A 276,246-nucleotide genomic window follows, 5' to 3' on the forward strand; every position below is an offset into this window, starting at 1 on the left:
AGAGCCGGGGGCTGTGGAAGAGGCTAGAGGTGATGGGTTTTGAGCACAATACTTTGAGGTGGAAGCTCTTGATTTTGCAGATGGCAGCCGACACTCAGGGCTGTTGTACGAGGAACAAGAGGAGGAAGAGTCACCCTGGGGAGGAAGGAGACACGTTTGCAACCTCAAGATGAAGAACTGTGGTTCATGGCTGGCCCACAGCTGCCTTTTCCCTCCTTAGATTATAATCCTGCCAGTTTTGGCCCAGAAAGTCACTTACATTAGGCCAATCATACCTGCTTATTCAGAGAATCACAGAATGATTCCTGTTGGAAGGGACCTTAAAGCCCCCCCAGTGCCACCCCCTGCCCTGGGCAGGGACACCTCCCACCACACCAGGTTGCTCCAAGCCCCATCCAACCTGGCCTTGAACCCCTCCAGGGATGGGGCAGCCACAGCTTCTCTGGGCAACCTGGGCCAGGCTCTCACCACCCTCACAGCAAAGAACTTCTTCCCCACATCTCAGCTCCATCTCCCCTCTTTCAGTGTCAAACCCTTCCCCCTCCTCCTAGGGCTCCCCTCCCTCATCCAGAGTCCCTCCCCAGCTTTCCTGGAGCCCCTTTAGGGACTGGAAGGGGCTTCGAGGTCTCCCCGGAGCCTTCTCTTCTCCAGGCTGAACCCCCCCAACTCTCTCAGCCTGTCCCCACAGCAGAGGGGCTCCAGCCCTCCCAGCATCTCCGTGGCCTCCTCTGGCCCCGCTCCAACAGCTCCATGTCCTTCTGCTGTTGGTGGCCCCAGAGCTGGAGGCAGCACTGGGGGGGCTCTCCCCAGAGCGGAGCAGAGGGGCAGAATCCACCCCCCCTCGCCCTGCTGGCCACGCTGCTGGGGATGCAGCCCAGGGTGCAGGTGGTTTCTGGGCTGTCAGGGCACGTTGATGGGTTGTGTTGAGCTTCTCACCCACCAACACCAAGTCCTTCTCCTCAGGGCTGCTCTCCAGCCATTCTCTGCCCAGCCTGGATTTGTGCTTGGGATTATCCTAACAATTATTCTCTTACAATTAACTCATACAACCTAAAAATCCAACCAAGTTCTTTAAACATCCTTCCAGCCCTTCCTCGCTGGATTGGCTGTACCTTGGCAGGCAGCTGCGCTCACAGAAAGCACGTTTTCCCTGGGCTTTGCCAAAACCTATTCTTGAAGACTGCTGTGTCCCCCCGCCACACGCACAGCTCAGCTGGGCAGCAGGCGGTCACGGACCATTTCGCTCAGGTAGGGCAGACCCTCTCCAGGGACAGGTTCGTTCTGTACCTCCTCTCCGGCGGCAGCAGCTCCGGGGTTTGCAGGGGGGCGGGCTCCATAGCTCCGCACTGTCTTGTAGCATCGCCCCAGGCATGAAGGTTTCTCTCCAGTAAACTGGAATCCACTTCTTGAAGCCTCTGCTGAAAGCAGTGAGATCAGTTTGACTTTACAACTGCCAGATAAAACAGGGACAGGCCGAGTTCAGTACCTTGGTAGGAAGAACTCATTAAAAACCGGATTCTTTGTATCCAGCAAAAATATTTTGCGTGGGGAGGGGAGAAAGAAATGCCCAGCAGAGAAGATGTATTGTAATCAGATACAGTTTTAATAAAATGTACATAAGTTTACAACTCGAACGTTTCTTCATAATGATTAACACAGATAATCACACCTGGAGTGCAGAAATTGGCTCCATCAGATCTGCAAGTCAGAGGTACTTCCGAGCCCGCAACGACAGCGCAGTGCCAACGGAACACCGCTCTTGGGACACGAGTCACAGATTGTTTGTCACAGTTAGTGGAGACCACGGACACTACCAGGTCTGGCTTCCCGCTCCACGCAGAAACGAGGGAGTTTCTTTCCCTGCCGGACTCCCGTGTAGTGATGCTCTGCCAGCTGCATCCCACATGGGAGCCACCGGCCCCGAACGCGCACCCTGCCCTCCCCACCCCCGCGAGCATTTCTCCCTTTGGAGAGGAAGGATTGGGGAACAGTGGATCACCATTATCCCTCTAACTTCACAGGAGAGAATTTCTAGGTGTGTGTGACAGTATTTATCCTACCTACAATGGAAACTACAGGCCGGGGCTTATTTTTAGAAAGAGTAACACAGCTGATCAGGTCTCAGGAACGTGTTCCAGAACTGGAACAAGATTTCACTGTCAAGATACTGGGGTAAAAATGCTTTGGAGTCTCTCGGTGCACTGAAAGGCCTTGATTTAACACCATGAGAGAAAAAAAAAAAAAAAATCCACAAAAAATTCAACTCCCCAACACAAGAGTCTTTGGTGGAAGCTGAGTTAAAGTAACCGATTACCACTTTGGAGTGATTGAGAGTTCAGCGATTAAACAGATCTTGCTCGGGTCTTGCTTAAGTCCCGCTGAAGACGTGCTTCAGGTGCTGCGTGTCATGATTGCTCACACGGGTTTGCTGTGACGAGCGCAATATCACTTAAGTGCTCCATGCATGGTGTGCATTACAGATCGAGTGTGCGCTGCCTTCAAGAGACTAAGACTGTAAACTTAACGCCGTGCGTGACTAGTGCTGAGCTGGGTGGAAGGGAGAGGAGAGGAAATACGGGGAAAGTCCCAAAAAAACTGCAGCGGGCTGCGGAAAGTGCAGGTTAACACCACGTCGGCTGGTCCCATTACGTGCGCTGTACAAACGTCAGGGCAGTGAGGCACGGAGAGCCAAGCCAGCTGGGTTGGTTGGGTTGGGGTTTTTTTTTTTTGCATGCAGAAACTCTGATTAATCACTTTGAAGACAGACTTTAAGTGCATTCACGCTGAGGTTGGCAATGGGTAAGAACCAGTCCCTTTCCCAGCATGAATCTCAGATTGTCCCAGGACTGCAGCGATAACCGCGGCCTCTGGCCGTGCGCGAGGAGCCAGGGCGGGTCAGAGAATTTACTACAGCTTTAAAAAAAGATGAAACCAGCAGCTCTGTTCAGAAAACAAAACGCTGCATTGAGGCCATACCAGTCTTATTTCATTAACATCACCGGTTGTGTGGCAAAGAAAACAATTAGCATTATTCTTCCACATTCATTAAAACCAGTAAGCTTCAGAGGCTACGGAAATGGAATTTCCACTTACAATTCATCACGCCGAAGCTGCAGCACTGGCAGTGCAGGCTTAGGAGGAACATGGGCTGGAAATGAGAGGATATCAGACTAACAGGCATTGAAATTCAGTTTTCTGACCGTAACCAAAAGTCCTGTGACTCTAGAGGTCACATGCAGAGATACAAACAAGCCGCCTCCATCCCCCAGAGGAGATTTAAAACCATTTAAGCGCTGGGTGTATGCTGGCAGGATCCTTAGCTTCTGGGGCAGGGTTAGCTTGCTCTGTGTGTAAAGTGCTTGAAGAACATAAGAGCTGCCAAAACGCGAGCTGGAAATTCAGCCTGACCCGACCCGAATGGGGGCTGTAAACGAGCCCGCACACCTCGCTGCACCTCGGTGCGCTCTCCCTTTCTCCCTGGGCTGGCGGTGCAGGACAGCGAGGTCTGGCCGTCCCTGCCCCGCCGGCACCAACGCACACGCAGGAGACTCTGCTCCGAGCGTGACGGGGAATGGGCTAACGCTTCTCCAGCATCAGCCAAGCGAGACCTGCATGTGGCATCAAAAGAAGTTTCACAGAATTATCCAAAAACAGTTTTTCAAGTAAAAATTCAGGCACGGAAAGAGAACCTGAATCCAGTTAGCAGAGGTAAGGCCTCGAACCCACATCTTATTTATCCTTCTTGCTCCAGCAAAGCATCTCCCTGGTCCACAGGTTCCTCCCTGCACCGCCAAGGCCCGACCTCCCCTCCAGCAGCTTCCCGAGCTTGAGAACTGACCAACTCGAGGCGAATCCCGGCTCCTGGCGGCACAGCGTGGCCACGGCACAGGCTGCCTGTTGGAACAAACCTGGGCCCTCATGCTCGGTCTCCTCGGTATCCCTTGAATTCACAGTTTGCTGTCGCAGCCATTCTCGGCATCTCTCACCGATCCCATCCAGCAACAACCGACTCGGGGCTGGGGGGGGGTATAGATTTAAAACAAAAACAACCACCGCCTTTCGGGTATATATTTAAACAAAAAACTCAGCTACAACGGAACACAATAAACAACAGCCTCAGCTTTGCTGATGAAACGTCTCAAGGGAAACCCAGCAATTTCTTTACAGTACTTCTGTTTTCAAGAGGTGGTGAGATGGAGGAAAAAAACCAAACCCTAACCCACCAGTATGCACCAGTATTACTCAACTCTGAGCGTTAAGGTTCCCAGCTCCACACCACCCGACCTCACCTGGCCTCATCAAGTCCCTATTTGCCAGCACCTGGGCTGTGCAAGCCAACCTGCCCTCCCTGCTTTGCAGCATTCTCCCTCCCCTCCCCAGGGCTTCAAGACCTCAGTCCAAGCTTCTCCCTCTCCCTTCCAGGCAATCCCCACGCCGAGCACGGCCAGCAGAACTTTTGGCTCATCTCTTGCAACTGGAGATATTTTGGAGGGGAAGCAAATTCCAGGAGGGGAGAGGAAACGTGGAGCAGGCGGCAACTCCTGTTTGAGGTGCGTGGCCAGTCAGGTCCCAGCACCCGGGGCTTTTCCATCCTCCCTCCCTTTACGCTGCTGGGCTTAAAAGTCAGCGGCGAGTCAGCCCTGGGCTGTGCAGAGTTCGGCTTTGTTTAAGAAATCTTCACATGAATCTTTAATATGCCTGTTGTGTTCCTTTAATGCTTAATATTTGGACACCAGAAAAAGCTAGGTACTGGAGGTGGTGTCAGGTTTTTTCCCCCCAAAACTAGACTGAAGTCTATTTTTGGCTGCAGAAGCTCTCCCGGCTGTGGCTCCAGCGAGTCCGGGGGAGTCACGGCTGGTCCTGCCCTCTCTCAGCGTGACCGAACTCGCAGGACTTTCTCTCCCAGCACAAACCCATCAGAAAACGGGCAGGGCAGGAACCTGCTCTACATCCAACCAGTCCTGATCTCAGCAACCTGCCCGTTGCTCCAACACTTCCCCTTTGGGCAATCTGCCCAAAGACCTCAAAGCCACTCGTGGGACACCCCCAAAGGCAAAAGATGTCCTTTACCCTCAGCGCGACGCTCCAGCTGACACGATAATGAACAAACTCCCGTGGGAAACGGCCACCACAAGGCTCTTCAGAGACGTGGCCAGGTGCTAGTGGAGTCAATGGGGATTTTTTCCATAGATGTCAAGTCTTTAAAAATAAAGCCACTAAATTTTTTTCTTGGGAGACAGCCTGCATCAGCAGCAGCTGTTAGGAGGAAGGATCACTGCATCCGTGACTGGGACTCCCTGCAACTGGGTATTTCGAAAACCACACTTACAAGTAGCCTTTGCGGGCCAGAAATAGCAGATCCAGGACAACTCATGCAACCAGGCATTTTGCAAAATCGAGATGCGAGGTTTCACCCTTATCTCTGCCTTGTATTAGCGAAAAGAGAGGGGAACAAAGTCTGCTTTGTTTCTGCCCAGTTGCCAGCCCGGGCAATTCTTTCTCCGAACGCTATACTGGGAATCACTACTTCAATGACTGAACAAGCGATAAGAAACTGTCTTTCTGTTTGGGAATAGGGTAGAAAACACAATATTTTTGAAGCTGAACAGATGTTACCAAAGGAGTGTGAATGGGTTTTGTTTAGGTTCATCCTTAATCGACAAGAAAATAGAATTTACAAATAGAGAGCCAAGTTCTCTGCCAGTACACACCAGTCTAACCGGACTGCAGCCAATGCTGCGTTACACCAAATGAGGTACACAGACCAGGACATCTATTGAGTCGTTTGTGTAATAAATTTTTCCATAAGGCGTATTTTTAATACTGTAAAAATGCGCGGCTCTCTCCTTGACAACACCACAAGCAAATTTCTGGGTCCTACACTTTGGCATAAACCGGACAGGAAACACGGATGTAAAATTGAAAGCTTTGCCTGATTATTCCATTTTTCCAAACGGCAATAATAACGGCCTGACAGATCGCTTTGCTGAAGCTCACGCCTCTGGGAGTTTGCAAGCCAAGTGCCTGAGGTCCTTCCACCGGCCCCTCCGGGCTCCAGCACAGCCCCTGGCCAGAACCACCTCCACGTGTTACACGCCACGGCGAGCACAGAGACGCCGCACGTGCGACACCACAGCTCTGCTCACGTCAGCGCTGCACAAACCTGGCGCCAGACGTCGCCCGCTCAGCTCTCACCCCAACCGCTCTGGAGCCTCGGCTGCCAGGTTTGCCATCGCTGCCAAGCAGCAGGAACAGACAATCTCGCTCTCCTCCCCAGGCCCCCGCTGACAGGAAAGAAATCGCAATAACCCTTTAACCTGTGAAATCACTTCCTTCCCAGAGCACTAGCAAGTCCCGCTTGACTTGCTCTGTAATTAATAAACCTTTTAATTCATCTTATAATGCATTTCCCCAGCCAGGATCAGAAAATATGGAATATTACTGGTTTGGAAAAGCATCTAAAAATAAATGGGGGGGGAAGACAGTGAGAGGAGGAAGGTAAGAAGCAACTGAGAAGGATATGAAGATCCTGAGAGCCAGGCGTTCAGACTAACTAACATAACTTAAAATGGTTCAACTATATATCACTGCAAATAGAGTTCTGACCAAAAAATAATAATTATTTTTTATATATATATATATTGCTATGTCATTCATTTCAACTAAGAGGTTCGAGGTCCCGTGAGAGGCGGTCCTACGGGAAGCACACCTCCCAGCTCACAGCAGATTAAGGCTTTTGCTTCCCCGCTTTGGAAGGGAAGGGCGCTGAAGCAAACGGATCCGCGCCGGGCAGCTCTGTAGTCCTGGAAGACAGAGGGGCAACAGAGACAGATCCTGCTATCGCCTGTCTGTTGGTCTGAGAAACCACTTTGTAAGCAGCTATGGGCTTGACTTCGAGACCCTGCCCATCTTCTGGACTGTAGTGACGGGAATATTTTGACAAGGACTGCGGACGGAAAGGCTGGTTAACTACGGAGCCCAGCACCGCTTCCTGGGGCAGCACGTGTCCTCCTTGGCTTCTCTCACTGGCAACGCCAGCCTGCTCTGGCAGCATGCCCTTAGAAGGGATGTTCTCCTGGGTCTCCATGGCTCTTAGGGAGGAGGGATGAGTAAACGTGACAGAGGGATACTGAGATCTCGCCGAAGCTGTGGAGCCATGCGCTGCTGAATCCAGAGTTGGGAACATCGGGTTAGCTCTGTGCTGGACATCGCTTCCTTGACTTAGGAAAACGGGTGGTGTGAATGGTTCCTTAGATACACTATGGGAAGTCAACTCCTCCATGCTTTTCTTTTTAGTGAAAGGGGCTCTCAGAAATACATCTGCTTCTTCTGGATGTCTGTGAGCCACGCTGCCTTTGGAGATAAAAGGAGCTTTGGTAAAGACATCCACCTCATCAGGCACTTTTCTTGAGCTTCGGAAAGGAGCCGTGGCAAAAACATCTGGTTCATTAAAAACCTCCCCGGTGTGTGACTGGAAAGCAGGGAACAGCGTCTCCCCTGCTCTACTCTGGGAAGACTGGGAGTGGGAATCTTCTTTGGAGGCCTCACGTCTTTCCCTGGGTGCAGCCTGCAGGGTCCCCGTGCACAACTTGCAGGTTTCCTCCTCCTCTTCCGAATCCATCAGCAAAGGCCTGGACCCGCTGCAATCCAAAATATCTCCTTCGTGGTCTGTCCCCTCTCCTTCACTGCTGTAGAAGGAGCTGTTGCTTGAAGGCCCATCTCTCGTTAAATAGTCTGACTCCGAGTTGTGCTGCGTTTTCAGGATCTCAGGCTGACCCTTGTACAAAGCAAGTCCATCATTGCCAGAAGGTCCTTTAGGGAGTTCAAGAGCTACAGCTGGGAATAGGGACGGATCCCTCTGCAGACCTAAAAACGCAAGAGAAGAGTGTTACTCAACAAGCTCCAGCTCCTTAGTCATAAGAATGAAAGGTACTTCTTACACAAGAAACATCATGCTGTTCAGATATAAACCACCATCACGCATGGAAAATGGGGAGGAGAGGGAGGGCAAATAAAAGAAAATAAAAATGCCAGGGAAGTATTTACAACACACGAACTGACACACAACTTGGCACTGCCTCACAGCTCGGGGAGACCACAAGTACCAGTTCTGAGAAAGAGATGGAAGATGTTTGACACACAAATGGGCACACCCAGCACTCTCTCAGCACCATTCCACAAGGTTTTCTCTGCCACCCACCACAACGACACCATCGGAAGGGTTTTCTCTTGGTAACGCCGCTGCCTGGAGAGAGGCTCCAGCAAACAGACAGGTTTTGCCATTGCATTCTGCACTGTTGCTTACCGACTGCCCTACAAGTAGACAGACAGCTCGGCACAGCCTCCGAGAGCCATCCCACGGGTACGTGGAATTACACTCGGGCACGTAAAATACCCAGGGATGCCCTACAATCTGCTGCAATAACATACATGTTCCAAAGAATGAAGGTCAGCCCTCAGCTTTTAATGAATCCTGGCAACTATAGCAGCATTATTTTAAACCACTGCGAGACAAATGATTTTTAAAAATCCATACCATGATTTCAAATCAAAGTTCCAACAAAATTATAACAATCTGGCTTGCTTCTGTGTTAGGGTAACAAGACAGTGCGAGGGGAGGATGCTGTCCTGCTCCTCTCCAGTTACAAGAGCCCAAGGTAGGGTTGGTTTTGCCTTACAACGCACACAGACAGAACAGAAGATCTCTTACCTTCAAAGAGCTATTGGCAGCTTAGGAGTATGTCATGTCATGGACTCATGTTAGCAAGAGGATAGGAAAAAAGGCACATAAAAACTAAGCAGCATGAACTGCAGGAAGAAGGAGGGTAAGGAGGTGGTTGGTACCCACCGAGCGATGGACTAACCAAGCCCCCCTGCTGCCACAACAGAGCACCGTGGCATCCAGACTCTGCCCGGGGTAACCCTGCCCCTTCGCACGCCCGGCGCAGCCTGCGAGGCACCGCTTCTCGATCAAGGCTGCGGACATCGGTGAGTTAACCCGCTCCCAGTCACTTCTCACAATTAAAGACACAGTAGGCATTCATTGGGCATCAAAATCGGTATTTATTGGGAAACTATTCACTTCGATACATTACACTGCTAAATAAAGACAGTGTAGATACGTGAACATTTTATAAGTTACTCTACAAAAATACTATCTATCTTTCCTGAAGCCTATGTTGTCAGCAATGGTTTAACCTTAGATGCTAATCTCAGATTACAGGAACAGTACGGCTACGGTGGTGGTTTCTTCCAGGCTGGTTATACATTTACCAGGTATTATTGTGAGATTTTGAGAATAGAGGCTGAAGCAGAGCAAGACCGATTGCGACATCACGCAAATGCCCCTGAATTACCCAGTTCTCACTGAAATACAGCGTCCAGGAAAACAAGGAAAGGAAAAAGGCATTTATCACGGTGAACATTATGCCCGTGCAAACCAGTGACCCCCTTCTCACAAGAACAGCGCAAACAAGTCATTTGCTCAGAATTTTCTTTTCAAAGAGTTACTTGCATTAATAAGCGTCTATGCTGATGGAAGCTCTGACGCTTAGGACAGAGTAAGAGAAGGGGGGACAAGATATAAGCCCGTTTGCTCAGGACAGGAGCAGCATGCTTCTCTCAGCTTGCAGGCACTGTACGATAGGCACAATGCTCTGTTGTCGAAAAAATTACTCTTCCCAATGCTTTCTTGCTCTCTCTGCCCATCACAAGCGAGAAGGGCACCAAACATGCTCAGAAGCAGTTTTCTCCCTCGCTAAGGAACACGCAAGAGTTGCGAATTACTCTGGGAGGGAAAAATGAAGTGATGCTTAGGTAGGAACTTCCAGCCTTCAGTTAAGAGCTGGTTTCGCTCAGAGGTGCTGGGCAATACAGCCAGAAGGGGAGGGGGGGGCCCTGATCCTTTGCAAACAACAGAAAAGGGCCCAGCAGTATTAGGCCACAGCGGGTTACCCAAAACGGGTGTGGATTTACCACCTACGCTGCCATGCTCTAGTGCTCTCACCTTGAAGGAGGAAGACCTGGCTTCCAGACACCAGCCACAGTAACTCTCGGGCACCTTTTCTTTCCCCCGTTCTTGGGTTCCACGTTCGGTTCCGTTTGCAGAAAGCAAGGGGACGGTCCCAGGCGGAGCTGCGGCGGCACCACCACAACAGGGCAGGCAACGTCATGCCAGCATTTCCCTCTAGCTAAAATCCGGGGGTGCGTCTAACTAGACAGCGGCCTCCACATCCCCTCTCATGGTTGTTAGTCTCGCGTGTTAAAAAAGGTCTGAGCTATACATAGACACTAAAACGTGCAATCGAACCAAAAAACCCCAAACTCCTTTGTGTACAGGTCAGGTTAGAGCCAGCGAGAGGGGCTCAGTGCACTCCTGTAGACAGCCTCAGCTACAGGCTCTGCAGGGGATCCCTTGGGAGGCTCACGCTGCATCGCTTCCGGGATGACAGAGGATTCGAGTTGGCCAGTGCCGATGGATGCTTCGATGGTCGGGGATCAGAGACCAGCAAGAATGAAGCGCTCGAGGGATCGCTGCACATGGAAAGGCAGTTCTGTTGCGTTACAGTAAAGGAGAGAAAGGGTCGCTCCCTGGGCTGGTGACAGCACGAGAGTAAAGAACAAATCTTGTCAAACTAAGAGAGCACCTTTCTGTTTGGAGCCCTGTCCCTTCTCTGTGATGACCCGGCTCCCATTCATGCCAGGGGTGTGAAAAAAGATACAGGCAGATGGTCTGTGTGAATCAACACACAAAGCACCCACAACCCCCCGTGCAAAAAGAGACGCCTCTTTCGCGGAGGCGGCGTTTCTAACATCTGCCCACGCCAAGAGGGACACCGCCAAGGGGCAGCTGCCTCTGGTCCCCTCCTCCTCCAGACTCCCGGGATCTGTGTGTTACTTCACGGGGAAGCATCCCGTACATTTTCAATGACTGCTCGGGTTTTAACACATGCGCACTCCTAACGCAAGCTTTACGGCATAAAATCTTTGGAGAAGCTTGAGCTCGTAGATAAGGTTTCTCCCTGCCCCTGCACAACATTTGTGTATTATTTTTATTCCCGGGTGGGATACATGCACTGAAGAAACAATTCCTAAGCTGTAACTCGGGCTCTCTCTGCAGGGAGAACCTTCATAATAAAACCACTTATCCCTGGGTACCCCAGGAATACACCCTGCGGCTATTCAGAGAGCAACCTGAAGACAAGACCATTGACCCCGCGTTACAGCACCGACACACGCAGATCCCCCCGTCTTTTAAGGAAAATGATGCACCGAAGTGGCAAAGTACCGAAGCAACCGTCAGGAAAGCTAGAAAAGATTTACTCTCCCCATTACCGGGGGCTGCAAGGAGGCAGAGCGGGCACCAAGGTGATGATCTCATTCCTGGAGCAGAGCCCAAAACAAGGCCGTGAGGGCAGAGAGAGACATTCCCAGAGTCTAAAGCTGCTCTCCCACTGAATAACTCTGATTTCACAGACCCAGACTCGGGAAGGTCTCAACACGTGGTAACAGAGAACACAATTACTACTACGCAAGATTATTAGTTTGGCATTTAAAAAGGGTCAAAAGACTTCTCATTCCTTCATTCTTGGAACAGTGAAGTTGTTTCCTTGTATTCCAATTCCTGGAAGCAACATCATTAAACACCAATAGAGGAGTATCCCCCAGCCAGCGCTGTCAGTGAGGAGGTACCAAAGCAGACCGAAGGGCAGCATCGCTGTCCCTGTGTCACCGGGCAACAACCTGGACAGCAGAGCTCAGCGCTTCTGCCCAAAGGCAGCGGCAGATCTGGGGTCTTCGGATCCAGAAGATGAGGAATTTGATGTTCTAGTTGTGGCACACTCGTACAGCCGCTTGCACCGTGCAGAGTGAGATCAGGGAGGTGGTAAACGCACCAACCACACACCACATCCCAGCAGTTTCTGAACAAGACCGAGCAGCTGGGGATGAACATCCTTTGGTTTTCCCCTCAGTTGTACCGTGCACAAGCCAAGTGTCACGTATGCGAGGCATTTTTAGGAGGCAGTCTGTGACTATCTAAGAAAAACATAAGGCGAGTTTCTAGGGGTTAAACTCCCTCCCGCGGAGGGCAGGAGCACAAGTCTCACACATCGGTGATGTCCTTACAACAACCCCAGCCAAGCGACCCACCCTTCCTCCCGAGGAACAGCAGGATCTGCTGCGTAGGCACGGCTGTCCCCAGAGCACAGCCTTTCAGTTACAGAAATAGACTACACAGGAACAAAGAATAAAATACAAAGAAAACCACCTTCCCCCTCGCCCCCCCAAATCTACGTGTCCTGCTGGAGTGATGCGGTTTCCATGTGCAGCGCCCACACGCCTCAGCCAAGTCCCGGGAACTCATCTCACCCGAGGAGCCCCATTGCTCAGAGCGCTCCCCACCTCATTCACGCTTCCCCCGCACCCACGGCAGCTGTTCCCCAACTCTGATCGATTCCCCGGAGAGTTCCCGAACTAGAAAACGTATCGGCTAAAAAGAAAATAACGTACTCCATGCAGACAGCAGTGCCGCACACCGTGTGCCCGACGACATTTTCTGTAGCCAGAGGCCCCACGTGCTCCACGGTTTAGGTTTGCCCGGATACCCCAAAACTTGCCGAACTCGGTCTTTGGTCTGAATCCCACCTGAACTTTCATTGTAACAACGATTGGTTTTTTTTAAAAATCAATTTTTAAATAAGGTGGTTTTGGAAAGTCACTGGAGGCAATAACCTGCGAACTTTCAGGCCGAAGAATACCATCATCGCTCAGTTACAGGAAGCCCCTCTAAAAATAATTTTGCTCTACCCAGACTCACTCAAGCTGCCACGGACTTGCATTAAATGGGCTGTGCAAGAACGCCAAAGGTCCGTCACAGAGCCACAGTGCTAAGATTCTTCCACCCGTCTCAGACTTCTCCAGCAGGTCACACAGTACCTGCAGCCCTGGCCAAGTCCCAAGGAGCCCCTGAAGACTTGGACAGCCCCAATTCAGGAAGCTGCACCTTCTGGTTCTGGGGCAGATGCTCCCGACATGGTGGATATTGTCAGAAACAACACAAATTTGCTGATCTCTGGATTGTGGGTGCTCATCCGGTTAAAAGATGAACAGGGGGGATTCTGAAAGGCAGGGGCAGTTTCAAAACCCAAGCCCCCTCAGAGGAAGCAAGAACCAACACCCAAGTTCCCACTGGTCCATTTAACATCTTGCCACCCCAAAAACCAGCGTTTATTCTTGCATCCAAAGCACAAACTTGACTTGAAAGGAAATCGCTCTGTGTACGGTTGCATTTGTTGTACCCTCATCAGGAGGATCCATCAAAATAGTCAATGCCAAGAACACTACGACCAGCTCCAGCCTCTCAGGGCTGAAAGGCTCCTCCGTCATCGCCAGGTGAACGAAGAGCACGTACCAGGCAGAGGAGGACGGGCCACTCTGCTGGGGTTTTGCTGACTGTAAGTTTGTGTTCTGTTACTTAACACCACCCAGCCCCACGACCCTTAAAAGGGGACAGAAACATCTCCCATGGCTTCAAACAAGGCTCCAACCACCGCTGTAAGAGAGAATCGCTCTTACCCCAGTCTGGGAATGCCGGTACCAAACACCTCCCATGGGGACACTGGCTGGAAGTTCCATTTGTTCCTTCACAGCAGCAGCTCTCACACAAACTCCTCACTTCTTTAGCACACACCAACACTAACCTAATGCCTGTAGGACAGTCACATTTTTTGGAGACCTTACAGTTAATCCCAAATATCCAGTCATTTCACCTCTCTCATTTTCCACTCATTCCGCAAGTAAGTGGCAAGTATTTTCTGAGGAAGGAGGTCTAGATAACAGGCATCTCTGAAAATGTATTCTTCCATCGTATCGGACTTCCCACCCAGATCCATGAACAGCTACTTGAGAAAGCAATAAAATAAACATTCACATCTGCTTATTTAATAGCATTATTAACAACCCAGTGCATTTATAATTTTTTCCAGAACCCTTGAACAAGTGCCATTAGATTTAAAATCTTAAACATTCTTTAAAAGTACTTTAATTCACAGAAATCTTTGTTTCTAATATACAGTAGATGGTTACTTTTTAAAATCCATTCTCTTTTCATATAATCTCAGTATCTGACTATACAATAACTTTCTATCTATAGTGTCTTCATGTTTTCCAGTCCAGCTTGCCTGTGCTTTAGGAATATAAAACAAAAAAATAATAAAGTTCTATCCACAATTTTACTAAGGTCATTTCCATAGTTCTCATGTAAAGCTTCTCTTGGAAAGTGCAGTATACACATGTAATGATACAACACACTTAAGCAATACTTTTATTATTAAGTGTAGGTTTTAAAAGAAGAGTAATGTAGAGCAGACACAATCGATGGGAGATCTATTTACAGAATTTGTTAAACTAAGTGTTGGGGTGGGGGAAGAGCGGAGAGACCGGAGATAGGAAAGGAGGAATCACAAACTTTGATTTCTTTCCTTCTTAGCGAGAGGTCGGTACATACACGTTTCAGTCGTTCATACTTTCGCACGTGGGAAACTGCACTTTTACTAATACAGCTACATACACATACACAAGGTTAGCAGTAAGCTATTAATTATTCCACTACAGAGGAATAGTCCTTCTGTTCAGAAAGAGCTTTCAAATACAAGATAGAAATTCCGGACTTCATGACCATAAGCCAATGAAAACAAGTTCAGCGTATCCAGCTAGTTGACAAACTAAGCATGTGAAGGGAAAAAGAAAAGGTAAAACCCATCACGTTGTAGCAGCACTTATTTCAAACCGTCTGAACCAAGCGCGTGCTTGTTCCCCAGAGACTGAGGAGTGGAATAAAGTCCACAGGAATCTTTGTCTACTGAAACAAATGGTTCCACACTCAACTGGTTTGCACTATATGCAGTTACGAGAGAAAACGGGGAACCCAGAACAGATACCGGATGCTTGACTAAAACCAGGATTAAAAATAGACAAACAACCGTAGGACAATTTGTTTCTTACACAATTTACAGTAGGTTGGGGGGGATTTTCATTTTTCCAGTCAAACACAGAAAAGTCACGGAAAATACATCTGCTGCTGCCACAATGCCCTTTTCATCCAAAAGAGGTCAACAAAATGCTAGTCACAGCCATACTCACATGTATTTGGTTCAAAACCTTGTTATATTTCACTTAGGGTCATTTTTGCAGCTTTAACAATCTGTTCTGGTTGGTTTGGTTTTTTTTCTTTTTTTTTTTTTTTTCCATTTTCCCCCTCCCCAAGGAAGCGCAGTTCATTCACAAGCAGGACTGTTAAACAGCAAACCACGAGCTGGGGCAGTCCAGGAAACTCTCTTCATCTGCACCGTCACCAGAGGTACCGGGCAAGACTATTGCAGAGGAACTCGGGGCTTCCTCCTCCTCTGAAGCACATCCTGGCAAATCTATAAACATCAGCTGCCCTAACCCGGATTCTGCAGGAGAGGGACGTCCCTACCCATTTCACCTGCCCCTTCATTAGAAAACAGGAACAAAACAAAAACCAAACCCAAAAACACAAATGCAGAGATTGAAAACACAGTTGTTCACGCACTAGTCTAAGGAGAGAGGAGTCTGTTGCGCGCAGGGATCATACAGCAGCTACGATTATCTACTTCATGTACAGTGAGGCTTTCCATGGCGCTATGCGTACATCTCAGCGGTGCTCCCTTTAGACACAGGCTAGCAAAGACAGTGCAGAAGGAACCACAATGGGTTTTTACCAGCTTTAGAGAGGACTACCTGGAGAACCGAGACAGACTCTTTCCCAGCGCATGGGAAGACAGGGAGAAAGGTGGGTGACTGTCTCCTGTTGGCAGATTGGTTTTTCTTTTAATTAAGGAAAAAGAAAAGAAAAAAAAAGCCCAAAAAGAACCACAACTGAAGATAACTCTTCTGGAAATGAAAACGGAGGATTAGGTACGTTACAGAAACTGCGTCTGCTACTGTGTCACTGCTACAGGTCTATGAGCTGATCCACCAGCAGTAAAGACCTGGCTATGTTGGGAAGACTGGACTCAGAGCTTCCACTGTTGTTTCTAGAATGCCCACCTGAAAGTGTGAGAGATAGGAATTCAGTATTGAACAGGACACACACACACGACAGTTTCAGATGTTCAAGAGCAAGCAAGCAAGAAAAAAGTCAAAGCAAAACAGAAAATTTGCTCAAGCTTTTCTCATCGTGATAGCAACAACATTCCCCTGCTCGCTCCTCCACCCGCTCCCCCCGCACCCAGCTCGCTGGCTCTGCCTGGAAAAACAGCGCAGCAGCCAACAAATCTCTACAAAACATTTCTTTTTCCCAGGTTTCTCATCCAAGCTGCAGAATTCTGTCCTTACTAAAGATCTACAGAGGGATTACAAGAACTCCCACAGCCTATGGAAAGGACTGCTCAAAGTTTTAGATCTCGAAAACTAGTTGCTGCTTAAAGAGCATCTTTGAGTTGCCAAGCTACTTCAAGGAGGGCTGAGCTGTCATGAGGCTTTCTCTAATTGGTACTTTTATACTGAAGGAAAGATGCTCCTCCTTATTCAAGGGAGCCTGTTTTGGCCCAACTTTCTGACTTTCAGCAGGAGCAGAGTTTCTAACGTCTGAGCACTTTTTTTCACGGGTGTCAGTCTCTGAAAGCCAGCACTAGATGCCGAGCTAGTACAGCACATCGCTGCTGGAAACAGAAAGGGGAGTTAGGGAAGTAAAAAAAAAAAAAAACAAAAAAACCAGCCACCAAACTTCTACCATCAAACTAAAAAAAAAAATAAAAAAAAATAACCACAACCAAAACAAAAACAAAAGAAAGGGAGCCCTGGAGGATGTTTATAAACCTACACTCGCATATGGAAAGTTGTAATCAAAGCTTTTCAACAGCGTGACTGCAGAGAGGAGACCTACCTGACCAGACTGCAAGCCCCTGCCTACTTCTGTCCCTCCAAGAGCTACCAAATGCAGCACGATGACTTCTTTTAAGGAAACAGTGCTGCTGCTTAGACCTAACCCTACTCAGGACTCCACGTTAACGGGATCTAGCTGTCAGGAATGCTGTAAAAGGAGAAACCTTCCAACCCCTGTCCTAAGGACTCTGACGGCTCCAAGTGCTTCAGAGGAGGTGGGTGCCGTACACCAAACTTCTCACGCTCGGCTCCCACAAGCACCTTTGAAAGACACGTTTCGGAGTCGGAAGGGAGAAAACCTCACTTTCAGCAGGAGTTTCAGAGTTATAAAGGGCTATCATCATCTCTCCTTCTTGTGCCTCATGCCAAGTTCACTTAGAAGTCAAAGGACCCCCTTCTACTGGCTTGAACAGTAAATAAGACCACCGGAGAAGGCAATTCTCCTTTGCACTGTAGCCACTTGTGCGCCCTGCCTGGCAGAAACTACTTCATGGGACCCAGAGAGGCTTCACGTCTGTCTCTTTGGACATGCAATCTTCTCGCAAAGAGAATTTAGAGCAATTTCAAGGCCAATGTAAATCAGAGCAAGACTAAGCTCACTGAACACTACAATGACAGTATCTTACAGTTTACAATTTGAATGACTTCACATGTGCTGCAGCACCACTGCCCCACAACTTCTCCTTTTTTCCCCGTCCCCTTTTCACCCCCGAATCCTGGCTTACCTTGTGAATTTTTGGATATCAACACTGGAATTGGGTCAAACTCATCTTCTGTCACTTTTTCAGAGCCCTCAGGAGCATCAAAGCCTGATATCAGGTTAGTATCTTCTGCAGCAGAAAGGAGAAACAGCAACAAGGAAAAGAAGCAAAGATAGCAGAGAAGGCTGGTTAGAATTGCTAAAAAAAGTGTTAGAACATCTTTAAGCTTTCAGAGATGGGGTTTAGTAGCAAGAGTTTCATTTAAAGGGTGAAATAAAGTTGGTAAGTCTTTGGCAAAGAAGGTAAGAAGTAAGAAAGCCAATCTTTCTACAAAAGCCAATCCACTACAAAAGTGGAGGGGGGTGAGGGGGTGGAAACAAACCGAAAAGCAAGCCAAGTCACGAGAACCAGAATAAGATTCGGCCAATCTGAAGGCTTAACCATAGTTCAAAAGCTGTGGTAAGCGCCTGGGGCTTAAGTTCCCAAGGACTGAAGGTATTCTCTGTCAGCATCCAGTGGCTGTCAGGTATTAGTACCGTTTGAGAGCACAGTCTGGCTCTCCAGTGACCAGCTCTCGTGCACAGGGAGAAGAAAAAGGCTGGGAAAAAATAACACAGAAGAAATTCCAGTCACCTACATGAGACAAAACCCCTGAGCTTTCACCTAGAGTGATAAAACAAGAAGTGCAACATGAAGTCAGATTTCCAAGGAATTTAAGTGCCTGAAGACGTAACTAGATACCGAGAGCGATTTTTTGAAGGCCCCTAGAGCAGTTCTGGCACATAATTCCATTGATTTCAAACCACGTCAACTGCAGTTAGACACTTGGTGGGAGGCACTTCCAACAATCTCCACAGCAGAGGAGACATTTATCTGCCTTATCAGGCAATTACATACCTCTAGGGACTTTCACACTCTCCCTGCGCATCACCATTTGTTACTTTAGACACCTAAAATATCTCTCAAAATCAGGTCCTCAATTACTAAATGAAATCCTTCTGAAAGCCCAGCAAGGACACGTACAAGGAACAGGAACGTTCCTGTTTGACTCCTATCATGAATAACAGCTCTTTACCCAAAGCTGACAGAGGAGCTAACAGGTTTTGTGGGAGATGATGCAAGAAGCCACTTGCGCAAATACACCATCCTCTGGAGGATCAGACCCAGAAAACCCCCCAGGAGTTTTATAGAAGACTAGCCTATAGAAGGGGTCAAACCCACAAAAACCTTTCACCTTAACAGAAAGTCTCATCTTGTCATCACTCTGTGTCTGGAGTTATTTATTTGTGGCTCTTCCCAACCTACCTGGGAGCCTCCGCAAACAGGCTATTTCCATTTCAGCCCATTTATACACACAATTGCTCACGGCTCCACTTGCTCTACGAGAAGCTCCTGAAGGAGCACTGCTCAATTATGGACCATCGTTCCTAAGGGGAGAGAAAGGCTGGCAAGTGTCCCTGTTTGGGCAAAACTCCTTCAGAAGCGTTTGAGCTCGCCTCAGGGACTACATATTCACCATCAGGAGAATCCTCCCCTCTCATGCACACGCAGCTTGGGGCTGTAGTCAGCAAATGCAAATTAAGGAATCCTGAAGGCTGAGCAAAAATTCAGAGGCCAGAAAACAGCTCAGTAAAGGCCAAGGGAAAGGATGCTACGGCACAGCTGGAGCATCAGTCCATGCTCAGACCGTGGCTGCTTTTCCAAACCCTCCTGGCCCCACTGATACCCTGCAGCTCCACAGGCTGGTTTCACCCACGGACAGCAGCGTCTGCCCCACGGGGGCTTCACATCGCCAAAGCCAGGACTGGCTAAACAAAGCAACTGAAAAGGAAAGCCTGAGCCAGACGTAGAGTTAGTGACCACAGCTGTAAAAGCAGGGTTTGAAAAGAAGGCAGAAATGAATGTTGGAAGATTTTAATATTTTGGCCCCCCACCCCACTAACAGAAGTCTCATTTTCCTCGTCAAACGTGAGCCCTCCTCGTTGCAAAGGGAGCAGCAGGGCAGCCTGGAAGAGCAGCAGTCTGTTAATTCGTTTCCTCATTAAGTCACACCAACAACGTTTTGGCTTTGCTGTGTTCCAGACACAGAGTAATAACTGCTCGACATACATTTCAAGCCATTTACTCAAAATAAAGTGGCATGGAAGTGTATTATAGCAATGAGCAATTACAACGACTGCTTGTTTAAACCCAAAAGCTCTATGAAAAACACAAACTCATTTTGAAGTGCCATCAAGTGTAAAAATTGATTACAGACTGTTTTTACAGCCATTCCTCTAAGGAGAGATCGGTTTCTGTTGCTATAGGGATACTTTACCAAATGAGCTAAGCAAAACCCATCGTCAAGGGGCACCCAGCATTTGTGCTCCGGGCCTCTCTTCAAGGCAATAAATAGCACAGAAATCCCGGTCTCCCCTCTCACCCAGGTGTACGTGCACTACCCAGTACTCACTACAAGCTTGGCTTAAGTGAGAGCCATCCGCTAACACTTGGTGGTGTCCCCAAGGGACACACGAACCACTCGCAACTGCTTTAGTCCATACTGGGGATGTGCAAGAGCTGAGCAGGAAAATTCACGTGCGAGTCACACTCCAGCTGATAGCTCTTCAGAATACTCCGGTGCCACCGCTCCAGCCACACGGCGTGGAGAGAGCCCGGATTTCAGCCGGATGCTCTGTGGCTTAGGGGGGAAATAATAAAAAAAATAAAGCAACATCTGAGTTAGGACCAGCCTCGCAGGGTCCCCTCCTCTTGCTTGTTAGTGGAAAGAGAACAGAACTCTGATCACTGCACGGTATTTCCACAATTCCACTCAAGCTCAAATACTGACGCACTGCAAGGGCTGATCTGCAGCTCTGCTGTCTGCTTCTGCTCCTCGGCTCTGCTTTTCTGTGTTCTTACAAAACCGTTCCATTTTCCAGTTGGATGTTGCACTTAGACTTTCATTCCTATTTGCTGGGACACTGCAGTTTGACTCCAGAACCTTCTCCTGATAACCTCTGGAAAGGACAACATTCTCTAGATGAAGGAGCTCAGTCACACGCCTCCTTTCGTTTCAAAAGCCCGTGACACCGGTATAGATGATTATCAGGCTCCCTTCCAGAATTAATAATGCAGCAGAAAGCCAGGTCTCACATCCCACATGCAGAAAGCGAGGCCGCGTGCACTCACTTCCAGACCTGAAGGAGGGCTGCGTACAAAAGCCTACCCTTTAAGCCGACTGTACCCCTTCTGCTGTATCCCCGCCTCACGGAAGATGCCATCTGTCTTGGCAAACCTTGCCTTCACAGTCAAGCTGAATACTTTTATCTGTATTTTTCCCCTTAGTACTTCAACACTCATTCCAAGTTTCACCAGCTTGGGAAGAAAACAAAACAATGGCTTGGGGGGAAAGAAAAAGTAACACCACCAGAACACAGGTCAGAGCATCTTGTGGTGCAAACCGGTATCAGCTTCACTCCACGCTCGGTAAAGACCACGTCCCGGGACTGATTAGGTGTTAGAGACAGGGGGCCAGTTTACCTTTGTGAGGTTGAGTTGCGAAAGCTACGGGAGCAAACTCATCCAAGAGGTCAGCAGCAGGGTTAGAAAGCAGAGAACAGTCAAGCAGAGAGTCTTCCCCGGTGAGAGAGTCTGAAGCCAGGTTAACATCCAGCACGGCAGCGTTAAACAGGACACAAACACCGTTAAGCTCATATTCTCACATTCCCCTTCCCGTCCGCTTAACATACAAACAGAGCTTCGATGCAAAGCCACCACAAAAACTACCACTTTTCGCACTGGAAAACATTCTTTACTGCTCTGCAGTGAGGGCAGAGGGATCCCCAATACCTTTAGGAACACCGAATGCGTTCTCTGGGGCTGACTGCCCTCTGAAGCTGAGTGTGCAACAACGAAATCCTCCCCGAGAGGCAGGTTAAAGCAGGGGGAGCGAAGGGGAGCGTGGGGAGGGGAAGGGTTGCAGGGACCCTCTGGCAAAACAAAGCGCAGTGCCTATTTCACAGGAGACCTCTGAGAAGAGGTCAAGCCCATCTCCTGCAGAAGTGGGCAGATAAAGGCCTTCACAGAGAAGAAGGGACACGAATTGCTTATGACCACGGCCCAATGGAACAGACAAAAACCAGTGACCGCTCCAGATTTCAAAACCACTTCACTGGAGCAACACCCTGGCACCTACAGGTGCGTAACGGTGGGCCGAGGGAGCACCGCACTGCTCCTCACAGGGAGGCGAGCAACGATGGCCTTCAAGGAACCACACAGCACACACTCACAAGACACACAAGCCCAGCTTACACTGGTGGGAAAAGCAGCAGAGACGCTTATGTTCAAGCAGACGGTGCTTTCCGATTCCACAGCCCACACCGGCGTGATGCATTCCCCCCCCCAGCGCCCTCCTGCCTCACCAACCTGTTCTGTTGGAGGCAACCGACTCGGTCTGTGACACAAGGCGTTGGGGCAACGGAGCCTCGAGGCCCGGTATGAGACTCTCAACAGCTACGTCAGGTTTTCCTTTCCAAACGCACAAAATACCAGAGCAGAGAAGAAGCCAGAGGTTAGTTTGCAAGACACAGCACAAGTAGGAACTAAGGCGGCAGTTATCCGAATCCTTTAGTGACCCTTTAATAGGTGTCAGCTGCGCCGGCAACAACAGGAGGCTGAACTTAGACCAAGGCTAATTTAATCACAAGGGAAGACTGTAACACATTAGTGTTTGCCGGGTTTGAGTTTTTCTGTGGTTTGGGGTTTGGTTTTTTTTTTGTTTGTTTGTTTCTTTTTTTATAATTTATTTTAATTTGTGCAAGCCCAATTTGAAATCTCCGGAGGCTGGAATGGGAGGTCACTAACACCTGCCCTGCAGCCGGAGGCCTGGGGCTGGGCAACCAGCTCCAAGCCTTGGCAAGAGCCTTTTCCAGCAAAAGGAAAACGCTGACCTTTAAGGAGTCCTCTTGCATTAGAAGTAACAGATCTTTAAAATACCTCCTGTGGAGCCCTTCCCATAAGCTTGTAAAAAGCCAAGAGGTGGGATCTTGTTTTCATTTTGAGTGCCCAGCGGAGCAAGGACTGCAGTTTGGGAACTCATTGAAAACACCAGTCCCCGGTGTCGTCTCACGTTGATGTCCATTATGTGGATACAAAAAGGAGATGTTTACAAAGGCTGGATAGAAAGATTTGGTTTTATACAAAGCATAAAGGGGAGGGGGAGAGACACAGAAGGTAACTGTCAGTCACACCAGGCAGGTGTAATGCCCGGCTGGGTCTCTCACTCAAGGACCAATAATGACCAAGAAGTTAAAGAACAAGGATGCACTCAAACACTAGGACCAAAAATGGACCAATTGGTAAACCTGGGAGATTAATGAATACTTTTGTCTGCATAGTAGTGTGTGTATCTGATTTGCAGGATCATTGCCTAAAGAATATTCAGACAACTGCCAAAAACTGCAAAAAGGAGAAGAAGAAAAAATTACTTATTTCCTACCTTTTTATTCAAAGCTACATGGTTGCAACCAGCGAGCCAGGGGACCCTGGTGGGACCCAAAACCGCTACAGCAGCTGATTGCAACTCACTGCAGCCTGCAATTGTTACCCTTTAGTACATTTGGCAAAATATGATTCTGCAACACTCAGATCTTTATACTGCCCGGAGCCTGTTGCATCTGGACTCGGGGCAGCCCAAGCAGGATTATTCTCGGCATACGCCCCAGGTGAAAGGCAATGCCGTCCTGCTGAGGGTCAGTGGAGAGCAGGCAGGCTCAGTGCCTGGGTCAGGGTTACACACGAAGTCTTTAGCAGAAATGGAGGGGTTTTTTGCATCTTCACCTTCAGTCAGCAATTAACTTTCTTCTATACCAAGACTAGAAGAACACACAAGGCACAACCGTGCCATGTTATTGTGCCAAATCTTTAAGTCTAGGTTTTAAATGCAAATACCAGGTCTTCCCTGCTCAGATCCTAGTCTCACGGGGAAAAGGCAGATTTGTCTCAGCATAATCCACAACTTCACACATCATTGCGTTTCACCAACATCAGTGGCTCTTTTGAGAGCCCAGGGGGGGGAAACACGCAGAGTTATCATGCGGGACAAGACATGCCATGTAAGACAGAGGGAGGAGGTGCCCTGAGTTTATTTTTACCATTCACAGCGTCTGACGTGCTACCGAAGGGGTCAGCAAGAGGCAGGATATCAGGGAGCAGAAGCGCAGTCTCAGGAGATTTGAGTCCCTCAATCAGTTTTTCTGGGTTAAGCAGTAAAAGGAGGAAGGCAGGCAACAGAGAAAAGGCAAAAAAAAAAAAAAAAAACAAGAAAAGACAACATTAATCAGGTGCTTGGTTCAGTGGCTCAGTTCAGTGTGTCAGCCTCAGAAAAGCACCTGCGCAGTTTTGTGTGCAAGTAACACTATCACTGAGCTATCTGAGGGCAGCTATTCCCCAGCTGGCCATGGTCATCCGAGACAATGGAGGGCATCCTCACCCACTGTGAGCTGCTCTCCCCGAGGAGCCACTGGAAAATAGCCTGCAGTTCTGTCACTCCTACCCAAAGCAAAAAAGCTTAGTGTGGCCCACTGAAAAAAAATCAAATTTAAAGAAAGGAAAACCGGGAAGGGAGAAAGGAAAACCGGGAAGGGAGAAAGGAAAACCGGGAAGGGAGAAAGGAAAACCTTCAGTTTTTCCCTTCTCACCTTCCTATGTCGGAGAGCTCTTTGTCTCTATACAAAGAGCTCTTCTCTTCTTTGTATAATGAGAAGAAGCAGAAGAGATGACCAGAAGGCCAAGATGCTAGAGCCTGGTATACACCACCTATTAATTTGCTTAAGAATGGAATACTTGCAGCCCTTAAGAGCTTAAGCAAAACCAGAAGTTACTGAGACACTGCAGTACCAGCCATCTGAACTTGCCCTTGGGTTAAACAGTTGTCTAGTTACCAATTAGTTATTTCAATTCTCAGGTTTCAAATCAAAGGTGTCATTCTCAGCAGTACGACTCCTGTGGTTCCCATTATCCTTCACAAAGAAATTCAGATAGCCTGGGCAAAACGTTAATCTCAATTATTAATCTGGTGGATGAGTGATTTCACAATCATACTAACCAGGTTTTCAATAATGAACTTAATTATTTCGTTTTCACCAGAGTTTCTTCACAGAACAAGAAGATAAGGAATATTTTCAGGATTTGCTAGAAGTAATCACCTTCAGTAGAACAGCACCGATAAAATTTGCTCCACACGGACAAATCTGGCCATTTCAACTTGTCAAAATGACCGCATTTATAATCTACCATTGGCATGAGCTGTGCCTCTGCCACAGTTATACCTTTACAAAATATTTACATCTAGATTTTATGTTTTGAGTTCAAAGGCTGGTGTTATTATTTATTATCCAAAGAAAACGTGACCATAACTGCCCAAAAGCACAGGCTCTGGAATACTGCTGTATAAAAGACTTACCACGCCGAGAAAGCCAAAGAAAAGCTGAAGTTGCACTGTTACATACACAGCAATAATATTGATCTTTTTTATTGCCCTATATAAATAATAAAATAGCCTAGCAGCTTTGGAGCTACTCATTCAAAGCAGGACAAATTCTACTCCCCACGAAAAACTTCACAAGCCGACACACAAAAGCAACCAGGAGGGGAAGGAAACCTAAAAAGCAACCCACGAGGCAGCTGTTCTATCATCAAAGGCCCAAAGAAGGTCAACCGAAAGGAAAAACCTGATGGAAACAGCAGCCTTGAATGTGTTGAAACCTTCTCACCTCCACGAGGAATACTCAGTTTTAAAGGTCAGATCTGCCAAAGCAAACGTCCCCCAACTGCAGAGGCACCACCTGGGCTTCTCAGCTGCACAGAGAGGGGCTTTTTCCTTGGATGAACCGAGGCTGGGAGCAGGGGCTTGGCAACAAAAAGAGGTGTTAATGCTGTTAAAAGTGGGCTAGGAAGGATGGAACCGATTACAGCACGTTGGGAAAACATAACACAATGCAGCAGAGAGAGACTTGAGGACAAGAGGTTGAGGAACATGCTCAGGTCCTTTGCCCGGAAGGGAAGCGGTAAGATACCAGGGAACCACCCAGAGTACAGCTGCCAAAACCAGCATTTGAAATCAAATAATCCAGGGTAGCAAGGCCCAGGACACAACTGGGGGAAAAATTATGGATTGTCTCAGAGCTGGACAGTTTTAGATGGGGTTTGGAGTTCGTAAGCTGTAAAGTGACATGTATGTACATGGGGAATGTATTCCCACTTTAGAGACTCAGGCCTAAGATACACAGAATCACAGAATGATACGGGGTTGGAAGGGACCTCTGGAGATCATCTAGTCCAACCCCCTGCCACAGCAGGTCCACCCAGAACAGGTCCCACAGGAACGTGTCCAGGCGGGTTTTGAATGTTTCCAGAGACGGAGACTCCACCACCTCTCTGGGCAGCCTCTTCCAGGGCTCTGCCACCCTCACAGGGAAGAAGTTCCTTCTCATGTTTAGGTGGAACTTACGTTCAAGTTTGTGCGCGTTGCCCCTTGTCCTATCCCTGGGCACCACTGAAAAAAGACTGTCCTCTTGACACCCACCCTTTAAGTACTCATAAGCATTGATCAGATCCCCCCTCAGTCTTCTCTTCTCCAGACTAAAAAGACCCAAGTCCCTCAGCCTTTCCTCCTAAGACAGATGCTCCAGGTCCCTCACCATCTTTGTAGCCCTCTGCTGTACCCTCTCCAGACTCTCACAGGTCAGCTCTTCCCAAGGCACTTGCATCAACCTATATCTTCAAACCATTATATACAGTGATCATTCCTTTTATGATCCCATTTCTAGGTGTCCTGCTCCTTGAAGTCGCCCTCCTTCAGCCCTACCTTTCCAAAGGGTTTCCTCCGTTTCCATTACTGCAGATTTTCCATTTAACACAGTGGAACTGCCTCTTTCTCAGGTACTAGAAAGTTGCCTGTTAAGCTCAGCCACACTTTTCAACACTCAGAAATCATGAGAAAAACCATGGTGGTGTTCTCCCTACATGTTCGTTTTCCCTCCTGTCCCCTGGGCTCAGCTGGTTTTATGCAAAGATTTACACTGTCAGCGTCTTATTTCGTTCCTTGTCTTCTAAGATCTCCTTCTTGTTTCCTTCCTTGTTGGTGCTGATCTGCCAACGCTCCTAACAGGTACCCACTGCACCTCTTAGGGCAGGAGTAAAAGGAACTTTATCCCTTTTGAGTGAGCCTGAGAAGTTCAACAAAAACAAGGTGGTGTCAGGATGAATGGGAAAGAGATACCAAGAGTAACAAAAACAAGACGCATCAGTCTGTTTTGCCTCAGCTGTTCGTTTCCGTTGTGTTGCATCTTGTACTAGGAATGAGAGAAAGTACAGGAACAGCAGTCGCTTTAAGCCGTGGGAAATTCATGTTCAACTAGGAGGAAAGGAAAGGTTAGTGAAGGCCCAGCGAAACCCCCAGTTCTGCGTTAGCAGGAACACCACCTCTACCAGAGTTAGGTTTGGTCTCTTTAGCACAACATGCTTATTAAAAACACACACGTGTGCTAAAGGAAGTTTTTCTGAGTCCACATTAGAGTCCAAGAACGCTCCGTGACTTCACAGGGGGAAATAAATCCTGCTCTTAAGCCTCTGCTTCACCACAGCTCCAGTGATGGAAGCGGGAACAAGGAGGGCATCCTCTGCACACCAGGCTGCTTCCCTGCTCACGAACACTAGGCAGCTGCAGGGTAACTATATCCAGGCCTAGAAAGAAAAAACAGTCTCTTCTTGTGATACTGAACTGCATTTTGGGTCCTGCTACCCAGGGAATTCTCTAGCAGAAGTTTAATTTGAATTTCCAAGAGAAAAGCTGCTTCTCCTGCAAGTGGAGCCGTGGCTGAGACGGTGAGAAGCCAGCAATGCTAACTGATTTAACGAGTAAGAAATCCAGCAGTGCAAGGAGAGGAGGAACTGGGATAACTGGTCTCGTTCCTGTCACCTGGACAAACACAACAGCTCCAAGTCACACATACAGAAAGTGAGCATCATCGCAGAACAGACTCCACGAATAAAGCAAACGGCACAGAGGAGGTATCTGCCATTTGCAGAAAGAGATGAAGGCTCCAGCCTCGGGCACGGACTTCTCTACAACCCCCTCTCCCATCTGCCATCCCCTTCGCAAAGATCTTTTACTGGAGGAAAACCAAGAGAGAGGTTTTGCCACGACAGCACCAGTTTCTTTTGACTCTCCGGGCACGTGGGCACACAGGCACAAGCTGCGTTTTAGAAATGGTCATGATGGCAGAGAAGATCAGTTATACAGCAACGAGACAAGAAATAAACAAATAGAAACTTTTTCTATGCTGCAGTTTCAGGGCCCATTGCAACTAATTTTGTGCATATACAAAACTAGAGAGCTAATTAAATTAGGGAGAACTCTGAGAGCCAAGACCGGAGTGTGACAGGACAAAGCACATTCTGTATCAATCACCAATTAAATTCAGGATTATATGGGATCAGAGGTCCTTCTGCTTCAAACCCAACAGACGTACCCAGGTTATCGGCAGACACGTGAACAAACCTGAGGATAAACAACGTTTAGAAAATGTAACCCAATATAAAGACATTTTATATCTTACAGCTCCTGAGGGCTCTCAGGAAGGGCTTTTATCAAACTCCAGCTAGGAAACGTGCTTTAATTGAGAACTGTGCTCTTCCCCAGACGGCCTACCGAAAATCGGCCAGATGCTTTCCAGGTCACAGGGAAATCTTGATTCGGGTTCAATGATCTCATCCTTGAGATTTCGTTTTCTGTCGGGTTTTCTCCTTTGCTCATTTTCAGTGCTGACAAGAGGCAGCACGTTCGCTGTGGCTCTGCATCAGCTAGTGAGGATGCTGGCTAAGTGAGGTTCATTAGCAAGTCTTAAGAAGGTGTCCAAGCTTAAAATCACACAGGGGGGATTAAAAAGTGCCCGATCAACCCTTTCCAGAGCTAAAGTCCAGCCACATGCTGCAGCCTTTAGACAAACGTTTCGCATTCTTCCTAAATTCCCAGCTCCTCACAGTAAGAAGTTACTGATTGTTTCCCATCACAGTCAGAGTAAGCAAAACATGGTGCAGAAAAAGCAAAGCAGGAGCCTACAGCTCTCAGAGGCAGCCCCAGATGGCAGTCGTTGGTAGCTTAAGAGACTTGAAAACCAAATCACTTCCTCCAGGAAGGAAAGCAAGAGCCTTTCCTCTGATTTGCACCAACATAAGAAGGAAGTAATGCCATTTAGCATCAGCAGAATTAACGGATTTATATCATGGGACAAGAAAGCAAGATCAGTCATGCGTAGGTTGAGAAAGAAGCACAACTTTGGACAATCCAGTGAGAAAACTTTGACCTTTTTCTTCAGATCTCTTCGTTTCCAACACATGCACAAATGTGATTTTTGAGATTTATAATTAATTTGCGCAGACTTTGCATGTGCAGCACCCCCACTGCCAAAGACCACAAGTTGGCATGCTGCAGTCAGACCTGGCCATACGCTCGTTAGGCAGCAAAGTATACGCAGGAAGCATTTTAAGAAGGACTCAGGTTATGAAAAAAATATAAATCAAGAGACAAGGGAGGCAAATGGGGTTTTAGTTAGAGCAGGCTATTAGAAAGAATAAAAAGATTCCTGAGAAACTTGCAAGTTAAAAGGGCAATGAAGGGCCAAAATCTCTCATAGTTTGGTAACACACTGAACAACCAAGATGCAACATCTCAAAGCCCAAGGAGTCCACCAGGCAGGCACCGCACACGGGACGGACGGTACTCACTCGTGTACTGCGGAGGAATAGCAAAAAGAAAGACAACTCAATAGAGCACACAGCAGAGTTCTTTTCTTCGGATGTCAACTGAGAAAGAAAGACAAGGTTGTAAAAATCCTGCTAAATCAAGTACTCTGCGAGTGGGAAGGCACGTTCCTGAGGCAGGTACGGATTAGCCACTCGGGAAGACTCCTGCCTATCGATAACTAGTAAAGACTAAAGGAAGCCTTGCACGTTATTCAGCAAGGGAGGACTTGGACTAATCAAGGGAAGGCACTGGGCTTTCATTTTCCTAATGGAGCTTCTGCCAAATGGAATTATTTCTTATATAGCACAAATAGAAAGAGAAGAAAAAAAAGTAATTAGCATGCTTTAAATACACATGCATGTGACACTAGAAACACCATAGAGAATAGCAGGACAACATTTAACAGTGGCTCCTTAAGAGATCAAAATCAAACAATTTTAGTTTAACTTTCAAGATCTCAAATATTTGTCAAATAAAATCCCTTCAGATGAAACTCAAAACCCAGAGGGAAACAACACTAGATACTATGAACACTCATTCAATTGAGATTCCAGTGGTCCAATGGCTTTGTTGCTCCAAATCACCACACCATCATATTGCGCTCCCAGTTAATGATACGGCAATTAATTCATCGAGTTACCAGCTGAGTTCCCAACTCAAGACGTAGACTCAAATCGTTAGCACACACCGATGTGTGTGCATGTCTGCAGTTACTGCATCTCATGTGTCATCTTGATAGAAATACGAGTTCTTATTAGAAATACAGTTTTTCTTCTCCAGTTGTTATAAACACCCTGACATAGGGCACACATTATCTTAGAATTTATGGGCCTGGGGTAGAGAGAATTACGTTGATTAAAAACATTTCATCAAGCATTTTGTGCCAAAAAATAAAAGAGCCCTCCTACGTTTGTAATAGGGGCCCTGTTAAAGCAGCTGAACTTGTGTGTTTTGACAAAGGATGTCAAGGGTTTGAGTCCCAGCTCATGTTTCCAGCTGCTGGAAACTGCCAGCTTCAGCAATCTGCTCTCAGCCCCTCATTTTCAGTTCTTCAAACATTGCAATAGCCTGAGCCTCACCTCCAGCCCCCTGCAGAGACAGCCTGGAAACCCAGCTCCTAAAGGGCACGCATTAGAGCACAACCAGAAAAATCCAGTTTTGCTTAACACACCTATTTTTGAAGCCAATTACATTTTGAGCAGGAGAGGGGTTATCAGGGGCACCCATTTTTGATAGCTGGCTCGAGGAATGGGCCAAGGGTGTGGACACATTTTGTTCTGAAACCACACTGCAAGATACCTGCTTCCTCAGCCCTGATAAGCATCCTCTCAGGCTAACGTAAAAACACACAGGTCCATGAGTATTTGAAGGAAATAAAGGCAAAAAAAAATAATCCTTAAAGTGCTATTTAAAAGCTTTGGAGAACTCCAACATGGCAATGACTCTCTAATACACGATGCCGTTTGCCTTTGCATCAAAAATGAGAATCCAGTGTGTGCCCAGACGGTTCAGGCGTGCTTTCCCTGCCTGCGTTTCCTTCCCCAGCTACGGCTGCGTGTTTATTCCTTAGCTGTGCCCACCGCGGAATTTCTCTTATCTCACTTTCTCTTCTGGCCAAGACAATGTCGCAGAGGCCGCTTGGTGTTGCTGCTGTTCTTCAAACAAATAACTACATTAAAGGCACATTTGTCTCTCAGCCACAGCCCAGATGCTGAGTTATTGTAGGGAGTAAACGGCTGTGTAAATTCACAAAGAACAATCCACTCTCTTTTGAAAGGGGGTACAAAAAGATTGACTCATTGTGCCAAGACAGCATTGTACTGGGTACTGATGGAGAGGCCACCAGCACCACCACCCTGCCCACAGGACCCAGCCCCGTGAATCAGCATGGTGCAATCAGAGGGGCAGTTTGTCCTCCATCCAGCCACAGGGAGGACCAGAGCGTCTCCTTCTGGGCTCTCACACCTCACAGAATCACAGAATCTTCATGGTTGGAAGGGACCTTTGAGATCATCGAGTCCAACCTACACACACATGCAAAAAAAAAAACACCCACCCAAAAAAAACCCCCCACAAAACACCACCCAACCCAACCGTCTCGGGCACTAGAGCATGCCCTGAAGTGCCACATCTACACGTTTCTTAAATACCTCCAGGGATGGCGACTCCACCACCTCCCTGGGCAGGCTGTTCCCATGTCTGATAACCCTCTCAGTAAAGTAATTCTTCCTAATACCTAATCTAAACCTCCCCTGCCCCAACTTTACACCATTTCCTCTGGTCCTGCCATTATTCCCTTGGGAGAAGAGGCCCTTTCAGGGAGTTGTAGAGGGCAATGAGGTCTCCCCTCAGCCTCCTCTTCTCCAAACTGAACATGCCCAGTTCCCTCAGCCTCTCCTCGTATGAGTTGTTCTCCAGACCCCTCACCAGCTTGGTGGCTCTCCTCTGGACACGCTCCAGCAGCTCAATGTCCTCCCTGTAGTGAGGGGCCCAGAACTGAACACAGCCCTTGAGGTGAGGCCTCACCAGTGGAGGTGGTCAGCCTCACTCACTGCTGCTGCTCAAAACATCTCCTTGCTCGCTCTGCTGCCAAGGACCCCCACACCCACCCCCTCATCTCTGCCCTCTTCTGCAGGCAGGGCTGGACAGCACAGGGTACCTGGGAGAACATTTATCTGGAACCAGCAAAAGACGACCCCCCCCTCTCCCACCCCAAACAAACCAGTCCTTAAACAGTCGGAAAGTGATATTTTTTGGCAGTATCTCAGAGGGCATTTCACTGGGTCCACCCTTCACTTTCTCAAGAACTTGTTTATCTGAGCAGATGTGTCCAGAGTACAGAGGATATATCTAAAACATACCCCGACACTAACGGATGCCTGAAGAGTGCAGGTAACCACGTCAAGACAGCACTTGAGCATTTCAATGTCAGCGGTTAAAGAGGGACATGGGCTTAAGCAGAAGTATCCACATGCTCTGGGTCAAACCTCTAATTAAATACTTCTGCAAAGCAAGTCTTCAGGATTGAGTCCCAAGTCCATTCATGCCAACAGAAATGATGTCAAAAGAAACAAAACCTACTGCACAAAACGAGCATGAGAACTCTAGACTTGGGACTATTCATGGAGTGAAGCCTCAATGACAAAGGGAAGAATCTGCCTTGAAGCTTCATAACTTGGTTTAATTTCAGGTCTCCGGAATACCCTGTGCAAAACTTCACCTCCCATGCTCCTACCAGCTAAATTCGCACCGATAGACGTGAAGTAGCCACACGTAGCAGAAAAATTACGATTCTGATCAAATACTCCATTATGGCTAATCAGCAGTGAGGCTTGCAATAAGCTTATTAAGAGGAACTTGGCTCACTCTCCTACACGTGCACAAGGAAAAATGTTTTCAGTATGAATATTTAATTGTCCCTTATTTTAACAGATGTTTTGCCATATTTTTACATCCCTCTTGCCAGCTCCTCTTACTGGTTACAATTCCATTAAGAATTGCAGCCATTATGCGTTGGAGAAGGAGGAATATACTGAAAACCATTCTACTTTCACTTGATTATTGTCCAGAGCTGGTATTTCTGCCTTCTATAGGGTGCTACGTTACCTCTTCTCCAGAAGCACTTACCGAGAAGGTTATTACCCACAACAAATGAACGACACCCTCCTCTAAGATACCATGCATCCGCGGCACCGTGATCCACGGAAACAGGACAGTCTGCTGAGCTTGCTGTCCTTGGTTTGTCTTTACACATTGAACCATGTGAACTTTGCACAGAACCAAAAATGTGATCTAACCCTACAGAGAGCGGGCAGACTCAAACCCACATCTGTCAGATGTCGCTCCATGGCAGTGTGATCCTCCAACGTATTTAGGCTGTCTAGGGATGCATCCTATGGCTATCTGTCATGTGTTAAGCATCACAGAATGATATGGGGTTGGAAGGGACCTCTGGAGATCACCCAGTACAACCCCCTTCCCAAAGCAGGTCCACCCAGAGCAGGTCCCACAGGAACGTGTCCAGGAAGGTTTTGAATGTCTCCAGAGAAGGAGACTCCACCACCTCCCTGGGCAGACTCTTCCAGGGCTCTGCCACCCTCACAGGAAAGAAGTTCCTCCTCATGTTTAGATGGAGCTTCTTATGTTCAAGTTTGTACCTTTTACCTCTTGTCCTGTCACTGGGCACCACTGAAAAAAAGACTGGCCCCCTCCTCCTGACACCCACCCTTGAAGTATTTATAGGCATTGATCAGATCCCCCCTCAGCCTTCTCTTCTCCAGACTAAAAAGACCCAAGTCCCTCAGCCTTTCCTCGTGAGAGAGGTGTTCCAGGCCCCTCATCATCTCTGTAGCCCTCTGCTGGACCCTCTCCAGCAGTTCCCTGTCCTTCTGGAACTGGGGAGCCCAGAACTGGACCCAGTGCTCCAGATGGGGCCTCCCCAAGGCAGAGTAGAGGGGCAGGATGACCTCCCTCCACCTGCTGGTCACACTCTTCTTGACGCCCCCCAGGATGCCATTGGCCTTCTTGGCCACAAAGGCACCTCGTGGTCAGAAATCTGTCACAGGAATCTGTGATAGAAAGGTTCATCTGTCCTGAGCACACAGGGGAAAGGTGGGAAAGGTCTCTGGCCAACACTCTGCCCCCCTCAGGTGTCGGCACAAGGATGGAGTTTGTGACTTAAGCAAAAATAGCAGGCGAGCCCTGCGCCAGCCCCTGAGGTCCCACAGGCTCAGAGCGCCAACAGAACCAGCTCTGTGCCACAAAAGGGGAAATGCCAACTCAAAGCCTCACTTATGTCTGCACTGAAAGCCTTCCTGAACAACACTGCTCTTGTCACCAAGAGGTAAAGGCTCAGGCTTTTACTTCTGAAAGGGCCACGCACGCTCCCAGGCTATAAAAAGACAGATGTAAAATGTTTTCAAAGCAATAAGATTCACTATCAGGGTTTTCTCAGAAATAAAAATATTCCAAGCAGAAAGCAAATATTTAGCAAGCATTCAAAGAAATTCAGCTGCTTCTGCAGCTTGAATATGTGAACTGGAGATGCTGATGTACTAAAAGAATAAAGTCAATTCCAGCTCTACTGACCCAAGGGGCACACCTGAAAGAACACCCTTCGCATGCGAGTCAGCACGTCCCTCATGCCCAGGATCTCTGTGGGGATGCTTCTGCACAGGTAACGCAGACACAGGAGGACAAAGATGACCCTCTTCTGCACAACAGACACACAGATCGAAAAGCTGAGTCCAAACCCTGGATTTTTGTCTTTTCTGTTGACTTTACAAGCGCAGACAACCCCTCTCGGTTTTCAAAGCTAAGGATAAGTCTGTATCTCTGGTGCTTGAAAACATTCATGAGCTCCTGGCCTCAAGTTTTATGTAAAAAAAAAACAACAAACAAAACCAAAACCAAACAAAAAAACAAACTAAAACCAAACCTAAATCAGAGATGGCTTCCTGCAGGTTCCTGCAAAGAGCACAAAGCCACATCTCCTGCATGCCCTTGGCCCCTGCTTTGGCCCCATGGAAGGGGATCCACTGGACTCAACAGAAGATGGAGATGCCTGGAGAAGAGAAGGCTCCGGGGAGAGCTCACAGCAGCCTTCCAGTACCTGAAGGGAGCCTACAGGAGAGCCGGAGAGGGACTCTTTGTCAGGAGATGTAGTGACAGGACAAGGGGTAATGGTTTTCAACGGGAAGAGGGGAGATTTAGATTAGATATTAGGAGGAAATTCTCTCCTGTGAGGGTGGTGAAGCACTGGAACAGGTTGCCCAGGGAAGTTATGGATGCCCCATCCCTGGAGGGTTCAAGGCCAGGCTGGATGGGGCTTTGAGCAACCTGCTCTAGTGGAGGTGTCCCTCCCCATGGCAGGGGGGTTGGAACTCGATGATCTTTAAGGTCCCTTCCAACTCTAACCATTCTATGATTCTATGACCAGGACCAGCCACCCGCAGGCGGAGGGATTAGCAGAAGAAGGTCCAGCACCTGCCTGCAAAGACAGGCAATTGGTCAGGGAGAGATTTGTGGGATGAGCAACCTGGCACCACACGAACTGCAAACAACTGCTGCTGCGGTAACGTGCCAAGGGCAAGGGCTGAACGGCGATTTCTCCTCAGTGCTTTCTGTGTTATAACAAATTTCAGATCTCCCACAACTCAGGCTGCGGCTGCTGCTTCTTACAGTTGTGCTGTATCAAAATGCAGGAGGCAATAAGGAAAATAACCGCCTTGGTGCACACCTGCATGCGCTGAGCACGCCGGTAGAGAACTAAATAGTAGTTTGGGCTGACAGATTTCAAGTCAGGAAAACCAGCCCTTCCCACAGCATTTGGGGGGGATGGGGAGGGAGGGCAGGAAGAAGAACGTGCAGTTATCTGCCTTCTGTAGGTCTTTTCCAAACTACAGCTGGGCAGGTCAGCTCCTGGCAAGCGCTCACACAGGGGAAGAGCATGTAGGTTCTGCCTCTTCGCTCGAACTGCAGCGTTTATGAGTAAAATCCCTTTTGAACCAAAACACATTTATCATGCTCTTTGAGCATCAACCAGAAGGAAATAAATTCCACACAGTTATGGAAAAAGATATCTATTTTTTTTTCCTGAATTGCTTAACTTTCCATGGAGAGATGCCATCTTTACAAGTCCAACTTTATGAAGCTTGGATCCTCTACTGTCAAACCACCAGCGATCTACAGCCTGAGCTGAGGACCAGGACAAGAGCTGTAACAGGCACTTGTCCTCTGGGGCAAGCTGACACGAAGGGACCCGTCACACACTTTCATCAGAGGGCTTAGAGAAACTCAAAGATAAAAACATTCCCATATTCCAAATCCCACTGATTTGCAAATAAGCTCCTAAGCACTTACATAATCTTGTGCTAAAAAGTGTTGGCTGCTGCAGTCAGAAATGTGCACACAGGAAAGACTTTTAAGTCGTACTGCGAAGTAAACAGAAATAGCTACCGACTGCACTAGGAAATTTTGCCAAATCAGAAAAGGTTACATGTTAACTCGTGCTTCACATGAAGCAGGCATTTGCAATAGACCTTGGAAGCCAAAGATACACTGACTCTTAGGGGAAAGAAGTATTAACAATAATAAAAACTACAATTTCAAAGTTGGAGACCAATCTGAAAATGGCTTAGGTCAGAACAGGTAATTATCCAGTGATTATTTTGGCTTTGAATGCTGAACCTTTAAAGACACCAACATTGTTGGCATTAGAAACGATACGATAACCCTGGGGTCTGCCACGAAAATGAAGAGCTCCTGTGCTCAGCACCGCCCCCAGCACCACGCAGATACTCAATGGCAGAGCGCTACACATCATCGCTACCACTGAGCTCAGCAGGGCCCGGCAGCGCCCAGCACCATTTCAGGTGTGCCTGGAAACAGAACTGGAAGATTGAGAGTACAGAAACAAACAACAAGAATCTGCCCCCCCTCCATAAACTCAGTTGTGGTTACCTGGCGTGTCGGATAACGGGAGAGGAATGAAAGGATCAGGCACAGTCAGAAGAGGAGGGCTACCGTCCAGACTCAGAATGTCTTTCGTTTTTTCAGCTGCTAACCAGGAAGAGAAAAGGCACAGTGAAACAGAGAGGAAAGCAGAAAGCATCCAGCGAAATCTCAGCACAGGCACAGCTCAACATCTCGGAGCCCAAGCCAAGGCCTGACAAGAACACACACGAGCGCTCAGAACAAGTTTATGTTGCTAGTGAAAAGAAAACCCACAACTATTACCATGCAGCCCTCCACCACAATTTAACACACAGATCTCAAAACATTCCTTGAAAGGGGAGTACTATTATCTTGCTTCACAGCGGCACAAGAGGTGAAAGGCCTTAAACAAAGGGAAGGCAGCAGGCCAGGCCCCATGTGGGGCCTCTTCGTCTGACATAAAAGATACAGCATCGTGCATCAGACAGGCTTAGGTGGGCTCATATCTACGGGAAAGGAAAAGAAAAGGGCTGGAAGTGCTCAGCTTAGCGCCAGCACTGAATTTCCAAGACACCTTCCTACGCCAAAGAGGACAGGAAAAATCAAGGGGCACATTTTAAAGACAACTACTGAGAGAATTGAACATGCTCCAGTGTCCAGGAAGCCCAGAACACGCAGATGCTTCTCAGGCTTTGCAGAAAGTACATTATAGCGGAATCTGGAGCTGCTGCTACTGAACACTACTCCATAAAAGCTGATGGAACATCCTAAACCGTTCACAGGGCACCAAACAGCTGGACAAACTCAGAAAGCAACTCCCTAGAGCTCTCTTCCATCATGGACTCCAACTCCTTCAGTCTCAGGTAAGAGCCAACAATACTGAGCTCACTTGTAAGCTCCTCTAAATCTCTTCTTATAAATAGAAATAAGCATAAATGGATTTGTCACTTCTTGCCCCACAAGGGATTCTTCAATCTCTTCTGAGGACTCCTCTCACCAAGGGTTAGTGCTTCAGCGAGGAAGCATCAAACAGTTGCATTTGTCACCAGTAACAACAGCTGCGTAAGACAGGGGAGAGGATTACTTGCAGTTTGGGCTCCTGGAAGCAGTTTCCCAGCACTATGCTTGGCAGGTCTTTCCTCTATTCAGCGAGAGCCGATGCTGAAGAACTAGAGACAAGCAGCAGCACCCACTGAGTTCTTTTGGTGCAGATGGGGCTGCTCTCAGCAAAACCTTGGTACCCAAGCACCAAAGGAGACACCAGACAAGGTCACACGTGCAGAGGCCTCTGCAAAAAACCTCCTTAGACCAGCCAAGGACTCCTGGCCTCTGCACCCAGTGCAAAACGCCTTGCCTTCACCATTTAACACATCAATTATGAGACCAATTGCGCTCTCCTCTGAGGATTTTCCCTGCTCTCTCCTGTCTCTGCTACTCTCCTCATTCAGCGGTGGAGACTTTATTATCCCTGCTCCTCTCCTTCTCCACACAGCCTAACAACTGCAGGCAAGGAACATCCTCCAGCACATCTGATCAGTGTCTCCCAGTCCAATGTCCTTATTGCATGCTACGTATTTTACTTCCAATTATGAGCGGCACGGAACTTCAACACGTTAAGAAGCTTTCTTGTGAACTTAAGGGGCTCACTCAGTTTCTTCTCTCACCAAAAGCCTCACCTCTGCCTATAGACGGTGCCTCCTGTCTCTACTACCTGCCTGTGACAAGCACACGTGCCTTCTCTTCTTCACTGAAGGGCCAAGCCTATCCTACAGTCAGTGCCAAGGCCCAGCTCAATTTCTATCAGTTTTAACCTTCCTTTAAAAGAGGCCACGACAGAGTCGCCATTTTCCTGCAGTGCTGTCCGGGGCATTGCCCTCCAGGATGTATTCACAAACTCACCTGATCCAGCAGTGAAGGAAGAGCCACCAAATGCATCTGCCTGGGCCGTGGATGAAGCTGGCTGGAAACCTGGAATCAAGTTCTCTGTGGAACTACCCATCTTTTCTGGAGCTTTCCCTGAAATGCCGGACACAGATTTAGGGGAAAGACTTCCACTCTGAAGGTCGCTTACTTACCTAGATTTTTAGGACACTATTTCAGTAAGCAGCTTAAGCCCCTTCCTGCAAATCAGAACTTGCAGATGAAGCAGAGTTTAAACTGTAGCTTCTACAACCAACTGGTGAAGGCCACTTTAAAAGCAGTTAGTACCTTTGAGGATCATGCTCATTTAATTGCAATTGCTCAGCAAAGAGGACAGGGACTGAGACGGGAAACTGGAAGGATTTAGCTCTTAGAGGCACAGAGGACCATGATAACACAGGATCAACCCAGCAGCAACCCTCTCTGCCTGAGAGTATCATCATTCCATGCCATCTTCAGTTTTGAGAGCAGGGCGGTATTAAACCATCAGAATGAACCTACCGTCACTCAGCTTTGCAAAGTCCTTGTTCAGCAGCTCCTCAGCTGTGAGCTTGGAGAAGTTATCATCATCAAAGGGATTCCACGTGGAGACATCGGGCGGGTTATAGACATTCTGCTGGGAGGTCCTTGGGGAACCCGAGGGTGTGGTGGAAGCAGATCTGGATGTGACCATCCCAACCAAACAACAGTCATTAATAACCCATCTGAAATCCTCTGGCCAGCCCTAAGAGCTGGTCCAAGCTCCTGCATTATAATTACTTCCTACTTAAAAAACTCAGCACAAATTATTGGATTGCATGCCCAGAAAGCTGGGACCAATTAGCCTCACCTACTCATAATCTAGTTGAACATCCTGGTGTCAGGAATTAAAACAAGCATCCTAAGCATCCCATTTGAAACCATTTTCTGCAATGCCCAGGTAGAGGCCTCCTGCCTGTAGGCACTGTAAAAGTGACCTGGCAAGTACTCCTGGGGAAGTGCTAACGCTCAGCAGTGAGCGTGAAGAGTGCACCAGGGCTACTGGTGAACAGCTGAAGTGACACCAGCTTTTGTAACCCAGAGGAAGGCCCTGTTTGCTTTGCTTTTGGGGAGCACGGAAGCACTCAGCAGGACTTCTGCCCTTGGGGGAAGTTTTCCCAGCAACCTTCTGCCAAGCCCTAAACTGTGGTCTTGGGAAGGCACAGAGACCTCAGAGTTTGCTGCCTACCCTTATCTCAGAGCTTCTCCTAGGAAATCTCCAGAGCCTTATTTGCCCCCTCCTCCCTCTATTCCCTTTGACACCAAGAGAGCAGCCACCTACTTGGACTTGTTGAGACTGGCCTCAGCAGCAGCCGCCTGCAGGAGCTGGGTAGACTTGCTGGCTGGAACCCCAAAAACCGCGCTGTGGGTCACGTCGCTCAGAATCCTCCTGTGTCCTGCACGCTGCGTCTTGGGGGAGGACGGAGGGGTGAGAGAGCCCAGCTTCTGCCCCTGCACTGCTGTGGGGGGAGTGGTTTGAGGTTTTTGCTGTTGCCTCATTTGTGCCTGCACCCGGGAGAGAAAGTAAAATGATACGTCCTTGTTTGTGAACAAGAGTCATGATGAAAAAAATGACTATATTGTGGGGGATCTGACCTTCAAGTCATGGATTGGGGATAGTCTGAGAGGGAAAAAAACCAAACAAACTAATTGAGGGCAGGGGGAATTTGCTGCATTTCAGGATTAGTACATACGCACAAGCAGAGACCTTCTCCCCTTTCTACAGTGCAGCTCTGGAGGCAAAGGCTCTATTAGCGCTTGTCGTTAAAGGCCAGCTGGTCTCAGAAACTTGCTCATGGGTAAAGAGGCTGAGATCCAGGGCAGAGGCAAAAAAAAGAAACCAGATCATAGTGTGCAGGACTCTTGTCATACAGACACATGGAGTGTGGGTAAGGTGAAGAGCAGAGATTCTTCCAGCAGATAATGTGTGCTTGGGGTCAGATCCCTAAAGGAGCACAGGTCTTCTGTGGAAGTCTTGTGCAAGAAGCTTTTTTAGCTTTCTTCTGGGGGGTGGGGGAAAGCCAGGACCAGAGGAGCAGCAGTTGTTGTTAAAATCTGGAGAAGAAAACCAGGCATATTCGGTTTAGGTGTAAGCCAAGATAGCCCAGCTACAAACCCTTTGGAAACTTCAAGGGGTTTCCTCAAACTGATCTTATTTTTCTATTACCTCAGTCTTCTGTTAAACTCCTAAACCCATAAATACTTGAAGTTCTGTTTTGTAGTGCTAAACAGTGTCACTTCCCATTAGGTGATCTTTCAAAATCTGTCTGTCCGTGAGACATCGTGGTTGGATTTAAAGCAGGAAAACCAGGATGCAAAGAGCAGAGAGCTGTGCATGTCACCTCTGCTGCCTGGCCACCAGCTCCCTGTTCCCCACCCCATGTCATCCCAGGCTGTTTTCAACCAAGGAAAACAGATTGTCCTGGTGGGCAACAGGATGACGATAAGCCAACAATGTGCCCTTGTGGCCAAGAAGGCCAATGGCATCCTGGGGGGCATCAGGAAGAGCATGGCCAGCAGGTGGAGGGAGGTCATCCTCCCCCTTTGCTCTGCCCTCATGAGGACCCATCTGGAGCACTGGGTCCAGTTCTGGGCTCCCCAGTTCCAGAAGGACAGGGAACTGCTGGAGAGGGGACAGCAGAGGGCTACAAAGATGATGAGGGGCCTGGAGCATCTCTCTCATGAGGGTGAGGGACTTGGGTCTTTTTAGTCTGGAGAAGAGAAGGCTGAGGGGGGATCTGATCAACACCTATAAATACTTCAAGGGTGGGTGTCAGGAGGATGGGGCCAGTCTTTTTTTCAGTGGTGCCCAGTGACAGGACAAGAGGTAAAAGGTACAAACTTGAACACAAGAAGTTCCACCTAAACATGAAGAGGAACTTCTTTCCTGTGAGGGTGGCAGAGCCCTGGAAGAGTCTGCCCAGAGAGGTGGTGAGGTCTCCTTCTCTGGAGACATTCAAACCCCCCTGGACACGTTCCTGTGGGACCTGCTTGGGAAGGGGGTTGTACTGGGTGATCTCCAGAGGTCCCTTCCAACCCCATATCATTCTGTGATTCTGCGATTGAAGACTTGCAAAGACCTAAGAGGGCAATGAGAAGAGAGTTACACCCGCAGTGTGGTGCTTGGCTACAGCGGGACAAGGCAAACAAGTGGGTAGCTGTCTTGCTTTTCATCTGGCATTTTCAGGCAGACTAATTCACTGCAGCTGGGAAGCAAATGGACCTGGCTGCTTCTGCTGCACCCACCTTACGTCTCGCTATATAGGTCACTGCAGAACGGTACATTTGGTGCCGAGAAATAAAAGGGCAGTGCCGAAATCTCCACGGAAATGAATGCAGAGCTTATTAGGCAAAAATCTTGCATTGTGAAAGGTTTTGACAGGTCCTAGCTTGGTATCTTCTGCTCAGAGACTCTGCTCTGCAGAGACCACATCTGACTATCATTTTTTACATAAGCTGGCGACTGCTTTTCCCCTCCTGACTGCTGCAGGAGCAGAAGAGTGTCCAGACGCGTCCATTCGAATCAGCATTCTGCAGGGATAAGGCTAATTTTCAATCCAGCTGATTTAATAAAATTAAGACTGTTTTTGTGCTAGTGAGTCACAGCAAAGCTCTTTAGAGATGCACTTCAATACTACATTTCAGGCATTTCTCCTGCTAAAGGAACAGGGCAATAACGGGTGCCATCCAAGACCTGTGTGCATGTATTGATAATCTCCCACCAATTTCAATAAACTGACTTGCCCCAGGTCATTCAGTAGATCAATAACAAGACCAGGAACACAACAGCTCCAAGCTTGTCACCAACCTTAACAATCAGCTTAGCGCTGGAAATTAATATGAAAGCAAAAGGGGTGAATGTGACAGAGCCTTGAGACACACCAGAGAGCAAAGCAAACAACGCTTCCCCAGCATTGCTCAGGTCACTGGCTTATGGAGTTTATTAGTCAAATTAATTCCTGATGTCACTTCAAAGGAAGCGTGCTCAGGAGATGAATTAGGTCCTGAATAACCAGCAACTCATGAACAAGGAAGCACAAATTGACCCTTAGTTGGAGGCAAATATCGTGTACCTGAAGTGGTTTGTTATCAGACACTGTTTGCTTTGCACACGTGCAGCCTGGGACAGCAAAGTAACGGGCAGCCTCCTCTTGCTCAGTGCCTGCACACGCTTGCTTTCCAGCACAACAGCTGTAGTCAGGGACACCCCTTTGCGCTCCCGAAAACAAGCAAGAGCCGACGGGATTGCGCAGGAATGAAAGCAAAGGGCACGGCTTCTTCCCACATGTACTGCAGCGACACTTTGGCAACAGGGATCCTGCCCCCTGGCACAGCCCCTCTGCCTCTAACCCCGCGGACAGCCTGCTGTTTCCCTGCTGCACAGCCCTACTCTCCACTAAGGAAAGAGCATTTGTTTTAGATGCACGTTCAGATGATTAGTAAAGTGGATGTTTTATTTATTTATTTTTAGATACGGTACTTTGAAAAGTTTCCTTTCCATAGTATTCATTAAAGAAAAAAGAAGTTATCCCAACGCCAAAAACAACTAGACTGCCTGCACCTTCCTCTGCATCAGAGCCCTGAATGCAAAAGGGAAGTTTTCCAAACCAGCACCAACATGTAGTTCTGTTGCCTGGTGCCCATCCTGGTATGTTAAGTACAAATAATTTTTTAAAGAGTTTATCACACATCTTCTGAGGCACCTTATCAGGGGAGGGACAGAGAGAAGCTGCATTAAGCAGCTACTTACATCTTCTCATGTGATGCTGAGGGACTTGGTTTAGTGGTAACTTGGGAGTGCTGGGTTAATGGTTGGACTTGATGATCTTAAAACGTCTCTTCTAGCCAAAGTGATTCTATGGTTCTGTGATCTGCTTTCTGCTCATGATCTACTCATCTTCCTTCTATGGACCCAGAGCACAACTCCAGAGTACAGCAACCCATTGGAAAGAGCAGTTCAAACAACTGCATGTGTCTCTGAGACAGCAAGGTTAGTGCCGACATCCGCAACTCAGTAATAGGACAAGGGGTAACAGCTTTAAAGTGAAAGAGGAGAGACTGAGCTGAGATGTGGGGAAGAAGTTCTTTGCTGTGAGGGTGGTGAGAGCCTGGCCCAGGTTGCCCAGAGCAGCTGTGGCTGCCCCATCCCTGGAGGGGTTCAAGGCCAGGCTGGAGGGGGCTTGGAGCAACCTGGGCTGGTGGGAGGTGTCCCTGGCCAGGCCAGGGGTCAGAACTAGATGATCTTGAAGGTCCCTTCCAACCCAAACCACTCATGAAGCGCTAGGGGCCAGCAGGCCCTAGAGCATCTGTCACTTGGGCTCTGTGGGTCCGAGAAGCCAGTTGCCCTGCTGGGGTGTTCCTGGCATAAAGGGCTTGGCAGGAGAGCACTTGCCAGAATTCCTAATCCCACTGCCTCGCTCCCTTCCCACAAGGCTCTTACCTGCTCCTGTGGCTGCACTGGCTGGGCTGTGCTTGGCTGAGCCTGGGATGGCTGTGGCGGCGCCGGGGTTTGCTGCTTTTGCTGAACGGCTGCTGCTGCTGTCTTCTGCTGCATTGCTGCCTGCTGGGCCATCATCTGCTGCTGCTGCTGTTGCTGGTAATAGTTCTGCATCAGCTGCTGCTGCGCTGGCGCTCCTTGCTGCATCACTGGGAACTGGGAAACAAACCAGTTGTTGAGCCTCTTGCTATGCAGCTGGGAACTGGGAACACCACAACCAGAACTTGGGGCCAGGCTCCGGAAGGGTCACAGCAAAGGAGTGGTGGAAAATGGCCTTCTGGTCTAACGTTAGATCCCTTCTGTGGTACGTCTGCCCATACAGGGGGTCCCACAGCACAGAGCGTCCCCGTGGTCCCAGTCTCCTTTCTCCATTTTTATCAGTTCTAAACCTTTCCTCAGGATAGGAACTTTTACTGTCCCTTTGCTTCCACTGTTAAATACGCTTTAGCAGAGATCTGTGCTGCTATAAACACCTCAGTTACACACACAAGTCTGTCATCTCGACACATCCCGTCTAACACATCATGTGTTCACAAGCCTCCCCATCACCGCTGTCTGCCACAAAACCAGAGCTGAACCTTGCTGCTGAAAAGGTGTGCCAGGCTTCTTGTATCACAGAAAGCAGAAGAGGAATTGTACCCCTCTGCTCATCAGCTGAGCATTGACCTCAAGACCCTGAAACACTTGGGAGCAGTAAAATCTTAAGTACAAATATAAAATAAGCAGTGCTGCTTGACAAAACTATCTCAAGGCCTTCCACATTGACAGTTAAAAAGGTCAGCCTTGCACAGCAAAAAAATCTTGCTAGAAAGCTAGAGACACATTGGAAAAATGCCTTAAAAATGCATCTACCCCCCAAAAAAAACTAGAGGACTTGCCACAAATGCAAAGATAGGGCCTTGCAGGCCTCTAGCACAGGAAGCATGCTACAAACACGGTCACACACCTACCTGCTGAGCTTGCATCATCTGCTGCTGCTGCTGGTAATACGCAGCCTGTTGCTGCTGCTGCTGCTGTTGTTGCAGAAGCTGCTGCTTCAAGAAAAGCTGCTGTTGGTGCTGAGGTGTGGCTTGTGGCTGAGTAGAAGGGACCTGAGGCTGCGCCTGCGAGGTCTGCTGCGGAGCTGGCACCTGCTTGGCTTGTGGCTGTGCCGGAGTCTGCTGAGGGGCTGCTTTTTGCTGGGGGACGCTGGCAGGGAGTGAAGGCTGCCCACTGCCCAGGGCAGCAGGTCCTGCAACTGGGAGTAAAAACACAATACAAATCCGTTAGACCAACATGTGCCACAGCCCTGAGGTAGAGAGTGCTTGACAGGAGGGCACCGCACAGGGAACACCGTTTTACCTTGTGGCTGAATGGCTGCTTGAGCAGTGGGTCTCTTCCTAGGTGTCAGGGCTGGCTGAATGGGTAAAATCCCAGGGTTGGGCTGTGTCTGTCCTGCTTTAGGTCTCTGGCGGGGTGCTATGGAAGTTTCTGTTGTAGGGATAGGATCTGTCAGCCTATAAAATAAGGTAAGGAATATAAAAGGAAGAGCAGTAAGAACAGAGTCTTTGATAGCCGGACAGTTGGTGTGTGCAACACACAGGAGGGGTTTAAAAACTCATCCATACTTTAGCAGTATGAGACTGATAAAGGTGAAACACTTGTGTGCATCCAGACACACATGCTGGCTCTTTCCAGAAAACTGCAAGTACCGTAAAACTGAACGGATGCATCCACAGCAATTAACCCAACTCTATCATTTTGACTTCTTTGCCAATTGTGGCATGTTCTCCCGTTGGACAGCTGGAACTTGTCAAAATCGCTCAACTCATTCAAATATTTGCTGCAACATATTGTTTAAATCCGCTTAAAGTGCTGGATGAGCAGATAAAGGACATAACAAATTAGCTTAAGAGCAGCTGGTACCTTTGGGCAAAGTTGCCATCTTTAGAAGTACCTTAACTTTAGTATATCTACCCCAGAATCAGGTCATTGGACCTCTTCTGATCTCTGCTCAGTATCTACTGAGCTCCAAAAATGCACAGCAACAGAGCCAAGAAGCCAGACACCACCCTGCCCTTCTGCGGATACATCTGCTTGTTAGATATCAAGCTGTTCTACTTTGGCGAGGGTAACTGCACTCAATTATACCAACAAACAAAGACTCCTGGGACTGACAGACAGAAGGACAGATGCCCTATTTCAGAGTCTAGAGAAAACTGCTGGTTTTGGAGTGCCCACTGCTGCACTGTTCACTTTTTCACTGCAGCAGAATAAGCTACAACAGAATTTACAAGCCTCCATTCCAGTATCATAAGCAGAGAAAGCAGCAGAAACACCACTGCAGTACAGTGGTTTCCCCATTAATCGGGCTCTTCGGATGGAGACTGCTTGGGCTTTCCTATGTGTGTCCCCCCAAAGAAATTACAGGACTCTTGCAGAAATCACAGCAATCTCATACAGTAATTACCGGGTCGGGTTATCATCTGCCAAGGGTGAAACTCAAACAGCAGCAGTCGCCAGTGCGGTTTCTCAGCAGACTCACATTCTCTGGGCCCGTTCCAGGCCCACTGCAGGAGAGCCGCAGTCCTTCCCTGCCTCGGCTCTCAGGTACTCCGGGTACTGCCCCCGGATGGATGACACAGTAAATTCATCCAAGTGCATGGACCTCAAGTGCTGCAGTCAAGCAGTGTCCTCAGTACAAAGAGCCAAGCTGTTGAGTCATGCCAAGTATCACCCAAGTCACACACCCTCCTCCTGCAGAAAAACTTCCCCTAAGACCTGCATTTTCTGTCTTTCAGATCAATGGCTATTTATTTCGTCGAAGCAGGAGCCTCAAGACTGCAGTGTTTGTCTCCATGTGTAAATGTAAGCCCAAAAGCTAAAAATACCCAGCATCTTTCCTGATAAACAGCAGAAACACAACAGACAATAAAGAGAGAGGGCTGAGCACAACGCAGACGTGGTTACCTGGCCTTTGGTTGACTCTTCTTTGCAGCAGCTTCACTGGCTTTAACTGGGTCTGGGAGTTTAGCGGGGATCGGAGAGTTCTGCAGATCCCAAAAACATCACATTTTGTATTTTGAGGGCAGAAAACAAAGCCAGAGTAATATTTTTCAAAAGCATTGCAATGAAATGGGAAGACTGGGAGAGGGCCAAAGCAATTATACCTCATGCTGGACACAGGACAAACCGCCCAATGTTCATGTCACGAGACAACAGCAGTTTGGGAGAGTTTTTATCAGGGAAAAAACCCAGTTCAGCTTTTTGACTGTTTACTACATGTGGAGTCTGAACACAAAGCTTCATAGCACAACCTGGGTATTTTTAAGACAACCTGAGGACAGCAGCAGGAATATTTATTAATGCCGCTATAAAAAATACAGGCCTAATAGTACCAAACCCATGTCTTTTTCATAAAGAACATGAAAAAAAACCATGTTTTTATCTGGCAACAACAAAATAAAATGTCACGTCAGAGATGTCCATAACACCACAAGAAAATACTCGTCAACTCCATTTTCAGTTGAGGTCTGTGAGGGGACACTAAGGGCGGGCAGACGGTGGTGTGAGGCCTGGGGTAGTTGAGCTGTAAAGCCAGCGCGGCCCAGCCAGCCAGCAGACACAAAACCGCTACGTTTAAAACCAACTGCAGCACAAATTACACACGCTGTGATGAATGTGCCTGGAAATCAAATCGGTTTCACAAGCACGGCCTGATTTTCCACGTTCACATGCACAAGATCTCTCGGTTGGCCTCACACTGGGAACCGGGTGAGGAGGTAAATCGGGGACAAACAGAAGCAAACAAGGTACGAGACAAAACCCCGATTCCTGACCCCACCCCAAAGAAAAAAAACAAAGAAAAAACAGACCTTCCTAATTAATTACAGAACTGGGGAACCACTGACAGAATACAGCAGAATGCCCAGTATTCACCAGTTGCCACTCCTAAGGTTTCCTCCCACAAAGCCCTACATCAGCCCGCTCCTTTCCCACTCACCTGGACGTTCTGGACTGGGCATTCCTTCTTTGCCAGTTTGAATGCGAAGTAGGAGACCTGATAAATATCGGGTCTCTTATCAGGGTCTGGCTCAAGCATATACCCTTTAAGAGACAGAGACACTAACATCAGAGCAATGGAACAGAGAGATTCACACGAGGCGTTTGTGGCAGAGCTCCAGCTGGTATCACCAGGTGCCAACAGGGTGCCCTGCCTTTTCCAAACACCCAGGCGGCACTCGGCAGGGCTGAGCTCATCATCGGGGACAGAGAGAAAGGGGCAAGACAGACAGTCAGGAGGGACTGGGAGATATTTTCCAGTACAGCTACGAACAATTTGTAGCTGCTATCGATTGAAGGTTCTGGGGCAAGGAGGTGAAACGCAGCTTGCCCAGTCAGGGAACAGCACTGGTTTCAACTTCTGCGTTTCCAAGTGAACCCGCAGGAAAAGAGCTTGATCCACCCCCGGTGTGTCAGTGGGGCAGGAAGACGGGCCAGCCACACACACCACTGCACATATACCACCACATCAGGAAAGAAAACACCAGGCTGCTCTGCAAACACATCCAACTCTCTGTTAGTCAAGGTTGTGGCTAGGAAATAAAAAAATAAAAAAAAAATAAAAATCAAATGCTGTGCTGAAAACAAGAGAGCTGCCCCAGCGTTGCCAAGAGTAGTGCATTGTACCCTTAATTACACATTCACTCTAGTCAGTGGGTTATTTATAAATCATTTCAGTTCTGTTTCTCAATTCACAGAAGACGAATTCTTATCGCCAGTCTAAGTCACTGTGGTTCTTTTCAGTTCCTTATCCAAATAGATTTATTAGTGGAGAAATACGTTTCTGCATAAATAGGCTTATTGTGCAAGTTTCTGTAGGACTCTTAAACCAAATGGTTGTCTGTTTTCCTGCCTTTCCACAGAGTCCACTACAGCCCAGCCAAACAGAAACCTCTTCATCATCACTTCTTTCGAAGAGCGATCTCCTAAGCTACTAAAAGATCACTTTATCCACCCCTACGTGCAAGCAAGTCTCTAAAAAAAGAAGAGAAACACCAACAGCTTTCCTGTAGGAGCAGGGATGTAAGAACAAAACACGTCTCCTATTTTTTGTTAGTTCTGTGGAAGTAGATTATACCAGTGTCAGACACTCACGGATGAGGCAGTGCATGTCTTGCGAGTGCCGAGAATTATCTGGGATGGTGAAATTGCCATCACAGATTGCCACCTGACTCTCCCCAAATGGCAAGGTGAAGTAGCACAGCTTGTACAGCAGACAGCCCAGGGCCTGGGGAGAGAGAACAGGGCAAAGGATTTAGCAAACGGAAGCCAAACAGGGAACGGTACAATTCAAATATCACTGTGGGTAACAGGAAAGTGCTCTGGCTTGTTCTACTAGAGGGGTCCTGCGTGACATCAGGCCTGTGACTGACTCGAAAGCACAGCTCTGTGGGAAGATAAACACACAAAGAGCTCTCCCTCTTTACGCTGAGATACTGTAATCTGGGGGGTCGTGTGAGTATCATCGTCACACCCCCCCCCAGCTCCACATACTACTGCACCCAGCGTAACCCTCCACATCATTAACAGGCAAAGCCTGCTTCCTCCACAACTGGCAAGAAAAAGGAAAGTAATAGCAAGAATAAACGGTAACTATCATTCTTAATACATTTATTTTGACAAAAAAAATCCAAACTGTCTCCAAGCTTAATTTCAAACAGCCTTTCAACCGTTATAAATATGTACCAGGGAAAGATATACAAATAAGTCTGCAGGCTGCCAGGTTATATCACCCTTCCATCTAGTGCCGTGCTGCTTTTGACAGCAAGAACCACCATCTATTTCAAAAGAAAATATAATTTTTGCACAAAGGGCTAATTATGAAACACTCCCACCATCTCAGAGGGGAGAGGGGGAGACATTTCCTAATCCTAAGCAACTCATCGTCAGCTTACATCTCTTGCCATAGGATTTCACAATTAAATTGCACTCTAGTTTAAGATAACCTCCATGAGTTTTGAGGAAAGGGAGGTTACAAGCGGGACAAGCGCTGCGATAGGCCCTGAAGTGGAGCCCCGCTGTGTACCCCACCACACGCTCATCGGGAAGTGCTCAGCGGCCACTAGAACAGAATTCCTTCCACGCCAGGAAGGAGAGTGCCCTTTGAGCCTTCGGGTCTCCGCCTTCCCACATTATCACGGGAAGGAGTGCAAATCCCAGGTTCTCCTCTGGCTGCCTTTGAGGCCCTGAGAGTCTTTTCAGGCTGTTACAGCTGTGACCTTCTCTCTCCGGGTCCGGCACACCAAGCCGAGTGACTCGGCACTGGTACGGGGCGGGGGGCGGTTCTGCAAACCCCCTGCTGAACCCGGCGATGCGAGAGCCCCACAGGAGCTTCTGCATTGCTGACGGCGAGGAGCTCAGAGGACAGAGGACTCTTCCCAGCAGATGTCACGCCAGCAATTTTCCCTCTTGTATATGCAGATGCGGAGCTATCGAGAATACATTAAAACTCTCCTTGTACTGTTTCTGCCTTGTTACTTCCTAGCTCAGGGCTTCATAAACCATACAAACATGCTCTGAATTAGCATTTTAAACACATCCCATTTGCTGAATTGCCACTACGCTACAAAAAGCGCCGAGCTATTCTCATCTCCGTCCCAACTAAAGGGAAGCCTTCCATCCTCCATCGGGTTATCAGTAACGGATTACACCGCAGTTGCATTTCGCTCTCAATGAGACGCGTGGCAAGATCGCACCGATCCTTAGAAACTGCAGTGCAAAAGCGTGGTCTTTGGCCAGGTTCGACTACCCTGACCTGTGTGACACTGCCCAGGCCAAGCACGCTGTTGTTCCCACAGGAAAGTCTATTATCTATTTTCTACTGAATTCTGAGCAGTAACTTTGATTTCCCATGCTTGCAACACAACCCGGACACAAGAAGTCAAAACACTCTGAAGTTTCTGTTTTAACTGTTAAGATACGAAAACAGGTTTGCACTGTTCAACCCTGGAATTTCATACATCTCTAAATTAAAACCACATGGGAGGCAGCATGCAAAGAAGCATGTTTTATCCCCAAGCCACCCTGCTCAGCAGTAACTCATCAGAAATGTCAAGCAGAGGAACTCTTTATTCAGAAACTGCCCAGTCTCTTATGGAAACTAGGTTAGTCCCGGCCAGAAAGCTCCCTTGTCATCACGGTAATGAAAGCAAGCTGCAGTCTGGTTGTAGGATGGTAAATGGTTTTTATACGTACCCATATGTCTGCTTTTGTAGTAATAAGTTTGCCACTATAGAGGTTGACCATTTCTGGTGCTCTATACGATAACGTAGTGTATCTGTAGCAGAAAGATCTATCAGTGAGTTTGAAATCAGATGCATTTTCATAACATCGCATTTCCAAATAATTCAAAATTCACTCTTTTCCACTTCATTTTAGAAGACAATCTATTGGAAAAATCTTCTGACAACAGCTACACACCTCTAACAATAAAATACTACCCACTGCAAACTGCCCTGTGAAACCAAAGCAGTATCACAGAATGATATGGGGTTGGAAGGGACCTCTGGAGATCACCCAGTACAACCCCCTTCCCAAAGCAGGTCCACCCAGAGCAGGTCCCACAGGAATGTGTCCGAGGGGGTTTGAATGTCTCCAGAGAAGGAGACTCCACCACCTCTCTGGGCAGACTCTTCCAGGGCTCTGCCACCCTCACAGGAAAGAAGTTCCTCCTCATGTTTAGATGGAACTTCTTATGTTCAAGCATGCACCTGTTACCTCCTGTCCTGTCACTGGGCACCACTGAAAAAAGACTGGCCCCATCCTCCTGACACCCACCCTTGAAGTATTTATATGCATTGATCAGATCCCCCCTCAGCCTTCTCTTCTCCAGACTAAACAGACCCAAGTCCCTCACCCTCATGAGAGAGATGCTCCAGGCCCCTCATCATCTTTGTAGCCCTCTGCTGTACCCTCTCCAGCAGTTCCCTGTCCTTCTGGAACTGGGGAGCCCAGAACTGGACCCAGTGCTCCAGATGGGGCCTCATGAGGGCAGAGCAGAGGGGGAGGATGACCTCCCAAGTAACCAAGATCCCTTCTAAAGCAAGCAATTTACTCACAAAACAGTACAGTCATTTTAAGAACTAGAACAGAAATATTCAAGGATTCAGAGCAGTAACAAGGTCAGTAGTCAAATGCCCTCCGCAACGTCCTCACTGCTGGGGCTTTGGCCAATTGTATTACAAAGATTGTAACTGGATACGTGGCTCCTAATAAATAGAGTTTACACCAGGACTCCTGCTCAGAGACACTGTCAACAAAGGAAAGGTTATTTCATATCTCAAACTATAGCCAGAATTTGCCTCGTTTTAACAAATGACTACAAATAGAAAAACTGGAAAGTGCGGTACAGTTTAAGAGACTCTTATGATAAGATTTCTTATCAGTAGGTCTGTGGTTTCTGCTGTGGCACCTCACGGGCTATTTACCCTCAGCAAAAGAAAGCATTGCTAAAGGCAAAGTTTTTGGAGGCTTGTTAATAAGTGTACAAATAGGGCACTCCAAAGGGACTGCGCGCTAAAAACTTCAGCCAAACAAGTCTAGGAAGTCCACGCGGGTGTAACTGAATCCTAACAAAGAGGAGGCATTTTGCACACATTTCTAACATGCTGTTTTCCAGCCAGAACATTGTATTAACAGAACTAGAAAGTTTGCAGCAGCGATGTTGTTAAAAGTACAGCAAGAGCAAGCACATGGAGTCTGCTCCATTCCTGATGTAGGTCCTACTGAATCATAGAATCATAGAATTGTCTGGGTTGGAAGGGACCTTTAAGATCATCCAGTCCAACCATCAACCCAACTCTGATAAAAACCATCACTAAACCATGTCTCTAAGCACTATGTCAACCCAGATTTTAAATACCTCCAGGGATGGTGCCTCAACCACTGCCCCGGGCAGCCCATTCCAATGTGCAGTAACTCTTTCAGTGTAAAAATTTTTCCTAATATTCAGTCTGAACCTCCCCTGGTGCAACTTGAGGCCGTTTCCTCTTGTCCCATCGCCTGTTCCTTGGGAGAAGAGACCAACCCCCCCTGGCTACACCCTCCTTTCAGGGAGTTGGAGAGAGCGAGAAGGTCTCCCCTCAGCCTCCTTTTCTCCAGGCTGAACACCCCCAGCTCCCTCAGCTGCTCCTCACAAGACTTGTGCTCCAGACCCCTCACCAGCTCCGGTGCCCTCCTCTGGACACGCTCCAGCAGAACTGCCAGCTAAGTTCCCTCTGTAAAAGCATCAAGGTGCACCTCGTTGCTACCACTGTAGCTGATCATGCACAGAGGAGGAGAAGGAGCCATTAAACACCTCAAGGTCCTTACGTTTTCTGTGAAGAGCTGAGAAGTTAGGCCATGCATTCCCTTAGTCACTGCAAGGATTTATGACAAGTGGCTCGTGGAGGACAGGGGCTGTCATCTGCTGTATTGCAGTGCAAGGAAGCCAAGAGAGATGAGGGACGGAGACAGACTGACCCCATACATAACACAGCACGTCCCTACCTCAGCAAGGTGGGCAACTTCTCTGCATTAATACACTCCGTCTTTCAGGTCCAGAGCAATTACATCAAGCTCGATTTATTGTTTCACCTTTCCCCAGACGCTTATTTACCTGCAGCAGACACTTCTATGCAGCAGCACCCAATCTGCTGCAACAGGCCTGAGGAAAATTTAGTCCCAATACAAGAAAAAATTATCCTTCAAATACATACTGTGTCCAAGTTGAAAAGGAAAAGCACACTTACTTTTTGATCTCCTCCTCTACTGCATTCACCCCTTCTGTCTGAGGGTTCTGGAATTTGTTAGTAGCACTTCCAAAGTCACACAGGACATAGTGTCCACGGTCGTGCAGCAGGATGTTTTCAACCTACAAGCATCACAGACAAATACAGAATCACTCAGACAAAGAAACATTTGTTTTCTTTAGATGAGCCAGGGGTTTTAGTGCCTGAAGACATATAAGGCACATCTGACATAAAAGTGTAACATGACAGCAAAGAAAATACGCATCAAAACTCTTGTCACGTCTCCTAAAATAGAAGTCAAATCGTGGAAGTGTAGATGTAACGTTGCCTTCCATCCTGCTGCCTCCCCTTCCTCCTCCTGCAAGCACATCACCTTGCCTCTACTAAGGCTACTGTGTGCTTCAGGACAAGAACTGTGTCCCGGTGTCCTTAGTGCTCAACCTCCCTGAGCTGCTCTGACTGACGGTCTGGCAGCTGAATTTGGGACAGCTGATACAAGCTGCCCACAGCTTTATGAAGGGCTATAACCCCTCGCTGTCTGGTGGGGCAGAGAGGCAGCAAACTGACGACAGCACACGTGCTTCTATACTTGATGAAATTGTAATACATCTCCAGTTCTTTGCCTGCATTTTACCTGTCACTTGGGGTCTCATTCAAACAAGCCTCAGCTTACGCTCACGCTTCAGTTGCCTGTTATCAGAATATTTGGGTACCCTGTACCCCCTAAACAGTGGTTCTATCAGCAGAGGTTCCTCCAGGCTGCTGAGATGACGATCCCTTTCTTTCAAATATTATTTGGTAGCTTGAATCAGAGAACTGAAACAAATGCCCAAACACACACCTGGGATAGATGAAAAAAAATATAAATAAAATGAGCAGAATCACTGCCTTTCACCTAAATACTCACACTTAATCATGCATTAACAAAAATCTAGCTTATGTCTACTTACAAAAACTATTTAAATGGTACACCACCGATATAAGATGTGGGAAAACCTGGGTTCAGTTTTTTGCTTTGGCAGAGCATCCCTGTATTCCAGTTCCTCACCTGTCCAGTGGCATTAACAGCATGTTCTCTCAAGGGAATGCACCCAATTGTAAATGTATTTATCTTCAATGTCAAATGCTCAGATACAATAACGAGGTAAAACATACTGCTCATATATTTAAAAAAAAAAATCACCACATAAGCATTTGCTAACAAAACCTTTTGGAAGTAGATCTCCCCATCGAGGATGATTTTTACAAGAAGGAATGAAAAAAAGGAGTCAGCATTTTAAGCATCATAAACCAGCCAAATTAGAGCAGCTGAGGGGGGAAATGCTGGCTTGAAACCAAGGGTTAAACACCACCCCTTCCCCCTCTGCTACCCATCTGCTTTGAATAAAGCATTGCACACAGATGTTCTCCCTCACGGATCAACACTGACAGCATTATTCCCTATTCCCTGCAAATACTCATCAAACGTTTCCAGAAGAATCCTTCTACTTTATCTGGCTGAGAAGTCTGATGTGACTTATCACTGAAACATCCTGCAAGTTTTGTTAAACATCAGCACCGGACTGTCCAGCAAGCAGGCGTGTGCAGTAACTTGCAGGAAAAAAAAAAAGAAGAAAAAAACCCAACCAAACAGCAAACCAAAGCACCGGAATTACTGCTGCCGACTGCCAGGCCAGAGGACACTGTCTTTTTAAAAGAGTATGGAGGTGCCTTCTTCCACTCAAACACTGGGAAAGCTGAACTCCAGTCTCCTGCCCTGCTGAGCGCTCACGGTCTCTGACGTGGCCAACACTCAGTCACATACAGACCCCAACCAAAAACCTTTAAGGGAAACTCTGAGTTGCCTTAAATTGGGTTACAGAACGTAGCTAAGCTTCTGTCTCTGCTCTCCAAAACAAATGCCTTTTTCTGCTAAAAGCTTAAATGGTAAAAACACTGCACAGACATATTGAGGGATAAGGAATAAGGCTTTAATTAGCAAAATCAACACACATTATCCTCTTGTGACAGCAACAGCGTCCAAGGCCGGTATTTTTAAGTTCAGGTAGTGATTTGGGAGGGAGGCAGGACCAAGGCACACTTTCTGCCCGCTTTCCAACACCTCCAGGGCTCTTCAGAGACCTTTCAGCTTCCCCTCCTCCCCTGACAACATTCACCATTTACTTCAGAAAACTTGTACAGCATTTCATAGCAAAGAAACGAATGCATTGTGACATCTAAGAGAACGAACCGATTTTGGCACAGGCATATTCTTAATAGGGTGGATACAAGGGTTTAACATTAGAGGACAATTTGATGTATCGCCCTCCGAACACAGAGCCATCCAAATTCCACGCAAAGGCTTGTTGGTGGCATCAGGGCAAGACTCGGTATTACAAGGAAGGGTGATGAAAGGCAGAGAGATAGCAGCACAACGTGTCTTATCACAGCACAGAGAAGTGCAACGCTAGGAGGACTCCTGCTAAAATGACAGCAGAAGAAACCAAATCCTTAACATGAGAGCACAAGCTTCTTGGTTATTTCAGAAAATAGTGAAAGGGAAGGAGAAAGATGTCTTGATCAACAACATCCTCTGGGTTGACTGACATAGTATTTTGCTGTATCCTGCTCTGTGACTGCTACAAGAAAAATCAGCCGCTCCTCTGCAAACCAGTCCTCTGCTCCTGGGACCAGACGGGTTCAGACTAGCAGAGGTATCACAGGTAGAAGCGGGAGACCTCTGAGCCACAGAAATCGAAGTTGGCTCTAAGCTGGTGCTTTGAACAGCACGAGTTATGGGACGTGAGACTAGAAAGACAAGGTTAAACGTAAAAGAAGTTGTGCAAACAACTGCCACTAGGTATAGGGTAGATGTGTAAATTGTTATCGTCAGCCCTAGATAGATTTTTTTTTTTTCCCCCCTCCCTCCACCTCACTAAACCCTGCTGCTCCGGGGTCTGGCAGTTCCAGTTTCTCTGCATAGATTCCAACTTCGAAGCAGAGACTTCACAGCCAGGGTAATAGAACAGGTAGCCATAAGAAGATTTCGCCATTTCTTCTTTGCTGTTAAAAGGCTTAAGCCAAAGATATAGGAAGTGTTCTAATTCCAGAGAAAACAGACCAAAAATAAACTTTTTAGGGAACGCCCTGCAGCAGCAATGGCCTACGAACCCTGAGGGTGGGGAAAATACCTGCAAGAACAAGTAAAGATAACCACGCAGGGCGAGCCTCCTGCCAGCAGGTTACGCTGCCTCCGCAGGGCCCGAACCAGGCCAGAGGTGGCACACGAGGGGCTTCCTAAGTTTTAGGAAAAAGTACTATCAATACAGGCCTAGTTTTGGGGCAGTCAATCAAAGCACATGAAACGTCACATCGCACCCTGTGCGGTCCATTGTTCTGCTGGAAGCACAGGGGGACAGAGAGCTCCTGAGCACCATCAGATCGGGAAGGAAAACCTTAAAAAATAAACCAACCCAGAGATGACGTGCTATCTTTTTCATGGCCTTCGCTTGCAGTCCGATGCCCACTTTTGCCTACAGGCACGCTGCTTAAAGGTGCTGTTGTCCCCAGCTGTCGGTCACTTCCCACCAGTTGGAGATTGTGCCAACAGGAGGTTGTTCTGCTTCAGGCAAAGCCTGTCGGGTTAAGTCAAAATCACACCCGCAGGCTGCCGAAGACTAGCCAGCTGCGTTTGTCTGAAAGGACTTAAAAGATTATTCATATGATCCCTTCTGCTGGCAGAGCTCTCTGGGCAGGAACCTCCAGCATCAGAGCAACATCAAAGAGCTGGAAGGTTAAAAAAAAGCCTCCGGTCTCCATGCAGCTGTCTGCAAAGTCAACATCTGTCCATTCTTCAACAGGGTTATGTTCACCCCACCAGTACACCTACCCCACGGATGCCTTTTCTGACACTCAGGACTTGCACAAAACATTTCTGGACCTTAATCTCTCTTGGAATTGTTCTGGAATTGCACCTCCCCCTTGGCATTTTTAAATTTGAACTCAAAGTCAAAACATATCTAAATCCTTAATTCTGTGTTAGTACTTAGATCTTCAATTGTGACTGGAGCTCCAGAGGTCATCTGGACAGAAATAATACAACATTCAACTGGGAAACACGTCTCAAAGCAGAGAAGAGCCAACTCTCTGACCTCGGGCAGAGCTTAACAACCAAGAGCCAGGCCTTGCAAACTTTATGGATCTAAGCACGCAGAGCGGCCAGACATCACACCCCGAGAGTCCACTTCAATTGCAGCTCCGTGTAGAGAGCAACACTCAAGATCAACTCACTAATCCAGCACAGACGTCCCAGAATTTATTCACATGCCACACAATGAATTTGTTCTTTACTAAAAACCCCAGGGATTCATCTAAAAAGGTAACAGCAGTGGTTAACATCAGTTGTAGAGGTTCCTGTTCCTAAGCCTCATCCTCTCACCCCAGTTTTTCTTTCTTGCTGCGTGATTCCCACGGACCTTAACGGCTTTAAGTCCAGGCCTCAAACTTCTAAGACTCCATAAAACACGTGAAAGCATACCAAACCCACGGTACAGTGTACCAAACCCACGGTACAGTGTACCAAACCCTGAGGATTTTTTCCCCTGCACTACCTGGCTCTCGTTGGCACGTAGGGTCAAAATTGTGTTGGCTCAATTGGCTCAAAATTGTGTTGGCTCCTACAAAACAATGGCCAGTGGCACAAACCAAACATCTGCTGAGGGCCCTGAAAACAGAACCTGACCCACAAAGCACATCTGAATTTCAAATGTACACAGGAGCCTCTTTCTTGGCCGAATATATTATTCAGGCATTTTACAATCTAGTCAAGAGGAAAGGGAACGTCTTTTTGTTTGTTTGATTATAGGCATGGGATTTTTCAAAAGCTCCCCCCGCTGGCCTAGCTCTGTTCCCAGCTAAGCACACACGGTTTTACAATGCGCTTTCATGGTCAACAGAGAGTTAGAGGCCAGTTTCAAAAGCTTCTAAGGACTCCTGCCCCAAGGCCAACATCTCTGGAGGGACCCTTTTAACGTGGATCCAGGAAACAAGTTTACAGTGCGCTTACTCCGAACTGCCTTATAACATCAATAGTATTTCAGGTGGTAGAAAGTCACTGTGAATAATTCATCAGATACGTTCTGGCACATCTCCTGTGCAAAACAGAATTATTCACAAACATTTATGTTTTTTAAGTAGATCTATAGATGGTAAACATATGGTAACCAGCAATGAGAGGCTCATTTCTTTTTTTATCTTCCAATAGAGAGAGGTATTTATGCCCACTTTTCCTAACTACTAACAACAGAAACACAGGACCGGCATTCAGAGCCTGTCTGCCGCGGCGTGGGCAGCAAACAGACACGTAAAGGAGGCCCACTCCCTGCTGTGCTACTGAAGTCCACAACTCACCTTCAAATCCCTGTGGATTATTGGCGTTTTACACTGATGCAACCTGGCTACAGCTTCGCAGGTGTCGCAGAAGATCTGCAGGACCTCATTCTCCGTGAAACCCGTCTGCAGGCGCTGGTTCATGAGGTTCACAACTTGACCTCCTGAGGAGAAACAGGCACCAAGAATCAGAGCAGGAACACAAGATGAGGTCTGGCCTGATCTAAGCCCCAGTCCTACCAGACAGGACCTGCCTTCACAGAATCACAGAATGATACGGGGTTGGAAGGGACCTCTGGAGATCACCCAGTCCAACCCCCTTCCCAAAGCAGGTCCACCCAGAGCAGGTCCCACAGGAACGTGTCCAGGGGGGTTTGGAATGTGTCCAGAGAAGGAGACTCCACCACCTCTCTGGGCAGCCTCTTCCAGGGCTCTGCCACCCTCACAGGAAAGAAGTTCCTCCTCATGTTTAGGTGGAACTTCTTATATGCAAGTTTGTGCCTGTTTCCTCTTGTCCTGTCCCTGGGCACCACTGAAAAAAGACTGGCCCCATCCTCCTGACACCCACCCTTGAAGTATTTATAGGCATTGATCAGATCCCCCCTCAGCCTTCTCTTCTCCAGACTAAAAAGACTCAAGTCCCTCAGCCTTTCCTCGTGAGAGAGGTGTTCCAGGCCCCTCATCATCTCTGTAGCCCTCTGCTGGACCCTCTCCAGCAGTTCCCTGTCCTTCTGGAACTGGGGAGCCCAGAACTGGACCCAGGACTCCAGATGGGGCCTCATGAGGGCAGAGCAGAGGGGGAGGATGACCTCCCTCCACCTGCTGGTCACACTCTTCTTGATGCCCCCCAGGATGCCATTGGCCCTCCTGGCCACAAGGGCACATTGCTGGCTCATGGGCATCCTGTTGTCCACCAGGACTCTCGGGTCTTTCTCCTCAGAGCTGCTCTCCAGCAGGTCACCCCCAGCCTGTACTGGTCCAGGGGGTTATTCCTCCCCAGGGGCAGCACCCTACACTTGCCCTTGCTGAATTTCATCAGGTTCCTCTCTGCCCAACTCTCCAGCCTGTCCAGGTCTCGCTGGATGGCAGCACATTCTCCTGGTGTGTCAGCCACCCCTCCCAGTTTGCCTCAGTCTGCTCCCCATCAAACTGTGGCTGCACAGCCAGCGCACAGGGAGTTCACGAGTTCAAATTCAAAATTCGCACCAAGCCCTCGCCAGAGGCGTTTGCAATCAGCTTACTCATCTTGTTTCATTCTCATTTCCTCGCCTAAATCCCAGGGGGGGTTGCGTATCTGCCGGCAGGCGTTTCGTCTCGGCTTGTCTTTGAACAGCACTTCAAGAGCAGCAAGTTTGCTTCTAAGGCCCACATTCACCTGGCTGTGTCCCCACTCAAATGCAATTCTGACCGAGGCACATCTTTTTCTTCTTCAAAATAAGACATTTTTGGCAGACTAGAGGAAGAAAAGTCTGAATTTGTGGCATTCACAGTCCACAAAATAGTTTGCCATGTGTAAGCAAGAGGAGGGAGAAACGGAGACACTCAAAAACCCCATACACTACTAAGTGGCACGGCTAAAGCCAGACTGGCAAAAAAATTAAAAATCCATCTGTAACAAGGGGAACTCCAGACAAAAAAAAGCAGGTTTTCATTAATGAGTCCTGAATTTGCCCCAGCTTTGAGGTTTTGCTGCTGTCAAGGCCTTTCCAAAACAATCCACACAGCGGTTCTTCCCCCCTGTCAAAACACCCTACACACACCGAGAAAAATCTTTCTGAACCTGTGGCAAAGCAAAACTGTGTCACTTCACGAGCATCAGAAACCTTCATTTTCATGCTACAAAAGAAAAGTTCAGCTCAATAAATAGCGCAGCTGTGAACATTTCACACTCAAAGCTAGTGCAGTTCTGTACACAAAGACACACTGATCTGGTTTGGAAACTGTTTGACACAAACGGAAAGTAACAAGGGGAAATCCAGCACGTAACAGCAATTCCTCTGCTTCCCCTGAAGGATGGAGACGGAGACAGAGCACCTGGCAAAAGCAAGCTATGTGAGAAATACTACCTTAACAGCTCTCCTCCTTTCAGATGGAAGGAAACACCTTAGAAAGATGGATTTTACTTCATCAGCCCAAAGCCTGGCCCAGAGGGGAGGCTCACGCAGCCGGAGGGAGGGCTTCCTGAATTGCTACGGTTCGCTCTTCCCTCCGCAGTGGGGTCTGCAACACGGAGCAGGGATTGACTAGTGCTGCCAGGCCTGTTTCTCACAACACTCCTTGTGATATTTAGGTTTAAGCTTACAGAGAGCTTACGTAATGATTCCTTCAACAAAACTACACGTAGGGTTCTTCCTTTTCCCAGCAAACAAACCCAGCACAAGCCAGACAAGATTCCTGCATCAATACAGAGCAGCAAAGAGGGCACGGCACAACAGAAAGCCGTACCGTAAACGTTTAGCATCTTGCTACAACGCACCTGGCTCCACTTAAAAGCCCAACAGTCCCAATACCCATTTCCATCAGCTGCCACCATCCGAAACAGCCAAGACTTCTGAAGTCACCTGGCCAAAACATTATTTTCACTTAACACTATTCCTGTGAGAGGCATCTGAGCACAGCACATGCATCGTTTTCCAAATACCACGTCCCAGCCACAAGAGATCAAAGGTTTGGAACAGCTGGAAAAGCCTGGAAGAACCTGACTGGCTAGAGACAGCCAAGCAAAAAGGTCAGAGGTAAAAGGAATACTTTTTGGCTTCACATTATCCATTTTGAGCTTCTTCCAGAACAATCCTAAATCAGGCTGAAGTGGAAAAAGCTTGCAATGTGACATAAAGTGAAGAAGAATTTCATTCCACAGCCTGGCAGCTTTAGAAGAGCCACTTCTTGTGCAGACCAGCCTGCAGAAAACAGCAGTAAGCATTCTCCTTCACAACAGAAAGGGTCTAGAACCACCGTGGGCAGGGGTAAAGGTGGTACCAGTCCCATTAACAGGGTCAACGTAGCCTTACATACCATCCACAGCATCAGAAGGACATGGACCTGTTGGAACAGGTCCAGAGGAGGCTACAAAGATGATCCAAGGGCTGTGAGGAAGAGAAGGCTCCGGGGAGACCTCGGAGCCCCTTCCAGTCCCTCAAGGGGCTCCAGGAAAGCTGGGGAGGGACTCTGGATCAGGGAGGGGAGCCCTAGGAGGAGGGGGAAGGGTTTGCCACTGAAAGAGGGGAGATGGAGCTGAGATGTGGGGAAGAAGTTCTTTGCTGTGAGGGTGGTGAGAGCCTGGCCCAGGTTGCCCAGAGAAGCTGTGGCTGCCCCATCCCTGCAGGGGTTCAAGGCCAGGTTGGAGGGGGCTTGGAGCAACCTGGTGTGGTGGGAGGTGTCCCTGCCCAGGGCAGGGGGTGGCACCGGAGGGGCTTTAAGGTCCCTTCCAACCCAAACCATTCTGTGATTCTATGATCCACTTCTCCACACCTAGTTTTGGCTTTGCTTTGCTCAGAATGGTTCCTTGGTAGCCAAGGAAGCGCCAGGTGTAGGAGCAGGTTTGGGTTTTTTAAAGGAAGATGTTGTGCAAGTTTCCTGTAAGTACCAAAACTGGACAAATCCACAAAGGACCAATATGTTGAGCCCACACTCACCTCGACAGAAGTCCATTAGTATCAGCACTTCCCAGACGTCACCGCTGCTCACTGAGTTTATACTGGAATCGATGTATCCAACAATGTTCTTGTGGCCAGAGAGATCCCGCTGTAAGATAAATAAATTCAAAGCATAAACCAGGCATATAGAGTAAGCAACACTTTAATCCGGTTCCTCTACAGTGAACAGCTTTCCTAGTTCTTCTCCTGTCTAGGCACAAGCTTCTGTCACTTCGGATTAATCGTCACACAAAACCTGAACAAACCTGAGATCTGTCTCTACCCGCTTTCCTTCCAGAAGGATTTGAGACAAACAGCAGAAAAACAGCCAACCTGATGAATTAACTTGTTTAGGGATCAGGCCAGGTTTTTGATGTTCCCCTAGATGGCCCAGGCCAAGCTCCCTGGAGCTGCTTCTCCTTTATGTAGAGGAGAGAAGGCAGATGGTTTGTGGTGGCCATGCACAGTACGTGTTGTGCTGACTCTTATCCTCTCCTTCCACTCTTCCACTGGCAAACAGTATCTCAAATCTTTGGATGCTCAAAAACACCCACTAAGATAATAAAATAAATTTTAACCTTGTTTTTAGAAGTATCTTATTTTAAGTAACTTGATGGATTAAAGCACAAATTCTCATATCAATGACTTATCCATGACACGTGCTAAACCTGCAGGGAAAAGTAATTTCTTTGGGACTGCAGCTTCACACACACTCCCACGCGTGACAGCCAGTCCAGTGCGATGTTCAGCTTCACCAGTAAAAGAAATCAAGATTCTGCTGTAACGTTGTAGGGTTGCAAACAGTGCAGTGAAGCGTACTTCTTTATCGCACAAAAGCTGGGAAAGAATAAAGTATTTCCTTTTAGGGACATACTGGTTCTTCAAGACAGAGATTTGTGCTTCTGATAGGATTCAGTCCAGGAGCAAGTGGACCTGCTGAGTAAGAAGGAAAGTTCTCACTCTCACTTTCCAGGTCAGCCACACGTTTCAAGGAGGCACCAAAGCCACGGGGACAATGGAAAGCGCTGGCAAGTAAAACCCAAGTAAACAAGCTTGGTGAGCACAGCTAAAACCTTTGATGTAAGATCTGATCTCAGCTTTTCCCATGTAGCATTAGCTACGGCGATGACAAAGCATGCCCAAAAGCTTCGCTGCGCTATCACACAAACTCCAGAAGTTTACTTTAAAGGTATTAACCTAATTAAAAGCTTCTTCAAAAAAAACACACTCAGAATTGCTACAGGTAAGAGCTTCTCATATGAAGATCACCTACCCCACACCTGTACCTCGTGTTGTAAATTAGCAGAATGAGGATTTTATATTTTCTTTCTCACCTCACAGTTGCTCTAAATATTCATCAATATCTTTCAATACAACTTCAAAAGTGGCACTTTCCACCTTCACCAGGCTCCAAGCAACACTAAGCAAATCTATTTGGATCATCTCAATTTTTAATTTTTTTTTTTTCTTTTTTAGAGACACCAAGTTTAAAACCACTATTAAAAATAGCTATCACATAACTCCTTGTATCCAATATTCTAGAGAAACATCCTGGGGCTTACTGTAAACACTTGCCTGTTTCGAAAGCCCAGGAAATAACTGCCCTACAAATACCGTTTTTAATTTATCAACCACAGCAACACAGAGACAACCTGGACAGGCTGGAGAGCTGGGCAGAGAAGAACCTAATGAGGTTCAATAAGGGCAAGCGTAGGGTCCTGCACCTGGGGAGGAAAAATGCCAGACACCAATACAGGTTAGGGGTGGACCTGCTGGAAAGCAGTTCCGAGGAGAAGGATCTGGGGGTCCTAGTAGATAGTAAACTATCCATGAGCCAGCAATGTGCCCGTGTTGCCAAGAGGGCCAACGGGATCCTGGGCTGCATAGGGAAGAGTGTGGCCAGTAGGTCGAGGGAGGTCATTCTCCCCCTCTACTCTGCACTGGTGAGGCCACAACTGGAATACTGCATCCAGTTCTGGGCTCCCCAGTTCAAGACAGGCAGGGAACTACTGGAGAGAGTCCAGCGAAGGGCAACAAAGATGATTGAGGGATTGGAGCATCTCCCTTATGAGAAAAGGCTGAGAGAGCTGGGACTCTTTAGTCTGGAGAAGGGAAGGCTGAGGGGAGACCTTATCTATGTTTACAAGTACCTAAAGGGTGGGTTGAAGGAGGATGGAGCCGGACTCTTTTCAGTGGTTGCCAGTGAGAGGACGAGGGGCAACGGGCACAAGCTGGAACATGGGAAGTTCCATTCAAATATGAGGAAAAACTTCTTTCCGGTGAGGGTGCCAGAGCCCTGGAACAGGCTGCCCAGGGAGGGTGTGGAGTCCCCTTCTCTGGAGATTTTCAAGCCCCACCTGGATGCAGTCCTGAGTGATGTGCTCTGGGCAACCCTGCTTTAGCAGGGGGGTTGGACTGGATGATCTCTAGAGGTCCCTTCCAACTCTGACAATTCCGTGATTCTGTGAACCTTCATCCCAATGCAAAAGATTAGAAGCTGTTGTGATACAACATCATCTCAAGATGGAGGTCTGCCATTCATGCACTGATTTGAGTTCAGAGACAGTTATATCAGAATCACCAGCCTTTTCTGATGGGGTCTAAAAGGCAGAAGACTTCAGCCCTGAACTGCAGGTTGTTACGCCATGAAGTCAAACACCCCCAACCACACTCACCTCTTCAGCTCTTCCTTTTCCCATTAAGTCATGGGGTTGACATAGGAATTTTTTTTCTCCTCTCATTTTCCTGAGACCCCTCTCTGCTTTTTCAGCCCCCGTGTTTGTCTTGTCCACAGAAACCATTTAAATTATAAATAATTCAATAGGAGATATTCACACAGCGTAACTCCAGGAGTTAGGCATTTCCAAAAGATAGACAGTTTTGCTAAGAAAACCCACAGTTCGCAACACGATGCTACACAGATCACAGGCAGTAGGTGACCGGGCTCTCGCACCATTCCACTCCCAGTCTGGGGCCCCAGTACAAAGCGGTGACTTACCATGATCTGGATTTCTCTTTTGCAGACTTGCAAGTCGTACTCATTATTGACGTACATACGCTTCAGAGCACATTTCATCCCATTGTTAGTCCTCACAAGAAACACTATCGCAAATCCACCTGCAGAAGACACAAAATCATTCTATTCGTTAACAAATAAACCTCTCGGTCCCTGCCTCCATCAGTCTTCAAGAGCACAGTGGGAAGAGGGAGGGCACTCGGTAGCTCCCAATGGAGCCGTGGTGGGAGCACCCCTCACACGTCCTTCGCTTCAGAGCTTCCAACTCTGCCTGGACAGTTATTTCTGGGAACTGAAGGGAATCCAAGGGGGCAAATCTTTACTTAACAGAAGCAAAGTTAACATTTAATGTCTCCACAAAACCAAGCAATTACACGGGTTACTTGCCCTGCCAGACAGTCCTTTGTTGTTCCACAAATTTCTGTTATGAAGAAGAAAGCTGAAGTATGAACAGCAACGCTGCCTTGGACAGAAATAAGAGCTACAGAACATCCACTGAATTACCAGAGACCTAAACTTAGAAAGCTTCCCAACTTTTGAAGCATCTAAGTTACATTGCAAAGCTGATTTGTCCAAGAAGCAGCAGAAGAAACCCATCTCCCACACATGGTTTGATGTTAGTGCTTTCAAAAAAAAGGATGGAACAAGAGGAAAAAAAATCCCACTACAATTCACTTTGTGGTCATTGCTGTTTGTAAAGTCAGGACTCCCAGAACATACTTGACTTGTTGAAGATGAAAGATCTCTGTTAGCAATGCATCAAAATACATGGGGTTTACATTTCTAGTCCTGGTCAGAAATAGGAAGCTGCTTGAGGCTGGAGGTGTACATAGAGGCATCGAAGTTCGGCACCTGGGTCCCAGAAATCAGAGTCGCATGGCTCCATGTATCCAAGAAGTGCTCCACAATGGTAAAAAGGGAAGCGCAATGACAGCGTTGATGTCACAACGAACAGCACTTCATTTGCTCTCTGCTACCTTACATTACAGCAGGTCTTTCTTTTATGCTTAAGGATTTCTAAAGAACCAGCCCAATAGTAAGTTACGATTTGGTGCTGCCGCAGCCTTCAGAAGTCCCACGATGCCAAAAGCTACAGTTACAGGCCATAAAAAGCTAGTCACATCCCAAAGACTTCTCATTTTAAAAGTCTGAGCCCTTTGGTGAATCTCATTCCTTACAAGCTGCCAGAAACCACTGGAACAAGAATACACAAATAGTTACGTTTGACATGTTTGCACATAATTATTACTACTGGTTATTTGGCACCTAAATGAATTCCTCCCCATCGTGCAAAATGTGACAGGCAAGACAGCCACATGTGGGCAAAACTTAGCGTTAAAATAGGTTGCATTTGACAACCCCAGTCTTGCAACAACTGGTGCTTACAAGCTGTTAACAAATCAAACCCCACAGCCAAAAGGCCCACTACAGCTTTTACTAAAACTGGGATTTATTGTTACTAAGAAAAGACTGAAAAAGAGCAAATGACCAGACAACACTTCTGTGTTCAAAGTATAAGTTTGTCAATAACACCAAGGCGTGTGGCACGGTTGACACGCTGTAGGTAAGGGGATGCCATTCAGACCCGGACAGGCTGGAGAGGTGGACTGTGTGAACCTCATGAAGTTCAACCAGGACAAGCGCAAGGTCCTGCACCTGGGTCATGGCAATCCCAGGCACAAATCCAGGCTGGGCAGAGAATGGCTGGAAAGCAGCCCTGAGGAGAAGGACTTGGAGGTGATGGTGGGTGAGAAGCTCAACATGAGCTGGCAACATGCACTGGTAGCCCAGAAAGCCCCCCACACCCTGGGCTGCATCCCCAGCAGCGTGGCCAGCAGGGAGAGGGGGGGTAGATTCTGCCCTGCTGCTCTGCGGAGAGCCCCCCCCAGTGCTGCCTCCAGCTCTGGGGCCACCAACAGCAGAAGGACATGGAGCTGTTGGAGCGGGGCCAGAGGAGGCCACGGAGATGCTGGGAGGGTTGGAGCCCCTCTGCTGGGAAGACAGTCTGAGAGAGTTGGGGGGGTTCAGCCTGGAGAAGAGAAGGCTCCGGGGAGACCTCGGAGCCCCTTCCAGTCCCTCAAGGGGCTCCAGGAAAGCTGGGGAGGGACTCTGGATCAGGGAGGGGAGCCCTAGGAGGAGGGGGAAGGGTTTGACACTGAAAGAGGGGAGATGGAGCTGAGATGTGGGGAAGAAGTTCTTTGCTGTGAGGGTGGTGAGAGCCTGGCCCAGGTTGCCCAGAGAAGCTGTGGCTGCCCCATCCCTGGAGGGGTTCAAGGCCAGGTTGGAGGGGGCTTGGAGCAACCTGCTCTGGTGGGAGGTGTCCCTGCCCAGGGCAGGGGGTGGCACTGGAGGGGGCTTTAAGGTCCCTTCCAACCCAAACCATCCTATAATATAATCGTCCCCATTTGTTATCAAAGCACATTTATGGCAGCCATTACAGCCCATCTTCCAAAACACCCACAGAGGGGTTACACATGCAAATAACACGCCTGTCAGCATCCAAGCTGTTCAATAAAAATCTCTCTTAGCATGTAAACCCCTTAGTTCTGCACATCATAGTTTGCCGTAGGAACTAGACCCACTGGGTGTTCCAAAGAAGCACCATTGACTTTTAGGAGCAGAACTAACAGGCAGTAGCCTGAAAGGAGGTGCAAAAGATGCAATAGAAAGTAAAAGAAAAAAAGAAAAAAAAAGAAAATAAAGTGTCAAGACTTCAATTGAAGGTCTTAAAAACTATAACCAGTCTGCAAAATGGATATTCAAATTTGGAAAACCGGGACATGGCCCCAGGATAGAGCAAGCCATTCGGATGCTGCTCACTCCTGCCAGAAAGAGTTTTAAAACCCTCCTTGTTCTGGAGGGCCTCTTTTCTTCACAGTGCTCAAATTCAGACACAAAAATAACCCGGACTCTCTCCCTTAAGCTGCTCCAAGTTGAGGATCTCAAATTACAAGTCATTTTAAAGAACTCCTAAACCCACAGCGGTCGCCTTATTGTTCTACCCCGGCCACAGTTGTCTCATTTCTGGGGAACAAATCCACACATCCCGCTGTGGTATCTTTAGCCCAAAGGATGTCTGTGCTGAAAAAAAAGCAAGGAAGAGCCCTACCTTCCACCCTCTCCCTCCTTATAACCCACAATGGAACCAGTAAGAAATAAGGGATCCATAACCAGCACTGCCTCCCCAGTCCCTATTTTCTTACCACATTATGCTTCTTAAAATCACAGGCAAGATCAAGTTTCGACTTATTTTAATTTCTGTACAATATTTCCATAGACCAAATTCTAAAGAAAACATTAAACAACAATTTTCTTTTTTTTTTTTTTTCTTACCGAGTCCCAGCCATCATCCAAACTTTTTGGGAATCACAAGACTTTCCCCCCCCAATCCCAATGAGAAAGTCAGAAGTGGTCCCTCAGAAGCCTCCCCTCCTCTCCAGGGGTTGTTCCCTTCCCACAGCTCCTCCCAGCAGGACACTGCAGTTCTGTTCACAGCACTGCGCTCAGCAGAAACAAACATGAGCTGAGCAGCAAAAATAGATCAATTAAAACTTTTTTTTTAAAAAAAAAACCAGACCCACTAAAATCAAGGACCTTTTTTTAAGTCTCTGCTTCAGCTGAAGTGGGACTGGGACCTCTTCAGACCAACTGCTAATGTCTCATTAGCAAAGTTTTGGGCAAGGTACCTTCCCTCTCATCTAGATCCTATACTAATTAACAAAGTCACTCCTTGAGCACCCTCGCTAGAATATGTACATCATGCTATTTTGCTTACAAGCAACCAGGGCCAACTGGCAAAGAAAACTACAGTCTACGCAATGGAGAACATCACTAAACCACCCCAAAGCTCAACTGAAAGAATCATAGAATCATAGAATCGTCCAGGTTGGGAGAGACCCTTGGGATCATCGAGTCCAACCATCTACCCTACTCTACAAAGTTCTCCCCTACACCATATCCCCCAACACCACATCTAAACGGCTCTTAAACACATCCAGGGATGGTGACTCAACCCCCTCCCTGGGCAGCCTGTTCCAATGCCCGACCACTCTTTCTGTGAAAAATTCTTTCCTAATGTTCAGTCTAAACCTACCCTGCTGGAGCTTGAAGCCGTTCCCTCTCGTTCTGTCATTAATTACCTGTGCGAAGAGACCAGCACCAACCTCTCTACAGTGTCCTTTCAAGTAGTTGTAGAGAGTGATGAGGTCTCCCCTCAGCCTCCTCTTCCTCAGACTAAACAGTCCCAGCTCCCTCAATCGCTCTTCATAAGATTTATTCTCCAGGCCCTTCACCAGCTTCGTTGCCCTTCTCTGCACTCGCTCCAGCACCTCGACATCTCTCTTGGATTGAGGTGCCCAGAACTGGACACAATACTCGAGGGAAAGAGGAAATTTAGAATCTAACAACCTCAAAAAAAAAAAAAAAAAAAAAAATTAAGTCAATGCTTTCTGATACAAGACTGCAACATCAACACAGGGACCTGACAGAAACACGGCTCGGACCATCTTCCAAACGGAGAAGCGAGAGACAGATACGTCAGACCGAGCCACACATCCACGGAAAAGGAAGCTGGGACATTTGCAGAGTTGTCACAGGAAAATGACATCCTCATGTCCTCCTCTCTCTTACCTTTAACACCTGCAAACTTCAGCCGACACCACCACACACGGCAGCTGTGCAAAATCATTTAACTTATTTTGTCTGCAAATACAACTACCAATTGGTTACTTTATTATTCAGCTCCCACTGACTGCAGATTAAAGCATGACAATTTTGCTACAAGTCAGAGCAGCGTGCTGCCCTCCAGAGAAAACAAGTATTGATTTCATCAGGGTACATACAGCAACTTTACACAGCAATCTACAGTAAGCGACTTTGCCATCAGAGAAGCAAAATTTGATGATCCACATCCATTAGAGAGAGAGCTGCAAAGCTTTACTTCCTCAACAGGTAATAAATACGTCACCCGCTCCGACTGCCTCAGTTAAACCAGACCACAATATTCCTTCCAAATTACAGTTTGCTGAACCCAGGTTTTGACCGTACCCAGGATTCAGTCCAGAAAGGCACAACGTAACCAAGAATGTCTACCTTCCCTCGGGCAGTCATTCCATATTTAAATCAGAATAGGTGTGAAAAATGCCACCCCAATTTGAATTTCTCTGCATTCATTATACCTTCCGCTGCTAATTGGCTTCAGCGCTCCCAGTTTCACATGCAGCGAACGGGATTGCAAAACACTCGGCGAAACTGCAGGAGGATGAGGGAAGCGGAAAGGGATGGAGGAAGAGCACGAAGAACAACAGCTTCTCGCCACACTCCTCATACACAAACAGCTCTAGAAATAGAAGATCCAAGTCCACGAGCAGGACACGGGGGCCAATTTTAACAATACAGAGAACTCACATCTGCAAATCGGCTCCCAAAGGAAGCCGCAGGCGCTCAGGTGGGGCAGAGGAACCAGGCCATGCATGCATGGCACACGTATTGACAGGAATGGGCCTCCACCGCAAACCAGAGCTACAGCGGGAACCCGGCCCCTTCCAGGCTGCAGGTCTTTCAGGACAAGCTCTGAGCTGGAGCTGTAGGTCACACTGCTTATAGGTTTCTCATACCCAAACCGCTGTGTATCTGAACGCCTGGGAATGGCAGTGACGCCTTCAGTGCTCTGTCCCCAGACCTAGAGAGATTTCTTTTCACGTTTCTTGTGCACAGGAGATGATTTTGGAGCTTTGGTCCACCCTTCACCTCCAAAGTCCCTTCCAAGTTTATTACTGACTGCTCAGGAACTGCCCATCCTGCTACAGAAAGTGGCACACGCTCCCCTGAAACTTGCTTTGCAAAAAACGTTAACAGTGAGCCCGTATCATTTTAAGGCTAGGGCTTAAGGTGCATATTAGGTTACAAGCTAATATACCTAGAACTTTTTGAAGCACTTAAAATTGGCAACTGTGGCCAACACCTCAGACCTGGACAGGCTGGAGAGTTGGGCAGAGAGGAACCTGATGAACTTCAATGAAGGCAAGCGTAGGGTGCTGCACCTGGGGAGGAATAACCCCCTGCACCAGGACAGGCTGGGGGTGACCTGCTGGAGAGCAGCTCTGTAGAGAGGGACCTGGGAATCCCGGGGAACAACAGGATGACCATGAGCCAGCAATGTGCCTTTGTGGCCCAGAATGCCAATGGCATCCTGGGGGGCATCAGGAAGAGTGTGACCAGCAGGTGGAGGGAGGTAATCCTCCCCCTCTGCTCTGCCCTGGGGAGACCCCATCTGGAATACTGGGACCAGTTCTGGGCTCCCCAGTTCCAGAAGGACAGGGAACTGCTGGAGAGAGTCCAGCGGAGGCTACAAAGACGCTCAGGGCCTGGAGCATCTCTCTGCTGAGGAAAGGCTGAGGGACCTGGGGCTGTTCAGCTGGAGAAGAGCAGCCTGAGAGGGGATCTCATCGATGCTGAGCAATAGCTAAAGGGTGGGGGGCAAGAGGATGGGGCCAGATCTTCTCAGTGATGACTGAGGACAGGACAAGGGACAACAGGCACAAACTGGACACAGGACATTCAGTCTCAAAATGAGGAAAAACTGCTTTACATTGATTTTGAGGGTGCCAGAGCCCTAGAAGAGGCTGCCCAGAGAGGGTGTGGAGTCTCCTTCTCTGGAGATATTCCAAATCCGCCTGGATGCGTCCCGTTGTACAACCTGCTCTGGGTGACCCTGCTCTGGCAGGGGGTTGGACGAGATGGTCTCCAGAGGTCCCTTCCAACCTCTGCCAATCTGTGATTCTCTAACATTACCGCCCTGTCAGACTCAAGAGCTACTTTCAGCTTCCAGAACCTCAGGCCACAACCAACTTCTCCCTCCTTAGTCCAGCCCAACCCCCAACTTTGCTAAATCTGGGTAAAGTTGAAAGGAAATAGATCAAAGACAAATTGACAAGCGATTATTACAAAGCACTGCCAGATGCACATTAGAGACCATTTACTTCTATTTTCAGCGAAAGGCAAGCAAGACAACCTTTCCAACAACCCAAAATTGCCAGCTCTAATGCACTATGCCAGCCCCAATACAACAGAGAGAGGTGCCAGGATTTGTGTAACTCCAAGGCAGCCAAGGTCAACTCAAGGGCCCGTGCTGCCCCAGCGCAGGGAGGTGGCTGTGCCACACGTGGCCGGGGACAGTGGGTCACACACAAGGCAGAGCTTAGAGGCAAAGTAATCCAGGCACTGGGAACATCCTCACGTCAGTGCCGGTAGAGCCTTTTTTCCAGTACGCTTATGGGAAGCAAAAGGCAAGAGACCAGCCCGGGCTTCAGGTGCGATGGAGCAAGTAAATCTTTGCAAGCACCAGAAGGGAGAGAAGCAAGAACTAAGCCTGAGAGGCAGCTCGGAGAACAGTTCTCCCATCATTCATAAACAGGCACCTGTGATTTAAAGTTCTGAAGGAAATTCAACTCTTTTCCTATACAAGCCAGCAGAACCTAAAATACCGCTCTCATCATTATAAGATATAAGAGGTGATTTGTATGCTCACCCTTAAGACATATTACCCGTGTTGGATGGGGAGTGTGCAGTCAGTACTGCGATCACCATCAGCTTAGAGCCAGCAACAGCCAGAGGTCTCTTGGGAAACATCACTGTCTTTTACGCTTAGGCCTGCATCTACCTCTTCAACAGCGTGGGAACATGGTTATCTTCCTACACGCTTCTGCCCTGACTGTTGTTTCTTAGGTTAAGCTGGGAAAAAAATGGGAAGTTGCAATTATCTCCAGTCAACACAGATGCCAGAGCAATTTTCCATGCAGGTTTGTGTCCGTGTACTGGCCAGTTTCCAGCGCTGGTAGTTATATTTTCAGCCCTTCTGTAATTTCAGCAGGATGCAGAACTCTCCACAGCCAGGCAAGCACTGCTAAAGAAGGTAGAAGCAGCCACCCAAAGCTGCACGTGATCCCCTCTCTCAGCTCCTCGCAAGGTAAGAAGATAGCACTCTGCTGCATTTAAGTGACTCCTGTATTGCCAGCCTGGAATCCTCTTGCAACCAGCAAGTCACAGGCAGCCAGCAATGCCAACCGCAAACCAGCACGAGATGCTGCTTCCAAGCAAGTTGCCCTCACTAATGCTGTTATGGTGAGGACGTTACAGAGAAATGAGTTGCTCCTTCCACCACCCTTTTGTGATAAGCTCTTCCAGAGCCACCTTTCACTGGTGAATATATAAATTAGCCAACCTCACCAAGTGCTGCTGCAGCAGATGAACTATATGCTGAACACCACACACCTTACCCTTCATGGACACAACTGCCCTCTGGCATGGCTGAGGCCCACCTTGTCCTGCTGGGACAGCACCAGAGGTGGTGGGGAAACCATCAGGACCCCCTTGCTACCAACACAGTCACTGTATCTTCACACACAATCACCTGTTTGAGCTGAATTTAAGTTCTGCTCCAGCTCTTCACCCTCCCACATCAAAATCACAGAAAAATATGGGGTAGGAAGGGACCTCTGGAGATCACCCAGTCCAACCCCCTTCCCAAAGCAGGTCCACCAAGAGCAGGTCCCACAGGAACGTGTCCAGGCAGGTTTTGAATGTCTCCAGAGACAGAGACCCCACCACCTCTCTGGGCAGCCTCTTCCAGGGCTCTGCCACCCTCACAGGAAAGAAGTTCCTCCTCGTGTTTAGATGGAACTTCTTATATGCAAGTTTGTGCCCATTTCCTCTTGTCCTGTCACTGGGCACCACTGGAAAAGACTGGCCCCATCCTCCTGACACCCACCCTTGAAGTATTTATAGGTGTTGATCAGATCCCCCCTCAGCCTTCTCTTCTCCAGACTAAAAAGACCCAAGTCCCTCAGCCTTTCCTCGTGAGAGAGATGCTCCAGGCCCCTCATCATCTTTGTAGCCCTCTGCTGGACCCTCTGCAGCAGTTCCCTGTCCTGGAACCAGGGAGCCCAGAACTGGTCCCAGTGCTCCAGATGGGGCCTCCCCAGGGCAGAGCAGAGGGGGAGGATGACCTCCCTCCACCTGCTGGTCACACTCTTCTTGATGCCCCCCAGGATACCATTGGCCTTCTTGGCCACAAGGGCACATTGTTGGCTCATGGGCATCCTGTTGTCCACCAGGACTCCCGGGTCTTTCTCCTCAGAGCTGCTCTCCAGCAGGTCACCCCCAGCCTGTCCTGGTCCAGGGGGTTATTCCTCCCCAGGGGCAGCACCCTACACTTGCCCTTGCTGAATTTCATCAGGTTCCTCTCTGCCCAACTCTCCAGCCTGTCCAGGTCTCGCTGGATGGCAGCACATTCTCCTGGTGTGTCAGCCACCCCTCCCAGTTTTGTATCATCAGCAAACTTGCTGAGGGTACATTCCATCGATCAGATGGAATATTCAGATAGTATATATCAGATAACTAAACAGCAGAGCAGGGAATAGCCATCACTGCAGGCATGTCTTGTGCCTGCCAGACAACAGCCTCCCACAACATGCCCGGTTTGTTCGTGCTCAGCCAAAATATAGTGACTTCACCTGTAGCCAGGTAGCATTTGAAGCACCAACTCAACACAGCACTTCACCCGAGTTAATCATAGTCTGGAAGAGGCCGCCCTGGATTCTGTCCCGGACACACAGTAAAGCAGGTTGGATTTCACAGGACCTACAGGACTAAAGGCCTTTTCACAGGTCATCAGTGCTCCCAAAACACATGGCATTTTCTGCATTACCCTGCTATGCTAATCCACTCCCCTCTGCAAGAAACAGCAGGTATGCGAAGAAAATAAAAATAGCTTCATCCAAACACAATTAGGCAGAAGACCTTTAAAAATCCACGCTGAAGGTACCTCCCAGAGACATTAAGTGCTATTTACGCAGGAGCAAACAGGACATGTACCTTGATCTCCCAGCTGCACATTTGAGCTCTGCAATAACAGCTACAAAAACATCTCCACCGATGGATGTGTCTTCCTCCACAAACATTTTCAAGTTTTGTCTGAGGTCACATCACTTTTTTCCAAGGCTGCGTTGCATAACCCAAAGGCAGCCGGGTCTGAGGAGGAGGAATCGCTCCTCTTTTTCAGTGAAGTTACTCAAATCATTGGGCTTGAAGGAGCCAACTATCAACTCATCAATTTTAAAAAATAAAATAAAATCACTGCTTCATTTTGGCTCTTCTCCATCACCCTTCTACAAACAGATTAACAATATCCAGCATTACCATAGCTCCTGATAAACGTCCTGGATGCCACTAAAAACTTTATTCTTCAGGGGTGAAATTCTTTCCTGAGCAGGACAAACAATGCCTGTGGTTTTCCACTGAATTGTTTCCAGCTTTCTCTGTTTCAGCTCTATCTCATCCACCTCCAAGCTCTGCATGCAAGACAGCCCACTGTGCTTCAGTACTGAAGCTGAGGGGACAGCCAAGTGCTATTCAGATGTCCCCAACAACTGCCCTAGGAATATCTAGCCTCCAGGGACAGCCAGCAAGGCATTTTAAGCTCTGGTTGTGCTAGCAGGCACTTAATTTTAAGTGCTTTGCTGAACCAGGCACAGAGCCACTCCTCATCTGCACAGTCCAAATACTTATTGATTCTTATCCGTCAGGAATTATGTCATATTTTGTCTTATCTCAGAAGCCGGAAAAACTTCCTTAGCATTTACTTTCCAAAGTACAAGGGGCAGGCTCACTTAATTTTTAAGCTTCCCCTCCCCAAGTCAGGGCGCTGTGATCTAGTTACAGGAAAGCAGTATCAGGCCCCCCTGCACAAGGTGTTTGCCGCTCACCATTCCCAAAGCTTTACTAAAACACAGTTCCCAGCACTTATTTTCCCCCCCCACTGTTGTAGCCTCAACCCGTGATGCACAGACACTGCACATTGCCCATCGCTGGGCAACACCAGAACCAGTCTCCCCATCCTGCACCTCTCACACCTCTCTCTACCACTCATTTAACAACAAAAAAAAAAAAAAAAAAAAAAAGAGCTTTTCCATAGTTGCATATACAAAGTACTCATTCCTGATCATAAAGCACCAAAATATTGGGGCATCTTTTCCAGGGACAGAGATGGCTTCAGCAAACCTCAACTTTGGAGACAGTTACCCTTCACCACAAATTAAAAAGGCCAAGGAAAACACTTTGGGCAAAGTTAAGCAATACAATAATCTGCAATTATTTTAGACAATGTCCAAGTTCAACTAACGTTAGCATCGAGCTCTGCAAGTACATCAGGGAAAAGTGCTCAGATGTGCCAGTGCTGCTCCCCTACTGCGCTTAGTGCTAGTTTTCAACAAAGGTCAAGGAATAACCCAGTCTCAGTTCTCCCCACCCATAAATCACGGATGAAGATGGACCAGTGACTCATCTGTAGGACGGGGAAAAAAACACCAAGGTGCCCAGGGCTCCTCTCCTCAGACCCCACTGGGGCTGCTAAGCTGCAGAGACCTTCAGCGTTACTGCTAGACAGCGTTCCTGTACTCACAACACACGTCTCGCTGGCGAGAGGAATCTCGTCCAGCAGCTCCTATGAAAAGCACCAGAGGCAGCCCCGAGAACACGGCAACGACGGGAAGGAAAGCAACGGGCAACTGTCCCTTGTTGGTCACATCTCGTGTGTGAGGATCTTGTGCTACCCTCCACACAGACCAATATTTGCTGGTTAATTTTTATATGGGCTTTTTATTTTAATTATAGTTTCGCTAGTCAACTATGATGGGCGCTAGGATTATAGTGCTATTTTTGTCAGTGTTAATCTGCACTAATATATTCTTTCTGCTGTCTTTTATTCCCCTCTTCCATGGTCCAGCAGGAGGGCACTCCTACAGCATAACCTGCTAAAAACCGTACAATTCCAAATCCCATTTTTTCCCCCTTTAGATGAAACTTCTCCATCACTTCTGAACTCTTTGTTTCCAGAGCAGGATTTCACCCCCAAATAAGTTTTCTGTTCCATTATTACCCCTTATTATTACCAAATGCACCCACAAACTGGGACTTGTATTGTGAAGTGCTCTGCTTTGATACCTAACAAGGAATTGGAATGTTCACTGCGTGTTGGTTTTTCTGCTTTATGAAGCATCTACAACACCCTTAAAGTTAGACAGAGATGTCAGCATTAACACCTTTAAAGAAAAATACAACAGCTCCCTCAAGATTTGTTTTTAAAGTGGTTTGAGATTTAAATAAGAGGCCACAGTAATGAGGCAGACCTTGCACTAGGGCTATAATATCCAAGATCTCAGCTACATCATGGAAAGTAAAGATGACACCGGTACAGTCTACAATTTACTGAGTTCAGCCTGGAATGTCACCTCTGCTCCCACTTCCTCGAGGTGAAGATTGCCGGAAACACAAGCAATTTGCAAACAAATCCTCTGTTCATGGACTTAAGAAGGGTGATACTAGGTTAGGGAAACCTGCGATTAACAAAAAGGCAAAAAATTAAGAACCTGACCAAAGAACACACAGGTGAGTGTGACAAAATGCTACTCGTATCAGCAGCGTGAAGCAAAGGCCCTGTACACACAGCTCACGTCCCCGAGCTCTGCCTCGCAGACACCAGCTCTGCAGGCCCTCTCCAGAAAGCCAATTTGTGCTGGAAGGGCACCTTCAGGTGGCCAGAAAACACCCCTCAAACTGCAGCATCTCTTAGTAAGAGGTAGTAGCAAGTCATCCCAACAGGATGGGTCCCTTGGGTCACAACAACCCCAGGCAGCGCTACAGGCTTGGGGCAGAGTGGCTGGAGCTGCCCAGCAGAAAAGGACCTGGGGGTGTTGGTCGACTGTCGGCTGAACACGAGCCAGCAGTGTGCCCAGGTGGCCAAGAAGGCCAACACCATCCTGGCCTGTATCAGGAACAGTGTGGTGAGTAGGACCCAAGAGGTGATCGTCCCCCTGTACTCGGCACTGGTGAGACCCCACCTCGAGTACTGTGTCCAGTTTTGGGCCCCCTACTACAGGAAAGACATTGAGGTGCTGGAGCAGGTCCAGAGAAGGGCAACGAAGCTGGTGAGGGGTCTGGAGCACAAGTCTTACGAGGAGAGGCTGAGGGAGCTGGGGGTGTTCAGCCTGGAGAAAAGGAGGCTGAGGGGAGACCTTATCGCTCTCTACAACTCCCTGAAAGGAGGCTGTAGAGAGGCGGGGGTCGGTCTCTTCTCCCAAGTTACAGATGACAGGACAAGGGGTAATGGCCTCAAGTTACGCCAGGGGAAGTTCAGGTTAGATATTAGGAAATATTTCTTTACTGAAAGGGTTATCAGGCATTGGAATGGGCTGCCCAGGGAGGTGGTTGAGGCACCATCCCTGGAGGTATTCAAGAGAGGAGTTGACATGGTGCTCAGGGATATGGATTAGTGTTGGGTGGTGTGGTGGTGTGTGTGGTGTGTTGTGTGTGTGTGGTGTTGTTGGTTTGTTTTTGGTTTTGTTTTTTTTTTTTTCTTTCATTGGTTGGACTAGATGATCTTAAAGGGTCCCTTCCAACCTAGGTGATTCTGTGGTAATTCTGTGATGCGACTGAAGGCTCACCCAGAAACCTCTCTCATTATATTTTGGGTACAGCACAACATATTACCAACAGGAAGAAAGATTTTTAGAGGTTTCCCAGTACTGGCAGGTATCACAAAGGGCCCTGACTGGTGCCAAGAATGCAGTCTTAAAAGCAAACATTAGATCTGTTACTCACAAGCTTGCTTCGGTCTGGTGAAAGATTAATCACTGATACAGTCGACCAGACTTTCTTACACCCTCTGCTTTTTTTAGAAGGCAGCAGGAGGTCATCTGCTCCTATGAAGTCTGCAGGCAAAGGGGCACTTCAGCTTTCCCCGAGCAACAACACCAGACTCACTGCAACTAAACAGATAACCGCAGGATCACTGGCACGGCCTCCGGTATTTTCTTCCCTTTTCATGGTCATGTCCACCTAAGCAGCATCCAAAAAAGGTGAGCGCTTTGGGCCTTCAAAGTTCTTTTCTCCCTCCAGCGGTTTTATAGCTTTATGACTAACATATAAAATCTGCATTAAAGAGAGGATTTTACTCTTGCCCCAGTGGAGTCAAACGCAGGTAGGTTGAGGATGACAAGATTAACGGACAGAGGGAGGCTTTCTCCAGCCTCACTTCACCTTCTCCAAACTGCAATAGGATGCTGGTGAGCGACACAGGACTGTCTCAGTGAGACAGCGTGGCCCCGTGTCACTGTCTGGCATGGGATTTCACCTGACTCAGCCTTTTGCTTATAGGCAGGACTGACAATGCCCATAGTCACTCCTGACACGTCTGTCTAACCTGTTCTTCCATACGCTCTCGAGCTGTTTATTCCTGGGCCATTGTTATCCTCATCAAACCCTCCATTGACTTGATTTCAATCTCAGGTTCTTACCCGACATGCCACAGGCATCAGTAAGCTACTGCCAGCCTTTTCCCCACAGCTCCCTGCCCAGCCGGGGGTACGCTATCTTATCCAGAGTGTCTTTTCCAGATTACCTACCACAGAAAGAACTAAAAAGACTTCACAGAATCACAGAATGGTTTGGCTTGGAAGGGACCTTGTTCCAACCCCCTGCCCTGGGCAGGGACACCTCCCACCAGACCAGGTTGCTCAAAGCCCCCTCCAACCAGGTCCTGGAGCAGTGGTGGCTGCATTAATGCTCTCCTGTGTGTTTTTATTTTGTTGTTTTATTACTACATGTTGGAGCATTGTTCATCATGACACTTGGGGTTTGGGATTTAATTAATGCTTATGACTCACTCTCCCACCCAATTCCATAATCCCCTGGTTATATTAGGGGATTTACATGTTATTTTATATCCATATAAGCAAAGATTATTCACCCTTAAGTTGCGTGCACAGAGAACACATAGCCTATCCTAGAGGCACAGGCTTGCATCATGTCTCAGGAGTACGTGGACATAATTGGTGTTTGTTTCCCATGATCCAAGCTACAAAATTAGGATTTTCTTTACATTGGCTAAGCTGTATCAACAGTTTGCAAGCTCAAGCACAGAGTAGTGTCAGGGCGTGCTCAGCCACCAACTGAAACAGAACAGGCTCATACACACAAGCCCACAGCTACGAGTGCTACTTGAATGACTTTCTGAAGGTGGCAGTGGGAACGGAAGGGTGAAATGCAGGACACGCTGCACAGACAACAGACGAAGCAGGAGTCTCCGTGGAACCAGGAAGGCCTGAATATGGTTCTCCTACTCTTACTATACCCAAGTTCCCCTAACCCCAAGTGGTACGTGTTTCTGCGTGCACATGTGTGTTATAAACCAGAGTCCAGTTCTGAACAAGAACAAAACAAAACCCCTTATCCCCTGCCAACAGACTCTCCGGCTGAGAAAAGCAGATAATAATGCTAAACTAAACAGGTCTGCTCTCAGCCAAGATTTTCTACCTCAAAGGAAATAACAAGCTTTACTTAGTTGGGTTTTGTTTAATTTTTTTAAAGTCACTTGACTTATGCAAAAGCACAACAGTGCCAAGTTTAAGGGACTACTTCAATCTAAAAGGCCTGCCCCAGCATCTCCTAAAGCAGTATTTGGAGCAGGCTAGTAAGATGAACTCTACGTATCAGGAGTACAAACTCTGCAGAGTAGAAATCAGGGTCTCTGCCGAGTACTGCAGGGGCTCTTCTTCAGCTTAAGGGCTCTAAAACACAAAGATACAAGTCCTTATCATCCATGCAGGCCTAATAGCTAAGAAGCAAATGAGACAACAGAAAAAGTACCATGCTTCCTTTCATGCACAGGAGCAGTCCCTGGGAAGCTCCAAGGCTCATTTCCAAGTGGAAAGATACAGCTCTCAGTGTCTCACCTCACCACATTCACCTGTACAGGGAGTTAAACACCATTAAAACAAAACAAAAATCAGTATAGATTCTGGATGGTTTACTAAGTTTTCAGTTGTGGCTTAGTCTGTTCCTCTGAGCTGCTTCCACTGCTCTTAAACAGCACTTTAAAAGGCTTCCCACTGGAGCAGAGATAGAACTGCTCTGGGAAACTTATCAAATCAGATCTTGAAACACCAACCGCCAATTAAATAGTCTGAACATTTAAGAGTTACCTCGAGGGCAAAGACAAAAAAAAAGCAAACCTCTAACTCCAGCTGAAAGAGCTTCATTTGTGTAATTAGCAATGGTCACAATCACTCAAATTTCATCCATGTTTTGACCATTTTAAGCGGCTGTAGGAGCGAATCAGAGCTTCAGAACTGCAGGGAAAGTAGACAGCACCTAGATAAAGCCTAAAGGACAGCTAGTATTTCGAGACAGGAAACCTGAATCAGGCACAAATATCAGGAGAATCAGCTGAAACCTGCATCTCCCCAGATGAGATACTAAGCAGATGGAAAATTAGCTAAGCAGGTATATTTGCAACAAGGTCAAGATTTTAATAGTGACCATACTCAAAGACTGTACAAAGTCAAGAGAGCTCAGAGTTAAACTGAACTTACAGGAAATACAGCTTCTCATCTTATAAATATTTCTAGGGTTACTTTAAGTAAAGAAAATACAAGAGGAACATGGACACAGGCTGCGTATCAAGTTATCCAAGGATAGCATCCTCCTGGCATAGGACAAACTCTTGAAGAATACTCAAACTTTGCTGGGGCAGCAGCCCCATAAAATCACCAACTCACATTCCCTCCTTGCAGAACACACAAGGACCACATAAAACTCTCTTCCTCCTACTGAAGGCTGATGCTTCACAGTGTTGTTCTGCTGCCAGAGGAAAGCAGGGCTGGGAAATGAGACTAGCAGTTCACCTGGTTTATATTCACACCAACACCAGGTCATAAACTCACGTTCCACAGAGCCAGCCTACGGCAGAGAGAATTACACACACAGCCCAACAGCTCCAGAGGTCTTAAGGTTTAGGCACGAGGCTCTGCACTCTTCCACCAGTGATAATCATTTTAAGCAGCGGGAAATTCTCCATGTAGCTCGCATTTGAGCTGGAAAAAAATTGGTCTCCACAAAGTAAAGTTGCACATATAAGCAATACAGTTTGCATGTTCTACGGGCTTAAAAGAAGAGGAGCCTCCATGGCTGGCCAGCACCGATCTGTCAGGCAGCTTCATGCTGGGCAAGTTTGCTGGGCACAGAAAGGCCAGCATCTGCGTCAGCTTTGTGCCCAATACAAAATGCAACTGCTGCACAACTGACTTAGTGGGAGGGAGGAAAGAAAAAGTTTTAAAAAACAACAAAAAACAACCAAACACATAAAAAAAAAACCCGGTTACAAAGGTATCTCCAGTCCTGCCCAGTGATTAGACAACACACAGCATCAAGGCAGAGGTCTGCATTCAAAACTGCAAAGAAAGCCCGGGGTGTGCACATGAAGCCCTGGTTTTTAAAAACTCCTCTCACCACCGACTGAAAAAAAGCAGTAGCTCTCACAGCTCCAGCTGTTGCACCGCTTAAGCTCTAGTCTTAAAATACCACCAGACAAACTTTAAATGAGCATCTAGCGTATCGACCAGAGGAAAGGACCCTTCCCCGGGTAAAACAAAAGCTCAAGCTCCTGTAGAGCTCGTGGGTCAGATTCTCAGCAAAAGCAAAGCAGGGACATAGTTAGCCCTACGCAGATTTACCATAGCTGAGAATCCTAATGTGATTATCCAATATTACCAACATAATTACAGGGCCCTCGCTTAGTGTCATTGCTGCAATAACTAGGCCATGACAAGACAGATTTAGATTTACAGGCTCCACCCTCTTCTAGGCGCTTTTTAAACAGGCAGGACTTTATAGTTAATGTTAGTGTGGCAGTTACAGCCACGAGTGCATCAATTGTGCAAAATAATATAACCAGAAACATCGCTCAACACAGAACAGAAGCATGGTCTTTCCCTCTCCTGATTTTAGGACACCAAGACTGGTTGGCTAGGGATTGTTGTGGATTTTTCAGATGAACATTTAGTTTATTAGCTATAATTCTCACAACTGCAAACAGCCACAAAATATTTATATAGTCACAGGCATTTTCACTGCATTGATGACGTGGAAAAAGCTTAACTCCCTCACTTCTTTGGGGTTTATTTTGATAGGTCTGATTTAAAGCTGTTTAGCTTCATTGCTTCCCATTTTTCAGGACCCTGTCTCATTACACATCTTTAAGAGTCACCCCTCTCCCCTAGACGATACCCCTTCAACTCCTAGCCAGCTCCATGGAGAAAGTCAAAAAAGGAAGCTGTAAATCACAAAGTAGCAGAGAAAGGAGGGGAGAAAAAATGACTGGGGGGAGGGAGGAAGCGGGAAGGAAAGGAAATTAATCTGTGCCATGGAACAGCATATTAGAAGCCTAAAATAATCAGTGGGCAAGATCCATCCTGTGCTTTAACTCAGCATTCCCTTTACTAAAGTTCTAGTCCAAGGGCAGCAATAGCTTGCCACGCTACCCACCCTCCAAGAACATAGTCAGAACACAGCCTGGACACCTGAATTTAGGAGTATTAAAGTCTCACAGTATTTGTGACAGCAATTTCATAACAAACAGCAACTCACTAAAGGCTGTGAACTGTTCTGGCCCTCACAGCAGGAAGCACGTTTAGACGTTCACGTGGGTAGATTTGCCGGGCACGTGCTCCGCTTTACGGTCTTGTGCATCCATCCGATCCCTCCCCGACAGACAGACCTGGAAACCCAAAGCTGACAGAGCAGCGTTTTATTACTATGCAGCAAGATACACAGCTTCCAAGTAGATTACTTGGCAAAGCAGATCAGTCCCTCTCTATTGTGACAATTTTAGTCTTTGAACTTCCACTGTAAGACTAAAAAAAAATAAAAATTAATGGGTCATGAATAACTGGCAGCTTTAAAAAAAAAAAAAGAAATCATTTGTTTATATATCAGTCAGCCCTCTAAAAAGCACATTTCAGCTGCTATCATTCCAAGCAGCTGCTAATAGCATCTGAGACCTCGTTCATCTCCAAGTGAAATTAGCAATGGCATAAACATGCTGCAGAGCATCACTGGTTTTGAGTGAACACGACTGGAACTGCAAAGCCAGCAAGAACCTGCAGCACTGCACGCAGCTGAAGAGCTTCACTGGAAAGGCAAGGAAGCAGTGAATCACGTCCACGGGAGAGGAGAGAAAAAACAAAACTAGTTGAGCTGAGAGCAGGTGGTAGCTGGAGGTGGAGAGGAAGGAGGAAGCAAAACGAAGCTGGCCAGGGCTGGGACTGGTTTTTCACTGGACTTGCTTGCAAGGGCCAGCCAGAGAGTGCTTATTGGGGCCCTCAAGCACTATGGAAACAGCAAACTCCACTTGGGAAGCAATTATGCAAGGATCCAAAGAGAGCTCATGGCAACAGACAAGTTAGACATTTAGGAATTTTGACTACTATAGTAGCACCCAGACATCCCCACTGAGCAAAGCAGCATGAAAAACACTGGGGAAACCCTAAAACATACCTGCTAGGAAAAGCTCAAGCTTAGCTAACATGGTACTGTAAGAGTTTCACAACAGTGTATGGAGGTCTGTGTCAAACACCTTTCTTCTACTTAAACCCAGGAATGCAGATTTCAACCTTTTCAGGTCTACCACATAACTACAGGTACACTCTTAAGCCACAGAAGTGCCATCTCACTGAGTTAACAGGAAAACACAACTTAAGGGCCACGTAATATTCCTCTAGAAGAGGATATGCTAATCGAAGCCCGAAGACAGCAATGAACTTTTCAACTCCTCAGTACATGCCAAGTATGGAGAGAGGCATCTACTGTCCCACCAGGCAGCTCTTGAGGAATCCAAACCCATAGGTACAGTCCGGAGCACTCAGTATCCATCATTCAGCACAGGGAAAAATAACATGGATTAAAAAAAAAAAAAAAAAAAAATATATATATATATATATATATCAGCCTTACATGAAGCAGGACTTTGCATTTTTCCACATATACCCAGGTGAGGAAGGAGAGATACGAGTAGGCATATGCCTGCCCAGTCACCTGTCAGATGTCCAGAAACAGGAAAGGGTTGCAGGGGTCCAGAACCTGCAGTCTTGTGACTGTTACTCACAAGCCCCATAATTCTTAGGGATTTAATTCATCAGCTCAAATGAACTTATATAACTGCTTGAGAATCCCAATTCATATATAATATACCAATATATGCACTTCTAGCCTGCTCAGGAGCAGAAAAAGCTTCGAAGGTACAACGTTAAGCACTTCTTGTGTTGTTAAGTTTAAAATAAAAGCAAAAGGTAGAAAACCACCATCTGTCCCACTCCAAAAATAGCATCATTTTAATTTTAAAAAAATCCAATACATGTTTAATCCTGTCACGTGTTCCATTGAACGCTGTGTGAGCAAGATTGAGTTTGTGTGTTTCCTGTGGTCTCTGAATAACATCGGTTTGTCAGAAGACACTGTTTGTTAATTATCATGTCATGATCAGCTGTAAGATTACAGCTGTTTGCACCCAGCGACATGTCTTTCAGAACACGTCTCCTTCGGCAGCAGCACACGAGCATGTTTTGGTACCAAAGGCAAATGCTGAGCCTCAGCAGGCACAGGCAGGGGCAGCCAGGCACCTCCCAGGAGCACGGACAGTCTTTGTTCTGTGCTTGCATTATGTGACACAGGGCCCTGGTCCGTGATAAAAGTTCCTCGATACGATGGAGACATGAATATTAATGACACTGTGGTTAAAGCACCAGACAAGGAGTTACATTTGCATTTAATATAAGGCTTCATCACTGCTTTCCTACATAGCCCTTATCAAATTGCTACATCTTCATGGGCTTCAGTTCCTCATTTGTAAAATAATTTGATAAGCCTTTTCTCCACCATCTGTTTGTCTACTTTGCAGAGAGGGGAAGAGGAACAACCACGCACAGAGCCACTAGTACACAGGAGCCTGTGTTCGCTGAAGAGCAGAGACAGCACAACAGTTCAAACTACAACTGGTAATCAGGTACAGAAACAGAAGGGTAAACTCATATCCAGATATTTGTAAGTACATCTTCTAACCCCAAAGCAACAGCTGAAGGCCAAAAGAAAGGCTCTGCCTTTCAGCAGATTTTTCTTGCCAAAAATACACACTCAAGGCACCCCAGGACTGAGTCTGACCCAAGTCTGTACTGCCCTTTCCCTCTACCATACTGTCCCTCCTTTCCCCTTTGTCACTCCACAGTCCACACAGCAGTGCTCTGCCATGCATTTTTTTTTTTTGTTTCCTCACAAACATAATCAATAAAAATAAGAACATGAGAACCGGCAGGATCTCACCAGTTGACAACTGGGGCTGGCTTCTTGCATCACCTTACACTCACTGACTTTGTGAAAGTGCTGCAATGAACACACAGCCACAAAAGAGCTGAAGTCAGAACACACTCAACTTTGCCAGCAGTGCTTCCTAAAATTCCCAGAGAATATTCAGTGCACCTCAGCTAGTGTCCACCTCACGAGCATCCTGCTGGCACTACCTGCGCTGCATCAGGGAAGCGGCACAGAGACATGGGGTGAGTTGAGCAGGTACCTCTCAGGAGTGTAAGTAGCCTAACAGGGCATTTGCAGAACTCTACTCAAAGCAACAGGGATCCTACAAAGAGGGAACCTTCCCATCCCAGCCACCGAGCCATCCTTGCTTACCTCTGCTTACCTGCTGCCTTTACGCCAACTCTCTGCCCAAAGAGACATGGCACTGCCTCTTCCCTTCCACCACCAACTCCTGCCTTGTGCTGAATCCCAGAGAACTGGCTATTCCTTGTTATCCATCTCCTCCCTGCACACCACACATATGCGTGCCTGACAAGAGGTGCTACAACATCTGGGTAAACAAGAAAGGCAGGTGTGCCAGCACATGGGTACATGCACGCAAACACGTGCTTTCACAGATCCCTCTCCTAAATTAAAGAGAAATTTTCTTTAAGGATTTTGCCGTATCTTTCATGTCACCGCTCATTTGAACATCCCCTGGTATTAGACACTTCTTGCCAAAGGTCTTGCTTGAGGGTGGCAGAGCCCTGGAAGAGGCTGCCCAGAGAGGTGGTGGAGTCTCCTCTGGAGACATTCAAACCCCCCTGGACACGTTCCTGTGGGACCTGCTCTGGGTGGACCTGCTTTGGCAGGGGGTTTGGACTAGATGATCTCCAGAGGTCCCTTCCAACCCCGTATCATTCTGTGATTCTGTCATGAAGACAATTACTAGACTGGAGCCCAAGGGTCAACAGAAGCCACCAGTATCTTTGTGTGAATGCACTGTAGTCATAAGGCAGGGATTTCCTGTCAATCCAGCTCACTCCTCCAAAGCAGCAGCTAAACACTGGAGGGAAGGTCTTTATTTCTAAAGCACTTCCTAAGTCAGAAGCAATTAATCCTTCGGAGGCTCATGGCAGATAACTAAAGTATCACTGACTTCGCAGGTAGGTCACCCAGAGAAAGGGCATAAAGCAATAGTCTGCACTTCTGTGTTCCTCCCACATCAGCACCCATTATTTGTGTTTAAGTATTATAAAACACTTTGAAAGTCTGAGTTTTACATCACCATCACTCCTGCAACATCTAAAGAGCTTCCCTGCACAATCCAGGGTAGCAGTACAGTCACAAAACCAGGTACACCGCGTCAAACCAAGGGCTCGCTATGGCGCTTTGAACAGAAACTGATGTTCAGGGAGAGTCCGCACATCTGAAAGCCACTCCCTGAGAGCGCATCCTGCTTCTCGTGGAGCATTCTGCACTTCTTTAAGAGACAAGCTCCGAGTTTATTTTACTGCCGTCATTAGCTTTGTGCAGCAGAAGCACATGACAACCTTGCAAGCATCATTTAGCTTACAGAAGTAAAGGAGATACAAGCTAAGGTTTCATCTGAATAACAGCTGTGCATTTACATAGCTCCAGAAGATCACATCTTTCACTATCACACCCTGGAGAACGGCATGCCAGATTGCTCTCAGTTCACACAGGCACATTTTGGGGTCCTCTCCCTATCACAGTTCTACGAGCACCAAATAGGAAGTAAAACCAGCACGTTCCCAACAATGAATGAATGATGATCAGCTCTAACTGTCCTCATCACAGCACTGGCTTCCAGCTCAGCTGCCGGGTGGATGTACATGCACACGAAGTCTCTGCTCAGGGAACTCAGCTGCTGATGGCGTTTTTTATTTTTAATCTATGAGATCACCGTCACCAGTATGTAATTTGTTTCTGCAAAATCATGAAGCAAACCAGATGCTATGAGTATCTTGTTCCAAAAAAGTCTTTAATCCAATCCTGTGACACATGGCCCGGGGTCCTGATGTCAGCATGGGTTCTGCCACAGAGCAAGCGTACATTTATGCCCAAATCACATGTGTGCCAAGAGCACGACCATTTAAAACACACAGAGGCAGCATTTGAGAGAAAACACAGACTGCAATTAAAGCACTCGATCTGGAAGGCCAGAGATCAATTCCTGACTTGGCCACACATACTCTGCATCGCTTCACCTTCATATCTCAGTATATTATTTCCCAGTAGCCCTGAAAGGAACGGAGGGACATTTTCATGGCCTGTGCCAGGGCTCAGATACTCTGGCAACGGGGTGGCAAGAGCTCCTCACATTAGAGGAGCTGCAGCAGCTCTCCTCTCTTTCATTCTACTGCATCATACCGTAGGCAGCTAACAATAACCTTCATTTCCTTTAGTGGCAATTCCTGGACCTCCCACAAAAGGAGAAAAGGAAAGTTTGGGTAATGATAAAAAGCCACAAATGAGAGAGAATTACCTTGCAACTGTGTTTAACTTAAGCCCTTCCAAATCTTTTCCTTGTGCTTGTAAATCACTGTCAGTATTGCTCCTACACTCAAAAAAGTACAGCAGCCAGTATCTGATTAAAAAAGGTATGTTTCCAAAATAATAATACCGCCACAAGAACATCCTGTGCTTCCCCCCATCCAAGGAAGAAGGCATCCCTTCCTGGGAAACTCATTTATTCAGTTACCTCTCGTTATCAAAAGATAACTCCTCCATAAACAGAGTTTGCTTACGGCGTGTTTCTCCTCAGAGACTTCCTGTCTCCCTCCGCATGTGAAACACAAGTAAACACTTACTTAGTACAAATGAAGGCAAATTGGTTGTGACTTTCCAGGAGCGCAGCAGCAAGTCCTGCAGCTGGCAAGCTGCTCTTCCAACACAGGGCCTCAGCCTGTCCAAATCACTATTTTCACTGGAAAAAGTCACCTTCAAAGGAAGCAGCTTCCAGTCCCAATGCAAGTGTGCAGCACCTACTCAGTTCTGACCCCTTATTAGCCATGATTAATGCAGGTGGGTGAGCCTGGAAGGCAGCAAGTGCTAAACCCAAAGTGGATTCCAGCTTGTCTTCAGCACATTTATAACTTACCACCTGCTCTCTTCTCTGCTGAGAAGCTCCTGTACAAAGGGGAGAAGCCCACGACACGATGAAAACATTGCAGCAGAACAAGTTCTCCTTAGATCCAGAACGTCATTTGCTGGTGTTGCAACCAGAGGTTAGTAACCTGCTCAGATATAACTACTAGAACACTTATGCAAGACCCAAGTTGGATAGTTAAACCCTGTATTTTCCGCAGCCAGAATCCCAAAACTAAGCCTTCTGTAACTGACAGCTTCATAAGGCTGTTGCAGGACTGCTTGAATTAGAAACTATTTTGTTTTAACATGGAAAGCTCTTTCTGGGTAGACGGCTGCAGAAAACTCATCCCCCCCCAACTGCACTGAGCTAACGCTGCCATTAAATATGCTTTTAGCTAATGTAGCTGTTACGTAAGAAACAGCCACCCCCATGTACAAACCCAGACCCATTCTCTGACACGTTGCATAAAGCTTACAAATGAGGTTAAAAGATGCGAGTCTCTGGACTATGCAACTTCTTAAACAGCTAAATCCACTAACACCTTTTCCTTCCTGATTACATCTCAGGACACAGCACACACTCTGCCCCAGCAGAATCTGTGCTGCTAAAAGCACCAAAGCACTTGGGATACCTCAACGTTTACCAAATAACTCACTTGAGATTCTTCATCAGTTTGCCTGGCTTGTACACTTAAAGCCAGACTACTGCAAGACAGAGGAGCCGATATCCTACCTAGCAGTGCAGAGCACAGCGCACATGCCCTGCCTCACAAGGTACAAAGGAAAAGCAACTGGGAAAAAAATAAAAATAAAATCACATGTCCCATTCCAAGAGGGGAAATAGTTTAATTCCTAATCCAAATGTCACTGGTCAGCTGATCAGCAGCTAGCACTTGGCAGAAGCTAGAAGGCAATAACTGACAAAATACATTTCGAAGTGACATCTTGAACCAAACCACCCTGGAATTGGGTTGAGGGTCATGTAAATCTGCAAAATTTACCTTGGATGGGGCTTGTTTCAAAGTGAAGTTATTTCAGAAGAAGCTCACATGTAATTTCAAAGGCTGACAGTGACTTCAGGTTACAGTGCTGTACGCTCTAGGGAAAGGGAGTGCTGGGGGTAAGCCAGGCAGGGGTTGGCAGAAGTCCTCTGTAATTAGCCCAGCCACACATTTCACAGCTCAGGGGGTCACCTGCCCGCACTGGGCAGAGGTTGTGCATTCACCACCTTACCAAGCTCTCCATACACACGCCGGCCTGCAGGTCTGATAAAGAAAACCATCATGAAACCTTCTCACAATGTCCATTTCTTCAAAAAGGAGCAAGAAGTGCAGCTTGCAAATTTAAGCTGATTTTGCATTGGTCTATAATGACTCCCATTAAATGCTTTGAAATACATATTAGCCAGCAGCACACGCACAGACATTTATCTGAAAAAAATCTCAGTGAAATATCTGACAGTTATTAAACCTGAATCCCCTCACTTATACATTTTAAGGGGAAAAGACTACAAGTAGAAAAATACTACTAATTGAAAGAGTGACTTTTTACAGACCTGATGAAACGCAGCCTATACCTTTTGCTAGAGGTAGACCAAGACAAACAAAACCCTAGCTCGAAAATGCACCCCATCAGCGCTTACATACTCTGGATCAGTTCAGCGGTCTCTTACTATGTTGCAGATACACAGAGTAACACAAAACACTGAAAACTGGACCCTGGGGCAATCCCCACCTTGTTTGATGTAGCTCAGAGGACTACCTGTGGCTGTGGTACTCTGCCACACACTCACATCCCACAGCCTCCTTAGCAAATTTCTGATTTCTGGCAACACCCTTCTAAACATTGCTGCTGCTCCGGTCCTCAGCACAGAGACACCATCCTCCGTACGGCTTCAGCATGGGCTTTGGGTTTGTTTTTTCCTCCCCTACACACAGGCAGAAACAAAAAGCAGCATCCAATCTGATCACACTGCTTCGGTTTCTTTTCACAAACAGACAGATAGTAGCCTGACTCACCCACACACTCAAATGCCTCCTGGGCGTTCACCTCAGCTCCCTGAAACACCAGTCACCTTAAAGCCAGTAACAGCCCCCTCAGCCCATACTGGGGCACTACTCTGATGGCGCCACTTCAACCTTGGCGTTGCAGAACTCCAAGGCCAGCAGTCCTGACCTCCCACAGCAATTAATCCTTGTGCAAACTTTGAGGGGAATTTCTCAAGAGATTATTTGGGCTATTCCATGGATTAGAGCAAGACGACTACAAAGATTCAACTAAGAATCGCCTATTGCAATATACTGTTCATCAAAAAATACTGATTCACCAGTATGATAACACCATGGACAAATGACCATTCAAGTTCCTTTTACATTATTCCCATCTACTTCCTTCCCTGCCCAGGAATGCAAGTATCCAGACACAACTATTTTTAAGGGGTGGAGGATGCACATAACCGCAGTGGATATTTTGGGGGATCTACGCAAGACTGCGAGCACGGGGAGACATCTGCCATCTGGCACACTTCACAGTGCCTGCATTAAGGACTCCCGTCCTGGCCCAGGGAGCAGTCATCTTCAGCAGGGTTGGTCAGCAGAATTGAGGGTGCCCAGCCACAGCTTTGCCAGATAGAGGTAAATCCCAACATTTTAATTCCAAAAGTTCTGGTTCAGCCAGTTCCTCAGGCTTGCAACTCAAGTCTCCCCCACACCATCCATCATCATTTCAGAGACTCTTTCTTTTAAGCCACTTTTACATCTCATTTATTTTCTAGGCTTCACATGCTGCACCAAAACACAGGCCTCTCCTCTCCCTTCTAAAGCAACGGTGATGAGAGATGTTTCTTTCCCAGACAGGATACTCCACCTCCTCCTACAAAGTGCTTCCCAGGGGACTTTCCCTTTTAGCAGAAATAGCCAAGACTTCACAAGTTGCCTTTTCAACACTGCTGAACCACCAAAATTCATTGCAGATACAGAAAAGTTTTCCAGCCAAGGATTCAGACGTCAGTAGTGCAGGGACTGTGCTGCCACAGAGCTCCCCAGGTCTCCAGCTGAGTCAGTGAAAAAATGCTGTTTACCAGCACTTGGGGAGCACCCGCAGCTACACCAAAACGCCAGAAGCATGCAAAGCTGCAGCACTTCTGACCCATGTCAACTCCCCGGATGACCTACATTTCCTATAAAGGAAATGGCATTTTCACTCCTCTGTTCCCATCAAAAGGCGACAACCTGCAAACCTACAAGCCACCATGGCTCTTGTTCCCCTGGAGACTTCACCCACCAGCAGAAGGGTTTCGGTCTGCCTGCACCAGGAGTCTACAACGCTTGCATAGCACATCTCACCAAAAGAACTTCCTTTGCCTTACAGTGTGGGCAGGAAGAGAACATAGCACCTATTTTTCAGGCCTGCTGCACCTTGCTTGGCCTGTGCAGGCAGATCTAGGAGTTGTAGCCGACACTAAGCCACGCTCCATCCCAGACGCCAGCAAAGAAAGCAGGAGGCACAGGGAAAAGCCCTCACAAGCGGTGGTTCCTCCAGGACAGTGAGGTACGGAGGGGAGACACGTCTCCCGTGCAATCTGTGCTACCACCTCACCCCTTTAGTGGCTGCAGCTTAGGCCGAGCAGGAAAGGGCCCAGTGACACACACAGGCTGGCTTCCTGGTGCTGTCAGCACCGGGGCAGAACCTGCCAACAGATTATTCATCAGAAAAAAAGCCTCTGTTTTCCCATGTTACCAGGATGAGGTCAACCTGCAATTAAAAAAAGCCTGTGACAGCTTCTCAGGTTTAGCTCTTGTAGTTCCTAAGCTTCTAGGGCCTAAAGGGCCTTGGAAATATCAGCCAAGGCAAACCTATATTGCAAATTTCAAGTCAGGAAAAAAAAATAAAATCACTATAGTTACTAGCTGAAGGACCGCTTTTGGTGCTCCTCTCAGCTCAGCAAGCAGCAGAACACATCAGAAACCATATCTGAAAGACTGTCAGAGACCTATTTGCTTGTACACTGTGGGGACTTTTTACAAACCTGAACGCACACAGAACACACAGAGTCCCTTTTCCATTTTAGGGTTCTTTCTGTAAAAGCCAACACAGGTCCTCCCACTCAGCTCTCATAAAGCAGCTACCCTCTCCCTCGCAATTACAAGATCAAAACAAAACGCTGTTTTGACTGAAATTGCAAAGGATGCTGCGCAGGAGATGGACCACGAGCAGGTCTAAGGAGGCCAACGTCTCTCTGAAGGTCGAGGCTAAGGTTACCAGCCAGAGCCATTCCTAAGGTTCCTTAGAGCCCAAACAAAAGGAAACGTAAAATTATAGTTAAAGCAGCAGCACTGGTTACAATCTTAAAAAACACCACCGGCAGCTTGCTGCACTGCAAGCACACGTAAAAGGTTTTATAATCCCTACTGTTAATTTTTAGCTAATTGTTTTATTTTGGAAAACAAGTGCAATTGGGATTACTGCTTCCCCTGCAGAAAGCCCACACAAACAGAAATCCCTCATCCCAGATCACAGCTAGCTCTGCTCAGCCTACCAGTGTTTTATTCCTCTCTGCTTAAGGTAGGAAAGGAGGCAACTGGCTGAAGAAAGTTAGAGTGAAGACCACCACTTTATTTACAGCGCCTCGCTCTGCACCAAAACATTTGACAATTTTGGGTCAAGTTTGTTGGTTGTTTTTTTTTTTTAAAAAAAAAAACATCCCAGTTTAGGGAAGGTGGGAAACAATTAACTTCTGAAATCCCCTCAATTTCTAAAGCATTAAAAAAAAAAAACCGAACACAAACCAAACCCCCAGTGGGCTTACACATAGGAAGATCAGAAGTGTCAGCTTGCAGATGCCCCTGGATGGCAAGTCTGTCAAGGACAATAAAATATCTGGGGAGCTAGGGAGAGAGGGGGAGGCGGAGTGCACGGGAAAGGCCAAAGCCTCCCTCTCCAGCTTTGTGAGGGAGAGGGGGAGGGATAAAGAAGCAAAGGCCCTGCAAGAGGCCCTGGGCTCTTACCTTCCGCCAGCACCTCGTCCACCGTCACCTGATGCCGGCCGATGCTGAACACCCGCCCGATGTACCCGCTGCCCGGGCCGCCGCTGCCGCCGCCGCCGCCGCTGGTCCCCGACCCGGGGCCAGAGCCACCCTGCTCCCGACGCGAGTCGAAAAACTTCTTCATTTCTCAGGAGGCAGCAGCAGCTGCCTGGTTAATGGGGGCGATGCTATTTTTAAGGTCCCAAACCCCCTTCCTTGTCCCTGCTGCAGCCCGGCCGGGCCCGGCGAGGGAGACCCAGGGCCGCTCGCCTTGCGGGGCCAAGCCGAGCCAGGCGCGGTGTCCTCCGGGGGATTCACACCTGCAAAACCACAGGGGGAAGGGGGTAACGGGAGGGGAAAGGCAGTTATCCCCACAGCACGGCCCGGGCCGCCGCAGCCCCCTCAGGGAGCCCCGACTGACAGGTCCCCCCGCCCGGTACCTCTCTGCGGGCGGGGGGTGCCTCCATGCACGCCAGGGCCGGCCTGCCGCAGCCCCCCTAGGCTGCCCGCGGCGGGTCACGGCGGGGGCCGCCTGCCGGCAGGGCCCGGGGCCCACATCGCTGCCTGGCGGAGCTCCCGGCGGCCACCGAGCCCGTCAGGGACCGACCCCGCCGCCGCCCCCCGCCGGCCCCATCCGACCAGGAAATGGGCAGTCACAGGAAGTCGCGGCTGCCGGCGGGAGCACCGCCCCCGCCAGCCCGGAGGGCTCGGCCGCTCCCCGCCGCCCCGGGATGGCCACACCACCACCACCGGCGCAGGCAGCCGGGAGCGCGGCGGGCACCCCCCGCCCCACAGCGCGGCGGAAGGAGGCGAAGGCTCTTTGGCGTCTGTGGCAGGAGGGTAGGTGGTGGAATGGCGGCAGCCGGCCCCGCCGCGGGGCACTCTGGGAGCGGTAGTTCCCCATCGCCAGGCGGCTGGGGCCGAGCCACCGCCGCGAGGACTACAACTCCCGGCATGCAGCGCGGCGGCGCCCCTAGGAGGGAAGGGGGAAGGCGAGAAGGGGGCCCGGGCTCGGGGCGCCGTTTTGGCGGGGCCGTGAGGGAGCTGTGGAGAGGGACCGCGGGGTGGAAGGTTCTCCTCAGCCTGGGCGGCAGGGATGGGCCCCCCGCGGGGTCGAGGGAGAGCGGAGGGTGCCCCGGGGCCCTTTCTTCCCCTCGCCGGGAGGGATGCGCACAGAAATCCTGTCAGCGAGGAGCCGTGGCCTGTGCTGGTCCCTTGCCACATTTATTTTCGAAACAATGTGCTTAAACTTGACATATTTTCGTGTCACAAGCCCCCTGCTGTGACATCTTGGGCTTCACCTGAAGTACAAGGCTTGCCTTCACACAGCCCTGGCTAGCACCTGGTTCAAGAGCCTCAAATAAAACTAAAAATAAAGTAGAGATGTCCCTGGCCCTCAAAATTTGAGTGCTTTAAACCTACAGTTGGTATCGTAAAGCCTGCACCTTGGATTTACTGCTAAATTACAACTTTCTCCTCCTCCACATCAGTACCTCACAGCTTGCAGCAAGATGCCCATAACGCAGCTCATCCAGAGAACCCAAAGCCCTTGGGTCAGGCCTCACAGAAGTTTAGTTTAGTCCAAATCCCGTGAAATTTCCCTTAAATGCGCTTTGGGTTCTTTCCAGCCTTTTTTACCTCAGAACACAGATTTTTCTAGCCTACAGCATCCGCAGCAGCCGGCTCCTCTCCTTTCCGCTGGGAAGGCCAGAGCTGGAATTTCAAACAGCAGAGGGGAACATTAAAAAGGCCAACATTGCCTTTCCCAGCCTGCGACAGAACCGTGAGGAGCATGGTGCTGCCAGAGGAATGCCTCCATGATGGCTCCTTCCTCCCCTCTGGCTGGGGCAGGAGAGGAAACCAGAGCACCCTCGCGTTTTCCCCATGACTATTATTTCCTGTATTATGGTAATAACTACAGCCATCCTGCTGACAAGCTCCTGTCCTGAGCGGATAGGCTGGGCAGGCCCTGCTTACTGTGGGATGGCAAAAATATTTACCCTCTGCACAGCCCTTTCTCTTTTTCCTACATCACTACCTGGCTTGAACGAGCTGGCTTTTGGGCACGAGCTCCCAGCAATGCCAAGGCTGGATCAGCACGTTGTAAACAGACCTAATTGTTATTTTCCCTCACGATGTTTGAAGACTTTTAAGATACATATGGATCTCAGACCAAGCAAGTAAAATTGCTGGTGATAATATTTAGCATGTTGGATACACAGATCTAAAAGTGTGTCACAGTACAGTTGTTTTTCTGCTCAGTCACCGTGCCTCTTCGTTATGGTTAATGCTACACCCCTTCTGTCATCCTTATTCTCAGCAGCTCTTATTGGTGAGGGTCTACAAGCTCACCCTGCAGACCTCAAAGCCCTCCTTGACTACCAGCATTCACCCATAGCTTGTGGGGTGCTGCAGAGTGGCTCCCACCTGCTCCTCATTTCCAAGTTTTGGGGAAGAGTGGCTGGAAAGCTGCCCAGCAGAAAAGGACCTGGGGGTGTTGGTGGACAGCCGGCTGAACGTGAGCCAGCAGTGTGCCCAGGTGGCCAAGAAGGCCAGTAGCATCCTGGCCTGTGTCAGGAACAGCGTGGCCAGCAGGAGCAGGGCAGTGATGGTGCCTCTGTACTGGGCACTGGTGAGGCCTCACCTCGAGTGCTGTGTTCAGTTCTGGGCCCCTCACTACAGGAAGGACATTGAGCTGCTGGAGCGTGGCCAGAGGAGAGCCACCAAGCTGGTGAGGGGTCTGGAGAACAAGTCACATGAGGAGAGGCTGAGGGAACTGGGCACGTTCAGTTTGGAGAAGAGGAGGCTGAGGGGGGACCTCATTGCCCTCTACAACTCCCTGAAAGGAGGGTGTAGAGAGGTGGGTGTTGGCCTCTTCTCCCAAGGGAATAATGACAGGACCAGAGGAAATGGTCTGAAGTTGGGGCAGGGCAGGATTAGATTAGATATGAGGAAGAATGACTTTACTGAGAGGGTGGTCAGGCCCTGGAACAGCCTGCCCAGGGAGGTGGTAGAGTTGCCATCCCTGGAGGTATTTAAGAAACGTGTAGATGTGGCACTTCAGGGCATGCTCTAGTGCCCGAGATTGTTGGGTTATGTCTCTTTGTGGGTGGGTGTGCTGTGTGGTGTTTTGTGTGTTTGGGTTTGTTGTTGTTTTTTGGGGTTTTTTTTGTGGTTGGACTCGATGATCTCAAAGGTCCCTTCCAACCATGAAGATTCTGTGATGTGTCACGGATAAGACACCCTAAGTCCACGCAGATAGAACTGCCATCATTTAAGCTAATCAGCTAAGACAGGTGTGAAAACAGTCCTTTTTTTATTTAACAGGCTTTAATCTTCGTTAAACCTTGCTCGGCTGTGGTTTGGCTCTATATGATGAGTTGCCAGTGATCAATACAGAAGGTTCACTTGCCCTTCAGACTAAATAAGAACTGGGTAAAGCCTCCATTGCTTCTATCCCCGGGCATCTACTAAGACCGAGGTAAAACACCCAATGCTAAAAGAGAGTCTTTTCAGTGATTTCTGGGGACTCTGCAGAACTGAACAATTTCCAAGGAAATTGGGCAACTCTGTACAGTACAGGGAAATGACTCATTTCCAACTAAAGAAGATAAAGCCTTACTGCCATGCAGAGAGCTTGCAGATGCACTGATGAACATCCTAACGAGGCACTGAGAAGTACTTTTTTTTAATGTACCTAGGAGTGCTGAGGTATAATGCAGGCGAGGGTCAGACCCATGTACAACTATGGGGCCCTGATGTTCTGGCCACAGGCACGCAAACTCTGCTGGTGACCATTTTGGGGAGCAAAAGCCCAGCAGAAACCAATCCTCAGTTGCAGATGCTGATGATATTCTTTATTCCAGAAGAAACAAGGCTCAGCTGCACTGCTGCAATCCCAGTGACCTTCATAGGGATCAGAGAGAACTGAGCCTGAAAGCTTTGAGTGTAAGAGCTAATGAATGATTGCCAGCAGAGACATGATCTAGGACTTCTCCTGTGTTAGCCTCCAGCAACTCCAGAGCGCTCACAGATTTGTCCCTCTGCAGAGAGAAACCTCAGTCTGCCTCATACTGTCAGACCTAAGCACCAAATTCTAGTTGTTAAAATCCCATGATGCTGGTTTTAAAATAATGGGAGTCCTGACACTGCGGTCAGCTGAGCTGTTTGCTTGCATATTGTCTCCCTGATCCCTGGCTCCCCTGTACTGCTAAGAAAATGCGTTCAAATCCCCAGGAAGAAGCAAATTAATAAAGCTGCATCCCTCTTGATCAAACTTTCCAGACAGCTCAGCATTTTCTAAATAAAAACATACATTTGGAAAGGTTTCACGCGAGTAACCGAAAAGCGAGCGCACACTGTCCTCTTCTGGGTATTTTGAGAAGTAGCAAGAAGATAGAGAAGAGCCTGCACAGCTTTCTGTGCTTGGTCATACATAACTATCCAGGGGCAACAGGGTAACGGTCATATTTTCCTGTATTGAGTGCATAAAAATTAAGTCTTCTCATCCAGTTATTTTTATCTTGATAAGGATGTTCCCTTAACCACACACATTTACTGCCAAAATTTTTGGCAAGCTTCTTCCCACCTAATGAGTGTTACGCTGCTATTCTGTCTCTGTCTCTGCCCGTATTTTTTGGAATCCAAGCATTTCTTTTAAAGTACATAGCAGTGGCTCACAAACATTACTAGTATGACCAGAAAAGCCATCACTTTACCATCCCCAAGAAAAGGTCGACTTTCAAGCACGCTGTCATCTGGCTAGTCATTTGGTGAGGTTCAGAGTTCAGCAGAGGAGCAAAAAGAAGACTCCAAAACTCATATCTATATTTTGCCTGTTTAAAAACTGAAAGTTTCCACCTTCTAGGTGCTCCTGTTTGCCCTTGTACTCACCAGCACTAGCTATACTTCCCTCAGCTAGAAGCCAACATTCTCCCATCAATGGCAATGGCACTGATGCCCTACGTAGAGAGTAGACACACGTGGAAGCAATTCAGCCGACAGATCTGTAGGCTCGTGCATGTTTGATGGATTAATACTGGGCACATCAACAGGATTGAGCACCAAGTCAAAAAGAGCCATCTTTCTCAAGGAGCATGACTTTGCACTAAGTTTATATATGCTGTTGTTTAAAGCAGCTGTCTTTGTGTTAAGAGAAATTTGCAGATTGGAGTCTTGCTGAGAAGGGATTTATCAGCTGTGTTTCAAGTGTCAGGGTTCTGAGTGTCCCACGCAGTCTCACCCAGCACCCTTTCCTCATCAACCGTGACCTCCAGTTAAGCGCGTGCCCAGAAGACTCACTCTTTCTTTAAGGCAGCTGTAGAGTGGTCCTGGCTGTGGTTCTGTCTTTTGCCTTTGCTGGCTGAGCTCTGGACTTGTGTTGTAAGTTCTTAGCGTTTCTAACTTGGTTTCTTGAGTGGGCTGTGGACTTGCTGCCTTGCTTTGTCTCCTGATCACTGGGTGGTTGAAGAAGCCACAGATTCCCCCTGACTCTCCCTAGGCATGGTAGGACTGGGTCCTGTTTGTGTGTTTGTTGGCATCCTTTGCTCCTAACTTGGCTTCTCTTGTGCAGCAGCCCTGCTCTTCTTGCTTTTTAGCACTACATACATCATGTTCATAGAATCATAGAATGGTTTGGGTTGGAAGGGACCTTAAAGCCCCTCCGGTGCCACCCCCTGCCCTGGGCAGGGACACCTCCCACCAGAGCAGGTTGCTCCAAGCCCCCTCCAACCTGGCCTTGAACCCCTCCAGGGATGGGGCAGCCACAGCTTCTCTGGGCAACCTGGGCCAGGCTCTCACCACCCTCACAGCAAAGAACTTCTTCCCCACATCTCAGCTCCATCTCCCCTCTTCCAGTGTCAAACCCTTCCTCTTCGTCCTGTCACTCCCCTCCCTGATCAAGAGTCCCTCCCCATGTTAAGATGCCTTATGTGTTTTCCCTGGACAAGCACTGCCTCAGCCAGTGAGTTTCTATCGTATTTCCACGAAGCCATGAACACGTGTGTGCCTTAGAAGCCCCCCGTAGCTGGGCAGTTGTAGCTCTGTTTTTCCATCCCCTAGAGCTGGGTTCCAGCCAAATTACAGAGCAGCAAAGTAAGATAAAGCTCTGTAGAGGCAGATACTAATTAAGAAGAAAAAAAAATGAAAGCTACTCATTTCCTCCTCAGAACTATATGTATGCTAATTGAAGTAAACATTCACTAAGCCCATTAAATGAAATTTAGGTTTGATAATACATTTAAGGCTGCTGGAAGCAATGGTGTAGCAGTTCATAGCCTGCAGCTTGTGGGAAGGAGGGTTTAGGTTGTACCACAAATAATATACAGCTTCCACAGGGGTGTTAGGAGTTTCCCTGGCTGAATGTCTCTCCATGGAGCTGACAAATGCCCTAAGGCCTGGAGTTTAAATTATATCAATTAGTCTTGATAGTGGGGGTTTGTTTAAGACAGAGTTATTATATTTGTACAAGCTGTAATATGGATGCGGTTATAGTGGTCTAGCCCGTCTCTTGCCCCTAGTGCCAATAGCTGTACCACGACAAGCAGTGGAATTCTGATTGCGCTGCATCCACATTAGGTGATGTCTTCCCAGCAGGTAAAGGGGATGGATTATCAAGGCCAGGCAGCCCTGGATCATGTGAAGACTTCTTCTCTGACACCTTCTGCTGCAGCCTGTACCTTAAGCTCTGTTAAAGCAGACCTGTTGTCCCCGGTTCCGTTTGAACAGTGGAATATGACAACACAAGCAACACGGATCAAGAGCAAATGACAACCTGTATGACCGCAAGGGGCTCTTTTGAAGGTAGAAGTGTTGCCCCACAAGTGCCTACCCATCTTCCCAACCCCACCATAGAGGTGGGCGGACAAAACTGTCAACCAACCGATGGCCCAGGACTGTTTGCCTTCCCTGTGTTTTACAGCTTTAGTTAATAAAAGAAAACAGCAGACTGGGCTCCTGGCCAAGTACAGCCTTGGGCTTCTCTGTAAGAGAAAGGCAGAGTGTGGGTATTTCTGAGACAGTGTCAACACAGCATATGCTGTGGGACAACAGTGTGGAAAGCACTGAGTGCAGTCGCACCCAAGACACTGTTAGAGTTGTTGACGTTATAAATTATAATACCATCCAGGATCTCCTCTTGTGTGCCTGTCTGCAGAACATACAAGCATCCCTGTCTTAAAGGTCTTGTAATTGAAGCACACTTGAAATGGGGAGTTTGACTTCTGGCTTTTTCATACAGCTGCTCATTGCTGTCTCCCCTTATAGCTTATTTTCTAAGGTGTGTAGACCACCATGTCTAAGTGGTCTCTTGTTTTAAAGGCACTTTAGGTTAGAGGGATTTTCTCAAATCGGGTCTGCTCTCCTGGTCCTTCGCGGCCTTATGTGACATGTATGTTTATGCAATCAACCTGGGTCTATGCAGAGAGCCCTTGACTGGCCGAGCAGCGCTGCTACGCTGTGCTCAGGGCTTTGTGAGTCCTGTCTGAATTGCTGAGAGGTGGGGGGCTGCACATTCCCCTGGTAATACTGGCTGTGTAAAACCAGTGTTTCTAATGCTTATGGTAAGTAATGAAGGGCTAAGAACACTGTCATTTCTTAAGTGAATTGGAATATTTCAGTCTTCCCATCTCAAATAAGACACTGCTTACCTATTTTTGGGAGTGTGTTTGTCACCTTCCCTCCTCTCTTGGAATTAAAAGGGCTTCACTCAAATAACAGAACAAAAGCCTCAGGCTGGCTCTTCCTGGGGTCTTCCCCAAAACACCGCTGTTTCTATACCAAGGCTACCTCTGCTTTGTGGAAATGGACATTTCATCTTGTACACTGCAGAACTGGAGGAGGTAAGGAGACAGCCTTGCTCTAAGTGTCAAAAGTACCCTTATGTCTCTGCAGCAAGTCCTAGTACCTGCAGTTAACTTTGGGATTAACCTCTTATTAGCATGCAGAATGTGAGAATTCTTTACCCTCTTACAAGCACATGAAAATCAGTGCTTTAGAAAAGCAAGCGCTGGTTTTCAGCCTCCACCCTAAGCTCAGCTCCCCGCTGCTATGGAGACAGCAGTGTGAGCTGCAGCATCGCAACACGGCTCTGACAGCGCTTGTGCAACAGCCGAATAACCCCATTTTCAGGCGCTGCCAATGGTGCTCAGGTTTAAAAATAAGCATACCCTTATGAACTTCCGGAAAACACCTGCCTAGTCCCCAAAGGCCCAAATCCTGGCCCCCGCTTAAATCCGTGGGAGATTGTCTAATGGCTTCATTAGTGCCAGGATTTGGACCTCAGTAAGTGAGGTAAGGCTGTTCCCCTAAAGCTAAAGGCAGGTACCTGCTAATCAAATGACACACTGAAAATCTCACCCTCCAGCACCAGGCTCCTCTAACTCTTTGAGGGGCAAATTTAAAAGGCCAGGTCCTTAGGGCAAAAACAGAAATGCTGCTATTTTTTGAGAGGTTCAGCTCTGTTCTCATTGTGGGACCTAGAATAAATACCTCCTGCTTAACAGGCTGGCTGCTTGAGCTCAGTTTATTTACTTAATGCACACTGACCTGTCTTTCCGTGACCTTTAATTTTTATTATGTCTTTTGTAGAGAGATGGAAGAACAGCAGGATGGAGTAGGAATACAGAGCAGGTATGCAACTGAGTAAAGTCTGGGGATTTGGAGAGCTTTATAACAGGGGTAGTTTAAAATAATCAATGGGACAAACAGGAGATATCAGTGGAAAGCAAAGCGATGTACTTTGTCACTTACTACAGTGATAGGAAATGAGGGCTTGTCCACTGCTGTCCCTCGTTTGATGTGAGGACAGCAAAGCTGTGCCAGACAGTGCTTCAGGCTGGAGATATTTAAGGATAGCCATCACCCTTCCATCCTTTAGGAGATGAAGACAACATGCTAAAAGCTGAGCAGACCCTACACGACAGGCTCCTGGAGAGATGAAGCTTTGTCTCCTGAACCTTATATAGGAAATTTCTCCTACAGCAACAACCCCTTACCTTCCTCAAGCGAGCAGGTACAACAGCAAGGTACAACAGAGTAGAGACAACTATTGCCTTAAACCCCCTGTCCTTCCATCTACCCTCCAGAGAAGCTCAGCTAACTCTTAGCATGGTCAGAAGCTTTTGTACTTTGTATTTTTTTTTCCCCTTTCTGGACCAAATAATCGTGATTGTCTGAATCAGATGGCTACGGAGGCAGCATCCGTAACCAGCCAAGATTATAGGGAACTCAGCCGTGTGTTGGGTCAGGATCTGGCTTCCAAATGGACTACGCTTACATGAATAATTCTGGATGGCCCAAAAGATCCACACAAACACTTTGCATCTTCAGGTACTCCTCCTTACTTGGAGCCTCTTCCGGGGGAAAGAAAATGTTAAATTTTGCAAATCGTGAATGATAGGATTGGTACAATATTTAAAGGATAAATAACTTCCAAAGAAAAGGAATAACTTGTGGTCTACAATAATTACTGTGGCATATACCATTAACTTCAGTGTCAGAGCCACCCAGACCTTGGGCTTGAAGAGGCTGGAAAGCAAACAGAAGAAGGAAGCTTTTGAAAATACACAGGCTAAAAAAAATCAGAGGCAGCATAAGATGGAGAAACTTAGCAGTTCTCCTGCTGGTGGATTGAAGTGAGTGGGTACGGGCCCAGAGAGGAGGCGGGTGACGTGAGAGGAATGAGAGGATGAGAATGGAAACTTTAACAGATGTAGGAAAGAGAAGAGTTTCTCCTTAGTGACTGCTGATGATATGGACTAGTCCACACCGAATCCTGGTCGGGGTAGTGTGCCGGATTTTGCAAGGAGAGAGACTCGCAATGGAAAAGGAGAGTGCCTGTGGCTTGCACCCCTGTTTTTCTGTTACCCTCTGTTCAAGGTGCCCCCGCATCAGCTGGGGGTGGGTAGATGCTGGCTGGCCTCTCTGGGGTTGTTTTCGGGAGTCTGAGTCGCAGTGGGAGCTATAATAAACCAGCGGCACAGACATGCTCACTAGAGCACAGCCTGCATTTATCCCAGCTGCTAAATTTAGGTCTCTTCCAAGCAAAAGAGCATGTGCAGAGGCACAGGGATGAGAGAAAATCGTCGTATGAGCTGGAAAAAAGAACCTGAGAGGGCTAATTTACCCATTATAATAACTGTACTTTTGGCATCAAAAGAGACTAAAGTCCCTGAGGATAACGCAGGGAAGACAAGACGTATTATTGCAAGGCTGACTTCCCTCTGTCAGCCTCGTGATCTTGTCCAAGGCTGATCCTGGCAGCGTCACATCGGGGTAATACTGAAGTACCTTTGCCTGAAGTGTTTTGACTTGAGGCCGGTGCCATTTATTGGGGCAAAAATAATCATCTTTATGAAAATAATAATTAGAATCATAGAATCGTCTAGGCTGGAAGAGACCCTTGGGATCATCGAGTCCAACCATCTACCCTACTCTATAAAGTTCTCCCCTAAGAATTCTTACAGAAGTTCTCCCCCTAATTCTTAGAGAAATCACGGCTGTTTGTGATGCAAAGTTTTTAGGTAAGGGGGAGTAATGCTTAAGACCTGGAGAGGTGCTGTAGGGAGCAAAGGAGACACGGCACGGGTAAGAAATGCCCACAAAGAGCGTGGGGGGAGGAAGAAGCCTTCTCGCTCGAGGCTGGTGCAGCCTGTGTGCTCCGCGCTGTCGTCCCCCTCGCTCCCCCCTTGGGGAAGCCCTTTTACTCAACAGCACCAAGCCAGTCATCAGACGCTGACTGTGGCTCAGGCTGCAGTCAGATAAACCCTCTGTTCCCTCAGATTTTTTACTGGCAATGCTGGGGAGCGTGGAAGCCGTCCCAGCCCGCCAGGCCACCTTTGCTTGCAGAGCTCCCTTTGTAACCCCAAATGTGCATTTCCTAAACGTGCGCGAGGCTCTCCCTGCTCTGGATTACAACCAACTCTTCACGGAAGGGCAGAGGAGGGAGCAGGGCTGGATTGCCTTCCCGGCAGGCGCTGGGGAAAAGCTGCTTTGAGCTGGCGCGTCCCACCCCGCTCCAGGGCGGGGACTTTGCCATCCAGGGCACAGCGAGCAAAGCTCTCCCCATCCCTGCCAAGGCACCCGCTTGGGACAGCAGGTGAGTGCCAAACTAGCCGGGGCCTGGGTCCCCTTGGGCATGGGGAAGGGGTCGCTTCGCCAGGGAAGATGCCAAGCACCGTCCCCTCCTGCCAGACCGCGGCGGCCGGCAGTGCGGCTGTGCCAGAGCGGCACAGCCCTTGGCTGGGTGGATGCCACGATGCCAGGGCATTGGGGCACTGGGGCAGCCCTGGAGGGCACGGGCCTGGGGTGAGGAAGGACGGGGAGGCAGGTTGTGGGAAGGAGGAAGATGGCCGACTCTTCCCAGGCACAGGGAGTGCAGGTTTTGTTTCCTATTTCTGCCGTGCTCCATGGCCAAACTGGCACGTCCTCCCCGCTGGATGCTGGAGCGTGGGGGACACGCCAGGGGGCTTGTGAAGAGGCTTTGGGTGGGTGCACAGGCTGAAGTGGGGAGCACAAGGCTCTGCTAACTTAGTATTATATTTTTATTCCTTTTGAGGGCAGTGGCCAGGCAAAGGTCATTAATGTGTGGGAGGTGCTGGGATATTTTGGCTGGCTCGTGAGCAGAAGGGAGATCCTGTCCTGAGGCGCAGATTGGGCCGGGATGAGGGTCGGTCACCCTGCTTCGAGCCCCAGACCTGCCCCGGGGCACTCTGCCCCCCTGAAGCGCAGCTGTCTGCGGAGGAAGCAGGCTGGATCCAGCACGCCGGGAACGGCCGGTGGTGGCAGAGCCATGGAAAAGCTGATCCGGCGCAGGGTGTGGGTTTGCGTTCGAGTAAACGTGCACCGAATGAGAGAACTAGTCAAACAAGTCCAGTGTTTGCCTTGCAAGGGGATGGGTCACAAAACAGTGGTTTTCCACCCTGGATCCTAGGTGTAGGACCAGCAACATGTCGATGAGCTCAAACTTGGGGAAAAAAAAGCCCTGTGTTTATATCTGGTTAAGCTGCTGGGAGCTTTGCTTGCAGGGAATTGTGTGTGTGCCGTGCACAGTCAGGAAAACTTGATTGAGAGCAAGCCTAGATTTGAACTGGCCAGCACACACGATTGTTTCAGCTGTTTTCTGATAAATTAACTTTATTCTGGATTCAGCTTTTAGGTGTGGACTTATAACCATCTGATTAGGTGATAGAGCCTGCCAGGAAAAGGTCATCCATAGAAAAATTTGAATAATGGGAGGGGATGCCTGGTACTCTCTGAGCTGGCCACAGTGTTCGGAGCTTGTTCTAAGGCAGGCTCACTGCATCAGCTAGCTCCGGCCCTTGTTCTGGGATGAGGCAACATCTGGGTTAGCCAGAGCACCTTAGCACTTGCCGGCTGACTCTTTGCATGCATAGTTTAATTCTTCAAAACACGGAGTTAAGTGTTGCTCCTGTCCTGGTTTTCCCTGTCTGAGCTGCAGGCCAGGAACCGGGTTAAGCTGCAGAAGGCTGGCAAATGTGACTGAGCAATCCCTTTCTGTGCAACCAGAGGAGGTGGCTGGGAGACCTTTATTCATCCAGTGCCTCAGCCAGAGCAGTTCCTGGAGGCACCTTCACCTGTGAAAGGGAGTAAGAGGATTACAGGGGTAGGGACCGTTGCCGGAGAACCCGGCTGAACCGCCGAGCGCTTCCACCTGTAACTTCAGTGGCTCATTTCTTGTGGCACCACACACAGAAATGTACTGGGAACAAACCAGCATTTGCAGATGGTGCATTTGGGTTAGCACTGCTGCCTTTTGCACTCTTTATATTCCCAGTGATGGTTACGCTGGATGAAGAAATTGGAATATTACAGTCAATGTTCAATGTGACATTTCTGTTGTAATTTGATATTACAGGAGCATTTGCCCTGAATCCAGTACACGCATCCTTTCCTCGTGTTTTGGTTTCCTCCTGCCAGCTCGTTTGCACTCAGAATTTTTCTGCCTCCTACCCTCTTTTCCTTGTTTATTGACGTCTCTTTTGTCCTCTGATTGACTTAGTAAACCAGCCTGTCTGATACTCCTGCTTCCGTGTACAAATCAACTCAATGGTAAAACTGCATCAGAAAAACATCTGTGAAATTCAAAGCCGTTATTCAGTGTCTGGCTAAAGGAAATTAAAAAGGTGGCTTTATATTTCTGTAAAAGATTAGAGAAGAGCAAAGATGAGTTTTCTGAGGTCTAGGTCATGTTTTGACCACTGAAATATATAATCATAGGAAGGAAAGCAAACTCAACACTAATAATTTTCCATATGCTGCCTGATTGCGCAGGGTGTCATAGCGTAGGGATGACCTGCAGAGCACGAAGGAGTGCCTGTGCGTAACACATCTATGGCAAATGTCATCCTGAGAGTTAACTTGCCCAAACAGCACCCTCCGATGGTATTCCAGATTTGCAAGAGTCATGTGAAGCATGAGCAAAGACACCCCTGTTCTTGCACAACTGTCTGGGCTCATTGATAGCAGCTATTAAGCACCATGAGTAGGACTAAGGAGCGATGTCGTCAGCCACTGGTATCGCTGCTTCTCCTTAAGGACTTTAATGGGAGAAGCTCGGCTCGTGCTGTGTTAAACTCCAGTTGCAGGGAAGGGAACCCTGTCCTAGGACTTGACATCCATATTCATCAGTGACCTGGACGAGGGAACAGAGCGTATCCTCAGCAAGTTTGCTGATGACACCAAAGTGGGAGGAGTGGCTGACACCCCGGAGGGCCGTGCTGCCATCCAGCGAGACCTGGACAGGCTGGAGAGCTGGGCAAGGAAGAACCTCATGAGGTTCAACAGGGAAAAGTGTAGGGTCCTGCACCTGGGGAAGAAGAATGTCAGGCACCAATACAGGTTAGGGGTGGACCTGCTGGAGTCAAGTTCTGAAGAGAAAGATCTGGGGGTCCTGGTAGACAGAAAAATGACAATGAGCAAGCAGTGTGCTCTTGTGGCCAGGAAGGCCAACGGAATCCTGGGCTGCATAGGGAAGAGCGTGGCCAGTAGGTCGAGGGAGGTCATTCTCCCCCTCTACTCTGCACTGGTGAGGCCACAACTGGAATACTGCATCCAGTTCTGGGCTCCCCAGTTCAAGAGGGATAGGGAACTACTGGAAAGAGTCCAGCGAAGGGCAACGAGGATGATTCAAGGATTGGAGCATCTCCCTTATGAAGAAAGGCTGAGAGAGCTGGGGCTCTTTAGCCTGGAGAAGAGAAGGCTGAGGGGAGACCTTATCAATGCTTATAAGTATCTGAAGGGTGGGTTGAAAGGAGGATGGAGCCGGACTCTTTTCAGTGGTTGCCAGTGAGAGGACGAGGGGCAACGGGCACAAGCTGGAACATAGGAGGTTCCATTCAAATATGAGAAGAAACTTCCTCACGGTGAGGGTGCCAGAGCCCTGGAACAGGCTGCCCAGGGAGGTTGTGGAGTCCCCTTCTTTGGAGATTTTCAAGACCCACCTGGATGCAGTCCTGAGTAACATGCTCTGACATGCTCTGGGCAATCCTGCTTCAGCAGGGAGTTGGACTAGATGATCTCTATGGTCCCTTCCAACTCTAAAAATCCAGTGAAATTCAGTGAAATCCTGTCAACTGACCAGGGATATGGGAAAATACTTTGGGCGTGTTCATGTATAGGCTCTATGCATGAAAACAAAATTATGAGCAGAAAAAATAAACCCTGGGGAGATGGCAAATAAGCTATGTATAGAATTTTTTTTAAGGGTTTTAACAGTCACTTAAAACTGCAGTCCTACAAGGAATTACACATTGCACCAAACCGAGGAGATGTTGAATACAGCAGATTTTAAGTAAGAGGGAAAATACTTCTCCTGTCCCAGTCCTCAAGTGAGGTTACCCTTTGCAAGCTCATCTCCACCTCGCTGCTGTCTCTGCCTCCCAGGGAGTATCTGGAGGCTGCAAGGGCTGTGCGGGCACCCTCACCTTAATTCACCCTCAGGCTCTCACCTGGCAAGGTCAAAGCCATGCGATTTGAAGGGCACGGCAATCAAATTTATTTTCTTTGCCCCCAAGGCAACAACAGTCTGCTTCTCCTTGTAGTCTCAGCCAGGCTGTCAGGCTAGCAAAAGAAAAAAAAATTCTTAAACTACTGGTGCTAATCATCTGCTTGTGCACCACGTCCCTCTTTCAGGCAGGCGAACGCCCTGGCCCCGCTGTTGCAAGCCAGCCTTTGATTTTTCTGAACAAAGCAGGACTGGGAGCTCAGGAATGCTGCTATGAGTGCTCAGTGGGGCTCTTCGAGTGTTGCTTTTAGTTCTCAGAGAAATTAGATTGTTCCTTAACTAGGCCTATTAACTGGCAAGGGTAGGTCTAATCTATTAATTATTTGCTAGAAAACTTAACACTCCCTCTGTTTTTTATTACAGCTGTCTAACAGCCTGAGGACTCGGACAATAACAGATTGACCAAATAGGACAGCGATGGTGAGTGTTTCCTGCACCACCCTGTGCCAGGCGTTTGCTCTGATCAGATAAAGGTGGGGAGTGTAGCTCAGATAAGGACACAGCAGGAAGAACACTGTCACTGTCTGTGCCTTTATGGGGGGTGAGTTTATCGATTCTCTCTGCTTCCTCATGCTAGAGAAGAATGACCCCCACACATGGGCTTTTCCATTTTGGGAGTTAATGGAAAATCCAATCAGATATTTCAAAGAGCGCAAATTTCTCTGGATAAACTTCCTTATTCTTTCCAGACTCAACCTGCAAGGTAGCCATCTCTATGGTGGCTGTCCCTCTGCCTCTTTCAGAAAGCCTGACCTCCGGGAATGTTAAGCAGTGTTTACTGATGATTTTCATGGGAACAAAAAGACAGTGTAGTCCCACAGAAATGGCACTGGACAGGAGGCAGGAGAAACGTGTTTGTGAATCACTGTTTTGAGCAAAACACTGCATTTCCTGATGCATTATTTTACAGAATGATGGTCCTTGGTTGTTCTTAGAGAAGTCAGGAATAGGGCTTTGGGAACAGCTTCTTTTGTGGTTTACATGGAAAATTCCTGGGAAAAAGCACCAGCTGAACTAAACAGAGATGTTGGGCTGCCTGCCATTATTTAATTGGAAAGCAGATACTCCATGGGCAGCTGTATGAAGACATTTTCTCCTTCCAGTTGTGTCCCTGTGACTTATTTCTTATGTGGCTGGGAAGTCCCTCTAGAACAAACTCTTTCTCTTTAGGGTAAGATGAAAGCCTGGTATAAAATCACTCATGTTTTGCGGGTGGACTTCACTTGCTATCACTGTTTGCATCTTTTTTTCTTTTTTTTTTTTTAATTAAACTCTACTGCATGTACGTATCACTGAGTCTGCCTTTGATAACTCCTCTCCTGTGGGTGCAGGCAACCATCAAGGGGGTCTCGAGCTTCAGCGCTGAGCAAGAAGCACAGGCACTAAGGAAGGCTATGAAGGGACTTGGTAAGTTGGTTAAACCATCTTTTTTGCCCCTGAGCATTGGGAATGTTTTTTTCTGGTGGTTTGTTACAGGGGAAGTGTAGCCATTTGCATTGTCCCGCTGCCCTCTGAGGGCACTGAAAGGAATTGAGTGTCTTGATCAGGCTGAGACTTGAACCCAACTTGAAATCCAAGTCTTGGCCACAAAAACATCCTCAGTCAGGCTCTTGCCTCTCCTGCGGGGTGATACTGCCGTGGCGCTGGCTGGGCTGAGGCACTTCTGTACATTGATCTAGTCCCCAGTGCTGTTGAGAACCATGTTGTGTAAGGAACAGAAGATGGCTAAAGGCACGCTCTGGACAAGACCAGAGCCTGCTTCTGGTTCCTGTTCAAGCAGCCTGACTGGTTTCCATTCTTTTTTTTTTTTTCCAGGCACGGATGAAGATGCCATCATCGAGATCCTGACCAAACTAAACGTTTCCCAACGTCAGCAAGTTCTGATCACCTATAAAAGCAGTATTGGCAGGGTAGGTTGTCTTCAGAGATTAGTGACTGTGGCTTTAACCAGGAGATGCAGATGATTTTTCATCTGTATCACTTGGGTGAAATGCGAACAACATCCTGGTCTCCATGACAGTAAGGTCAGCACAAGCTTTCCCTGGCCAAGTTTATTTTGGTCTTGTTCACTTCAGAGCAACTGTTCATCCAAGGGGGGCTGGAGCATGAAGAGAAGTGGTGAATGAGTTCTTTCTGTTCTCAAAGGCTGTGTCTTCTCCCAACTCCTTCCTCCTCTCTCCGTCTTCCAGGATTTGATTGATGACTTGAAGTCTGAGCTGAGTGGGAATTTTGAAAGGGTGATCATTGGTATGATGACTCCTACTACCATGTATGACGTGCATGAACTGAGGAGGGCTGTGAAGGTTTGGAAATCTTCCTTTTATGTTGCTTAAGTTCTGGTCAATTTAGTATGAGGTCAATTTAGTATGGTATTGCATAATTATACATTTATTATTAATTTCTTATTACTAATTTATATATCATTAAAAAGAGAACCCTAGGTGCACATCAAAACAGTTGTCATTATAATCCTGGATCTTATCTTTACAATTCCCTAGGGTGCAGGAACAGATGAAGGTTGCCTGATTGAAATTCTGGCTTCTCGCACAAACGAAGAGATTCGGCGCATTAATGAGAACTACAAATGTCGTATGTAGTACAAAGTGCAGGCCATTATCTTACTGCCTGAAAAGTTGTGTGTATGCGTGGACACGTGAAGAGGAAGGAGAGGGGTCTGTTAGCCTTTAAATGTGACAAATCAGCCAATACAACTATTGCCGTTTGTCCAGACAGAACCTCTGAGTTAAAGAGGTGTCACTAGCAGGACTGCCAACAGCCTCAAGGATTAGAATTTCACCCAGAAACTGAATCAGTGTAAATAAAACTGGGCGGGTGGTTGTGTCTATCAGTTGGATGTCTGACCACGTGTGGATCTACTGCCAGCTTTATACTATCGGTGCTTCTTGATTTTGGCTTGTAGCACAAAATGGGATGGCTGGGCTGCCGTGATGATATATGTAGAGCACTGTTATATATTTACCAGCTTACAGCTAGCAAATGTTGTAGACAAACAGTGTCCAGGTGATGGACCTGTTACTAACAGATGTCATATGTGTGTGTCTTCTTGCTAGAATATGGCTGTACCCTCGAGGAGGACATTGTCTCTGACACATCTTCCATGTTTCGAAGAGTCCTTGTGTCCCTCGCGACGGTAAGTCAGGCTATAGGAAACGGGGGGGAATCTTCCTGTTGCTGATGGACACGCATCTCAATTCAGTGATGAGTTGTTTCAGGCTGGTTTTTACTTCACTTACCTTGCGTTTCGCCTTGTCTGTATTTCATACCCGGCTTCTGCAGGGAGAGGAGTCTGACTCGGGGTGTGCATTAATGCCATGTGCTCTTTTTAAAATGGCCCAGTTAAAGTGGGTTGCTGCTCATCTCAAAAGGAGATACAAATCCTGTCTGAGCCATATTTTGCTGTATTTGTAAGCTATTATTCAATTTTAAGGATCTTATTACGCATCTCCAGTAACTTGTTTTGGATGGGGAATTTGCAGGACTTGCTTCCATTAGTTGCTCTGGTGAAATGAGTTTTTCATCCTTGTATCTCTGCAGGGAAACAGAGATGAGGGAACGTATGTGGATGAAGCCCTTGCTCAACAAGATGCTCAGGTGTGTAGTAATTTTCTTCCTTGCAAGAATTTTCTGTTCTTGTACATGTGATTTGTGGTGAATGCCTCCTTCTTGTAGACCTAATTTTTTTCAAGGTAGAACAGTAAGCCTTAAGCTACGCCAGACAGCAGTGCCCCAGGTGGAGTCTTGGGCTCCAGTCACAGTTTTGACCCTTAGAGAAGCCTCTTCACTGTTCTGACTCAGCAAGTGAAATGGGGATAATGGTTCTAGCCTCCTTTGCAGCTCTGTGGTGAGAGGTCTTTAGAAAGGCACGGTATGTGGGAGGGGGGCATGCTTGGTTAGTATTTATTGGAAGATAGCTGTAATCTAGACAAGCCACAGGCCAGCAGCACTCAAGCATCAAGGAAAAAAAATATCTCGCGTTATGTACACCTGGTCTGCTCAATTAGCCTTACTTTGTCTATTCATAATGTCTTCAAGTGCCTGTATGAAGCTGGGGAGAAGAAATGGGGAACAGATGAGGTACAATTTATGGCCATCCTCTGTACACGGAACAGATACCACCTACTAAGAGGTAGGACCCTCCACAGTGCCCTGGATTTTTTCCTTGTTTGAGGATGATACTTTTGTAGGAGCTTTGTACTTGTTCATGAACTGATTGTGAACTCTTCCTGAGACAGCAGGTATCCTGCAGCCCAGTCCCATTCAATTCCTTAAGACCATTTTACTCCCTCTTGAGACAAAAAGGGACTTCAGAAAAACATCAGTACAACTGGCTTCAGCCTGTAAATTGAAGTGTGACTCCCATTGGGGCACAACTAAGCATTTAAACTGCCACCATTAACTAGTTCTTGAAAATGCTAGCAGCAGTGGTAGGCCAATTAGCAGGACAGGTGATAATTAAAATTAATTATATCTGTGGGACAGTCATGATTAAGCTTACAATGTCACAATGATGGTAGAATGTTCATGCAGAGTATGAGGAGCTTGATCTTGCAAACTGATCCTTGGTGGTTTACACACCATAAACTTCTCACTGACTCTTTTTATCACTGACTCTTTCTCTTAGTTTTTGATATATACAGAGGGATCGCTAATAAGGACATAACAGACAGCATTAAATCTGAGATGTCAGGAGACCTCGAAGATGCTTTGTTAGCTGTGGGTAAGTTCCCTGCCTTTAAACTTTGCAAAGTAATTAAATAATTGGAGATATTGTATCTTGCCCTGGCTGGCTGTTTACATAGCTTCAGGAGGCAGATACTGTTTGTCTCTTTTGCAAGCCACAATGGTTCACTCTTTGCAGATACAATGGAGTGAGAAATATTGTTTGCTTTCCCAAGTGATGCTTTGGTAGCTGACATTTGCTGTCAGGAAGCATTAAAGCCTTAAAGAAAATATTACTGGGCACGGAGACATCGATTTACAGCAGGTCGCTGACTATGGGTGTCTGCGTTGTACTTGCTGTTTGTTGGCCCTGAATTGCATCTTTACAGAATAAACACCTTCACTGACAAAGTGCTGTGAAGGTTTGGAAGACCTTCTCCCTCCAATTTTATTGACCTTAATTCTCTTGTTCTTGTCTCCCTCACAGTAAAGTGTATGCGAAATAAACCTGCGTATTTTGCTGAAAGACTATATAAATCCATGAAGGTAAGGAGCTTTTGCTGTGAGATTGCTATTCCCTTTCCCCCCGCCTTGCTTTTCCGTACTCGAGTCAGTAGCACAACAGCAGTCATTCCATAAAGAGAAACTCTGCTGTTATCTGGGAAAAAAAAAAAGTCTAAGCTTTTATATGGACCTCTTTTCCCTCACAAAACTCAGAGCAGTATCCTTACCCAGCAGTGAGCTGCTAGTGGATCACCCCACTAATGCAAAAATGCTCTGATTAGGAACAGATCCCAAGTGCTAAAACTTTTGTGTGTCTTGCTGATTTATCCCAAAGGCTTTGCGGTTGTACACGGTTGGTTTCTTTCTTTAGGGCTTGGGAACAGATGACAACACGCTGATCCGAGTGATGGTGTCCCGCTCTGAAACAGATATGCTGCATATCAGAAGGGAATTCCTGACCATGTACGGGAAATCTCTCTACTCCTTCATTAAGGTAAGCTTTTCAGCATTAGAAACGAAGAGCTGGATTTGCAAAGCAGCTTAAAGGAGACGGGTGCCCACTTGACACCTATTGGGTATTTTAGAGGAGCTGGAATTAAGACGGCTTTACATTTATGTACTGAAAGTGTTCCTAGTTCTTAAATTGTCAAAGAGGATACAAACCCTACAACAAATCGTATGTGCTGGAAAGAATCCAGCCTTGCATGGAGCTGTACAACTAACTGCATCCCTTTTTTCTTTCTAGGGAGACTGCTCAGGAGACTATAGGAAAGTTCTGCTCAGGCTCTGCGGTGGGGAGGATTAAAGGATGCCAGCTGTACTGCCTGGGTGATGGGAAGCATTTGATCATAAGGATTTATTTTTTTTTTTAATTTTACCAAATATCTTATTAATTGCTAAGAGCATTGACTTAGGTTAGTTAATGCTCTGGTTAGACGATGGCCATTCTGACTGACTGTTTTGATAGGCTCTTATGCTTGGAACACCCATTTGTCTACTAATTGGGCTAGCAAAGCCCGTCTTGAACAGAATGCTGTAACCAAATACATAAAAGTTAAATTGTTCCCTGACAAGCTGTCCCTTTGCCATTGTATTCACCAGCAAAATTTATTAACTGAAGCAAACTGGGATGCAGAATATGAGATGCTGCACAGGGAAAAAAAATTAACCTCATCAATATATGCAAGAATACAGAATGCAGACCTGCTTTATCCTTTTGCAAGATAATTAAAACACAAATCAATCTTCTAAAATACAAGCATGTTGATCTTAACTTGCCTTCTGTTAGTGTGGAGCATTAACAGCCTTGCTGCACTGTGTATATATATATATAATACTGCCTATAGATCTGTAGGGAGGGAAGATGTCACTGGTGACGTAAGAAACAGCTCTTGCTGCCCTGGTTCACAGGTCAGCCCTGTGTCCTCGGCCCGTCTTCCCTGACTCATGGGAGTATAAATCATCAGGGTTATTACAAGCCCTTCCTCTTGATAAAGTGATGTCATTAGAATGGTGCCTTTGAAAGAATCCCCAAAAATGCGTCTCCTCAGCACCGCCTGATGCCTTGGGCTGGGGGAGCTCTCCCTCCGCGCTGGGTGGGAGCCCTGTGACAGGACACTACCCTCAGGGTGTCTCAGGCTTGTGCCTCTGCCTGGCCTGGACTTCCACACTGACCTCTGGAAAAGACTTTTCCACTAGACCCTACACACCTGCCTGTTAAGCTGAATGTTGTTTTCACTGCAAAAGTGTCATTCCTTTGCTTTAGGAAGTTTTTTATTTTTCTTTAGCTGTTGGTATATAATGCTGTTTTGCAGGCATCAGACTGAGGGTAGAACTGGAAGGCACGAATACCGATATGGCTGACACCCCATTCTGTCGCTCACTTTCTTCTAAATTAGGCTGCTGTTGGCTCAAATAGGAGATACTTCTATGGCCTGAAATAAAATGTTTTTCTGTTTCGCTCTCTGTGCTGTAATGGGAGATACATTCCTTAGTTTTGATGGGAGAGGGGGCAGAGCTTTTTCCAGTTCTACCAAAGCGTTCTGCTCAGTGAAAGAAAAATCGTCTTACCCAGTACAACAGGCAAACAGATGCACTCAGGCTTGGGTTTGTGTTTAAACGCCTTGTGTTATGTTGCTGAGTTTTTAAAAATTAATAAACAATTCCTTTCCTTACCTTCTGCCATGATTGTGTGTTCTGGGAGAGGTAATGGTGAAATAACTGTCTCCTTTGGGTTTTTCAACAACTTCTGTGTGACGCAGGTGCTTTTTTTCTCCTGCTCGTGGACCTCCGTACACCAGCAGAGCAGGGAAAGGCTGCGGGGAGACATCGGCCTCCTGCTCGTTAGGAAGAGGCAAAGCCAGTGGGCCCAGCACAGGGGGATGCTGTAAATCTGGGATGCTCTGGGGCATGGTTTATAAAACACCATGTTGTGTCTGGTGGGGAAGAGCCGGCGGGGGGGGGGCAGGTTTGGGGCTGCAGGCCTGCACGCTGATGTCAAAAGAATACGGCTTAAAAGTTACGTGAGCTCTTTGTATAAAATTGTAATAAAACTTTGAACTTTAACTGAACTCCTGAAATGAAAACTTAATTGGGGCTTTTGCACCTGGACTAGGTGCAGAAACAATTAAACTTAATTGCATCCTTGCACATCCACCTGGACTAGATGTAGAAACAATTAACTGCAACATAGATCAAAGAAAGTGAATTGTTGAAAGATTACCTCCTGAGAGTTTATTGAAGGTGAAAAAGGCCCTGGAGGGAGGATGCTCCCAGCCTCGGATCTGACTGTAGGATGACAAAATATATCATCTTTGGAATGGAGTCTGGGCAAGAGTGTGTCCGAGAGTAGCCTCAGGAGATTGTAATACTAAAACACAAAAACACACACCCTCTTGTAAATAAAAAACACTAATTAAGGGGATATCCCAAAGTGTTTAAAACATTCACTTGAATGCATACGTATGATGAGGGATGGTAAAGGAACTGTAGCTTCACCAATCAGCTGTTGTTAAACACCCAGCACCTGATTCTGCAGAACCAAAATAAAAACAAGTTTCTTGCCTCAGTGTGCTGACTAGGTGTTTTTTCTGCACCCCAGGTGAAGAACCCTCATTTTGGGACAACATGGGGGGCAGATCACAGAATCGTCTCGGTTGGTGGAAGGGATCTTTCAGATCAAGTCCAACCATTAACCTCACGCTGCCAGAACCACCACTAACCCATGTCCCTCAGCACCATGTCCATCTGTCTTTTAAATACCACCAGGAACGGTGACTCCACCACTGCCCTGGGCAGCCTGTTCCGATGCTTGATAACCCTTTCAGTAAAGAAATTTTTCCTCTTGTCCCATGGCCTGTTCCTTGGGAGAAGAGACTGACCCCCCCGGCTACACCTTCCTTTCAGGGAGTTGTAGAGAGCGAGAAGGTCTCCCCTCAGCCTCCTTTTCTCCAGGCTGAACACCCCCAGCTCCCTCAGAAGTTCTCCAGACCCTTCTCCTTGTGCTCCAGACCCCTCACCAGCTCCGGTGCCCTTCTCTGGACACGCTCCAGCCCCTCAAGGTCTTTCTGGGAGTGAAGGGCCCAAAACTGGACACAGCCCTCGAGGTGGGGCCTCACCAGTGCCCAGTACAGGGGGACGGTCACTGCCCCAGTCCTGCTGGCCACACTGGTCCTGACACAGGCCAGGATGCTGTTGGCCACCTTGACCGCCGGGGCAATCTGCTGGCCCATATTCAGCCGGCTCTTGACCGACACCCCCAGGTCCTTTTCCAGCCACTCTTCCCCAGCCTGGAGCGTCCATGGGGTTGGTGTGACCCAATCGCAGGACCCAGCACTGGGCCGTGTTGAACCTCACACCGTTGGCCTCAGCCCATCCATCCGGCCTGTCCAGAGCCCTCTGTAGAGCCGTCCTCCCCTCCAGCAGACCCACACTCCCACCCATCGGGGAGCGCAGGCCCGCACTCGCCACTCCTATCGCTGCGGCTGCTCCCACTCGCAGCTCGATGAGCCGGACGGTTCCTCTCGCTCATCCACCGCCAAGCGAAGAGCTGCCATGACACCGGGACACCGCACTGGGTGGAATTACGGCTTTTTCCTGCAGCTCCTCCCTCCCCTCAGCTGCGCCCCGGGACCCCCGCGCGGGACCCGCCCGGCGCACGCGCAGCCGGTACGGGCCGCGGCGCAGGCGCAGAGGCGCGGTGGCGATGGCCGCCGCCGGCCGTTGGTGAAGAGCCCTCTCGTCCACCCACCCCCCTCTTCCCCGCTCCGCTCCGGGCGGCCCCATGAGGAGACGGCGGCGGCGACGGCGGAGCGGCGATGGGCTCGCTGAGCAGCCGGGTGTTGAGGAGGCGGCCGGGCCTCCCGCGCTGCGATGGGGCGGCCGGGGGGGACGGTGGCGGCGGCCGGGGCGGCAAGAGGAAGCGCGGTGGGGCCGAGGGGCCCGGTGACAGCGACAGCGACGGCGAGGCCGAGCGGGAGGAGCGGCTCCTCAACACCCCCCGCAGGTCTGGGCTGCGCCCTGGCTGGGGGCCCGGCTCGGGAGGCGGGGGGGCGGGGGGTGAGGGGGGGTTGGTGGTCGGCGGCTCTAAGGGGCTGTGGGCCTCAGTCACGATGGTGGGTCTGTCCGGGGGTGGGTGGCGGGAAGGGGCTGTGGGGCCGGCGGCTGTGGGGCGCTGAGGCGAGGGGAGGGGGCTGTTGGGGCGCTGAGGCGAGGGGAGGGGGCTGTTGGGGCGCTGAGGCGAGGGGAAGGGGCTGTTGGGGCGCTGAGGCGAGGGGAAGGGGCTGTTGGGGCGCTGAGGCGAGGGGAAGGGGCTGTTGGGGCGCTGAGGCGAGGGGAAGGGGCTGTTGGGGCGCTGAGGCGAGGCGAAGGGGCTGAGGGGCGCTGAGGCGAGGCGAAGGGGCTGTTGGGGCGCTGAGGCGAGGGGAAGGGGCTGTTGGGGCGCTGAGGCGAGGGGAAGGGGCTGTTGGGGCGCTGAGGCGAGGGGAAGGGGCTGAGGGGCGCTGAGGCGAGGGGAAGGGGCTGTTGGGGCGCTGAGGCGAGGGGAAGGGAAGGGGCTGTTGGGGCGCTGAGGCGAGGGGAAGGGGCTGTTGGGGCGCTGAGGCGAGGGGAAGGGGCTGAGGGGCGCTGAGGCGAGGGGAAGGGGCTGTTGGGGCGCTGAGGTGAGGGGAAGGGGCTGAGGGGCCTGGCAGGGTCGGGCGTGGGGGCGGGTTATGGTTGGGACACACAGGGACCGAGCTCGGGGAGGTCGTTAAGGAGGGAGGAGGGTTGTGGTGGGCCTGGGGCAGGGGTCGTTTCTTTGCTTTGGACGGGTCCCAGCTATGAAACAAAAGTGGGGAGGGCATGGGAGCAACAGCGCAGGGGGGCGGTCGGTCCATCAGTGGGAGTTAAAAACCGCTACCGAGTACTTTATACTTAGTGTTGCTTCTGTAACAGAGAAGTTTGATGGAGTGTATTTCTGCTTGCCTTTTTTGTTTAGGAAAAAATTGAAAAGCACTTCAAAGTATATTTATCAGACTCTGTTTTTGAATGGGGAGAACAGTGATATCAAAATTTGTGCTCTGGGAGAAGAGTGGAATTTGCATAAGATATATTTGTGTCAGGTAAGTGGCTTCTTCACAATAGAAACTGTATGGTTAATAAAAGAGTATCTGGTAAATGTTAGGTGTGATGAGATTTTTTTTTCCTTTTTTTTTTTCCTTATACTTCAGACTTAGCACTCTTTCTGTGGATGCAAACAGTGAAACAACTTGTGTTGTGCTTTTAATAGTAGTGTTAGGAAGCATAGCTGTACCTTTGTGTTTGAAAAGTTTCTTCGGTTCTGTCTCTTCCTATTTAATTTTTTTAATCTACTTGTCTTGGTGCATCCTTTGTGAAAACAGTCGTGAAAATTGTGTTTTGATGTCCTGAGAATACATTCTTGTTTGCTAAATAAATGGCTGAGAGTCTCCTGTGATGTTAATATTATTGCAGATCAAAGAAAGCGCTTCCAGGATGGATTTGTAAAGCACATGGTAACCCAGTTCAGTTTTACTCTTTGTTGGGACTCAAGTGTAGGCACCTAAAGTGAAATGGCTGGAGCTGGGTCTCTGTATTTGTTACGTAGCCTTCATCCTTGATGAGGGCTTTCTTGTTGCTGCATGAGGAAGGTATGCACAGGAGCTCTGAAAAGGAATAAATCTTAGTGGAAAAGATTTGTGCTACAAAAAAAGATGCTGTTTCTACAAGCATTTTATTTTGGGCTTGTATTGAAGTGAAGTTCTTCATGTTCCTTTTTGTGTTTTGGAGGTGAAGAGGTACTGTTATCTTTACTGTCTGTTCTCTTCATTATTTTTCCTGTGACCGAAGTGGGGAGACACCATGGCTTTGTCTTGAAATGTCTAATTCAGTTGTGCCATTAACTTTAAAGTGAGAATCTAACTTTGGAAACAGTTTATGTGAAGTGAGAAGAGAAACTAGTGTCAGGTACTACACCTGAAAACGTGTGCACTTCTTTGTTAGCTGTGGTCAAACGCAAAGCAGTTTTATGTGTTAGAAGATGAAGACGTCACTGTGAGATGCTCAGCAGGTTGAATACAGTTTCTCTGGGGTAACAAGTGATGGTAGAAGTGAATTTGTGGGTTTTTTTGTTGTTGTGTTCATGCTGTGATTCCAGCGCAGGTACAGCAATTACCTGGATTGGGCACAGCCAAGGAAATTCTGTTGTTTTCTTGTAGGAAAGATACTTTTCTTGTACATGTGTTAGAACCTTTTAATAAGCATAAAATGAAGGCAGGAAAGTTACGTTGTGTATAGCCAAAGATTGAGCAGTGGCAGCCATCTCTGGGTAGAGCAGTGGGGGTGTTGGACCAGGGAGGACAGGTGGCAGGCACAGCTTTACTTGTCCACTCGTTTGTGACTCTGTGTAATACAGGGAGGGTGTAAGTGGGTTGGACTGTTACGTTGTGTGGCGTAAACAGGGGGGCACGTTGCGGGTTCATCCTTATGCTGTTGTTGACAATTATGTTTTTAATTGTCATGATTCTATTGTTGCTACGTCTCAAGTTCATGCAGCTAGTCCTTAAAACTCAGTGTGGGTTGATGAGTACGATTGAATATTAAATTGTGTTCATGGATGCTTTTTAACAGAAATTTGAAAATTGTTCTGTAGAGGCCTTGTTGTACAAGTGATGTTCTTGTGAGATGAAATATAGTGGTTAAGGTAACCATCCTCATAAGTCGAGTTTCTATTTCAATTCATGCTCTGTCATTGGAATAATGTTACTATAGATAAAATATTTTTGGAGGTTAAAAATAACTTGTTGAAGTTAGGGCTCCTTCTCTGCCTTGTTGAGCAGACTGTCTCAGTCCGAATGTTTCTGTTTCCCTGGTCTCTCGAGTTACTGCATTTAGTTTGATAAATTGACAGTAAGGTGCTGCTCTACCTGTGAACAGCAGATCTGAGAAATGGAGGATTTCGTTTTTCTGATGCTGTTTAGTAAAATGATAAATTCTCATGAAATGGAGGAGATGATCTATGTGGCAAAGCTAAGGTAGCTTCCTGAGGGTTGGTAAGATGTATAAGGTGCTGGTTTTGAGAGTAGTGTGTTGTATGTCATCGTAGTTAGGGGACATGCTGAAAGTATAGAAATACTGAAGTAACCAATAAAATCAAAATTGGATTTTATGTTATTTGCTGCCCTGAGTTATTTGCTGAGTTAAGAGGTCAGGGAATATGGTACTGTACAAATAGACTTTATTTTTTTGATCTCTCAGGTAAACTTCAGTGAGTGATAGCATCTCATAATGGGCACATCTGCTGCTGAGAAGGAAAATCATGAATCCTAGTAGAGCAGTATATTACACTTCATTTGGATGGAAACCTATCAAATTCTAGTTTTATATGCCTTACACTTTATAATAAAAGGTATCTTTGCATAAATGGTGTATGTGTATGTGTCCCTGGTATGAGACTACAACCTTGTACATTAATTTGTATGTCTTGCATGCTTTTTTCTTTTCTTTTTTTTTTTCTTCCAATACCCAAACTGGCATTCCCTAATGCCTGCAGGATTTGTTGTCCGCTGGCAGCGTTAAAGACTTAGTTCTTGGACTAATTATATCCCCATTGGTGATGTGGTTTCTAGGAAAAGAGCTTATGTGGCTTTTCTGGCCCTTTAAAGCTCTTTACTTAGTCTGATTACAGACATGTAGTCCAAATTTTCTATACACATTTTCACTTTCAGTAATAGAGCAACTCCAAGTAGCCCTTTCTTAAATATGTCAGAATGTTTTAGCTTGTGAAAAGTTCCCTTAATACATTTTGTTCTTTATAAAGGTAAATATTAACAATTTTTTGTTCCATGTGCTGCATTTGACAGTTCTGATTTGAATGAAATCTCTTACTTGAGTTCTTTTTCTCTCCTCTTCCCTCATACAGTCAGGCTACTTTTCCAGTATGTTCAGTGGCTCTTGGAAAGAGTCTAGCATGAATGTCATAGAGTTGGAAATTCCTGACCAAAATATTGATATAGAGGGTAAGTGGGAACCTTTTATTTTATATAGACTCTGAAGGTAGAGGTTAAGGTGAACCTGACAAGAAGTAACTGATTTATTTTTTTTTTTTTTTTAATAGTTTTCAATCTAGTGAGCAGGAAACTTGAGAGAATGGGTTTTGTGCTCGTTCAGTTTTGAGCTTAACTTGGGTCACCAGTAGAGTTGAATTCATTGTTGTTCCTCTGAGTTGTGAAGGGCACCTGAGAAGCACCCCCTTGTCCTGTTGTCTCAGCAACGGGGCTGTTGTGATCAATGTGTGCAACTCGTGTGGAGCCCCAAGTGTTAGAACCTGAATCGCATCTTCATCTGTCGGCTCTTGAAAAGCTACTGAGTGGAGTGCTTGCAGGGGACCAGTGCGAGTTGACAGAATGTTTTGCTCTGGTTCCAAGTATCATGGAGTGAAAAAATAGTGTTTTTCAGAAGATTTACAGAGAAACTTGTAACATCATAGTAGTGATCGATTGCAGAGAAGGATTGTGAGGTTTAGCTTCCTTTATTCTAGTTTTACTGCTCTCTACATTGCTCCGTGACTTGGTGGCTGGTTTAAGATGGATATTTTGTTTAAATAGTGAAAAGGACTATTTCATTGGTTAATGTCATGTTTTGTGTTTGTGTGTGCTTGGGCTGGTAAATACTTGCTTTTTGTCCAGAGCAAATAAGGTTGTAGAGAATGCTGGCATTCAAATGGTTTGGTTATATTTAAAGATTCTTTTAGTTGTCTGTGCTGAATGTCCTGTCCTGTCTTTTCTTTGACACTTGTACTCTTTTCAGCTCTACAGGTGGCTTTTGGGTCGCTGTACAGAGATGATGTGTTAATAAAACCCAGTCGAGTAGTTGCACTTTTAGCAGCAGCCTGCATGCTGCAGCTTGTAAGTAATAAATACGCAATATTTTTATGGTTTTTTTTCAGACAGAGATAGCAGTTCATGATATACTGACATGCATGTATGATTTCACCCAGAGAAGTGAATCATCTTTCCAAACTAAGTGGGGAAAAACCCCAAACATAACGCAGTGGTTTTATTTAAAAATGCCATGTCTAAGTTTCAGTTGTAATATTAAGTGCTACTTTGCAAATCATATCTAGAAGTAAATTAAAATGTGTTTTAAGAGCTCATTTGTTCCACCCTGAAGGTTTTCATTAGGCTTTTCTTTCACATGATATACTCCTAAGAAAATATATTTTTCTGAGGAGTGTTGGTTTAAATTTTCTGGATGGCAACCTGAGCTCTCTGTAGCACATGTGATTTGGGTAATTGTTCAGGCATGAAAATTTGTATGAACTGCACAATCTTTGATGCTTCCTGTTGGGAAGTTATAAAACTTTGGATATTTGTGGTTTTTTCTCCTCCCCACAGGATGGCTTAATCCAGCAATGCGGTGAAACAATGAAGGAAACCATTAATGCAAAAACTGTGTGTGGTTATTATAATTCAGCGGGGACATATGGGTTAGACTCCGTGAAGAAAAAGTAAGAATTGCTTTCTCCAAGCTGCTTTGTACATTTTTAATTTAAAGTATGAATTTACAAACAGTAAAATAATGCCCAAGTTATTTTTTTCTTTAAAGCTATCTGACTTAGGCTGTTTTTCCTATTTAATGTTTGAATTTCTACTATAATCAATTATCTTAAAATTGGTTTAGACTATAGTAGATAGATTGACCTGTGCTGTGAATTAATTACTAAAGTACATTAGTAAAGACAATATGTTTAGTCTTCAGTGTGACAGTGAAATAATACTTGTGATCATTGCCTGTTTTATCACAAAGCTGCTTTAATATTCAGAACTTAAGCTTAACTTTATCTTAATTAGGAGGGATAATTATACATTTGGGAGCAGAATGCTGAGGTTAGTGCTAACTGCTTCCTTTGCCTGTGAATTAGTGTGTTCTCACCTTTTTCTGGCATTAATAGTACTTTGAATTCAGCTTTCACTGTACCCTGAGAGAAACTAAATGCAAATTTAAGAGTTCCAGAAGATTTTGGAAAATGTTATGGTAAACTTCATGGTTTTGAAATAACTCTTTTCATGTTTTTATGTGTTCCATGTCTCAGGTTAAAGTGATATTTCAAAATCATGCAGTACATAATCAGGCTTTGTGAGCCTGAGCAACTGTTGCAGGAATGTTGACATATATAAGAAAAAAATACAGATATTTATTCCTTGCTTTTAATCTAGGTGCCTTGAGTGGCTCCTGAATAACCTGATGACTCACCAGAGTGTTGAACTCTTCAAAGAACTCAGGTACAGGCTTCAGTTAACGTTGAGTCATGAATTACAATTTCTTCCAAAGTATATAGCTCACTACAAATAAATTCCTAGGCTGTTGATGGGTGCTTGTTACCTCGCTTGCTTTCTTGTTTTGGTCTGTCCTGTCTCGTAGAACTGTTGTGATTATTTTCTTTTTTTTTTCCCCTCAGCATAAACCTCATGAAACAACTGATCAGCTCTTCTAACCTATTTGTAATGCAAGTGGAGATGGATGTCTATACTGCTCTCAAAAAGGTATTTGGCAAAGGGGCTTTATGAAGTTGAACTCCTGAGTAGTAATCGATGTGTAACGTGATGAGAATTTTAGCCTTTTTGGTATTTACTGAAAGTATTTAATAGAATATCAGAATCTTTGTAGGAATGAATGCATTATGAAAATGTGTAGTATCTAGTAATGCATGTATTACTTGTTTGAAAACGTCTTCAATTAACGCACTAGAGTTTCCTTACTTTACCTAGTGGATGTTCCTTCAGCTGGTGCCTTCTTGGAATGGGTCTTTGAAACAACTGTTAACCGAAGCTGATGCCTGGTTTGCCAAGCGTAGGAAAGGTAGGATTAATTGGCATGGCCTTGGGTTGCGGAAGATGCAGGTTAGAAGTAAAACACGACAGTCTTCTTCCAAACTTTCTCCCGTTCTCTCTGGGAAGGCTTACCTCTGCCGTCAGTCCCTGGCCTCAGATTCTCAACAGTGATGGCTTTTTTGCTGTTTTGCCCACATATTTTCAAGTGGGCAGCCATGGCCGCTGTTTTTGCTGTGTGGCTTTTGCTGTTGGTCAGTTAGGTTAAGCTTTTGTTGCCTTCTCACTAGGAGGCGTTAGTGTATTTCAAAAGAGGAAGAGTTTGGTCTAACATTTCTGCTGAAACGATTTGAAAGTAAGTAATTTCTTAATTTCACTTGCAAAACATGATTTGCCTGCCTATGGTAACTTTCTCTGATCAATAAGTTAAAACTCAATCCCAAATATAAATAGGGTCTGGAAAATATTTATGAACATAAGTTGTAATACAGGTGCTCTGTCTTGCAGATTTTGAGGGTGACATCGCATTCCTGGAGTCGGAACAGGGGAATGCGTTCCTGCCAGTGTTCACACACTTGAGACTACAGTATATCATCAGTGACTTGGCATCCGCCAGAATTGTTGAGAAAGATTCCCTGATACCCTCAGGTGAGTGAGTTCTGTGTGCCTTTCCCAGTCTGTCTTACCTTAGAGTAATTGGGGAAGATCTAGGTGCATTTACTGGTCTTAACGCTCGCGTGTTTATCTCCCACGTCAGAATTGTGGCTGAAAATTCAGCAGAAGTTGAATAGTAAATTTACACACATAAAAGTCTTAAAAGGCTTACACATAGGTGTGTTAAGCATTTTGTTGATCAGGCGGTTTATCAAAATACTCTATAATCAATACACAGTACGTTATCAGCGTTTAAATGACCCCAGACATGAAAAAACCCTTTTCCTTTTAAGAGAGCAAAACTTGCTGGGACTCAACTGTTTTCTAGCTGTTATCTTTCTAAAAGGAGCTGGGTAGTTTTTGATAGGATTTGGAATAATACCTGAAAATGAAAACCAAAAGCACAAGATGCTGTGGCCTTTTCTCCCATCTTCAAAGACAAGTGTTACTTACTAACAGATATTTAAACTTTTTTTTGGAGGAGATATTTAAGTATTTCACTCTTGTCCTTTTATTTGCGTTTTGACTTGTATAAAAATGCATCCTCATTCTAGGTTCTGGTGTTTTTAGAAACCCATAAAGTAAAATGTCATTTAATGTAATTAACATTACATTATCACTGAAAAATAAAAGCCCCATTCTCATCTTGCTGCTGAAGTCCGAGTTCACAGATAGGCTTTGTTCTTTGCTTGGGAGCTGTGCAAACCTGGCTGCTGATAGGTGAAAAAGACTGGAAATAAGTTACCAAGTTGGGCTGTCACTGGAAAATGTTTTTCCACTGTCATTCATATCTTTTATCATATGAAACACCTGCCCATCCTTCTTTTTCTACATCTTTTTTTAAAATTTTTCTTTTTCTCCCTCCCCAGAATTAGTTGTGTTCCTTGTAACAGTGTTTGGGCTTCTCATGCTCTGCCTTTGAATTTGGCTCTTGCTATCCCTGCTCCGTATTTCACTTGTTCGGTGTTCCCTTATCGTAGTTGAATCTTAGCATTGGATTTTGCTTCTTAACTCTCTGACAGCTTTTTTTCCTGGTTCTCATGTACACAGCCTTGATATTATTTTTTTTTAATATCTGTCCACAGTATAACCATTCTTCTGTGTGTCTGTGATGTCTATTTATAGGTATAATTGCCAAATGTCAATTAAGACTGCTTCTATTGAGCTGTTTATCACCTTTATTTGTAACTTCGTGACATCAGTGTTCTTGTCATCTGTCCATACTTGTAGCCTTGGGGGTTGCTTTGGACTCTTGCCATATATAAATATTTAACCTGTCTTTGAGTTACACTACTACCTTCCTGTAGAATTAAAATATTTCTTTTTTCATCTCGTATTGGCTTTTTCCTTCATGCTGCCATAGATGTCAACACAGTGATGATCCAATGCCAGAACAGATCTGTCGGGATGTTTCTTTTGAAGCCTGCTAGCCTGATCAAATTGTTAGATGCTTTTAAAATGCTTTCTGTGCCATGAAGATGATGTAGTGAGCGTCACTACTCAGTTTACCTTTCTTGTACTGCTGTATCCTATCCCTGCCAGAAAGAATGATTTAGTTGCTTTTTGTCACTGGACAACCTTGAGCACTTCCTTCTCACGCTTTGAAATGTTTGAAGAATGAAGCTGTCAGGACCTGAGCTGTGACTCTCTGCCGTAGGGGATTCCTGTGGGGAGGGGTAGGGTCCTGTCCTCGCTAGAAATCTTTCAGTCTCTTGAGTGACAGTGGGCAGTTACTACTGCGTAAATGTACTGGCTTTCCCTGCTCCCGGTTCTGGTTTAAATTTGTGGCTTAATAGATAGAGAAGAGACCGTCCTCTGCAGTAGTTCTGACAAAGTGAAATATGAAGGCACTCGGTTATCCTGTGCTCAAAATGCCTATTTAAAAGTGTTCTTCGAACAGCAGGTGGAGGCAGTGCATTAGAGTGCTGCGTCGAGCCGAGGTGCACTTTCGGTGGATGGTCTGCTCGGTTATGTCCAGTAGATGGGGCAGTTTTTGACCTCAGGCAAGTGATAAAATTTCATATCATGCGTAAGAGTCCCGGAAGAACAGATCTGATCTTTGATATGTGCTATTTTATATGCTTAGGTGATGTATAAAGTAAATAAAATCCATATTACTTAAGATTGATATTGGTACAGATTATAATTGAAGTGCAAAGGCATCTCCATTGTGTAATAAAAAATAAGGTAACTTTGGGTGAATGACCCTTTAGATCCTTAATTTAACGATGACACGGGAGAACTGTGGATTATTTCCTTGTGAAGTGGCTTTGTCAGCATGGGAATAAGATGTTGTAAACCAGAAATTTGCCAGTATTGCACTTGATTTTCTTCTCTTAATATTGCTGTTGTTATCGCTTATCAAAACTGTGATGGGCAGCTTTTTCTTAGTGTTCTTCAGTGGATGAATTTTGTGTCTATGCTCAAACCCAGAAGCCTTCTATCTACGTATGCCAGAGGAAGAATGCTTCTTCGATTGTTACAAGATTAATTGCAACTTTGAAGCTGATTTGCTTGTGCTTATTGAAAAAGAATGTGTAATTTTCCCATAGTTCACAAGATATTAGAGAGCAAAATGTTTATTCTTTCATAGTTAAACATTTCATAAACTGTGATAAACGCTGGAATAGGCTTGGCTGCTTTGTAGTCACGCAGTGGGAAAGGGGGTGTTGAGTGTGTGGTTAGTGCAGAAAGAGCATCTGATGTTTATGCTCTACCACTGATTATTAATTTAAAAAAAAATAATAAAAGACTTGAATTCCAAGAGAACTGGAAGAGCAGGGAGGAAATGAGCATAATGTGGAGACCTCTGTGTGTGAAGAAGTGCTGTTGGAGCTTAATACTTGAGAGCCCTTGTAATCTCTTGATTTCAATTTGTTGCCAAAAGATCTGTGTTAAGATCAGGAATTCTTGCTCCTCCTTTTAAGGGAGGCTTAGATAAATATTATTGGTGCACTTCTGACCAGATTATTGGCTGCCAGCATCCAGTATTTGAGGTGATTGCGTCGTACCTGAGAGAGTCTACAGATGTGGAAATTACTGGGTAGTTTGTATAAGCCTTGTATAAGTTTGCGTAAGCCTTTTAGGTTGTTCTAGATTAAATTGTTTTCAGGGAGGTAAAGAAGGAAATCATGTTGAACAGTTGAAAGAATGGTGTAATTTAATTTTTTTTTTAATACCCTGTATGTGCATAGGACCTGCAGGAGAAAACTGAAATACCGTATTAGGAGTTCACAACAGAGTCTGTTCTTGTTTGCATAGAGACAGAAATACATAATGTGTCTGTCTGTAAGTGAAGTGTTCGTTGTTCTGCTTTACATCTCCTGATTTATTTTCCTTTTTTTCCTTCTAGCACATCCATTATCTGTTCCTTACCTGTGTAGTTTTCCTTAAATCATTTTTATACTTTCTGTTGTGCTTTGGTTCATTCCCATATTGGTCCTATTGCAATCTGAATCTTAACTCTAGAGTTAGTAGGACAAGGACTGGTACTAAGTTTTGCATCTGGGACATCTAAGGCAATCTCAGCACCGTGATCTCGCTGCTTCTCCCTTCTATCATCTTCATCAACTACCTCTTCTGTTTTCATGGTAGCTGGTTCTCACTGTCCCTTCCGTCCCAGTCTATTCCTCCATAGAGTTTGTTCTCATACGTGACCTTGCGTTCTTGCCCCAGTTTGTTATCGTGACTAAGAAGAACTTACATACTGTGCTTTTGGGTGCCTGCGATCCCTTTTGTGTACTTACAAGCTATTAGCTTTTGTTCTGTTTCATCTCTTGGTTGCAACTGTTAAATTAATACAGCTGATAAAATCTTTATGGTGTTCTCAGAAGACATGATTTATGTTTATTCCTGGTGGGGGACAATTTCTGTTTTTACCATATCCATGTTTGTTTTTACCATATCCATGATAACTCCCTGTTTCCTTTATCCTCTGATTCTGTTTTCTTCTTGTGTAACTTGCGTAGAATTCTGTTGGGGTTTCAGAAAACAGCATCTTCTCCCAAGAGCTTGTTAACGAGCTTCTTGGCTTAACAGAACTTTGCATACCGAGGAAATGTGTTGAGTTGCATCACTTCTGGCAATTGTGAATTCTTGATAAGATGAATATAGTCCTGAGCTACTTAGTGTTGGTTGTTGATTTTTATCTGTACTGCTGCTTCTGTAGTTGAGGCCTGGAGATGAATAACACAAGTGCATTATCAGGTGGTGTGTTTGCATAGGTCATCCAGTTAACGAGTTTAACCTTATTAATTCAATGTAATTTTATTTTTTATAATTCAAATGTTTATGAAACATCCCCATTCCCCGCTCCAAAGACAACACCAAGCTTTTTTTTTTTTTTTTTAATTTTAGAATGGCTGTCCTCTGTTTACAAACAGCAGTGGTTTGCCATGCTCAGAGCAGAACAAGACAATGATATTGGGTAGGTATATTACAGGCTTTCCTTTATTTATTTCTGAAATTAGAAACCTTCCTCTTATATAAATTCTGACATTATTAAGTTTTGGAGTTCACATTAAGAAGAGCGGGGGTAAAACATACTTCAGTGATTTTAAACTCTGTTGCTCTCAGTGGAGCTATCTCTTCCCTTGGGCTGGCTGATCTCCTATCCTTTAAACAATAGAACTCTAGAAAACCTTGTACAATGTGACCAGAGGTGAACACTGGGGAGGGGTGTTCTGTATGTTCTTTTATGTTGGTTAATGCTTCTCACTGGTGCTTTGTCTAGAGATATGTGTTGAGGCTGTGAAAGAGTACCTTAGCCTTCGATTTTAAGGACCACTTTAGGCAAAGTCCAGCAGATGGAAAAGAAGCCTTTTCTGTCCTGCTTCCTTCCTCCTGGGCTAAGTAGGCGAGAGGTTGTGGTGTGACGGAACTATTAGTATAGAAGGCGGACTGTAGTTTTTTGTTTATGCAGGGATACTCACACGCTAACCTTTGTTCCTGCTTCTCCTGCCCAGCACCCAGCAGGGCTTGGCATCCTGTGACCTGTTTGCTTCATTCCTTTCTACTTTCACGGCCTTTCCCCCACCCGGTGTTTATGTTTGATAGTTCTCTCCACTGCCAGCACCTCTATCTTTTCCCAGGCAGGGCATCCTTCTCCACTGCTAAGATGTAGTTGTCTCCATAATACTCCTATTTTTATATCCTGTCTTTTCTCCTTCCTATACCACATGCTGTGCTGTGTTGGCATTTCATTGCCATTGAGGGAATTCCATGACAACTGCCATGTTTCTGTGTGCTTTCAGAGATCTGCGTGTAGCTGTACCTCAGGTAATGCCATGACTGCTGTCTGTGTGGGTAATGCATAGTTGGGTTCCTTTAGACTGTGCCTAATGAGGGCTGTCAGTGGTGGCTTGGGCAGCGAGGTGTGTGGATTTAGCGTATGTTACATGTACGCGTGTGATCACAAACTGTTCCTTTCTGCTTGCTTTTTGCCACGTTGCCTTGAGCCAGGTCCCTTAATCTCTTTCCAAATACTGAAACTACAACAAAATGTGACTGGGGAAGTCGTTCCTGCCTTTGTGTTCTCTCCTAGTCCTTGGTGTGCTTTGTGGAGAATAAATGTCAGGTCAGGAAGCTGCAGAATGTTTGTTATGTTTTAAAAACCAATAAAACAACAGCTTTATTTTCTTCCATCGTTTCTGTTAGCCCAGCATTTGCTGTTGTGAAGGTGGCCATGTTCAGTTGCAATGGTAGGCTTCGCTTAGTAATTGCAATCTGAAAAACATAAGAACCGCTGTCCTGATTTTGAACCAAAGGCCATGCAGTCTGTGGCAGCCATCAGCAATACAAATGTCCCATCTTCCTGTAAAGTGAAGGGTGAATGTTCTCTTGATGTACTTCTCTGGCAGTGAGTAGTTAAGGATTTTCCAATCGGAGGTTTTGGCTGGATCATTATTGAATGACCAACCACCAATAGACCTGTTCTCAAATGTGTACAGTTCTCTTTAGAATCAGCTTATGCTTGAGCCCCAACACCCTGTGCCAGTGGCTTCCATGGCGTAATTGTGTTTTATATAGGAAATATTTCCTTAATTACTTCCTTTTGATATTGTCATGTAATAGTGTGAAAAATTCCCAAAAATATGACGTTGGTCTTAAAAGTCAAGATCTTTAAGAAGTAGGTTCTTTCTGTCCATAGCAGTGCTTTAGGAGCTGGTAGAGGTAAAGCACGTAATTGTGTATCTCATCATTTCAGCTCCTAAAGATTAATGTCGGGTGGGCGTAGCTTGTTTCTGATACTGTTGTTTTCTTGGGAAGACTTTTCTTGTAATGCTGTTATTGATGTATCTAACAGTAGATCATATATCATGTGTTACCTTCTAGCTCATATGGGAAACAACAGTTAATGTGAAAGTGAGTATCAACATAGCCATCAAAATTCTGACACAAGATAAGACCATGTATTTGCTTATTTTTGATGTCTCTTGGTAGCTCACTGTAATGCAGTGAGAGCATTTTAAACGTCAGCCAGCGGATATACACGCTTCTGAAAAAGTAAGCGCTCATACAAAACAGAAGTGAAAATGGTGGGGATCATACCAGCTTCTAAAGTCAGCCTTTTTCTTGTTCAGCTACAGTGCTGGTGGTTTCAGTGACTCTTGGAACGAGCAGAGTATTTATCCACCTTTTTCTTGCTTGTCTAGTTTTCTCTTTTGCAGTATGGGATTTTTTTTTTTTAATTTTTTTTTTTTTAAGGCAGCTAAAACTGAAAATCTCAGGCAGAGAAAGCTTTACCTTCCAATAGACTTCTGTTTGCCCAAATGTCTTATTCTGGCATTCATTGCCGAGGTCTTTCTTTAACCTTAATGGTAAGAAGCGGGTGAGATGTAGTGTTTCTTCTCAGTATGCCTTAGTTTCTGACTTTAGTAGTTTACAAACTTAATGGTTCGAGGTGGCATCCAGGTTACTGTTTGTTTAATAGTCAATAATGGACTAATTGTCTTTGAACGTGGTGTTCTCCAGAGTTGTGTGGGAGGGAGATAGGGGGTTACGCATGCGTGTGTGGAGTGCTTCCCTGTAGTACTGTGCAGTTGTGATGTCGCTAGTCCATAACGCACGATCTCTTAAGACAAATGTTATTATTTGAAGTACGGAGATCACTTCCCTGCCTTCTAGTGGCAAGCTGCAGTCCTGTGGTTTGTAACTCGTGTCTCAGAAGGGAAAACATGCAACTGTTCCTTTGTGTTAAATATTTTGGACATTTGACCAACCTGTAACTGAAAGAAAAGAATTAAGGTTTTACAAGATCATCCTTTTATCCTGATTTGCTGCCCTTCCTCTCACAGTTACTGCCTGTATCAGTATTTTAACACGTTTTCTTCCTTAGAGATAAGGATGCAAACTTAGTAAGCTGAATGAAATGCGAAGTCTGACTCCCAGGGAGCTGATGTAAGGCTCTATTTTCATATCCCACCTGGTGCACGGCATAATTGCATCTGCTTATTCTAGGACTGCCAACATGGAAATGATACTGCTTTGAAATGTGTGATGTGGTTTGTTCTTTGGATAACTTTAGAGAGGAGAAGAAAGTGTTTCTCTTCTATTTCATGTAGTTTGCATTTAAAAGAACTAAAGAGTTTTATTACTCTCCAGAATTTTTTAGTGTAGTACTGGAGTTTATTACTTTGAACCCTAGCTGCTCGAGCTTTACTTGTGCTAAAGTGGATCACTTTTTTTTTTTTTTTAATAATTTTTCAGTGTCAGATGCAAGACAGATCTTTCGAATCCATGACTGGAATCGTTTCTACTCTAGTAGTCTCTTTGGCAGTGTTTAAGAACAAAACAGAATAACTTGACTATTCACTGAGCATATGTCAGGCCAGTGTAAGTGCTTAAAGCTGGAAGTTTTGCATCTTCTGCGGCTGCTTGAGGAATTGGGAGGTGGGAATACTAATGTCTGTCTGAACATTATGTACTAATGTTTGTGAAATTTGTCACTAATTAAACCGAAATGAATCTTCTATCGCCATTACTGAATTTAGGTCAGCTACATAACCAGTTCAGCTAGAAGATGTGGAAAAAGCACACAGGAGGTTCTTGGATGAATTTGGTTAGAATGATTAGCTTATTTGCTTAACTTATTCATAAAATACTTAATCTTCCAGGATTAGTTGTTACAGAAACAGAGGGTGGAAAGACCACAGTCTGAGTTTGTTCATAAAAGCTATAGCCACAAGTTCTTGTGGTGTGTGCGCAGTAGGAGCAGAGAAGATGCTGCATTTCTTCTTGCTTGTAGTATATTATTTGATATTGCAGGTTTATAATTTAACTGGCGGGGGGGGGGGGTTGCCTTTCATTGTTACTTAAAATACTTTAAGCATTTTTCCTCAGTGTAAGTCGAAGACTTTCTGGCAAGGGTTGCTTATGTACTTAATGATGTAATTGTATCTAAAGTTAAGCGAGTAGCATACTTCTGAAAGGCTGGGACTGATTTTACTTACGCTGGCTCTGCAAGATTTTTCTACGTGTGAAAGCGCCAGTGGAAACTGTTGGGTGAAACAAGTTCACGTTGGTATAGGATGACAGAATCAAGAAGCTCGTGGCACTTCATGATCACTGCGGGTAAACTTTTTTTTTTTTTGACAAGTTGCATAACCAGCCTCTTGAGAAATCTGTTCCCGCGTCTCTGCAGGCGCTTCTCCATTGCCCAGCTGTTCCTCAGCACTAACACTCATTTATGTTTGTGCCTAGTGATTTGGGACTACTGCGTTTGAAAAGGATTTAGGTTTTTTAGGAGGATTAGAGAGTGTATTTCATTGCAACGGCTATTATTTTCTTATCTGGAAAGGTTCTTTTATAAGAACCTACCTACCTGAGGTTTATATTGCAGTTTTGTAGAGTAGTTGGATGTTCATGGGATAATTTGGGTTGGAAGGAGTCCTGGGAGGTCATCTAGCCTAACCTCTGTTCAGAGAAGGGTCAGTTGTGTGGTCACGCCAGTGTACTCTTGGCTGTTCATCTTTCCCACCTTAAAGTTCCATACAAAGCTGTTTAAGCGTCCTTAAAGATGCGCTTCTTTTTTTCATAGGCCTCAAGAAATAAATAAAGAGGAACTGGAAGCAAACAGCATGAGGTGTGGTCGAAAACTTGCAAAGGACGGTGATGTAAGTACAGCATGTGGCTAAGCCTGTGCATAGCTGACGTGGCTTAGACATGTTCAGTATTTTCAAAACATCTAGGTCTTAATTGTCAAACTGCATCAAAAAGGAGATGGTACATTAAAAAAATGATTTCATTCTCCCTAGAAGGATGAGAACACTTGCTGTCTTTATGATGAGTAAGGAATTAAGTGTTTTAATTGTGCTTGTACACTGCAAACAAGCCCATGTTTGGAAAAACTTTTAGTGTGTGAAAGGAGGGAATGAAGCCAGTACTTGTCATTTGAGACTTGTAAAATACTTGCAGTTAAAATATAGCTCTGATCACTGATGTGTTTTTAACTGGAAAAGGAAGCTTTCTAGATAAAATGTGTAATAGTCACAGCCAGGTCTTGTGAAAAAAGAGGAAACATGAATGTTTTCCCGCTGAAGTCGCTTAACCCAAGGATGTTGCGCTTCAAGGAGTGCTTTGTGCATGAACGGGACCTGTAGTTAAGCGCTACTCAGAAATACAGCACCAGTGACCAGAATGCAGAAGTATTTTAAATGCAGAAATATTTTAAATCCACTGTCGTTAAATGTGTTTCTGTATATTTGGAAGGCAGCTGATACTAAACTTGTCTCATGTATCATCTGTCTGCAAGGGCTGGCCCCCAAAAGTGTGTGTGGTTGCCTACCAAGATGTCTTATGTTTCAGAGAGGTGTTGGCGAGGGTCCTTGAATCCACCATCCATCTCTGTAGCTGAGAATCCCATTCCCAAATCTGATTTGTTGGAGAAGTGGTGCCTTTCATTCATGTTGTAGCCAATACTCAGGCTGGTTTGTTTGAATTTTTTTACTGATGTTCTTCAGTACTGCTGGCGCTGGACTGGGTTCAACTTTGGCTTTGACCTTCTTGTTACTTACACAAATCGTTACATCATTTTCAAACGGAATACGCTGAATCAGCCGTGCAGTGGATCAGTCAGTCTGCAGCCTCGGAGAAACATAGCCTTCAGGTAAAGGGGAACCAAGAAGCAGGCCCTGTGGTGTATGTGAAAATGTCTTACTGTAACTAAGTCTTTCCGTCTGTGTTTGCATTAAATTTTGTTGCCACCAAGTTAGTTATGTTTGAAAAAGTTATTCTAGCATAAAGAGCTTCTCCCAGGGAGACAGAATAACAAAGTTATGGGATACTAACTTAATTTAACTGTTTTTATATCGCTAGGTTACGTCTAGCCTCTTTTGATAGCAGTGGGAAAATTATTTGCAGTAGAACAACAGGATATCGGATCCTAACCCTCGAGAAGGACCAGGTATGTTTGTGGTATTCTAAGCTGTTGAACTTGAGTTGTGGAGTCCAAGGTATGAAAAAAATGCTGAGAAGTCGATGCTTTTGAAGAGCAGTTGTTGTTGTTATTGCTTATGTGGAATTTCAAGCATTCCTTTTATAGGCAGTGGGAGATTAAGCTAATTTGTCGACTGTAACTAGGGTAGGATAGCATGGGTTTCATTAATGTTGATGATGGTGAAGTTAGTTCCCATGGCGCTGCAGAAGCTGTCTGCTCGTGGACTGTCTGCTGGGCAACTGCTTCCAATGCTGGTGAGATTACCCTTCTGAATAATATGTCCATCAGATTCCTGCTTATTTAGAGGCAAATTTGGAGTTTTTTTGAAGACTCTTGCTGACAAGTTAAAAGAATATCTGCATATTGTTCAAGGGTGGTATTCATTACTCTATTAAAAAAATAAATAAAAGCCTCAGAGAGGAGCAGAGTTTTCTTAAGAGAACGTGCCCATTTCCACCCCTCTGCAACAGCAGAATTTAGTAAGGAATGTGAAAGACTTGATCATCAAGTTTCTTAAATCCTAATCAGCAGTGATATGTAGATGGCAAATACATGGAAAACTTTTCCCTGTAAATGCCATCCTTACTGTAGGATAAAGTTTCGGTTTTGCTACCCCAAAGTCCGTTCCTGCCAACAAACTGTAATTTGCTTTGACTGTTATGGATTGCCTGGTTGGTTAAATCTCCTGAAACTGGTAGTGGAGAAACGTTTCCCTTTCTCTCCAGCGGGCTTGAAGGGAAAGGTTGCTCAGCCGTTTCTCAAGGTTCTGTTATCTTTGGTGCAGGAGGGTTGTCAGCACTGGGTCAAAGGGTTAAAGCGTTTTGAGACTATCTTATCAGTGTTAATATTATAAAACCCTCTGCCTAAGGTAAAAGTGAATTACTATCTTGGCTTTTTTATCTTCTGCTTTTTAGTACGTAGTAATTAAAATTTATAGAATGACTGGTAGTATCGGTGTTGTGTGCTTTTTGATGGACTTCCCTCTAATGGCATCGCTTACTGTGCCAACGTCTCCCGTGTTTCCTTTCAGGAGGAGGTGGTGATGAATTTGGACAGTCGACTCCTGATCTTCCCGCTCTACATCTGCTGTAACTTCTTGTATACGTCGCCAGAGAAGAAGGCTGACAGTGAGGCACTGCCAGATAATTCGGAAATGTGAGACTCTTCAGTGGAATATAGTAGCACTTGTATAACTCTGTATGCCTGCTTTAAGTGAAATGCCGTGCTGACACACAGAGCTTTGACAGCAAAAGGCCTTACACTGTAGCAAATATATATATGGCCTTAGTATACTCCTATGCATATCTGAAGAGAAGATCAGAAATTATATAGGCCAAAACTAGTTACTCCTTTTCTTTTAATCTTATTTCTGTTCTGCGTCTTCAGAGCGCAGCCATTCCGTGTCTGAGAAGTGTTACACTTCTATTTTTCTGGGCGAAAACTGAGCCAAATTGGAAATAGGGAATTTGTGTGGATGACATCTCATGAGCTTACCTGTCAGATTCTGAGCACCTGTTGTAGGACATGTGGCTTTTGTTAGTGTGTTTTCCAGTGTTTGTTTTTTTCAATAACTGATCTGTAAATACCAGATCCATATTCTGCTCACTTTTGTGGCCCTTTTCCATTAGGGCCAAATACATCCATGTAAATGTTCCCTGTCAACTTTTCTTAGTTAGTTAACTGTACAGACTTTCAGATCTGCTTGTTTTAAACCTTTGTTGCATCAGATACCCATACATTTCTTTCTTGTTCTCGGGCTTTTTTTAACGTTGCAGAAAATAGTTCTCTTTTTTTAGCACATGAATTTGCTAATAAGGACGCTTGTAAGTGAATTCTTTTTTTTTCCATGTACTGAAAATACTCCAATTTACTAACCATCATTTCAGTCTGTTATACATCAGCAGCTTTCAGCTGGATTCTCCTGAATGCTTACTATACTGACGTGAACCAAATACCAGTTTTTAAACGTTGTTTTTTGTGACTTGTTTTAACTGTTACATTGGGAATATATCCCCTTTTAGCTCAGGAACTTGTGACCTTCGAGTGCCTTTTGAGTTGTACGTGTTAACACAAACTTCACGTCAGTTTAAGCAAGGTCACAGGATCCAAAGGAAGAGCTGGGAACAAGGGATTCCTTTTCAGTTGGTGTGAGGAATGAGTCCAGTGTCGGAGGTACACTGTATTCCTTCTGTCTGTCTGTTGGGTTTTATGTTTGTCTACTGCAATTTTGAATTCTTACAGTAGGATTTTTGGATTCAAAGCGGCGATTTTGCCTCTTTAGTAGCCTATTTTTTTAATGTTGTCAGAAAAGTATAAAACCATTTGTACTTTATAACAAGGATAAAAATGTGTCAGGCAAGATGGAAAAACATGGCAACTTGTCAATAAATGATTTCAAGTGGAATTCTCACCAGTGTCTCTCCTTTTCTGCCATGAAAAGCTCTTTCTATCGGATTCAGCCCATGGATGCGCTCTGTATAATCTTGCGTTGTGTTACACTTCTTTGGACACCAAAAAGCAGAAGCGTTTTAAGGCGTTCATCTGTTACAGCATCGAACTTGGCATTTAGATACTTGAGGAAGCGGTTTTTATTTCTTTTTAAGTAGAAATACCAAGACTTTGTTACTGGTTCAGTGGAAAGAAACCAGGGCTGCTTGTTAATGGCCGAAGAGAACAGGTATGTTAACATTCCTGGGGTTTATGTAATGCCGGAGCTGAAATGCAATCTTTGGTGCTGGGTTTTGCTGCTGCAGGCCTCCTGCTCTCAGCACCTCCGGGTGGGGTCCAGATCCTGCTCTGCCCTTGCACCCCCCTGGCTCCCAGTGCCATCCCCAGCCCCTGCTCACCCCGGGCAAGCCATCGCTGTGTGTCCTGGATGCACACCCCCGTGCACCTCTGCTGCTGGGGAGCTGCCACCCCATGATGAGGATGTGGGATATGGAGCCAAGAGCTTACAGGAAATTCATCTTAAGATTTTTTTTCCAGTCATTAAGGAGTCCTTTCTGTGACCTATGGGTGTCCTGGTCCCTCCCTCGCCCTCCTGGCTGTGGGGACATTGTCAGTGCAAAGAAACAAATCCCTTTCCAGCTTCGGTCCTTCTTCCCAGTGGACAGGATCGGGGATTTGGGACAGGGCAGTGGTGCAGGTGCCCTTCCTAAGGGATTGCAAAGGAGAGGAGCACAGAAACCCAAAAACGTCACAATTTTACCCCAGAAAATGGGTGGTGGTTTTTTTTTTTTTTCTCTCTTTTATTTGTCACTGACTAGGAGCAGCAATCGTGGCGAAGGGGAGCTGAGAAGTACAACACCACACTCAGGAAAACGGTATGAAAAGTACAAAAATAAGGAAGCCTATATATAATATAATTGCAGTCAATTACTAAAAATAAATATTGTAAACACGAAATAACAACATCAGGTGAATCTACAGTCACTCATTTCTGCTAGCAGCTGAACAGTCTTTGGCTTTATTTAACTCCCCCTGCCCCACGCGGAGCCAACACCTGCATTAAGATGCATTTTCTTTGCTTCAGGCCAGAAAGACTCCGGACCCATCAGGGATGTCACAAGGTAAATAACTTGAATCACTCCAAATTACTTTGTGACCAGAAATTGCCTCTTTTGCCTTCAGTGACCACTCTTCTACCGGAGCAAGTGAAATGATCTGTCAAAAGAAGGTATTTTCCACTCTATCTGCTGGAGGGGAGGAGATTGTGGCGAGGTGTGGGGGCACCAAGGCTCCCACTCCCCTTTCCAATGTATTTTGTTGCGGTCTGGTACCTCGCCACCCCTTGTGGTGGGGACTTGTGGTTTTTGTCACTGTCTCTTACACCTGTCCCCACTCCCCTCCCACGCACAGGACCTTTTCACCCTCTTATCTGGGTCAGACACACTGGGCACGTTTGCGTTGCCTGATAAGAGACAGCGCAGCATGGGGGCACCGACCTGTCTCGGGTCAAACCACCTCCGAGCTGCTGCCCGCCCAGAGATCTCAGCATCTCCCCTGCTCAGAGACGCTCCTCTCAAACGTCCTGGGTGACTGAATATGATGCTTCTCCCCCCACAGCCTTTCACTCCAAGAAGGAAAGAGGCAAATTCCTCTTGCAAGGCTCAATAATTTTCTCCTTGTGTATATATATATATATATATATGTATATATATGTATTTATTTTTGTTTTAGAAAGCAGTAGCAATAAAATCCTGTCCAAAGACCCAACGAGGAGAGAATTGCCAGGGAGGGAAGGTCAGTGTCTCCAGCGTAGCAGTTGACACAGTGGAAGACCTGGTCTCCTGCTGCCGCTGTGGCCAGAGAATGTGCCAGCATGACACCAGGAGCGTGCAAAGAAAATGCATCCTAATGGGAACAACCCAACAAAACAAAAGCCATCCTAAATCCACAAAGCAGCGCTTCTTACTGGAAGAAAGAGACAGACTGGGCAAATCGAGTTCCTCAGTCTGTCCAGCTCTTCCTACATAGAATAGATTTCATCTTCCCTTCATATCAATAGTTACGATTTAATCTTCCCTTCTTCATTTTAAACACATTCACATAACATCCCATGGCAACATTTTGGTGTGAGGTTACAGTCCCACTGACGTGACAATCAGACTGTACAGCAAACATCTCCCACGCTCGTCCCCTTCGAGACAAAAAGGAGCACAAACTTCTCAAACTGTGGAATAAAAACCTTTCTTACGGCCGGGGCCGTATCTGTGGTCACAGGTTAACACAGGTCTCTTGTAACGCTTCAAGTATTGCTTTTTTTAACCGGGAGCATTTCAGGCCCTGCTTTATTCTGAATCAAAGCAAAGGGGAAGCAAAAGCTTTCAAGCTTTACAGGAGCCTGGTGGCTATCCAGGTGGGCATCCATCTGACCGAGCCCAGCCAAAAATCCCCCCTCACAGAACCTTTCAATCTGTATCCTCGAGCTTCGTCACGTGGCTCCCTGGCTTCGCCAGCCCCACAGAGCTGCTGCTACCACCACCCCCAGACCGGACACCGTGGGACAGACCAAAAGCAGCTGTAGCTCCAGGTAACTTGTGCTGCCTTTATTTCCTCTCCTCCAGGAGAAGAGAAAAGTGCTCAGCAACTGAATACAGCTCCCGCGGCCGTAAAGGCACAGCCCATCTGCTGCTGCAAAGAAAGGAGGGGGAGCGAGGTTACCCTGGCCTCGCTAACCAGGTACTTAACTACCCGCCTTTCCTTCTCACCCTTCGCATCACCCGCTCCAACAATTTGCTGAACTGGAGCCCGAGCCGGCTACAAAAGCGGGGCTGCCCCGTAGTCCTGATCTTTCCCACTCTCTCCCCAAAAACTAGAGTTGTATAAAATTTAGCTCACTAACTGCTGAACACGCTAGATTTCAAAAGAGGTACAGCTGGATAAGAGTTTTAAAATACAGCCACTAATGCAACCTTTTGCGCGGGGCAGCAGGTAAAAACACGTCTCTCTCAATTTTTCACTAGGCAAAACGCTGGTCTTCTCAGGAAAGAATCACACACAACTGCTTGGTACCATGCGAGAGGATTTCTGTATCATCTTTCAAAAATTTATTTAACATCTTCTAAAGCTTCCACTAAACTTGATTTCTTACATCATTTCCATACACAGTCGGATTTTGTTATAATTGTCTTGAGGCTTATAAAAAAATAAGCATTTAAAATGCCCAAAGAGTAATTTTGCTTTAAAATTGTGCTACTGAACTTGACCCCCAACATAGAAGAGATACTTTTGGTAATGAGGTTACCCCAAGCAGTATAAAAATATACATAAAAATAGACAAAAACTCTATCCTCCAAACCGAAGGTCTGTTCGTGGGAATTATTAATTATTTTTTCTTTTGTACATCACTGGGATTTCCATTATCTTCTGCTAAATATTTACAGAAACATACCCGCCCCCATCCACGTGCCTCTGCTGGCTCAGGCAGAGAACTGCAGCGCTCAGTTCATCCCTGGGCTTTTCTGTTGGCAAAAAATAATGGCTGCTTCTCACCACGGCACGCAAAGTGATGCTACGGGCACGCGCACCCCCGGGAACGCTCACCCCCAGCCCCGAGGAAGCCAGGAGGAAATGAGGCGACACCGATTAGTGCTGCGAACTTCATCCAACGAGCCGAGATCGCCTGTACCTGGCTGCCAGCCCCCGCGCACCGGCCATGGGGGACCGGGGGGTGAGGGATTCGGGCTCAGCCACAGGTCCCTGCAGAGCCCTGGGTTATTTCACCACGTGCCCCAGTAGGAAGCGACGTGACCTTCCAGAGCAAAACAGGCTGGGGAGGGCAGAGGGGGCAAAACAAAACCTCTCCTTAGGTTCAAAGCAGCCTAACCCTGGCAGCTTCACCGCGGCGCCCCGCTGCTCCCCGCACATCGTGTCCCTGGCTTCCTGGTTTTCCTTTTGTTCTGGTGATAAATTCAGAATGCCCGAACCTCTCGTACAACTGCCCTCAGGAATTTGGGTCTCTTTCTCCAGTTTACCCCAAGAAAATTTTAAATTAAAAAAATAACACAAGAAAAAAAAAAAGAAAATAAGTACTCTGTACCATTCTTAAATGACATTAAAAGGTGAAGTCAAAACTAAGCAATACAACTCCCCCGAGACTATGTACATAAAAAGATGTAAGATCTCTTGAAACATAAATATACAGTGTATAAATCCAGGAGTCACCTAAAAGGCTGAAGATGCAGGAACTATTATTTCACAGACAAAAAGCAAACCCAACTCACCGCGCCAAGTGCGGACAGACGGCCACGCCGCCCGGGTGTGCGCGTCGGCGGGGAAGAGACCGCCCCGTATCCGCACACACCCCAGGGAAGGGTGCTAGTGGTTTCCAGGGGTGAAACACAACCGTACGTACATGCCACATTACTACACTCTGTTTAGGGTGCGGGTGAGAGGTCGGGAAATGGGATTAGACCCTGAGTCCCCAATTATTTCCAGGCACGTGCTCTGCTGGAGCAGTTAAAGGGACCCCTCTAACTCGGATCCAGCAGGTTCTTTAATATTGCTCACCAACAGAGATACTCGGTATCTCTCAGTGCAGACCCAGAACAGGCTGGTTGGAATTCTGCACCCTGTGCTTTAAGAGTTACCATGACTTTCATGGAAATAATACAGCCTTGATCAGGGTAAAAGACTAATGGAGGTCTTTAGCCCAATCTTAAAGAGGTTTGCTTTCTACAGCATGGACGCGCTACAACTCCGACATACATAAATAGGTACCAGTTACTGTAAAGTGACAATGCAGTGTCTTAATTAGTCTAGCATTATCCTTGCTGCTGTCAGGGAAGATGTGAGAGTGGTTAGGAGACGTGGGGAGGAGAGCTGGTGTTTGACGGAGGCTGCGAGTGGGACAGGTCCAGCTCTAACTGGCAGTGTAGACAGCCTAAAGACACTTTTAGCTTTACCGGGTAGGAGGTTTTATGGCATGCACTAAAACTCCTAAGACAAGTCTTTATACCAAGCACACAGCATCTCCAGTCCCACGGGTGGTATCCCAAGAGTAAAGCTAAGAGTCTGCTTGGAAGGGGAGGCCGTGTGTGTGTGTGTGTGTGTGTGTGTGTGTGTGTGTGTACACGGAGGGAGGGAGGGACTGGGTGGGGAAACGTCCTGTTTTGCTGAAATCAAGCTCTTCGGCAAACCTCCTTCTTTCTACCGCTGGCCGGCCTCCCGGATCCGGCAGGCCACCGCCGTGATGAGTGCTGCGCCTTTGCCGCTGCCGTCTTCCGACTGGAGAAAGGTCACTTCGCACTTTGGAGACAACTGCTTCACCGTCTCGTGCATGATGGTGGAGAAGCTGTCGGGCACAGGCGGGGAAGGAAGAGATGCTGATTTAACCTGCCTGCGGCTGAAGGTGCCAGCCCACACCTATCTGCTGCCTTCAACAGAGTCCCAAGGTGCTACAGACACGGGGCAGAAAGGCGGATGGAGAGAGAGCTGCCAGGCAGGAGGCACCGGGAAGCATAAGGCTCCACGCTTCAGCCTCAGTTCACAGTTAGTAGAGTTACCAGACCCGTGTTCTCCTTCCACTCAGGGCCAAACCTGGCCCCTCCTCTAGTCCCACCAAGCCCTGAGAGCACTAAAAAACCTTAATAGCCCTGACCAGCCTCCGCCGGGGGAATGTTCGGAGCTCCCCCTCCACCCATGGATCCCTGAGCCCTACTAAAGCTCAGCCCTCTGCCTTTAGTCCCTGTCTGAGCTCCATCGTCTTGGGAGCACCAGCCTTCAGCTCAGGCATAGTCATAGTTCTGCTTGGCTGTGGGCCTTCTTGATCCAGATCACAGACTGTCTTCTTGGTTTCGACCTGCCTCCTCCCCATGACTTTGCCTGATGAGCTGGACTCCCGGTTGGCCCTCGTCACCACTTCTGGGTCAACCAGGCCTCAGGGATTGTGGGACTGGTCCTGGCTGGTGCGAGGCCCCTGCTGTGTTATCTGTCCTGGCGACCCATCCTTTAGGGAGCAGCTGGTTCTTGCTGTGCCTTGACAGAGTTTAGACCAGTGAGCTACCGGTGTCCCTTCAGACCCTAACGTACCTCTTCTCCAACTACGCTGAGAAGCATTCCACACTGGCTCTGAGCACCCCATCTGCCTGAGATGAGCAGAGGCACGAGCCTCCTTGGAGGACAGCCACCCTTCCGCTGCCCACCACCGAGAACTCACTGAGGGTGCAGCTTGTAGAGCGTCCCATCCACGCCAACCGTGACCTTGAGGAAGTCCAGCCCACGGTTCTCCCGGATCTTGTCCACCACGGCTGCCATGCCGGCCCCACAGAGCTGAGCTGCACGCCGGGCCACCACCGTGCACACCTCCTTCACGATGATGCTGTCGTCACATGTGCTCTCCAGGCCGAGATGCTGGAGGATGGAGCGAACCTGGAGCAGGGCCAGGCAGTCGCTGGGGAGGACAGGAGAGCCAGGGAGCATTAGGAGATGGAACAACTTGGGTGTGTGGCTTCCCCTTTCTTATCTACATCCTGCAGAGCACAGGGACTCATGACATTCACTGGAGGGACTCTACAGCTCCTCTCTAACCTCAGCTTCCAGACCTGGATGTGGCTCTGATGTCATGTCCTAATCAGTGAGGCCGTTTCAGGTCAAAGGCATTGATGTGGAGCATGATGACTACTGAACCTGTGACCCATCTCTGTCCAGGGCAGAGTATAAAGAGGCATCTGTGCTGCCAACCCCAGCCAGTTCTGTTGTGTCTCAACACTGGCGCTGTCAGAACCACGTGTATTTTGCTGAGTTACCTGCATTGCACCACCCTGTGTCATCCTGGCTCCAGACTGAGTGCTTGGGGCTTCTCCCACAAGCCCTGGGAATGCTTTCCCCAAGCTACATCCTTGCTCTGATCTGCAGCTGTACGGCCAGAGCTGGTGCCCACCCTGCCTGTTGGACCTCACCTTTCTATCTGGGACAGGAACTTGGTCTCAAAGATCCCTCTGGTCTTCAGCCTCTCTGAGATCCGTCCCCGGAAGAGCAGACCCCGCTTGGTGAAATCCATCAGGATGTTTCGAACAATCTCCCCCAGGTACATCCCGCTGATCATCTTCTCAAACCTGGAGGGAGAGGGCAATGCTGGGCATCAGGACAAGAAGGGTCACTGGGTCTGGATCGGGATTCCAGCTCTGCCACATGTCTGACAACCTGGAGCAAGTCCAGCAGTGCGGTCCCCACCCTGCGGGCAGGGGACAAGGGACACATCGGTGCGTCGCAAATCCAGACTTGTCCCCTGATGATCCACCAAGAGGCTGGTGGGACTGTTCCTGGACACCCAGCCTCACTGGGGATCCCTTCTCAGCTCCCCAAAGCCACCACACACCTTTGCTTCCCAGGGTTGAGAGACAGCTCATCCACCGCCAAGTCAAACTCTGTCCGTATGTCATCCAAGCACCCGTTGTCACCAAATGCCCCCCACTCCATGTTGACACACATCCTGCCCTCCTCCCCTTCCACCAGCTCCACGTTCCTCATCTCCTCCATGTAACAGGCGTTGCTGCCTGTGCCTGCAGAGAGAGAAGCATCTTTCAGTGGGGCTGTTGGAGAAGTGGGGTGCGTACGCAAGATAAAAGCCCTCAGACACCTTCTGCAGCCAAGAGCGCCCCATGGGAGCAGATGTGGGGCTGTGGGCAGAGGAACTCCATAAGAAAGTTTCAGTCCTCACCGACTATGAGCCCAACTTCACAATACGGATCTTCGTACCCACAGGTCATCATGGTGCCAACTGTGTCATTTACAACCGCAACCACGTCCAGGTCAAATTCCTGCAGAGGGATGGGATTGTGTGGGTTATTCCTGGAGGACACAGCTTCCTATGTCTGCTGCCACAACTGGGAAAGGCCCTGTCTGCTGAGCATGAGAATATTCCAGGCACCCATGGACACCCTGCAGCCCCACGTGTCTGCAGGTGAACACTCAAACCTCACGACACCTCCAGCAGGTCACAATTAGAGAGGAGGTGGCACACTGGGACAGCCCTGCCAGAAACAGCCCCCAGGGCAGGAGCTTTGGGTGGTCTGTGCTGAAGAAACAAGCATGGTGCTTCCCTAACCTGCAGTGAGACAAGTCTGCTCCAGCCCTGGCCAGAAGCCAGCTCTTAGCTCCAGGGTCTGAAAATCCAACCTCTAGTGATGACTAAGGTGGTTGTTAAAATTCAGACAGTCATTAGCCCTGTGCTCAGCCCATTAATTTGCTTTACAGGCCAATTAAAGATGCCAAAGACAACTGGGATATGGGAGCAAGCAACCAGCTTCTTACAGCTGCATGGACACTCACCTCTCTCCTGTGAATCGCCTCCTTCAGCAGGTTCACCACATCTTCTCCTTCACAGCCAGTTGCCTTGAAACCTTTCGTCCACTTCAGGAGAATCCCCTGTTGTGGAAATATCCCACGGTAAATCACCCAGGCTGCTGGGTGGGAGGGCCACAACCCCACGTCCACCAGCTCTTGGTGGGCACTGCCCAGCACGTGAAGGTCAGATCCTCATGCGTGGAGGACAGCTCCACTGGGTTGTCTCCAGAGCTCAAGGGATCTGCATCTGCTTTGATGCAGCAAGGGGGCTTTTCAGAAGCACCAGCAGCTCCATGCTCCTGCCTTCCCCCTGCCCCTTCTGACCTGCCCCATGGTCATTGACGCTGGTAGGTAGAGTTTCCAGCATGCTTTGGCTTTTCCGCCAGCCCTGGGTACTGGACATGTGTGCTATGAGGTGGGTTGGGGCTTACCTCATCCAGGTTGGTCTGCTGACAAGGGAAAGAGAATGTGAATCCGAGCGGGAGTGATACACCCTTCATTCCCATGTATTCCAGGAAGTCGGAGATGCAGTGGACGATGTGGTCAAAGAGCTGGGTGCACAAAGCCAAAAGGAGAAGTTACCATCACAGCAAGAAACTCAGCTGGATGCCAGCCTGCCCAACCTACTGGAGATGCCGATCCACTCCCAAGCCAACAGGGCTTTGAACAGACCAGGATGCTTCTCCTCTGCACTGTGTGAGGTGAGCAAGCCCGAAACACCTCCTCTTTCATCCTCTCCCTCACTGACAATGCAGTCACATCACTGAGATGCCTCCACCTTGCAGGTCCTGTACTGCACCCAGAAGGGATGGAGGGGCTAGCGGGGAGGTGACCAGCTTCCCAGGGGTGACACGGGAATCCAGTCCCTCTGTATCCCAGAGCCTGTCTGCTAGAAACACTCCCAGTCCCTGAGCACTGCCTGGAGTGGTTTGCAAAACTCTTTCCATCTGCAAATAAGACTCTGGAGACATCTACCGCTTGTGTTGTGGTTTCTCTATCTGGGAAACCGGGATGATGCTTATCTGCCCTTGTGGAGCATGTGGGATTCAGAGAAAGGTTCAGCAATGTCTGGGAATAACACAATTTCTAACCTAAAGAACAGCCTCAAGCTTCCTAAAGCACAAACTTGGGAGCCTTGGGCAGAACTGGCTGCTCTAAAGGCAGGAGAGCAGCAGCCTTCTCCACCCTCCTGGGTCTGCACCCTGGAAAGCAGAGCACGACAAGAAGAGCTCCTGTGGTCAGCCAGCACCGGCTGTCTGATCCACTGCCTGCCACTTCTGCTGCCACCCCAGGGAAGATGTCCCAGTTTTCCACCTCCAGCTGCCCATCCTCACCTCCTCTCCCGTCCCCTGCATGATCTCCACCGGGATGGAGTAGATCTTGTTGTGCATCTCAACGCCACGCCTCATCCCGTTCCTCACACGCACCAGCAGCACACGGAAATTGGTACCTCCCAAGTCCAGGGCGAGGAAATCTCCTTTTTCTGAAACCCAAGAGAGAATCATTAGGAGAGAGATCCTGACGAGGGGTATTGTGAGTATGGCACAAAGCTGATCCGAACGTGCCCTCTTCCTGGGAGAGGACCAGAAACCAAGACGTGACTGGGAATGGAGGTGCAGGTGCAGGTAGGAAGGGATGGAGAGGTTTGCTATAGACTTGGGGAAATCCCGGGATTTCAAGCCAAGGGGCAGGTGTACAGCCAAGCCACAGAGAACTGGGAGCACAACCCAGGACAATGGTGGTGAGAAACCTGCAGTGGCAAAAACCACAGTGAAAGCCAGGCTTTGTCTTAAGTCAAGTGCAGAACGTCCTGGAGGTTCAGCTGCTTTTACCAGTATCATACTGGTGGTTAAAAAGCTTTGTGCCACTCCCACCACAAAGAGGGAACTGGCCATGGCAAAGGTCCCAGCCCTTCCCTAAGGAGTGCAGATGCTGGGAGCAGCCACGCTGGCTCTTTGCCCTAAACAGGACATATGTGGGCTTATACACATGGTACATCACCTGTGCCATCTGGAGTTGAGCACACATAGGTGGGCAGCATTTTCACCGTTGCCTCTTCGTGCGTCTCCTTGCCCAGCCCTTTCTCCATCTCTATCCTCATCCTTTGCTTCACCTCCAGGAGCTGGTCATGACTCAGCTTGAGCGCCTCCAAAATCTTCTGCCGTGCCTTGTGCTGGGCAGCCAGTCTGTAGGCCACCGCCGTCACCATGGCTGCCCCTTTGCCACTTCCATCTTCTGACCTCACGAAACGGATCTCGCAGTCCGGCAGCAGCTTCCGCACTGTCTTATGGAGGCGCCGGGCAAAGCTACGGAGGAAGAAAGAGGACCTGAGTATGTCACCATGGATGATGTGACCCTCTGGGGTTGTAAATGACCCTTTGGGATGCAAACGGAGGTGCCCAGGGGAATATTTGGAGATGCTCTGCTTTGCCAAACTTTATCTGCTGCTGGCAGGAACAGATTTGTGCTCTCTCACCCTCTCTCCCCACCAGCCTTGCCTATCCTCATGGACTCACTGAGGATGTTTCTTGTAGACAGAGCCATCCACGCCGACCGTGGACCGCAGCCGGTCTACCCCCTTGTTCTCCTTGATGCGTCGCAGCACGGCTGCCAGGGTGGCCCCGCACAGGTTGGCCGAGCGGGTGGAGACAATCTGGCAGATGCGGTGGGTAGCTATACAATCTTCATGAGATGGCTCCAGGCCCAGCTTTGTAAGGATCTCATGGGCTTTCTGCAGCCCTTCTTTCTCCCTGCACATCAAAGAACAAAACAGGATTCATGCCTGGAAATCCAACTTTTGCCATCTGAAGTGTCCTGGTTTGCTCAGTGGATAGGCCGGTGGTGGGTCCTGTTTTCCCCCAGCACAGATGTCAGGAGATGGGCTGGGACCCGAGGAAACCATCCGGGTCCTACTTACTTCTCAATAGCAGAGACAAATCTGGTCTCAAAGTGGCCAGTAGTGAGCAGATCTGGTGTGAGCTTTCCTCCAAACAAGAGCCCTTCCTTGGCCATCTTCACCAGGATGAGTCTGACCAGCTCTCCCATGTACATCCCGCTGATCATCTTCTCAAACCTGCCAACAGTGGAAGAACAAAATGCATTCATTTGGCTGTGTGTGCTGTGAGGTGGCCATAGACTGATCTTAAAAACAGTTGGCAGCCTTCCAGGCCCAAAAGCAATGTAGGTAATCTCTTTCCAGAGTAGTTTATCCCATCAGCAAGAAAATAAAGCCATGTTGACATAACCATCATTCTGCAAGGAGAACTTACGGCTACCTGAAGGGGGTCTGTCAGTTTGCAGAGAGCCCCCCTAATCCCACCCATGCTGCCACCTGGGGAATGGGAGATCTGCAGGACTTGGATGTGGACATTAGGTGGTGGTGTTTGCCTTGGCTGGTAGGTAACTCCATTGGCAGGGCAAAGAAACAGGAATCAACGCATCCAAGTGAAGAGCTCATGAGGGAAGCGGGTGCTGAGTGGTTCAGTTGGGCACACCAACCCAAATTTGTGGTACAGCCCCTGTTTGCATTGGTGTAGCTGGCACAGCGGAGGACGCAGTGACCTAGTTAACTAGGATGACCTCTTCGGTCCCACTAACGCCAGGGCAATGGGAGGACGGACAATGCAGAGCAAATCCCAAGCCTGAGCCGAAGCCAAGAATCTGCTTACAATTGTTTGCCAGGGTTGAGCGAGCCCATGTCTATCTCATGGTCGAACTCTGTCCGGATGTCGTTGAGCACACCATCATCACCAAAGGCTCCCCACTCCATGTTGATGCACATCCGACCTTCGTCCCCTTCCACCAGGTCAATGTGCCTCATCTCCTCCATGTAACAGGCGTTGGTACCAGTACCTGAACCAAGCACAGGGATGCTGTGAGAGGAGGATGCTGCCTTTCCCATATTACCCATAATTAGGAACAGCCAAAAAAAAAACCAAAACAAAACAGCTTTTTTTCACCATAGAAAGTGAAGATGGAAGAAAACAAACATGGGGCAATGTTGGTTTTCTAATATCACTGTCACTTTCCCCCCCCCCAAAAAAAAAAACAAAACTGAAATCTGCAAGAAATGCGATCTCCTTCTGGAGTTCATGCAGAGATGAACCCCAGTTCTCCTCCCTTGCTGCAGCTCACCAACAATGAGGCCAACTTCACAGTTATGATCATCATAGCCGCAGGTCATCATGGTCCCAACGGTGTCATTCACCACGGCCACGATGTCAATGTCAAAGTCCTGAGATGGTGGAGAGGAGAGAGATTGAGTCAGCGTGGCCAAACCAGACCGAAACATCTCTGCTGTCACAGGGGAACCAAGGTGCAGAGCTGTAAGTGTCCTGTCCCAGGGAACCATGGGCCCCTGTCCCACCACCCCAGAAGGTGATAGACCTGCCCAGCCTCTTACCCCTCTTTTCTTGATGGACTTTCGCAGCAGCGACACCACGTCTTTCCCCTCCACGCTGCTGCATTTGAATCCCTTCGTCCACGTAACGAGGATGCTCTATGGAGAAACAGCAAGAAGGAACGCTCGGAGAACAGACCCACCAAGCCGTGTGTCTCAAGGGCTCCCCAGTGCAGGGAAGGGCTGGATGGACACACAGCACCACAGGGAGGTGAGTCCCTCCCTGTTATCAGCTTGCAAGCTGTGTTATCAGCAATGGTTTCCGCATCTCCGTGCAGATAAAGTTTATGGCCGCGAAACAGAATGTGAGTTGCTCGTTGCTCCTGCCAGCAGGAGGGAACACGATTCTCGTGACTGGGTTTTATGGAGCCCTGGAGCAAAACCTGTTCCCAAGCCTACAAAGAGCTCCTTGCTCCATCCCTGTGGGATGGGGGTCTCACCGTCTCCTGTGGCCAGAGGTACCAGGTGCGTCCGCACCCAGTAGAGCCACCAATGTCACCCAGCCGGAGGCTGCACTGAGCCTTGGGGGAAGGGAAAGGACTCGATGGCATTTGAAATCTCCAACCCTAGAGTCCCAGAAGCTTTAGTGAGGGAAACACCTGCCCTGCCTTACAGACAGGGAAACTAAGGCAAAGGGGGAAGCAATCTGGACAAGGTCACTGGGAAGAGATGCTGCCTCTCCCAGCTTCTTTATGCTTTTTCTTTTACAACCCTCGCTACCGCCACGAGGAAAGCGTTAATCTTCTTCCTCATTACGTCTGCTAAATCGCTCAGGCACGAGAGCATGACTTGCCCCATCCCTGGTACAAAATGCCACCGCATTCCCATCAGGGGAGGACGTGCTGGATCGTCAGCACGCCATGGAGCTGCCCTCCTTTCCAATCCTGCCTGGGAAGCCGGGTGAGATAAGGGCAAGGAAAGTAACAGCCCCCACCACCACCACAAGCAAGAGCCCGGCTGATGCCGTGGGTGGCAGGAGAGGGGCCACGTGCCTCGGCTGGGCTCTGCTTGCCGAGATGTTTAGTCTCCCAGCGAGGTCACCAGCCCCCGGCGGAGAGCCGGCACGGCTGAGCGGAGCTGACAGCCATCGATTCCCGGCTGCCTGGAGCATGTCGAGCAGCCGGGGAGGGTGACCTCCCTCCCTCCCTCCCTCCCTCTTCTCCCCGCATGCATGATGGGGGATGTGATGCTCGGCACGTCTGGGCTGCCTTTGGCTGCGGGCGGCTGGAGCTGCTCTCCCGCTGCAGCCGCTCTCCTGCGGCTCTGTCTGCAGAGGGGGAAAAGCACTTCCCGGGGAGGCACCCGTGCAGAGTGGAAGCACAGAGCAACCGGCACGTTAAACATCACCTTCTAGACCCCCGCAAGCCCCAGGACACTTCCTATGCTCCCATCAGCACCAAGACCTTACACACTACCCAAACCCAATGAGCCTAATTAAAAGCACAAGCTTAATTGGTGTGGGACAGCTATTGGCCCCAGCAAGAGCTTGACCCCATCCCGCTGCATCCTAGCCACGATCCTTGGCAGGCGAGACCATCACTCACCTCATCCAGCTTGGTCTGGTGACACGGGAAGGAGAAGGTGAACCCAAGGGGGAGTTTCTTGTCTTTGATTTTCAGCTTCTCCATGAAGTTGGCCAAGCACTCAGCAATGTGGTCAAAGAGCTAGAAAAAAAGGCAGAGAGTGAGCCCTCGCCCGGCTGCCCTGACCAAGCCGATGCACCAGAGCAGCGCCTGCGTCCCTGCCCGCTTGAGAGGCTGGTGGTCTGTCACCCACATGATACCTCCATGGTCCTCACCCATCATGGTTACTTGGTGTCAGGAATTATTAGCTCCAGGCAATGGAAGTCAAGGATCTCCCCGGATCCTGCTGGGCAAGGCAGCAGTAGGATGCTGCTCCAACCCCATTACACACCTCAGGGCCTTGGGGTGACACAAGCCCCCCCTTCAGGCAGGACAACTGTCCCAAGATGGGTGGTTCCCCCATGGGGGGAAGCCCTGCAGTTGGAGTGCTGCCCAGGAGAGCAGGGATGGAGCGGGAGAGGGGTTGAACCCACCTGCATCCCACTGCCTCGCATGAGTTCCTCAGGGATGGCGTAGATCTGATTCTCCATTTCGACCTTCTGGAGGCCGTTGTCGGACACCTTCACTCTCAGCACACGGAAATTGGTGCCACCGAGGTCCAGCGCCAAGAAGTCCCCATCCTCTGAGGGAGCCCAGAGACAAGGACAACCATTAATTCGGCAGGTCATTTTTGGCAGCATCAGTTCCCGTGCCAGGCAGCCCCAGAGCAGGCAAGCAAGTAACCAGCCACCTCAAACTATGAGGGTAAGGCATTATTTTTTAATATTTTTTCATTGTTTTATTTATTATTTTTGTTGTTTTTTTTTTTTTTTTTAATTTATCAGAGCTGTGGCTGTATTTCCTGCCCCTCCTCTGCACCCCTGGCACCCCCGGCACCCCCGTAGCTGATGGGAGATCAAAGCAACGTCTTTGAGATGTATCCTGATGTGCTGGGCAGGGTGTGCAGAGGCACTGGCTGAGCTGGGAGCACATCTGCTGGCAGGAGGACACATCCTGCCGGCCCCATCTAGACAAGCCCGTGCTCAAACTGACAGCGCTCCCAGGGAAGAGGAGCTCCAGCCTCAGGCTCCATAAGGAAGAAGGCAGCAGAGCCATTCCTGAGCCTACTGATGCAGGATGCTCGTGAAAGCACCTAAATCCCCAGCCCAAGCGGTTAAAACCTGTTGAAACAAGGTGTTGAAACACTAGAGTTTGGCTAAACATTTGATACATGCTAAAAACCTGCGTGTTCAGGGCTGGCTGCCGCAGTGCAGGACAACCACCCCTGCCCCAGGAATCCCACACGCTCCTGGCATGTGGCTTCTCACTGAAGGCAAGATGGAAAGGTGTAAGCAGGAAACCAGGGAGGAAAAAGAAATCCAAAAGCCCTTGGGGGACTCATTGCTGCCTTCCCCGGCCAGACGTGGGAAGCAGAGTACTGGCCGAGAGGAGCCCCACGTCCTGCTGCCTCCAAGACCCAAGGGCTTAGCCCAGCGGGTTTCACCTCCTGTTTCTTTTTATTGTAGCAGGCACCAAGGCTGAATTTCAGACCAGCTAAGACCTGGGATGTGGGAAAAGCGCCAAGCTGGCTGTTTTAAATACCTAGTGGTGTGGGGAGAGGGATGGGGGAAAGCCCTCTATCAGCACTGTTTGATTTCTGAATACATTAAATGTGCTGTGCTGGCTCCCCCGGGCAGATTACAGCGCCCGGGGGCCGCATTGTGCCCGCCGAGGCTTTTACAAAGGGGCTACAGTTGAAACAAAAAGTGTGGTTTATTAGTATTCAAATGACACCAGGCCAGCCAGCATCTCCAGTGACTCCAGCTGAAAAGGCAGCTCGTCGTCCAAGCCTGCGGGGCGTCCATCTGGCTTGGCGTCTTTTCTGGGGCTGACCCTCTGAGGACTCGGGGCAAGGGAACTGCAGATGGTGACGGACTCGGAGCCTGGGCTGAGAGCAGCTTTATAAAGTCCCTCCGCTGCTAAAAAGGTCTATTAAAAGCAGTCCTTGTGCTTTGAGGAAATAAGATGAGGAATAAGAGGGGCTTGGAGGTCTAGAGCAGGGTCCGACAGCCTTGCTGCTCGGGATGGAGAATGGGGGGACCACTGGGGAGGGTCAATGCATCACTCCAGGGGGGTCAGCGCATCACCCCAGGGGTGATGCAGAGTAGATCGGGTCCCAGCTCTTGGTAGTATCAGCCCATGCCAAACCGCACCGTCGCAGGCTACGCTGCCCTGGCTGCAGTCCTGTGGGTTAAGGTAACACCCCAAGATCAACCATTAACCCAGAACCATGGAGCAGCCCAAACCTGGACCCCATCAAAGCTTTGCAGCTCATTCTTCTTCGAATGACACCCTCGGCATAGCTCTGAGCTCTGAGCAAGGCAGCGTGGCAAAGAGATGTCCAATTCAGCGCTTCCAGGGCTGGAGAACGGCACGGGAGCCGGCGGAGCGCTGGAGTGCTGGAGCTCGTGTGTTGGGGCAGTCAAACTCTGGATATTCACTCCTCCTCGCCTCACGCCCGCATTGACCCTTTGCAGGGATGAGGTTTAAACCAGTTTGGCAGCTCATTTTGCAGACTGTCTGCCAGCCACAGGGCATGCCTCGGCCACGTCTCTTTACACAGATGCTGAAAAATGCACCAGCAAAACCCTCAGCGAAGCTCCTCGCTGTCCTGATGTCACCAGTAAGCCCACTGTGGGGATTTAGCTTTGGACGCGATGCCTGGCTGGGCACCGCTGGCATCATGTTCTGGCCCAAACAGGGGTCAAACCACACTCCTGCTTCCCTTGCCGTCGGCACAGATGCCGTTCTGCTTGCTAGCAGAGCATGAAAAACACCACAGGGGGCTGATAAATACGCCAGAGGTAAGGATGCCGGAGCCAAGAGGGTCACAGGTTGCTCAGTTCCTTGGAGATAATGTGGAGGAACAGACATCATCCCAAGAAAAAGGCCAAGGACCTTCACCACAAAACAGCAGCAGGACCCAACTTAACAATCAAAAATCGCCCTTACAAGCTGCTCTACAGCCATGGGAGAGGTACAAGTGGTTCAAGTGGCAACTGCTGAAGTCAGGGGGTGCCAAGATAAGGCCAAGTGCAAGGTCCTGCACGTGGGTTGGGACAACCCCAGGCACAAATACAAGTTGGGTAGAGAATGGCTGGAGAGCAGCCCTGAGGAGAAGGACTTGGAGGTGATTGTGGGTGAGAAGCTCAACGTGACCCATCAACGTGCCCTGGCAGCCCAGAAACCACCTGCACCCTGGGCTGCATCCCCAGCAGCGTGGCCAGCAGGGCGAGGGGGGGATTCTGACCCTCTGCTCTGCTCTGGGGAGACCCCCCCCCCACCCAGTGCTGCCTCCAGCTCTGGGGCCACCAACATCAGAAGGACACGGAGCTGTTGGAGCGGGGCCAGAGGAGGCCACGGAGATGCTGGGAGGGCTGGAGCCCCTCTGCTGTGAGGACAGGCTGAGAGAGTTGGGGGGGTTCAGCCTGGAGAAGAGAAGGCTCCGGGGAGACCTTAGAGCCCCTTCCAGTCCCTAAAGGGGCTCCAGGAAAGCTGGGGAGGGACTCTGGATGGGGGAGGGGAGCCCTAGGAGGAGGGAGAAGGGTTTGCCACTGGAAGAGGGGAGATGGAGCTGAGATGTGGGGAAGAAGTTCTTTGCTGTGAGGGTGGTGAGAGCCTGGCCCAGGTTGCCCCGAGAAGCTGTGGCTGCCCCATCCCTGGAGGGGTTCAAGGCCAGGTTGGAGGGGGCTTGGAGCAACCTGGTCTGGTGGGAGGTGTCCCTGCCCAGGGCAGGGGGTGGCACTGGAGGGGCTTTAAGGTCCCTTCCAACCCAAACCATTCTATGATTCCTGGGTGGATCAGCTTTGCAGGAGGAAAAAGGCAGCAAAATCTCCCTTAGAAAATTCCCAGGCTGAAGCAATACGGCTGCGTGATGGGCTCCGCTGGCTGGGCTGGATCCTCCCTTTGATTAGGGCTCCCTCCTTACATGATAACATAGAGGCTGCGATGCTGAGCCCACAAACCAAACAGCGAGGGCAAACACGGAGCTCTGATTCAAGGGCCTGTCTGCTCTGGGCCAACTCACCTAAGGGTGAGTGAGGAATGCCTGCGTTCCCTGGAAGAAAGCATGGGGCAAAGCGGGCAGAGGAGCTCTGCCATCCCTAGAAATACAGCCCATGCCAGGGGACCAGAGCAGCATGTGCAGGATCATGCCCCAGCATCTCGGACGTCGCTCACCCCACACCTCCCACCTCAAATCTCAAGGCTTCCAACCGACAATCCCATTTTGTAGGAATCCTCGGTTAATTGGCTTAATAAAAACAAAACAAAAAAAAAATTAAAAAAGGGTAAGAGAAAGAAGTTGGAGTAGGTCCAGGCTCTGATCCCCAGGGAGATGCAGGATGAGGTGGAGGTGCACACCCCAGCGGTTCCCACTCCATCCCTGGCTGCGGACGCCCTTGCCATCCCTACCCTGTCTCCTTTCAGCCAGCTGAGAGGATTCGAGAAGAGGGAATAGAAAAGCCCTGGTGCTTGCATCAGCATCTCCACCGAATTAGCACTGGAGAGCAGCAAAGGGGCTTATGATGTATTGGGTGTGAAATACCAGGTTTGCAGCACCAAAAAATCCAGGATTAACCTGGTGGCTTGGTTTGGACAGAATTGTGTCCAGCAAAGAGTGACTCACAGTGACCACAGCAAGAGTAGTCCGGCAGAGATTCCCCAATGCCATTCCTTGCTGGGGAGTGCAGTAAATCACCAGGAGGGGGGCTCTGGGCATGATTTTGAAGCCTTTCAAGATCGTGGGCCAAGCGAGCTGGTTTTCTTGCAGAGCCAGCTGGTTATCAGCAAGAATAACACCAGCCAAGGGAAGGGTGTTGTAAAGACCCTTCAAGATGCCCAGCCTAGAACCACCCTTTGAATTTCCAGGAATTTGAGCACCAAAGTCCTGCAGCATCCTCCTGAAAACCCCAGGCCATGGATATCAGCTGCTGGGGCTTACTGGAGGATGCACCAGAAGATCCTTGTGTCAGCATCAGCACGGAGGAGGAAATGTGGTAATGCCAGCAAAGCCTGAAAACGCCAGGAAAGGAGCAGGGAGGAAGGTGATGTTTGCACTAAGCAAGGAGATCCCTCGCTCAGAGTCACAGAATCACAGAATCACAGAATATTTTTGGTTGGATGGGACCTTTGAGATAATCGAGTCCAACCAACAACAACAAAAAAATAAATAAATCCCAGAACACCAAACACCAAAACGAAACCAAAACAAATGCCCACAACCACACCCCACCCACAAACAGACACAACCCAACAGTCTTGGGCACTAGAGCATCCCCTGAAGTGCCGCATCTACACGTTTCTTAAATCCCTCCAGGGATGGCGACTCCACCACCTCCCTGGGCAGGCTGTTCCAGTGCCAGAGTCACTGGGGCTCCAAGAAAAAGCTGATTTGGAGTCTGTTTTCCCCCATCAGCCTGTGGTAGGATGCCCACTGCCTCGCTGCAAGCACAGCACAGCGGGCATTTCGGTGGGTGCTGCAGCCAAACAAAGCAAGAAAAGTTGCTTTTAGGAGATACCACGCTTCAGAAGCAGAAATCCCCACCCCTTTTACGTTGCCTCAAGAATGGCGAAGCCACCAAGAGTGCAGAGGAGGGGTAGAGAGGTCGGGAGCCGTGTCTGTATTTTGACTTCAACCTGCAGATGTGACCTTGTATTTCTGTAAGCGCCTCTCATCCGCCCGGATCCCAGGGAGCTGCCGGCTGCGCGTTGGACAGGGTGTAATCCCAAAGCAGAGACAACTCATGCTGTAGCAAGGAGGGGTAGGAAGGGCAGAGGTGCTCTGGAGGAGGAAGCTGTGGAGCCCCTGAAGCTGGTGTGGCACCAGCACTGGGTTAGAGCTGGCATGGCTGCAAGCAGGGCTGGAGCCGAGGAATAACCTGTCTTGCAGGTGGGAGGCAGCCATGGCCACCTGGAGCAGGTGGGAACAGGGTGTCGTGCCGTTCCGAAGTCGGACTTTGCCCAGAAGCTTCATAAAAAGCAGAAGAAGGAAGGACGCACGCCTGGACGTTGAGCTCTTCCTGAGCCATTGTCACACCGTCTTGTCTCAAAGTGACAAGCCAGGGGAGCTGGCAGCGAGCCCCACGGGCTGGCCTCGGCTCACCCCCGTGGCACTGTCCTTCCAGTCCCCCCACCAAAACCCAACAGCGGAGACACTGATGCCGCTCACAACCCAGAGCCATTCAGGGAATCCCAGCTCTTGGCTCCCTAAGACTTGCTCAAAAACCTTCCATTTTCCAGTCCCCGGGCAGCTGCAGCCCCATGACTGCCCCAGCATCCCTTTGGCATGACATTTTCCGTACTGCCGTGCCCCTTTTCCCCCTGCGCTGAGCCTTCTTTGGGTGAGAAATGCTGGCTGGGACACTGGAGAAGCTGCGAATGGGGAGGATACAGTGAAGGAAGCCAAAGCTGGCTCTTGTAAGGGCAAGGAGAGGGATTGCACCTTCTCCCCAACATAGGTCAGCTCTGCTCCTGCCTCTTGGGAGCTCTGACACACGCTCCGCCAGCGCTCAGCACCTTTGGCTGCAATAATTCCCATGCCCAGGGGCAGCATTCCGGCTATCCCTGTAATTAAAAATACTCTCAAATGTTTAAATAGATTGAAATCTCCGTCCTGGGGCAGGGAGCCAGGTCCAGCTTTTGGGTGTACGTGCACTGGTGGGGGAGGGGGAGGCGAGCACGTGGGATGCAGCAGGCAGGATGGCTCTGGGCGCAGGGATGCTTCAATACTTAAAGAGGCTTATAGGGAAGGTGGGGACAGACTTTTCAGCAGGGCCTGCAGCGATGGGAGAAGAAGTAATGGTTTTAAACTAAAGGAGGGGAGATTCAGACTAGACAGACTAGATATGAGGAAGAAATTTTTTACACTGAAGGTGGTGAGACGCTGGCCCAGGTTGCCCAAAGAGATGGTAGATGCCCCATCCCTGGAAACATTCCAGGTCAGACTGGACGGAGCTCAGAGCAGCCTGATCCAGTTGAAGATGTCCCTGCTCATGGCCGGGGGGGGGGGGGTGGACTAGATGGCCTCTAGAGGTCCCTTCAACCCAAACCATTCTGTGATGCTCGTGACTTCCCAGGGACTTCTCCCCTCAGATCTCACCGAGATGTTACCAGCCAACACCCAAGCTGGCCAGTGATGCATACCTTGGTCCTTGCCTCGAGAGAGCGGACAACAAGCAGCAATGGGGTTTTTTTTTTCACTGTTTGAGCACGGCTACCTCTCAGATACACCCTATTTAACACCATCACTGTCAGGCTCGCACTGGCTCGGCATGCTTCTCAGGAGAGGCAACTCCAGTCTGCCCAGCCACTGCCTGCCGAGGCCAGGTCGCTTGAAGACTCCAGCCCACAGTATCTGCTGGGACCCGCTTACCTGCAGAAGCCAGGTATGAAAATACAGCCCGGGCAAAACAGCTGGGGATGGGGAGGGAAGAGCAGATGGGTCTTTCCAGCAGCTCCCTGCCTCTTTATCCACCTTTCCTGCTGGCTATCAGCAGTCTCTGCTGCCAAGGTTTTGCAAGAACCCCCATGAAGTTGCCGATGCTGGAGCAACTCCAGCCAACGGGACCGACCGGCCTGGGGTCTTTCCCCAGGGCTGCTGCCAGCTCACACGCAGAGCCGGGGGCAGCTCTGGCTGCTCGGGGTTCTCTGTCCCCCCCTGCCCTTCAGGAGCCAGCACCGCTCCACCGGCTTCAAGCACCGAGCGACTCAGCAGGTCCTGGCTGGCATCAGCATTGGCGGGCAAGGGGTGATGCTGCAGGGACATGACAAAGCTGCTTCCCAAAGCACCGAGCTAGGAGAGGAGGCACAAGGAAATTTCCCATATGGATGCTGGAGGAAGCAGGTTTTGGGGTTGAGAGGAGCAAGCCAGAGCCCGAAACAGGGATGTCCCTGGCCAGGAGCGTGCTGCAGGCAGCCCGGCTTCTGCCCAGGAAGCGGGCAGAAAGGCCGTATTGTGAGAAGCCAAGTCTGGAGAGCCCCCTTCTCCTCCAGTGGCCCTCGTGGCATTCAGAGAGCGGCTGGCACTGCTGCCTGCTTCAGTGCTAATGAAATTTGATGAGCCGGACCCGTGACTGTCTCTGTCCTGCCAGGAAGAGCACGCGAGGGCTGGTTCCCACCCCCACTCACACCAGCGGGAACTGGGAGCCCCCCCAGACCCAGCACAGAGCGGGGAACGAGAACTGTCCCCATACTAAGCTTTGCTCAGCAGAAGCAGGATGAAGCCCCAAGGACCAGGAGTGAAGGTGGCCATGGGTGCCATCCCTGTTTTGGCAGCACCATGAGGATGGGTGGCCCCAGCCCTGCCTCCTGGCACCTACTGAGACCTCCCCACCGCGCTGTCCCTCTGCTCTGTGGCAGGGAGCATCTCCTGTCTCACGGTACCTGTCCCATCCGGGGTGGATCTCACGAAGGTGGGCAGCATCTTCACCATGGCGGTGGGGTTGGTGTCTGCTCCCAGCCCCTTCTCCATCTCCTTCCCAAAACGCTGGGACACCTCCTGGAGGGTCTCCTCGGAGAGCCGCATGTGGTAGAGGTACTTGTCGATCTGAAAGGAGGAGGTAAAGCCAAAAAGTCAACTGGAGGGTTGGGGACATGGGCACAGCCCCTGTGACACATTCAGGACAGCATTTGGTCATCCCCATGTCTGCTGGCGCTGAGGCAAGAAGCGGGAGCAGGTCATGACCCGTCCCGCAGGGCAGGACATGGCTGTGCCAGCATGTTGCCGACATGGCACTGCTGGCAGTGCCGCAAGACATTATCTCCAGGCACACCTATAACGCCCGCCACCGCTCCGCACCTCCTGAGCATCGGGAGCCGCTCTCCAAAGATCTCACAAACGCCACCCTGTGCCCTCCTTGGCAGCATCCCTTTGCCCAGACAGGTGCCAAGGTGGGAATGCCAAACCCTGAGGAGCTCCCGATGCTCCACAGCATCTTCTCCACTCATTCACCTATAGGCACCCAAACAGGTTGCGACAGAAGAAGGACCCAAACTCTACAACCTGTCCTGCCCGGGCTGTGAGTCAGGAGGTCGGTGCCCGACGTTTTTCCAGCTGCAGAGCCCTTCCTATGCCGTGGCAGCAACGTGCCTTGACCTTGACCCCTAGGGCCTCTTCCTATGTGAAGGATGCTCGGCAGGAATCCACTGCCCATTCATTTCTTCGCTGCTGAGATCACCCCTACAAAGGGGTGCCGAGAGCTACTCAACCCCCTTGAGCAAACAACGCTGTGTGACACAAGTGGGTGCTGTGGCCGGAAAGGGAAGAAATCCACCCCCCTTGCTCCTGGCAATCTTTTATACCCTTATGCTGAGGCGATGAAGATTCCCGGCTCTTTCTATAAACGACATCAAAGCATCTCATCTTCCCCAGGAAAGGCAGGGAAAAACTCCTCCCCGACCCATCCATTAGCACCGTGTACGTCTCCGCAGCCTGGCCGGAGCAGGGAAGGGAAAGAGAGGTGGACAGACTGCCAGCTCCCAAACTATGCCCTGTTTCAATTAACTTCACTTAAAATTAATTAAAGGGCAGCTTCAAGCCCTGCAAAGTCAAGAGGAAAACTCCACCCAGTTAGCTCACCTGTCTGTAGGCACGTAACATAAGGTCATCAGAAATCAAGCATGATTTTTTTTTATAGGGCTACGCTATAGGAAATGGGCATTTTGTGGGCGAGTAATAGCCACCCGCCCCAGCGTGACCTTGCTCACGGATGCAGCCGCTTGGACCCTGGGCTCAACAAAACAGCTCTGCTGTGGTTTTGGCTGCCCGCCTTTCAGGCTTGGGATGCTCCGGTGTATCCTTTATCCCCCACCAGCTCTGCTGGAAATTTGGAATCTGAGTCCCCAGTTGCTCTGCTTGCCGCGGCACCGTGGGGGGGTGGAGGGAAGCCCAGCCAAGCACACTCCAGGAGAGATGCTTCATTCCCTGGGGAGCAGCATCCTTGCTAGTGTGACGGGTAAAATCTCCTCCCAATTTCTCTCTGGTGCTTTCAGCTCCTTTCCATTAATCAGGAGCAGAGAGCGAGCGCCTGCCAGTCGGGAGACCAGGCAGGTGTGGGGAAAGGATAAGGATAAGGAAACCTGGAGGTTTCCCAGTGCCGCTGTTTACCAGCCCCTCCTTATCCACCCCAGCAGCAGAAAATCAAACACTCTCCTCCTTCCCCTCCTATTTGCTTTTGCTTGCTGAAAATTGCCACCCATGTACTGAGGCTCCAGTTATAGGCACAGGGAAAGTGGCCTCTGCCCCAGCTCACCTCTACCCTCTCCCTCCTCTTCCAGCTTTGAGAGGGGCCCCAGGTCCAGAACCCACCTCCACCCCAGCCCCAGGATAGGAAATCTCCCGTGTAGCTGCCCCAACGTTATCGGTCAATGCCATCAACCCAGAACAGACTTGCCAACCCCATTTCTTATCTATCAGCCAGAGCGATAGCCTTATTGCAGCTCGCAGGGGCCTTTCACAACCTCCTCAGGAGCCACCGACCCATCCTTTGGCGTGGGGAGGACCTCAGCCAGACTATGTCACCTCTCCAGCAGGATCTGACCTGGGGTGTCAGTGACAATTAGAGACAAACCCAGCTGATACTGGGTGTTCTGCCTCCCCACTGCCTCTCGCCCCGGAGACCTTCCTTCACTGGACTTCTTTGGCAGCCTACGGTGGTCAGGGGGTCTGGTGAGACCATGACGAGTGGGGATGGGGTCCCAAGGAGGTGTCCCCACCCCAGCAGCGGGGTACACCACCAGGGTGGCAGAGCTTCACCCTTGCACAAACCCCATGCTGCTGGTGTTTCTCTCCTGTCCACCACCCTGACTTTCCTTGTTTTTCTCCCTAGGGTCAGGAGGTGAAGATCTCATCCCAGAGAAGCTGGGTGCTTTGGAAGCTCAGATGCAACAGAAGCCATTGCTGTTTGCTCCTCAATTCCTGCCCAAGGCATGGGGCTGTAAAGATGCTGCGTGCACAACCCAGCAGCCTCCACAATTCCAGTGCAGGGAAATGACATGGAGGTTTCACCTCCTTTCTCCAGGACAGGCACCGTTCAGCACGTTCCCCATGTCCTCCAGGCTCCACTGTACCAGGAATAATCAGCAGTGTGAGAAACAGGGTGACCTTCTTCTAATCTCCAAAGCCCTTTAAAACCTGGATCATCTTCTCCGACCGACGTAGACGTCGTCCCACTTGGCAGCTAAGGCAGGTCAGGGTGTCCTGCAGAACGGCTCCAGGGGAGCAGCACCTGAGCTCCTTCCCAAGCACCTGAGCCCCACCAAGGGAGAGCCATGGCTACCTTCATGCCCAAGGCTCCCCAGCCCCGTGGCCCGGTTCGTTACTCCAATTACCCCCCCTTGCACCCAAGTGCACCTTGAATCGTAGCAAAGATCTGATAAGACAGGGGAATTTAGTCTGCAGCGCCGAAGCACGAGTATCTTTCAAGACAAACAACCTTCTTGGTTGTTTAACTTTTTTTGAGATGATTGCCAATTCCAAATAAATAAAGTCACTAGGTTAGGATCCAGAATGGGGCAATTTAATTCCTGGAAAGCTTCCATCATAAATAATAGTGTTTCCCTGAGGAAATCTAAACTGAATGGAGGAGGAACAGATCTAAGCTGAGAAGTGCTGGGTGTGCTCACAGCTGAGGACAGTTGCATGCAGGACAGGACATTTTGTTAAAGAACCAGATTGTTAGGAGTTTTTTTGAAGTAAATCTGAGCAAATCCCCATCTCCTAGCTCAGGGCTGTCTCCAAAGGTTCAGCTCATTTCTATGCCGGGTGCTGGGGAAGCGCCCAGCTGAAGGCCACCGTTGGGCAAGGTCCATCTACCGCAAGGCTGAAGAAACCTCAAGTTGCCCAATTTTTTCTGCCAGCTGGAAACTGGGTGAGCTGTGTCGTGCTGAGCCGAGCTTCAAGGACCCCAAAAGCCAGATTTGCCTCTGCAATGATGACAACAACGCACAGCTGCAGCACCAGCACCACAGCTGGATGATGCTCTTCTGCCTGAAGCCCTCTCTTAACCCTCCCACCAGGGCAAGACCCCAAGGGAAAAGTGGTGCAAATACATTAGCTTGAGAATAACTTCATTCCAATTCAATGCCGCTACGATGGAGAAAAAAAAAAAAAAAAAAAGAACTCCTCGGCTTATAAATTTGCAAGATGGTCCCATCAAAGCAGCTACTTGCAGGAGTGGAAAAACCCTCCCTGAGAGATCTGTCCCATAGCACTGTCCCCCCTTGGTGGAAGGACGCAGGGGCGGTGGTCCAGCTCGAGCAGTCCAAAGGAGGGAGGATGAAGGATGCCGTTCCCCTCGCAGTGGTGGTGGGGACCCTTTTTTCCCCGTCGCTCGGCTGGGAGCCGGGGCAGGATTGCTGTTGGTGATGGAAATTACAGCGCGACAGTGGCTTCCGGCAAAGCGCAACTGTTTCCTGCCCAGCAAAGGGCGGCGGGGAAGGGGAAGGACTCGGGGCTGTTCATTCTGGTTCAAAAAAGTCTTGGTCACATCTTCCCCAAAAATGATCCCAGGCCCTGGGAAGGGGAAGCCTCTTCAGTCTTAGTTTTGTTCTGAGTCTCTTTCCAAAGCCATGAGAACCGGACTGGGAGTAAATGTTTCTAGGCCTCCAGTATCTCCCTGCTGTACCTTTCAGCTGGATGTGCGTAATTTCAGCAGCATTTGGGGAAAAAGCGTAACGCTGAGAGAGACTGGCTGGTTTCTGGGCTGGATTCTTTTCCTTTTTGGCAACAGAAAGTCAAATATTTGTGTACGAGAACAACAGAGAGAGGTTCAAGTTTGGGGAAGGCTTGAGTACTCCTAACCCCCCAGCGTGCACAGTCAATCCTCTCTCCAGGGTAATCTCTGCCTGAAATTATTTTTTCTTTAAATTACTTCCTTCCCTACCCCAAGTTTTTACTTAAAACATGCCACTTTTTTAAAAATCACTGAAATTTTTCAGAATACCAACTCTCTCCCTGTTTCTTTCAGCGGGCGATGCTGTGCAAGCACCCAGCAGCTACCAGGACAAGCCAGCAACCGTGCCCCCCTCCTGCCTGGGTGTGCGTTGAGACATGACAGATTCAGGGAAACTGAGGCAAAGGGAGCGGCAATGGTTCACTGAGGTCGCAGGGCGAATCCGGGAAAGCATCCAGCACGGAGAGTGGATTATTTCCTGGCTTGGGACCATAAGCAGACAAGAACTTTGCAACTTTTATTGTCGGATCGGGGATGGGCACCGCAGCAGGGGACAGACCTTGTGCCACGTCCTCAGCCCCTGCAGACTGAAAACCAGCGCTTCCCGGCCCCATGTCACTGTGCCGTTACCCAGCCTGGGTTGACTCAGCTCGGGGAACCGGCTCGTCCCCTTCCCCGACCTCCCTGCCTTCGGTGACACAGGACTGATGCTGCACCCACCCTCCTCCAGTCCTGACCCTGGCAGCACCCACGTCCTTGGCTGCTATTGAGGGCTCCGCGCCGAATTAAACCCCACGTGCCCTCCCCGCCGCAGCCAAGCCTCTGATGACACATGCCCGGAGTCATCTTGAACCGAGTGAGTCAGATGGTTTCCTGCTCCGCCGGTTCCTCCCCATCCTCACCCCCCCCCGGGACGGCAGCTGAACCCCATGCCGGAGGTGGAGCCAGGCTCCAATGGCGAAGAAATCACGCCGCGGAGCATCAGCGGAGGCCAGGGACCTGTCCTCGGGTGACCCTGCAGCCCCACAAAAAGCCCAGTTTAACCAGGAAAACATTCTGGTTTCCAGCTCAGGAACCGGAGATGTCAAACTGCTCCCGGCTCCCACTGGCCTTGAGCAGCCCCAGACGATCTTTGAGCCACCTCCCTGCCCACACACCCTCTTTCTCTCCAATTTTAAACCCAGAAGGTGTCTGGGGCAGTTAGAAGGGGCAGCATCGCCCTCAGATGCTGCTGGATCAGGAAGCCTCACTGGCACCAAGACCTTCCCCCTCAGATGCTGGCAGCATCCCACCATGGTTGGGGAAACTGAGGCAGCACCTGTGGCAGCTCAGAGGAGACAGCGAGGAGGGAGGGGATGCGCGGTGGCTCCCCAGAGGTGCCGATGGTGGGAAGGGCTCTCCTTCCGCCAACCTTGGCGGGTTTAAGAGAAGTTAAGTTGGTTTCCAGGAATTTGCAATCAAGTGTCCCTCCCACAGCCACAGAGGAGCCTGCGAGAGGCAGCCAGGGAAGAATCAGCGAGATAAACCTAATCCCCCAGCAAAGGGAAAATAAAAAAAGCCATAGGAAATCCTGCTCCTGCCTGGGAATGGCTGCAAATATAGGAAAACTAACTCAGTCACCAGTTTCTCCTTCTTCCAAAGAAGCAATGGGGAAGAAGAACTGCCAGCCCGGTTATTTAGCTCATTCGCCTCCCGTTGCATGATGAGGCTGAGGTTGAGGGACCAGGAAACCCAGTGTGAGCTGGCACATCCGAAGGGAACGTGGTTCATGCGCAGCAAACGTTCAAGCCAGGATCTCAAAGGACACTGCTGAGGTTAATTAAAGTTTGCCCAATCCCTTGGGGGTTAGATAAGTCAGTACGGCAACCCACTTCCCAGCTGGGCAAGCGAAAGGCAGGAGAAATTTGGAGACATATGAGACACCCCCCGAGGTGGGCAGCAGAGCAGGTATAGCCACTCTCTGTCAAGAATGGGAAGAAAAATCCTATTTTGGGGGCTATTTTCAAGGCCCCGACATGGGCACAAACCACAGCTGTTGGAAAGAGCACTTTCTTCCCACGGCCGAGCTCCTTTTCTCCCTGATCCAAAGCAAAAAGCTGCACGACTCGAACACACCCAGACTACTGCCCTAAAATCTTTTCCCAAATAGAGTCTCAATTCCAGGAAACCCCTTTGGGTTTGATAAAAAAAAAAATAGTCACAGCTTTCCAAGAATTTCAGCCTGTACACCTCCCTGTGCAGGGGACTCCTCCTTCCCTGCCTGGGAAGATTTATAAACCAGGAATAATTTTTGCATCCATGGTGGAAGCACCCAGCTCAGAAACCCCGTTGCTTCCCCCCTTCCCCTGTAGTGAATCCGAGCTCGGTGCTCTCGCTGGAGGCTGCGCCGACCCCAGCTTTCCTTTACCGGGAAGATTCACAGCCATTTGTTTAAAAATAACCCGGAGAAATCCAGTTGTGGAGGCGGCTGTTTGGGGCCGGGAGAGCAGAGCCATCTCCCGCAGCAGCCCAGAACCCTGCCCTATAGCTCCTGGATATTCCACCCCCCCACACCTCACATCTCAGCAACCCATTTTGTTTGGGCTTGGGAGCCGGGGGGGGGGGGGAAACAAAGCTGGCTCCCGAGGCTTTGCACACCCTTTTCCCAACGGGTAACAAAGCTGAATACCTTAAACCAAAACCTTTCCTCTCCATTATTTCCAGCTCCCGATAAGGAACTCGTAAGCTGCCCAGAGCCTGAGAGGCAGAAGTCGGGCCGTGCCGCTGGCCTATTTCTGCCGTCGGGTTACACAACCCCTTCCCGTGGATTTGGCTGTTGCACAACCCCGGGCCACTCGCAAGTGGAGGGAGAAGCCGAGCCCATATTTCCTTACAGATCGCTTTGCATTGGGAAGTTACTTCTATACACTTTGCTTGAGCTTTTTTTTTTTTTTTTTTTTTTTTTTTAATGTTCTCTCTTGTTTTACTTCCTATTTACTGCAGGCGAAGAGCCAACGTGGCAAGTTATGTTTCTCCGTCGGCGTCCCCAGCGTTGGCTGATGGAGCGAGCCGGGGTTCTCTGCAGCCATGCATTTTGCATTTTTTTTTTATTTTACTTTTTTTTTTAAGGGGGGCATTTGTAAATCTCCACACACCCCCCCACCCAGGCACTGTAATCCCAGTAATAGGAACCACAGCACGACCTCAGGACTCGGAGCTGAGACCCTCTCTGATATATCCTTAGATGCCCCAAAAGCTGGAGGAAGAGCACGAGCCTTCACGTGCAGTCTCCCAGCCAGCATTTCTTTTCCAGGAATCATTTATTTAATACTTGCTGGTTCGAGCCCAAGTGCTGTCCTGCCCAAACAAAGGCCGGCTGCTTTCCACCAGCCATCGGAGAGCAGAAACACTTGCATTTTTCAAGTGCCCCAACTCATGAATTACTGGTGACAAACGCTCCGTGCATCCCAACAGGACGCTTCCACTTGCAGTTGCGGTCCAGGAACAGGCTCTGGTCGTTCAGGACCCGTAAATTAAGGCAGAGGGGAGGCAAGAACCTGTTTTCCACGGCAGGCAGGGCGGAGGATGGGAGGGAAGTGGGGGGGGGGGGGGGTCGCAGCCTGGGGAAGGGGAGCCCCAGGGGCTGCGTTTGCCTCCGAGGTCGGAGCAACTCGCCCCCGGCATCCCCCACCCTGCCCCGGGCTAAGCGGGAGGGCACGACCGGAGCCAGGGTCCCGCTCCTCGCAGGGACCTCGGCTCGTCGCCCGCGGGGGTCCCGCCGAGGGGCTCCGGGGGATGCTCCGCGCCCGCGGATGCTGCGCGCCGGCGGGAGGAAGCGGCGACACGTGCTTGCGCGGGGGGCCCGACTCCCGCCGGGGCGGCTGGGGAGTGGAGCGGAGACACACACACACACACACACACACACACATCCCCCGCCTTCCTCCTCCTCCTCCTCCTCCTCCTCCTGCTCCGCGCAGCCGGCCCGCGGGGGGCGCCCGGCCACGCGGGGTCCCGCAGCCGCCCGCCGCGGCACGTACCGCACGGCCGCCCCGGCGGGGCAGCGCACGAGCCCGCGGGGCGACAACGGCGCTTCCCGACCGCCCCCTCCCCTGCCCGCTGCTTTTACCCCATTTCCCCTTTTTCCTTTTTTCCCTGTGTGGCTTTTTTTTTTTCCTTTTCCCTTTTTTTTTTCTTTTTTATCTCCCCCTCTTTTTTTCTTTTCCCTTTTTTCCTTTTTCCCCCATTCCTTTTTTTTTACTTTTTTCTTTCCCCCCCCTTTTATTTTCCTTTCTCCTTTTTTCCTATTCCTCTTTATTCTTTCCCCTCTCTTTTTTCTTTTCCTTTTTTTCCCCTTTTCTCGTTTTTTTTTTCTTTTCTCGTTTTTTTTTTCCTTTTCTCGTTTTTTTTTTCCTTTTTCCTCTTTTCTTTTTTCCTTTACTTTTTCCCCCTCTCCTTTTTTTCCTCCTTTTTTTCTTCACAGGCGCCCCCCCCCCCCCCCCCCCTCCGATCTCTCCTCGCCGACCCCTTTGTCCCACGCATCTTTCTCCCCGCGCCCGCCTTCACCTTCTGCGCCTGGTCATGGTTGAGCTCGGTGAAGAAGTACGCGAGCAGGTGGGAGGCGATCATCTTGCGGTGCGGGGTGCGGAGCGGTGCGGGGTGCGGAGCGGAGGCGGCCGCGGAGCCGAGCGCGCGCCGCGATACTCGCCCCGCGACAATGTGGCTCATTGAGGAGGTTCCCCCGGCCCACGAGTGACGCGGCGCCGCGGCGGCTTCTCATTGGCTGAGCCGCGAGGGTGTGTGCCCGGCTCGGGGCCGCCGCCCGCCGCTAGGGGGCGCCCGGGGGAGGGGGCGCTGGGGGTGAAAGGGAGATGGATGGGGGGTGGATGGGGGGGCGCGGGGGTAAATGGGTGGGGACTGGGGTGAATGGGGGGGCATGGGGGTGAATGGGGGGGAACTGGGGTGAATGGGGGGGATCGAGGTGAATGGAGAGGTGAATGGGGGGGCATGGGGGTGAATGGGGGGGACTGGGGTGAATGGGGGGGCATGGGGGTGAATGGGGGGGAATTGGGGTGAATGGGGGGGATCGAGGTGAATGGGGGGGCATGGGGGTGAATGGGGGGGACTGGGGTGAATGGGGTGGCATGGGGGTGAATGGGGGGAACTGGGGTGAATGGGGGGGATCGAGGTGAATGGAGGGGTGAATGGGGGGAACTGGGGTGAATGGGGGGGCATGGGGGTGAATGGGAGAATGGGGGGTGGATAAGGGGTGAATGGGGGGGCGCAGGGGTAAATGGGTGGGGACTGGGGTGAATGGGGGGGCATTGGGGGGAATGGGGGGGAACTGGGGTGAATGGGTGGGGACTGAGGTGAATGGGGGTGAATGGGGGGAATGGGGTGAATGGGGGGGGATGGGGGTGAATGGGGGGATCAAGGTGAATGGGGGGGCATGGGGGGGAATGGGGGGGAACTGGGGTGAATGAGGGGGATCGAGGTGAATGGAGGGGTGAATGGGAGGGCATGGGGGGGAATGGGGGGGGACTGAGGTGAATGGGGGGGCATGGGGGTGAATAGGGGGGACTGGTGTGAATAGGTGGGGACTGAGGTGAATGGGGGCGCATGGGGGGAATGGGGGGGAACTGGGGTGAATGGGGGGGATTGAGGTGAATGGAGGGGTGAATGGGAGGGCATGGGGGTGAATGGGGGGAACTGGGGTGAATGGGGGGCATGGGGGTGAATGGGGGGGAACTGGGGTGAATGGGGGGGACTGAGGTGAATGGGGGGGCATGGGGGTGAATGGGAGAATGGGGGGGAACTGGGGTGAATGGGGGGCCATGGGGCTGAATGGGGGACAACTGGGGTGAATGGGGCGGGAACTGGGGTGAATGGGGGGGATCGAGGTGAATGGGGAGGCATGGGGCTGAATGGGGGACAACTGGGGTGAATGGGGGGTGAGTGGGGTGAATGGGGGTGAATGGGGGGGACTGGGGTGAATGGGGGGGATCGAGGTGAATGGAGGCGTGAATGGGGGTAAATGGGGACAACTGGGGTGAATGGGGGATGAATGGGGGAGTGAATGGAGGGGAACTGAGGTGAACTGTTGTAGGGTGCTGGGTGGCAGGGGTGGGGGAACAGGATCTTGGGTGAGCACTGGGGGGGTGCAGGGGAGATGAGTGTGGGTGAAATGGGAGGGGCTGAAGGTACACTGGGGGGGCTGTGGGTGAACTGGAAGGGGGGGTACATTGGGGGTTTACTGGGGAGGTGCGTGTGAACTGGTGTGCAGTGCTGGGTGGGAGGGGGGAGAACAGTATCTCGGGTGGGCACTGGGGCGGTGTGGGGGACATGAGTGTGGGTGAACTGGGCGGGCTGTGGGTGCACTGGTGGGTGTACATCGAGAGTGTGCTGAGGGTGATGTGTGCGTTGGGGGTGTGCTGGAGGGGGTATGCGTGCATTGAAGGGTACTGGGGGTGTGGGAGTGAGTGCCTTGGGGGTGTATTGGAGGTGTAGTGGGGGTGTGTGCATACATTGGGGGTGTACTGGGGGGAGGTGTGCATGCACTGGGGCTTTACTGGTGGGGTGCATTGAGGATGTACTGGAGGGGGTGTGCGTGGGGCAGGGTGTGGATATGTGCACTGCTGTCTGTGTGTGCACCCGGGGTGGGGGGCACACAGCAGCCGCGTGTGGTGTGTGCGCACACGGCCTGGCGTTCGCACAAGCGTGTGTCCGTGCACACCCCCTCAGCGTTCAGGGGCATCTGCGTGTGCCTCGGTGTGCTCCTGCAGCTGCCCGGGTGTGCACGCACCCTGCACCCCGTGTCTGTGCCATCACATGCGCATTAACGTGCGCATCCATGTGCACCCGTCAGTGTGTATCCATCAACCCCCCGGCCCGTGGCGGTTCCTCCACCTCCAAGCGTGTGCGCCGCTCCCCGTGCACAGGGAAAGGCTGATGGGGGGGTGCTCGGTGCACCCCAAACCTTTGGGAAGCCTCTCCCTGCGTTATCCCATGGATCTGCCTCCACCATCCCTCCTTCCGCCATCCCACCTCTCTTCTCCAGGCTCCAGCTGGGAATCGAAGGGCTGAAGCCCTGCAGAGACCCGCAGCCGGGCGTTGCAAGGAGCCCTACGAGGGCCGGGGCACGTCCTACGCCCTCCTGGCCCTCCGGAACAGCTCTGGCTGCCCAGATCCCGGCTCCCAGAAGAGCCGGTCTCAGCAGCCCTGGGGCAGGAGTTACCCAACCCGTCTGCCTGCTCCCTGCCGCCCTTTCCCAACCAGTTCTGAGCAGCTCAAACCCTTCACAGCTTTACCTTGTAATATTTCTTTCTAAGTGGTCATTTACATCATTTTTTTTTTTTTTTCAAGGGGTTGAAACTCCATTTCAAAGAGAGAAGGGGGAGAAGCAACCAAAACAGAGCCAGAGAAATGGAGCTGAGACAACCCCGCTGCCAGACTAATTTTCCTGGGTAATCCAGTCCTGCCGGACCCTGCCCATCCCTCCCGAGCTTGGCCGGGGTTTCGGTTAAAGCCCCGTATTGGCAGCTGATGCTTTTTAATCTTTTTCGGTGCGCCTCTATTTCAATTCACCCTCTCATCCAGTGGTTTTTTTTGGTTTTTGTTTTTGGTTTTTTTTTTTTTGCTAAATATATAAATTCTCAGTGGTTAAGATGAAATTAAAGCAGCTTTTAACCTAAAAATACCCGGGCTCATCTGTCCACCTTCCCCATCTGCTGCCTGCCTGGCTGGATGAAGGAAATGACTGTATGTGTAAAACGAGGGGTCTGTCCTTCTGTCCCGCTTGGGAGCTCAGTTCATCTCTGCAAAATCAGTTTATTCAGGGAGGCATATTCCCCAGCACTCAATTTATTTGCCGGATGACACCCTAGCCAAGAAAAGGCAGGAGGAGCAGGTCTCCTGTCACGCGTTCCTCTAATTAGTGCTTGCTTTTAAAGAGATTTTTTTATTTTAAATGAGTTTTTCTAACACATTTCATAATCCCTTTCACGTAATAAACCTCAAAATCTAAATCTTTTCAAGCTGTCCCTCCCAGCTGCTTCCCAGCTGTGTATGGGCTTGTAATAATCTATTGGCATTTAATGCTGCGTTCCTCAGCAAGAGGAAATGGGCTGATTGCAGGGACTGAATTTACAACCGGCTCTAATTTCTCTAATGCGATTCTTTAAAGACGAATGACTGCAGTAATGACAACGTCGGAGCTTGAAAGGAAGGGCCGTGCCCAGCGGTCGGAGGAGGGATGGAGCATCCCGGAGTCCTGGGACCAGCTCTGGGCGCAAGCGGGGCCCAGCTGAGCCATGGCACTGGGAAAATCCCCCCGGAGCCCTGACGCCCCCAAAAGAGAGTGCCGCAAACCTGGCAAGGGCAATACTTTTATACTGGGGAAACGGCGGCATGGCTCGGGATGGGGATACAGGAACTGGGAACCAGATCTGATTTTTCCAGGCCGCTGTGCGGCACGGAGCAGCCAGGATGATCCCCGAGCTGGAGCCGCTCCAGGAGAGGCATTAATTCATCTCAGATCACCTGCCCCGTGATTCATCACTGCATCGGTGCTCTACATAGTTTCCAGCAACGCTTCATTTGACACACACACACACACACATACACATCCCAAATGAATCCATCAGCAGAAGAATGACACCAGTGACCATTTATTTACTTTGCCTGGTCACCCAACGCACCGGAAACCTTGAACTTGGCCGGACCCAGCCCTCGCATGGGGCTGGGAATAGAAAACCAGTCTGAGAAGTATTCTGCCTTCGGCAGCCGTGGGATGGAGTGCGTGACCTTGGGGCTGAGCTCGGTGAAACAGCCTTCCCCCAGCTCTGCAGCAAGAGATGAGGTTCGCCCATCCCAAACTGCTCCACCAAGGTGGAAGGAGAGGGGAGGATTGCACCCTGTTTGGGCTGGGGGGAATCCATCCATCCATCCATCCATCCTACCACTGCTCCTCTGCGAGTGGTCACAGCCCCAGCGCAGACTTCCAACCCAGCCATCCTGAAATGTCTGGCTGCATCCCAAGACCATCCTGCTCCAAGCAGCCATCCCTCTCCAAAATGGCTGGAGGGATTCCGTGCAGTGACCAGGAAACTGGGTGCCCCCAGGCTGGGCCACCCAGAGCTTCTGCAGCCCAGCTTTCCCACCCTCACAACCAGGCTAATCTCCATTATACAGACGGAAGAGGGGAGATTAAATTAGATTAGATGTAGCCACCTAATTTTAGCTTCCTCACATGTTCCAGGGGCTCTGCTCTGGCTCTTGCCTTGCCCTCCTCAAACCCTTTTGCTCCCCTCAAAGCCACGGGGCCACCAGCCAGGACAGGAGGAAACCAGACAGAGTTTGGCTGGGAAGTGGCACCCGGTGACAGTGGCACCCAGTGTGAGTGTGTGATATGTGGAGGTCACTGGACCACTGCTGAGAGGGGACCAGTGGTGATGATGGCCATCCTCCATGGGTGATGGCCACCCACCGCTGGTGATGGCCATCCTCCACTAGTTATGGCCATCCTCTGCCAGTGATGGTCACCCTCTTGTGGGTGATGGTCATCTTCAGCTGTGGGAGCATCTCCATCCCCACACAGCCTTCCCTGCCCAGGGGGACGTTTGTACTAGCAAATCCAGATTGTCCCCTCCACACCAATCTTCTGCTGCAGCCTGTCCCTCTGTCTCCTACCAATTACTGCAACATGAGGTTGATGTTTGCTCTCTGCTGCCTGCCCTGACCTCCCTCATGGCAGTGCCAGCCCCAAGCCCTTGACTTGTCCAGCTGCCAAGGAGTCTGTCAGCTCCATTAAATGTCTCCTGATCTGAGAGGACATCGGATCCCCTATGGGACCAGCCTGGGGTGCCCCGGGTTCAGCCCTGCCAAGCAACAGGGAGAGGAGACATCTGAGCCCCCTGCATTTCCATGAGCAGCACTATCCTCAAAGTTCCAGTAAGGTCCCCAGAGGTGATGTCAGAGCTGGCAGAAGTCCTGGTGGAAAGGATAGTGTCCCCAAAATCTGACATGGCCAAACTTAGGAAAAGCTGGGGACCATCTGGCATCCCAAAGGGGTCCCTAGGGCTGGCAAGGGCTGTGCTGGGCACGGGGCGAACCTGGCACACCTCTGAGGTCAAAAGTCCTGGCCAGGACACAGGATCTTGACTCACGCTGCCCTGTGATGAATAATTCCCGCGTGCGGTACTTTCTCAATCGCAGCGGAAAGAGGAGGTTTCTCCAGCCTCCCCCAGGCACTTTCCTGGGAGCTGGGTCACCACCATGTCCCACGGCGTGGGGCAAGCGCACGTCCCCAGTGCCACCAAACCGGAGCTGGGGCATGAGTGGGGCAAATGGCAGCAGGCAGGCTGCTGAGAGAGCAGGCAGCAGCAGGCAGGGGGATGCTCAGTGCCAGGGGCTTTTCCCTCACCTCCTCCAGGGAACCTCTGAGCTCTGGGTGCGAGCAAGCCCAGGGGATTCGCAGCCCATGTTAAGTGTGCGGATGCCATTTCTATTCCTGATCCAAAGAGTTTGGATGATCTAAAGGTCTCCTGTATTTTCCCCTGCCACACCAGGCTCCCAGAGCTGGGTCTCAGGGGTCCCACCCCGGAGCATGCCAGCAGCAGGGTAACCCTGCCATCACCCAGGAGCCCTGAAACACCCCTGTGCCGTGGCCACATCCAGCTCGGTGCAGGGTCAGTCCTCGAGCCCTGGCCGGCAGAAGCTGGGGGCACGTGGGAAGTCTCCGGCTCTGCCAGGATGCTGGAGGGATCGGCTGCAGAGGTGAAGCAGTAAGCTGCAGGCTTGGGAGAAGCCCAGGGACTGAGCTGGGGTCAAATCCCAAATGCAACCACCCTTGGAGCCTCCCCCTGTGTCAACCCCTGCAAAATCCTTCCCGCTCAGCACCAATGATTGGAGGAAATAATCCGAAACTCAGTATTGAGGAAGATGGGGGTGCATGGCTACGGCAGGATCCCACCCTTTAGCCCTGACCAGCATCCACGTCACCACGGCAGAGCCACGTGCGGATGGATGCACCTCCCAATCCATCCTCGGTGTTTCGGTGAGATGCTGGCGGAGCCAGTGAGGGAGCGAGGAGCTGGGCAGCCTCTTAAAACCTGGAGCACAACGGGGGGACCCCCCATCCCGCAGCTGAGGGGCTCCCGCTCTCCCAGCCCCTCACGCTGCTCAGGTGAAATGAGGAGAGGTTGGAAATGAAAAATAGCTTTTTTTTTTTTTTTATTGCACTTTCCAGCAAAGGTGGTTTTGAAAGAGTGAACAGCTGCCGAGGCACAGCGGAAAAGCTGCTTTTCTAGGGAAACTTCCCAAATGGCGGAGAAACTGCTGGGCAGTCCCACGCTGAGCACAGACGCTCAGCATCCTGCCCGGGAAACGCTGCTGCTCCCTCAGCTGCTTCTGGGGTGGGAAAAGCAATCCCTAACCCTGGCCCGGAGCCTGGCTGTCTCTCCCTGGGAAGCAAGAGCAGAGCTGGGCTCTCCCCTGCACTCTTGCTCACCCACAGCAGCATCTCACATCTCGCCCTGCAGTGAGGACCACGTCTCAAAGCCCCCGCTCACATATTTTTCCTTCAATTCACTCTGCTGGGCAGAAAAACACCCCGAATATTACATCCAACTTTGCTTCAACATCACCCCGCCTGGCTCGGGGCCAGAGGTTTGGGAAACAGCTCTCCTCACCCTTCCATGAATTATTTCACTGGCGTCCGTCCCGTGATCCCCCGTTACCCGCAGCGACTCCCCTTCCGACGAGCGGAATTGGCCTCACATCCCTTCGCACCAGAGCCTATCGCAGCTCTTTAGCCAGGTGCAAGGAGCAAAAAAAAGAACCCAACCCAAATCCACAGAGAAAATCCCCTTACCTGGGTGAAGACTTTGCTGTCCATCCTGGCCATCGCGTGCTCAGACGTCATCCTTGGAGCAGCCGAGCCCGATTGCTGGGACCTTGTGCCCCACGGCGAGCTGGACCAGGAGAGCTTTATCATCTCTGATCCCCATGGAGGAAGGTCCTGCGCGTCAGCCCCAAGTCATTGGCTGGGCACTGCTGAGATAAATATGGGATTTTAGCGGCACTGGTGTAATCCTGGAGCTGTGGAGTGAGCCTGATGGAGTTGCCTGGGATGCGATGCTTAATGTGCAGTGCTGGTGGGTTTGGGCTCCTCCTGGTCTGCACTGTGCTCCATCACCCTCGCCGACACCCCCCGCAGAGCATCCCTCCCTGCCGAACCCCTTTGCACAACAATAAATAGCAGCCCACGGGTGACCCCTGCAATGTCCCATCCCCGTGGGGGTGTGACTTGGCTTGCTTGCCCCCAGCCTGAATTTTAGTGCAGACAGTTTTACTTATGAATCCTCTCTCCTTTTTCCCGGGGATGGAAAATAAAATGGGGAAATTAATGCTGGGGTGGGATGGGTGCGTTTGCAAAGGAGTGTTTGCAAACTCCAATCTGTGCCGGGTCCACATGGCCCCAGTCCTGGTAACACCTGTGGATGTGGTCCCAGGACACCAGGTTTTTCATGCGTGTGCATGTGTGTGTGTTGCATGTGCATGCGCACGTGGGGTATGGACATGTGGCCACCCACATGGATTTTACCCAGCAAAGTGCTTAATCGGGATCTGTGGGGATCTGGCGCGGTGGCTCCTCCGCTTATGCAGAGCTTTGGGCGCCCTGGAGAACCCCCCAAAACCCAGATGAGGGTAAAAAGGGGGTGGAGGGGGGGGGAGCTGCTGGGGTGGCCTACAGCCTCCCCAGCCCCCTGTCTCCATGGCTCTGTCCCTACGTGACCGTGAGCACGTGAGTCCCCTCTCCCCACTGCCGGAGAGGAGCTGCCAAGCAAAGAGGTTTAAGGTTGATGCACTTATTAATTCTATCAAACGGAGATTATCTGGCACGGAGGGCCGGGCAGCACCGGCGATCAGCGCCAGTGTGGTTATCTGGGACGGGCAAGGCAGAACATGCCATGAGGGAGGAGGAGGACGGAGCTGCAGCCCCATGTTTCCCTGTTGCAGGCGGCTGGGTCATGCCAGGGGCTCGAGAGAAGGGGCCAGGCAGGTTTGGGGGAGGGAGAATCCCCACCTGGGCTCAGGCACCACCTGGATGTGCTGAAAGCTAAACCCAGCCCTAAATCTTTGCCCAGCCTTTAAGATCGGCACCTTCCCTTTGCACGGTGCTGTGCAGGTTGGGGAGAGCGAGGCAGAGCAGAGCCCCTCCCTGGTCTCATCCCTGACCCTATCCTCATCCCTGTCCCCGTCCTGGTCCCTGTCCCAATTCCATCCCTGTTCCCATCCCATCCGCATCCCTGGCCCCATCCTGGCCCCTTTCCCTATCCCATCCCTGTCCCCGTCTCACCCCTGTTCCTCTCCTCACCCCACCCCTGCCCCATCCTTGTCCCCATCCCCATCCCTGTCCCCATCCCAATCCCTGTTCCATCCCCATCCTTATCTTGGTTCCTGTCCCCATCTCAGCCCCATCCCCAGGGCACGTGGCCACCAGTGACAGCCTAGAACTCCTCCAGACCCCGGGGTGACTGCAGACGCCCCCGTGCTCACAGCCACACCAGCTGTGATGGTAGCCGTGCCATCAGTCTCTCCCCCGGCAGCCACCTGCCTCGTGCCAGGGGCGGTTTGGTAACACATTCGGCTCACGGAAATTTCTTTTAACTCCAAAAATTCCTCGGACGGAGAAAACTCTGACCAGGACCCTCCCTTCATCGGCCGCCAGCTTTTACAAAAGACTTCTTCAAGCGGGGAAGGACAGAGCCACCTTTGTTCTGTCCCTGCCGGCGCGGAGGAAACTTCTCTGAGCCCTCGGTGCCAGCAGCTTTACAATCCACCTCCTGGCACGTCCGCACTGGGAATCTCCGGGAAAGGGAAAATAAAATTAATTGTGAGCGTTGGGTGGTGGGAGATGTGCCAGGGAGCCAGTGGGGTTGGAGGGCGGGCTGGGGGCACCGCTGGAGGTCCCAGCAGGTATTTGCTCCCCTCCACTCCCCACGCCAGTCCCAGCAGGACTTGAATTATTATTGTTATTTAACCAAGCTGGGATTGTTTCATCTCCCACAGTAATAAAGGGTCGGGGTCGATGGGAGCCGAGCGACGCTGAATCTCATTGCCCAGCCATTCCCACCCCATCCCTGCCGGAATCCCCGTAACAGCGAGGATGGGCTTTATCTGCCAGACCCAGCCAATAGACCCCGTTATTGTCCCTCCTGACTCGTATTTAATGCAGGACACGGCAGGGGTGAGACCTGCCCTTTCCCAGTGTAGGACCTACCCTGGGGACCTCGGTGGGTGGCTGGGGACTGTCTGCACCTCCCCAGCGTGGCACCTCCTGCTTTTCGTTAAACCTCTTTATAATGAGGTGATAGAGGAGCGGCTGGCCAGGATGCAGGCAGGACAGCGATGTTCCCCTGGGCCCACGGGATGCTCCCCAGCCCCCCAGGCATTGCACAGGGAACCCACCTCGCTGCAACCCCCACAGTGTCCGACACCGTGGCTGGGTGCTGACTTTCCCTTGCAAATATGCCTTCAAATTTCCTGCTCGAACAGCTGGATGAGCCGGGAAACCTTGGCTGAGACAGAGCTCTCTGCCTCCCGCCAGAGCATGGTGACGTTTTGCTAAGATAAGGCATTCAGGAGACGCAGATATCAATATCACCAGCAGCGTTGATGGCGGTGAGAGAGATGATTTTATGGCTTTAATGGCAGGATAAAAGCTTTTAAGGAGGCCTTACCGACTGTATGGCAACCCGTGTTACCCCGTTTCCCACGCTGCCAGCTGCAAGCCCCACCTGCAGTCAACTGGTGGTGTCCATGATGAACAGGGCTTGGACTCCCCACAGACTCAAGGACCTGGATCTGCCAATTCAACCACAGCCTGGTGAGGAATCCCGGCTGCACACGATGCCACCAATTCCTGGGTGCAGCTTCCCAGCAGAGCAGGCGTTTCGGGAGGTTTTATTAAGTGTTTTATGAAGGTGGTGCCCAGGATCTGGCCAGCCAACCCATCCTGGCCGCTCATGGGCAGCACGGAGCCAGCACGAGGCCGGTGGCTCCGGCAGGGACTGGCTGCCTCCAAGACGTTTGGGGCCACGCCAAGAAAGATTGGGCTTAATCGCATGTCAACAGCTGCCCCGCGCCAGGATCCGGCCGCGCCGCAGCCCTGGCACCAACCCTCTCCCCTGACCTTCCCAGCACCGACCCCGATGCAGTAATTAGAAACCGCTGGGTAATTTTTCCAGCCTCGTGATAATGGCAAATATCAGATCCCCCCGGAACCCCGGCACTGCTGACTGGGACATGGGCGGGATGGGGTGAAGCTGATGGGATAGAGCCAGCCAGCTCCGGGGAGCAGCCCGGGGACAGGGCTCTGGGACCCAAGCCGGGCTCTTGCTCTGGCCACACTCAGAGTGGGGAAAATAGACATGATAACCGGGCAGCACGTTTGAGCCAGAACGTTGGAAAACAGCCTCAGCCCAAAGCGTTCCCGATGGGCAAACGGCCCCCAGGCTGCCAGGATTCTGTTTTCTGGGAATTCAGCCCCATATGTTTCCCAAGCTCCCATCCCTGCCGGGATCAAAGCAGCGTGCAACCCCAGGGAGGGAAATTGGGGTGAATCCCCCAAAACTCAGAAATCCTGGGGACGCCCTGAGCCTGGGTTGGGGCAAGTTGAGCCCTTTTCCGAACCTCCCAGAGAGGCTTCGCTGCTGGAGGGGCTCTGCCCTTTCCCCTGAGCCTTTCACTTCTGCTCTCCTCTGGCCCCAGCTCTGCGGGGCTGCTGCTGGTTTTAGGGGTCCATGTCCTGGGCTGGCAGAAGCAGAAAATGAGGAAAAAAAAAAAAAGAAAATAAACTCCTGTCTGGCTTTGCAGTATCCTCATCCGCTACAGATTCTCCCCTGTGCTCGCTGCGAGTAGGGGCTGACAACTGTGACCCCTAATAACCATGATGCCTAATAACTTTAACCCCTAATAACTGTGACCCATAAAAAGCATGACCCCTAATAATCATGGTCCCCAATAACTGTGACCCCTAAAAAACATGGTCTCTAATAGCTCTGACCCCTAACAACCATGACCCCTAAAAAACATGACTTCTAAAAGATACGGTCCCTAATAACCCTGACCCCTAATCTTTTCCCCCCCTTCCTGCAAATCCCATTTGCACAAGCAACCCCCGAATCCCTCCATTGCCCACCCCCACAGTGCCTCCACTTCCCATTTTTGCCTTTGATTTTTAATCCACAAAACGGCCAAAATGGGACTATTTTTCCCAGCTATAAAACAAGGGGAAGGGAGCAATCCCCTGGGAGGTGGGGGATTTCGGCAGCCCTCATTCCCCCTCGGATGCTTCCATTGTCCAACAAAAGCAAGCAGGTGGGCACAGCCCTTGTTTTGGGGGCAGCTTTGAACCCACCTGCCCTTGGATTAATTAGTGAGATCCACTTCCCGCCCCCATCCCCCGATCGGGGCAGTAATAATGTGATTATCTGGATCTGGCTGCAGGATAGGGAAGCTCATTATGGAGCATTAAAGAGGGAAAAATGGGTTTTTCCAGGTTCTATTAAAAGCTTGTTTCTCCTCAAGGTGTCTCCGAGGCTCATTTTGGGTTGTTTTTGCAATTTGCTCCCCCAGTCCCTCTCCCCCCCTGGGCAAGGAGGAAAAGGGCAGGATGCCAGCGCTGCCCCAGGGATGGTTTTCAGCCTCCTCCCCCCCCGCCCCCCAAGGTGTTTTCAGCTCTGGGGAAACTGAGGCACGGCAGCCACAGCCCTGCATGGGGGATGACATCCATCCCACACACACCCCATGGGGCACCTGCTCCCCACCAGCAGCCCCCAAGCACCCCTGGGAGAACCTGCCCGAGCCACCCTGGGGGGGGGAGGGGCTGTTCTCCCCCAAAACACCAGAGGGGTGGATGGACAGAGTTTTGGGAGCAGGAAAACCATCCTGGGGATGGGATGAGGTCCCCCCCGGGTGAATAACCCAGGGTGACCACTGGCCTCAGTTTTTGATGGGAGGAGATTTTTTCCCCTTTTTCTGGCTGCCCTGAGGTTTCTGCCGTTGCAGGGACTAACACTGCCATCTACCGAAACGGCCCTCGCCGTTATTAAACTTCTCATCTTTTTTATGTTCCTCACCCAAAAGAGCTTCCCACATTTTTTCGGGAGGCGCGAAGCCTCCCCAACAAACCCCTGTTCCTCCCCAGGGGAGGCAATGCTGGCTGCCCATCCTCGGGGCATCAGGCCTGGTCCCTCGGTGAGGGTCCCTCCTGTCCCCCCGGGGATGTTTTCGGGTCCCTTTTCAAGTCAAGGCTTTGTGGCCACCCACGGGCAGTTGGGGAGCCCAGCTGCAGAGTGGGGAAACTGAGGCACGGCCAAGCCCCCTCCCATCCCCACCCCGCCCCACTCGTTAGCCCCTGCTGGGCCCCACCTGCAGCTCATTGGGCTCCCAGGGTACATAAGGCCCTTTTTTAAGTGGTCTTTCCTCTTTTTGGCTGGCAGCACAGCGCAGTGAGGTTGGGGCACAAGATTTGTCCCATCCCCAGGTATGGGGGAGGCCAGTGGAGCCGGGGGGTGGCCGGCGGGGGTCCTGCTGCCCACCCCGGCCCCTGAGGTGCTGGAGGTGGTGCTGAGCCAACGCTATGGCCCCCTGCCCCGTGCTGCCGCCATCGCCCGCCTGCGCAAGCAGCCGGCCGGGGGCTACCAGCCGGCTGGGGACCTGGCCGAGATGCTGGAGCGACGGCAAGTGGCCAATGCCAAGGAGCGTGAGAGGGTGAGGGGACACCATACCCCCCACCCCCCCCCACCCCCCAAAAATCCCTCTGCATCCCCTCTCCCCCTCCCCCAAAAGCCAAATCCCAGGGGGCTGCAAACAAAATCCCGTTGTGGTGACACCCAGGGACTCCCCAGGGCTGCTCCAGTCGGGGGACATCCCTGAGGTCACTTGGCAGCAGGTTGGGGGGGGGTGGGAATTGACCTTGCCTCTGCATTTGGGGGGTTTCTGGTTTAATCCTCGGGAGCCTTATTCAGTCCTGGGTTCCCCGGTTTAATGCTGGAGGTGGGGGGGAAGGGGGGTTGGTTTAAATCTGGGGGGGTCCCAGCTCAATCCCAGAGAGCCCAGTTTATACAATCAGAAAATGGGTTTGGTGGGAATCCTGGGGGGTGGTCCCCAGTTTAATCCTGGAAGCTGGGGGAGGGTTTAGTCCTGGGAGGGCCTTGTTCAATCCAGGGGGGTCCCCAGTTTAATCCGTGGGGAGGGGGGTGTTGTGTAATGCGGGGGTCCATTGCTGTGTATCTGCACGGGGCGTCACTCCATTTATTCCCCCCCCCCCGGGCAGATCAAAAACCTGAACAGTGGCTTCTCGCGGCTGAGGACCCTGGTGCCCCTCGTCCCCCGCGACCGCAAGCCCAGCAAGGTGGACACCCTGCGAGCGGCTGCCGAGTACATCCGCCTGCTGCGCCTGGTGCTGGACGAGACAGGGGGCTTCAAGGTATGGGGGAGAGGGGGGCACCCCGAAATAGAGACCCCGCATCCCAAGCCCCTCCTCTAACAGGTGGGGTGGGTTTGGGGGGGGGGGGGGTGTGTGAACCCCATTTTCTTGCTTGTCGTTTTTGAGTATGCAATTAATTTTAAAATTAAAAATAAATTGAATTATTATTCCAGGGGAGGGTGTTATTCCTCAGCTGAGGGTCCAGAGCATAACACACCCTCCCCCACCAAAATACACCCCCCAAAATATCAATTTCAGTGATTTTTAATTCCCCTTTGCCCTTTCCTCCCGTTTTCCCAGCAGCAGGACACTGATGCCGAGCAGGAGACTGGTGACAGCAGGCAGGGGGACCCCGGGACTTGGCCCAGCAGCATCCCCCCGCTGTGTCCGTGGGGTCCCCCTGTCCTGCCTGCCTGCCCTGGGCTACCAGAGGAGAGTGGGGGACCGGTGAGTTGGGGGTCAACCCTGGCCAAGGCCGAGGGGGTTGGGTGCACCCTGGACTGGGTGGGTGGGGGCTCCCTGCAAGGCCCATCGGTGCCCACGCCCACGGGCTCAGGATTTTTGGGAGCCCCTGGTTTATAGTGACATAAATGGGGGGGTGCTTCAAATCAGCTGTTACCCCCCCTTCAAAAAAAAAAAAATCCAAAGGAGTCTAAAAAAATCTTTTTTTTTTTTTTTTTTTTAAGGTTTTTCCAACCAATCCCTAAAAAACAGGGGTGTCCTGCAGCAGAGACCCGCGGGGGACCCGGTGTGACAGCCAAGTTCAATACTGCTCCAGCATCGATTTTTTTTTGGGGGGGGGGGGGGGAAGGCGTGCCTCCTGTCACAGGCTGGATCCAGCCCCCCTCCACCCCCCCATCCCATTAAACCCAGCGCCCCAACCTGCCCTGTCCCCAAAATGGGGGGGGTATCCACCACCCCTAAAACGCGGTGAGGAGGCAAGAGCTGTAATTAATTGCTCTATGCAAATGTAATTAGCACTTGGCAGCGCCGCTCCTTCCCCCCGCCAGGTACCTGTTTATTTAACCCGGCTCCCAATTAACGATCTCGCAATAAAATGGGGGGCTTGGGGGTGTCTGTACCGGTTCTGTGTGTTTCCCCTCCCTGTTTATCGGCACCGATGGAGTTTCCCGGGGGGGTCCGTGGGCTCCCCCCGCCGTGGGTGGGGCGGGGCCACGCGTGGCGTGTCGGCAGAGGGAGCTGGACCTGCGCGGGGGGGGGAGCCTTTGTCAGGATGCTCTGAGGAGGAGGAGGTGGGTGATGGCAGCATCCTCCCGGCCGCAGCAACCGCGGCGAGGGTGGGGTTTTTTTTTTGGGGGGGGGGAGGTAGGACCAGCTGGGTGTGCCCCCCCCTTTCCCTTCTTTTGTCCCCCCCCCACCTCCAAGCGGGCTGCATGCAGATATGGGGGGGCTGCAGCTCATCCCACCTGCCCCCCCCGGTTTTTATCCTCCGACGGCCGCGGGTACCCGACGCCCCCCCTCCACTTCCTCCCTCCCGCCCCCAAATCCATCCATGGGGGGGGGGGGGGGGGCAATGCTGGAAAACCCCTCGCCCAAAAAAATAATTCCCTATTTATTTATTTTTTTAATCCTCATCCGCCATCCCTGCGGCTGCCGCAGCGGCGCTGGGTGCGGCGAGGGCGGAGGCGGCCGGGGATGCCTGGGGGGGGGGGGGGGAAGGGTGCGGTCTGGGGGTGTCGTCGCCCCTCCTTCCCCCCCCCCCCTCCCCAGGCATCAAGTGAATGTGTAAGGGCCATTAGATGCCCCTCTGTTCTTTCCCTCCTTCTCCCTGGGGGGGGAAAATCCTGCTGGGATGCTCAGGACCTCGCCGCTGCCTGGCTCTCGCTCTCCGGGCCGGGGGCCACCGTGGGGACCCCCCCCCACCCCGGGAATTTTAGCTTGGCAAAGGCTCCCCGCTTCCCTCTGAGCCAGGTGGGTCTCGGAGCAGCAAACCCGGGGTGTGTGTGTGTGTGTGTGTGTGTGTGTGTGTGTGTGTCAGTCACGGGGGGGCTGCGGCAGGTGGGGGTTCTGCTTTTGCATCGGCAAAAGCGCCGAGCGATGGGGTGGGGGGGGCTTTGGGAGCGGGGGGGGGGGGGGTTCGTTGTGTCCCCTGAAACGCACCACAGCGTTGACACGAATTCAGAGTCGGGTGTCACTGGTAATGCTCCCACCAGTGCGCTGAGCTGCCCGTTCTCAGCTGCTGCTTACCTGGGGGGGGGAGGGGACCTATGTTGGGGGGGTGCACCTACCCCACCCCCCCTCGGCCAGCCCCCATATTCTGAGGGGGGGTGAGCAGTGCCCTGAAATGCACCGCGGTGTCAACCCCTCGATGGCGCGTGGCCTCAATGGGGAGCTGGGTGTCACCTCTGCAGCTCCCATCAGTGCACTGAGCTGCCCGTTCTCAGCTGCTGCTTTCCCGGGGGGAACTGAGGGAGCCCCAGCGGCGCAGGCCGGGGGGGGGGACACACTCCCCCTTAGTCCCTGCTGCCTGCCAACTCATCACACTGATGGGTCGTGCCCTCGGGCAGGGCGGGGGCTGGCTGGGGCTTATCTATGGGGTGCAGCTGGGGCTATTTTTGGTGGTTTCTTGGCAATCTGTATTTCTGGAGGGGGTGAGGGTGGCAGGGACTGACACCGTCCGTCTGTCTGTCCGTCCGTCCATCCAGGATGAGCACGGCCGCCAGCCCGGAGCCCCTGCCCTCGCCCCCCGCCCCCGGGCCCCGCTACTTGGAGCGTTTGGCCGAGGAGGACCCCGAGTTCCTGCGGGCGCGGAACATGGCGGCTGACCTGCGCCAGGACTTCAACATGATGGAACAGAAGAAGCGGGTCACCATGATCCTCCAGAGCCCGGTGAGGAGCGGCGCCTCTTGGGGACCTGACCCTGTCCCTCTTGGTCCCCAGTCCCATCCCTCCTGTCCCCAACCCATCTCTCTTCTTTCCAACCCCATCCCTCCTGTCCCCAAACAAATGCCACCATGTGTTGGCTTGAGGCACATCCCCACCTGGCTGGTGGTGCCACCACCGTGCCACCAAGCTGGTGATGTCACTGCCACCGAGCCTGTGGTGCTGCTGTCACTGAGTTGCCAGTGCCACCACCGCCACCATACCACCAAGACAACGGTGTCGCTGACACCAAGCAGGTGGTGCCACCATCGCTGTGCCACCAAGCCGGTGGTGCCACTTCCACCAAACTGGTGATGCTGCCACCACTGATCCAGTGGTTCCCCCCACCCCGATGCCACTGGGCGGTCTCTGTTTGGTCACCGTGTCCCTTCCCCGGGGGAGGTGACGACAGTGGGGGCCGGGGTGTCGCAGTCTTTCAGGGAGGAGCTGGAGAGCCTCATCCAGGAGCAGATGAAGAAGGGGAACAACTCATCCCACATCTGGGCGCTGCGGCAGATTGCCGACTTCATGGCCACCACGTCCCCCGCCGTCCTGCCCACCTCCCCCATGGGTATGGCCAGACCCGCCAGGGGCTTTTGGGGGGGGGGGGGATGGAAATTCAACAGTTTGATGAAATTCTTGAGGGTTTTTCCTTAATTTGTGGAGTTGTAGGTGAGAAAACTTCTCACAGGGCTCCATTTTCTTGTCATTTCTGGTAGAAAAGGTGGGAGAGGGTAAGAGGGGAGTGGGAGGATTGGGGACCATGGGAACGGGTGGGGGGTGTCACTCTGCAGACCCCAGCTCACCTCCAAAACCTTCTCAGGGGCCACCAAATGTCTGGGGGGGCCACCAGGCCTCGGGGACCTACCAAACATTTGGGGGGCCACCAAACCCGGCTCCGTATTCCTCTGCTCCCCCATCCCCGGGGAAGCCCCTGGGCTCGGGGGAATCAAAACCCACCCCTCGCCATCTCGGGCTCACTTGGGGGGGGGGGGTGTGGGGGGGGGTGGCGTGTCCCCAGGGCTGACGGCCGTCACCCCCATCAACGACCTGCACGGCCCCGACGCGCCGGCGCTGGCCAAGGGCGAGCGGCTGATGCGCTGCAAGGTCGGCAGCATCCACCGCCTGCTCGACCTCTACGGATGGGCCCAGCTGGGACACGCCGCCGTCACCGTGAGCACCCCGACCCCCCCCGGGGGGGGGGGGGGGTGAGGAATTTGGGAGGGTTTGGGGGAGTGTGTGAGGGGTGCGTTGGGATTTTTAGGGCTTTTGGTTTGTTTTTTTTTTTGGGGGGGGGGGAGCTGGGGTTTTGGGGGGTTTTGGAGGGGGTTGGGGTTCTTTTGGGGGGGGTTAGTGGGACTTTGGGAGGGTTTAGGGGGAGGAATTGGGTTTGAGGGGGAGTTTTTAAGGGGGGGATTGGAGAGTTTTGGGGAGTTTGGGGGGAATGGTTTTTGTGGGGGTTGGTGTTTTTTGAGAAGTAGGGCTTTGGGGCTTTTGGGGGGAGATGGGGGTTTGGGGAGTTTTATTTTGGGGTTTTTTTTTTAGGGGGGCTGGGGGGTTCTTTGGGGGAGTTCTTTTTTGGGGGCCAGGAGTTGGGGTTTTTTGGGGGGACAGGGGATTTGGGCTTTTTGGGGGTAGTTGTGGGTTTGGGGTAGTTCAGTTTGGAGGGGCTGGGGGGGTTGGGTTTTTTTGAGGGGAGTAGGGGTTTGGGGCTTGGGGGGGGCGTTGGGGGTTTGGATGCTTTAGGCTTTTTTGTGGGTTGGAGGTTCTTTGGGGGAGTTGTTTTTTTGGGGGGTGGTTTTTTGGGGGGGACAGGGGGGTTGGGCTTTTTGTGGGGAGCTGGAGTGTTGGAGGTTTTGGGCTTTTTGGGGGGATTGGGCGTTCTTCGGGGGAGTTGCTTTTTTTGGGGGGTGGGGGGTTGTTTTTTGGGGGACTTGAGGGTTTTTGGTGGGGCAGGGGTGTTGAGGGCTTTGGAGTTTTTTGCAGGAGTTGGGAGGTTCTTTGAGGGGAGTTGGTTTGGGGGGGTTGGTTTTTTTGAGAGGGTTGGGGTTTTTTGGGGGGTGAGGGTTTTGGGCTTTTTTGGGGGAGTTTGGGTTTTTGGGGGGGTTGAGGGTTCTTTGGGGGAGTTGCATCTTGGGGGGTTTGTGGGAGCTTGGGTTTTTTTGGGGGGGCGGGGGCTTTGGGGGTGATTGGGGGTTTTGGGGGGTTCTTTGGGAGGACGGGATTTTTGGAGGGTCAGGGAGGTTTGGGAGGATTGGGGATTTTTGGGGGTGTCTTTTTGAAGGGTGTTGAGATTTTTGGGGGGATTTGGGGGATTAGGTGGGTTTTTATTGGGGGGTGTTTTTTTGTTTTGGTTTGGTTTTGGTGTGGGTTTTTTTTTTTAAATATTTTTATACCTTTTTGGGTGTTTTCCTGGCACAGCTGCGGGTCAGCAAGGAGCAGGAGCATTTCTTGGTGGCCCCGCAGGGGCTGGCGTGCAGCGAGGTGACAGCAGCCAGCCTGGTGAGCGTGCCTCTGTGTGTCCCCATCCCCGCTCCCAGGGGCGGGACGACGGGACACCCAGCCACCTCTGAACCCCCAAATCCCCCCTCACCCCAAGATCAAGGTGAACGTGCTGGGGGCCGTGGTGGAGCAGGGCAGCACCAGCTTCGCCCCCGACGCCCGCAGCTTCAGCCTCCACGCTGCCATCTACGCTGCCCGCCCTGACGCCCGCTGCATCGTCCGCCTGCACACGCCGGCCACCGCCGCAGTAAGATGATTTGGGGGGGCGGATTTTGGGGGGGACTAGAGGGGTGGGAGGGGTATCGTCACCCTGCCTGCTCTGCCGCAGGTGTCGGCCATGCGGTGCGGCGTGCTGCCCATCTCCCGCGCCGCCCTGCTGCTGGGGGACGTCGCCTACTTCGATTTCCGTGGCGAGGTGGAGGACGAAGCCGATCGGGTTGAGCTCCAAAAATCCCTCGGTCCCACCTGTAAGGTGAGGGTATGAGGGGGACATGGAGGGAGGGGGTGGTGGCGAGGGCCACCTCTCTGTCCCCGTCCCCTCCTTGCCCTGCTGACATCCCTTCTCCCCGCACCGGGTGCTGCAGATCCTGGTGCTGCGCAACCACGGGGTGCTGGCGCTGGGCGACACCGCCGAGGAGGCCTTCTACAGCATCTTCCATCTGCAGGCGGCCTGCGAGATCCAGGTGAGCGCAGAGCATGCACCGAGCTGTGTACGGTCTCTGCTGACAGCACCATACCCCAGGAGCATGCACTGAGCTGTGCCAGGTCTCAGCCACCAGCACAGTGTCCCAGAACTCACACTGAGCTGTGCCAGGTCTCAGCCACCAGCACAGTGTCCCAGGAGCATGCACTGAGCTGTGCCAGGTCTCTGCCACCAGCGTGGTGCCCGGGGACCATGCACTGAGCTGTGCCAGGTCTCTGCCACCAGCACAGTGTCCCAGGAGCTCACACTGAGCTGTGCCAGGTCTCAGCCACCAGCACAGTGTCCCAGGAGCATGCACTGAGCTGTGCCAGGTCTCTGCCACCAGCATGGTGCCCGGGGACCATGCACAGAGCTGTGCTGGTTCTTCACTGCCAGCTCTGTGCCCCAGGAGCATGTACAGAGCTGTGCCAGGTCTCTGCTGCCAGCGTGGTGCCCTGGGACCATGCACTGAGCTGTGCCAGGTCTCTGCAGTCAGCACAGTGACCGGGATGGGATCGACCAGCACAGACCCGCTGCTGCAGGGGCCGTGGCAGGTCAGAGGCCGTTCAGCTGCATCAGCTGTGTCTCCCTGGGCTCGCCCATAGGTGTCAGCGCTGGCGAGCGCGGGCGGCACGGAGAACCTGATCGTGCTGGAGCGCACCAAGCACCGGCCCCACGAGGTGGGCTCAGTGCGCTGGGCCGGCAGCACCTTCGGGCCCATGCAGAAGAGCCGCTTGGGCGAGCACGAATTCGAAGCCTTGATGAGGATGCTGGACAACCTGGTGAGCACCAGTTGATGCCAAAACATGGCAAACTCCCCCACTATGCACAAAATTATCTCTTTTTATCCCTATGTTATTCACAACCAAGTGCTTTTTGCCTTTCCAGGGTTACCGCACGGGCTACACCTACCGCTACCCCTTCGTGCAGGAGAAGAGCAAGCCCAAAAGCGACGTGCTGATCCCTGCCACGGTGACGGCCTTCATCTTCGAGGAGGATGCGGCCCCCGTCCCCGCACTGCGGCAGCACGCCCAGAAGCAGCAGAAGGAGAAGACGCGGTGGCTCAACACCCCTAACACCTACATGAGGGTCAACGTGGCCGAGGAGCAGCAGGGCAGCGCCGGCAGCCAGAAGACGAAGACAACGGTGCGGGGCCACTGCAGCATCCCGGGGGGCCATTGGGTTAATTTAGGAAGGGGTCTGGGAATGGCATCGGCTAGATGGATGGTGGGGGGATTTTTGGATATCAAAAAAAAAAAACCAAAGGCAGACAAGGGGGATGTTTGGGATGTTATCCCACCAAAATTTGGTGAGCAGAACCAACCAGGGATCCTCCAGAAGCGAGAAATGCTTCATTTAGTGTCTGTCTTTAACACAGGCTTTCCGTTTCACCGCTATTTCCTGCCCTGTAATAATATTAATTTTAAAATCCCATCTCCCCACCCCAGGGGGCTGAGCACCATTAGTCTTACTGGGGTCTCTCCTCTACACAAGATGCATTTATCGAGGTCTCCTCTCCCCACAATGTGTATTTATCGGGGTTTCATCTCTGTGACACGCAGTGGCTGAAAGCAGATGAGGTGGAAAAAGGCAGCAGCGGGACCCCCATCCGAATCGAGAACCCCAACCAGTTCGTGCCCCTCTACACAGACCCGCAGGAGGTGCTGGAGATGAGGAACAAGGTACCGGCCCATCCCAAAAGCCCCAGGGCCTTTCGGACGTGGGTGCCAGGGTCTCAGCAGACCCCGTGGTAAGGAGGAGGCTTTTTCCCCCCTCCTCACTCTGCATCTCGCCTACAGATCCGGGAGCAAAATCGCCAGGACGTGAAGTCGGCTGGACCCCAGTCACAGCTGTTGGCCAGTGTCATTGCCGAGACCAGCCGCAGCCCCGTAGGTCACCCCATGTGCCCCCGGGACCATCCAGCCCTTGCCGGGCTCCCCGGCATGTCACTGGTCAGGGGGTGACACCACTCCCTGGGGGTGTTTCAGTCCACAGAGAGCCATCTGGGGGACGCAGAGGCCAAAGAAGCATCCCGGGAAGAGGCACCCCCGGAGCCAGAGCCCCCGAACCCCTTCAGCCAGCTCACCGACCAGGAGCTGGAGGAGTACAAGCAGGAGGTGGAGAGGAAAAAGCTGGGGCTGCAGGGTAAGAGGGGTATGGCGGGGAGCCCCCGATCCCAAATCTCCTTTGGGACCTTGGGGCCAGTACGGTCTCTCTGCCGGCAGGCGAGAAGGACGCTGCAGCCGAGGAGAGCCAGGCGCCCTCCGCCAAATCACCCCCCAGCTCCCCACCACAGAGCCCGGCCCCGACGCCTGCCCAGCCCTCGGAGGGTGAGTGGGCTGGTGAGCGCCCGGGGTCACCAGCCAAGCGGAGACGAGGAGCGGGAATGAGGGTGGCTGTAGCCAAACCCTGCTGAAATGTAGATAAATGTCACCCCTGGGTCCCTTTGCTTTTCCCTGGGGAGGGTCCCCGCTGTGGTGGGGTGAGCACCAGTGGGGATTCACGCTGCAAAGGCATCAAAGCCGCTGCTTGCCTTCAAGGTGGGAGGACATGAGTGTCTGCTGGTGGCTTTGTGGGACACCTCGCTCCCCTCCTAATGTGCCCACGGGTGCGATATTCCCATTATTATACATCCCCAAGTGCAAATTTGTCACCGACAAACTGCGGCGGGTCTCAGGGCGTGGGAGAGGGCAGCAGAAGCGCGCGGCTTCTCGCTTTCTCATCGTGTCTCATGGTGTCTGTCTGTCTCCACAACGTCTTCCTTTCTCTTTCCTCCACGTGTGGCTTTCCCCCAAGGAGTTACCTCTGAATACTTGTCACCGTAGTAAGTACGGAGAGGCCATCCTCGAGCCTCGCTGCGGGCGGAGGGACGCGGGTGACCGTGCTCTCCGCTAGCTCGCGGTGACCTTGCTCTCCGTGGCCCATTTCGGACATGCTCCCACACGGAGCGGTGCCCCGCTCAGGGTTTTGCAGAAGGAAATGCCTTGGGTCGCCTTGTTGTCTTTCCCACTCGCTTTATTTCCAGTGGCAAGGCTGGGATGGAGCCAGCTGCCCTCCCCACCTGCCTTTCCCCAGCTCTCCATCCCACCATCGCTTGTCCTGCAGGGAAGGGGGGGGAAGGCTCAGGAAAGCAGTGCCTGTGGCAGGAGCGGATCTCTCCATCCGCAGGGGCCAAATCCTGCTCCTGCCCAGGTCAAACTGGCGAGTTGAGGGGACGAGGAGGGGATTAAACCTCCAATGCCCCAGCCCTCACCTCTCTGCTTTCCCCTTACCAAGGTGACAAGGCAGCGGATGGCGGGCAAGCACCGGCCGATTCCGCTGCTGAGAAGGAGTTGCCGGCAGTGGTGAATGGGAAGGATGAGGAACAAAGCACTGAAGAAAGCCTGGGAAAAGAAGTGGGGGGCCGGACGACCTCCCCCGCCAATGCTGACCCAGATGCCCCCAAGGAGAAGGAGACAGTGACCAGCAACCCCATCTCCCCCGAAGGTTCACCCTCCAAATCGCCTTCCAAGAAGAAGAAGAAATTCCGGACCCCATCTTTCCTGAAAAAAGGCAAAAAGAAGGAGAAGATCGAATCCTGAGTCTCTTCTGAGGCCTCCCGCCGCAGCGGCAGCCAGGCACCGCTCCGGACGGAGGCGCTGAGGCGGAGGGACGGCTCCTGCGTCATGCGTCTGGCTGAGGCGCAGCCGAAAACCCTGGAGGCGAGTTGTTTTCTGGGTACTCCTGGCACGAGGCACCTCGTCCCTCCTGTCACCCGCTTTTGGAGACGGTCACCAAGGTTTATGAAGATTGTGGCCCCTGTTTGCTGCTTGGGGAAATACCCGCTCCTCCCACGAGCTCTCCCTTCTCCTTCCCGCGTGGGCTGAGGGTTGTTGGTTTGTTTTGTTTTTTTTTTTTTCCCCACCTGCTGCTTGCAGAGCCCTTGTGAAATGTGGGGATCCACTTGGTTTGAGGAAGAAAAAGGTGTTTTGTTGGTTTTGGGGTTTTTTTTTACCTTCTGTTTCAAGGTCCGCTGGAATGGTGCTGGCTTCACCCCCGGCTAAAATTGTTTGCCGCTTCACCGTGGGGAATCGGATCAAGCTGAACGTGGAGGGGGTTGCTCTCCCCGAAGGAGAGGCTGAGGCAGTGGGCCTGGGAGCCTTTCCTTCCCGGATCGTAATCTTCCTCTCCCTGGGGCCGGAGAGCCACTTTCAATTCCCTTCTCCTGGTGCCACTGTCTCAAGTATGCACCATCCCAGGATTTCACGCTGCCAGGAAAGCTCCTCGCCGCACCGCATGAACCACGCCTGAGAAGGGAGAAGAAAAGAGCCTCCGGGAATTGTCTGTGTTATTTAAAACTGAGCAAAACTTCACTCACTAAGTGCTACTTCGGGATGAACACACGCTGCCAATTCACTTCAGCCAGAGGCACTGCCGACGCTGCCACCCCCCTCCCCACCACCATGGCATGGCCAAGGCTGTGCCAGGTCTCTGCTCGCGCCGACCCCGGGCTCAGCGAGTGCCCCTCCACATGCCCGAGGCCAGATCGTTGCTTTTCCCCAGCTCTGGACTCCCAAGCACAAGTTAAAATCCTCCCTGGCGTTCCCTTCCCACCCAGCCTTGCCTCCCCACCTCCAGCGCTCCCTCCAGTGACACCACCATCGTTACACCCTCCCGGCCGTTCCCAAAGGGAAGAAGAAAACCAGGGATGCCCATTTGCCTCGCAGCTGCTCCGATGCTGGGATTTAGGGGAGAAAACCGATGGGATCAGCCCCCATCCTCCCACAAGCCCCAGAGGTTTGCCGTCTGCCTAGGTCCTGCGCAGGCAGCGCTGCCTGCGGGGATGGGGCTTCCCTACCGCAGCCCAAACGTGCACCAGGTCCTCTCCCCTGGGCTTGAGCTGTAGCTGGGGACCCCCAGAACTCCTCCCTCTGAGGACACTGGGTTCCTCACCTCAGTATGATTTTTCCACATGCCACCACCCTGCTTTCAAAGCCTTGAACTGCTGCGAGGCAACTCTTGGCTTTTGTTTTCCCCTCCGGCGAAGGTGAAAGCCTGGTGGCAATTTTGGGGCAGTAGGGCACAGTCAGGGAGTGGGGCGCAGGCAGCTCTGGGTCGAGGAGAGGAGGGTTGTAAAGGCAGGTTGGTTTTCTTTGCAGGGCTGCGATATGGGGCGTGCCAAGCAAATTCTGAATCAAAAAGTAAAACGTAAAAAGCAAAAATTGCAAAAATACACACCTGGAGCCCCAGGGCCGACCTCAGCCTGGTATTCAAGAAGAGTGTTTGTCCTGTCTGATGTCAGCGCCGGGGTCAGAGCCACAGGTCCCTATCACGCTCTTGTAAAGACCAGGGGGACCCTGAGCTCCGAAATTCACCACCTGTGACTGATGGACCAGCCCCGTGCTGGTGCCTATATTTAGAGTCTATTCAGCAGACAGAAAACGCCAGCTCTGTAACAGTTTCCCATGGGGTGTTGTTTACTGCCACTGATTTTAAGGCTCTTTGAGGCCATTTTTGTCATCTGGCCCATCCCTCTGCACAACCCTGGCTGGGAAAGCCCCCGCAGGGGCAGCTGTGTTGCCTCCTTCAGACAGCACGGTTGCTCCCATGGCAATTACCTGAATTACAGCACTGCCACATGCCCCACCACTGGATCGGCTGCAGCCCCTTTTTCTCCAAGGGTCTGTCCCCAGGGGCTTCATGACCCCTTTTCTCTGTGGGCCATGGCCTTCACAGGGGAGACAGGGATTTATTTCCCTCCTCTGTGGCAGTCTGGTGTGCATTAGGTGTGTCTAGTGCAGCATTGGGAAGCGAGAGACACCGGTGCCTTCAGCAGGGAGGCAGGCTCAAATGGCCACCGTTGTGATGTGCGTCCTCGCCTCTTAGCTAGAAGAAAACAGATACAGGATCACATCAATGCCACAGCTTCCCCAGCCGTTAGGGCATCCCCAGGACCACTCCTCCAGATAATTTTCCCCCTCTCCCTGCCAGTGTTTTGCTGCCAGCTGCTCACAGTCAGCCCCTGGGCTTGCTGCTTCCTTCTCACCTCCTTTAGACAAGACTGCCTGGGTGCAAGTGCCCCAGGCCAGGCCCTGGGTGTGGGTTTTGGCAGCAGGGAGGCAGGGACGTACCCCTGGCTGCGAGGCAAACCGTTGATCTGGTACCCCGAGAGGTGCCAATCGCTGCCCACAGGCCTGGTGCTCGTCGCCCTCCATATTTACACCCTCAACTGAAGAGAGGAGAGATTTCCATCTTCGGCCACAGATCCACCGATACACCACAGGAAAGGAGGGCGATGCTGGGGTTCTAGCTGGCTTCAGCACCCATTTTGCCACCTGGGGCTGGCACACACCCCGGCCCAGTGGTCCCTGGTGAGGATGCGGTTGCTGAACATCCATCGACATGAGGTCAAGAGGAGGCTGCCCCTCCCTAGGTCTGCCACCGTGGCCAGGGGGAGCACGGCGGGGAGGGAGTGGGGTGCCCCTCACCTGCGGGCTGGCGAGGGCAACGGCCGGTGTCTGACAATCGTCGCTGGAAAGCGCTGTGTAACGCCTGTCTGTAAATAAACCCCGTGTTTGGCACCTGCTAGTGCTGTGGAGCTTGGGGGGCGATGAGAGGGTGCCGCGGCCTCCGTGGGGGACTGGGGCTGGGGCTCGGCTGGGGGCTCACGGCCTCACGAACCCTGTCCCCCCCCGGCTCTGGGTGCGGAGCGGGACCCGCCGGGAAGGGGGAGTTCCGCCCCTCCAGGGGTCCGCACCCGGGCCGTTTTCGCTGCGGAACCAAAGCGCTGCGGCGCGGGTTCCGGGGGGGTGTGTGTGTGTGTGAATCTAGGGGACGGAAGTACGCAGCCGGGCGGCCGGAAGTGCTGGCGCTGAGGGGCGGCCATGGGCCGCAGCCGCTCCCGCTCGCCGCCGCGGCGCGGTGAGGGGCGACGGGGGGCGGAGGGAACACCGAGTGGGGAGGAGAGAGGCCGGGGGGGACTGGCCCCGGGGCTGCGTTTAGGGGGGCGGTATGGGGGCCCTAAGGGGGAGGCAGGCCTGGGGTGGGCAGGCCGGGTCCGGGGTAGGAGCGGGCCCTAGGAGATCTCCCAACCCCTGGGCAAGGGGGTGAGGCCCCTCCAAGGTGGGGGGGCGGTGGTGATGGGGCCTCAGTTCTTCTCTGTAGGGAGAGCAGAGGGGCTCTTCCTCCTTCTCCTCCTCCTCTTTCTCCCTGATTCGGAGAATGAATGGTTAAAGGTCGTTAGTGTAGATTTACACTCAGCACACCGGTTCCCGCCCCCTTCCAGGTACCTTGGCTTTTCGGGGACCGATCTGCCGACAGGTTGGTCACCCCACTCCCGGGTGACTTTTCATATTTCTCTTCTCACTTCTGCGGGTGCTGGGGGGAACTCTGAGCCCAGCCATGGAGGGGAGGAGGTGGGAGGGAGTTGCTGTGGGGGATCTCTGCTTGGGAGCTGTCACAGCGTGGATGAGATTTTCTCTGAAAAGCGGGAGAAACGTGAGGAAGCAGAAGCTAAACGGAGCCTTGCCTTTCTCCAAGCAGAGCGCAGGCGTTCACGGTCCACTTCACGGGAGAGGGAGAGGAGGCGAAGAGAGCGATCCCGGTCCCGGGACAGGGACAGGAGGAGGAGCCGTTCTCGTTCCCCGCACAGGAGACGATCCAGGTGAGGGTCAGAAATGGCAATGCTGCGGTGGGGACAAGCTGAAGAGCCTGGGTGAGGGGCGGTTTGGGCGGTACGAGGACAGTGGGAACTTGTTAACACTGTAAAACTGGTAACGGCACAGCTGGGAAGCTGCAAACCCGCCTGCGTTTGCAACATCAGGTCTCCGAGACGGCACCGATCCAGCTCTTCCTCCCCACCGCGGCTGAAGGAAAGGCGAGATGAAGAGAAGAAGGAGATAAAGGACTCCAAAGGCAAAGAGCGTCAGATCACGGGTAAGGGGGGGGTGGGGATTTTCCTCATTAAATATGTCCTGGGCACTGAATTCCCCACTTGGGTTGGGACCAGGGTGACACCTGGGTGCTTAATTTTAAATGTTTTTAGTGAAACCCGGCAGCTGTGTTTGTTGAACTCTTTTTTTTTGTTTGTTTGCTTGTTTGTTTTTGTTGCCTTGGCAGAGGAAGATCTGCAGGGCAAGACAGAAGAGGAAATTGAGATGATGAAGATGATGGGCTTTGCCTCTTTTGACACGACAAAAGTGAGTGCAGATTAGTGCGGTGGAGCCCGCAGCTGCCTCTGACAGGCCTTTTTTGGGGATAACATGCTGAGGTTTGGGACCATTTTTTTAATGTCTGTCTTTCAGGGGAAGAAGGTGGACGGCGCTGCAAATGCCTACGCCATCAATGTCTCCCAAAAGAGGAAGTACAGGTTTGTGCCCAGCCTTTTTTTTTGGGGGTAGAAAGAATTTATTTGATGAGATAACACGGCGCAGAGGAAGCTGCGGCCGTACGTCGAAGCTGCTGTCTTTCGTCGCGCGCAGGAGGGTGATCCAGCTTCTCGGGCCTTTGGAAAAAGGCAAAGTTTGCAGTTTTTTACTGTCAAATGGAGGTAAGAGGCCTCTATTTTCTCCTGGAAATGGTGAAAGCAGAGAGATGAGGAGAAAAAGAGCACGTTGTGTGCAGGCAGGACGTCCCAAGTGTGGCCTGAGCGGGTGGGAGCTGCAGGCTTGCGTAAGCAGCGCAGTTTCCCTGTTTCTTCTCCCCCAAAACACCACTCAATTTGTCAATTCTGTTTCCTTTTTGATGGAAAGCGCCATCAAAAAAGTACATTTTGATGGATGGCGGGGCTGCGCTGCTGGGCTTCAGCTCAGACCTGGTCCTCAAACAGCCTAGCCTCCGCTGATGCCGCCTCGGCGGGAGACTTGGGCAAATCCACAGGGAATTCCATCCCTTGTGGCTGCTGTTACAGACCTCCTTTGGATGCTTTTGTGGGGATTTGCTGTGCACGGGGTGCCCCGGGGCTGACGCTGGTTCCTTCCCTCCGGCTGCAGGCAGTACATGAACAGAAAAGGAGGATTCAACAGACCCCTGGATTTCATCGCTTGACACTGGGCTCGCTCGGGGGGGCAAGAAACCACCCGCCGAGACAGACTTTGCTTCCTCAGAGACCAGATTTCCGAGGAATTTGGGTTACTCTTAGCAAATCCCTGCCCCACAGTGGGTACAAGTTGCCGTTTCCTGGAGTTTTTGATTATAATTATTATAATTATTATTTTTTTTTTTTACAATATCCTCCATGGTTCGTTCCTCGCTGAGATTTCATGGTGTTTTTCCTCTTGTTTTTTGACACGGTGTTTGTTCCCCGTTACAATAAAATGTATGTATTTTTCCTTTTTATTTTTATAATTCGGGAATAACACACAGGAGCAAAGAGGCTGCTGCAAATCTCCAGCTGTTTCCCTGAGCTGCTGTGGTGGCGTGGGGACCTGACACCCCAAAAAGCTTCGCTTCCCATCTCACACAAATACATACACATTTATACAAATAAATTAAAAAACGCATGTCAGAGGCTGCATGCATTTGGGGCCTTTTATTGCAGAAAACGACTCTTTTTTTTTTTTTTTTTTCTTATTTTTGATGGCCCGGCTGGGTATTTTCTGACAGCACGGTATTCCGCTCGCTTCGTGGCTTCCGCCGTTTGCCAATTAACGTTTTTCGCTAATTAACGCCGGTTCGCCCCGGGTGCGGGAGCTGAGGGAAGCGCTGGGTCAAAATGGCGGCGCGGGGTGGGCGGGGCCCCGCGAGGGCGTGTTGCCCTCAGCCAATAACTGCGAGCGCGGGGCGTGGCTTCGGGCACTGCCCCCCTCCCTCCTTCCCGTGCCGGCCTGAGGTGGCACCGCCCTCCCCCTTCCTCCAATGGGCGGCGGCTGTTGGGGGGGTGTCACCCAATGAGCGGCGGAGGGGGGCGGGGCCTGGCGGAACGGCCGGGCGAGGCGGACAGACGCCGCCGCCCCCCTCACCCCCCCGCCGCGGCCGCCGCTCCCGGCCCGGCCCGGCCCGGCCCTCACAGTACGGCGAGATGGCGGCCTGCGGCGGCCTCAACATCCAGATGCTGCTGGAGGCGGCCGAGTACCTGGAGCGGCGGGAGCGAGGTACCGGTTCACCCCCTCCCCACTCCCTGGTCCGGTGCGGCCCGGTCCCACCCCGCCTCAGCCGGGCCCGGCGGTGACGGGCCGCCCGCCGTTGTGTCTCCGCAGAAGCCGAGCACGGTTACGCCTCGCTGCTTCCCGGCGGTAAGGACGGGGAGGCCCTGCGGCGCCGCGCCAAGGCCAGGAAGAGCGGCGGCGGTAGCAGGTAACGGCCGGTACCGGGCGGGGGGGACAAGGTGGGGCCCTGCACCGGGAGCTGGGGAGGGATCGCGGGCGGACGGACGCCCCCGAGGCCCGGTGGGTCCGGGCCCGGCCGTTGCGGGGTGCTCGGATCTGTCAGAGTCCCGCCTGGCAGGCCTGGGGGTGGGGAGCGCTGTCACCGGGGCCACCGGGTCCGGTAAGGTCCTGCCGTCACAAGGTGTGTTAAAGGGCCTGGCCCGGCTCGGGGGGACCCTCCTGTCACCGGGTGACCGAGCCTGGTAAGCTCCTGCTGTCACAGGGCACCTGGCAGGGCTGGGGGGACCCTGCTGTCACCAGGGCTGCTCGGGCTCCAGTAAGGTCCCGCTGTCACAGGGCGTATGGCTGGGCTGGGCACCCTCCTGTCACCCGGTGACTGGATCCGGCAAGGTCCTGCCGTCGTGGGGATTGTGGCAGGGCTGCGGGGGACCCTCCTGTCAGGGGGTGTCTGGGATCTGGTAGGATCCTGCCGTCAACAGGGTGCTGGCAGGGCTGTGAGTGAACCCTCCTGTCACCAAGTGCCTGGATAGGATAAGGTCCAGCCATCACAGGGCACCTGGCAGGGCTGGGGGACCCTCCTGTCATGGGGTGCCCGGATCCAGTAAGGTCCTGCCGTCATGGGGTGCTGGCAGGGCTGGGGGACCCTCCTGTCACCAGGTGCTTGGGCTGTGCCACAATCCTCCCAGCTCCATGGTCCCCTGGCACCCCTTTCCCCTTCACACCTCTGCTGAGAGATTCCTGTCAGCACCCCCCAGTTCCCCCATCCCCAAATTTGGACCGGCCCAGGCCAGTGTCTCTCTGGAACATCCCGGCGAGATGTGAGGGGAAACCTCCCGTCTTGGGCAAACTTGGGTAGGAAACGTGCAACCGTTTGACGTGGCGGAGGAGTTTGCTGAAGGGAATGTGGAAGTTGGGCTTTTGATTTCAGGCTTGCTTATGCCGAAGCTCGGGAAGTGAAACTGCTCTCAGTCCATGAGGATTCTCTGTAAAGAAAGCAAGATTTTTCTAATACACTTTTGGCCGAGCACAGGGAATCGCTTGGGTTTTGTTCGACGCTTAATTTAAATCACCTGGTCTTGCTTTCCTTTGAAAAAAGGAAATTCCTTAATTATCCTCCCTGAAATCCATCCAGAGCCTTGACGCATGTTATTCCTTGCTGATGTTAAACATGCAAGTCCCACCAGTCTAGATTTGGGGTTTTTTTGGGGGGGAATATTTAATTACGCCTCCCCATGCCCATGGATTAATCACTTAACACTCCCATGTCTCATTTCATTCGCTCGTTCATCTGTTTTATACGACAGAAACTGTCACCTCAGAGCTGACACTTGTGCCATGGTGCAAACCAGAGTCACCATGTGGACTTCTTTCTTACCAGCACCCATTGTGGTTTATTTGCTCGCTTTAATAACATTAAAATCACATAGGTGTTGTTGAGGAGAAATTTTCAGCTGACTGTCAGGAGGGCCAGCTCCGGAATGCCACCTCTGTGCTGGGACACGCACATCCAGCCCCTCGAAACTGCTAGGAGGGAAATTTCATCGGGCAGAGTGAAGTCTGAGCAGGTTCATCCCGACACGTCACCGGTGGCCAATCACTTCCTTTCTGACTGGCTTATTTTAGGCTGTTTGCCCAGGGAGGAGCAAGGCGGCAATGTCACTAGATATGTCACATTTTCCTGGTTGGGAGCAAACTCATCTGCATGACGCAGTGACAGCTGACCTTTGGTAGCTGCTGTAACAACAAATACCACCTGGAACGCCCTGTGAGTTTTGTTCGTACCCTGAGTCCCGTTGTCTCCCCAAGCTGGGGCGTTTCCGTCTCCTCCCAAGCCAGGGTTTTGGGGCTGCTGAGTCCCTGTTAGGGGAGTAGAAGGCAGATGAGGTCTCTCAATCTCCTCTCAAGCAGGCTCCGAGTGAATTCATGGGTGTTTGTTGCCCCTGCACACGCTCCAAATTTCCTCTTCGGAAGATTTGGAGGTTGTTCTTCACTTAAGGCAAATTGTAGCAGCGGAGCAAAGGTCTGCGTTGTATTAAGAAAAGAAGGGGTAGCTGCAGCACATGCTCTTACCTTCTTTGTTGTTATGGTCTGCAGAAGAAAAGACTGTGTTTCGAAGGCAACACTGGTGACCAGCTGAAGTTTTGGGGCTTGAAGGCAAGGTTTCAGCTAGCGAGAGGCACGGTCAGCGGCTCAGTGGGCAGGAAGGTGCTCAGAACAGGCTCTGGGGGCACGCAGCCAAGCACTCTGCCAGCCCTGGGGTGAAGCTGCCATCCCCTCTGATCCCCTCTCCCTTTTTGCTTTATCTAAAATTAAAATCTATCAACTAAGGAACCTTTTTCTACATATTAGCAATTGTGGATGCAAACAAAAAAAAAAACCCTCAGGCTAAGAAGGATTCTGAAACAAAGCTGTGGAAGAGGGAAAGATTTTGTAATTAATAAAAGTGTAGTGGTGATGGGAGCCTTCATCTCTGTCAGCCCCGATGCTCAAAAGGTGCTTGGTTTATTTATGACCAAGGGGAGAGCTCAGGCTTGCTGCAATCCATCGCCTTGCATGGGGTTTGCAAGCGCTGGGCTGAAAGGCTTGGTGTAAAACACAGGACTTTTATCCAGAATAAAAGTTCAATAGAGAGATAGACACCATGGGAGCCGAAGACCCGAGTCCTTCCTGGCTGTTTGCACATGCTCTGCTCGGGAGAACTCAGGACAATGCCGGTCCGTTTAAGTGAGAGGTGTCTCCACTGGAATTGAATGGTTTTGGACTCTGCAGTCTCCTGTGAGCGGGATGCTGGCCTTCGGGAGCAGATTGCTTCAACCAGTGCCAGCGGAAAGCAAACAGGAGCTGGGCTGACATGAGTCTCCTTAGAAAGACGGGAGGGCTGCGATGGCTTCCCGAGCGATGGTGATCCGTCGCAAAACACTGCTGGCCAAGCAAAGAAGACCCCAGCAAACGTCTTCAACCAGCGTGTCAGTGGCATCCCTTGTTTTCCTTCAGCGTCAGGGCCTGGGGGTTTCTAGGTAGGTGTCCTTATCTGAACACTAGTGGGTTTTCCACCTCTTTAGGTTTTTAAGCACATAACATTTTTCTTATAGAGTAGGTGGCTTCTCGAGCTTTTAAGGAGAGCCCGGGCAGGGAAGCAGCTCTTCCCTAAGCATCAGTCCTGGTGTCACAAGCAACATGGCCTTGTGTAGCTGTCCTGGGTTTCGATGGAGAGAAAATAAGTAGTAGCTTGTGTTTTCTGCCTTTTCTTAGCTTCGTCAAAATTAGGAGCTTCGGGGGAATTTGTAAATGGACGTATTGCCCACCTGGGTTTTAACATCACGTTTGGCATCTCTCATTAAGAGCTGCTAACCCGTTGTTGGACACAGGGAATCTTTTCTTTACACCTTGTCTTCCTGGCAGCTCACCCTGGTTTTGCAGAGAGATGACCAGCTGAGCAGTGGAGACGGGCATGAATGTCATCAGGACTTTGGGGGCTCCCTCCCAGTCCCCATCTTGTATGGCTAGTGTGTTCTGGGCTGGTTTGGGGCTCCTGGCGCAAGACACGACCTCTTGGACACTGCGCAGCCTTCAAAAAGCAGCGCGCTTTCCCTGAAGATGGCACTGAGCACCCGAGCTGTCGGCCCCCATCTCTTCACTTTACATGCCAAGAATTGTAGATTCTCCTCTTGCTTTCTCTGCCCTTCTTGTGCAAGAAGTCTTTAAGAAGCTGTTTTTAAAAAAAGCTCAGCAGAGCACCTGCGCTGTCTGAAAACCCGCTTTCTTTCCGATAGAGGCTTGGTTGCAGGTTTGTGTTGCGATGGAGCAACTTCCCTCCCCCTGCCCGGATATCAGCCCTTCTGCCCTGTCTTCTCAGGGTTGGTGCTTCCCCTTTTCCACCACAGGCCCAGCAAGCGTTCGCTGTTGGGTGGCGTACCCTCTCTTGCGTCACGGTACCGATACCGCTGCTTAATCCTAGTCCTTGTTCTAAAACTGGAGCCTGTCCTCATTAAAATCCCATTTTATGGATTCACTGGCCTTTTTATTACCATTTATCTTGCAGTTTCTCCATTGTCCCAGGCTGCCTGCATCCCTTCCGCCGTTATTGCCATCCCTGGGCTACCGAGTGGCTCTGAAAGCCCCCGAGGTTGGCAGCTTTTCTGGGGAGCATTTACTAAGGCCCATGTGTTAATCCTAATTGCGGTGTACTTAGTCAGATGGAGGAGTTAATAAATTGTTCTTTCTTTTTCAGGTCGACACACAATGAGATGGAAAAGAATAGGTGAGTGTCGGAGGCTTGTCAGGAGCTGGGTTTGGGCGAATCGCTGTTTTTCCAGGGGTTGGGAACCGGGTTGGGGAGCTGAGGCAGCGTTGAGGTAGGGAGTGGGTGGGAAGGGACAGGATGGCAGGATAAAGTGACCACCAAGGAGGTTCCTGATGTGGCCCAGGGTGAGTGCTTGAACTTGAAGCATTCCCTGTCTTTGGCTGCCGGAGCAGCTGTGCGATGAGGTAGGAATGATATTTCTCTCCTCTGCCAGCTCCCGGTTCACAAGCGAAACCCTTCGTCCTGCCTCTCAGCTTGCCAGGGAGAAGGGTTTCCAGCCCTCTCCCAATTCCTGGGGGCAATCCCGTGCCGGGGGATGGCTAGCGACCTCTGCTTGCCTGCAGTCAGGCTGTAGGTACACGGCCGGAGCTGAGCACACAAATAACTGTGATTATTTGAGACAGATCGGTACAGTCTTTGTGGTCCAGCTGAAAGATGGCTTTGTGGCCTCCGTGGGCTGCTCTTGTTCTCAGCATGGCTTGGATGCAGCTCAAACCTTGCCATGTCCTGCTGCCAGCAGAGGATCCTTGTGAACTCAGTTTGTATCTTAAGCGGCAGTGTCCCAAGTGACACGGCTTAGAAAAGGCATGGGCCATTTATTCCTCGTTTGAAAAGACCGAGAAAGTTATAATTTGATTACTTCAGGCTCACCTTGCATCCTTCTGGCCTTGTTTAGAGCAGAGCCGTGTCGAAATCCCACTGGTAACGTTGCACAAGTGAGCGCAGTAAATGCTCCATCTTTTCCACTCCTTCAAACGGGGTGGCTGGAGAAATGAGCTTCTCTCTGACCAGAGGTTACACGCCTCTTTGTTCCTTGTTAGAGATACCTTAAGCCAATGGTCAAGCCAGTGAATCTTCACCAAAATTTGTCAGCTTCCCCCTCCCCAGCATGAGGAGCAGCTGGGTTTGGTATGGAGAGGGAGACCCATGAGAAGATGGATATCTCATGGAGTGTAGGGGCAATGAAATAAGCCGATGGGCTTGGAAGTTCCTTTGCCCAGGAAACAAATCCTTTGAGGGCTTTATTTTTTATTATTATTAAGAGCCAGTGGGATTTTGGGGGTGGGGTTTAAGCCTGGCAGCAGTTTCAGCTGGGTGAAGCAAGGCAGAAACTTTTACATATGCTGTGCCTCTGACTTCGGAGCAGAAACCCCAGTTTGACTCCGGTGCTGGTGTTGTGTAATCCAGAAACTTGCTGCACTCCCTCCCCTCTGCGTAACTTCTGTTGGGTAGGGCGGGCTGGTTTTGTGCCATTTGTTGTTTTTTCTGATGTGAACGGCCAGTGTGACAAGGCTTTATTTTTTAGCAGAGGTAGCTGAGGATTTTGATTTGGCTGCCACAGCCCTCACAGAGTGCGGCTGGGCTGGCTCCTTATCGGTAGATCTCACAGGTAAATCGCTTGTAAGCCACCACGGCGTGGTCAGACAGGTCTGCACCGCTCCAGGCAGCTCTTCCTCCCCCTGCTCAGGAAAATAATCTTTACAAAGGCTCATCTTTGAGCCTGTCGGTGTTTGGGATTCACCTGAAGAGTAAAAATCATGTGTTTTGTTTGAATTGTAATTCAGGAGGTACTTTGTGTAGGCAAATGCCTGTTTACTCCTAGTGTGCCCAAAACAAGATAGGCAGGTACTTGCAAAATCCCAATTTGCAGCTGCCTGTGTCGATTGGGTGTTACAAAGGTGGGTGTTGCAACCGGTGCCCAAGAATGTGACCTAAATCTTGGGGTTGGAGTGCCGAATGGAAGGCAAACCAGCCCATGCTGGGAGCATCCTGGTTATCCATGGATAAAGGGACTTCCTCGAGGAGCCAGAGTTTCCCTCGGCAGTGGTGTGCACGTAGTGAAGTGTTAGCCTGCGTATTAATGCAGACAAAATCCAGGTGTCATAGGGAGGGAGGGATTCCTGGCAGGCTCCTGGCAGCTGAGGAGCGTGGTACTACTTGGGGCCAGCGTTCTCTCAGGGAGCTGGTTTTGTTTTGACCTGAGCCATGCGTGCCAACGCGATGGATCTGAAACCAGCCCGTCCCTACTAAAAATAGGGAAAGGAAGTGCTCCCAAGGGATGTGCTGGGTTTACAGCTGCGTGGTGTCAGCCCGGATGGCTTCAGCTGTTGGCAGAGCAAAGCGGTGACCAAACAGCATCCCTGTAAGTGAAGCTTTTTGGGAGGAGAAAGACCAAAAGTGGATACCCTCACCGAAAAAGTCAAGCTGCCAAAAAGGCGGCTCCTCAGCAGGAAGTGTCCTGACAGCCCGGCAGGGTTTTGTCAGAGTTGGCCAAAGCTGGAGTTGGGATTTTCAGAGATGTCCTTTTGTCTGGCTGCAGTTTTCGCCCAGTTATGGAACCTACTGGAGTGTAGGAAGGCGTCTGGCTTGGCTTAGCTTCCAACCACCCTGATTATCCACGCTCGCAGGGGTGAAATGCCATTTGGGAAGCAGGTACCTGACTGCTGAGCTCGTTGTGTGTTCTTCTTACAGGCGTGCCCATCTGCGGCTCTGTTTGGAGAAGCTGAAAGGGATGGTACCGCTCGGACCCGAAGCCAGCAGACACACCACCCTGAGTTTACTAACAAAAGCCAAATTGCACATCAAGGTGAGTGTGGGCTCGTTCAGTGCCACTGAACCCACCCATTGTGGGAGACACAAGAAGTGGGGCTCTGTCCCCGTGGGGTGGGTGCCGAGCTCAGTTTGAAGAGCAGCACCACCGCCTGGGGCGCAGGGCTTTGGGTGCCTGGATCCTCGAGCCGGGATGAAGGTAACGGCCTGTTCGGGACATTGTTTTGGAAATACTGACAAAGGTTAATGCTGTCGCGGGTCGGTATTGCCCTTCTTGCAGCTGGTACAGTGAGTCCGTGTGATTCTCCTTATCAACAGGCTTGTAGAGGGTTGCCATGCTGTTTTACAGCCAAATTTCTCCCTTGTACCCTACACCACAGCAATGCCCGGAGGCCTTCGGGGTGAGACTGGCTGCAGGATTGCAGGACAGCTGGTTTTTTCCTTTTTTTTCTACAGTATTTCCTACTTCACTCTTTGTCCTTTAGACTTTGATTTTTCAGGGCGCTCCTCACTGGTCGTATTTGGATCTCCGTGAGCTGAGAGATAACAGGGGCATCGGGCTGTGTTCGACTCCCTGGTTATCAAAGACTCTAAAAATCTATAAATAGGATGGAGCTGGCTCCAGCCTGGCTGGGCATGTAAATTGTTTGGAGGGGGAAGCGTCCTTTATGTGCCTTCTGCAACAGCCTTGAGGCAGGTCCAGACCTGTCCATCTCTAGGCCAGAGGCTGCATCCTGCTTTAACATCCACCAGCTCCTGGGAGGATGAAATTTGCATCCATACGACTCATGTGCTCGATGTCCCGAGCGTGGTGAAGCCAGGGAGCCCCTAGGTAGCTGGCAGCAGTCGCATTTGGGTGGCTTGGGTAGGGAAAGAGATGTTTCACCTGTGGCTGGAGGCTGAGGAGCTCAGGGTGCCTTCTCTCTCCTCCTCTGCAGAAGCTTGAAGACTACGACAGGAAAGCCGTACACCAAATAGACCAGCTGCAGCGGGAGCAGCGGCACCTGAAAAGGCAACTGGAGAAGCTGGGGATAGAGAGGATAAGGATGGACAGTATCGGATCCACTGTGTCTTCGGAGCGCTCAGACTCAGATAGAGGTGAGACCCTGTGCTCAGGAGGGAGCGGGGCCAGCTGACAAGAGGTCTGGCTGGCTGCACTGTAACGCTTAACCCTTCCTCTTGCAGAAGAGATAGATGTGGATGTGGAGAGCACGGACGATCTTCCCGCAGACCTCGACTGGAGCAGCAGCAGCCCAAGCGACTCAGACGAAAGAGGGAGCCTGCAGAGCATCTGTAGCGATGAGGGTTATTCCAGCTCCGGCGTGAAGAGGTTGAAGTTGCAGAGCAATCACAAGCCTTCTCTCGGTCTATAAGAAGCAACTCCCGCAGCTGTTTCACCTGTCGCCGTTCCCCTTTTGGATCTCGTTAGGTAGCACACCGGACCGTCCCACCATTCTCTTGCACGTAAAAAAATCTTAACGAACTGCCGACTGAAATGAAGCTGAGCTTTGCTGAAGTCCCAGAACCCGGCGTAGGGCTGCGGTTGGCAACCTGCTCCCCAGAGCTCACCTCCGCTTGCATCCGCCGGCTTCTCTTACCGTCCAAAACTCCTCTCTGCCAGACCGTACATTCCAGCCACATTTTGGTGCGCCCAAGAATATCGCAGCAGTAACAGCAACCTCAAAAGCCCTCCGCTGGGATTTTTGGCTTGCTGTCACTGCACAGTATTCCCAATTTACTCTGCATATTCCCAGCAACATCATGTACCCGATAATCGGTGGCAGGGCCCAAATGTAAGAGGTTTTGGGTGAGGATCTGAAGGCAGAGCCAATCTCTTGTGTAGTTTATATCCGGGAGAGAGCGGAATCAAGTTGGTGATCGCCAAGTGGAGCATTTCATCCGTGTCACGTCTCAGATGGGTGCAGGAATTGCACCGCCAGCCTCTGGCACCTTGGTCAGAGGGCTCCTCTCCACCAGCTCTAAATATCAAGGGTGGCAGCACAGCCATGTACAATCCAGCCCAGCCCTGCCGTCATCCCGGAGCCTCACTGGCATAGGGAATGCCGCTCGGGGAGGGCTGCAGGGCTTGGCACTCACCGTCCCCTGTCTCACAGAGGCTGAGGTTGGACACCTTCGGTCTGGGAAGTTTTCTGTCCTACCTAAAACCAAACGGTCCCTGTCCCTATCCTGTGCGACCTCCCACCTCCTGCTTCACGGCTGCACATCGCTGTTCCAGGCAAGCGCTCCTGGAATTTCTTTCACGCTTCTTGTCTCTGGGACAAATTTTTTCTACCTCGGAGAGATGAACAAAGATTATCTCCATCCCTTTAGCACAAAAAACAAAGATGATGCCTCATTTGTTTTACAGAAGCAATGCCCAGCCCCGTTCAAATCCATCGCGTGACAGTTTAGCAATAACCCGACGGTGAGGGGGAGTGGGGCAGCCTCCAGCTGTCAGCGCCCAAGGGGACCCTATGGATCTTCACCGAAGCACTTCTCCGGCCGGCGGAGATCTTTTCAGGCACTGAAACAGGCTCGCGAAGGATTTTGGTCGCCGCCTTAGGGAGAGAAACCCAAACATGCCAAGAAAGGGCAAGAGCCCTTCCCACTGCCCCAATGGCGGGGGGTTCCCGACCTGAGAGCACACAGAAGTGTACAGAAAACACGCAAGCTATAAATAGTATTTATTCCTTTTTCTATGTACTGGAGATAACATTCTTACGACTTAATGCTTTTATAGATGTTCTGGAAACTTTGATACGTAGAGGTCCGCTAACAGAGACGTTTCTTTTCCTCTTGAGCCAGTCGAAGGTCCTTCCCACCCCCTCAGTAAACCTCTCGCTTGATCCCTGTCGGCACCTGGCGAGGAGCTGCTTCACTCTCCAAGGGCTTTTCTTAGTGATAGGAGACAAAACTGGGCATCCCCATGCGCCTGCGGTCTGTACCAGTCCCTTCAAGAAACGCAGTTTCCAAAATGCCGAAAGCCACCGAGACACTCCATAAAGTGAACAATATAAAACTCAGTTTCTTTTTTTTTTTTTTTTTTTTAAATATCCTCAGCCTATTTTTGGATCATTCGAAATCTTTGAGAAGCAAGAAGGATGGGAGACAGGGCTAACGGATTGCTAAAAACTCCCAAGTCTCAGCTCTTTTTGCACCTTCTGGATTGCAAAAGAGGAAAAAAAAAAAAAATCAAAACCATGAGGGATTCTTTTGTTTTTTTAAAGCAGCCGGAATTTTCCGACATCCAACAGATTTGCACTCACCCGTGGCTCGGATGCCTTTAGCATTGATACGCCCGAGGCCACCAGCCTTTGCTGCACGAGCTCAAAATCCCCACACTTTCAAAAAGATGGGGGGGAAAAAGGCAAAAAGATGAAAAGCACAGAGAAAAGGAAGTGGAATATCAGCACTTTGAGGCGTTTGCCGAGAGCCCTCCCTCGCCCTCTTTCAAAAACCGCCTCGGGAATCCCCCCAGAGCCACAGCTCTTGCTGCCCTTGAGCAGGGACGGGTGACGTCTGGCATCAGGAAAGCACCGTCGGGGTTCAATGGGAGGTAGAAAACAGTGGATTTTTGTTGTTTAGATAGGCCGAGTCTTAAGGTATCAATTTGGCGTAAATAATTATTTTTCTTCAGTGTTGTGCCTTTTTGAGTTACCCACCTTTTTCTCGTGGTGAAACACTGCGTGGGGGGTTGCTTTTTTTTTCTTTTTTTTTCTCCCCCCCCCCCTTTTTTTTTTTTGTCCCTAACTAATAATTACCGGACCTTTGCACTGTTGGGATGTGCTCCTCTCCAGCCTGAGGGCGAAGAGAAACGGGAACCCTCCAAAACGATGCACTAACCTGGAAGGAGGCTGGAAATCCGGCGGTTGATTCCTGGCGAGCGGCTGGGACCGTCTCCGGCGGCTTTCGCTCTCTCCGGGTCCCCCCCTTCGTCAGCCGAGGCGCCCAGCGGCTGTGCCAGCCTTTTCCTGGAATTCACTGATCCACCAGCATTCCTAAGAAATAAGCTGCAGGAAGGACATTTTTGTAGATTGTGATTAAAATAAAAAGGGGATGCGAGGAGCTGCTCGCGCACCCCATGTTTACGACGGATCGTTGCACAGAGAGACGTGAGTCGAAAACACTCTTTTTGGGTTGTTTTTTTTTGGTTTTTTTGTGTTTTTTTTTTCTTTCCGTTTTCCTTGCAGAAGGCAGATCTCAAACCGCTGCTTTGGGTGGTGAGAGACAGGACCCACGGCCAGGCAGAGAATGGGAAGCTGCCGGGAATGGGGCTCTATCCGAATCCTTCCAGAGCCCACTGCTGCCCCGGTGCTTTGCTCCTCGACTTGTCCCCCCCCCATAAAGAAGGTTGGGACATTGCCTGCTGTCACTTGCTCCCCGGGAAGCGCCATGTCCTTGCTCTGCCATGGCTACGGCTGAAAACCGCAATGTTTCTTTCAGCCTTTTAATTTCTCCAGCGTAGCGGTACCTGAGCCGTCCGAAATGTCTGATCCAGAACCATCCGGGCATTGCTTGGGTTTTCTCTGACACGTTTTATTTGTGCTTTTCCATCTTTTTCTCCTAACCTTTTGCTTCCCGAGAAGCGAACCTGTAGAGCATCGGCTTTATTTTGGTCAGTCAAGAGCCGGGGAGCGGCAGATGGGAGAATAGGAATTCTGTTTCCAGCCGTTCGGTTCCTGCTGTAAATACCCCGTCGTCATTCGGAATCCTGTGTCAAGACCATCTAATGGTGCTTTTTATTACAGTTAGCACACGCATTTTTAGAAACTACGTGTTTTAGGAGACCTTTGCTGTGTATATGGATACTTCTGTATTGTTTGACTGTTAGAAAATAAATTATTTCATTATGAAAGAGAAGGGGTGTGCTGGCCGCTGCCTCGGGAAGTGAGCGGGAGGCTCCCGGGGATGTCGCCTGGATGGGAGGTGGCAGCTGGGGGCTCTGGAGCCTCCATCCCCCCCTTCCATGTTTTCAGCACCCATAGGACAGAGCTTTGCTGCCGGGAAGGGTCCGGCGCCCCCGGTCTCCCCCCGGGTTTGTTTTGCCCCATGACCGAGGGTCCCTGGGCAGGTCGAGCTCTGGTTTTGGGTGCTGGTGCCCCTGGGCGGTGGTGGGCCCCGTCCCGTCCCATCCCCAGCCCCTGATGACCACAGCTGGCTGGGCCGGCACTGAGCCAGGCTGGGGCTCAGCACCCCCGAATCAAACCCCTGGGGCTCTCCCCAGGCTGGATCTGGCCACGGCTCCTCCGTGGAGCGGTGCCATTTCAGGCAGACACGCACCGGCTCCGTCCACCATCACCTCCAGCCATTGCTCCCAGCCCAAAGGTGCCAGGAGGAAAAATGGTTGCTTGTTCTCAACATCCCTGGGAAGTGCTTTCATCCCCCCACAAACCTTGGGGCTCCGGGCTTTCCTGGCGATGGAGTCCCCAAAAACCACCTTTTTTTCACCCTCCCCAGGGCTGGGCTCAAAACCAGTAAACATCCAGCGCAATTAAGCGCGCTCCTGGGTAAAATGGAGCGGGCAAAGCTGGGAGCTGGGTTCTGTTGCTTTTTTTTTGCTGCTGTTGGTGTTCGCAGCATCTCTTAAGGTCCCAAACTGCTGGGGGGGAATTAGTCCAGCTGCGGGTTTAGGGGAGATTGTTGTGGGCACAAATGCAGTAGCTGTTGTCTCTGATGGCTGTGTGTTTATATGTGTTTGCTGGTGATATTTGAAGGGTCAGCCCAGCGCCACCGTAACCTGTGAGTTTTTGCAGAGCCCGTTAGAGGAAGCCGCTCTCTCTGCTGGTCACGGTCTGTGCCAGGGCAGGAGCCTCTGCTTGGTGCTTTTTTTTCCTCTTAGCTTTAGTTTTGGCCTACAAAGTGGTACAAATCTTCTGGTTTTTTCCCCCCCCCTTTACCCACCAGGAGTAGAAATTTTTTTGACTTTCCCCCCCAAGACAAAGTGCATCGAGCTCCTCCCGGGAGCAGATGGGGTTTTCAAAAGCACGTTGCTGCCATTAAAGCTGTCCCGCATGTGCAAGCCCTGGAGAGCGATGCCCAGGCCAGCGGCATCCGAGCCATCGAGCTGGTGGTCAGACAGGTCGGTTGCTGTCCTGTTTAACAGGGGCCGTCATGGGAAACTCATAAAATGGGGAATACCGGGCTGGAGCTGCGGCCGTGGGGCAGCCGGTGCGGGACGGTCCTGGTCTTGGCTATTTCTCCCGCATGTGTGTATCTTCGCCTGTGTGCCCGTCTGGATTCCCATTTCCTGGTGACCCTCTCTTCCTCCTCCGGCCCTGGCTGGCTGGCGTCCCCCCCCCCGTCTTCGGGGACCACCTGGGGAGAGCCTTCAGGGTCCCCCTCCCCATCTCTGTCATTAAGCTTTTGGCAGCATTAAACAACCAGTGCCCAGGTGTTGGTTTGCCCTGAGAAGTTTCCATCGGCTTTGGTTGGTTCCCTGAACGGGGCTGAAGGCCCAGCCTGGGCTGGTGTTTATAGACTCATAGAACCGTCCCGGGGAAGGGAGAAATCCCTTCGGAGGTCACCAGCGAATTCAAAGTGCCCGAGGCCATGCGGGGGGGTGAAGCAAAGTGGGATAAAGCGAGGTGAGACGAAGCGAGGTGAGATGCCCCATGTGGTGTGAGCTCGCAGAAATGCCACTAATGCCGCTTCCCTCCCCTGCCCTCCTCACCCCCCACGCACCCCGAAGGCAGGGGGGGGGGGTGACATGCTCCCCATGCGCAGGCCATGGCTTGTGGCTGTGACACACCATGCAGGGGGGGCTGCTGTCACCTGCCCCAGCGAGCGGCAGGGGGGACCTGTGCAGGCAGCGGGACGTGGCTCCGGCACATCCTCCGGTCAGAGGCGACAGTTTGTTTTGGGGCTGTGAAAACTCTCCCCGGGGATGGACTTCATACGTCTGTTGGCTGCTGGGGGAGTGTGTCGTGCCTGGCAGCTGGGCTCTCCTGGGGAGAAGGACCCCAAAAATGCCTGAAGGGGAACAGCTCTTTCCAGGCAGCGTCCCTGGATGGAGGTGTCATTAAGCACAGGCAGCGTGTGATGGCTGAGAGCCAGGCCCTGCTCTGCTCGGCTCACACCTGGATTCCATGGGCTTACGGGTCTTTTCTGACCTTTTCTGTGACTCTTAGTGAGGGTGACGCCGCCTGGCCCCTTCGGCAGCATCAACCTCGCTGAGCAAACAACAGGACCAAAAGCCTGGGGGGGCTCAGCCCCCCACTGCACCCCTGGGCTGGGGGAGATGGGGACACCGTGGTCCAGCACAGGGGGGGTGGGGGGACTGGGTTAGGGACTGTGGTGTCTCACAGAGAGCCAGGGCTGTCCCCAGCAGCACAGACAGCATTGGGGTGGGGGGGTGTGTGGGGGGGGTGTCACCACGTAAAATGCCGGTGCTCTTTTGCTCTTTCTGGTGGGGGAAGCAGAGATGACAGGCCCAGGCTCGGCTCTGCAGCGCCCACAGACGGGACTCAAGAGGCAAAGGGCACAAAGTGAAGTACCAGACACTGAGTAAGAACCCCTCCAGGGATGGGGCAGCCACAGCTTCTCTGGGCAACCTGGGCCAGGCTCTCACCACCCTCACAGCAAAGAACTTCTTCCCCACATCTCAGCTCCATCTCCCCTCTTTCAGTGGCAAACCCTTCCCCCTCCTCCTAGGGCTCCCCTCCCTCATCCAGAGTCCCTCCCCAGCTTTCCTGGAGCCCCTTTAGGGACTGGAAGGGGCTCTAAGCTCTCCCCGGAGCCTTCTCTTCTCCAGGCTGAACCCCCCCCAACTCTCTCAGCCTGTCCTCACAGCAGAGGGGCTCCAGCCCTCGCAGCATCTCTGTGGCCTCCTCTGGCCCCGCTCCAACAGCTCCGTGTCCTTCTGCTGTTGGTGGCCCCAGAGCTGGAGGCAGCACTGGGGGGGTCTCCCCAGAGCAGAGCAGAGGGTCAGAATCCCCCCCCTCGCCCTGCTGGCCACGCTGCTTGGGATGCAGCTCAGGGTGCGGGGGGTTTCTGGGCTCCAGCGCACGTTGATGTGTTGTGTTGAGCTTCTCACCCACCAACACCCCCAAGTCCTTCTCCTCAGGGCTGTTCTCCAGCCATTCTCTGCCCAGCCTGGATTTGTGCCTAGGATTGCCATGATCCAGGTGCATCCATGAAATCTGTGTCTCTCCAATTTAGAGACCAGAATATCATGTGGGACAATGTCAAACGCTTTGTGTAAGTCCAGGTAGATGACGTCTGTTGCTCTCCCCTTACCTACCAGATTTGTCAGGCATGACCTGCCCTTGGTGAAGCCATGTTGGCTGTCACCAATCACCTCTTTATTTTCCATGAGCCTTAGCAGACATTCCAGGAAGATCTGCTCCATGATCTTGCTGGGCACAGAGGTGAGATTGATCACCCTGTAGTTCCCCAGGTCTTCCTTTTTTTCCCTTTTTGAAAATGGAGGTTATGTTTCCGCTTTTCCAGTCCGCAGAAACTTCACCAAACTGCCAGGACTTGATCCATGATTCCGTGATTCCGTGACTTCTCAAATATAATGGGAAGCGGCTTAGAAACTTCATCCGCCAGCTCCCTCAGGACCCATAGATGGATTTCATCAGGTCCCATGGACTTATGTAGTCTCAAATTCCTTAGATAGTCTCAAATCTGATCTTCTGCAGTGGGCGGTTCTTCATTCTCCTAGCCCCTGTTTTTGCCTGGTCCTTCAGCTCAGGAGGTGTGAGGAAAGGGGTTGGCAGTGAAGACTGAGGCAAAAAAGCTGCCAAGAACCTCAGCCTTCTCCATGCCTGTCGTTACCAGTTTGCCATTCTTGCTCATCCGGGGGATGGACGGGGGGTACACTTTCTTTAACCTTCCTTTTCTGGTTGACATACCTGTAGAAGCCCTTCTTGTCATTCGTAGCATCCCTTGCCAGGTTCAGCTCCAGCCGCACCTTGGCCTTCCTGACCTCGTCCCTACATAAGCGGGCAGTGTCCCTATGCTCTTCCCAGGATACCTGATCCTGCCTGAACTGCCTGTGCAGTTCCTCCTTGCCTTTTGATTTGACCAGCAGGTCCTGACTCAGCCATGATGGTCTTCTCCCTTTCTTGCTCGATTTCTTACACCTGGGGATTGAGGGCTCTTGTGCTCTATGGAAAGCGTCCTTAAAGATCTGCCAGCTCTGTCCTGCCCCCTCGTCCCTGAGGACCGTTTCCCAGGGGGGTCCTTTTGACTGACTCCTTGAAGAGCTGGAGGTTTGCTTTCCTAAAATTCAGGGTCCTGACTATGTTCCTTGTCTGACACGTATCCCTTAGGACTGTGAACTCCACCAGGGCACGAGTGCTGCAGCCCGGGCTGCCTCCAGTCTTGACATCCCCAATGAGCTCACTTGCATTGGCGACTGTCAGGCCCAGTGTCGCATCCCTTCAGGTAGGGCTGTCTGTTTCCTGCCTTAGGAAGTTATCATCAAGGCGCTCCAGGAACCTCCTGGATTGCCTACAGCTCGCTGTGTTGCTTTTCCAGCAGATGTTGGGGTGGTTGAAATCCCCCAGCAGGATAAGAGCCTTCGAGCACGTTGCCTCCTGTAGCTGGAGTAAGAAGGCTTCATCAGTAGGCTCCCCTTGATCAGGAGGCCTGGAGTAGACACCAACTAGAAGGTTCCCCTTGTTGCCTCGGTCTCTAATTCCTACCCATAAGATTCCACTTCCTCTTGGCTATTCTTTAGGGGTATCTCTTCACACTCTATCCATTCCTTAACATGGAGGGCAACACCTCTACCCCTCCTTCCCTGCCTGTCCCTTCTGAACAGCTTGTAGCCATCAATAGCCACGCTCCAGTCATAGGATTCGTCCCACCAGGTTTCAGTAATGGCCACTATGTCATAGCTTTCCAGCAGCACGGTAGCTTCCAACTCCTCCTGTTTGCTGCCCGTGCTGCATGCGTTCGTGTAGAGGCACTTCAGCTGGGATGTTGGCTGTGTCACCTTCTTAGGGGAACACTCCTTGAGGTGTCTCACGGGTGTTTCCCTGTTGACTCCGACTACCTCAGGAGCTGCTGGCTTGTCTCCATAAGACTTTGACTGCAGTTCAGTGTCACCAGTGTGCCTCAGGGCAACAGGTTGAAGGCCCTTACCAGCACCCTGTCCCTCTAACCCTGCTGTGATATCCCAGAGCTTGTCACAGACGAGCCTGATATTATCATCCCCCTCCCACTTCACATCTAGTTTAAAGCCCTGTTGATCAGCACCACAATCTCTTGGGCAAGAACCCTGTTCCCTCTTTGAGACAGGTGTCTCCCATTTGATGCCAGCGAGCCCAGTGCTGTACAGGCCATCCCATTGTCAAAAAAACCCAAAATTGTGGCAGTGCCACCAGCCAAGGAGCCACATATTAATAGACTGGATCCATCTTTTCCTCCCAGCATCATTGCCTGCAACTGGAAGGAGTGAGTTAAAAATAACCAATGCCCCAGGTTCCCTCACCAATTCTCCCAACGCCCTGAAGTTTCTTTTGATCGCTTTTGGACTACGAGTTGTAGCTTCCTCCCAACCTACATGGAAGATCAATAACAGGTAATAGTCTGAGGACTGTACCAAACCAGGAAACTTCCTGGTGACGTCCTTAACCCGGGCCCCAGGAAGACAGCAGACTTCCCTCTGAGGAGGGTCCACCCAGCATATATGGCCCTCCCTTCCCCTCAGGAAGGAGTCACCAACAACTATAACCCTTCTTTTCCTCCTTGTGGGTGTGGTGGTGATACGGGCAGTGAGCCTTTCTGACTGTGGAGGCGTCTGTGGTGTAGATTGCCCATCATCCACATCCTCACTTGACTGGCCTTCCTCAACCAAAACCTCATATCTGTTCTTCAGAGGTACCGGGGGGTCAAGGTGGGCAAGGAGGGAGTTCGTCTGCTGCCCCAACCATGAACTTGCCTCCATTCACTCTTTTCATTTAGGCTTCTGCCTGACTGGGGCGGGATATAGGGGCTCCCTGACCCTGGCTACTTTCTGATAGGTGCTCCTGTTTCTGTTTTAAGGAGGGCAGAGCCTGGCTCCACCAGTCTATTTCTTGTTCAGCCTCCCTAATTTTCCTAAGCCTTTCGACTTCCTCTCTCAGCTCTGCCACCAGGCTGAGCAGATCATTCACAACACACACAGCAGTTCTCATGGCTGCCACCCGTTAGCAGGGAAAGGCTCTGGCACTGCCTGCAGCCTGTCACCTGGGCGGCTGTTTGCGTCTGTGGGAGCTCTGCCTGGGTTCCCACATCCATTCTGGCTAAGGGTGAGAGCATGACCTTCCTCTGGGTGGAGACCATGGCTAAGATCCTTCTGAGAGGGTGATGACTCCCCTGTCGAGCTGGCAGAGCGTCAGTTCCTTCCTGCCTGCCCTTCCCTGCTCCCTGCACCTCGTGGTGGTGCTCCCAGGTGACGTCCTGGGTGATGCCCACTTGCCGCTTGCTTGCTCAGCGCTCCCAGGAGGCCTCTTTTATGAGGTGGGGAGTGGTCCTGGTGAGTACACCTTGTTTAGATCTGCCGCCAGTGGTGGTGGCTCTGCCCACCCTCCTCAGCAGCCCCCCACAAGCTAAATGTGTAAGATTCACTCCAGCTTATATGTATCATATTTTTTTTGGTATGACGTGTGCCTGGCCCCCACAGCCATTCTGTATCACACTCAGTATAAATGCTGAGGGACCAAAGGGTCAGCTCTCCTTCTTTAACGGCTGATGTCCAAGAAGGACTGTCTGTTCGTCTCCCTTTGATCCCGATCTCTGTGTTCCTGAATCCAGATCCAGAATCCAGTTCCTGACCATCACAGGAGGGATGCTGGGAAGAAGAGACTTCTCACAGCCTAAAGGTTCCAGCAAATGTAGCTGCTCACGCTAAGCAGAGCTAAGCAAGCAGCACAAATCACACCAAATTATGATGCTAAGTAATTTATTCAACTTAAAACTTATTTATATATGCTAAACAATTCACATGCCTCAACAGCTGTCCTGCAGGCAGCAGTAGAGGCCAGGAATAATGCTGTCTGCTCGGCACGCTCAGGCTGCTCCCTGTGTGAAGGACACTGTGGGACTGGGCTGCTTGGTCCAGCTTTATTCACGTGTAGCCAGTTTCACCAGGGGACATTCATCACTCCATGTCTCCGCAGAGCCCACAGGCCAGTGTTCGCAGGGACCATCCTGATCTTGGCTTCTTCTTTGGTGTTTCCAGGATCAGCAACGTCTGAGCTGCCAGGGACTGGACTGAGAGTTCAGCGTCAGTCGCCAAGGGCTCGAGGGCTGTGACAGAAAGAAACAGAGCAGTGGTGAAACTCTGCTGTCTGCAGGGACCCTCCCATGCCAGCCCCATCCCTCTCTTTCTCTGGGCAGGAGGAGCAGGTGAGACCAACCTTTCAGCTGGAAGCTCCTGCTCAGGAATGCCCCAAATGCCCCTGGATGCATTCCTTGGCCCCTGAAGCAGTTCCCTGGAGTGGGGCCGGGGGTGGCAGCACCCTGCCCAGGCTCTGCCCTCTGCCCTGCCAGCCCCAGCCAGCCCAGCACTGCCCCTGCTCACCGTTGCGGATATCCCGCAGCTTCTTCTCATTTCGGCCCCTCAGGCGCCGCGCACCAAGCCCTAGGCACAGAACTTTGTCAGAACCCTCGCTCCCCAGCACGCCCCAGCAGCACAGCGTGGTCAGCTCGGCTGCATGCCCTCCTGGCCCCCAGCAGGGCTGATGCCAGGGAGGGACAGTACCCGAGGGTGGTGGGACTGAGCATGGCAGCCACCAAGCCCACCCGCATGGGGCAGGGCTGGGAGACGGAGGCCACCAAGCCCTGCACGGGGCAACCACGGGTCTGCCGCTCGCTGCCAGTGCAGCACCGGGACTGGGGACAGGCTGCCAGAAGAGGGACCCCGGGGGCTCACCGATGAACCTGACGGCCATCTCTCGCAAGGTGGCCTGACCATTCTTCAGATAGGGCAGGCTCTGCTCCAAGTATTCTTCCGCCCTCCTCCTGTTCTGCAGCAGCTAGAGAGAGCACAATGGCACAGGCATGTCACCATCCCTCCCCAGTTATCCAGACACATCCCTCCTCCCAGCACCCCTGTTGCTGAGACCCCCTCCCTCCCGCCGGGTGCAGAAACGGGAGAGAGGCACGGAGAAGAACCCTTGAGGGCTCTGTTCTTGAGGGCAGGGAACAAGGATGCAGCTCTAGGCTGTGGGCTCCGGGCTGGTGCGGGGCAGGCGAGGCACAGCTACACAGCCCACACCCCAGACCTCTGGGGACAGCCCTCATCCAGCCTGGGCCCTGGGCCTTGGGGGTTATCCTCACCGAGCACTCGACAGTCATCCATGTCTGCTGTGGCTCCACCAGGTCTTTGAGGTCTTTCCACTGGAGGAGCTCTGCTGCAGCAAGGAGGGCTCCCCTGGAGGCCTGCAGAGCAGCAAAAGCTGGGAGATGGCACCACAGTCTGGGGAAGGAGACCTGGTGGTCCCTTCCTCTTGGCTTCATTCCTGGCGTGATCCTGCCCTTGGGGAGCTGGGACATGCCCTGACCTAAACCTCTGGGGGTCTCTTGGGCACAGCCCAGGGGGACAGGGATTGAGCCTCCAGGCCCTGGCCTCCAGCAGCTGCAGGGACAGCAGGGAAGCCTGTAGGATGCACGTATTCACACCTCGGGCCACGGGCAGGGCAGGCCTGGCAAATGCCTGTGCCAGCTTCTCTGCCCCTGGGGGCGCTGGGTCTGCAGGGGCCCTTCCTCTGGGCTGCGCTGCAGGAGGGTTGAACGGAGGAAGCATAGCCGGGAGGGGACCCCAGCACCCCCTCCACTTCTGCAGCAAGAGGCACTGGGGGACGAGGAAGGCAGTGGTGGGACCGGTGCAGGGAAGGAGGGGAGCTCTGCTCTGTGCTCAGTGACTCGGGCAGTGGGACCCCGAGGTGGCAGACGCTCCCGTGGTCCGACTGCCAGCAGCTCTTGCCCTTGATACCCAGGAGATGGGCACACGCTTCCCTGTGTCACTGGCCAGCTTTCAAATCTGTACCTCGGACACGCTGTCTGTCTCCTCCCATGCATGAAAGAAGAGTGGGAGCAGGCCCCTTCGTGCTTGCTTCTTCATTCTCTTCTTGTCCTTCCCCACCACAGCCTGCACCAGATCTCTGAAGAGGCTGATGGAGAGCTGTCGCAGCTGGCTGGACTCCTGGTAGCGGGGAGAGGAGGACTTGAGAAAGAGCCCCTCCCTGCTTACTGTGAGCATCAGCCCAAGGGTGTGAGCCTGGCAGATGGGAGGGGAGATGCTCCAGGGGCCATATTCTGCAGGGGGGAGAAGCCGTGCTGGGCTGCAAAGCCCAGAAGCCATCCCACCAGAGCCCAGGGGAGCAGACCCTGCTCCGAGTGCTGCCCGTGGGGCTGGGCTGAAGGGCAGCTCTCATCGCAGAGTGCCCATCTTGTGCAGGGCTCAGTCTCCCACACCAGCCTTACAGCGTCAAAGAGGGGCAGGAGCTTCTCCACCAGCTGCACAGCAATGGGGCTGGCCTCCTTCCTCTCCAGGTGATGCATCACATTTTTGAAGATGACCAGGATGTTCATCTTGATATTGGTGTGGCCATCCTGGAGCAACTCCATAAGATGTGGCAGGAGGACCTGCATTTTTCTTGCCTGTATGAAAGACAGTTTTCTTTTTTGAGAAACGGTCAAAGACTACCCCAGCAAAAATGCTCTGGTCACCGAGCCTCCTGGTGACACAGGAATCTCTGCGGCAGCCTCCTGGTAGGTGGTGGCCATGGGCACGCTGATGGGGATGCAGGAGAGCAGGGGTAGGGCTGGGAGGGCAGGAAAGCAAAGACTCCCCGTCCCCTGCTCAGCCACCCCATTTTCCTACAGGCCCAAAGGGGCAGATGGCTTGGTAACCCTTCGTGCCTGGAAAGCTCCCCAGGCAGCCACCGGGCCCCACCGTGGCAGGGAGGGCATTTGGAGCAGTCATCCCACTGCCCGTCTCCCAGCCACGGCCAAGTCACCACCTCACCCACTGCCCCAGGCCCCGGCTGCCAACGTGCCTCCCCTTGGTGACACCCTGCTCACCATGTCAGGTCTCTGTGACAGTGGGATGAGGCATCTGAGCAACAGGGAAGCTGTCACCAGGCTTGAATGCTTCTGATAGGCATTACCAAAATCCTCTGCCTGAAGCTCAACGGAGGCCATCAGCTGAAACAAACACAGCAGTGAGATAAAGGCACAGCCTGCAGGGCTCACTGAAGGTGATCAAGGCCTTTTCACTTTTGTCAAGCTAACTCACAGCCAGGTGAAGGATGTAGGCGTTCTCTGTGGCCAAGGCGACTGGGCTGCATGATTTCCTGCCCTGGAGTTTGCTGAGGAGCTCCTCTAAGATCTTCTCCAAAGTCTGGGGGATGCAAAGCATCACCTCCCACATTGCCCTGCCGTTGCTGAAAGCCAGAGCACTCTGTCAGCAGGGCTGCCTCGGCCAAAGCAGCATGGCCGGGGACAGCCCCGCATAACACGGACCCTGCCCCTCGGTTGGGATGCCCTGGGCAGCTGGAGAGGGCTGAGCTCCCTGTGGGGCTGGCGGGAGCGTGGTGGCTCTGGGCTGGTTTGGCCAGCTCTGGCTGCTGCAGGCCTGGCCGACCCACCAGGGCTGGAAAGCGTGGTGGGATGGAGGGCCCTGCTCCACAGGGATGTCCTGCAGTATTCCTTGGGTCTGGCAGCCAGAGAGTCTCCGGGTCCCTCTCCCACAGGGAACATGCCCTCATGGCTTTTGGGGCCAGTACCTGTCTCCGGTTGCAGAGAACTTCAACAGGCTCAGGAATACTTTGCTGGGGTCCAGGTCAGTCAGCACGAGAAGTAGTGACTCCACGCTCTGCCGGGCTGACTCCGTGTTGATACGTTCCAGGTTTTCATGGATGCAGCTCATGATCTTTAGCACCTGGAGGGGACACAAGTGAGGATGGGGCTGCCACTGGAGCCAGCCCTTTCCATCCCTCTCTGCTGGCTTAAGGTGGCTTCAGGTGCCCGAGACAACTGGGTTTGGGAGGGAGGGAGGAACAAGGCCTGACAGGGCTCAAGGGCAGGGCAATCCAGCCACAGTCACTTACATCCACCAGCCAGAAGCTGGGGCATTTCATGAACAGATCCAGCAAGTTTCTTGCCGCCTCCTGGTCGAAGATGCTGGAGTCTCTCATTGCCTCAATGGCTACGAGGACAACGTCTGTCACCTCATAAGGTGTGAGGTGTTTTGCAAACTCCTGGGGGAGGAAGGAAGGGAGCAAAGATGTCACACTGAGTCCCCTGATGGTGCTGCTTAGCTGGGCCGTGTGAGCAGCCCTGGAGAGACACGCCTGGCAGTGCCAGTGGCAGGGCCCGCAGGAAAGCTGGCAGCAGGGGCTGCAGTCTCTGCAGGGCAGAGGATGAGAGCAGAGGGTCCCCAGGGTGAGGGAGGAGGCTTGGGTTCACGGGCACAGCGTGCTGGCCCTACAGAGAACCAGGGCTCGCTGGTGGCCAAGGAGGGCCAGAGTTGCTGCTGGGACACCGGCATGCAGCCTTCACATCATCCCTGCTCGGGGACAGAAGGAACCCTCTCACACTAGGGCCAGTGTGGCCACACCACCCCACTGATTCTGGATGCCTTTGCTCGCTCAAGTCCTCTCTTGATGCCTCAGACGAGTCCCAGCAAGTGGGGATTCATTACCATGGCAAAGTCTCCAGCGGTGTATAGCTTCATGTAGCAGCTGGTGTCAGTTTTCTGATGGAGCCTTGATGCTCTATCCTTTGCCACTGACCTGCCTAAATAGCGAGGGAAACACAGAAGAGTCCATAATACACAGAAGCTTTGCCAGCAAGCTTACCAAACTGCCCTGAGATCCCCTTGCAAGATGGCAGGACACGAGTGGTCCAGGAGATTTCTGGAAGGCATCGGGGACAGCTTCTTGCTACAGGCACTGCAGACCAGCTGGGGTGATGCACAGATGGATCTGCTGTTCACTAACAGGGAAGGCATGGCTTTGGGACTCGATAATCAATAGTAGCTTTGGCTGTAGGGACCACAAAACAGCGAGCAGGGTTCAAGATGCTGAAAGCAGGGAGGAAGGAGAGTAGCAGAGAACAGATCCTGGATGTCAGGAGAGCACTTGGCTTCTGCAGCAAAATGACAGCTGGGAAGCAGCTGTGAGGGGCAAAGGAGGTCAGGAAGAGAAGCAGACCTATCAGGAGATGTCTGCGTGCAGAGGGATGAAGCCCACCATTGTGGGTTGTTTCTCTTACTTTTTTGGTTATGGATGAATCTGTGGAGTTCCTCAAGAGCAGCTGAAGCTGGAAAGCGCGTCCTTTCCTTGGAAGAATAGAAAAGGAGGAGACGTCCCAGCAGCGTTCCCAGAATTGGGATCTGGAGATCTCCACAGTAGGCAGGGCCGTACATGTCTCTTCCAAACTGTGAAGGAAGCAGAAAGATTGAGGTGGTGCCAAAGCCCTGAACCCAAGTGTGTGCCCAGGGACAGATCCCTGGTGAGTCAGGTCTGTGCTGGCCACGGCCCCCAAAGCAGCCGGCTGGGCAGCAGCCCCGTGTGGGGAGAGCTGCGGCTGCTCTGGTGTTCAGGGAAGGGGAGATGGCCTGGCGGGAGGGGGCCTGGCTCCTTACCTCCAGGGTGGCATTGTTGGCCACCAAATTGCACAGCATCTTAATCCTGTCCAGGGCCCTCTCCTGCACAGCTACTGTCTCAGAATCAGTGAAGTCCAGCAGCATCTGGGAAGAGAGAAGCTGCTGGTGTGCCCTGGCAGCAGTCGCCTGCTCCAGCAGAAGCAACACTGCTGACCTCCTGGGCTGGACTCGCACAGCCCATTAAGGCTTCCTCTGATCTCAAGGAAAGCCTGTAGTTCCTGCCCTAGGGGAGCTCCCAGGCTTGGGACAAATTCTCCCGGCCAACCGTGTGGCCAGGCAGGAAGGCAGATGCCACCCTCTGCAGCCACTGCGCTCCGGAAGAGCCTGCTGGGCAGCCCCTGGTTGCCCAAGAGAGGTGGGCACCCTCCCTGCAGTATGCTGGCTCTGCATGGCACTTGAAGCAGGACCATCCACTCCAGAGTGGATGCCTCCTTCCCTCCAGGGTGAGGAACAGCCCTTGTGAAGTCCACTCTTTGCACATGCCAGACCTGGAAGATAATCTGCACCAACTCGCTGACTCTGGGGACAGGACAGCTGAGCACCAACGTCTTCAGCATGTTGTCCATGGTGTTCAGGGTCTGCAAGGAGGGCAAAGAGTTGTGCCAGTGATTCCGCTGTCCCTCTCACCCCCAGGAGACTGCTCTGAACCCCCAGAGCCAAGGGAGGACTCCTGTGCTGCCTCGCAGTGCCCGGGAGAGACCCAAGGGCAGACCACCTGCTGCATGCAGAGCAGCCTGCAGCACTGGAGGTGGCCAGGCCTAGGGGAAGGAGACAGAGGGATGAGGGCGGGAAAGCAAAGCCGAGACCCTGCTCTGCCTTGGATCTCTGGTCATATCACAGCACGGGCCAGGGAGCAGCCCAGAGGGACTGGGGGCTCCCAGCACTTACCAGCACGTAGAGGTTAGTGTCCAGGCCCTGCATTTCCTCTTTAGGAGGAAGGGACAAGACCGTCGAGAAGCAAGCTTCTAGGAGGCTTTTCTCTTTGCCCTCCAGCACTCTCTTCACTGAGCTGCAAAGAGAGAGAGGGGCCCGTCGGACACTGGTGCAGTGGACTGGAGCAGTGCCTCGAGGCCTCGTGCAGGAGGACATGGGCCCCTGGGGCAGGGATGGGCAGGTACCTCAGTTCGGCGATGGCAAGCATGGCTTTCCACCGCACTGCTGTGCTCAGTCGGTCCCTGGGCTCCTTTTCCAGCAGCATCTGCAGAGGACAACCGGGATGGGACCTGGCAGCTGCCAGCTCCCAGTGCCACCAGACCCTCGCCCTGCCCCAGCACTGTCCTCAGCGGGGGCCGGTGCCGGGGGGCCTTGCCCCCTTCTCCAGAGCTCTCACCTTGACATTCTCTGCCAGCTCGTATGCGTGGCAGAAGACATCGAGGCCCTCTGTCAAGTGACGGGCATGGGCTGTTCTGCACAGCATATAGATGCTGTCAAGAAACTCCATCTTCTGCTCCTTGTCCTGGCAGCCGCGGGGACAGAGAGACAAACGGAGCGTGAGAGGGGGGCCCCACGGCCAGTGGGAGCGGAGCACTGGGGGTGCAGGGCCGTGTGGGAGAGCTGGGAGAAGCAGCTCTGCCCGGCCAGCACACCTGCAGCAGCCCGGCAGCAGAGCCCCTGGCAGGAGATGCCGGCAGAGCTGCAGGGGAAATGGCTGCCATTACCTCTTCTGGGCAGCGGACAAAGGCCCGGATAAAGTCCATGGTTGCCTTTTCCTCTCCGTAGAGCGGTAACCGTTCGACATCTAATAAAGGAGGGGAGCAGGGAGGGCTGTAGAGAGCGGCTGCTGGCAGGAGGGCAGAGGAAGGAGATCTGCCCTCCGTCCAGCCCCGTGCCCGCTCCCCTGGCGCCTTCTTCCCGCCTGTGTCAGGGCCGGAGGGTGCCCGGCAGACGGGCTGCCATGTCGGAGCACGGCGCAGTGGCAGAGGCTGTGCTGGGGCCCGCTCCCAGCCCCGAGCAGCCCCGGCCTTCAGGCAGCATCATGCCCACCACCCCTGGGACCCTCACTGCCAGCTTGCCAGGCCCGTCATCCTGGCCCGGAGCAGGGTGCGCTCGCTGGCCCCAGCCCTGCCCAGACCAACAGGGCCCCTCACTCACCCATCTGCAGCAGAAGGGCCATGGTCACCTCGTCAGACTCCAGTGGAGATGTGCGCTCCCGGGGAGCCGCCTTCTCCTCCCAGGCCACCCTGGGGCTGCTGGGGGGTCTCTCTTCCATCCTGCGGGATGGACGTAAAGGGGAAGGGGACGGAGGAAGCCTTGGCGAAACGCCTCGGCGCTGTGAGGCTGCCGGGGGCAGCAAGGAAAGACACGGGCTGTGCTCGGGGGCCCTCGGCTCGCTCCGCTCCCGCCCTGTTGCCGTCCTGCCGGACACTGCGGGCAGGGGGCCGCAGCCCCGCTGACCACACGCAGAGCAGTGGGGTGTCACCAGGTGAGGTCACAAAGGGCTCCACTGTGACCCGCCACCCGGGCAGGGAGGGGCAGGGCGCTCCCCGGGGGGGCACGGAACACACGGAAGCGGAGCATCCAGGAAAAGGGGGGAAAGAGGGAAGAGAAAGTGCAGCCGAAAATGAGCCGGGGACGCCGGGGGCTCCCAGGCCAGCAGCCCCGTACCTGCCAGGGCAGCCTGCAGCAGGAGAAGCAGCCTGTTGCCCTGCCTGTACCGCCCGTGCTTGCCCGGCTGCTGGCGTCAGGCGGAGCTGGAGCACTCCCCAGTGCCAGCCGAGGGGTGTCTCAGAGAGGGCAGAGAGGGGATCCAGCCGCCCCAGCCAAGGGGCTTGTTGGTCAGACAATAATATTCGAGAGGAAACGAGTGGTCCTGCTGATTTTCGGTTTGTATTGGCTGTAGGTACTGAAAATCCCAAAGGGATGGGTTCACTGGGAGGAGTAAATTGCGAGAATATTCCTTGATTTACATCTCTGTGTTCAAAATCACTTCAAACCACATGGAAGTTGTAAAGGGAAGGTCTGGATTTGTCCTGTTTGTACAGATGGGCTAAGACTCCTCCGGTGTTCAGCGCAGATGGAAACTGTCTGTGTCTCCCAGAGCAGCGGCTGTGCCAAGCCCCCCTCTTCCCCTTCACTTGCAAAGTGAAAGGCCCCCCGTTTCTGTGCTTGGACACATCTTGCATTCCCCGTACGCAGAGGAACGTACCCTAACCAGAGGAGACCAACTCCCAGCAGGGACCAACTGGCCGGGCCCCTTGCCCCAGCCCTGGCCAGCAACACCAGTGACCCGGGGACCCTGCCCCGGCCGAGGGGCCTCCTCTTGCCAGGAGGAAGAGGCCAAGCGGGGCAAGCAAGAAGGACCCGGGGAAAGCCCCAGAGGCTTGAGCCGAGGGGCCACTTCACTCAGGCTCTCATCCCTGTCCCTGGGCAGGCTCGTTGGTGGCAGTGGCAGGTAGCCGGTAGCCCAGCAGGGCCCGTTGGGAGCCCTGGCCACAGGCTGAAAGCCGGCAGCCGAGATGTGGCACCGCTCAGGGCTCCTCACCAGCCCTGTGCTCCTGCCCTTGCCCCATGCTGCCCTGCTGGACACTGAGGGGCCGGGGCCACGCCGGCACCCGGTGTGTCACGGAGGAGGTCACAAAGGGCCCTGCTGTCACCCGGGCTGGTTGCCACATCCACACAGTGGCTGGCAGGCTACACACGAGAGCTGCAGGCACAGACACCCACGGTGGTGACTGCACAAGGCCGGAATGTCTAGGAAGGGGCACCTTTCCCTCGGGGAGGAGACGGCATGAAGGAGGGCACAGTCCCCACGGTCCATTCGCGGGGGCAGCAGCTCTTGACCCTGCAGCCACCTACACCAGCCTCCAGCTTGCCCCTCCTGGCAGGGTCAGTGGCGCTCACCCCCTGTCCCCCTGCAGAACACCCTCTCGCTTTACAGTCTGCCCCCCCGCTGACAGCGGAGGAGGAGCAGACACCCCCCTGCCAGGGGAGGCTGCAGGAACTGAACTGCAGATTGCTCGCACTGCATCTCCAGACCTTCCTCCTACATTTGAGACAGAGAAGTCATAGCTTTGTCTCTTCTACACCTCTGCTTCCCACAGAGCTCTGAGTTTCATTTTTCAAAGAGGGGGTGGGACAGAGCCATCCTCAGGAAGGCACAAAGACCCTCACAGCAAAGAATTTCTTCCTGAGATCTCATCTCAATCTACCCTCTCTCAGTTTAAAACCATTACCCCTTGTCCTATCACTGCACTCCCTGATAAAGAGTCCCTCCTCATCCCTCCGTCATGGCAGTATTTGTCACCCTGCTGCTGGCTCAGTGACATGTCTCTGCTTGGTGGTGGCTCAGCAGAGCTTGCGCAGCCTCAAGACCCTTTCCTTTCCCCGCGCGCCAGCAAGTGGACTGGGGGACACAAAGCAAGGAGGGAGCACGGCCAGGATAACTGACTGGGGGGGATGCTAGCCCACACCACCTCATAGCCTGCTCAGCGAGAGAATTTGGGGACAGGAGGAGGAAGGGGGACCTATGATATGGAATACCTGTGTCCTGTGCCAGCTCCTTGGGAAAATTAACCCTGCGTCCTCCAGAACCAGGACATTATCCACCTCTTATGCTATATCATCTATGTCATGCCCAGATCTTACAGTTTCCAATTAATTACCACCACTTTTCCCTGTCTTTGAGATATACATATGTACATATACATCCATAGAGCTATAATTCCCTTAGCCTATGGGCCATCCCTCTAAAATATCTGTTGAGTTCATTGAATCCATGACTTTGGGATCCATCTATTAGAACAGTCTCTCGGGGCAGGCAAGATGGTGTGTGGTGCTGGGCTGTCGCATGCTGTATTTTGGGGGCTTGCAGCTAATGTATCCGGTGCAGCTCATGCCCACGGTCCATGGGTTGAAGATGTCGATCTCGATGAAGTTGCTGGGCACCAGCTGCTGAGGTCAGTTCTGATCCTTTCACCGCTGCAATTCCCTTGGTTTTTCATCAGAGTTCATCTCTCATTAATCTGGGTGATTCTTACTGTAGCACAACTGATAGCAATTATGGTAATGATGACATACAGTGGCAGGGTCATTGAGTAATTCACATCATACAATTTGATTCATTGGCTATTCTTGCCCAAAATCAGATCCCCATGAAGTACACATCAGACTTCCCCATCCTTTTGCATCACCCACCAAGTGCCCCCAGGTCCTTGAGCAAAAGCAATCCCAGGGATGGGTTTGCCTTTGCCCGAGGCAGGACTAACCCAGAGGGTCTCCCCCAACGTGTTCTTCGTGTGCACTACAGGTGCTTTATCCCCTTCCACTGTACGTAGAAGTTTTGATTGGGCAGGACCAGCTCGACTGATAGATCCCCTGGTGTTAACTAGCCAGGTAGCCTTTGCCACATGTGTGTCCCAGAGTTTTAAAGTCCCACCGCCCAATGCTCTCAGTGCAGTTTTTAACAGTCCGTTGTACCGTTCTCTCTTCCCAGAGGCTGGTGCGTGGTGAGGGATGTGATAGACCCACTCAATGCCGTGCTCTTTGGCCCAGGTGTCAATGAGGCTGTTTTGGAAATGAGTCCCGTTGTCTGACTCAGTTCTCCCTGGGGTGCTGTGTCGCCACAGGACTTGCTTTTCAGGGCTCAGGATGGTGTTCCGGGCGGTGGCATGGGGCACAGGGTATGTTTCCAGCCGTCTGGTGGTTGCGCTCACTGTTGTGAGCACATGGCACTTGCCTTGGAGGGTTTGTGGGAGTGTGATATAATCGATCTGCCAGGCCTCCCCATATTTATATTTCAGCCATCGTCCTCCATACCAAAGAGGCTTTAATCGCCTGGCTTGCTTGATTGCAGCACAGGTCTCACATTCATGGATGAGCTGTGCAATAGTGTCCATGGTCAAGCCCACCCCTCGGTCACGAGCCCATCTATATGTGGCATCTTTTCCTTGAGGAGTCGTGGGCCCACCAACTATGAATAATTCACCCTTATGTTGCCAGTCCAGATCCACCTGAGCCACTTCAACCTTAGCAGCCCGGTCCACCTGCTGGTTCTTCTGATGTTCCTCAGTGGCCCAGCTCTTGGGTACATGGGCATCTACGTGACGTACTTTCACAACCAGATTCTCTATCTGGGCAGCGAAATCTTGCCACAGTTCAGCCAGCTAGATGGGTTTATCTCTGCACTGACAGTTGCTCTGCTTCCATTACTTTAACCATCCCCACAGAGCATTTGCCACCATCCATGAATCGGTGTAGAGATAAAGTACCGGCCATTTTTCTCACTCGGCAATGTCTACAGCCAGCTGGATGGCTTTCACCTCCGCAAACCGGCTCAATTCACTTTGGCCTTCAGTGGCTTCTGCAACTTGTCGTGTAGGACTCCAAACAGCAGCCTTCCAGCGGTGGGGTGGCCACTGTGAAGTCACAGAGCAGCGCTGTGACGTGCCCTGGTGTGCAGCGCAGTGCTGTGCCGCGGGCAGCGCTCCGGCAGTGCCAGTAGCAGCAGCAGCAGCGACGGCAGCATGGTGCAGGTGCAGGGGAGCCCTGCCTACCTCCTTATCTTCCTCGTGGTGCTTCTGCAAGCCCAAGAGGCCTGGGCTGCTCCATGGATAGCGCGGGAATTAGGTAGGTGGGCAGGCCATCACCCAGCCCTGGCAGCGTGGCGCAGCGCCCACCGCACCTCGGGGTGACAGCGGGGCTGGGGTCGTGGTGGGGCATGGCCAGGAGAGCGGCAGAGCCGGGTGAGCCATGGCCAGCTCTGCGGGTGCCAGGAGGCAGACGCCTCACGGGGAGGAGGAGGCGGCCGTGGCTGCTGTGAGGGCATTTTCCAGGGGAACAGTGGGGCCGGGAGCGGTGCCATGGGGTGAGAAACCATCCCGAAAGCTGGCCCTGTGCCGCCCTGCCCCGGAGCTGCCTTCCTCCACCCTGCAGGTCTGGGCTGGAGCGGCACCGCAGGAGCTTCTTTCCCAGGCTGGTCACAGCCATGTCCTGGGGCCACGGCTCTGCTGCTCCCTGGCTGGATCTCAGCTTTCAGCCTCAGTGATGTCTGTCCGTGGGAGGTATCCGCCCAGGAAAACAGGAGCATTCCTGCTCGAGCCCTTCGGTGCTCTCCTTGGGTGAATCCAGGCCCCTGTGGGACACAGAGCCCTGGTCCACAGCCTGGGCGCAGTCGTGGCCGCACTGGTGCAGGCTCCCACTGGCCAGTGGGCTCTTCTCCACGAGACCAGTGAATGGTCATTGTTTCCCCTGGTGCTTTCACGTGGGCTTCTTTTGTGCACAGCAGAGCTCTCCAAGGAGGGTTCCCCAAGGGGCCATATGTTTGTCCATACGGTTCTTGAGGATGAACGTGCACTTGGCCTGGAAATTGTATTTTGAGAGCTGCCAGGTGCCAGCTAACAGGTCACCCAGGCCCCTCTGCAGCTTTGGAAATCTCCACCCGCATCTGGGTCCCATGTCATGACCTGAACCCCTCCAGTCACTGCAGGTCACTGAGAAAGAAGCTGATCACAACATCTAATGGAAACGTGCTTCATTACAGCTGTGCCTGTAGCCGATGGCCACCCGACTGCTCAGCTGGATCTTGTCCAGGAGCCTCAGGGCGATCCTGCAGGTTTGTCACTTGAATGAGTGAGCATTTAGGTTTTAATAGTTTGTTAATAGGAAGTTTGACTTAATATTTTCTTGGCCGATGCTCAGACATGCAGAAGAGCTGAGAGGGAGTGGGTCGGGCTCAGTGATGTGCCCCGGGACACTCTGCTTCGCAAAGTGTTCTTTCCCAGCCTCTACGACCCTGTGCCACTTCCAGTGCCTGCTGCAAAGCCACTGGGCTTGTTGGGCTTGAGTTTAGAGCTGATGTGAGCTCCAGGGAGTCCTTTCTCCCAACAGCTCCGAGCATGCTTTGTTTTAGACAGGCATAGTCCAGGTGCACAGTGACTGTGCACCATGCTCCTGTGTGGAAGGGACAGACACGTGCCATGGGTCAAGCCTGTGTTTGAGCTGCAGTCACTGCCGTTCAGATCAGAAGTCGTCTATTGAAATATTTCACGGGAGCTGCTCTGTTTGTTTGTTTGTTTCCAGACGTGGCTGGAGGCGATGGATATCCAGCTTCCCAGCTGGCTTCCCAGGCTGATGCTCAGGGAGATGGCATGGGTACATCACAGCTTTTTAGGTCCTTTGAGAGCTGCCAGCTCAAAGCCCAAATGGGAGCGAGGCATCTCTTGCGGGTCTATATTCTACAGAAAGAATATAGGCCTACGTCCTGTGTGCCCTGTCATTACGTGGTCCCCTGATGTGTTCTGCTGTTCAGTTATGAGGATGTATATGCCAAGGCATGATGGAAACTTCTCATGGGTGTTTCATTGCAGATGTGGATACAGGGAGGACTTTCCAGCTTCTCAGCTGGAACTCACCTGGCATCGCAGGGGCGAGTAGTCAGTTTTGACTGACTTCCCAGATCAAGCACTCATTTTCAGTATTTGATTTGTGAGAAATTTAACTTCCTACTTTCTGTTAAGGTCCTCAAAGAGTAAAGTATGAAGCTGAAAAAAGACAATCATCTCAGCAGTCACTAGAAGTCCTAAAGGCACTCCTGAAAGAGTTGGACAAAGCACATGGTGGGCATATATCACTCTTAACCAGAAGGCTTGGGAAGCTGAGGTTTTAGATGCCTGTATGGACAAGCTGTAGCCTCCACAGCAGGAAGGGATGGATCAGACCCTCCCTGCGGTGACACTCCGTTTCACGCCTTGCGGGCACTGGCGAGCTGCAAACACAGCCTCTGCTGCCAGTTGTGCTCCAAGCCCCAGGGAGAGCTGCTGCCCCAGTTAGAGCATTCCTCCTCAGAGCTGTTCTGGGCAGACGCTGGTGTCCAGCTGGCAGGAGCCGGCGGTGCTCATGCCTTGAGTGTGTGAGGCACTTGCCGAGGAGCTAATTGCAGAGAAGCCATGAGAGGGTCAGCACCCTACCAGTCGCCAGAGGGGAGAGTGCCCTTGGCCAGCCAAGAGGATGCGCGGGCAGCTTGGGGTTGCTGGGATTGGCAGTCTTTGCCTGGGCTGCAGACATGCCCTGGCCAGGATGGGAGCAGCCCCAGCTTCACAGACTGCTCCAGCCCCGTTGTCCTCCTTGGTGTCTGAGGACTCTGGGTGACACCTTGCAGTCAGGGAGAGGTGAAAGCTGGACACCCAGCTTGAGGCCGGATACCTAACGTGAAGGCAGCTCAAATGAAGGGCTGTGAATTCCATCTCGGGGTGGGGCGGCAGGGGAGGGGGGGTATCTGTCTGTTCCCAATTGTGTTTTAGGTAACTTGGGTGTGGGTTTCCGCTTATTTTGGGGGACTGTGGGTTCTTGTGTGCACTGGTAAACCCAAAAGTGTCTAGCGCTTAAGTTTTTCTCCATGAAGGACACGTTGTTTGGACTAGTGACTAGGTGTACCCCCAAATTCCCGGGCTTAGAAACGCTTTAATGTTTCTAAGCGTTATTCATGTATTTTGAGAAGTATTGCCTCCTGAAGATACCATGTTCCTGACGAGGAACTGTTACTTCTAATTAAACCAACCTTCTTTCTCTCGACAGTGATGGACAAGAAGGCGCTTCAGGAAGGAGGCAGTCGGGCAGTGCCCATCTCTGATGAAGAAACGAGGGCAATTCAATCAACAGGCATGCCAGGTAATTGCTGTCCCACGGTCATCCAGCCTCCTGAATCACAATCACTGGGTGTCTACAGGCTCTTCCCCTGGTGCCCGCTACTGCACATGGTGTCATCAGCCAAACTATTAGCACAAAGCAATGGTACCGAGTCAGTACAGAGTACAATTAGTACAGAGAACGGCTCTCTGAGGATGACTGTCCCCTCTGGTCTGTGGAGATGATGGCCAGCAGTGTGCCAGAGAGACACCAACCTGTAACCCGCCGTGGATGCGGGGAGATGCTCACCGCCCACCACAACCAGTCCACCAGAGTTTCAGAACTTTGCTATTTTGGGAACAAGGCCACCTGAACCACACTCAGCAGATGATGGGAAATATGATTCTTAGTCAAATGTACCTCCCGCAACACCTGCATCCCAGAGCTTGCCATGCGTCCCCCGAGACACAACAGCAGGGGATCCCTCCTGTGAACTGGGGTCCAAAAGGATGCACTGACAGATGGGGCACAGCATAGAGGGACCCCACACCGTCCTTCTGCACCCTCTGTGCCTGAGCCACGCTGAGGCTTTACCTTTCTCTGATTTTTGGCAGCGTGGTCCAATCCTGGGGAAGCCCGCCTTGCTGGGATGGATAACTTTTTTCCAAAGAATCCAGGTACTGAGCAGTCTTGCAGGGGAACAGAAGTGGGAGACAAGTCCTGAAAATGAGAGGCACACAAGCGGTGCCCACGCTGGAGAAAAGGCAAAGAGGGAGAGGGAGTTTGGGGTGTCTCCCGAGAGGGCCTGATTCCATCCCTTGCGGGTGTGGGTGCTTGGCTGGGGAGGGAGAGCTGGGGGTGGGAGGAGAAAGAGATGCTCCAGAGTGCGTTGATTTGCAATGGCTTTGGGAGTTCCCTTTGCTTCTACTGAAACCACGGAAACGTGGCAGCTCCAGGATGTTCCCTCTGTTCAGAGATGCTAACAAAGTGAGAGAGAACATTTGCTGGCAATGCCAGACCTCCTGTGAGATCACCAGTAGTGCACAGGACACACTAACGGACAGAATTGTTCCTCCAGGTGTGGATGGCAGAAGAAACACAAATGCCGCGGATCCTAACAATTTCCAGAAGTATTGCACAGAAGGTGCCATGGCGATTTTGGGCTCCGTGCTATTTGGGATGGGATTGTGTGGTGGGATCTGCCTGTGGAGGCAGAGAAAAAAGTAAGTTGTTGTGGGGGGGGAGGTGCCAAAAACCTGTATTGGGTGGCTGCTCTTAGCCGTGAAGCACGTAGAGGTCGGGTATTCTGGAGTGCTGAGTTAGGTCCTGCCCACACTCTGTCAGGTGATGCCATCAATCCCAGACATTCCCTTTGGCCAAGGTGTCCCAGCAACCCAGAGTGTGGTGAGGAACCTTCCCAGCTATGGGCCTCGCTTTGGAGAACGAGAGTCAGTCTGTCCCACCTGCACCCCAACACTGCCAGCGTGCGTGTTCTCAGCAGCAACAGGGCTCTTGTCCCTGCTGCGGTGTGTATCTCTTCAGATCCCTCCTCTGAAGAGGGGATGGAGAGCACCTCAGCAAACAGGGAGCCGAGGGCTGTCCCCATGTCTGGCCAGGGCTGGGCAGGGGAGCCGAGTGCTGGTCTTTGCCAGGCACGCTGAGAAAGGAGAGCAGGAGGCTCTCCCGGCCCTGCAGTGCTATGCCCAGCTCTGGTCCCCTCGCTCCTTCCCAGCACGTGCAGAGCAGCCGAGTCAGGATGATGTGCTGGGGTCTCAGCAGCCTCCTCTCTCCACAGGCGCCTCGCCAAAGCAAAAGCCCAGCCCGGCTTCTACAACTAAGCCTTGCGCCCGTGCCAGCACCTCTGAGACCCGGACCCAACAACAGCAGCCATCACCTGTGCCTGGAAAACCGTCCATAGAGACCCAGGAACCAGCCCCCACCAGCCTGGACAGCTGCCCAGACTTCCCACCTCCCACCCCTGCCTTCCCCCCCCCACCCACCTCGCCCAGCCCGGCCCTTGGGGACCAGCCCAGCACCCCCCTTTCCCTTGCAGAGACTGAAACCCCCCCCAAGCCCATCGCCTTCATCCTCCTGCAGGGGCATGAGGCGGCCCCGCCGGGGTACAGGCTTGGGCTGCGACAAGATTCCCGACTGACAGCTCCAGGCATTGGCCATTGGTTTCAGAATAAAGGCATTGCAATAAATACAGATCAGTCTCACCGCTGTCTGGGTCATAACGGCAGCAATCCCAGGAATTCAGCAATTCTGGGCCGAACTTCATATCGAGGCAGGCAGGGATGAGGATGCATTGGAGAATGGCTGGAGAACAGCCCTGAGAAGGACTTGGGGGTGTTGGTGGGTGAGAAGCTCAACGCAACCCATCAACATGCACTGGCAGCTCAGAAACCCCCCGCACCCTGGGCTGCATCCCCAGCAGCGTGGCCAGAAGGACGAGGGGGGGGATTCTGACCCTCTGCTCCGCTCTGGGGAGACCCCACCTGGAGCACTGCATCCAGCTCTGGAGTCCTCAGCACAGGAAGGACATGGAGCTGTTGGAGCGGGGCCAGAGGAGGCCACGGAGATGCTGGGAGGGCTGGAGCCCCTCTGCTGTGAGGACAGGCTGAGAGTTTGGGGGGTTCATCCTGGAGAAGAGAAGGCTCCAGGGAGACCTTAAGAGCCCCCTCCAGTCCCTAAAGGGGCTCCAGGAAAGCTGGGGAGGGACTCTGGATGAGGGAGGGGAGCCCTAGGAGGAGGGGGAAGGGTTTGCCACTGAAAGAGGGGAGATGGAGCTGAGATGTGGGGAAGAAGTTCTTTGCTGTGAGGGTGGTGAGAGCCTGGCCCAGGTTGCCCCAAGAAGCTGTGGCTGCCCCATCCCTGGAGGGGTTCAAGGCCAGGTTGGATGGGGCTTGGAGCAACCTGCTCTGGTGGGAGGTGTCCCTGCCCAGGATAGGGGGTGGCACTGGGGGGGCTTTAAGGTCCCTTCCCATCCAAACCATTTTGTGATTCTATGAATTTGATAATGAGGTGAAGTCTCTGTGCTCAAAGAGCAATTAAGATTGGCTTTGCTATCTCTTGTGAGGGGGTGAAGACTCCTCTGGCTGTCACGGGATACACAGATAACGGGGGACTCTTGTGGAGCCAGGACAGCCCTGCTTTTCATCAGCAAAGACAGTAAAATCCAGATAACAGGAACTTATGCAATTCTTTCTTTCTTTCTCTGAAAGACTCCCATGTCCAATGACTGACCTTTGCCTCATTACCTGTGAAATGGGTATTAAAGTTGACACCCCTGTATATGCTAATGAGTATTATAAAGATCATGCTAAACATAAACATATGACTATAGCACTCGTCTCTCCACCCAAATCATATCACATGTGACCTGGGGGAGGGAAACCTAGGAGGCAATTTTGGGGATAAAAAGACAGAGAAAATGACTGTTAAATTGGAAGAGAAGAGGGGGGAACATAAAGGTGAGCTATTTTTAGCTGGGTGGGCCCATGGCACTTCAGGTCATCAAGGAAGAGACACCACATGTAAATGGGCCTGTGACCAAGGGGTGGATTAAACCATGGACGCTATTGCGCAGGTTGTCCATGGTTGTGAAACATTCACCCAAACCAAGCAAGCTAAAAGGTTAAAACCTTTGTGGTATGGGGGGGACAATGGACTTAAAATGTAAGTACGGAGAGGCTTGGAGAGCCTTGGCAAATTGACCATATCACACTCCCTCAAACCCTCCAGAGAAAGCCTTACGCGCTTACAATGGTGGCAGGAAGCACCAGATGGTTGGAAACCTCTGCCGTAGCCCTTGCCACTGCTCGGAACACCATCCTGGGCCTTGAAAGGCAAGTCTTGTGGGGACACGGTCCTCCAGAAAGAATTGAGTCAGACAATGGGACTCATTTCAAAAACAGTCTTATAAGTAATTGGGCAAAAGAACATGGCATTGAGTGGGTACATCATATCCCCTGTCACGCATCAGCTCCAGGGAAAGTTGAGCCATACAATGGGCTATTAAAAACCACCTTGAAAGCAATGGGTGGTGGAACCTTTAAAAACTGGGAAAAACATTTAGCAGAAGCACTTGGTTAGTTAACACCAGGGGATCCATCAGTCGAGCTGGTCCTGCTCAATCAGACCTTTTACACACCGTAGAAGGGGATAAAGTCCCTGTGGTGCATGAAAGGAATATGCCGGGGAAAACCGTTTGGGTTTTTTTCCTGCCTTGGGCAAAGGCGAACCCATTTGTGGGACTGTTTTTCTCAAGAACCTGGATGTACTTGGTGGGTGATGCTGGAGAACGGAGAAATTCAATGTGTACCTCAAGGAAATTTAACCCTGAGTGAGAGTACTCAATCTTGAGTCTGCTATCATAGATGAGACCCTGCAATCATGAACTAAGTAGACTTAATGAACTTTTGTGTACAAAGCTAAATCGTAAGTGGCTGATCTGTACCTGCTGCATTATTTTCGTTTTATTTTATTACTAATATTTCATTAAAGTAGTTTAGTTTTTTTCTAAACTCACAAGTCTCTTTATCTCTCTTCTTTCTCTCCTTGGAGTAAGAGATGGGGGAGAGCATCTGTTGTCTTGTCGTCGGCCAACCCAGCCCAAACCACAACCGACAGTGAGAACAAGTACCACTTTCCCCTCCTGGCACCTTCTAACCAGGAGCAAGCTCCAGACATTGGATAGTTTTGATTCCTAACCTTGGGAGAGTGAGAGACCCAAGTTTGGTGGGGCTCTGAAAGTGGTTTCCAGGGACAGTGAGAACAAGCTCCACTCTTCCCTTCTGGCACTTTCCATGAGGGAGCAAGCTCCAGCCGTTGGACAGTTTTGAGCCCAGCCCTGGAGAGAGTGAGAAAAAAAGGTGCTTTTGAGGACTTAGGGCCTGAAAGGGGCTCGAAGGTCTCCCCAGAGCCTTCTCTTCTCCAGACTGAACCCCCCCAACTCTCTCAGCCTGTCCTCACAGCAGAGGGGCTCCAGCCCTCCCAGCATCTCCGTGGCCTCCTCTGGCCCCGCTCCAACAGCTCCGTGTCCTTCTGATGTTGGTGGTCCCAGAGCTGCAGGCAGCACTTGGGGGGGGTGTCTCCCCAGAGCGGAGCAGAGGGGCAGAATCCCCCCCCCTCGCCCTGCTGGCCACGCTGCTGGGGATGCAGCCCAGGGTGTGGGGGGGTTTCTGAGCTGCCAGTGCATGTTGCCGGGTTGTGTTGAGCTTCTCACCCACCAACACCCCAAGTTCTTCTCCTCAGGGCTGCTCTCCAGCCATTCTCTACCCAACCTGTATTTGTGCCTGGGATAGTCCCAACCCACGTGCAGGACCTTGCACTTGGCCTGGTTGAACTTCATGAAGTTGGCACAGGCCACCTCTCCAGCCTGTCCAGGTCCCTCTGGATGGCATCCCTTCCCTCCAGCATGTCACCCCACAGCTTGATGTCATCAGCAAACTTGCTGAGGTTGCCCTTGTTTCCTCTGTCCATGTCTCTGACAAAGATGTTAAACAGTCCCAGTACCGACCCCTAAGGAACACCACTCATCACTGGCTTCCACTTGGACATTAAGCTGTTGACTGCAACTCTCTGAGTGCGGCCATCCAGCCAGTTCCTGATCCACTGAGTGATCCATCCATCAAATCCATGTCTCTCCAATTTAGAGACCAGGATGTCACATGGGACAGTGTCAAACACTTTGCATAAGTCGAGGTAGATGACATCTGTTTCTCTCCCCTTACCTACCAACGCTGTTAACACCGTCAGTCGTGGTTTAGGCTGAATTGGCCACTTACAGGTGACAGATGCTCTCCCCCCACTTCTCACTCTGAGAAGAGGAGGAGAGATAAAGAGTTTAGAAGGAACTAAACTACTTAAATGAAATATAAATAATAAAATAAAACGGAAATAATGAAATAGATACAGTATATACAAAACCGTATCAAGCTCCCAGGATGATGTCACTGGCAGATGCTGGGGAAGTTCCAGACTGGACTCAGCAACAGGTGGGAACTGGATTCCAGCTCTGGAATCAGGAACACACCGATCGGGATCAAAGGCGAACAGACAGGGTCCTCCTCGGACGTCGGCCATTGAAGAAAAAGAACTGACCCTTTGATCCCTCTGCTTTTATACTGAGTGTGGGGCAGATGGGATGGAGCACCCCCTTGGTCAGTTTTGGGGCACCTCTCCTGGCTGCTCCTCCCTGCAGGCGGGACCCCTCTATGCTTTTCCATTTCCAACCCTCCAATGGGACAAATAACAAAGTGAGCTGGCCTTGTTTGTTATAGCAATAAGGAAGAGCCTCTCTGCACACCATTCCTTGGCATGAAGTACAAGCACTGCTCTTATCACTCTGAGAACGAACAGTTTGCTGCACGATATGCTGTTAATTTCAGAGAGTTAGAAGAGGCCTGGCTAAGAAGTAAAATTACTGAACAGAAAGTTGGTTCTATTTTACCTCAAACCAGGACACTGTCATAGAAGACCACCTAATTTGTCAGGCATGGCTTGCCCTTGGTGAAGCCATGTTGGCTGTCACCAATCACCTCCTTATTTTCCATGAGCCTTAGCAGAGATTCCAGGAGGATCTGCTCCATGATTTTGCCAGGCACAGAGGCGAGACTGATCAGCCTGTAGTTCCCCGGGTCTTCCTTTTTTCCCTTTTTGAAAATGGGGGTTATGTTTCCGCTTTTCCAGTCAGCAGGAACTTCACCAGATTGCCATGACTGCTCAAAGATAATGGAAAGTGGCTTAGAAACTTCATCTGCCAGCTCCCTGAGGACACATGGATTGATTTCATCAGGTCCCATGGACTTATGTACTTTCAGGTTCCTTAGAAGTTCTCAAACCTAATCTTCTCCTACAGTGGGTGGTTCTTCATTCCCATAGCCCCTGTTTTCACCTTCTGCAACTTCAGCTGTGTGGCTGGAGCCCTGGCCGGTGAAGACCAAGGTGAAAAAGTCATTCAATACCTCAGCCTTCTCCATATCCTGCGTGACCAGGTCTCCTGTTTCCTTCTGGAGAGGGCCCACATCTTCCCTAGTTTTCCTTTTGTCTCTGACCTACTTATACAAGTTTTTCTTGTTGCCCTTGACGTCCCTGGCCAGATTTGATTCTATCTGGCCTTTAGCTTACCTAATCTGGTTTCTGGCCACTCCAACATTTTCCCTGTATTCCTCCCAGTCTACCTGTCCCTGCTTCCACCCTCTGTAGGCCTCCTTTTTGCTTCTGAGCTTGTCCAGGAGATCCTTCCTCATCCTTGCAGGCCTCCTGGCTTTTTTGCCTGACTTCATTCCTAGGATGCACCTCTCCTGAGCTTGGAGGTGATCCTTCAATACTAACCAGCCTCCTTGGGCCCCTCTCCCCTCCAGTGCTTTATCCCATGGTACTGTACCAAGGAGATCCCTCAAGAGGCCAAAGTCTGCTCTCCTCAAGTCCAGGGTAGTGAGCTTGCTTCACACCTTCCTCGCTGCCCTAAGGATCTTGAATTCTACCATTTCACGATCGCTGCAGCCAAGGCTACCCTTGAGTTTGACATTCCCCACCAGCCCCTCCTTGTTGGTAAGAACGAGGTCCAGCATGGCTCCTCCCCTCGTTGGCTCCTCTACCATTTGCAGAAGAAAATTGTCATCGACACATGCAAAGAAATTCCTGAATTTCTTGTGCCCCTGCTGTGTTGTCCCTCCAACAGATATTGGGGTGGTTGAAGTCCCCATGAGGACCAAGGTCTGTGAATGCAATGCTGCTCATATCTGTCTATAGAAGGCCCCATAGGCTCCATCTTCCTGGTCAGCTGGCATGTAGCAGACCCCACTGAAACATCACCTCTCCCTGCCCTCCCTTTAATCCCAACCCATAAGCTCTTGGTCAGCTCTTCATCCATCCCCAGGTGAAGCTCCATGCACTCCAGCTGGTCCTTGACAGAGAGGGCAACACCCCCTCCCTATCTCCCCAGCCTGTCCTTCCTGAAGAGCCTGTATCCTTCCGTTCCAACACTGCAGTCATTGGCATCATGTCTCTGGACAGCCCTGGAGACATGCGCACATCTCTAACTCCTCTCGTTATTCCCCACGTTACGTGTGTTTGCCCAGAGGCACCTCAGCTGGGCCCTTGATGGAGATGACTTACAGGCTGGAGGGGTTGCAGTTCCTTCAGGAACTTCTGCTGCTCTTCAGGTGGTCTCCTTGGAGCTGTTTTATCTGTGACTCCCCAGTTCCTATTGCCTCAGGGGCCCCTGGCTCATCCCCATAAGACTTCGAGTGTGCTGCGGGGTACCCAGCACATCTCAGAGCAACAGGCTGAGAGCCTTGACTGGTGACCCATCCCTCAGACCTTGGAGCATCATCCCTTGTCCTTGAACAAGCCGGGTAATATCGCCCTCCTGCAGTAACTCTAGTTTAAAGCTCAGTCAATGAGCCCCACTAGTTCATGAGCGAGCACCCTCTTCCCCCTTTAAGGAAGATGAACCCCACCCGATGATTGCCTGGTGTCATTTGGGCCATCCCATTATCAAAAAACCCAAAATTGTGGCAGTGACACCAGCCATGGAGCCACGTATCAACAGACTGAGCACGTCTGCTTCTTCCAGCCACTGCCTGTAACTGGGAGAAGAGAAGATTACCTGCACCCCAGATTCCCTTATTGCCCTTCCCAAGACTCTCAAGTCTCTTTTGATTGCCCTTGGGCTACGTGTTGCCACTCATCACCACCCACATGGAAGAGCAGCAGTGTGTAACAGCCCAAGGGACAAACCAGACTGGGAAGTTCCCTGGTGACGTCCCTGACCCAGGGAGGCAGCAGAATTCCCTGAGAGGAGGGTCTGCCCAGCACATTGGACCCTCTGTTCCCCTCAGAAGGGAGTCACCCACAACTACAACCCACCTCTTCTTCCTTGGGGAGGTGGTTGTTAAACAGGGGGTAGGGCCTTTCTAGTCCTGGTGGCTCTTCTGGTGTAGCCTGACCCTCTTCCACATCATCCATGGGCTGTCCCACCCCCTCCAGAGCCTCACACCTATTGTGCAGAGGCACCTGGGTATGGGGGTGGGCAAGGAGGGGGTTCGCTTGCCACCCCGAGCACGGACTTGCCTCCATTCACAGCTCTCCTTTTGGCCACTGCCTTCAGTCTGGCAGGGGGTGGGTACAGGATCTCCTTTAGCTCAGGGATTTTTTGGTGGGTCTTCTGGTTTCACTCTCGGGGAGGTCAGAGCCTGATTCCACCCATCTATTTCTTTCTCGCGCTCCCTGATGCTCCGCAGTCTCTCTGCTCCTCTTTCAGCTCTGCCACCAGGCTGAGCACAAAGACCCACTCGGACTCAGGGCAGGAGTGTGCCAGCGCCCAGAGCCACTCCGAAAGCTCCCACTGGCACCAGATGTGGCACACAACTGGCCACGAGTCCAGCAAGTCACAGCAGTGTTGCCCCTGCTGCCATCATGCCAGCCAGGAGATGGCTTTTGGCTCCAGACCATGTCCACCCCTCCCACATCACCATGGACACCCTTCCCATGTCCCACCGATCCCACAGCACCCTGTCCCACATTGCCCTGGACACCCTTCCCATCTTCCACCCATCCCACAGCACCCTGGACCTCACATCCCCCTGTCCCACATCACCCTGGACCCCCTTCCTATGTCCCACCCATCCCACGTCCCACCCATCCCACAGCACCCTGGACCCCACGTCCCCCTGTCCCACATCACCCTGGACCCCCTTACTATGTCCCACCCAGCCCACATCACCCTGGATTCATGTTGCCCCCATCCCACATGGCCCTGGACCCCTCATCCCACGTTCCACGTTCCCCCATCCCCACATCCCTGTGTCCCACATTACTCCCGTCCCCCCATCCCACATCACACTGGACCCCCTTCCCATGTCCCACCCATCTCACATCACCCTGGACCCCACATCCTGCTGACCCACATCACCCTGGACCCCATTCCCACGTCCTACCCATCCCACATCCCTGGGTCCCACGTCACCCCGGACCCCCTGCCCCACGCCCCCCAGCCTGCCCCATGGATCCAGAGCTACCCACATGCTGTGGGATCACCATCCCTTGGAGAAACAACCCTCTGTCCACAAAAGCATCTCAGCCACGCGCAGCAGCACCACGGGGGTGTGGGTCTTGATTCCCCCCCCCCCCAGCACACCCCAGAAGTCCTCAGAGAAACCCCAAAGCCCTCCCAGCCTTGTAAACCAGTCCGAGTGGGGGGGACATTGAGGCAAGCTGTGATTTTAACTCACTCCCATTGCCCCAGTCGCTCCAGTCAGGGTGGATATTCCACCTTTGGGTGCCAGAAGACAGGGTGGGATGATCCCGGGGGGGGGGCACAGGGAGCACCTCGCTCCGCTCCCGGCAGAGGCAGCCCAGGAGGAACCACTCCACCCAAAGCTCTCCGCTGGCAGAGGGAGGGGGCAGGAAATTCAGCCCCCACTAACACAGCATGGAAGGGCAGCACAGGGAATGAGCGGGTGGCACCAGCCCAACACGGCCCCCAACACCCGTGGGGTCCCCCCACTTCTCTCCCCATCGGTGGGGTCATCAGCGAGGGCTGAAGGAAGCTACAGCCACCATCGTCACCATCGTCACAGGCCTCACGGAGACTGTGGCCCGCTGGGACATCCCCTACAATGCCACAGCCCTCATTGACCTCTTCGGGGTGCAGGGCAGGTGGGGTGGCACAGGGACATGGGGCACGAGGGGTGGCATGGGACCCTGGGCACTTTGGGTGGCAGGGGGACATGGGGCACGTGGGATCTGAGGCATGTGGGGTGGCACGGGGACATGGGGCACGTGGGGTGGCTTTAGGGATACAGGAGGTGGCAGAAGGACATGCCCAGTCCCCATGGCGCTGAGGTACCCCCAAGCCCCCCAAGATCCGCAGTCGGAGCAGGGTGGGCACAGCCCCCACTTTATTTCCCCCCATGCCCGGGCGGTGCCATGGGGCACTAGAGGTACTTGTAGGGCACCTTGGCGGGCACCGTCTGCAGCTCCAGGCGCACGGGGCACTTGTAGAAGTGGGTGAGGAGGGTCTCGGCGTAGCCCCCCAGGAAGTGGAGCTTGGCGGGGGGCAGCCCCCGCGTCAGCAGGACGCAGATCACCAGCAGGTTTCCGCGGCGCTTCACCAGGGCAGCGTCGGCCAAGAGCCCCGGGAAGGTGCCGTGCAGGAACCGCCGTAGGAAGGCGTCCTCCAGCGCCCGCTCCGCCGCCCCCGCCTCCCCGAACAGGTTCCCTGCAGGCACCACCGGCGTGGGCCCCCGCGCCCCCCCGGGGACACGGGCCCCAGAGCCACCCCCTGCCCCACACGGCCCCAGCCACACCGTGCCCATGTGTCCCACGCAGCCCCGGCCACACTGTGCGTCCCATCCCCGTGACACCTGTGTGGCCCGCGTGTCCCCACCCCATGACACCCATGTGCCCCACGTCATCCCCCATGACACCCGTGTGCCCCACATGTCCCATCCCTGTGACACTCCTGTGACCCGCATGTCCCCACCCCGTGACACCCCTATGCCCCATGTCCCCACCCCGTGACACCCATGTGCCCCACATGTCCCGTCCCCATGACACCCCTGTGACCCGCATGTCCCCACCCCATGACACCCCTATGCCCCATGTTCCCACCCCACGACACGCATGTGCCCCACGTCGTCCCCCATGACACCCATGTGCCCCACATGTCCCATCCCTGTGACACCCCTGTGACCCACATGTCCCCACCCCATGACACCCCTATGCCCCACGTCCCCACCCCATGACACCCGTGTGCCCCACATGTCCCATCCCTGTGACACTCCTGTGACCCGCATGTCCCCACCCCGTGACACCCCTATGCCCCACGTCCCCACCCCATGGCACCCATGTGCCCCACGTCTGTCCCCACCATGCCCATGTGCCCCCCATAGCCCCATCCCCGCCATGTCTATGTGCCCCACACGTCCCCCTCCCCACGATGCCCATGTGCTCCAGTGTTCCTGCCCACACCATGCCCATGTCCCCCACATGTCCCTGTCCCCCCCAATGTCCATGTGTCCCCCATGTCCCCATCCCCACCATGGTCCATCCCCACAGATGCCCTCGTGCCCCACGTGTCCCTGTCACTGCGTGCCCCATCCCTGCCGTGCCCCTGGGTGCCCCCCACCCCACAGGCCCCCCTCCCCACCGTCACGGCGTGGGGTGACCCACCGGTGTGCAGGGACAGCCAGCCCTTGCGGTGGGCGATGTAGTGGGGGGGGTGCGCCTGCTCGTAGGTCACCAGCTTGTCCCCTTTGCCCACGCGCACCCGCGCTGCCCGCGTCTGTGGGGACAGGGAGGGTCAGGGGGGCCCCATGGGGCAGGGGATGAGGGGAGCCCCCCCGGGGCTTACCTTGAGGCAGGCGGGGGTGGTGTGGAGGAGCCGGGCAGCCTCGGGGATGGGGCGGACATGGGGCACAGCCTGGGGAGGGGACAGTGAGCACCCACAGAAGCCAGGGGGGGTGGCCCCAGTGCCCCCAAGATCCAGTGTCCCCAGGGTGCCCCATGCCTGGAACCCCCTCGCCCTGTGACCCCCTGCCTGCTGTCACCAGAGCAGGGGGCCACCGCGGGAGCCCCCCTACGTGGTGTCCCTGTAGCCTCCTGCAATTGGTGACCCCCATACCCGGTGTCCCCTACAGCCAGGGTCTCCCCCATACCCGGTGTCCCCTACAGCCAGCGCACCCAGAGCCCCTCATGCCACACTCCCCCCAGCCCATACCCCCCCACGCCTGGAGTCCCCAGTACCCCCCCTGCTCAGTGTCCCCCATGCCCTCCATACCCAGTGTCCCCTATATCCCGTGTCACCTATACCCAGTGTCATCTGTGTCCCCCATACCCAGTGCCCCCCCAATAGCCGGTGTCCCCCACACCCAGTGTACCCCATGCCTGGAGACCCCAGAGCCCCCTGTGCCCACATCCCCCCCAGCCCATATGCCCAGGCCTGAAGCGCCCAGTGTCCCCCAGTCCCGGTGTCCCCCACAGTCAGTGACCCCCAGTCCCAGTGTCCCCCATTCCTGGTGTCCCCCATTCCTTGTGCCCCCCATTCCCGGTGCCCCCCATTCCCGGTGTCCCCCATGCCCAGTGCCCCCCATTCCCACTGTCCCCCATTCCCGGTGCCCCCCATTCCCACTGTCCCCCATTCCCACTGTCCCCTATTCCCACTGTCCCCCCATTCCCAGTGCCCCCCATTCCCACTGTCCCCTATTCCCACTGTCCCCTATTCCCACTGTACCCCCATTCCCAGTGCCCCCCATTCCCACTGTCCCCTATTCCCACTGTCCCCCCTGCCCAGTGCCCCCCATTCCCACTGTCCCCCATTCCCGGTGCCCCCCATTCCCAGTGCCCCCCATTCCCACTGTCCCCTATTCCCACTGTCCCCCATTCCCGGGGCCCCCCGTTCCCGGTATCCCCCATTCCCACTGTCCCCCATTCCCGGTATCCCCCATTCCCGGTGCCCCCCATTCCCACTGTCCCCCATTCCCGGTATCCCCCATTCCCACTGTCCCCCATTCCCGGGGCCCCCCATTCCCACTGTCCCCCATTCCCACTGTCCCCCATTCCCGGTATCCCCCATTCCCGGTGTCCCCCATTCCCGGTGCCCCCCATTCCCGGTGTCCCCCCGGCCCCTCCCTCACCCGCAGCGCGCGAGCAGCCGCGGGCGCCGCCATCTTGGCAGGGGCGGGGGGGGCAGCGCCCCCTGGCGGCGGGAGGCCGCGGGGAGGGGGGGGGACCGGGGTCACTGTGGGAATGGGGGTCGTTGGGGATAATGGTGGGGGGGGACTGGGGGGGACTGGGGGTAATGAGGAGGGATACTGGGCGGAATGGGCGGTCATTAAGGGGACTGGGGGGGCGTACAGGGGGTTACGGGCATTAATTGGGGGTAGTGGGGGGATACTGGGGAGATACTTGGGAAACTGGGGGACACTGGGGGGATATTGGGGAAACTGAGGGTAATAGAGATACTGGGGGTAATGAGGCTACTAGGGGGGATACTGGTAGCTCTGGGTGTACTGAGGGATACTGTAGGTACTGAGGGTAATTGGGGGTACTGGGAGCACTGGGGAATACTGGGGAAACTGGGGGTACTGAGTGATACCAGGGAAAATGAGTAATAGGGATACTGGGAATATGGGGGTTATTGGGGGTACTAGGGTGCACTGGGAGTAATGGGGGACACTGGGGGGATCTGGGGGATTCTGGAGGTTACTGGAGGATACTGGGGGTTCTGGGTGCACTGGGGGTAATGGGGGACACTGGGAATTACTGGGGGGTACTGGAGGTCATTTGGGGTACTGAAGGGTACGGGGATTATTGGGTGTACGGGGGGTACTGGGGGACACTAAGGGTACCAAGGGTACTGGGGGATACTGGCAGCAATGGGGACACTGGTGAACACTGGGGGATACTGGGAGTAATGGGGTACTGGGGGATATTGGGGAGATACTAGGGGTACTGGGGGTAATGGGGGATAGCGGGGGCACTGGGGGCAGTTGTGGGGCAGAGGGGGGGGGGGCTGCATTAGCCCAGGGGGCAGAGGGGGCCTGGGGGGGGGGCAGGGCATGCATTGGGGTGCCATTGGACATGTCCCCTCCCCCAGAGTGGGGTGGGGGGCTCTGCCCTGCCCCTCCCCCCCCCAATCCCTCCTGTGTCCCCCCATGCTCCCCCCAGCCCCCCCCATGTCCCCCCACTGACACACAGGAAGCAGCGGGGGGGTGATGGAGGTTGGTGGCTTCACCGGGGGGGGACAGGGACAGGAAGGGGGGACATGGCTGGGGACAGGGACCAGGCCCCCACGTGTCCCCTGCGGTGGCTTTGGGGTTTGCGGTGTCCCTGAGAACTGTCGGGAACCAGAGGGTGGCACTGCCCCCCCTCCCCCCTCCGCCATGTCACCCCGTTCTCTGCTTGCCCCCCCCCATGTCTCCCAGGTCCCCATGGTGTCTCCTTGTGCCCCCCCCAGTACCCCTCAGCCTCCCCCCCCCGTGCCCCCATATCCCTCCCAGATCCCACCTTGTCCCCCCAGTCCCTCCCAGTGCCCCACATCACCCTGCTTTCTCCTTGCCCCCCCCATGTCCCCCAGGTCCCCATGCTGTGTCCTTGTGCCCTCTCCCAATCCCCAAAGACCCCCCAGGTCTCCGCAGTGTCCCCTTGTATCCCCTCAGGGCACCTCACGTTCCCCCAGTCCCCCCAGGTCCCCAAAGTCCCCCAGGTCCCTCCTCCCTCCCCCTTTGTTCCCCATGTCCCCCCCTCAAGTCCCCCCTTGTCCCCCTGCTCTCTCCTTGTTCTGTATCCTGTCCCCCACCCCGTCCTCCCAACGCCCCCCCAGTGTCCCCATGGCCTCCACTTGTCTCCCCAAAGTCCCCCAGGTCCCCATGACCTCTTTTTTTCCTTTCCCCTCCATGTCCCCCATGTCCCCCAAGTACTCTCCTACCCCCCCAAACACCCCCTGTACCCCCCAGCCCCTCATGTCCCCTCCAGGGCACTGGGCGGGGGGGTCACAGCCCCACAGCAAACGTGACTGGGGGCCATCGTCCCCGGATGTCTGGGTCCCCCCAGCCTCCCCTGCTGTGGCCACAGTGGTTTTGGGGGGGGCCCTTCCTGCTGTCACCCTGGGTGCCACCCTGCAGGGATATAAAGGTCCCCCCGGGGCTCGGGGATGGGCAACCATGGCACGGCTGCTGCTGGTCCTGCTCACCGGGGTCACTGGTGGGGACACCCACGGGGACAGGGCAGGGGGACATGGGGGTGGCAGGGACAAGGAGGAGGGCATGGGGGGACGGGGACATGGGGGACATGGGGACCAAGGCCATGGGGGAGATGGGGACATAGAGGACAGGGATGGGGACATGGGGCTTTGGTGGGGTGGGGACATGGGGGACACGGGGTGGGGACAGAGGGGACATGAAGTGATGGGGATGAGGGGGGACATGGGGAAGGGGGTAGGAGGATGGGGACACAGAGGGCTGGGGACAGAGAGGGGATGAGGACACGATGGGGGGTGTGGGGAGGTGAGGGCATGGGGACCAGGGCAATGGGGATATGGGGACATGGGGGTCATGGGAATCAGGACAAGGGGGACATGGGGGTACAGGAGGGTGGGGGTGCTGGTGGGACAGGGACATGGGGTGACAGGGGCATGGGGGCAGGGGAGGGGACATGGGGACGTGTCCCTTGACATGGCACTGCCCAGCCCTGCTGCTGGTGGGGGCCGAGGGCCCCCCCCCAGGCACCCTGCTGGTGGGCACTGGGGGGCCCTGGCCAGGGTCCCCAGGGTACCAGCATCCCCCCGACACTGAGGACGGGCTCCAGCCGAGCGATGAGGACATCATGGTGAGGGGACACCAGGGGGATGACGGGGGTGTCAGTGCGGGAGGGGGCAACCATGGAGGTCTGGGCAGGCACTGGGAGGGCACTTATGGGGGTACTGGGGAGGGCACTGGGCTGGTACTATGGGGCACAGGGATAGCACTGGGGGCATTGGGCTGGTACTGGAGTGCACTGGTGGGCACTGGGCTGGTACTGGGGAGCACAGGGATAGCACTGGGGGCATTGGGCTGGTACTGGAGTGCACTGGTGGGCACTGGGCTGGTACTGGTGGGCACTGGGCTGGTACTGTGGGGCACAGGGATAGCACTGGGGGCATTGGGCTGGTACTGGAGTGCACTGGTGGGCACTGGGCTGGTACTGTGGGGCACAGGGATAGCACTGGGGGCATTGGGCTGGTACTGGAGTGCACTGGTGGGCACTGGGTTGGTACTGGTGGGCACTGGGCTGGTACTGTGGGGCACAGGGATAGCACTGGGGGCATTGGGCTGGTACTGGAGTGCACTGGTGGGCACTGGGTTGGTACTGGTGGGCACTGGGCTGGTACTGTGGGGCACAGGGATAGCACTGGGGGCATTGGGCCGGTACTGGAGTGCACTGGAGGGCACTGGGCTGGTACTGGTGGGCACTGGGGGCAGGCAGGGCCTGAGGGTGTGTGTGCACAGAGCGGGTGGGGGCTGCCCCCCGGCACAGTGCGCTGTGCCGTCTGCAAGCGGGTGGTGAAGGCGCTCAAGCATGTCGTGGTGAACCCCAAGGACAAGGTGAGAACCTGGGGGGAGACACACGCGGTGCCCTCGTGCCACACACTGCCCACGTGCAAAGCTCTCCCTGTGCGAGGTGCCCCCTTACGAGGCGATGCCCACCTTGCCATGCTCCTCGTGACAACCCTCGTGTGAGCACTGCCCCTCGTGCGAAGCCCCTGTGCATGGTGATGCCCCTTGTGCAGTGCCCTTGTGCAAGGCCATACCCCCCCCCCCATGCAATCAATGCCCCTTATGCAAAGCCCCCGTGCAAGGCCGTGCCCCCCACACGACACCATGATGCAAAGCCCTCACACACGGCAATGCCCCTCGTGTGATTCCCTCGTGCAAGTCCCCCACTCAAGGCCATGCCCCTGTGCGACGCCCTTGTGCACGTTTGTGCCCTCGTGCTATGTTCCTCTATGTGACGCCCTTGTGCACGGCAATGCCCTTGTGCAAAGCCCCCCCTGTGCAAGGCCGTGCCTCCCACGCGATGCCGACATGCAAAGCCCTCACGCATGGCAATGCCCCCTCGTGCAAAGCCCCCGTGCCCCCCGTGCGAGGCCCCCGTGGGAGGCCGGTGTGGGTGCTGACGTGTGTCGCAGGCGGGGGTGGCCCATGTCACCCACCGCGTGTGCGGGCGGCTGGGGTGGGCGGCCGGGCTGTGCCGTCACCTGCTGCACCGTGCCCTGGCGCCCATCGAGGCGGCCTTGCGGCGGCACCAGGACCCTGCCCGCCTCTGCGCCCACCTCCGATGGTGCCCCCAGCACCCCAGAGGGCCCCCAGGTGAGCCCCCCCCCCCCCCCCCGCGGTACCCAGGCATCCGGGCCGCGCCCGGCCCCGAGGGCTCTCGAAGGGAGGGTGGGGACGGGAGAGCCCTGCCGGGAAGCGGGGGGGGGGGGGGTAAGAGGGGGGGCACCCATGGGTGCTGCCGCGGGGGGGGGGGGGTGTGGGAATGTGGGACATGGGGAGGGGTGGGGGTGGGGAGAGATGGGATGGGGCACATGGGGCTATGGGGACATGGGGGAGGACATGGGGATGAGGGGGAACGTAGGGACGGGGGGGACATGGGGGTGTTGGGGGGACATGGGGGTGTGGAGGGACATGGGGACATAGGGAGGGACACGGAGGGGGACATGAGGGTATGGGGGGACATGAGGGGCCACAGGGGTGTGGGAATATGGGAGTGGGGGGACACGGGGGGAGGAGGGCATGTAGGACATGGGGGTGGGGAGGGGGGACATGGTTGGACAGGAACGCTCTGAGGGGACATGGGGGTGTGGGAACATGGGACATGGGGGGACGTGGGGGGACATGGAGATGTGGGGCTATGGGGACATGGGGGTATGGGTGGACATGAGGGTGTGGTAGGGGCATGGGGGGACGTGAGGGGACCTGGGGGGACATGGAGGGGGGCACAGGGGCATGGGAACATCAGGGTGTGGGGACACAAGGGGGACATGGGGGTGTGGGAATGGGGTGGTGTGGGGACATGGGAGGACATGGGGGATGGGGGACATGGGGGCATGGGAACGTGGGGGGGACATGGGGGAGATACAAGGGCATGGGTACGTGGGGACATAGGGACATGGGGGTATTGGGGGACATGGGGGTACATAGGGGCATGTGGGCACATGGGGACGTGGACAAAGAGTGGGACATGGGGGTAGGGGATCACAGGGACACAGGAGGACATGAGGGACATGGGGATATGGGGGGACGTGGGGAGACACAGGGACATGGGGGTGTGGGAATGTGGGGGTTAAGGGGGTTTGGGGACACGGAGGCATGGGGGGACGTGGTGGGGACATGGGTTTAGGGGGACACAGGGACATGGGAGGACATGGGGGGAGGGGGTCACAGGGACATGGAACATGGCGGGACATGGGGATGTGGGGGGACACCCCCGGGTGGGTGGACATGAGGACAACACGGGGGACAGGGACATGGGTACACAGTGCCTGCGGGTGCCCTGTCCCCACTGTCACCTCTCCCCCCCAAGGCACCAGCCAGCTCTGAGGACACCCGATGTCACCAACTTCCCCCCCCCACTGTCCCCCCATGCTGTGGGCCACCCCGTCCAACCCAGCTCCATAAAGTCTTTGTCACCGCAGCGCTGTCACTGTGTCTGTCTGCCGCCACCGTGGGCACTGGGGTGGGATGGGGACACGGGGACCCCGATGAGGACATGGGGACACCAATGGGGACATCGCCATGGGGGACACGGGGGCATGAGGACAGGGGGGTAAGGGACGGTGTGTCAGCCCCCAGGTGTCCCCGTGGCTGGGGGACACGTGGCCCCACGGCGCTGGCACCGTCCCAGGGGCCACCTCCCACCGGGGCTATAAGAGGCCGTGGGGTTCAGCCCTGCCAGCGCCACCATGGCACCGCCGCCGTCACCCACGCTGGCACTGCTCCTCGCCCTGCTCTGTGCCACCCCAGGTAGGCCCCCCCCCACCAAAGCTGGGTGCAACCCCCCCAAAGCTGGGTCTGGGTGCCCCTCCCTACAAACCAGGTGCATCCCCAAAGTCGGGTGCTCCTCCTCTAGAGCTGGGTGTCCCCCCCAGGGCTGGGTGCCCCCCTAAAAGCTGGGTGGCACCCCAGAGCCCCCCTCAAAGTTCAGTGCCCCTTCCCTAGAGCTGGGTGTCCCCCCCAGGGCTGGGTGGACCCTCAGATCTGGGTGCCCCCCCCAAAAGCTGGGTGCCACCCCAGAGCCCCCCCTAGAGTTGGGTGCACCCCGCCAAAGGATGGGTGCTACCCCCAGGGCTGGGTTCCCTTTCCTACAGCTGGGTGCTGCCCCCCATGGGACCCATGGTGCAATGGGGAAGGACCCACATCGGGGGTGAAGGTCCCCTCTTGAAGGTGGGGACACACACACACACCCCCCCTTGGGTAGGGGTGTCCCGGGCGGCTGGGCCCCCCCATGAAGGCTGGGGGTGGGATGGGGCACCTTGGGGTGGGGGGTCCCAGATACCTGGATCCCATCTTGAGGTGGGGTGGGACACTGTGGGGGGCGGGGGGGGGGATAGTGGGGGGGGTCCTGGATGCCTGGGTCCCCCGCAAGGCTGGGGTGGGGGTGTCAGGCACTGACAGCGGCTGCAGGGCTGGGGGGGCCGGGGGCCCGCTGCGGGGTGCCCCCCCCCGCCTGGTGCCAGAGCTGGGAGACGGCGCTGCGCTGCGGAGCCCTGGGGCACTGCGTCCGCCAGGCGTGGGCCCCCCCCGGCACGGTGAGAGCCTCAGACGGCACCCCCCGCCACAGACACCCCTGTCCCCACAGCCCCCCTGTCCCTAGAGCTCCCGTGTCCCCACAGTCCCCATGTCCCCAGAGCCCCGCCTTGCCCCCAGAGCCCCATCATGTCCCTATAGCCCCTCACGTCCCCAGAGCCCCCCATGTCCCCACAGCCCCCATGTCCCCAGAGCCCTATCGTGTCCCCATGCCTCCCATATGTCCCATACACCCCTGTGTCCCCATGGCCCATGCCTCCTCCGTGGCCCCATACCAACATGTCCCCATACATCCCCCTGTCCCCCCATGCCCTGTGCCCCCATGGCCCCACTCCCCCATGTCCCCATGTCCCCATTCCCCTGTCCCATACACCACATTCCCCATGTCCCATGTCCCCATGCCACACATTCGTATGTCCCCATGCCTAGCAACCACCCATGACCATGCCCCCTGCCCCACGTCCCCCCCTCCCTATGTCCCCAACCTCATTTCCCCACATCCTCTGCCCCATGTCCTGTGTCCCCATGTCCCACATCCCCATACTTGGTGTCACCTCTTGCAGGATGTATGCGCTGACTGCCAACAGATCGTCACCCTCCTCATCCACATGGCCAACGAGTCAGCCATCAAGGTGCCCGTGGGGACAGGGTGGGCATGGGGTGGCCACAGGGGAGGCCAGTGTGGGTACCAGGGCGGGTGCCATGGTGGCTGTGGTGCAGGCGGATGTGGAGGGCTTCCTGCGGCGGGAGTGCGCGGCGCTGCCAGTGCCCACCATGGTGCCACCCTGCCAGAACCTGGTCCATGAGTACTTCAGCCTCCTCCTCACTGACCTCCAGAGGCACCTCGTAAGCGGGCGCCCGTGGGGGCTGCAGCAGGCGGACAGGGCGGTGGGGGGTGCTGGGGGTCTTGGGACCGCATCGACTGGTGACACCTCGGGGTGCTGGGAGGACTGGGGACACCATGCCATCTGGGGACACTTTGGGGTACTGGGGACGGTGGGTCGGGCACACCCTGTGGGTTCCAGACACCTCAGGGTGCTGGGAGGACTGGGGACACTGCACTGGCCAGGGACACCTCGGGATGCTGGGGGACACGGTGCCAGCTAGGAACACCTTGGGGTGCTGGGGGACACCGTGCCATCCAGGGACACCTCGGGGTGCTGGAAGGACTAGAGACACCATGCCATCTGGGGACACTTTGGGGTGCTTGGGAACACTGTGCCATCCGGGGACATCTTGGGGTGCTGGGGGGGGGGGATCAGAGACACCTTGGGGGTGCTGGGGGTCACTGTGCCATCTGGGGACACTTTGGGGTACTGGGGACGGTGGGTTGGGGACACCATGTGGGTTGCAGACACCTCGGGGTGCTGGAGGATTGGGGACACTGCACTGGCCAGGGACACCTCGGGGTGCTGGGGGACACGGTGCCAGCTAGGAACACCTTGGGGTGCTGGGTCCTTGGGGCCACTATCCATCTGGGGACACCTCAGGGTGCTGGGGGACACTGTGCCATCCAGGGACACCTCAGGGTGCTGGGGACATCTGGGGGTGCTTGGGGACACAGTGCCACACGGTTCACCTTGGGGTGCCCTGTGCTGGGTGCCCTCACCCTCCCCTCAGAAGCCCTCAGCCATCTGTGCCCACGTGGAGCTGTGCCCAGGCGAGCCTGGGGGGGCCCCGGCCATGCTCCCCCTCAGGGTACTCAGCGCCCGCCTGCAGGTATGGGACCTAGGGGCGGGGGGTGCTCAGGGGCATCAACATGGGGCGTATTGGGCATCAGCATGGGCACGGGTGTCTCCATGGGCATGTCTATGGGTGTCTCTGTGGGCTGGGGGTGCCCGGGGGCATCAACATGGAGTATGCTGGGCATCAGCATTGGCACGGGCATCTCCATGGGCATGAGCATCTCCATGGGCATCTCTGTGGGCATCTCCGTGGGCACAGGTGTTTCCATGGGCATAGACGAGATGTCCATCTGTCTCGAGACGTTGGCATCTTTTTAGGCATCTCCATGGGCATGTCCATGGGTGTCTCTGTGGGCACCTCCATGGGCACAAATACGGGAACATACCCGGGCACCTCCATAGGCTTCTATAGGGGCGCCTCCATGGGTATTCACATGGGCATCTTTGTGGGCACCCCTGTGGCCATAACCACAGGTGTCCCTGGGGGCACCTCCATGGCCATGGGCACGGCCAGAGCTGGACCCCCAGCGCCCCCTCTGTGGGCACACCCACGGCCGCAGCCCCACCATTAGTCTCCAGAGTGAACGCCCGTCCCCAGGTGCCCGCCGGGGAGGCCCTGCCGGTGCCGCTGCCGCTCTGCTGGCTCTGCCGCACCTTCCTGGCCCGTGCCGAGGCCGCTGTCCCCAAGGAGGCGGTGGCGACGGCGGCGGCGGGGCTGTGCCGGGTGCTGCCGGCGGTGGTGGCGGGCGCCTGCCAGTGCCTGGCGCAGCGGTACGCGGTGCTGGCGCTGGAGGGGGTGCTGGGGCGCCTGGCCCCCCGCCTGCTCTGTCACCTGCTCCTCGCCTGCCGCTCTGAGGACAGCCACGACCTGTTGTCACCTCCTGGGGCGCCCCCCGAGGACACCGCGGCCCCCAGGGCTGCTTGTGCTGGCGGCGAGGTGAGCGGGGGGACGGGGGTGGCCTTGGTGGCACAGGAGTGGCGAGGGCAGGGGTGGCACTGCAGGGTGAGCTCTTGGGGATGTGCCTGGGGGGGGGACACAGTCCCCAGGGATGTGACAGGGCACCCAAGTGTGTCACAGCCCCAAGGGTCGTGCTCGAGGGTGTCACAGCCCCCAGGGACACATCCTGGGGTGTCACAGCCCCCAGGGGACATGCCGGGTACCCAAAGGGTGTCACAGGCCCCAGGGACACATCCTGGGGTGTCACAGCCCCCAGGGGACATGCTAGGGACCCAAAAGGGTGTCACAGGCCCCAGGGATACACCCTGGGGTGTCACAGCCCCCAGGGGACATCCCGGGTACCCAAAGGGTCACAGCCCCCAGGGAAGGTGCTCAGGGGTGTCACATCCCCGAGAGGGTGCCACAACCCCTGGGGACACAGTGAGGCCCACAGAGAACATGCCAGGGTCCCCAAGGGTGTCACAGCCCCCAGGGGACACACTCAGGGGTGCCACCAGGTACAGAACTCCCCAAGAGGAGGGCACTGAGAGTGCCACAGCCCCAAGGGATGCACCGAGGACATCGCAGCCCTGGGGGAGGGGGTTCCTGAGGGTGTCCCCACCCTGGGGAGGGACAGGACCTCCTTGACAGCCATGTCCTCAACCCTGCCAGGACCTGGGACCAGGCCAGCCCCTCCCCATGCTGTCCCCAAACCCGGGACTCTGTGCCCTGGGCCCGTCCTACTGGTGCTCCAGCCCCGAGGCTGCCCGCCGCTGCCAGGTGAGCTGGGGACAAGGCTGGGGGGGGGAACAAAGGGGACAAGGCGGGGCCTGGCACCCACTTTCCCCCCTAACTCGCCCCTCTCTGCTCTCCCCCAGGCCCTGCAGCACTGCCAGGAGCACGTCTGGGCATAGTGGGGGGCACATGGAACCCCCCCTGCCCACCCCCCTCGCCCCCAAATAAAGCTTGGACCGCCCTGCCGCAGTGTCCCCAATTTCTGGGGGTGTTTGGGGGTGCGTGACAGGGAAGAGGGGGGAAGGGTGACAGGATGGGGGGACGGGGGGGGGCTTTCTCGGAAAGCAGGAGGGATTGTTGCTGTAAAACCCACAAAAGAAGCTGTAAAACCCACAAAAACCCCACGCCCAAAGAGGTGCGAAGGCACAAAACAGTTACAAAAATACAGCAAGTGGCCTTTAATCGGGGGGGGGGGGGTGGGGGGGGGAGTTTGGGTGCCCCCAGGGGGGCTGTGGGTGCCCCTGGAGAGGTTGTGGGTGCCCCCTGGGGAGGCTGTGGGTGTCCCCAGGGGGCTCAGGCGCCTTGTTGGTTCGTCTCATCCTCCTCGCGCCGCTTCCAGATCTGCAGTAGAGCAGGGGGCGGGGGGGCGTCAGGGGGACATTTTGCAGGGTGACAAGCTTCCCCTGCGACCCCCCCTTCGCTATCACCGAAGCCCCTCACCTGGATGTATGCCTCCGAGAGGGTGATCATCTGCGGCAAGATGTCGGTCACCTGCAGGTCCTGCAGCTCGTACCACTTTCCAGTGCCCTGCGAGGGGACAGGAGGGGACAGAGGTGACTCTGGGGGAGATACCCCCCTTGTCACTCCCCCCCCCAGGGACGAGGGACACTCACGTGGTGCAGCACGTGGATGCGGTAAGAGCCTTCGGAGGGTTTCCCGTCATGCACGATGTTGGCGATAAGGTCGTAGGTGGTGTTGGTGTGCGCTGCCTGCACCTCCTCCGACAGGTACTCCCGCAGGTCCACGTTCCTGGGGGCACCCCCGGAGCACCCCACACCTCTCAGCTGGGTGTCACGGCACCCAAACCCCAGAGGAACCCCATCACCACCCACAGCTTCTCCCCAGATGCTTCTAAGCCCCTCCTCAATGCTTTCAAAACCCTCCTAATTATCTCTATCTCCCCCAACATGCTTTCAGTCGCCCCCAGATGCTTCCAAGCCACTCCGAGATTATCTCTGTCCCCTCCAGATGCTTTCAGACCTCCTAAATACTTCCAAGCCCCTCCTAGATGCCTCCAAGCCCCCCCAGATGCCTCCAAGCTCCTCCAGATGCCTTCACACACACCCCTAGATGCTTCTAAACCCCCACCAAGGCACAGGGAAAGGCAGACAGGGACCCAAGCACCCACCCGGGGGTCTTCATCACTCACGTGATGGGGAAGTTGACGATGGTGGGGTTCTTCTCCACAAAGAAGTTGTTCTTGGTGAAGCGCTTGATGCAGAAGATGAGGTAGGGAGGCAGCCTGGTGAGTTGGAAACGCTTGAGGAAGTTCTCCTTGTAGGTTTTGTACTCCTTCTCAGTGGCGCCGTTGAATTTGGCCAAGATGCTGAAGAGGGGGACCTGGGGGATGATGAGCTGCTCCTTCTCGTCCTTGTAGAGCGGGGCGGTGGGAAGGTCCAACGTCAAGTACATGAAGGTGGATTCCACCATCATCTCCTGGTACTCGCTGTTCTGCAGGAGCTGCGCCTTCTCCTCAGCCGGCTGCAGGACACGGGGCTCAGTGGGGGGGGCTTGTAGACCCCCATGGGCGCGAGAAAACCCCTGCTTCGCCCCTCCACGTACTCACCAGGTCCGGGTGAGGCAGCTTTTTGGTGAAGATGCGCATGGAGCCCTGGAAGACGTCAGTGACGATGGCTGCAGGGACAGAAAGATGTTAGGGGGTGGTGGGGTATATCAGGGATGACAAGCATCACTCAAGTGGGTGACCCAAGGGCCTTCGTCACCCTCCACTCACTCTTCTTCTTCTTCTTGGTGCCGCCCAGCGCTGAGTGCAGTGCGTTCAGGAACCAGGAGAGGAAGTCCACCCCGTCCCCTACAAACCAGAGTCAATCGGTACGGATCCAGCACCCCATCACCGCCCCCCACCCCTCCCACACCCTTCTCCTCACCTTGCTTGGTGATCTGGAAGTTCTTCTTGCTGCAGAGGACCACGGCCTGCAGCATCTCGTGGGGTGAGACGTGTGCTTTGAAGTTCCGGGGGTTCCACAGCTTCCGCATCAGCTCCCCAAAGCGCTGCACCAGCAGGAACATGATGTCCCCCGGCGGGCGCTGGATGCTCTTGTAGTTCTCCTCCTCCAAAAAATAATTCCTCAATGGCGGGACGTTGGATAAAGCCTGTGGGAGAGGAGCCAGGAATCATCCCCGCCAGCCCCAGGGGAGGATTTGGGGGGTTTTCACCCCAAAAATGAAGCCCCTGGTGATACCTGGAGGACGGCGTTGGCGTAGTCATTGGCTTTGATGTTGTTGAGCCCCACAATGCCGGGCAGGTACGTGGTGCCATCGTAGGCACGGGAGAGCTTGGCCTGCTTGTCCAGGTTGGTGATCTGCTGCGCAGTGAAGGTGGGCTTCAGCACGTACTGCGGGAGAGAAACGGCATCACAAAAGTGGGGAAAGACGGGGGGACACCTGAAGCTGAACACCCCCGAGGCGTCTCGGCCTGCCCCTGCCACACCGTGATGTCCTCCAGCGAGGAGTCGATGATCTCATAGTTGTCAGGGAGGCAGTAAAACTTGAGGGTGTGGAGGTTGAGAAAGACGTGGTGGCTGAACTGGACGCTGTGGATGTAGGCGTGAGACTTCAGCCCACGGCCTGCGAGGGAGAGGAGGGGGTCAGGGTGAGGGGCATGGGGGCAGGGGGCTCAAGGGAGGGAGAGGGAGGGTCGGGGGGAGCCTCAGGGCACCTGACAGGAGAGAGGGGATGGGAGACCTAGGAGGAGGTGGAGATGGGACTGAAGCGATTCCCCACCTGCATCTGGAGGCTGCTTCTGCCCACCCCGAGTGTCCCTGTGCCCCCCTCCAAGCAGTACCCTGGTCCCTGGGTGTCCTCTGTGTCCCCCTGGGTTCCTGGATGTCCCCTGTGTCCCCCCTCAGCAGCACCCAACACCCTGGATGTCCCTTGTGTCCCCCCCAGCAGCACCCCAACACCCTGGATGTCCCCTGTGTCCACCCCCATGGCAGCATCCTGGTCCCTGGCTGTTTCCTGTCACCCTCCCAGGCAGCAGCTGCATCCCTGGGTGTCCCCCACGTCCCTCCCTGGACAACACCCAAGTCCGCAGGGCAGCGTCCGGCCCCTGGGTGTCCCTGATATGCCCCCCCAGCAGCATCCCAGCCCCTGGGTGTCCCCTGAGTCCCCCCAAGGCAGCACTCTGCCCCTTTGGTGTCCCTCCCAGACAGCACCCCTGTCCCTGGGTGTCCCCCACGTCGCCCCCAGCAGCATCCCAGCCCCTGGGCAGGGGGGGCTCACCCTGGAAGTACTTCCCGCAGACGAGGCAGGCATAGACGTTGATGTGGGACAGCGAGATGGAGCAGAGCTTCTCGAAATCAAAATCCAGGACGCTCCTGGGAAGGGGACAGAGCTGTGAGGGGGCTGGAGGGGACCCATGGGGACAGGGTGGAGCCCCTGGGGGACCTAAAAGAATCCCCAACACATCCCCCCCTGCTCACTTGTTGATGGTGTCCAGGTAGGGGCAGTGCCGGCTGCGCTGGTCTTCGGGGTCGAAACGGCCATAGCGCACTGCAGGGGGAAGGGCTCATTAGTGAAAGGGAGTCACTAACAAGAGAGCGGCTCATTAGTGAAGGGGTGGCTCGTTAGCCAAGGGGGGCTCATTAGCAAAGTGAGGCTCAGGGACCCCATTAGTGCCAGGGTGACACCTCACATCAGAGAGAGAAAAAATGTCCATTGTCCCCCCCATCTCCCCTCCCTTGGGGCTGAGCCCTGGTTCCCCCCCAGTGTCTCCCCCCTTCCACAGACCTGAGCCCGGGACCCCCAGGATCAGTCCCGGTGTCCCCCCACATCCCCGGTACTTCCCTCCTCTTCCTCCGCCCCCCCCCCGCACATCCCGGGGTCCCCCATACCCCTCGGTGTCATCCCCACCACCACCCGGGTGCCCCCCCGCACAGCCCGGTCGTCGTCCCCAACATCGGTTCCCCCCCCAACGCCCCCGGGTGTCCCCTCACACACGCTCCCAGTCCCCACCGGTGGGCTCGGGCTCAGGATCCGAGTCGCCATCAGGCTCCCGCTCCCGCTTGACCCGCACCGGGCCGGCAGAGGTGGTGGAACCCCCCCAGGAGCCGGTGCCCGGCTCCCGCTTGATGCGTGCGGGATCCACCGGCAGCGGCAGGGCCAGCCCCGGCTCCGCCGCCTCCCGCCGCCCGCGCTCCCGCTCCGCCTCCCGCCGTCCCCGCGACCGCTCCGCCTCCCCCTCCCCCTCCCGGCGGCTCCGCGACGAGCCCCGTGATGACGATGAGGAGGAGGAGGAGGAGCCGCCGCCAGAGCCCCGCGGGGCCGCCCGGGCCTCCCGCTCCCGCTTCCCACGGCTCGACATCCCGCCCACTGCGCAGGCGCGGCGGGCGCAGTGCGCAGGCGCGGCCACGCCCCCAACCGCCGTGCCCCGCGCATCCTCTCTACGCATGCGCTGCCGGCCAATCCCCACCGCCTCCTCGGTACTGCGCATGCGCAGAGGCGGCGGGGTGGGCAGTGTCTCTTCCGCGCCTGCGCAATGCGGCGCCCCCCCCGCGCATGCGCGCCCGGCCTGTGGCAGCCGGCGGGGCTTTTAAAGGGGCCGCATCCCTATTACTGTTCGGGAAGATCCCGGCGGCGGCGGCGGCGGTTGGCACCGATGGAAGCGGCGGCGGGTTGGCGCTGCCGGCCGGGTGGGCGGCTCGATATGAGCCATGGCTTCGTACGGCACATCCGCCGCAACCAGATCGCCAGGTACCGGCACCGGCGGGGCCCGCGACCGGCGCGGGGAACCCCTCGGGACGCCCTGTGTCATCCCTGCCCTCTCCCCCTTCCCTCCCCCCCCCCGTGCTCCGGTAACCCGCCGTCACCCCCCGGTGCGCAGGGACGCCTACGAGCGGGCGGTGCGGCAGGCGCGGGGCCGGGCGCGGGGGCGGCTCACCCCGACTCCCCCCCGGCCCCGCCGCCCCGACCAGCAGGTGTACCGGCCCCGGCGGCCCGGTGAGAGAGGGGGGCGTGGGGGGCACCCACAGGGGCGACAGGGCTGGGGAGCACCCGAGGAGGGAGGTGGGCACCTGAGGAAGCAATGGAGATAGGGGACACCCAAGGCGGGGGGCACCCATGGAGGGGGAAGGGGCTGGGGAGCTCCGAGGAGATGGTTTGGGGCATGGGGTGGGGGCACCGAAGGGGGGGGGGGGGCAAAGAGGGGATGAGGGGCACCCCAGGGTGGGCCAAGGGGGGAGGCACCTAAGGGAGTGGTGGGGAAGGGGGGGGTGTCATTCCATGGTGGGCTGGGACATGAGGGGGCACCCAAGGGAGACATAGGGATGGGGGGCACCCATGGGTGGGGGGACAGCAGGGGGGGCCCCATGGTGGGCTGGGACATGGGGAGAGTCCCAAGGGAGGGATGGCAGCACCCCTGGCTTGGGGGAGACTTGGGGAGCACCCCTTGCGGGGGGGGGAAGGGGAGGACCCTAGGGTGGGCTGGGCCATGGGGGGACACCCAGGAGATGGTTGGGGATGGGGGGGCAGCCCTGGGTGGGAGCACCCAAGAGTGGGCAGAGGAGGGGGGGAGCACTGGCTGCCCCCTGAGGGTGCAGGTGCTGCAGGGGGTCCCGGGGGAGATGCCAGCCCAGCCCCCCCCCCCCGCCAACACCCGCGGGCCCCGGCTCTTCTGCCTGGAGTATGAGGGGGACGACGGCTGCGTCACTGCTGTCATCGTGCACCAGGTGGGGACGCTGGCGTCTGGGCACCCCCCCACCCCCGGGGGGGGCGGCTGGGCAGGGAGCACCCATGGGGATGGGGGGGCAAGGAGTGGGGGGACGCTGTGTGTGGGGTGGGGGGATGTCAGGGCACCCATTGGTGCAGAGGGGGGCAAGGAGGGGGGGGCACCCATGGGTGGGTGGAGGAACTGGGGAGGGCACTGTGTGCAGGGGGGTGTTGGGGCACCCATGGGTGGGGGGGATCAAGGGCGGGGGCACTGTGTGCAGGGGGGTGTTGGGGCACCCATGGGTGGGGGGGATCAAGGGCGGGGGCACTGTGTGCAGGGGGGTGTTGGGGCACCCATGGGTGGGTGGGGGGATCAAGGGGGGGGCACTGTGTGCAGGGGGGTGTTGGGGCACCCATGGGTGGGTGGGGGAATCAAGGGGGGAGCACTGTGTGCAGGGGGGTGTTGGGGCACCCATGGGTGCAGGGAGGGGTAAGGGGGTCCCTGGTGGGTGCTGGCTTCCTTGGGGTGCAGTGGGGAGGAAGGGGGGGGGGTCTGCTGGGGGCAGGGTTGCCGTGGGGCACAGTGGGTGACAGGGTGCCGCAGGGGGACAGCGCGGAGGAGGTGACACGGCGGGTGTGCGCCCGGAGCCCGCTGGAGCCCGCCCTGCGCCGAGCCCTCTGCCAGCGGGTGCAGGACGAGCTCAGCAAGCGCCGAGGGACGGGGTGACACTGCCACCCCCTGGGGACACTGCCACCCCCGGGGCACAGGTGCCATCGCTGCCTGGTGTCAATAAAGGCTCCGGTGTCTGGCTCTCCCTGGGGGAAGTGAAGCACAAGGGAAGGACCCTGGTGTGTCACCATGTCGTGTCCCCGCTGCCATGGGTGCCACCCGTGAGTGACAATGGGTGGCATGTCCCCAGGGAGCCTCCATCCTCTCCCGTCCCTGAGGTCCCTGTCCCCTCCCTGGGTGCCATGGTGTCCCCAGGTCCCCATCTCAGTGGCTGGGCCACAGCACCCTCCTATCCTCCCCCACCCTGGGTTGGTGGCACCTGGGGACAAGACCGGGTGTCCCCAGGGCAGGTCCTGCTGTTACTGTAGGGTCTCCTCAGGAGAGGGTTGTGCAGGTTTATTGTGGAGGAGTCTCCCCACATCGGGTCCCTTTGTTTATTGTAGGGTCTCCCAGGAGCAGCTGGCTGGTTATTGTGGGGTCTCCCCGCGTTGGGGTTGGTTATTGGGGGGTCACTTTGGAGCAAGGCCCAGTGGTTCGTTATTGTAGGGTCTCCCTGGAGCAGGTCCCACCGTTCTGTTATTGTAGGGTCTCCCTAAAGCAAGTCCTGGTGCGTGTTATCGTGCCATCTCTCTGGAAGCCATTGTGGGGTCTCCCTGGGGATCATCCTGATGGTTTGTTATTGTAGGGTCTCCCCAAAACAACTCCTGCTGCTTATTTGTTGCTGGATCTTCCCGTAGCAGGTCCTGTTGGTTTATTATTTTACGGTGTCCTCAGAGGGGGGGCCGGCACTTTTGTTATTGTAGGGTCTCCTCCAAACAAGTCCTGGTTCTTATTTATTGGAAGGTCTCCCCAGAGCAGATCCTGAGGGTTTGTTATTGTAGGGTCTCCCAAAGTCCCGACCGTTGCTCTGGGGGGGCTCAGTCCCTCCCAGAAGGGGTAGCAGGGGGGACAGTGACGGTGACAGTGATGGTGGTGGGGGCTGGCCGTGAGAGCCATAGGGCCAGGCCGAGGATGAGGAGGATGAGGAGGAGGAAGGCGGCGAGGCCAATGGCTACCAGGCGCCAGCGTCGGTGTCCCCTGCGCTGCTGCCGAGCCACCGCGCGGGTGCTGCGAGTGAAGGCTTCGCCCTGTGGGGACAGCGCCGTGGGGAGGGGTCTATAGGGTAACCTCCCCTCCTCCCCCCCCCCCCCCCCTCAGGGCATATAGGCCTATAGTGTTGGGGCGGGGGGGGGGTGTTACTCTAGGGACACGTGGCCCAGAGGAAGGGGATCCCCCCCTCTCCAGACCATACAGCCCCATAGTGTGTCCCCCCTGGGGCTGTGTGTCCCTGTAGTGTCCCCCTGGGGCTATATGTCCCTATACTGTCCCCGAGAGCTCTGTGTCCCTATAATGTGTCCCCCTCAGGGCTGTATGTGCCTATAGTGTCCCCTGGGGCTGTGTGTCCCCTGCAGAGCTCCATGTCCCTATCGCGCGTCACCCCTAGGGCTGTATGTCCCTATAGTGCGTCCCACCCAGGGCTGTATGTCCCTATAATGTCCCCTGCACAGCTGTATGTCCCTGTAGTGTCCCACAGGCTGTGTCTCTATAGCATGTGTGTCCCCTTGGGGCTGTATGTCCCTATTGTGTGTCCCCCACAGGGCTATATGTCCCTATAGTGTGTCCCCCACAAGGCTGTCTCTATAGCATATGCACCCCCCTGGGGCTGTGTGCCCCTATAGTGTCCCCTGGGACTGTGTGTCCCCTGCAGGGCTGTATGTCCCTACAGTGTCCCACAGGGCTATATGTCTCTATAGAGTGTGTGTCCCCTGGGGCTTTGTGTTCCTATAGTGTGTCTCCCCCTTGGGGCTGTGTGCCCCTATAGTGTCCCTCTCAGGGCTGTGTGCCCCTATAGTGTCCCTCTCAGGGCTGTGTGCCCCTATAGTGTCCCACAGGGCTATATGTCTCTATAGAGTGTGTGTCCCCTGGGGCTGTATGTCCTATAGAGTGTCCCCCCCTGGGGCTGTGTGTCCCCCCTGGGGCTATATGTCCCTATAGTGCGTCCCACCCAGGGCTGTATGTCCCTATAGTGTCCCACAGGGCTATATGTCCCTATAGTGTGTCCCCCACAAGGCTGTCTCTATAGCATATGTACCCCCTGGGGCTGTGTGCCCCTATAGCGTCCCCTGGGACTGTGTGTCCCCTGCAGAGCTCCATGTCCCTATCGTGTGTCACCCCTAGGGCTATATGTCCCTATAGTGCGTCCCACCCAGGGCTGGATGTCCCTGTAGTGTCCCCTGCAGGGCTGTATGTCCCTATAGTGTCCCACAGGGCTATATGTCTCTATAGAGTGTGTGTCCCCTGGGGCTGTGTGTCCTATAGAGTGTCCCCCCCTGGGGCTGTGTGTCCCCCTGGGGCTGTATGTCCCTATAGTGTGTCTCCCCCCTGGGGCTGTGTGTCGCTATCGCGTGTCACCCCCAGGGCTGTGTGTCCCTGCAGTGTGTCGTGCCCCCACCCCGTGGCTATAGGTGCCGGGGGGGCTCACCATGGCGCGCAGCTCCTGGGCCCGGCTGTCGAGGTCGCTGAGGCGCCCGTCCCGCTCCAGCGCCCGCGCAAAGTTCTCCTTCATCAGCTCCGTCACCTCCTCTGCCTCGCGCTGGCACTTTGCCAGCCCCGCCTGGGGACAGGGGGGAAAGACATGGGGGACACCAGAGCCCTGGGGGCACGGGCACCGTGGGGACAGGGCATATGGGGACCGCGGGGGACATAGGGACCTTGGGGACAAGGGCACCTCAGGGAAGGGGCACCATGGGGTCAATGGAGACAGAGGGGACTCCGGGGACATGGGGGGGACAATAGGGACACAGGGACCATGGGGATACAGGGACCATAGGGACAAGGACACTGCGGGGAAGGGGCACATGGGGACAAGAACAGTGCAGGGAAGGGGCACGGTGGGGACCATGAGGACAAAGGGGAGACAATGGGGACACAAGGACCATGGGGACTGTGGAGACACGGGGACTGTAGGGAAAAGCACACCGTGGAGAAGACACACCATGGGGACATCGGGAGCATAGGAGGACAATGGGGCCATAGGGGACATGAGGGGGGATGGTGGGGACACAGGGACCATAGGGCCAAGGGCACAGAGGGGAAGGGGCACGTGAGACCATGGGGACACAGGCACTAGGGGGACAAGGAACCCCCACAGAAGGGGCACCATGGGGACAAGGTTGCTGTGAGAAGGGGGCATGCGGGGACATGGACACCTAAGGGAAGGGGCACTTGGGGACTATGGGGACCATAGGGACACAAGGACTATGGGGACCATGAGGAAAAGGGAAGGGGCACCGTGGGGACAAGGTTGCTGTGAGAAGGGGGCACACAGGGACCATGGCGACATGAGCACCACGGGAATGGGGCACATGGGGACAAGGAGACCGTGGCACTGTGAGGAGGGGACACAGAGACGTGAGGACCATGGGGACCCCAGGGAAGGGGCACTAGGGGGACACTGGCACTGGCAGGAGGGGGCGCATGGTGACAGGAGACCATGGTGACACAGGCACCGTGAGGAGGGGGCACACAAGGACCATGGGGACACTGGCACCAGGAAGAGGGGTCACATGAGAACCCCGGGGACACGGGAACCGTGAGGCACACCGGGACCGTGGGGATGGGGCAGAGGGGGGACCGCGGGGACAGGGCTCGGGGGCACTGTGGGAACACGGGGACACCGGGCCGGGGACAGGGGTGGGGACACGCAGGGAGACGGAAAGTTCCACTCGGGCCACCCCCACGCCCCCGGGTCCGCGTCCCTCCCTCCAGCAGGAAGAGCCCGGGGGCACCGGGACCGGGAGGGGTCCCCAACCCCCGGGGGGTCTTCAAGCCTCGGGGGGTTGGGGGGTGGTCCCCATGCCCCGCCCCGCTGCCGGTCCCGGTGTTCCCATGTCCCCCCCCGAGAAGCGAAAGCGAAAGCGGCGGCGGAGCCCCCGGCGCTCACCATGGTCCCGCGGGGGCGGTACCGGCCTCGGTCCTGGTCCCGGAGCGCCCGTCCCTGTCCCCGTCCCCGTCCCCGTCCCGGTCCCGGTCCCGGTCCCCGTCCCGCCCCGAGCCCCAGCGGCCGCGCCCGGCGGGAGGGACCGGGACCGCCCCCCCCCCCGTCCCCGTGTGTCTCCTCCCCGGGAACCCCCGGCCCCGCAGCCCCCCCCGGAGGATGGGGGGAGGGGGGGCTCCCCAGGACACACACCCCTCCCCGGATACCCGCGTCCCTCAGGACCCCCCCACTCAGGACCCCCAGGTCCCCAGGACCCCCCAGCCCTGGGTCCCCCAAAGACACACACACCCCCCGTCCCTACAGCCCCCAGATGTGGGTGGGTGGGTGTGTCCCCCCCCCTGCACGCCCATGTCCCCGCAGCCCCCCCGAGATGTGGCTCCCCCCAGGTCCCTCCAGATGTGGGTCCTGCTGAGACCCCCATGTCCCCAAAACCCCCCACACATGGGTATCCCCATGTCCCCACAGTCCCCAAATGCAGGTCCCCTCATGTCCCCACCAACCTGGGTCCCCTGGGCCCCCCATGTCCCTGGGTCCCCCCAGATATGGATCCCCCCAGGGACCCCCCCCTACACGGTCCCGTGTCCCCACAGCCCCCAAATGCAGGTTCCCCCCCGTTCCCCTCCATACCTGGAGACCCTCATGTCCCTCCCCACCTTCCCCCCCCAAGCCCCGTCAGGGTGGCAGTGCCACCGCACAATGTGCCCTTTGTCCCTTGGCACCAGCTGCCTGCCTGGCACCGCTCCCCCCCCACCCCGGCACAGCACCCGCCCGCCCCCACGCATGTCCCCACACGTGTCCCCACGCCTGTGTGTCCTGCGGCGCACAAATATACGCTCAGCCCCACACAGCTCGTCATCCCTGTATTCCCCGGGGACACAGGGGTGGCCGGGGGGTCCCCGGGGTGGGGATGGGGGGGGCTCTAGGTGGGGATGGTGCCGGTGGCCAGGAGGATGATGAGGATGAGGACGATGGCGCCCACGAGGCCGAGGATGACGAGCAGCTTCACGTTCTTCCACCAGTACCGGCGGGCCATCTTCTGTGATGTCGTCTTGAAGTGCTCCGACTGCGGGGACACCGCTCAGGGGGGGACACGGGACACCCCCTGCCACTCTGAGGACCCCCCACTGTGACCCCAGGGACACCCCCTGCCACCCTGGGGACCTCCCACTGCCACCTCAGGGACACCCACTGTGAACACAGGGACACCCCCTACCACCCCAGGGACAGCCCTGCCACCCTGGGACCCCCCCACTGTGACCCCAGGGTCCCCCCCCGCCACCCCAGGGACATCTACTGCCACCTTGGGGGGACCCACTTGCCACCACAGGGACACCCGCTGCCACCCTTGGGGACACCCTACTACCACCCCAAGGGCACTGACTGCCACTCTGGGGGCACTGACTGCCACCCCGGGGACCCCCCCTACATTGGGGACACCCACTGTGAACCCAGGGACATCCCCTGTCACCCTGGGGACCCCCCACTGTGACCCCAGGGTCCCTCCCTGCCACCCCAGGGACACCTACCATCACCTTGGGGACCCTCCCCCACCACCTCGGGGACACCCGCTGTGACCCCAGGGACACACGCTGCCATCTTGGGGACAACTCTGCTGCCACCCTTGGGGACACCCTACTACTACCCCACGGACACTGACTGTCACCCCGGGGACCCCCCACTAACACCTTGGGGACACCCTCTGCTGCCACCCTGGGGACCACCTGCTTCCACCGCGCAGACACCCCTCTGCCACCCTCGGGGACACCCCTCTGCCACTCCAGGGACACCTGCCGCCACCCAAGTGCCCCCCACCCCCACTTCCAGTGTCCCAGAACCCCCATGTGCCACAACCCCCTGTCCCCTCCCAGGGTCCCAGCGCCAGCCTGAGGATCCAGTGCCACCCCAGGGGACCTGCTGCCCCCAGTACGGGAGCCCCCGGGGGACGCTGGACCACCTCGGGGACCCAGTGCCCACCCTGGGGACATTGTGTCCACCCTTGGGACCCTGTGCCACCTCAGGAGCCCTGTGCCCACCTCGGGGACCCTGTGCCCACCCTGAAGACTTTGTGCCCCTTGGGAACCTTGTGTCCGTCTTGGAGACCCTGTGCCCACCCTGGGGACCCTAAGCCATCTTGGGGACCCAATGCCCACCCTGGGGACCTTGTGCCTACCCTGAGGACCCTGTGTCCATCTTGGAGACCCTGAGCCACCTCGGGGACCCAGTGCCCACCCTGGGGACATTGTGTCCACCCTTGGGACCCTGTGCCACCTCAGGAGCCCTGTGCCCACCTCGGGGACCCTGTGCCCACCCTGAAGACTTTGTGCCCCTTGGGAACCTTGTGTCCGTCTTGGAGACCCTGTGCCCACCCTGGGGACCCTAAGCCATCTTGGGGACCCAATGCCCACCCTGGGGACCTTGTGCCTACCCTGAGGACCCTGTGTCCATCTTGGAGACCCTGTGCCACCTCAGGGACTCTGGGCCCACCTCAGGGGCCCTGTGCCCACCCCGAGGACCTTGTGCCTACCTTGGGGACCCTGTGTCCATCTTGGAGACCCTGAGCCACCTCGGGGACCCTCTGTCCACCTTGGAGACCCTGAGGCACCCTGGGAACCCTGTGCCATCTCAAGGACCCTGTGCCCCACCTTGGGGACCCTGTGCCCGCCTGGGTGACGCCCCGCCCTCACCGTGGCCTCCAGGTCCTGGCTCTTGCTGTGGAGCTGCTCCAGGTTCTCGCCCCGCGCCAGGATCCGCTCCACGTTCTGGGTCATGATGGTCTTGACGCCCTCCACCTCCTGCTGCAGCGCCCGCACGCGCCCGCTCTCCGTCCCGCTGCCCGCCTGCCCCACAGCGCCCGCGTCAGGGGGCACCCCACCACCCCACACATACACCCCATAGACCCCGGCAACCCCCGGCACCCCACGGGCACCTCGTAGACACCCCCCAGACACCCCCCCAGCACCCCACACGTACGCCTCTGTGGGAGGGGGGGACCATAGACCCCTGGCACCCCGTAGACACCTCCCAGACCCCCCATAGACACCCCCCCAGCACCCCACACCTACCCCATGCATACGCCTCTGTGGGAGGGGGGGACCATAGACCCCTGGCACCCCGTGGTCACCCCATAGACACCCCAGACACCCCAGAGATACCCCCCCAGCACCCTACGTGTACCCTGGGCGTACCCTCAGTTGCCCCCCACAGACCCCTGGCAACCCCCAGCACCCCATGGGCACCCCCGACCCCCCCATATACACCCCCCAGGCACCCCAGCGGCACTCCCCCAAGGACCCACAGGCACCCTGAGCCCCCGCCAAGCACCGCATGGGCACCCCCCAGCACCCTATATGTACCCTGGGCACCCCCAACGTACCCTGGGCACCCCCTAAGCGCCCCATAGGCGCCCCATAGGCACCCCGGGCACCCCCCAAGCGCCCCATTTAGCCCCCGGGGACCCCACCGCCGCCCCGGCCTCACCATGGCCGCTCCGCTGCCGCCGCCTCCCGCTGCCCGCCGCGGCCCCTGACCCCTGACCCCGCCCCCCCGGGGCTTCCGGGAGCGGCGGCACCGGGAGGGGGCGCGGGGGGAGGGGGCGCGGCGGGGCCGGGGGGGGGGTGACGGCGGGGTGAGGGGGCGCGGCGGGGTCAGGGGTGAGGGAGGGGTCAGGGGGTGACAGGGGCCGGGGGGGGGGGGGCGTGAAGGGGGCGGGGGTCGCTCGGCGGCCACGCCCCGTGACGTGGCGTGACGTGCGCGAGGGGGCGCGGCTGAGGCGATGGCGGCGGCGGGTACGGGACCGGGGCGGGCGGAGCGGGGGGGGGGGGCTCGGTGTCCGGTGACCCCCGACCTCTGCCTTGACCTCTGACCTCCGTGCAGGCCCGGCGCGGCGGAGGCGGGCGGATACGGGGGAGGCGGCGGGGCCCCCCCGGGCCCCCCCCCCGGCACCGGCACCGACCACCGGCAGCGGCCCCGGCCCGGCCCGGCGCCTGCTGGGCTTCGAGCCGCGGGAGCTGGCGCGCTGGGACCGGTTCGTGCGGCTGCTGCACCGGCCCACAGACCCCGCCGCGCTCGGGGCCTTCCGCGGGGCCTTCGGTGAGCGGGCCGGGGGGCTCCGGCGGGGGGCATCGGGGGGATCGGGGGGACCGGAGGCATTCGGTAAGGGGGGGGCTCCCGGGGCGATTCGGTGAGGGGCGTGAGGGCCCGGGGGGGGGGGGGGAGCGGGGAAACCGGGGGGGGGGGGGGGGCTGTGGGAGACTGGGGTCAGGGGGGGACCGGGGGGAACTGGGGACACGGGGGGGCTTTGGGAGAGGTCACCGGGCACGGGGGGGGGGGGGCTCGGGGACGTCGGGAGGGGGGATGGGGATCCTGGGGGAACCCAGGCATCCGGGGGAACCGGGGTGTCCGGAGGGGACCCGGGCGTTTGGGGGGACCCGGGCGCCCGGGCCCTGACACGTCACCAGCGGAGCCACGGTTCGGGCGGAGGGTTGGGGGGGGGGGGTCATTGTCCGCTCGTCCGGGGGGGTCGCTGACCGGCCGCCCGCCCGCAGGGCTGCTGATGGCGCTGGACGTGCCGCAGGAGCGGGGCCTGGGGCACCTGGACCAGCGGTTCCTGGACGGGCTGGACGTCTGCCGCTTCCCGCTGCTGCCCTTCCTGCGGCCGCTGCCCCTCGACTGGATGTACCTGCTCTACGCAGTCATGTTCCTGGGTACGGGGGGGGCACCGGGGCAGAAACGGGCTGGGGGGAGGGACGGGAGCCACGGCGGGGACGGGCACTGGGACTGGGACGGGCACTGGGACTGGGATGAGAGAGTGGGAGAGGGATGGGCACTGGGACTGGGACGGGCACTGGGTCTGGGATGAGAGAGTGGGAGAGGGACGGGCACTGGGACTGGGACGGGCACTGGGACTGGGATGAGAGAGTGGGAGAGGGACGGGCACTGGGACTGGGATGAGAGAGTGGGAGAGGGATGGGCATGGGCAGTGGGATGGGCACTGGGATGAGGAACTGGGACCGGCACTGGGACTGGCACTGAGACCGGCAGAGGGACAGGGACTGGGATGGACGAAGGGACCGGGACAGGGATAGGCACTGAGATGGGCCCAGGGACCAGGAGGGAAACCAGGGAAGGATGGGGACACAGACAGGGACAGTCGGGGGGTGGCGCTGGGACGGTCTGCAGGACAGGTACCACAACGGCAAAGGAGGATGGGCACCCAGATGGGCACTGGGGGGGTGGCACTGGGACAGGGGAGGAGCTGGGATGGGCGTGGGGACAGCACCAGGAGGGGAGGTGGGGAGGGACGGGGACAGGGACAGGACGGCTGTGGTGCCCGCAGGGGCTCTGGGCATCATGTTGGGATTCTGCTACCGCCTGAGCTGCGCCGCCTTCCTGGGGCCCTACTGGTACCTGCTGCTGCTGGACAAGACCTCCTGGAACAACCACTCCTACCTCTACGGGCTGCTGGCCTTCCAGCTGGCCCTGCTGGGCGCCGACCGATACGGGTGGGCACCACCGGTGGCACTGCCACCCCCACCGCCACCTCCGCCATTGCCA

The 276,246-nt window shown here is 52.5% G+C and overlaps 16 protein-coding genes across 21 annotated transcripts in view; 9 read left to right on the plus strand and 7 right to left on the minus strand.

Annotated features, from left to right (window-relative positions):
• Positions 1-6,727: 6,727 nt before the first annotated feature.
• LOC141475651 (uncharacterized protein FLJ45252-like) lies at positions 6,728-13,386 on the minus strand. Its single transcript, XM_074164099.1, has 2 exons — positions 13,299-13,386; positions 6,728-7,866 (listed from the first exon to the last, which is right to left on the minus strand). The coding sequence occupies exons 1-2, from the start codon at positions 13,384-13,386 to the stop codon at positions 6,728-6,730; spliced, it is 1,227 nt and encodes a 408-aa protein (XP_074020200.1).
• Positions 13,387-15,976: 2,590 nt separating this feature from the next.
• Positions 15,977-95,689, minus strand: AAK1 (AP2 associated kinase 1). Its single transcript, XM_074164100.1, has 20 exons — positions 95,352-95,689; positions 66,037-66,155; positions 63,039-63,147; positions 59,425-59,567; positions 54,037-54,158; positions 51,503-51,584; positions 49,403-49,535; positions 48,249-48,352; positions 47,216-47,295; positions 45,608-45,762; positions 45,217-45,497; positions 44,210-44,461; positions 40,052-40,275; positions 39,253-39,410; positions 38,731-38,847; positions 36,859-36,954; positions 23,744-23,845; positions 22,017-22,118; positions 17,634-17,738; positions 15,977-16,071 (listed from the first exon to the last, which is right to left on the minus strand). Exons 1-20 carry the CDS (start codon positions 95,512-95,514, stop codon positions 15,977-15,979), a joined length of 2,742 nt encoding a protein of 913 aa, XP_074020201.1. The 5' UTR covers positions 95,515-95,689.
• Positions 95,690-96,017: 328 nt separating this feature from the next.
• ANXA4 (annexin A4) lies at positions 96,018-118,137 on the plus strand. Of its 2 annotated transcripts, none has more exons than XM_074164114.1 (13): positions 96,018-96,209; positions 110,755-110,811; positions 111,723-111,798; positions 112,207-112,301; positions 112,581-112,694; positions 112,890-112,980; positions 113,463-113,542; positions 113,947-114,003; positions 114,445-114,538; positions 115,034-115,129; positions 115,559-115,617; positions 115,946-116,068; positions 116,321-117,788. In XM_074164114.1, the coding sequence occupies exons 2-13, from the start codon at positions 110,809-110,811 to the stop codon at positions 116,378-116,380; spliced, it is 948 nt and encodes a 315-aa protein (XP_074020215.1). In that variant the 5' UTR covers positions 96,018-96,209; positions 110,755-110,808; the 3' UTR covers positions 116,381-117,788. The 2 variants fall into 2 exon arrangements, with proteins under 2 accessions (XP_074020215.1, XP_074020214.1); XM_074164113.1 differs by lacking the exon at positions 96,018-96,209 and adding an exon at positions 106,089-106,464 and having other exon boundaries at positions 116,321-118,137.
• Positions 118,138-119,891: 1,754 nt separating this feature from the next.
• Positions 119,892-140,397, plus strand: GMCL1 (germ cell-less 1, spermatogenesis associated). The gene is made up of 14 exons (XM_074164198.1): positions 119,892-120,079; positions 121,052-121,175; positions 123,992-124,088; positions 124,879-124,976; positions 125,466-125,578; positions 126,288-126,353; positions 126,530-126,614; positions 126,840-126,930; positions 127,407-127,547; positions 131,910-131,979; positions 136,591-136,666; positions 137,513-137,658; positions 137,868-137,955; positions 139,019-140,397. The coding sequence occupies exons 1-14, from the start codon at positions 119,892-119,894 to the stop codon at positions 139,145-139,147; spliced, it is 1,512 nt and encodes a 503-aa protein (XP_074020299.1). The 3' UTR covers positions 139,148-140,397.
• Positions 140,398-145,638: 5,241 nt separating this feature from the next.
• On the minus strand, positions 145,639-172,073 carry HK2 (hexokinase 2). The gene is made up of 18 exons (XM_074164283.1): positions 172,011-172,073; positions 163,180-163,342; positions 155,232-155,380; positions 154,720-154,839; positions 153,179-153,274; positions 152,911-153,010; positions 152,445-152,628; positions 151,694-151,849; positions 151,293-151,526; positions 150,778-151,082; positions 150,111-150,259; positions 149,208-149,327; positions 148,762-148,857; positions 148,151-148,250; positions 147,809-147,992; positions 147,390-147,545; positions 146,648-146,881; positions 145,639-145,783 (listed from the first exon to the last, which is right to left on the minus strand). Exons 1-18 carry the CDS (start codon positions 172,071-172,073, stop codon positions 145,639-145,641), a joined length of 2,754 nt encoding a protein of 917 aa, XP_074020384.1.
• A 12,921-nt stretch (positions 172,074-184,994) lies between these two features.
• Positions 184,995-185,997, plus strand: FIGLA (folliculogenesis specific bHLH transcription factor). The gene is made up of 2 exons (XM_074164101.1): positions 184,995-185,219; positions 185,785-185,997. The coding sequence occupies exons 1-2, from the start codon at positions 184,995-184,997 to the stop codon at positions 185,995-185,997; spliced, it is 438 nt and encodes a 145-aa protein (XP_074020202.1).
• Positions 185,998-188,604: 2,607 nt separating this feature from the next.
• Positions 188,605-197,243, plus strand: ADD2 (adducin 2). 3 transcript variants are annotated; one of them, XM_074164287.1, is made up of 14 exons: positions 188,605-188,787; positions 189,253-189,391; positions 189,842-189,993; positions 191,242-191,322; positions 191,420-191,569; positions 191,651-191,794; positions 191,907-192,005; positions 192,610-192,786; positions 192,893-193,150; positions 193,567-193,686; positions 193,804-193,893; positions 193,993-194,149; positions 194,230-194,334; positions 195,281-197,243. In XM_074164287.1, exons 1-14 carry the CDS (start codon positions 188,605-188,607, stop codon positions 195,583-195,585), a joined length of 2,160 nt encoding a protein of 719 aa, XP_074020388.1. In that variant the 3' UTR covers positions 195,586-197,243. The 3 variants fall into 3 exon arrangements, with proteins under 3 accessions (XP_074020388.1, XP_074020387.1, XP_074020386.1); XM_074164286.1 differs by having other exon boundaries at positions 193,993-194,158; positions 195,281-197,237; XM_074164285.1 differs by having other exon boundaries at positions 195,251-197,237.
• Positions 197,244-198,812: 1,569 nt separating this feature from the next.
• Positions 198,813-201,519, plus strand: SNRNP27 (small nuclear ribonucleoprotein U4/U6.U5 subunit 27). Its single transcript, XM_074164316.1, has 6 exons — positions 198,813-198,904; positions 199,526-199,646; positions 199,806-199,918; positions 200,102-200,181; positions 200,287-200,351; positions 200,974-201,519. The coding sequence occupies exons 1-6, from the start codon at positions 198,868-198,870 to the stop codon at positions 201,026-201,028; spliced, it is 471 nt and encodes a 156-aa protein (XP_074020417.1). The 5' UTR covers positions 198,813-198,867; the 3' UTR covers positions 201,029-201,519.
• A 351-nt stretch (positions 201,520-201,870) lies between these two features.
• Positions 201,871-214,013, plus strand: MXD1 (MAX dimerization protein 1). 3 transcript variants are annotated; one of them, XM_074164310.1, is made up of 6 exons: positions 201,871-202,074; positions 202,180-202,276; positions 206,540-206,569; positions 209,084-209,198; positions 210,100-210,259; positions 210,347-214,013. In XM_074164310.1, the coding sequence occupies exons 1-6, from the start codon at positions 202,002-202,004 to the stop codon at positions 210,532-210,534; spliced, it is 663 nt and encodes a 220-aa protein (XP_074020411.1). In that variant the 5' UTR covers positions 201,871-202,001; the 3' UTR covers positions 210,535-214,013. The 3 variants fall into 3 exon arrangements, with proteins under 3 accessions (XP_074020411.1, XP_074020412.1, XP_074020413.1); XM_074164311.1 differs by having other exon boundaries at positions 202,002-202,074; positions 210,350-210,534; XM_074164312.1 differs by lacking the exon at positions 206,540-206,569 and having other exon boundaries at positions 202,002-202,074.
• Positions 214,014-247,211: 33,198 nt separating this feature from the next.
• Positions 247,212-250,012, minus strand: MRPS24 (mitochondrial ribosomal protein S24). Its single transcript, XM_074164315.1, has 4 exons — positions 249,974-250,012; positions 248,692-248,760; positions 248,511-248,622; positions 247,212-247,557 (listed from the first exon to the last, which is right to left on the minus strand). Exons 1-4 carry the CDS (start codon positions 250,004-250,006, stop codon positions 247,274-247,276), a joined length of 498 nt encoding a protein of 165 aa, XP_074020416.1. The 5' UTR covers positions 250,007-250,012; the 3' UTR covers positions 247,212-247,273.
• Positions 250,013-255,780: 5,768 nt separating this feature from the next.
• Positions 255,781-260,160, plus strand: SFTPB (surfactant protein B). Its single transcript, XM_074164303.1, is given in 9 exon segments — positions 255,781-255,841; positions 256,146-256,150; positions 256,483-256,626; positions 257,188-257,256; positions 257,345-257,470; positions 258,245-258,343; positions 258,908-259,246; positions 259,919-260,075; positions 260,078-260,160. Coding segments are annotated over 9 exon segments (1,083 nt in total).
• Positions 260,161-260,416: 256 nt separating this feature from the next.
• Positions 260,417-264,585, minus strand: USP39 (ubiquitin specific peptidase 39). Its single transcript, XM_074164289.1, has 12 exons — positions 264,236-264,585; positions 263,704-263,773; positions 263,504-263,598; positions 262,713-262,849; positions 262,465-262,617; positions 262,150-262,375; positions 261,996-262,073; positions 261,828-261,895; positions 261,411-261,742; positions 260,875-261,010; positions 260,702-260,788; positions 260,417-260,602 (listed from the first exon to the last, which is right to left on the minus strand). Exons 1-12 carry the CDS (start codon positions 264,582-264,584, stop codon positions 260,555-260,557), a joined length of 1,779 nt encoding a protein of 592 aa, XP_074020390.1. The 5' UTR covers position 264,585; the 3' UTR covers positions 260,417-260,554.
• A 293-nt stretch (positions 264,586-264,878) lies between these two features.
• Positions 264,879-266,654, plus strand: C26H2orf68 (chromosome 26 C2orf68 homolog). The gene is given in 5 exon segments (XM_074164318.1): positions 264,879-264,973; positions 265,104-265,219; positions 265,828-265,853; positions 265,855-265,947; positions 266,532-266,654. Coding segments are annotated over 5 exon segments (453 nt in total).
• Positions 266,655-267,038: 384 nt separating this feature from the next.
• LOC141475804 (vesicle-associated membrane protein 5-like) lies at positions 267,039-270,739 on the minus strand. The gene is made up of 3 exons (XM_074164321.1): positions 270,640-270,739; positions 269,179-269,310; positions 267,039-267,784 (listed from the first exon to the last, which is right to left on the minus strand). The coding sequence occupies exons 1-3, from the start codon at positions 270,640-270,642 to the stop codon at positions 267,575-267,577; spliced, it is 345 nt and encodes a 114-aa protein (XP_074020422.1). The 5' UTR covers positions 270,643-270,739; the 3' UTR covers positions 267,039-267,574.
• Positions 270,740-271,537: 798 nt separating this feature from the next.
• VAMP8 (vesicle associated membrane protein 8) lies at positions 271,538-274,204 on the minus strand. Its single transcript, XM_074164322.1, has 3 exons — positions 274,171-274,204; positions 273,378-273,530; positions 271,538-271,756 (listed from the first exon to the last, which is right to left on the minus strand). The coding sequence occupies exons 1-3, from the start codon at positions 274,171-274,173 to the stop codon at positions 271,613-271,615; spliced, it is 300 nt and encodes a 99-aa protein (XP_074020423.1). The 5' UTR covers positions 274,174-274,204; the 3' UTR covers positions 271,538-271,612.
• Positions 274,205-274,465: 261 nt separating this feature from the next.
• Positions 274,466-276,246, plus strand: part of GGCX (gamma-glutamyl carboxylase) — a 6,481-nt gene continuing 4,700 nt past the window's right edge. Inside the window, exons 1-4 of the mRNA XM_074164284.1 lie at positions 274,466-274,478; positions 274,567-274,782; positions 275,238-275,396; positions 276,029-276,194. Of these exons, the coding sequence (XP_074020385.1) occupies positions 274,466-274,478; positions 274,567-274,782; positions 275,238-275,396; positions 276,029-276,194 (554 nt within the window). The remainder of the gene's footprint in view (positions 274,479-274,566; positions 274,783-275,237; positions 275,397-276,028; positions 276,195-276,246) is intronic.

This window comes from Numenius arquata, chromosome 26 (genome assembly GCF_964106895.1).
Source record: "Numenius arquata chromosome 26, bNumArq3.hap1.1, whole genome shotgun sequence".
Classification (NCBI taxonomy): Eukaryota; Metazoa; Chordata; class Aves; order Charadriiformes; family Scolopacidae; genus Numenius; species Numenius arquata.

Excerpts from the sequence above, each read along its gene's own strand:
- ANXA4 (XM_074164114.1), top strand. Across the intron at positions 111,799-112,206 it reads GAAGGCTATGAAGGGACTTG|GCACGGATGAAGATGCCATC; the intron begins GTAAGTTGGTTA and ends TTTTTTTTCCAG. Across the intron at positions 112,302-112,580 it reads ATAAAAGCAGTATTGGCAGG|GATTTGATTGATGACTTGAA; the intron begins GTAGGTTGTCTT and ends TCCGTCTTCCAG.
- FIGLA (XM_074164101.1), top strand. The coding sequence starts at position 184,995 with ATGGGGGAGGCCAGTGGAGCCGGGGGGTGGCCGGCGGGGGTCCTGCTG. Across the intron at positions 185,220-185,784 it reads ATGCCAAGGAGCGTGAGAGG|ATCAAAAACCTGAACAGTGG; the intron begins GTGAGGGGACAC and ends CCCCCCGGGCAG.
- AAK1 (XM_074164100.1), bottom strand. The coding sequence starts at position 95,514 with ATGAAGAAGTTTTTCGACTCGCGTCGGGAGCAGGGTGGCTCTGGCCCC. Across the intron at positions 45,498-45,607 it reads AGCAGCCATTCAGCCACAAG|GACCTGCTGCCCTGGGCAGT; the intron begins GTAAAACGGTGT and ends TCCCAGTTGCAG. Across the intron at positions 23,846-36,858 it reads CCCGTTATCCGACACGCCAG|AAAAACTGATTGAGGGACTC; the intron begins GTAACCACAACT and ends TGCTTAACCCAG.
- ADD2 (XM_074164285.1), top strand. The coding sequence starts at position 188,605 with ATGAGCACGGCCGCCAGCCCGGAGCCCCTGCCCTCGCCCCCCGCCCCC. Across the intron at positions 191,570-191,650 it reads ACACGCCGGCCACCGCCGCA|GTGTCGGCCATGCGGTGCGG; the intron begins GTAAGATGATTT and ends GCTCTGCCGCAG. Across the intron at positions 193,687-193,803 it reads TGCTGGAGATGAGGAACAAG|ATCCGGGAGCAAAATCGCCA; the intron begins GTACCGGCCCAT and ends TCTCGCCTACAG.
- MXD1 (XM_074164310.1), top strand. The coding sequence starts at position 202,002 with ATGGCGGCCTGCGGCGGCCTCAACATCCAGATGCTGCTGGAGGCGGCC. Across the intron at positions 206,570-209,083 it reads AATGAGATGGAAAAGAATAG|GCGTGCCCATCTGCGGCTCT; the intron begins GTGAGTGTCGGA and ends TTCTTCTTACAG. Across the intron at positions 210,260-210,346 it reads GCGCTCAGACTCAGATAGAG|AAGAGATAGATGTGGATGTG; the intron begins GTGAGACCCTGT and ends TTCCTCTTGCAG.
- SNRNP27 (XM_074164316.1), top strand. The coding sequence starts at position 198,868 with ATGGGCCGCAGCCGCTCCCGCTCGCCGCCGCGGCGCG. Across the intron at positions 199,919-200,101 it reads CAAAGAGCGTCAGATCACGG|AGGAAGATCTGCAGGGCAAG; the intron begins GTAAGGGGGGGG and ends TTGCCTTGGCAG. Across the intron at positions 200,352-200,973 it reads TCCCAAAAGAGGAAGTACAG|GCAGTACATGAACAGAAAAG; the intron begins GTTTGTGCCCAG and ends CTCCGGCTGCAG.
- LOC141475804 (XM_074164321.1), bottom strand. Across the intron at positions 267,785-269,178 it reads CCCAGGAGCTGCGCGCCATG|GGCGAAGCCTTCACTCGCAG; the intron begins GTGAGCCCCCCC and ends CTGTCCCCACAG.
- MRPS24 (XM_074164315.1), bottom strand. The coding sequence starts at position 250,006 with ATGGCGGCGCCCGCGGCTGCTCGCGCGCTGCGG. Across the intron at positions 248,761-249,973 it reads CGGCTGCTCGCGCGCTGCGG|GCTGTGCCCCATGTCCGCCC; the intron begins GTGAGGGAGGGG and ends TCCCCTCCCCAG. Across the intron at positions 247,558-248,510 it reads CTGGCTGTCCCTGCACACCG|GGAACCTGTTCGGGGAGGCG; the intron begins GTGGGTCACCCC and ends TGGTGCCTGCAG.
- VAMP8 (XM_074164322.1), bottom strand. Across the intron at positions 271,757-273,377 it reads GCCAGGACCTGGAGGCCACG|TCGGAGCACTTCAAGACGAC; the intron begins GTGAGGGCGGGG and ends GTGTCCCCGCAG.
- HK2 (XM_074164283.1), bottom strand. The coding sequence starts at position 172,073 with ATGATCGCCTCCCACCTGCTCGCGTACTTCTTCACCGAGCTCAACCAT. Across the intron at positions 151,083-151,292 it reads GTCTACAAGAAACATCCTCA|CTTTGCCCGGCGCCTCCATA; the intron begins GTGAGTCCATGA and ends CTTCCTCCGTAG. Across the intron at positions 147,546-147,808 it reads CTCAACCCTGGGAAGCAAAG|GTTTGAGAAGATGATCAGCG; the intron begins GTGTGTGGTGGC and ends CTCTCCCTCCAG.
- USP39 (XM_074164289.1), bottom strand. The coding sequence starts at position 264,584 with ATGTCGAGCCGTGGGAAGCGGGAGCGGGAGGCCCGGGCGGCCCCGCGG. Across the intron at positions 262,850-263,503 it reads CTGCGGGAAGTACTTCCAGG|GCCGTGGGCTGAAGTCTCAC; the intron begins GTGAGCCCCCCC and ends TCTCCCTCGCAG. Across the intron at positions 261,743-261,827 it reads AGCTGCCTCACCCGGACCTG|CCGGCTGAGGAGAAGGCGCA; the intron begins GTGAGTACGTGG and ends CGTGTCCTGCAG.
- GMCL1 (XM_074164198.1), top strand. The coding sequence starts at position 119,892 with ATGGGCTCGCTGAGCAGCCGGGTGTTGAGGAGGCGGCCGGGCCTCCCG. Across the intron at positions 124,977-125,465 it reads CAGCCTGCATGCTGCAGCTT|GATGGCTTAATCCAGCAATG; the intron begins GTAAGTAATAAA and ends TCCTCCCCACAG. Across the intron at positions 126,615-126,839 it reads TCTATACTGCTCTCAAAAAG|TGGATGTTCCTTCAGCTGGT; the intron begins GTATTTGGCAAA and ends TACTTTACCTAG.
- LOC141475651 (XM_074164099.1), bottom strand. The coding sequence starts at position 13,386 with ATGACGGAGGAGCCTTTCAGCCCTGAGAGGCTGGAGCTGGTCGTAGTG. Across the intron at positions 7,867-13,298 it reads GATGGATCCTCCTGATGAGG|GTCTGCAGAGGGATCCGTCC; the intron begins GTACAACAAATG and ends TTGCGTTTTTAG.